Source organism: Dermacentor albipictus, chromosome 5 (genome assembly GCF_038994185.2).
Source record: "Dermacentor albipictus isolate Rhodes 1998 colony chromosome 5, USDA_Dalb.pri_finalv2, whole genome shotgun sequence".
NCBI classification, from domain to species: Eukaryota; Metazoa; Arthropoda; class Arachnida; order Ixodida; family Ixodidae; genus Dermacentor; species Dermacentor albipictus.
In genome coordinates this window covers 112,553,338-112,841,695 of record NC_091825.1, presented here as the reverse complement: position 1 = coordinate 112,841,695, position 288,358 = coordinate 112,553,338, and the positions used below count along the sequence as shown (strand labels likewise).

Here is a 288,358-nt window from a genome sequence, read left to right as displayed (position 1 = left end):
CACTATGCTGGGATCGTCAGAAGTTATGAAATAAATTTCACCTCTTGTTTCACGCTTAGAGCTTTTCCATGCAGGCTGCGGAAATAATCAGCTTTTTCTCAGGTCCCGCGGTTCGTAAATGTTTAACACAAACTGTACATTTGCCTAGCGAGCGCGCGCATGAAACCAATGCACTCACTCACTCACTCACTCGCTCGCTCGCTCGCTCGCTCGCTCACTCACTCACTCACTCACTCACTCACTCACTCACTCACTCACTCACTCACTCACACTGACGGCATACCAGTGCGTGAGCGCGCAGTTCGCCTTCAAATTTGAGGTTTCGAGCCCATTGCCCGCAAAAAAAAAAAAAAAAAATAAGAAGAAAAAGAAGAAAAAAAGAAAAGAAAAAAATTTTCCCGACCCCCGTGGTTGGCGAGGTTTCGAGCCTTTGCAATGCACTATTCTCCAGGCGTACAAGCTGAAGTCGACAACGTAAACGCAAGTTAGAAGCTGACATGTAGATACGAACGTAAATACAAAGAAAGGAAAATTCTGAAAGAAAAAAAGAAAAGGAGAAAGCACTGAGAAGGAAACCGTTTGAGCGTATCCAAAACTATACGAGCTTCAATCTCCATGCACTCTCCTCGGATACGTGCACAGCAGTGGGAGACACGCAATCTAGAGACGCCACTGCAATTGCTCTGTGGCGCCAAGGCTCTGGACGTCGAAAGCGTACATGCAGCAGCAGCAGCAGCAGCAGCAGCAGCAGCAGCAGCAGATCCTGCCCTCTCCCAGCAGGAACCCGCAGCTCCCTCGAGGTGTCTGAAGAAGGAGGGGGAGGGGGAGGGAGGGATCGCGTGGCGGGTGGTTAGCCCGCAGGGTCCAAAGAGGTCCCTCGCTTCGACGTGGCCTGCACAAGCTCTAGCAGTTCCACTAGCGTCTCAAACAAGTGCGCGCATCCAGGTAGCATTACAAGGAAGCGGTGGGGGTCCTCGGAAAAGAAAAGGGACCTGTCATCAATATCAGCACCTGGTCGACAGCCAACAAACGTGATTAGCGGCCCCGCTAACCAGACCAAAGCGGCCGCGCCGAATCGGCCTGTCATTCCGCGCACACGCAGGCTGCCGCCAGAGGGGGTCGAGCGCGCGGCGCCCAATGGCAGTGCGTGGGCACGGACTCACGTGATGATACCGGAAGCCGCGGGGGCCCTTGGCGCCAGAACCTGGGTGGCGTTCTCCGTCAAACACGCACGCGTGCGCGCGCGCGCGCTTGTTGTTGGCGGCGGCGGCGTCGATTCGGAAAATGCGTTGGAGAAGCGAATCCATGGCTGTGGCGCGTACATCGACTCACGCCTTGGGCAGCAGCGGCGGCAGTAGCGTGAAGCGCGTACTCCATGCGGGTGCGACCATTAGGGCGTCATTTGCGCTCACCCCCGAGGGGTGTTCATTAATCAGGGCCTCGTCGGCGACGCGTCACGAAGCTACAGCTCTCCCCCCCCCCTCCCCCGCGAGCTATGCGTGCTGTGGGTGCCTTAGACAGCCGACGTATCGTGTATGTACTGGGAAGCTATACACGTGTATATTATGCCACCATGCACTGTTCCTCGCGCAGTGGGTGCTATACAGTGCGCGGTTCCGACGTTCCCGCGGGTATCTGTGCGCCGGCGTCCAGTACAGCGGGCACCACTCGTTCTAAGAGTTGTTTGGAAAAGAGAGACGGAAAGGATAAAGGAGCGCTTGCGAAAATTTGAGCCGCTTTCCGTGGCTTTCTTCCTCCTGTTTGTGGGCGTGCTTCGTTTGCATTCTTCAGTACTCGATAATTTGTTGCCGCGGTACGATTATGAAGCCTCTTGCAGCCCCGAGGTGTTTGCCACCTCAATCTCTCCACAGCAACCCATTTTTAACAGAGTAGAACCGAAATTTTTGCCCGAACTGCTCAATGGGTGCCCCCGCGCCCGAGTCTGAGCTGCGCAGGCGCCGGCTGGCTGTGCTGAAACGCGCTAAAGATATAGTGAGGGCGCGCAATATGCTCGCTCACGCCACTGCCTTGTAGACTAAAGAAGGAGCTGTCTCATGGCGCCTGCAGTGAACAGCTCAATAACGAAACAAACAGTTTCAATGCGATGTTCTCGAAATTTGAGCACGACGCTGCACACCTGTCCACCCCGCTCTGCACATTTTTTGGGAAGGACGGCGAACCTGTATACAGCGTTGCCACATCAGAAGCAGCGTGACGCGACCACAGGAGTAACGGGCCATTAGCGTGCGTGGACGCACAACAGCTTGGCACCGTCTCCGGGAGCGCGTTCACGGAGGCGCCATCCTATACACGGGCGTCTGCGTGCCAACTCCCTCGTCTCAAAAGACTACAAGAACCGTCTGTGACGGCGATATTCGCTCCCTTCCAGGCGTTTCTCGCTGCCGCCGTGCTTCTCTTTCGCGGACTCAGCGCGCACCTATACACTGCACACACGCCTTTCTTTATCGGCGCTCCGCATCTCTCAAAAGTCCCGGATGACGAGGAGCCGCGCGCGCGCCAGGGCCGTGGGTCCAGACGTCACCTGTTCGCCCGGAAAGATTAATGATTCCTATACGGGTCCTATCTCCGCAGGCCATCCACGCGCAGCCCTGTACGCTGTCAAGCGCACCCTGTGCAGGCGCCCGCGCGCCATCACCACAACCATCATCATCATCCCGATCATCATCATCATCAACTCTGGGGACGGATGGGTCGCGCGCTGCTTTCAGAGAAGGCCGGAAGAACAGAGGAAGCGAAAGTCAAGCGCCGGCTTCAGCGCGGCATGCAGGCTGTATACACGAGTCGTTGAGCGCGCGCCTGTAGGTGCTTCCGAATGCGCGGCGTGTGTTGCTACGGGCTGAGCTGATTGACGAGCAGGCGCCGAAGACGCTCAGAGGTATGTTCTGTTTTTTTTTTCTCTCTCTCTCTCCTATGGATGTTCAGAACGAGAGAGCAGGGAATTCTGTCCCTGTGTTACAGAGGAAAGATTGCGCGGAGTTGGAAACGTTTTGGAACAGTTACAGTCCACGCAAGGCACACCCCGGGGCGTTATCTTCACCGTTTCTGCAACGACGTGTATCCTGACATAAGAGCACGTGATGAACGCTTCGTTCGAGAGCTTCGAAGGGCGCGCTTTGTGGTTTCGTGTAAGATGTTGTGATTATATGGGGGAGCCTATAAAGGTGCGTGTTTATAAGGTGTGGAAGAAATCGTAAGATGCTGCCAATGACTGGGGGAAATAGAACAGGGATTGCGCTATCATAGAAGTGCATCTTTCTGTCTGTGCTATATGCGCATAGTGATTTACTGCAGTCAGACAATTATTTACAATAAGTGTTTATGAACAGCCAGCGCTGTTCAAAGTGTACGTCTGATTGGCTTTAAAAGCACTATCCTTCCAGTTTTGACTGACGTGTCTTGCACGTGCTTCTTCCGAACTCGCGAATTCGTGTGCCCTCCAGCTTGCAAACGGAGAGTCACGAAAGTATACCATCAATTCGTTTCTCATTTGCGCCCCAGCCCCGCTTATTGCACTTCTAGTTTGCCCGCAGGCCCGGTGAAAGGCCGCTGGGGCAAAGGGTGTTGCGAATTTGTCGGAAAACGGATGTGTCCATTAGGGGCGTGAGCATACGAAAAACCAGTATACACTCCGTGGGAGGGAGTGCGCGGCCGCGTACGCACATATCTCAAACGCCGACAAACGACCGTAGAAAGCAGGCCCCCATGCAGACTCACTCGTTCACGACGCGAGCGCTCGTATACCAACGCACGCACACAAAGGGCTCTTTTCGCCGACCAAGACCGTGCGGACGGGCCCTTGGCCACAGGTACACACATAGTGGAGAAGGGATCACGCGCGCAGACACACACACACACACGTACGCACATCATCACGAGCCGAGGCGCGCGATTCCAAACACGGCCAGGCGCGAAGTGCTAAGACGACGGTTTAGCCTCGCCACACATACGTGTGCGCACAGAAGGAAGAGACTTAGTACACGAGTGAGAAATAGAGGGGGGGGAGGGGACTCGGGAATCGAGAAGGGGGCTTCTTCTCGCTTCGAGTCCACGCCTAATGTGCGCCCGGAGATATAGGAGAGAGAGACTCTGGCAAATATTGGATGAAAGGTGGCGCCGCCGATCACGACTCCCCAAGGCGGTGAGGCAACAAGGCAGCCCGTGTGTGTTCGTGCGTGTGTTCGTGCGTGTGCGTACAGAGTTTGCCGCCGCCGGAACCGAGCGACGCCGGCGTGCGATGATGCGGGGCTCGATGAAGCGGACGCGCGGGCGGAGTCGCCCGCTCGCTGATGAAGGGACCCGCGCTGCTTAGCACCGCCGTACGAAGCGGCGGCGGCGGCGTCCGCGGCGCCTTTTTTTCTCACAGCAGCAGCAGCAGCAGTCGCGGCGGCGGCGGCTGAACCTGGCGCGGCGCGGTCACGAGCGAGCACGCGGTGCCCATTGATCAACGCCTCGCCGGAGGACGGACGGGGGCAACGCAGCGCACGCCTTCGCTGAAGTTTGTGTAAGGCGATACTCGGCGAGCTGGACGCCTCTCTCTCTCTCTTATTTATTTATGTATTTGTTTATTTATTTTTCCTTCTGACTGTTGTATAGTCGCCTCTTGTTCGGCGTGGCGAGACTGATGATGGTCGGTTTTTTTTTTTCTCGCTTTTTTTCCGTCTCCACCGACGACTAGCCCGGACGTCCTGCTGGTGATCACATCTTCTGATTGAAGTGCCCAATGAAAAATTAACGGATGCCCCCTCCCTCCGCCGCTGCCGCCGCTGATAAGCTGAACCGCTGCCGCGCCAGTGCCTCTTCCTCGACGGACTATATACACCGCGAGCGTGATTTGGCTTGCACACACAAGAGCAAGCCCCTCCAACACGCGCCGGTGGCGGATAAACAGGGTTTGCTTTCTCGCGAGGGTTGCGAGGACCTCCGAAACCGCGCCGCTAAATTTATTACGGTGTCGCCCGAAGCCATCCGCTAATAAGGAAGGGAGTAACGCCTTGGGTGGGAGACTCGATCTTGCGCTTGTTAGCGACACGGAATTGATCGACCCGCGGTGACGGAAACTTAGTGTGTCTTCAAATAACAGGCGGCCGCGGTTGGAGTGCTCGCACTGCGTGGCCCGCACTGCGTGGGCAAACTCACGCATACTGAGACCGCTCTCACCGTTGCCGCTGCCAACACCACGCGTTGTCGCCATCACCACCAACGTGGCTGCCACCGCTAACAACCAAGCTCTGCTGCGATATTTGAAGGCTACTGGATTGAGTCAGCGCCTGTGATCCGGACTGAGTGACCGAACGATATACCCAGTAGACTTTCCCTTCTTTTAACCTTTCTGTCCCCTTCTCCCTTTCCCCAGTGTAGGGTAGCCAGCCGGGCTCAGTCCTGGTTAACCTCCCTACCTTTCCTTTATCATTTGCTCTCTCTCTCTCTATGTCCGGCCACACCGGCCACCAATGCCGGCACAGTGCCACTATGATCATTACTACCAGAACCACGCGGGACGTTTGGGAGCGGGACGTTTGGGAGCGCTGCAATCACGGCGCGCAAGCTGGTACGTCACGTGCTATTATTTTGGTATTTCGCGGGCATCTGCAGTAAGCGGCAGAACACTAATACCTAATCGATAGAAAGCTAGAAACTGTTTAATCGGACGTTTTGGAAAGTGCTCTACAACTTTATAATTGGAATCTATCGCCTAACTTAGTTGCTTCCGAAGTTGGTTCATTAATCTCGACTAATTCTGCAATTAAGCAGAATACAAGAAATAGTGTAATTTACTCCCTACGATAGTCAGCAACGCGATTTTATTGGGTTGCATCGTCTTAGAGTGCATCGGCATATTTTTAAGCTCAGGCTAAAGTTCGCTGGGACACCCTGTCCATCTGTATCGACGTGTACTGTACCCAATAGAATATTCCACCATGGTTTCCTTCTGCGTTCTGGCGCCCTGCCGAATAGAGAGCTCTCTGACGTGACGATTCCATCTCTCAGGCGCGCCAAGAAATATTTAACTTCCTCCCATGGTTTCCCCATTACCGTTCAAGCCTGTAACCTGCAAACACTGATCGAGTAGGCAGGACACAGCGAAATATACAGAGTGGTAGCGCACGAACGTGGGGAAAGGCGGCGCAACACCTTAGAAGACCGAAATGTAGAGAGAGAGAGAGAGAGATGCAAGCGTCAAGCGGCGCAGAGAGACGCAAGCTCTGGACCCCCAACGCGCATTCTGTTTTCAACGCTCTCCGCAACCCAACGGGCAACCGAGTTGCTAGCCGCCGTCTTCGCCGCAGACGATGGCCGGCGTCGATAAGGTCGTTAGCATAGGGCTTCGACAACAAGGGGCGGCCCACCTCCGCCACCGACTGCGGGGCGTCGACTTGTGCCTTCTGCATGCCGCCACTCGCCGAGTCTCGCTGCATTCGAGCAAAGGCGAGAGAGGGAGAGGGACAGCGAGCGCGTCGTCTGCTAACCGCAGAAGCAGACGTCCCACTCGCGTATTAGTCGTTCGTCCATTTTCCGGTTTACTTGTTTAATTGCACTTCTTTTCTTAAAGGCGAGCGAACGAAATTAATGACGCTCCCTCAGGAATGTCTCCATCTTCTCCTCCGTCACGGGCAGGGACACATTAATTTCGAGAAAAACGCTCGCCGCGGCTTTCATTTCGCCGCGCTGTGAAGAGACTGCGCGTAGCTAGTTCGCGCGCGGGCACGCGTGTGTGCGTGCTTTTCGTTTGTGGTCGCCGGTCAGTGCGTGTGCGACGTTTTGTTTTGTATAGCAGCTTTCCCTCTTCGTTGGCTTCAAGTTGTCGCTGGCGTGAGAACGCCAGTGAAAAAGGCCGGCCGCGGTCTTCTTTCAATACAGCTTCACCACGACCTCGCACCGCCACCCCCCTCCCCCAACTCTCCCCTTTTTCTTTCTTTTCAGCCGTGCCGCCAATTTATGTTGCACCGCGCGGTGGAGAGGCACAGAACGAGAGCGGCACTTCTTCGTTTTCCCCTGCCTCTGCGTTGCCGTCCCGTCATATTTTAGGGTTCCCACGTATGTTACTAAGCGCGCATTGCAATGCCCTTCGAAAGACACGGCCTAGCTGGGCTACAGTTTACGCGGTTATATATACACAGAGCTCTTTCGCTGGTCCGCGGAATCCAGCGGCAGCGATTGATTTTGCGTCTCTCCGAGGTTGTTCCTACGTTTTTGTTTTGTTTACTCTCCACCCACCCCCCTCTTTCTTCGAGACGGCGCCTACATCTTTGCACAGCACAAAATTGAGATAAACTGTTCGGCCGGACCGCCCCGAGTGTCTTGTTTAGTTTTGTGGTTCTTCTTGCCTCCTTCGCTCTCGAAGGTTTGAGTCATTCGGCGGTGATGAATGAACATTGCGGTACCGAACGAATCCAGAGGGGGCTCACCGCTGCACCGCTTGACACAGATGTATATAGTGTAGCGCGGTTGTTGCCTCTCAAAAATGCAAATCGAGAATATCATATCGTTTCTCAGGCCTGCCATTACAATACACTGTAAGAAACAGCTTGTGTGTTTTATTTCCTGCAGATACAGCTGGCAGTACAATTTTGTGATTTTTCCGTTGTAAGTGTAACTTATTATTGATTACTGCTCTGTAAACGGCAGGTGACGTGAATGAATTGAATCATGATAGGCACGTCGGGTTTTTCTCTGTGCTGTACAAGATATTCGCGGAGGTTGCTTCAAAGATTACCAAGGCAGGACTTTATTTCGATTGGTATGCCGAATAAGTCTGTCTTGGGAGAGGATATTAAGCGTTGCACCATATTGTCGTTTATTCAGGTTATCGAGAAGTCTGAGAAATATACTCACTCCTTACGGTCTCCACACTTCATGAAAAGACGTTTCGTGAATTAGAAATGCGAGCGGGTCATTGTGTAATGAAGGCGTGGAGGACGCATACCCAAGTATGTTAGCCCATTACCTGCAGGAATAACAGCTATACCGTATTTCTTCACGTGACAAGCGAGAACTACCACTTAAGATAGAAAGTGTGACGAGCTCTAAACTACTTGTCTATGCAACATGGCGGTGTCTTCATTTCGGACTTTGCATGCGCAAGAAGCCTTTCGTGGTGGTTGTCGGGTAAGCTAGGAAAACAACTTTTTTCTTGTTCTTTCTTCGGTGTCCAAGAAAGATTATCAAGATACTTCCGGGACATTTACACGCGTTCCGCAGTCACAGCGTCTCTTAATTATATTCCCCACTGCGATGCGTTCGCCCTGCATGCAGGCGCATAATGTCGTTGCCCTCAACATGCCCTGTGCGACCAGGGGCCATGTTTTGTAACTCTATAGGTCTGACTTTTCATCCTTTTAAAATAATAAATTCTGGGATTTTGTACTTGCCGAAACCACGATTTGATTATGAAGCATACAGTAGCGAGGTTACTTCAACGGATTAATTGGAACCACTTGGGATTCTTTGACGTATTCTGAATCAAAGTATGCGAATTCTTAGATCTTGTATTCCGCTGCGCCAAGTGGTCAATCCGGGTGATGAAATGGGTAGGAGTGGGTGGGTGAGTGGGGTGGAGTGGGGTGGGAGGGGGTTGAGGCAGCGCCTAAATCTTTGACCACTGGCTACAAGAATGACAAAATAAACAAATCGTCTCAAAATACAGCCCCAGGCTGAAATGGAAGCGACTGGGAAAGCTGCAGCTAGTGAAATAAAAAGAATATATCACAGACTTTGCACTGAGACTCTAAAGTTTCGAGCAAATGACTGCGTAAGCAGCTCCAACGCCGTTCACCCTTTCGCGCGACCTACCGGTTCAAGTCATAAGACTGAACGAATGTTTGCAGAAGAAATGCTAAAGACTGGCCACCGTTTGAACCCCACTCTGCATTTCTCAGTAACTGTTGTCACTTTGTGCACCCCTCTGCAAGCTGGCAAATTCATCTATCAAGTGACGGTTCCAGGCTAGGTGCGCTCGAAGCGGTGTTATCGTTTATGCAAATGAATTTCAGCAGACTGTAATGTGCGTAAAGAGTTATCGCAACCGCCGACATATTTAAAGGGACACTATAGCGAAACAATAAATAACATCAAACTAATAAAGCATCGTTTGAGGACACTGCAGGCAGTTGTTTCAAAGTAATAGTTTGATTATTAGATTAGAAAATTAACGTCGAAGTATCAGTATTTGAATTTCGCGCCGATACCCCGACGCGGGTACGTCAGCGTGACGCCAGGGATTCCAAAGTATGTTTTCGCATTTGGGCCGCGTTGGCTGAGTAAAGGTTCCCGAAACTTGCTATGTTTCATATTTGGTTCCTTTAGAACACAATGTACTCAATCTGTACCGCAATATAGGTAAGTAGGCCATAGAAGATGCCATCAAAATCCATGACGTCACAGCGACCAGGTGCGGGAACATGAAGGAGGCGTCGCCACCCGTCTTTCGTTCTTGCGCTTTTTCTGGCTTATCAAGCGTCTTATTGAGGTAAGAGTGGTGTTTTTAGTGTCGTAGAAAGGTAATTTACTGATGCAGAAGAAATCATTTTTCTCTTTAGAGTCCTCTAAACATTCGAGCAGCGCGACACGACACAAAACGACCGGCAAAGGCTTGATTGACTGGTAGAGGAAGCGTCGGCCACTACAAAATAAACATAGATTGACATAAAACAGCTTCACACCCAGGGAAGCAGTACCATCGTCTGTATAAGTGCTCGCGTTTTCAAGCTTATAGTAACCGCTGCACGACTGAGGAGGGGCCAGTGCAAGTCTGCGGGGATCGAATTAAATGAAGCAGCATGCTTTCGAATTCGAACTGAACAGGTTTTACTTCCGTACCAATGTACGGTTGCTCGCCAGGACTTTTCCGTGCGTTCCAATTAAGCGAAAAGTCGAATTAACCGAGGTCGAATTGACGGGAGTACGCCCCTTCACCTCTTGGCTACAAATAACGTTCAAATGCTGTAAATAGACAACGTTCGCTATAACAAGTCTACACTCGCTGACAGATTTCTGTGGTCGTGATGGGAAAGCTACAGGAGCGGAGATTACGCACGTGTTACTGCGCCAAGTAGTCCGGCAGAGTTTCACAGCTCTTTCAGTTTCTGTGTGAACTTGCGATGAGTTTGCGCACAAAAAAAAAAATATAGTTTAACACCGAGATGAATTCCTTGTGTGGGGTGAATGAAATAGTAAGTGATACGTTTTTTTTTTCTTATGTCCCAGCTTAAGCAAACGGGCATGAGACAGGGGGACTATGCTCAGCAGCGCCGTCACACACGCGCCTCGCTTCCGTAGCTTTATTTCTTTATGGTTACAAAAAGTTCTGCTGCATTCTATACACTTCTGAGCGGGTGGTCTATACAGAAATTCAACAGTATAAAGTCACAATCCCACACTCTGTCTAAGGACAGTATGTACAGGTAACCCCAATAGCGTCCATATACTTTCCAGATACAATAAAGTTTGTGCGTGGTATGTTTTAGGCATGCATGGGGTTCAAGGCTGCATACAGATAGGTTACAGCACACCTTTACTGTGCGACCGGTCTACTGACTAACCAGCAGATAGAGAGACTTTGGGACTCGGAGAAGGTGCATTCGTCCTGCAGTGGACATAAAAGATGATGATGATGATGATGATGTGGAAGTGTATATTCGCGCAGAATATGTTACACAGTTACATCTCAACCGTGCAAGCTGCAGCAGGCTGTCTAGTAAACCGCGGTCGTCAAATGTGTAATGGCTTACCAGGCAAAAGAACATTCAAGTTGCTATCCCGCGAATATGTTTGATCGATCGATTATTTGAATGACTTATTGATAGATATTTTGATTGATAGATAGATTGATTTGATTGATTGATTGATTGATTGATTGATTGATTGATTGATTGATTGATTGAATGATTGATTGATTGATCGATCGATCGATTGATTGACCGGTCGGTCGGTTGGTCGATCGATTGAACGTGTTGGCAAGACGTGTAGTATAGCGCCGGCTTCCACAACGTTAAGTTGTATGAACGAGGGATGATAATAAGTGCAGTGGAAACTTTATTCCACAGTTCACTACCAAATGCGCAACAGTCGCTTGAAATTAAAAAAAAAATGGCGGCTCGCACGTGAAATATTTCACATTCCGCATATAGTCCGAGATATCAACCGTAGAAAACAATCTTCTAGCGTTCTCAGGAATTTCAAGAACACCTTTAATGCAGTCTCTGATTATTAACTTCTGAGGATACCGAATCGATCAGAGGTATTACAGGATCATCTCGCATGTCTCAAAATTGCGCACTAGCGTTTCGTTAACATATCTTTAGTTTATAGCGCGAAGGTGCACAGGCGAAGACTAGAAACAGACAGGACTAGCGCTCGCGTTGTCTACTTCTAGTCTTCGTCTGTGTCCCTTCGCTCTACAAACTAAGATGTGTTACCGTACCAACTCACCCAACTTTCCATTCTATTACACAACGTTTCGATGCCGTATCGCATCAACGACGGGGCTTGCCGCGCCTTGCTCTGAAATAACTCAATAACAATCATACTGCTGCTTATAAAAAAGATCAACAGCACACATGACATTTCGCCTTCTCCGTCTTTTTTCTCATTGAGCGTGCATGCTTCGCGCTATAAGCCTACAAGCCTCCCTTGGCGCCATGCGCGTGACCGCCTTGATGGGGATCCGGTATACATCGGCTATTCTCGGATGTCCAGCGGACAATGAAGCTGGGTGTCCCTCGCTGACCGAAGCGGGCGGCCGAAAATAAACGCGAAATAAAAAAAAAAACAGCGTGGCGTGGCCGAAATCGGGGCCTCGCATCAACGCTTGCAGTGGCGCGCTAATGGCATATCGAGGCGTGAATAAATCAACGCCTGCAGTCGCAGTGCCGTATACACATCCACGAAACCGCTCGGTGTGGCCGTGGCTATGAACACCTCCGGTTCATCACAGAAAGAGGCTATGTGGGAGCTAATGCTTCCTCTTACCCCCCTTTCTTTTTCTCTCGTTCTGCTATTCTATTATGCTCCTCATCCTCCTCCTCCCACCTTTTATTCGTTGCACCAACAGCGATGACGCCGGCAAGAAAGAGGCATTGTGGGTCGCTCTCGCCACGAACAATGGAACACGGCGGCGCGTGGACCGTAGGCGTGCCCGGCCACGTCTCGGTAACGTACGACCGTTAGCCCCGAAAGGCACGACCGTCTCTAGTGACACGCTCGCCTGCAGTCCTAGTCACCGCACGCTGTTGAGCCCGGGCGCAAAGCCTTCATAGCAACGTCCACGTTCAAACGTTAAAAGGTGGCGGCAGTATACACTACATACGTATATGAGTTGTAAGCCATGAAATGATACAGCGACAGTCGTGCTAAGTTTTGATATCTTCCTTAGCCTAAAACGAAACCTACTTTGCCTCTTCTTTCCCGCACTTTGCGCTGACGGTTGTCTGGCCGAGTAAATTGGAACCGCTTCCGCAGACAGTCTTCTGATTCAATTTATCGAGGGACTCTGGTGGTGACCTGGTGGCTAGGATATTCTAGTGCGGGATAGGTGTCCACGCATGGGTTTGAGCGTAGTTTGCAAAGGGGGACGATCCCGAAGACACTGCAGCGTCAGAGCGGCAACATGCCTCGATCGTAGCATTAACAGACAGATCTGACCAACAGGTAGGTGCCCCTGAAGCAGCTCATCTCGGCAGGTCTACACTGGGGAGCTTGACTTCGAGAGTCATCGTCGGATGGTTGGTCTCTACCCAATTTTTTTCTTCGTGCCTAGAACAATAACACTCTTTTGAAGGATGACTTCTATACTTAGTCGTCCATGCCATAGTGGCGCTGGTGCTCCTCTCTGGTGCAACGGGTGACGGGTGTCATCACCCACTGCTTGTCGTAGACGTGGCTCGGTGGCAGCAGGCACATAGTTTGGTCATAGGGTGCTCCAGGTGTGTAAGGCATCACGGTTTGAGGGATGTTCGTGCACATGGTAAGAATTGTGTACAGTACCACTAATTGTGTATAGCCCAGAATGCTGCCCGCAAATGTAAAAGGCTGGAGGGGCGTGATCTGCGCTCACTGATATTGTCGAATGAGAAGCATAAAGCCGAATTGTAAGTGCAATTTAGTAAAGCAGCTTTTTAAAAGGAAACGGAGGCGCTCCTTCTGAAACCCCGCTATGGGGAGTTGTCCAAAATATTGGACACTAAGCAATGTGACAGTATACTCCTATGCCAGGACATTCATCCTCGTAAGACCGCGCTGTCCAATGTACTGGACACCTTCTGGTGTCATCTGTGCCGCACTGATGAAAATACATAGTTCAAGTTCTCGCCAAAACAGCTCCAGAATGGCAACATTCACCGGCGCGGCGTTTTATGGACCCTGCCGGAGAAATACGTAAGTACTGCATGGTTTTGGTATTTGCACCTATACTTTCAGGGCATATCTTTGATTTTATATTGTATTTGACACAACAGCGAACGCACAGAATACGAACTTTGAACTGTTCACGTGCTTACTCTTACCTATACGCTTCCCTTGATTTCGGTGTCCATTATACGTTGGACGCTGCTTGGGACACAACCCGGTTATTTTGATCCCGCTTTTGCGACGGCCTTGTTATGAATAGCAGACGAGTACTGTTGATATTTAGCGGCTTGGGGACAAAATCACACTTTTTTTATGTATAGGAGACTGGCCTCACACGTATTATGAGGCGTCTGCCTCGGTTTTGCGAGGAATTGCCGAAGGGAACACGTCGGACACACACACACTCCTGAGTCCAGTACACGCAGGACATGCGCTGCCTACCGAAACAGCGGAAAGAGATACTCAAATCTATGGAGTCCCGCCAATCTGTTGCATAGACCCTCGTGGCTCAAGGGAAGGAGCAGGATGAAACGGAGAGTGAAAACGAAGCCGAGTGGTATCCGCCATCAAAGCAGGCTCGACTGTCTAGCTACAGCAGAATCCCCAAGAAAAGAGAATTGGCCACTTTCCCGAGGCTGGCTGACACGTACTGCCATCGCTGTCCGCTGCAGATTACGAGGCTGCAATATGAAAACAAAGTTGTTTTTGCACCAAAGTGTCGGCTCTTCTTCTGCATAACAAAGGACAGAACATGTTTTGAAATAAATTACCCAAGAGAAATTAACACAATAGCGAAATTTTTGTTGACCAGAGGAAGACTCTTTTTTATTTGTATTCTTTATTCGCTACGTTACCTTTTGAGTTATGGGAACATTATTGCACACGAGTTTGAGCGCAATATCTGCGGTAGGTCATTACATACGCGCTGGGTGAAAAAAAGACCGGGTAGCATCCCAGTGTCCAATATATTGGACATCGGGCTAAGCTTTTGCAAGAAGGCTGAGCTATGAAAAAAGCGTTTAACACGTTTCACCTTCATGACCCTGCTGACTTATCTAAAGTGGAGGACCCTATTTTAAGGACTATATACGTCTATCTCGCGGACTACAGGACTTTAGTAAAAAGAAAGAAAAACATCACGTGGCTGGGACAATTTGTTGGCGCAGAAAGAAGTATTATTAATTCATTTTATTTTACTTCGTAGGTGCACGTACACATACGTACACCTGAAAGAAGACGATGCCCGACTGCGCTTGCAACTTTTTTGACGTGGTAAACCACATAGGGAAACAGTGTATACTGGTTGCGAAAAATCTGAGGGGAATAAAAAAATGCTTCCGTTCGAAAAGTTTTCTTGCTGAGTACACAGCGGGCGCGGACAACTAAAAAGAAGTTACATTTCTTTTTAAATTTTAATCCCAAATTTGTCCGGCCGATTATATGCCTATTACAAAAAATATGGCATCAGTTTTCGAGCAACAAGGTTCCAATTACTTACTTTCTGTTCCATATACTTGCACAAAGCGGCCAGGCGGGGTTAGCGAGCTCAGTCTCGAGGTTACGGAGTACATTACGATTCCGCGAAAGGTCAGGGGGCATACTTATGCCCCACCTCTACCCCGCAACATGGACCCCGAGTTCCATCAGGGCCGTCGGCAGGCCCGTAGTGAAGCCATTTGGCGACGCTACGGCTCGCAAGATGGAGTGGTCTACACAGACGAAGCCAGACACTCTCGCGGCGACCTCATGACTGCGGTGGTAGCTGATTACAACGGAGGACTGATAGAACATACAACAATCACGGCTGGCCGAGTGGTGGAAGCGGAGGAAACTGCGATTGCCATGGCCATGCATGCGGAAGCGAATACCGTCATCAGCGACAGCAAGCAGGCCATCGGCAATTTCGTCCGTGGTAGAATTTGCAAACAGGCGTACCATGTCCTCACACGACGCCCCCTAAGCGGCTTGACAACCCTCGTGTGGCCCCCGCTCACGCGGCTGTGCCCGGCAACGCGTCGGCTCACAGTTTGGCTCGAGATCTCGCGCGCCGAGCCTCGTCCGCGGATGCGGACGGCGTGAATGAGGAGGAGAGACACGAGGAACCCTGCGAGACTTATTATGAAATAGCCCATCGGTATCGCTTGAGGCGTCGCGCGCTCCCACCACCGGCCAAGCAACTCGACAAAACGCAAGCGGTCGCGTTTCGGCGACTTCAGACAAATACATACCCACACCCAAAATACATTAACAAAATCACAGGGGGCAGAGAAAGCGACAAATGTAGGCTCTGTTCAGAAACAGGAACACTCACACACATAATGTGGGAATGCACCTCGCTCCCGTTCTCTCATCCCGCCGTCAGCAGCGAGACTGACTGGACAGCCTGGCTCAGTTCCGGGGACGTCGACCGACAACTTGAACTGGTGGACTGGGCGGAAAAGGCCAAGCAGGCCCAGGGCCTTACTTGAGCCCTAACCCTCGGCCACGTCCCTCTTTACCCTTCTCCCTTTCACTAAAGTTTATCACCACCACCACCACAAAGCGAAGACAGAGAGAAGGAACACATAGACAGACAGGTTTTTTAACAACAGGTACCCTCATCATAAACACGGTAACATTCATAAAAGGGCACATTTTCACACTTTATAAATAACCCGACCTGTTTACTTTAAATATTTCGGCAATTTTCGACAAAATACGGCTGCATCGAACATTTTTTTTTTGTCATACCTAAAGCTAACATGAAGTTAGAGGAGATAACCACAGCGTAACGTGGTGAGCGCGATGTCATACGCATAACATCCACTAAATTTTCACAACACCAGTGCTATCATCAGACCTAACAAAAATAACAAAAACGTCAAAACACATGCGCCTGCTATCATAATTAAGGACGCGCGCCGGTTACGTATTAGGTGATAATGTGCACCTCCGAAGAAGTATGTTCGTGTTCAGAGGGTAATGTGGTTGGTTACCCTGAATCGAGGAAAATGGAGTCAGGGACGACGACTGATTGATTTCTGGGGATGCACGTCTCGAAGCAACGATTATGGCCTATGAGAAGCCGTAGCGGAAATCTCCAAATTAATTTTGACCACGTGGGGCCACACAACAAGGTGCACAGAAACGTGCGCAGAAATGGGTGATGGAGCACGAAGGACACAACATGCATGGACAGAAATCAGATGCACGGATTGACAAATAAAGATGACCATATATCAGTAATCTTGGTAAGATTGTAAGAGCGGTGAGGTAATAACTGAGCAGAAGAGCGGCAGAGGCATGCCTGGCGTTTAGTAAACGGCGATAACAGCCACCGAAGCATGAGCTGTTAACAGTGGAAGCTGTTCCCCGCATTGTGTTTCACAACGACTTTGTCTCCTCTGATGCTCATTGAAGTGACTTGTTAGGATTACCCTATTGCTATCGTAATATCATATATGTGCACGTCTAACGGATAACAAAACAGCTTTAAAGGCTATTAACGATGGTACCGAGGTCCTGCTATACGGTGGCAATCTACGTTTGTAAATTGTTTGTAAACGGTGTCACTATGTGGCGCTCTTACCTTGCTAGTTAACTGTAGGAAAATAGAATTGTTTTAGCAGGTGCATGCGTACACTATATTCTACTGAGGTCGCTTTCGGCTGCCTTTACATTTGAGTCGCCATCTGATGCAACCCGTGTTGAACTATACGCATGTAGTGCAACGGGGCTGCTTACGTAATGTCGAACATGGAGCCCAGCTTTGCGATAAAGGCCAGTTTGGGTTATTAAAGATCCTCTTACAATATAATTATTTGTTCTTACTGATAAAGCATCAAGTCCATTACCAGTGTTGAGGAAGGTGTTAATAGTCTAACCGCAGGTACCCGGAGCAACTGTGGAGTTTGTGTGAAACAGAAAGTTTTGTAATGCGACGCATTCGAGATTGAGATATATTTAAGCGTTACATTGGATTTTGATAGCTCTCTGCGTGAATGGCAGTTTTTGAGACCGTTTCAAATTGAGAATAATGTGCAGCCTTCTCCCCATTAATACCAATCAACTTTAACATCTGATGTTAACAACAATAAAAGCTTTCCGTTACTTCACGACACATTACAAAGTGTGCTTTACTAAATGCAAAAGCGGAGTATATAAGAACAACTAAGCAGACCGATCGCAAACTCGGGGCTTTAAGGAGAATACGCCATGGATCATGCATTATCTGTATATAAGGGCACCCTTGTTGACCATTTACTGTATGTGTATACGATCCCGACCAGACATATTTATCATCTGCGGCGACGGCAGAGTGAAAAAAAGACAAAAAAATGCGCGGATGCCACACACTGTGGGTATTGATGTAAGCGAAGCTTTGTACGCTGTTTGCTTTGATTGGCGATAATTAACGGTGATGTTGGCGGAGAATGTATAATTTCTTGAGCGTTTAGTCCAATACGAGAGTGTTGAGTTGATGTCAAACGTTACCCTGCGCGCGCCACTGCTGTTTGTCTGCGTAGTCCACAGCACACACAGGGAGACGTGTTCGCTGCTTGAGGCGTTGTTGTGCGCCAGTTTTCATAATCTCTGAGAGGGTTGAGCATTATCATTGCCTCACATGAAACGTCGCATCGTGGCAGAAATGTACAGGAGAACGTTTCCTCAACAACCGCTAGTCAGCAAGGGGACTGCTCTTGCGCGTTAGGGTGCTGGACAGGAGCGTTCGAACGTTTGACATACGGACGCCGCGCCAGCGCAGCGTGCTTCACCACCACGGCTATAACAGCAGAGACGCCAGCTCATAGCGCTCCCTTCAGGATGTCGACGACATTAATGTTTACGCTATCACAGCCCAGCGCCTGTATTTTAGTCGCAGAGGAAAGCAAGCGCAGCACGTGCCATGCGCACAAACCGTGAAACGCTGCCGCGGCGGCGCCGGCCGGGATGCGTAAAGCCCCTTTAACTTTGTAAAGCAGCGACACTCTCGTATACCCCGCCTTCACTCCTCCTCGTTTCTCCTCTCTTTCACGCTCCCTCCTCGACCGTGGCGCCACCTACACTGCTCGAGAGTAGCAACGGCGCCAACATGCGCTCCTCACCACTCTGTAGACACTCCTCGAGCAAAGATGGCGCTGAAGCAAGGCGCGAGGGCCCACGTGATGCTATTGGGCCAATAGCGACGCGGCGTCGGTCTCGGCCAGAGCACGCGAGGAGGAGGCGGCATTCTTCAAAGCGTGGTACTACTTTACGAAGTTTAAGGTGCTTTAGGGTTGCGCGGAGGCGAGCGCCATCTGGTGGTGTTGCAAGGAACCCAGTGGCGTGTGCGAACTATAGACCACAACAGCAGCTGCGGCGCTCGGAGAGTAGGCAGAAGAGGCAAAGGAAGGTTCGCTTTAAGAGCACTGTTTCTCTATTTGAAATGGTGCAATGAAACGTATTCTACTTTCGTCCGATGAGAGGACACACGTGTTTGATCTTTAAAGTCGGTAACAACCTAATGGCAAACAAGCTCCACCCACGAAAACGCAGTCCCCCTGCCCTTCACCTCTGAAGGGGGATAGGAGCCAGCTGGAGTCCGCTCGCAGCCTAATGACTTTGCTCTGTCAATGTAAATAACAGGCTTAGTGGAAAATAAAAGCTAGCTGTTTCAAGTTAAATCTTGCCTTTGGCTAAGCAGCGATGCCTGGATAACCGGGAAAATTTGTCCTGGACGTTCAAGTTTCTTCCTGAAACCAGTGACACAACGACCGATCTGTACTGCAAGAACAGTTGTTTTAGACGCTTGAAACCGCTTGCCGCAACGATCCTTCAGATGTTACATTCTAAGTCAAAAAGGACTGAAACGGGTATGGCTGTTAGTTTCTTGGGGGACTAAATGACCTGCCACAGATTTTGAACCAATTTTGGACTAACTGCGGGAGCAAATGCGGCGGCCTAACTGGGGGAGCAACTACTGCAGACTAAAAGTGAGGACAACTTTTAGTCCCTCCCAGTTAGTCCCTAGAGGATAAACGGTTAGTCCCCTTAGGTTAGCCCACAGAGAGTAACTGCAGGAACAACTTTTAGTCCCTCCCAATTAGTCCCTAGAGGTTCAATGATTAGTCTGTTTAGGTTAGTCCACAGGGACTAACTTTACGAGCAACTTTTAAGCCAGGGAGGACCAATGGTTGGGCTGGTTAAGTTAGCCCAGAGACTATCTGTTCGCCCTTCTCTGGAGAAATGTTCTTCCTTTCAAGTACTTCCACTAAATCAACAGTTGTTCCCCCAAGATTAAATGTTGCCCTCCATAAAGGTAATGGTTATACCACCTTAATGTTCTTCTAGAGGCTAACGGTTCAAACAGGAATGATTAACATTCAATCCGAAACAATGTGTTTCGGATTGAATATAGTGTTTGGAATAAATCATACTTTTCAGTCATGCACCGAAATCACTTTTCCAATGATTCCAGGTTGCCATAGCTTTTCAAGCAAAAACAATGATCGAACTCAAGTAACCCATGTTTATTTTTAATGACATATTGCCACCATCACCTTGAGCTACAATTAACAAAAAAAGGAATACGCATGCAAATGCCAAGTCCTTGGTGTACAGTAATCACATATAAATACAGAAGATAAAAAAATTGACTGAAAATATGCAGCAGTTCAAGCAAAATAAAACAACTCCAAAGTATACAGCAGATGAAACGTGTCGTAGCCAGAGTAAAATCATGAAAATAAAATTAAGTCAGGAGCAGTCACAGTCAAATATAAGTTAGAAGCACTCTACAATAACCCCCGAATACAGAGATCTAACTTGGCTCGAACTTGTCTTCTGGCAGTCTCAAGACAGCTTCGCCGCGCGTCGTAAATCGTGCTTGATCTTGTGGACGACTTGCGAACGACTTGGCTGCATCGAAGTCCGCTCAAGTTTGAAGTCTGCTCCCGGGCTAGCTTGAAACTGACTTCGTGTGTTATTCCAACATGGCAGCCTCCCGAACGGACGTCGCGCGGAGGTTAGCTGCTTTCGAGTTTGCTTGGTATGCCATGGATACAGCATTTTCAGAGGCGCAGCCCTTGCCGAAAATTCCGCGACCCACCCTACGTGACCGAGGGAATCCGATGGAGCTGTACGACGACGAACAATTCCTCGGTCGCTACAGATTCACGAAGAACGCCGTGCGACTTCTCGCTATGTTGCCTATCCGGGTAAGCGGGGACAACAGAGGACCGACTGTGTGCCTCCCATGCTGCAGTTGCTGATGGCTGTGATGTTTTACGGCGCTGGCACGTTTCAAACAGTCACCGGAGGTCCGGTCCGCATTACTCAGTCAACAGTGTGCCGCGCAGTTGGAAAGGTGACTTTGCTCATCGCGAAGCACCCGCGCCCGATGCTGGTGCGCTTCCCGCAGTCGCGGAAAGATTGATTGCGAGCGTATTTTCTCATCTCCTGTGACTACACATAATAAAAAGTAGCCCAAATAAGTCAGTCATGCAGAACATGTGCGCTTACCAGTTTTGTGGCGCTTTCCCTTTTCTTCCGCAGCTTGCTCTTTCCGCTTTTGCTTCAGGTTGGTCCAGCATTTTTTCAGTTGCAGGTGATCGCGCCGCGTAATCCCGTGGTTGGCATTCTAATGTTTTGCTATTTCTTTCCATCTCTGATTCTTCTTGGTCAACGACGCGACATCAGTTTTCTTGCATTCCACAATATGCTTGTAGTCGTTCAGGAGTGTCGTCGGCAGGCTCTTTTCGTCTTCTTTAAAATGGGCTGCCGTCTTGCGTTGCGGTGCATTCTCTTGGGAGGAGACCGTACGTGAGTCTACGAGTATGGTACTCTACCTACAAGAGAGGTTTGAATGATGGGATAGTACCGAATTATAAATGCCCACATTGCGCCCAGAGACCAACACGCATGTAGTAAAGGAGTGCGTTGTGGTATGCACCTTCTGGAAGCTGGCTGCAACAATGTTCGGAGTCTATTTGGCCACCACGGCGGCGAGATTGGTTTGCAAGTCCTCTACTACAGTGCTAGCTACGTTTTGCGGCACTTGCGCCACATTGCAGAATGATCTAGGCAATCAAATGAAGCAGTGTACCCCAGACCGCGCAAACTACGGGTGATAACACAGGGTCATCTAGAAGAACTGTTGTTCGTCGAGTTTATCCGCCGCTTGTAGACGCGGTACCTAATCGTTTCTCGAGGCAAAGTCTTCCTACAGCCAGTATGATGCTCAAATTTTGTTTGCCTGAGTAGAGACTCTGTACTTGTGTGTGTCCCGGGTGGCATTCATGAATTCGAGGCTGGCAATAACGCTTTTTCATGCACACTCTAATGATGATCTGAAGTGGAAGTCACAAAGCCAGTGTCAGGCAGACACCATTTACTGTGTTGTTTGCTCGTCTGTGTTGCTTATATCAAGTACGATGTATTGCATGTGCGATATACGTTATATGGCGCTCTATGTTCATATCCCAGTTGTGCGCGTGCCTACCGGTGAATAAATGTTCTTGTGATCTACGCAAATTGTGCTTGAGGTGGGCAGCGCACATATATAACATTTAATTCTTAGGTTGTCGTATCTATGTAAGTTCTGTTTGAGTTGCACAGCGTACATATAATAACATTTTACTCTTAGGTTGTGGCCGACTATACAAATAGCACAAAGCAATACCCACTGCCGAATGCCGTGTCTACGCAAGATTTTTAGTTTTTTTTTTTGCAGGAAGAGGTCCAGCTGACTGAGCGACGCAGCGGGGTCCAGTACGTTATGTTCACTGTGAATGGAATGGAAAATATTGCATTTTTGCTTCAATTTCATGTTTCACACTGTTCGGCCGACGACGTGAAGTATTCGCAATGCATTCGAAAAATATTCGTTTTTTTTATTGTCACTATTCGATTCGGTAACCTGATAATAACATTCCAACAATATGCCCTTCACTATTGGAAAGTTTTGAACATTCTCACACTGCATATAGTTTTCAGTGCTACGTGTCCATTAACATCTCAAGAACAGTTCCGCGGAGCATGCGCTACGGTATATGACATTTTACCCGCATGGGAAACATGCCGTGTACTTTTCGACACGCACGAAATCACGACAACGCCTATAATGGCTGCGTGCGAGGCGATAAGTACGCATAAATTTACGACCTTCGGCGGTGACCAATAGCGCCAAATTGGCCGCCAGCATGACAATTCCACCCCTCCTTCGATCTACATGCGTGTGTGTGCACACGCAGCAACCTCCATCGCCAGTTACACATCCTCGAACGGGCCACACCATTCGACCGGCGCCGTCACAGACCGTGCCCTGAACTTGAAAACTCTGTCCAAGAAGCGCTTACAGGGCCTGCGTCCGTGATACAGCAATTCCCTTCAGCGTGTTCCGAGCGTGCCGCATTCGACAATGGCTATGTAGTCTTCGTCGCAATGCAGAAAGCGGGCGCAGTCTCGCGACCACCAGGCAGTCCGCGAGAGAAAAGAAAACGATCGACGCGCCCCCATTGGTGTTATACAGATATATCTCGCCAGCCGGGCTCATCGCGGCAGACGTGCCGACAGCACCGTCTACGATTGCGATCGCGGGCGACGGCCCGCAAAGCCAGAGCAGCCGTTGCGTATATATGACGAACCGAAAGACGACAGCCACGCCATTCACGCCCCGCATATGAGGACTCACCCGGCCCGGCAGTATAGCCTTCCAGCGCGCTGGACTTCGTACAAAGGTGTGTGGATTCTGCCGCCTCCACAGAACAAACAAACTGCACGCACCGCCATAACCGTTAATGTGCAACCCCCCCAACCCTCCGAGAGAGACACAAGGGTGCCCCCCTCATTCGCGTTCCCCGCCGCGAAGCGGGTCGTGGCGCTGCAGGCGAGATTGTAGCCAGCCAAGAAAAGTGCAAGATGCGCGCGAAGTGTCTGGGACGCTCACGGCGGAGGCGCTCTACGAGGTGCCCGCCACCATGTGGGTGCGAGTGTACGTACGTGCGCCTCTACATGCGCACGCGCTCGACCTATACGGTTACATGCGGGACTCGCTCCAATATGAAGACACGTTGGCTCATCACCTCCTACACGCCGTATAAACACGTACGCATACGCGCAGTGTACGCGACGAGGCCCGGGGGATACCGCGAGAGCAATTTCGAAGACGAAACCATCGCTGTGCGTTACCTGCTCGTGCGCTTCCATCTTCGGGAGGGAGACATGGGCGCAGACAACATATATACGGGCCTCACTGCACCCACAGACACACAAACAATCCCTTACCCCGCTCAGAAAAACGGCCGGTGGCCTGCCACGCATATACCACTGCCGCCGATGTCTATCTGCCAAATGACCCCCCGCCGTACGATGAGGCCTCACTGCGGGGAAGGCTCTCGCGTGCGTGTGTGATTTTGCGGCGTCGCGACTGGGGGGATTCGTCGTTGATCGCTTATTCGACGCACCCCCTCCGCCAGCTGCCCCTACCGCTCGCACGCACACACGCGCACACACGCGCGCGCACGAACCTACGTACGTACGTACGCGCACACATCCACGAGTTGAAATATGTGCGCGGTGCCTGCTGCAATCGGTGGCCGCGGTGACCATTGGCAGCGGCGGCGCTGTCGATGGGTGCGGTTCCCTGCCGACGCACCCTGCAGGAGATTGCGCGTACTCTCCTCTCTTCGGCGCGCGCGCACTTTTTTTTTTTTATGTAGCGTGCACCGAGTCCGACCGCCACTGCGTTGGGTGCCACCCGTGTCGAAAGGCTGTGTGCGTCGTGCCATTTGCGGTGCCCGCCACATATTTCATTTCTTCCGTCTTTCTTTTTTCTTCCTTGGCTCTCTTGACTATTCGTTTCCAACGGCTATCCAGCCACGTCGTTTCGGACCGCCGCTTTAGCTAACCACCAATGCCTGCATGCAACTGGCTGAACATACACGCACTTCGTCGGGGTCTGCGACCACATCGAGAAAAGAAGGAGCAGGAAATTATGATGATTGTGATGATGATGACGCAGCCGCCTCCCTGTAGTGCGTTCGATCACGCGAGTGGACCGGTCCGAAAGAAACGAAAAAAGAAATGAAAGACGCAGAAGAAGACCAAAGTTATTCAAACGGTGTCATTCGCACTGTCACCTCCGCTGAACCTGAAATTACGGGGTTTTACGTGCCAAAACCACTTTCTGATTAAGAGGCACGCCGTAGTGGAGGACTCCGGAAATTTTGACCACCTGGGGTTCTTTAACGTGCATCTAAATCTAAGCACACGGGTGTTTTCGCGTTTCGCCTCCATCGAAATGCGGCCGCCTTGACCGGGATTCGATGCCGCGACCTCGTGCTCAGCAGCCCAACACCATAGCCACTGAGCAACCATGGCGGGTCTGCTGAAACTTCAGTTTATGCCTTGCGCTGCGATCTCCATTACTCTGTCCCACTACCACTGTTCCAGGCAGACTTTCGTTGTTATGACCGCCGCATGCATGCGTCGTTGTCAGCCCCAGTGCCACCTCCAACAGCTCGCCATCGTTGTCTGTCATGCATAAAGTCCGCTGGAGAAGCAAGAGCAGCACCCGCCATGGTTGCTCAGTGGCTATGGTGTTGGGCTGCTGAGCACGAGGTCGCGGGATCGAATCCCGGCCACGGCGGCCGCATTTCGATGGAGGCGAAATGCGAAAACACCCGTGTGCTTAGATTTAGGTGCACGTTAAAGAACCACAGGTGGTCAAAATTTCCGGAGTCCCCCACTACGGCGTGCCTCATAATCAGAAAGTGGTTTTGGCGCATAAAATCCCCATAATTTAATTTTAATTTAAGCAAGAGCAGCACTTTGCGCTCAGGCGGCCCGTGAGTTGGGCGATCGACAGCGACGTGAAGGTAGTGTCCCTTCCTCGTCACCGCAATCAGGACAGCTATAGTGTCGCATAGCCAAATAATACGGTAGGCTGTCCGTTTTATGAGAACGCAGATACCTCATAAATGGACGGTGTTCTGCGATGCCAAAGCAGCGCTACAGGCGCTAAAATGCTTTTTAAAGGAAGGATCATATATACTACCCGCTCATGCTGGAAATCGCCGAAATTCATCACAGTGCCGAGTTAAATGGCCACGTGATCACTTTTCAATGGGTGCCTAGTAATTGTGGTGTGATTGACAATGAACTCCCTGACAGTGAGGCAAGATCGGCCTCCTCTTCCTTTGATAAAGTATGGATAGCCTGCTCGCGACCTGGCACCAACTCTATGATCAAGGCACTCATGCAGGACCTTACAAAGGCATACAGAACCCACGAAGACAATCTCCACAGACGCCTGTATATGATCGAACCAGTCGGTAAATTCTGCTTGACCCGAAGGTTGCGCGGAGCAAAACGTTATTGCTACACAAGATTCGGCTCGGCGTTGCTTTCACCCGTCGCTACGCGCACTTCATCGGCCAATCGAACAGCCATGATTGTGAACACTGCCAGATGTCCGAAACACTGCAACACGTACTGTGCGATTGCCCAGTATAAATGCTGGAGCGAAGGACGTTAGAAAGTTTCTTAGCCAGCGTTGGCAGGCAACCACTGTCGGAGGAAGCTATCCTCGGCCCATGGCCTGACACTGCAATTTCAATGCGTGCAACTACTGTGTTGTTGAAGTTTCTGCAGGACAACAAGCTCGACGAGCGGCTCTAGCAAGGCAACTGTCTCATATACATAAGCACTCACCACTGCTCTTATCATCATCATCATCTATACCAGTACTTTCACTCCTCTTCCCTCTTCCCCTGTGCAGAGTAGCAGACTAGAGCGCACCAGCTCAAGTCGACCTCTCTGTCTTTCCTGTCCATAAATTATCTCCCTCTCTCTAGTGTCGAAGAAACTTTAAGGAACATGGGTGAAAAGAAATTGGTGGCTATATAAAGCGCCCGAATATCTCCACACTTCAAAAGCATGGACACGGAATAAAGAAAGAGTTTAGGAAAGGTGGCAAAGAAATACAAGGTAATTGGAACTGACAATAGACAACCAGGAGTTATCAAAAAGAAAGTGAGAGAGGAGGAGGAGGAATAAACTTTTATTGTAGAACCAGCACTTTATGATGGCCGGGCCTAAGCCTCCCATGAAGGGACGTTGAGGGCTTGCCTCGCCGCCGCCTCGCGGGCGTGCTGGGTCGCCCAGGTTTGGTCGTCGAGGGCGGAGCTCCGCAGAGCCTCATGCAACCTCGACGAGAGAGTCGTGGTGTTAGTCTGTGCGTACTGTGCGGAAATAAAAAAAAGGAGAAATAAAAAAAATAAATTATGGTGTTCTACGTGCTAGAACCACGATCCGATTATGAGGCACGCCGTTGTGGGGGACTCCGCAACTTGGACCACCTGGGGTTCATTAACTTGCACCTAAATCTAAGTACACGGGTGTTTCACATTTCGTCCCCGTCGAAATGCGGCCGTCCTAGCCGGGGTTCGATCTCGCTACCTCGTGCTTAGCAGCCCAACGCCATAGCCACTACGCAACGACGGCGGGTTAAAAAGTGAGAGAAATATAGACGGTAAACTGGATGCATGGGACGTAAACAACGAATACCACGGATATTCACGAGAATGATAACAAAGAAAATGAAAACGAAAATCTGTATGATAACACTAAGGGAAGTAAGTGCCTTGCTATTTCATATCAGAGCTGGCTGCCTGAGGACAAAAGACATGCAAGAGCAATATTCGCCACAGGATGATGTGTGTGTCTGATACAGTAAAAGTCCGAAAATGACTCGGGACAGTGGTCAGGAATCGCGATAAGAAATAGACGTTTAGAGTTTTAGGGGGGGGGGGGGAGGAAGGAAGGAGGGACGAGGTGGGCATAAAGGAAACAGCTACAGGCATATGTAATTGCACGATGTAGAGACATAAGTTTTAATCAAGAGAGAAAAGATCAAGGAGAGATAGACAAAATGCTAGACAGCAATGAACATGGTGATACCTGATTAGCTCTAGCAGGATAGAGCTCATCAAAGGGATGACAAAGGAACAAAGGAAAACAAATCGTCATCATCAATCACCGTAGCGCTATTACTCAGTGGAAAATGCGACTATTCTGGCAATACCTGTCTTTTTAATTAAAAAAGTTCTACGATATTCTGAGCACTTATGTGAAAACCGCACCTTGCAACTGTCTGTACGTTTCGAAACATTAAATTATTACGTTGTTCGATCACATTTGTATCATCCGGCACAGTCGGCGACAGAAGCTTACGGGATCCAATAATTAGAAAAGGAAGCTGGATTCTGGTGACGTCTAGGCGATATGGCCTTGAACTCAAAGTTTCAGCGTACAGATGCTTTTGGAACACACACGGTGATCCAATAAATTAGAAGTGCCATGCCAAAGAAAAAAAAAAGAATCTAAGATTAACACTTGCCGTCGAACGCGTGCCTCAAACTTTTGCAGCCGATTATAACTTGGCACTTGAACTTCATCCTCGCGCATGAACTTCTCTTCACCACATGGTCACGCACTTTCCAAGACACAGCGATGCTGCTGAAATATGCGACGCCGCGAATTTCGCGCCCCCACATTGATATGCCACACGCAAACTCTTTCCATAGACGACGCAGGCGGCGGCGTATACGCGAGGCTAGAAGCGTACACACACTCTTTCACTATGCGGCGCAGACATCTACGAGCCGCAGCGTATCCCGCAACCGGAACCACCGAAAAGCAAACACAGCCAACACGCACACATACGCACTGATCTTTCGCGTATCCGCGATCCACAGTATCGGTCAGGGCTCGTTCAGACTCCAATTAAATCCGTACACGGCAAACGTTCCTTGCACTTCCTCGGTACGCGCTCGGGTGTACGCACATACGGCTACGCCGATGCCATTTGTGAGGTTTATGCGCATGAATCCGGCGCGCGAAGACCAATCGAAGAGACCTGCAGCCGGCGAAGTCGCGCCAAGCGCTCGCATATAATCGCCCGTTCTCACATTAATTGCGGCCACAGTAACAGGAGTGCGTGTTATAACTTAACCGGAGCCTTCTCCCACCGTGGTGTCACGATACGCGGCGTTCGCTCCGAGCAAGAGATAACGGCTCCGTAGAGATCCGGCACTTGTACTATAGCGGCAGGGCAGCGCCCATGTATACAGTATACTCGAGCAGACGACACAAAACAAACAACTTTCCTCATCCAGACGGCCAGCACGGCTGCCGCGCAGGGACGGCATTCACTCTCGCGTCTCGAAAAGAAACTGTGTCCATAGTAGGAAGAAGTGTATTCGCAAAACGAGGCCGTAGCTTATCCTCACAGTAACCGGGGCGCCGCAATATCCGACACGGAGCTGCTGTTCGTAAGCGTTCATCTCCGGTTGGCGAGACACGCACACACGGCAGCTATTTGGTCGCCGTCTGCACAAATACTGCGCGTCGACGCCGCGTCTAACGATACCTAATGACGGGTTGCATTCCATAATTGACGCGTCGTTTGCGCGGAGATTAATGCGCGCGCCCAGGCTGCAGGGGCCGTCGCGCTGGAATCGTGAGGGCGACCCCCCCCCCTCCAATACCATGCCCCCCCCCGTTTCCCCCCTCCGCCACCCAAAGCCCCTCGAGCAGCATCACCCCACCTCGTGTGTCGGCTTCTCCTTTAGGTTCATCTCCTAGGCTTCCTTCGCGAACCTCCCCCCCCCCCCCCCTCCACTCCCTTTCTTAGCCCCCCACCCTCCTACCATCCTTGTAGCATGGCGCACACGATGTGGTATCCCGCGCGGCGCCTTGGACCGCTGCGGCGGACTACACAATATATGCAGCCCAGCCCTCTTCGCCCTTCAAGCGTGTTTGCATAGCGCCAGGGGACAGCGAGGCGGGGACGGTGTTACAAGTGTTACATAACGACAGGGATGCCCACGCATAGGACGTGGTTGTTTGCTACCCGTTCGTCGCTTCGTTACTTTTTATACTTCTTCCCTTTCTATGAGTATTTATGTTATTTTATTTATCTTTTCTTTCCTTTTTAACTGTATATAGTTTGGTTCAATACTAACAGCAGCGCGAGCTCGTTGCAAATGCGAATATATATATACTCGGGCGTGATTACTGCTTTGATATGCGCCGCCGCCATCCGCGAGTACGGTATGGTTAAGCTTCGGGTTTTTCGGCCGCGAAACGATGTATCTGACTTGGCGCTGCCGGCTGCTTCAGCACTGACCGAATTCACTGCAAGGGGAAAACAAAATGAGTTATGCCCAAAGCCATAAATCGCATGGTTGTGTATATCCTTCGGCGCTAGAGCTAGTGAAGTTAGTTTTTATTTGGTGGTGAATTCTTAGAACTATAAATAATGTGCCGCAGTTTGTACTTAAGAATCCACTTATCAGTCAGCTCGTCTGCGAACAGGAACTCACTGTTGAAACTGAAGAATTTAGATACCTGTTCCAGCAAGGAAAAAAAAATAAAGAACCAGAAAAACCCAGCAGGCCCGTGGTGCCTGCTACAGGAATCGCACATCAATCTGTACCTTCACGTGTCCTCCGCGTTAGCTCCAGGCACGTGTTGAGAAGTGGGTAACGAAGCGCGCCGTTCCAGTCCAAGCCGCTGACGTCACGAGACTCTCCGCCCCACGCTAGCATCGAGCGCTCCGCTAGCAGTTTGTCACTATGCTTTCTAACACAAAAATAATTATTCCTAACTACGCAATAAAGTTTTTATTCAAGACTCGCATCGGAACACGCAAGGATTCGACTATACGGGATGTCTATTTCTTCCACATTTAAACGAAACAAACGCGTTCCAGACCTCAATCGAACGCTGGTATAACTTGTATGTAATAAAGCAAAAGTGAACAATGATACTGTGGCTAGCTGCGAGTCAAAAGCTTGCAAGCCTCTGCGGTTCGGTTCTACGTTGCCACATTACTACGGCTTTCACACGGACACATTTTTCTACAACATATTCCTTTAATCTGTGTTATCAGGGTCCTTTGTAAATGTTAAAGGACTCTGGCGCTATCTTTGTTGTTGGTAAGAAATTAATGGTGTCCTGTGCAACACAGTAGTGAAGAGAAACGCGCCTGCCTAAATATGTACTATAGGGCAAGCAGTCCAGTTTTCGCATCAGTGTACGGACCGTTAGCACTAAATACGCTTTTAACGCGAATGATTCTCGTCGATTTAAACCAACTCCTTTATGATGACTACTTGGCTGGTATCTTGGCTCTGATCGATTTCACGGGCCGATCCAGAGGATACTGCAGTCCATATATGTGGCTCGTTCCCATAGCTTTGTGGCGTTCTTCAGTTAACTTTTTTTTTTACGTTAACTTGGGTACCGCTGGGCAGTGGGGTAACGGGTATGTGTGCCGAATTGGCCGCTGGAGCCACTCGGTATGTTCCACTGGGTATGCGCCGCTCTTTAATCAACATTTTTTACTCAAACCTGGGTATGTGCTACTGAATATGCGCCGCTCTTCAATGAGCCGCATTGAGGCCAACCTGAGTCCCTGGGTCACAACAACAGACAACACCTATATACGTATAGTGACATTCACGTGGGGCAGTGTATACATGTCAACTAAGGTTGACTCTACTTCCTCTACGCGACTTCCATGCTCCGACCACTCTGTATCCCATATTCAGGACTCAGTGGTACAAGCAAGTGACGCATAGTTTGGGACTTTGCACACAGGACAGCAAGGCCTAACGCCTACATGCCGCGAAACATCGACATGTCCGCGTAACATCGGTGACGGTGTAAGCGTATAACGGCTGAACTATAGGCACTTGCTATCGCACGAGTGCTGTGGGGCGTCTGGATGTTTGGATTCTCTGGCGTAGCGCTCGGGGGAAGGCTTCTCCTCTCCCGCCACCCTCTCCCCCATAAGGCAGCTGCAGAAGAGGGCTCCGAACCCTGCCGCAGCTGCGCAGGTCAACGGTTCCGTTCTCCCCAGAGAACGGAATTTTACACGACGGCCAACAGTTTACAGCATTTACAGAAAATTAGTTCGCGAGGGGACATAAGCATTTCCCTAAACACAAAGCAACGCAGCTGAAATTAGAAGATTAAGTGTTACGTAATTCATAAAGATACAATATAATTTACAGAAAGTAGTCTTGCATTTTTTCTTTTCTTTTCTTCAGAAAATGTGACACGTCTCCAGATTTGTGTGCAAAATTATTGAGCATAGCTGAGAGTGGGATTGATTGAGTGGAGTAGATGTGTGCCGAATATTGGGTTGACGCTATTTTAATGTGCTTTCTAACGCGGGCCAATCCCGGAGGTAGTACAATCAAAGGCTTGTTTGCGCCGATCTTGATGATGACGTCGCATTTAAGTCACTCAGGTCCAGCATGTCCCTTTTTCCCGGTTTGACGTCAGCGTCTTGCAGAGTAAGCTTAGCAGGGGCTCTCTCACATAGCTATGGTGCGTAGAGGAAAAGCGCGAAAAGTAGTAGTAACGTTAGCGCGGACAGCTGCGCGCTTATTTTGCTATGGTTATCTTCCTCTCCGTATGAAGAGGAAGATTAGATTATGGGGTTTTACGTGCCAAAACCACTTTCTGATTATGAGGCACGCCGTAGTGGAGGACTCCGGAAATTTAGACCACCTGGGGTTCTTTAACGTGCACCTAAATCTAAGTACAAGGGTGTTTTCGCATTTCGCCCCCATCGAAATGCGGCCGCCGTGGCCGGGATTCGATCCCGTGACCTCGTGCTCAGCAGCCTAACAGCATAGCCACTGAGCAAGCACGGCGGGTGTATGAAGAGGAAGCTAGTGACGCAAAACTATCGGTAAATTGACTATTCATAGTATGGAAAGCTCTTTATTTAAACTGTCCATAGTACAAAAAAAGAACACTGATAGTAATACTATCGATAGCACTAGCGATAGCATTACGATATTTCGCTATTGAAAGTAACGATAACGGGTAGCAGAAAAACTATATATTGTAGTGCTGTCGATAGCGCTGTCGATAGTATTGCAATAGTTTGATAGTGACAGTGCGATCGATAGTTCTGCGATTGTTGGCCAATGATACTGAGTGGCTAGAGCTTACACAAGAAATTCTGCGATAATTGGTCATCAGTTACGCTCAGTTCATGCCATTCGGAACAGAGGAAGGTCGCAAAGTTCATGTTGCAGTGTTTACGTGCGGTAGGTCACGTGATTTTACGTTCTCCACTGTGCACTGTCAATGGAACTATCGATGGTGCGTTATCGATACTACTATCGATAGTTATTGCGCTATTTGAAGTAAATAATGACTAGACTATTCATAACATCGATAATACTGTGCCTATAGGTTTGCACCACTTCAAGAAGCACTTGCGCAGTGGTGCTGATACATCATGGCGTTTGAGAGCGATTCGTAGACGGTGAAAAAGGTAGGCTTTATCGTGGAGTGACCGGTACGTTTGATTTTGCTCAGGCAGTACGTAATGTAAATGTAAAGTGCCCTGAACTGTTACCGAGGTTACGGCGCTGGCGTGTTCAGTGGTATTAATCGTCTGTGGAGTACTAATACTTTTCAACACACTATAAGCTCTATCTATGGGTACCGGACCGACTTTATTGGGCCTGCTCTTTCTTAATGGACGACTGACATGAAATTTCCAATTGTGACTTTTTTCCCCCTTAAATGAAATTCCAAGCCCTGTAAACCTTACGAAATATACCGGCATGCGAGCTTCATAAACATTTTATTATAGTACTATTACCTGAGGAAGTGGTGAGGGGGGGGGGGGAGAGTAATCGTCTTTAATCATGTTACTGCCACATGCCTCCTCGCTGGCACAGCATTGTGACAATACTTGTCCTTACAAGCCAGTCTCAGTTTCGGTACCGAGGAGGTGGACACGTCATAATCACTTCACGATATTCGCTGGCTCGCTGTGTTCCTGTGAACGCTCCAGCTGTCCCAAGCGACCGTGGCGCTGTAGTTTATTATTTTTTTTATGAGCAACCTTACTGCAGGATCACGAACGTAAGAAGAAAAAAAATTGTTTTGTTTTGTTTGCTGTTGACGTAGTTTCCAAAAATGTTTGCTCACAATCGCACGCGGTCGGTTTCGCCCTCGATCGCGAGCTCTGGGACGGGGAATGTGGAGCCGAGGATGGGGACCCCGGCCTGTGACCCGAGGCGTCCCGTCGCGGAGTCCGGTCGCCGCTTTTGTGTGCCCCGGCGACGAGACGTGTGGCGTGGGCCCGCAGACTGATTGTGTGGTCCCTTCGGCCGTTGCCACCCCTCGCAGTGTGTTGGCCGCCCAATGACGCTATCGGTGACCCCCATCTCACGCGCCCCCTCGACCCGCCTCCCCGATCTTCAAAGGGGGCGCAAACGCCGAGCCTGCTCCCGCCTTCTGCGGCATACAGAGTCCCTGCGTCTCTCTCCCACATTGCTCTTTCTTTGATAGACCTCAGGTGTGTGGGCGATTTTTATTTTAGATTCATGGGCGTCGCCATTTCGAGCCGTTGCAAGAGGAAGTACTCAATTTTGTGAGCACACGCATCAAATTAAGATGGTCGTAAAGAAGGCAGAGTGTCCGCAGAATCGTTTCCTTGATAACCATTGTAGCAGTGTGCAATTTAGTTTTTACAGTTCGAAAATGCCAAGACGGCGGTACTCCAACACTTCCGTAATATGGCCTATGGACCAGGCAACGTGCTTGTAGCAATCGCCTTGGTGCACGGAGTTATTTTCGGGCGGGTTTTCATTTCTTTATTTTTTTTCGGGTGCAACGGTGCTATTTTGAAAGATTTCTATTCACTTATCCTGGTTTGTGACTCGTGCACGTAGCTTGCACACGATAGTGTAAGCCTACCATACACATACTGACACACATGTACGTATAATATAATGACTTATATAGGTATGTCGCGGTAAGCAGTATATTGCCGCTGCGATAATTTCAAATGGTGCCAGCACCCTTTAACCCTCGCCTTCACTGCGCGGGTCAGGTTACTAGCGGAGAAAATTGAGGCCTAGCTTTCCTCCTCAGAAATTAGCGCAGTACCTTCAGCGCTTCTAAGTAAGTGTGACGTCGTGGATTTCAACGTACCTAGCAGAAAATTTATCGAAACTCTCTTAAAGGCACACTAAAAGCAAATATTAAGTCAAGCTAAAGTAATATATTATTGCTTGTGAATCTCTAAAGCGTCAATATTATCGCGAACAGAGCCCTAATAATCGAGAAATCTAGGTAAATGCAGGACATGGCTAGCGACTGCCCCGGGACATTCAAGTACTAGCCCGATGACGAAAGCACTCCCGAGTCAAATTGTGTCACTACTACTCAGCTACTCGTTGCAAAAAAAAAAAAAAAAACATTGTGTTGTATTACAAGACGAAACAAAATGCTAGTTGTATGGTTCTATTTCATATTGAGAAAAAAGAAGTAATTGTAGTTACCCTTGACAACAACGCGGGTGGTCGAAAGGTTTCGTGTTCGCTCGACTCCCCGCCGCCCGCGCTTTCGCGTTTCAGTAGTTTCGTTATCGCGAAGTGCTGTGCTGGTTTTGCTGGCTCGCGAAACTCGCCCAAACTGCAAGTATCAGATAATTCAACTTCCGTGCGCTGCCGCGGGATGCCCTAACGGTCTACGCCACTTGACCAAAAAGCAGCTGCAGCGGCGAATCCACCGCTCTGTCTTGGCTCCGTACAGCCGTCTGTCGGGCGCCCTTTTACTCACCAACGGCAGCAAACGGGGATCCCGTCTACAGGGTAAATCTACACCACGCATTAGACGTGAAAATCTCACCCCTCAATAAACCAGGCAGCAAAGTGTGTTGAAGACGCGCCATGACATGTTGAGAACCACTCACCACACTGAGATAACTGGACAATGCTTGATGATGGTGATGATGATGATGGCGTATGCAGCGTCACCACTCCCCCGGTTGGCTGGCGGGAGATTTGAATTTTTGAAAAGGCATTCGGACACTTCAGATGCAATTTTCTCGTAAACTAAGTATTTTCTTGGCGCGAAGCAAGCGCTACGAAGTTTCTCGAATGGTATTCCAATAGTCCACATTTACTTATCATTTGCCTTTAGTGTCCCTTTATAAGTTGAGAGTATGGATCCTATATAGAATGTCAACGGGTATATCTCTTTCGTTACCGACGACCAAATAACCCCTGTAAAAACCAGCAGGGACGTACGGTGTTATTTTTTTATTACTACGAGGGGCTGTATGGTGTTCTGTTGTTGAACACGAGGTCGCCTGTTCGACTCCCAGCCTGGTAACGACGTTTCGACGGGGAGGAACGCGACAACGCTCGTGCATAGTTAGATTTTGGCGCACGTTAAAGAAGAACCCCAGGTTGTCCAAACTAATTCGATGATCCCCCACTCCTCTCTCTGCGGCGTTTCTCAAAGCCCGCGCGTCGCTTTGGGATGACGAACACAAGGTAATTTCATTTGCACGAACGAAATCGATCGGGGGCATCGTTCGGTAAACATTCGAAGAGTTTTAACGCTTACATCTGCTCCCCGCGATACGCGACACCACAGTGTTTGTCTTTCGGAACAGATATGTTGAGCACGCGTCTAAAGGAGTGAATTCAAAATCCTTCGCAATTCAGCTCGCGCAGTTTATGGTACGTCCACACTAGCGACAAAAACGCGCGCGACACAACGCGCGCGGCGAGCGGTGCTGTCGCGCGCGGCAAGATTCAAGAAAAGCGGCAGCAACGCGCGGCAAACGCGCGAATGGGTGCGAGACCCATTTTTCGCGGCAGACGCGAAACGTCCACCAATCAGAAGCGAGCCGCTTTACGATGGATGGATGGATGGATGTTATGAGCGTCCCCTTTGGAACGGGGCGGTGGCTTGCGCCACCAAGCTCTTGCTACTATGCTGCCTAATATCCTACCTAGGTTAACCCATGAGAAAAAAAAAACACACTATGAACTACCACGTCCAAATTTTCTGATACCCTATTGCGAACTGTGCTTTTGTACGTCTCCGTCCTTTGTCGTTTCCCCACTTTTCTTCCACCAATCCTCCAATCGCCTCTTACTGATGTCTATTGCGGACCTGTTTGCTTTTCCACTGCTCCCGCTGAACCCAAGGGCTTCAAGGAGGCCAGTGGTGCCTAAATCGACCGCTGGATAGATGTCTTCACATTCTAATAAAATATGCTCCGTCGTTTCCCTAGCTTTACCGCAGCAAGCACATGCTTCTTCTTCCTTCTTATATCTCGCTTTATACGTGCGTGTTCTAAGGCATCCCGATCTCGCTTCGAAAAGTAATGAGCTTCCCTTTGAGTTATCATAAATGGTTTCTTTCCTAATTTCGTTTTTTCCCCTTAAGTAGTTACTCATGGCAGGTTTCTTTTCCATTGCCGCCACCCATGAGATTAATTCAGCCTCTCTGACTTTCCGCTTGACCTTCTTTGTTGCTGTGTTGCCCACCCCACAGGCCGCATACTTGCTGGTAAGCTTCCTAGTTCTTTTCCTCCACTGTGAATCAATGTTTTGCCTGTACAGATACCTGAACACTCTCCCAGCCCATTTACTTTCCTCCATATTCCTCAGCCGTTCTTCATACTCAATTTTACTGCGAGCTTCCCTCACTTCAAAACTAGTCCAGCCCATATCCCCTTGCACAGCTTCATTTGTAGTCTTCCCGTGAGCGCCCAATGCGAGGCGACCCACTGACCTTTGGTTCCCGTCGAGTCCTGATTGTACCCCTGATTTAAAGCAAACAACCGCATTTGCAAAAGTAAGTCCTGGAACCATTACCCCTTTCCACATACCTCGGAGGACCTCGTACCTATTGTATCCCCATAGCGCTCTGTGCTTCATTATGGCTGCATTTCTCTTCCCCTTGACTGTTATGGTTTTTTCCTGTGTTTCCATATATCCGTTGCCTTCGTTTATCCATATACCAAGGTATTTATATTCTGTTACCCGAGGTATTTCTTGGCCCTGTATCTCCACTGTCTGTTCACTGTTTTCATTGAATACAATAACACCTGATTTTCTAACACTAAATTTCAAACCTAAATTGTTGCCTTCCTGTCCACAAATATTAGCCAGACGTTGCAAATCACTTTGGTTGTTTGCGAGCAACACAATGTCGTCTGCATAAAATAAACCTGGGAGTTGCTGCTCTATTACTGTACCTGCCTGTTTGTATGAGAGATTAAACCCGATATTACTTCCTTCTAGCGCCCTCTCCATCCTCACCATGTACATCATACGAGCCGCGCTGTTGTGGCGCCACCTGTCGCATAAGCAAAGAATCATAATCTATGGGCTCTGAGACTGAACAGTGACACGCACGCCGTAAAATCTCAGAGGCCATTTCCAGTCAAGGGGGCTGTTTTCGTTAAGCCTTACCACACCGCCACTGAGGCGTCGACGAAGAATTCGCCTCGCAATGGAGGCGTTTTTGGAAACCGTTCGCGGATATGCGTACCTCTATGATAAATCGAACGTCGGACAAGGAGCTGCGCGCCAACCGCTGGCACATTATGGGCAGCAGTTTGGCATGACAGGTGAGTAATTGGTGAAGGTGGGGAAGCAGAGTGCGCGCCTGGCCCTCAGTGTCCCTGTACCGCACTCAAAACTCTCTCGTCCGCTGACTGGCACGTCGGCGTCGCACAAGTAAAGAACAAACAAGTATTATAGTTTTCACAGTCACCAGTAGCTCCTCGTCCGTATCCGACATGCCTGAGCGTGGCCGGCAGTGGCGCAAAAAAACACAGACACTTCCGATGGAAGACGAAATGGGCAGAACGAAGACCGCGTTGTCGCGAGAAGTATCGAATGGAACGAGACAACGCGGGACTCCACGGGCCGCTGCCGCGTGCCGCAAAACGCGACTGTGGACTTGCCCGCACGCGTCTGCCGCGCGGGCGCTTGCCGCGTGCGGCGTGTCGCGCGCGTTTTTGTCGCTAGTGTGGGCGTACCATTACTCGCCAACATAGAAAAAAAAAATGCGGTATCCAAACCCGTAGTGTACATACGTCCCGCTCTCCCACAGAGCACACAGCCGAGCCCCGAAAGTTGGTTTAGCGGGTGGCGAGAGAGCAAAAGGGGAGGGCAGAGCCGTTTACGAGGTGGGGCACCACATCTTTACGGCCTCGCCACGGTGCCGGCCCGAGCCGTATATTTCACACACGTACAGACACATTCACGCACAACGTGGTGGGTCGTGGGGCCACGCCGATTATATTATATTCCTCGGGGGCCACACATTGAGGCCGAGCCGGCGGGCACAGAGTCGGAATTCTCTATCTTTTTTTTTCTTTTCCTTCCTTTTCTCCTCACCTCCAGGCCCGCGCCATTGGAAGCAATGGGCCTCGTAACCCAAGCCTTCGGTTCAGCATGGCGTCGTAAGAGACCACCTCCTCGCGAGCCTCGTTCGGTTTGCCGAATAAAGACCTGCGACCGTGCCCAATGTGATCTCTGTATAGAGCAGCGAGGTGTTGCGTATATGCACCTTTACGCAAAACGCCGCGGAGGTCTATATACTATGTATAGGCCTCCCTGCCCTAAAGAGGGCCATTCGTCGTTGGCCCGCAGAGGGGGACCTTCCCGAGTGGAAAATTACGTTTTCATGGGCTAAGAGCGCCGCCTGTGGAGGGGGAACGGGCCGCTCTATATCTTCCTGTGTATACAAAGGCATGGACAAATGCGTCTGTGCCCCTCCATCACCTGAGCGATGCGGGCCATTCAAGGGCAAAGAGGACGGCGCTGTGATCGCTAAGTGAGCCCGTTTCGAAAGGGACGTGAATGTATTGTACACGAGTCAATATATAATGCGCGCGAGTCAATCTACAATACACGCGTGTAGCATAGGTGACGCATGCTGCAGTGCCCACATAAGGCATGTCTTGTTTGAGGACGAAGTTTATACTTTCTTTCCTACTTTCCCTAGCTTGCCGTACGTTCATACCGCGAACTCCGGTTAGGGAAGCTTCCGTATAGCCTCCGAAGCTTTCTAACTACGTATACACAGCGTTTCATTAAAACTTCTTTCTGGTCGAGTTGGTGCATACTTGATTCGAAAATTGTTGCAGCGCTAACACATGCATGCACAAAGTAACAAGGACGAGACAAAAGGACGTGTCTCGTACTTGGTACTTTGTGGGTGCATGTGTTAGCGCTGTAACAATTTTAAAAACAAGTATATACAGTGCTTTGCACACTTCGGTATCAGAGGAAGCACACCAAGCTATAGTAACACTCACGCCGAGGAACTAACCCTTCTGATCAGATTAATAATAATATTTGGGGTTTTACGTGCCAAAACCACTTTCTGATTATGAGGCACGCCGTAGTGGAGGACTCCGGAAATTTTGACCACCTGGGGTTCTTTAACGTGCACCTAAATCTAAGCACACGGGTGTTTTCGCATTTCGCCTTCTGATCAGATTGCGCGTGTGGGAGAATGGGAACGATGTGCAACAACAGTGGCGCGCGGTAGTTTTCTTCGCCTCACAAACGGGCTACCTCACGGCCCGGTACCACAACAGGTCAATTGGTACACGCAATCGTACGCGAGGCCTCTGTCTAGGCAGAATTTTTTCATGAAGCCTCAGTAACTCAAGGTGATAGGGCAAAAGATTTTCTTTTTGAAGACAGAACACTTGAATCGAAATATCTGCCCTTTTCACAGTCTCGAAAAAAACAAAACAAAACTGGCCACGCACTGCTAGCATCATCAAAATGCTTCAGTCGCTTACCAGAAAAGTAATTCTAAACAACAACTAGGATCACTAGGAGATGTTGACAATGGTATCAGTGAACGACAATGACGGTTGACGGAGTAAAAAATGGCGACGTGTAAATGTGTTCAGAATCGAGTAGCACCACGTTGCTTTATAACTGCATCCGATGGTGTTTAAGGAGCACATACCATATCTCGCAGGAAAACTGCGTGAATAGCGTGATGAGTTCCCACGATTCGCAAGTGACACAACCGAACCTTTTTTGTTGTTGTTGTTGTTCCGTAGTATCCAGGTAAAACATCCGACACGTTCACTATATTTCAAGCCGGTATACAGCGACCTGGGACCGCGGGGTGAAGGGAGCACGTGTAATACGGCAAAAATCCAATCTCCGGAATAGTATACCGAAAGTTCGGTGCGTTGGGAGCGCCACGGTATGCTTGTGTTCGATATGCTTTAACCTTTCTGGCTTGGGGATGCGCCATGCGTGGCGAACATATGTGAGGTTCGCGCAGAAATAAATGAACACTTTGTTTTGGTCGCCGCACGTTGTGGAGTTCATGAAAAGTAAAAAATGGTGTGCGCAGGTGCAAACGATCACTGAATGCTGCAATCGGCATGTTCACTGGATGTTGAAGGGTTGGTGGGTTCGCAGTGAGATACTGAGTGTAGCGGAACTTAGTAAGTCACGATGGAAGCCGTTTTGTGGAAACGTATACTGACATTCAGGGTAACTGCGGCTCGGAAACCAACATCTAGAGAGCTCAATGACGAATCTGCATTCTCAGCGTTCCCTCTTTCCCTTCTTTTCCACTTTTTATCCCTCAGCCCCCTCTCTCCCTATGTAGGGTAGCAAAGCGGACGCGCGTCTCGTTGACCTCCCAGCCTTTCATTTTCCTTTTCTCGCTCTCTCTCACCTTCCTATGAGATGTCGCACTTGAATTACGCGATTTCTAATTATCTGTCTCCTGGCGAGAGCCAAAGGCAGATCGTAAACATAATTGTTTTCAGTATATGGTCCTACTGCGTACTGCTATGTTACCAACGTGAGAAACACATTGTTTGTTTGAATACCGCGGTTAGATGCAGAAAGCAATCCGTCCATGTGCGTGGACAGATTGGCCATCTCTTCGTGTTTTTTACGGTAAAAACAGCTTTTCTTTCATTCAATGCAAAGATGAACGCGTAAAACTGTGCGTTTTCTCAGTATGTTGATGCTGAATCTAGGCTGTTCATGCCGTCTCGTGGGATTCGGAACACGTTGACGAACTCTTCGTCAAATCTGACTAAACAGACATCAATTTTTCTCTAAACCTGACAGCGAGGATGTGATTAAACTACTCCCATAAATTTCCGTATGCATGTAACTACCGGGATGGAAATTTCACGTAATCGCTTCCGAGTAAATACCTAACACGATTGAAAGCAATGCGCTGTATTATGTACATCCACAGGTCTCAGGATCATGTAATTGGCATTGCACATTCAGCCATGACTGCTTCAGCGAGTTCAGATGGAAAGTCGTGTGACACTATGTAATAAACTGACCAGTTTGGCACTTAGCACTTCCATTAGATTACCCTCGCGTCAACCTTGCATCCAATGGGCGGGTGTCTGAACCGACCCTCCTGATGGAAACATGCTCCTCTATCATTCTTTATGAAGGAAAAGCTATACCAGACCCTGATCATATGCGTTAACATTCTTATACACTACATACAAATAATTTCTGGGCCATTTCGTCGCACGAACTGAGACCAAGCATGATATGTTAAACCAAGCATGCGACATTACTTGGATCCGGTACAAATAATCGCAACGGAGTACTGCACAGACTTTCGTCGCCTGATAGTGATGCAACGTAGTATGCAAGAAGCCTCAACTGCGGCTTTTCAGATCGTTTACTCATCGAATGTTGCATCAGTTTCACTGCTGACAACAATGAAAGGTTCGTTCTTTCTGAGTCTCAGAATTTCAAAGATTATTTACCACGGTCCCTCATGGTCTCGGTCTCAGAGGAAATCAGTATTGCAGTTCTGCACGCCACCAGATCGCGTCACAACAAACGAGCCCTGTAAGCTACAAGTTGGGTTTGCTGCATTGACTATAACTTCCATACACTAGTGAAAGAGAGCGCATTCTTCGGCACGGAGTGGTAGTTATGCGTTCTGGTGGTTTTAATGAGTAATGATATTGCACGGTGAAAGCTGGACCTCTAATGCGCACAAACCATCTAACTAACGTATGTACCTTATCACAGCCTTCTGACGACAAATTATTTCCTGTGTCATTGCGCAGAAAATTAGACGCCACAGAGAAGATAAAGGGAAAGTCGAACTCTTCTTTACATTCTGGTCAGTGGCCTAGCCTGGCCAGTGGTGGCACACCGGGCACGTGGCACATCGGGCAGGCGTCGCATGCATCTGAAGGTCTTTGCACACAATTACAGGCGTTTTACGCAAAGTTGCGATCGTCGATGGTGGAGTAGTCGGTGGAGTATACGTGATCCCGCAATACATGAGTGCAACAGCTGGGCAATCGCCTGAACGCTGCCTATATTCTTTAATCGCTGCATACCGGCCGCTCAACCTCAGCGTGTCGAAAAATCGGTGCTTCCGAGTGAACCAGAGAACGAGAGCTACACTGTTCAGGGGAGAAACAAACCTTCCACGGTGCACCACGGCAGCCGCCGCAACACATCGGTCCGGAAGAGAGGCAACACCGCGGGCATACCGGGCCCGGCGCCCTGCAGACAGCATAGTGTGCGACACTTAAACAAACAGTCGAGCCCCCCCCCCCCCCCCCCCCCTTGTCCCTCCTCCTACATACACCCGGCCTGCGTGTGTGGTTTTTACGCTGTCCCAAGAGAGTACAGCACAGAGACGCACAACGAGCCAAGGAGGGGGGAACGCACAACAGAAAAGGACTCAGCGAGAGAGGGCGCTGCGGATTCCAATTCCGGCATGCGCGACCGTCGCGCCGTCTGGGTTGCGGACGGCGCCGTGCCGCTCGTTCGTCGCGCGCCGGGGGGAAACGCCGGCCATTGTAGTGGCCGCGACAGACCGAACAGAACAACCGTGCATGCGCCCCCAGAGCACTCGCGTACATACATACACAGCCAGCGTCCGCAAGAGACACGAAGGCTCGGGAAGGCGCGAGGGACAGCAGCGGGAACGCAGGCGCGACAGGTAAAAAGTCATCCCGGCCGCTGGCCAACGGCGCCAGCCAAGAGGCACGCTGCAACAACCTGGGGGCGAGAGGTGGCGGCGGCGGTACCGGGGTGATTGCGGATCCTCCGGCAAGCGTGTACAGTGTGTGTGCGTCCACACAAAGGAACCGAGACAGGGGCAGAAAAGGGGGAACCTGTCCAAAAGGCGGGCCAGCGGGTTTTACTCCGCATTGTCCGAGCCTCCTTGCTGCCCCTGAAGTGGACATGCATGCCCGCTGCGCGCCGACATGAACGATGGACTCCCCCGCTTCCCGCCGCCACCCCGGGAGAAGTGGTCGACGGCGCTCGGAAGCGATTGCCCGTGGGTGTCCCGGGGACAAAGCGGACCCTTCGCCTCGAGCTATCTGACTCGCTCCATGAAGTCAGACTCTCTTCTCTTCTCGCTGGCTGGACTCTCTTAAAGCGATGTCTCCTCAGCGCCTACAGCACTTCGGCCCCCCGTAAACCCCCCCGTCCCCCCTTCAGTTCCCGTTGTCCCTCAACAGTCTGACCGCCCCTCCCCTCCATCCCTTCCTACTGGCGCCTTCTATGCCCTTCTTTGTGGGCGTACAGCGATGCTCTTCTTTCCTATAACAAGGCGGAGAGCAATCGGCGTCGAGAGGATGGTCGCGCTGCCCGCGGCGCTATTGTGGACGAGAAAGCGAGACCGACGCGACAGACAGCTCTTCTCCGAATGAGTGTCGGCGAACGAGTGCGCGGTCACAGTTTTCCTCGAAGAAAGACGCCGAGGGGGCCCTTCCGGCAGTCTTGAGCGCTGCTTGTACAACATGAATGCCCGTCGCAGCCTAAAGCACATACTGTTTGGTTTCCTTTATCTTAGGCTCCTATGTAGAATTTGAGGGGTGTGGGGGGGACGGGGCAAGGGAGAGGGTAAGATTTTGTTGCCGGCAAATCCTAAAGCGACACATTCGTGTATCGGTATAGCCGATGATACTTACGCACAAAAAGGAACATTATTTTTTTTTAATGTTACATGCTGCAATGCCAAAGAACGAGCAGAACTCCGAAGACGACTACGCAGATTGGTTCCCGCAGAAGGCCCCCATCGTACATATATATACAGTCATATCAAAGAAGCGAGCAAACAAAGACACCAAGGACAGGATTCAGAGAGCCGCTACACTGAGGTCAAATTACCTTCAAGGACGTGACTAGAGCTTTCATCTGAAAAGTGCTCGCTGGTTGCCTTCACGCGCAAGGCGATGCACCCATACATCATTAAAACCAATGCACAGGCTATTAGTTATGAGAAGACCCACTGCTTATTGGGAGTAATAATAGGTCGCGACCTGTCCTAGAGCCCTCATATTGGCTACGTGAAAAAGAAACTCACCATGATCACCCATGTGCTAAAGTTTCTAGCGGGAAGATCGTGGGGCGCATCTGTACGGGCAATGTTTCAACTTTATACTGTACCATTCCTCGGGTTCATGGACTACAGCTTACCTGTGCTAGGCAGGACCCAAAGAGCAAACGTACACGTCATTCAGTCGAGTCAAGCTCAAGCACTGAGAATATGCCTTGACCTTCCGAAATGTGCATCTTCAGCAACGGCTGTCGTCATCACGCTTGATCACCCAATCGCAACATAATTCGCGTCGATGCCTTAAGAATGCAGAACAGGCACTTCGCCCGGATTACATCACACCAGCTCGCCTCACTTCCTGCTTCTACGCCACATTCTGCGTTCAGCGATATTATTGCTTCGCATCGTGCCGTGTTTCCCTCGAACTTCACGCCTGCAGTTAGACCACCATTACCGTTGTGGTGCGTATACATCCCCTCGTAGCCCTCCTAACCATTCCTGCAATCCAACAGAAAACACACACGTCATCTTTACCCTTACAACAAGCCACATTATACTTCTTCTGCGTGAAAAACACAGCGGACGTCTTTACATTTAGACGGATGGTTCAGTTCCTTCTGCGAGCTGAGCAGGAGCAGTGGTTATTCCCACGAAGTCCGTCACTATAAAATTCAAGACATCGCATTTGACATCATCGACGGCTGCAGAACTCGCCGCCCTACGCGCTGCTCTAGAAGTCGTGGTTGAAGAACCGTAACAAACATGGTCAATCTTCTCCGACTCCAAGGCCGCTCTCCAGAGCATTATAACGCCATTTCGTCATGGACCGAAGGAACAATTAGTCGCTGACATAAGACTGCTTCATCACCACACAACAGAGAAAAGACACAACAAAGTCTATGAGTGGATACCAGGCCATTGCGGTCTACGGAAACGACCGTGTAGATGAGGCCGCCCGATCTGCTCATGATGTCCTCCACTGTTTAGCTATACCGTTATCGACAACAGGCACAGCTACAGGGCTTCGTTCGCTCGCAAGTGAACTTACACTAGCACAGTGGAACTCCACGGAATTTACCAACGCTCTTCTCCACGATTTGGATCCGAATCTAGGGCTCTGCCTTCCGTCAGGACTACCTAGAGCTGAGGAGACGCTTCTGTGCCGCTTGTGGCTTGGCGTGGCCTTCGCGAATGCGTATTGCGTATTCATTTCGAATAGGAGAGAGAGAGAGAGAAGGTAGGGAGGTTAACTACGCATGTCTGGTTTGCTACCCTGCACTGGGGAAGGGTGTATAGGGATGGAAGGAGAGAGGGAGAGCAGAAAGCACGTACAGCTGAAGGTTCGCACCGAGTATACACATGGCCGCCAAGACCTGTCGACTTGAGGTAGTGCAACAACGCTTTCATGGCTTTCCGTGCCATCGACGCGTACGGCCAACGTCAAAGGGTCTTCATTACAGAAAATGATCTAGAGTCCAACTGGTTCAGTGCTGACCAGAGAACTTCGCGCCCAACATCGTATTGGGGATAGATACATAGGATGTGGTCGATCGTTTCTGCGGTTCCGCAAGAGTCGCATATGGGCGTGTCCCCCATTCCTTTGCGGAATGAGTAGGCCTTCGTAAATGCCAAGCCGAGCCGGAGGCGGCACAATACTGTCGCCTCAGAGCGGGAAATTTGTGATGGCACTTGTAGCTTTAAAGATGAATCCAGCCTATGAAGACGGCACTGATGAAGAAGACCAGTAGCTGTGCGTCATTGCTTTAGCCACAATATGAAGCTTTCTTGCAGCGTTAGTTCTTGATAAGAGGATTTGAACTTGTCGGGCTTTCAGATGGGCAGACCGGGCGGCTTCGTCGGCGAGGTCATTACCAGCAATGCCGGTATGTCCAGGTAGCCACTGGAATATAATTTCATGCCCTTTACCGATAGCGTGGTGGTGATCTTATCTTATTTCATATGTAAGCTGCTCACGAATCCTATGACATAGGGCAAAATGCAGACTCTGAAGTGCTGCTTGAAGTACCCATTCCTGAGGTGTCTCTTGCAGGAGATATTTGACAGTAGCACGCAGGGCAGCAAACTCTGGTGCTGTTGATGTTGTCGTGCGGGACAGTATGAATTTGATAGTGGTTTTCGTATCCGGAATGACAACGGCACCTGAAGAGCTGGTAGGTGAGACCGAACCATCAGTATAGATGCGTATTCTGTTCCCGTATGTCTCATTGATTAATAGCAGAGTCATCTGTTTCAGAGCCATTGTTGGGTGATTGGCCTTCTTCTTTACACCCGAAATAGTTAGGCGCACCTGAGGCTGCTGGAGACACCACACGGGTAATGAAGGGTAATACACTGCTGGTATGTATCCTAATGGAAGACAATCTGTGGGCGATTATAACTTCAGAGAACGTTGCACGCGGTCTCTACGACGTCAAGAACGCCAAGTGGTGATCAGGGACGCGGGAAAGGTGACGGATATGCGTCCTGAGACAATCCACAGGAACGTATGTTTGGATGGAATGATCTTTGGCGAGCACGAGTCTTGCAGCTGTTGATGCACAACGAGGAAGTCTTAAACGCGTGCGCAATGCTTGGCCCTGTAGGCTCTCCATTGAGCGAAGAGAGAGAAAATGATAAATGAAAGATAGGGAGGTTAACCAGGACTGAGACCGGTTGGCTACCCTACACTGGGGAAAGGGAAAGGGGGACGGAAAGATTAAAAGAAGAGAAAGTCCACTGGAGATATCAGTCGGTAACTCAGTCCGGGTCACAGACGCTGACTCAATCCGGTCGCTTTCAAATATCGCAGCAGCGCTTTTGTGGCCTTTTGTAGCTGTGATATGCGAGGCCATGATCCCAAGATCTTGTTCAAGGTGAACGGCTTTCCATCTAGCTGATTGAGAGCTGTGCAGAGGTCTTGCCTTTCATTTTCATAAAATGGGCAGTAGCACCGTAGGTGTTCTATGGTTTCCTCGACACCGCAGGCATTGCACTCGGCGCTATCAGCCATTCCAATCAGAAATGCATAAGCATTTGTGAATGCGACGCCCAAACGTAAGCGGCACAGCAGTTTCCTCATTTCGCGGAAGACTTGGTAACAGCCTCAGTTGCATAGAGGGATCGAGGGAATGCAAGCGATGGTGAGTGAATTCAGGTGTGTGCCACTTCTCCAATGTCGAAGAGTGCGCTAGCTTGCCTAAGTGTTGGGCTGCGTCGGTCCGCGATGAAGGTATTGAAACAAGGGTTGCTCCTTCGTGTGCTTTTCTAGCAGCTTCGTCAGCGAGGTCGTTGCCGGAGATACCGCAATGACCAGGCAGCCACTGAAACACGACGTCGTCCCCTTTCGCGATCATGTGATGGTGCATATTTGACTTGCAACTACTGGACAACACTGGAAGGCTGTAGTGTAAATAGCCCAGGAATACAGCTCTGTACTACTGAAGCATGCAGCGTACAGATGTGCCCCATATTTTTCCCGCGCATGAATCTCAGGACCTGAGCAGTCGCCAACAGTTTTTTTCTTCAGGTACCGTACGTTCAATGAGAGCTCCAGGAAAGATTTCGATCGAATATTACACCCAAGATTCGATGGATCTTTCCATAGGTGATAGTGTGTCCATTAATGGAGACTGGGTATGGTGGGACAGGCTTACGTGTGAATGCAATCAATGCACATTTCTCGGTCGAGCCTTGTGTTTGAAGGTATGCTGATGTCAAACTTGCTGCCCGCTGCAATCGCGCGCGAACCTGAAAGCGAGTTACCGCAGCCGTCTAAAGGCAGGTGTCATCTGCGTATATGGAGAGGTAGATTGTTTTAGGTAAAACTTCAGCTAGTCCAATGAGTGTCACATTGAACAACGTGGTACTCAATACTTCTCCTTGAGGCACGACGCAGTAAATATAATATTAAGTTGCGGGGGCATCTTCTGTTTGTACAAAAAACGACCGGTGAGTTACATAGTCGGATAACCAGCGAAGCATGCAGCCTCCAATTCCAATAGCCGCCAGGGAGTTGATGATAGCGTCATCACAGCCTTCGCGTAATGGAAATGAAAGTGGACGAAAAAACAACTTGCCGCAGGTGGGGAACGATCCCACAATCTTCGCGTAGAATACAACTTGCCGCAGGTGGGGAATGATCCCACAACCTGTTTCCTTCTTTTTCACACATCCGGACGTCCTGAACCAGGGACTTCTTATTTCGATCACTCATGTTTTTCATGGCGCTCTTTGACCATCCCTGACCCTTGCGCCAATGAAACCAACATACCACCTTGTTCTTCAAATTCTCAATTGTTATATATATATATTTTTTGTGTAGTTATGTAATATTGAAAGAAAAGCTATGCTTTTTGTTCGCATTACCTTGCACGTACGTATCATACTTCTAGGGCAGACAGATTGGCCTCCGACTAAAAGTTCAATCAGCCTTACATATTGTGCATGTTGTACTATGAATAACGTACTGAAATCTTAGCTTTTTCCTTGGGTAGTATACAAAGCAAATTGGGTGACAACAACACGGTGAGGTGAAAATGCAGGAGGCTCGAAGGAATCCCGTCGCTACACCTACAGGCCTCGAAAGTCAGTCGTATTACGTATACGTATATAAATGGATGACGTCAATGGAACGAAAAGCACAAACAAACAGTCGCTTTGTTTTCGCACGTCGAGCGCGCCGCCGCAAAGCTCCGGAAAACAAGAGGCCGTTTTCTCTGAATGACCGCCACACGGATCGCGGCACCCCACGCCATAGATTACAGGCCGCGTTCCACCGACAACGCACGCGAACCGCGCAGTATATTACGCGATGACCGCGTACACACGAAGCAGAGAGGATATGGCCCATTCAAGGACGGGTACATCAGCCACTGGAGGAAACAAAAAAAAAGAAACGAGCGGTTTCCCAGTGACCACTATTATCCTATCCCGTCTCCCATTACAAGAGCTGCATCAAGCGCGTCTTACTCTCAGTTCGAGAGCACCCAGAGCTGATGGACCTGAACAGTTCGTGCGGCAGGAGAGAGAAAAAAAAAAAGGCAGTTTTCAATGGGAATTTGATCGTTTGAGACTAGGCGCCTTCCGGATATGCTTCGGCGTGGCCGCGTTTTCAGATGGCGCTGGTTTCGCACTACGCTGCTTTTGGAAACGATCTATACGTTGGCCACGTTTCTTTTTCGGTAAGTTATACGGCACTCGGAGAAGCAGCGAGTGAATGGCCAAAGGAGAGAGTAAGGGAGGACGCTAGCCAGGCCTTCGCGAAAGTGGTTTTCGACATCTTTAGATTTGCTATTGTTCCCCACTGCGGTCGTTTCCTTTCCAGCAGGAGCAGATATGACACTCAAGGTAGCAGCGAGTGAATGAACGCAGGAGTGAGTAAGAGGGGAATCCAGCTTACCGCAGTCAGCCTACTGCACAAGTCAATTCTGTAGTCTTTAGATTTTTTCCAGATCTCACTGCGAACGTTTTCTTTTGAGCAGGGGCAGCATACGAGAAACAAAGTAGGAGAGAGTGAATAAGAGGCAGAGAAAGAGTAATCCATACGGGCAGCCCTAATAAAAGTGAGTTTAGACACTCTGTAGATTGCTTATGGACCAGATTGCCGTCTTTTAACTTTCATCAGTGGTAACATGACACTTGTGGATAGCAGCCGGTCAATTAGCGAAAATGACAGAGGAAGTTAGCCAGCTGGCACACAAGTGAATTTGACAGCATCCATATTGTCTACAGACCTTGCGGATGTTTTCTTGTCAGCAGGGGTGGCATGAAGCAATCAAAGTAGGAGAAAGTGAATAAGGAGGGAGAGAGGCAGCCGACAGACAGCCCTCATAAGAATAAAATTGGACAATCTGTACATGATGTATAGACCAGACTGCCACCGTTTAGTTTTCAGCAGGGATAGCGTATAACACTCCAGCTGTGAGTTGGAGTGTTGGTTACTGTGAGAAGCGAGTTGGTTACACGTGGTTGGCTGGTCACGTGGTTACAGTGCCAGCGAAACGTTGGCACTGTAACCACGTGACTGCAGTTGCTTGGCGTGTTTGGACTGCGTGTAATGTGTTATTAGACAGTTTTAGTATAGCGTACTCTATTCCATTGCGTACGCTAAAAAATAGCGGGTCGTCACTGCGCATGCGCTGACCGCTAAACGAAATAGCGGGTATAGCGGGCGTACGCAACGCAAACGAGTTAGCGTTAGCGTTTTTGCGGGGTTTGCGGAGTTTGCGGGAAACATGGCGGCGATCCCGGCTGCCCGCTTCGAATTGAAGTTGGCGTTGCTTTTGTAAAATGCACTTCGTTCGTAGCAAATGACTGTGTAAACGGCTTTCGCTTAGTCTCAGGCCGCTTCGACGACAGAGTATTATGGATAACTTCGTGGTGTTTTCGAGATCGCTTCTCGTTTCGAACGAGTCGAAGCCTAACCAAAGGAACGTTCTAGATGTCAGCGCCACCTATCGCTACAGGCGCGAAATAGCCGCAACGACGGAATACGGCCTCAGAGATCTGAAGATATCGTCGGCCAACTAAAATTGTCGAAAACGTGCGCTGCTTAGCGTACGCTATTTTATAGCGTATAGCGTACGCTATAGTTGCGTACGCTAAACTAAAACTGTCTATTACTGCACGAAGCAGCGGTTATTACTACGCTTATTATTATATGTTACTACTGCGGGCTATTAGTGCGCTTGTGTTGTGTGCCTCTCCCTTGTCCCCGTGTTTCTTCGCGCAGTAATATGATGAATTCGTATCAACTCGCCCGACTTTCGATGCTTCAAACGTGTTGGTTTTGATTTTCTCTTCCAACTTTACGGAGCCATTTGGACACCGCGCCGAGTTTGACCTGTCGGGTCTGGTTCACTATTTTTCTTCGAATCCTAGTGGTACACCTTTCGCTATGCATTCTCACTGTAGCCTAACAAAATGTTCTCTATAAAGAATAATTCGTGTTAACTGGGTTACATATATACCGCGTTAAACTTTATCACCGACCCTGCTGTTTTAAGTCTCCTAGACACTGCATCACCAGCGAACAAACGCAGCGCGTGGGTTCACAAGAAGCCAGTGACTTCAAGTGATCGGCAGCGTTCCAGCAAGAGATGCGTAACAATTCACCTTGCCGAAACCATGCATCGTTTCGGCAATTGTCTTCGCCAGTGACGATGGAAAATTCCTCTGTCGAAACGTTGTCTCCAGATACATATTTTGTTCGGCAACTGCTGATCCACACAAGTATAGACATGTCCATAAATCAAACACGCAATATAAGCCCCAAAATTAAGTAGTTCTCCTGTCAATCGACGTCGACGAAACAAGCTTCAATAATGCGATGAAGTGGCGATACGCTCAACAAGGAAGGTTCCGCATCCAAGGCAACCGTATATAAGCGCGAATGGGAGCAGTTCTGACGTTCCGCTTGCTCTTTGCGTAGAAGGGAAAGAGGGGACAGGCTGCAGAAAAAAAAAGGGGGGGGGGAAGAGAAAAGAAAAATAAACGTAAAAGAAAAAGAGCAAAGTAAGGATAAAAGGTGCAAGACTGCGGGCCGTTTAGGCGAAAGGAAACGCGCCGCAAAGCGCCATCGCCGCCGCCGCCACCGCCAGCTCTGGAGTCCCGGCAAAGTCCTCCGCCTCTGCAGCACGACGGCGTCTCGGAAGCTCCAGAGCGAGGGCATGCCTGTACCTCGTCCATCTGTGTACACGCAACACACAGCAAGCACGCGGTCAGGTACACACAAACACACACGTACGGCAACGCCACTGCGGTGCTTTAAGTAAACGCTTTTCTCTCTCTCTCCCTCTCTCTTAAGGAATTCCGGCCGAGCACAATTCGGCGAGCGAGCGGGGGCGCTGCGAACGCCTTCTTTCTTTCTTTCAGTCACGGAGCTGCTTGTCCCGCAAGCCAAGGCGCGAGTCGGCGAGCGTACAAACACGTGATGCTCCCGGCCGGCTGCTGGCGCTGCCGCCTCAACACAATGGGTGATGACAGGGCCCACAGGCCGAACTGGGAATCGCAGCGCGCCGCCATAAATCTGGAGCTGCTTTTGCGCCGACGCGCCGCCGATGCTGGCGCTAGGCGGGCCTCGCGCACGGCGCGGCGTATATACTCCGAAGGAGGGCGTTGCGGCGGCGATGCGGCGTGTACACCCCGCCCTGCGGGCACGGGACCTGAGAGCGTGAACCTTGTTACACGCGCCGACGCCGCCACCACCACAGCAGCGGCCCCCAAATGGTTCTCCCTCCCTTTGGCCGAATGTGTGATGGCGAGCCCTTGTTCCGGCCGCCCGATATGCGTCGTTTCCTGGGTGTTCTTTTTATTTAAATTATTTTTTTCGCACGATGCGCGTACACCGAGCACTATAGTGTGCGGCATATGCCCCAGCATTCAGCGGCCGAGGATTTTGCCTTTTTTTTTTTTTTCGTGTGTGCGTGTGTGTGCAGCTGCAAGCTCCAGCCTCGTTAACGTCCGCGGCTGTGAAAGCGCTGTATACGTAACACTTCACCGCAGAAGTGCTCCACCGCAGCAGTGGGATGCCGGAGCTCTCTCTCCTCTGCCACCGCCGCTGTCGGAATCGGCTGCTTCGGAATCCATCGCCCCAACACCTTCAACTTGCCGCAAACCCTGCGCTCCGTTGCTCACCACCGTTCGTCGACTCGCCATTCAGTCCTGACGACACCCTCGACGAATCCGTCGAGGACTACGTGACAGCCCTGCGATCGTTGGCTAAGGACTACAACTGCGACAATGCTTCTACAGTGAAGGCCGACTTCAGCGATTCCTTATAGGCTCGGAATTCATATACTTCGAGAACAGTATTCTCCCACAGGGGTGACCCGCAATTTATAAGTTCGTTTGTTCTGGTTCCCTGCTTCTTCCTGAAATAATTGCGTTCACCCACTACGCGTAACTGGAAGAGACCCTGGTAGTTGGGGAGGTTTTTCAAGGGGGAAGAGTATGGTTCAATAAAATTCGACGGAGCCCATCTGATGATTAGTGTCGACGGCAATGCGTTTAGCATCGAATCAATATAACGACACAACGTATTGCCACCGTCTAAATGCGTTATGTATGAGTCGTGTACTGCTGCGGGATTCCTCTTTCGCGCTTCCCACAGAACACTGGGCGCCGTCTGGAGCCGCCACCGCGAAGCCTATGCGTGGCCTCCGAAATGCCCGGCGCGCCAGTGCGTTCGAACGCTGAGAAACGTAACCGGGCTCCTCCTCTTTCGCGCTTCTTTCTGGACGCGCTACGCCACCTAGCGTCACTGCCGATAAGTCCGGGCGCGGCCTCCGAGACCAGAAGCGTGGAGCAGCTGTGCCTGCGAATGCTGGAAATTGTGCCCTCTCGCTAGCTGCGCACTCAGCGGCACATACTCAAGCATCACTGCGAGCCGGCCTAGTGGGAATTGATTCGTCGTGAATCAATTCACAACGCGCGTCCGCGCCCTTGATTGGAATCCGGGGATTTTTTCCGCAGATCTGCGTGGTATTTTAAGTCTGACGCTTCCGAAAAAAAAATAAAGCCAGTTGTTAGAAAGCGGTCGCCATTGTGTGTCTTTCTTTGTCCCCGTTTGTTTAGCGCAAACTTTCACGATCGAGCACCTATTGTGTTCGTGCCCTCGCTACGATGTCCAACACATCTCTCTGCGGGCAACTTTACGCCGACTGGACTCAAGACCGTTCACCGAGTCAAAAATACTCGGACCGTGGCCACACCCGTCACTGGCTCGAAACGCGATTCGTGCACTAGTGCAGTACTTGAAGTGCACGGGCTTAAGAGACCGTTTAATAGTGTCCTTGTGTATGGCGTCCCTCCCACACGTACTCAGTGCTTACTCTCTCACTTTCTTTCTCTTTCTATTCCCCTTTCCTCCAGGCCCACTGTAGGCTAGCAAACCGGATGCTGTTCTGGTTTACCTCCCTGCCTTTCCTACCCTTGTTTTCTCTCTCTCTCTTTCACGATGAGGCGCATACTCAGTGAGGCATGTAAGAAGATGTTCATTGGAGAGTGGCACAGAGTGAGTGGTGAACACCAAATGGCCCAAGTCGGCGTCAAAGAGTTTCTTCGAGCAGCGGTACCTGCCACTCCCGCACCTATATAGACACCTATGTCGGCGCACCTATGTCACTGTGAAAGAGTTTTGCCACATATTCAGCGACCTAAGGTGGCCCGGCGGTTGGTCTCGAACCCTGTTGGAGTATATAGAAAATTAAAGTACAGTCTAGCCCGGTTATAACGAAGCCGCTTATAGCGAAATAGCGGTTTTAACGAAGGGATTTCTATTTCCCATTCCCATTTTTGTATTTTCAATACATTTTGGGTTCGCTTTTAACTAAGTAAATAAGAGCGCGTCAGCGGATATAACGAAGAGATTTAATACCAACCGAAAAAAAAATCTGTCAATCGACACATTTTTGCGTCCTTGAGGCGATTTTTTTCCGCGAAAATAAGAGCAAAATTCGGCTGAAGGCGTCCTTTCGTGGCGTCGTCTGCTCTCCCGCGGAGCGAACGGTTGCTTCACTGCATCGCATGGCACGCCAGTCTCGTGTTGCGCCGTCCTTGTGGTCCATGTGGCGGGTCTAAGCCGCATGGACTTCGTTTTCGCCGACGAAGACCTTGTTGCCACCGAGGACTTCTCGACTGAAGAAGTTGCCGGGAGTGTCATGAAATAGACCTAGGCGGACAGCACCTCCGACACCGAATGCGACGATGCTAGTTGTGCCCCTAAGCCGGTCACCTCCGCAGCGGCCATCGCAGCTGTTGACGCGCTACGGATGTACCTCGGGAGTCCGGAGTTCGACCAGATCTTTGGTTCGCAGTTGGATGGCATGGAAGCCGCAATCCTGAAGTCCGCACTCGCGAAACGTGTTCAGGGGACGCTGGACCACTTCTTTCAGCGGCAATAAATCGGTATGCCCATGTTTGCATATTTTTTCATAGGCCACATATTACGATATAGCGGATATAGCGAAGTGATTTCCGGTTCCCGTCGACTTCGTTATAACCGGGCTAGGCTGTATATGCAAATAGTTTAGTAGTGGTTTATTATACCAAAGCCATTTTGTACGCAATATAGGGACTGTCGACCCGGACAGCCCCCCCCCCCCCCCCCCCAAGGCTACGCCACTGGCGACGCCTTAGCGCTCCCTACAGCTTTCTGTACAGTGAAAGTGCGAGCTCCTGGACGCACCAGATCGCTAACTCTACTCAGGGTCGCGCAGTGCGCAGGCTCTACGTCTATGACGCATGCGTATAGCCGTAGCAACAGCCGTAGCAACAGCCGCGCGCGGAAGCGCGCGCACCCGCAGGAACGACGACCACAAAAAGTCCGCTTCCTTGACTCAGAGCTCCGGAGAGACAGACAAACAAAAACAGACACCGCCGTGCTACCACCACGACGAGGAATTAGCCGCTTGCCCGGAGGTAATCAACTCTGATGTTTGCCCGCGGAGAGATGCCACGACGAGCGCGCGGTTTCTCCATCTCTGTGATTACCACTGTGACTGCGAGGAGGCGGGAAAAGACTTATTACGTGCGGCAGCCTCGTGCAAGGCGCACGCGGCGCGCTGACGCGTCCATCTCGACACGGGTATGCACGCACACGTCGTCTGTGCATATAACCACGGGTCTTCTCTCTGCCGAACCGCCAGTGACCTCCCGCGGAACGAACGAACGGACGGACGGACGGACGCCGCGGTCAGGCCCCCGAAAGCTCCGCAGCCGCACCGATCCATCACGCTCGCGGGCTCCAGGCGTGTAATTGAAACACTGAGCGTGAGGTGACAGGTCGCGCAAGAAAGAAAAATACCGCTGTGCGCGCGCGGCATTCACTCGCGATGCTCTACGTTTTTTTTTTTTTTTTTTCAACTCGCCGCGTGCCCGACGTTCGCGTGTCTGGACTGTTCGTGCGCTCTCTCTCTCTCTTTCGTATACGCGTATATACCGCGTGGCCCATTGCGCGTTTGTATAGAACTTGAGGGGGTAAACAAAAATGCCTCCCCCGTGTCACTCGGCGCCGTGAGCAGCGACGCCCTCAAACGACGGCGCGTCGCAAATTTGGTTCGCGCTCGGCGCCGATCCGTGGTGTGTGCGCATCAGAATGTTAGTCCTCGTGCGAGCAATCCGTATACCGACTGAAGCAGTGCGCAGGTCGTGCCACCGACCGGGGGCCAACAACACTGTGAATGCGGATGCTCGCGCAGAAGGAAGCGCCGGATTCCAGTTATTCATTATCGAAATTGCGCCCTTTGAGGCGAAGGTATATATACGCAGCCACCAATATACTTGTCAGGGGCGCGCAAGCGACGCATGCGGTTCGTTTATCATCGATAGAGCAGTGTTCGAGTGCCACGCATACTTGGACTCATTCACAATGTGAAGTAAAAATGTAAAGAAACGAGAAACTCTATCTTCGCAGACATTTTAGCATAACTGTACACCTTATAAGCATGGAACAGCTGTTCCGACATTCTTCCATCGTGGCTTGGCTTGTTTCGCCGATCCCATAATTTCTAAACGCTGTCAATAAATAAAGCGGCGGCGACGAAGGTGCTCCGTGGCTGTCATGCGTGTTGCATCACTGACGCATTTAAAAGCGAGCAATTTGCGCGACTCGTGGGCACAGGCTCGCGGCCCCTGCGATACATTGCTGTCATCCTGGAGAAGCCGTGTCATCTTATATCGTGTAGAAATGCATCGTTCACACTAGAAGCGAAAGCGCGGAAATAATGAATATAGGTATGGGAGGCTATAGTTGAGGCGTGGCGTACCTGGTCGAGCGGATGCGGTCGTGAAGGAACAGCTAGTATAGCAGGCCTAACAAGCACACCCCTTAAGCATGGGACAAAGGAAGGCAGAAGTGGGACCCGTCCCGTTTCAAAGCGTGTGGTTCGTGAACCTGCAAGCAACTTGACCAGCAACGTGTTCCTTAAAAGGCTATAGTAACAGCTAACGCTGTCACGAACGAGCGAGCGAACGAACGAACGAACGAACGAACGAACGAAAGAAAGAAAGAAAGAAAGAAAGAAAGAAAGAAAGACCTACAAGGAAACAAGAATAAATATATCGGGTTCATTGAAATCTCTACCAGGTATGTGAGAAGGGAAAGTCATCCACTCCGTACAGCCCACGCAGCCTTCAAACATCCATCTTTTCTTTTTCTTCAGGCATGACGCAGACAACGTAGCAAATTAGTACGTGCCACGCTGACGGCCAGACGAACGCGGTGTCAGACCTGCCGGACAGTGGCGCCGTCGAGAATGCACATATATACTCGTACCTCGTGGTATTGCGGACTCCGCTACGAGAGCAGGGTTAAGGAAAAAAAGAAAGAAATAGGAGGCCAGTCCGGAGACAGAGAGAAATTGTCTACATCGAATTGCGTAATTACACGGAAGACCAGCACGCCGTTGTCTCGTGGTGTGTGCGCAAGAAATTGCACGGGGCCCGCCGCAGAGGGGCATCCTCCCTCTCGATGACGAGGTAAACGTAACGCTTTGGAGACAAATTGAAAGCATGAATTTGGGCTTCGACCCCGCCGCAAAAGTGGCAGGCCCACCCGTGTAATCACCGCTCATCGAACGGTCATTCGCTCGCTCGCAGTCAACTCCTCTCCATATACATCCGCGTATACGTGAGCTTCCGTTCTCTAAGTGCGGTCATACGGCCCCATTGAACGAACCTGGGCGTGCAACCCGATACGAAGTTTCCTGCAAGGCGTACGACAGTCGGGATAATACAGACTCCACCATGTTTTTTCCACGGAGCTCTTCTTTCTTATTCTTCCCGTCCTTTTGTGGGGGCGTGGTGACCTAGTTACGTTTCCATCGAACCCCTTGCACATTATTATGAGCATTGCCTGATATTGCAGCTTTTGATTGTTTTGTATACCCTATATTTCCTTATGTGCATTACTCTTGTTCTTGATATATTGTATTGATATATTGTTTTCGACGTCACCGATGTTCTATCGACAACGTTATCGATCTGGTAACCTATCTTCAACACCAAAAGACGTATAAGAGGTTATCTGTCGCAGTGTTCTTAGATATAAAGGGAGCCTACGACAACTTTCTTCATGACGCCATACTTGAAGCATTGGAATCGGTGGGCCTAGGCGGTCCATTATATCGTTGGACTCGCAGTTATTTACATAGGCAGTCTCAATTTCTTAACGCTGAAGCTGGCCCAACCTCGCAATATTATACGCATCATGGAGTTCCACAAGGTGGTGTCTTGAGTCCCACGCTTTTCAACCTTGTACTCATTCGTCTCGTGGAACGACTTCCGAACACCATTAAAATTTCATTGTATGCCGATGACATCTGCGTGTGGGCATCTGGTGTGACACGGCCGCAAGTACGCGCCAGGCTTCAAAAAGCTGCCACGTCAACATCGGCCTACTTAAATGAACAACGCCTCAGGATCTCGCCAGAAAAATGCGCATTGGTCGCGTTTAGCCGGAAGCCAATGAGATCATACGATGTCTCTATCGACGGTCAAAACATACCTTATGTCAGGACGCACCGATTCTTAGGAGTAATCATTGATCGCGACCTCTGCTGGAGTCCTCATGTGGCCTACCTAAAGAAGGGCCTGACGGATATCTCTAATGTGTTTAAGTTTCTTGGAGGAAATGTCTGGGGTACTTCAATGCATGCAATGATGCAACTGCACAGGACGCTCTTTCTTGGGTATTTGCGGTACAGCTTGCCTGTGCTGACCAACACCTGCAGAAGTAATATCCGTACACTCGAAAGCGTCCAGGCTCAGGCACTTAGAGTGTGTCTTGGATTGCCGCGGTGTTCGTCAACGGCTGAAACCATTGCGATTGCACACGATCTCCCAGCCAAGACCCATATAGTCATGGAAGCGCTCAGAGCACACGTAAGACACCTTGCTCGAGCCCCTGCCCATCATCTAGCCTCACTGCCAGAGGATCGACCACGTGCTTCGTTTTGTGAAACAGTCCTGCCCTATCGTACATACCTTCCATCAGGTTATACAGCTCCAGCGAATGTTCCGTTTCCACCATGGTGCTTGGCTCAAGCAAAAGTTCGACTTATAGTACCAGGAATACGAACAAAAGCCCAACTCTCGTCTCCAGCACTCAAGCAGCTTTCACTGCTCTTGCTGTACGAGACGTACAACGAGCATCATCATCTGTATACTGACGCTTCAACCACGGTGAATGGGTCTGCAGGATCGGTGATCTTTCCTGCAAAACCTTCCACCATAAAGATTCGACTCTCTCACCAGACTACATCGACTACCGCGGAGCTTGCTGCTATGTGTTCTGCACTTCGTGTAATTTCTGAAGAACTACCCAAGAAATGGAGCGTGTTCACTGACTCCAAGGCTGCTCTTCATTGTTTGGTTTCTGCCTTACGCCGAGGACCCCACGAACAACTAGTTCTAGAAATCAGACTGCTGCTTCACCACCTCGTCGAGCAAGGACACGACATCACGTTGCAGTGGATTCCAAGCCACTGTGGCATAATAGGCAATGAAATTACCGACGCAGTAGCACGATCTGCACATGAGGGGGGCTTGCAAGGCTCCCTTCCATTCTCAAGAACAGACGCTGCAACGAAAATTCGTGTGCTTGCAAATGAAGCCATCAAAACTTTATGGAACAAACCAAGCTTAAAGCATACACGTCTACACCGACTGGACCCATCCCTTCGACTTCGACCCCCATCTGGACTCTCTCGACTAGAAACAGCAGTACTTTGCCGACTGTGGCTTGGTGTCGCCTACACAAGATCCTTCACCTTCCGAGTCGGTATGGACGACAGTGCGGCTTGCAGACACTGCGGCGGCGAGGAGACCATCGAACACGTGCTCTGCCATTGTCCTCAATATAGCGCGCACCGGCTGTCACTAGCGACCGCGTTGGCACGCCTTGACGACAGGCCACTTTCAGAACAGTCAGTTTTGAAATGCCGACGTGAGCTGTCGTCGCAGCAAAAGTCGGTCAAGGCTTTGTTGACTTTTCTTCGTCACAGTGGCCCATTAGAAAGACTATAATGACCCCATTTCATCCCTTTTCATATTTTTTCTCACGCTTTTATTTTTGTCACGCTCTTCTTTCCGTCTTTACTTCCCCTTTCCCTTCCCCTAGTGCAGGGTAGCAAACCAGACGTTTTAAGTCTGGTTAACCTCCCTGCCTTTCTCTCATTTACATCTCTCTCTATATATATATTGTACACGCTTAACGTTGTCATCTCGTTCTTTTTTACTCTGTTGTCTTTGCTGCCCTACTAATAATGCGTTAGTTATTGTTATAACTAGTTACTTGTAGGAGGTTCTGCTTAGAGCTTCCTTACTGCGGGGTCTCATCCTGTACTCTTACCGCGTGAACAAATAAAAGCGACAACAGAAATTCATTTCAAAACTAGCCCAGCCCTGACCACGTGTAATTATTCATCCCGGATATAAAGGCGGATACATGCGGTACTGTATGTGGAAGTGATTTAACCGTATACATATATGCTATTTGTGTCAGCTTTCGTGAAAATTGACACCTATTTGATCTGGACGAACGTGTCATCGCAGTCGACGAAAATCAGCCGTGAAGTGGATTTTGAATAGCGGGAGTTGGGCGGTTGTAAATCGAGGATGTAGTATCAACTTGACAACTATATATATATATATATATATATATATATATATATATATATATATATATATATATATATATATATATATATATATATCGCAAGATGTTACTTCACCTCTTCGTTTAGGCAACGAAAAGCAATTTTTACGACAAGCGCGAGGAGATGGTTACATTCTTCACACACACAGATATGCCGCCCATCACGCCGAAATTTGATACATACTTTTAAAGAAATGGGATAACAAACAAGTCAACAAGAAGACCGTGAAAAGTGATTGTGTTCCCGATCAGCTTTTGGGGTCTGAGGAGTACATCTGCCCGTGGCTATTAGGCTTGAGGCTAAGCTGTTTGCCGCACACAAAAAGTAGGCATGGACCACTATTTATTCTATTTCCTGTGCTACACGCTTTACTCGGTTGAGTAATTTACAGGCGCTTGTTTGCTTAGCGAACCCTCGTGACGGAGCTGCTTGGCGGAACGTTCACAACTGTTCTGCGCAACTTTTTTGAGCAAAATGCGTTTTTTATACCGATTGGCAACAGCCGACAAGAAGCCGAAGCTTCGTTCATTAGTGGTACCAGCCTCAGTAGATATCGGCATTCACCGAAAGAGGTCAAAACCACGTGAATTCACTAGAGGCTTACACACAGCGTCTTAATCTTTAGGGAGCGGGTATGCGAGGGGGTCTTTTATAGACTGACGAAGCGCACAGTCCTCAGTTCGTATAATTAAACACCAGTGTGGTTCGATCGAGGAATCGTGATGCAGATGGTATAGTTAGATTTTCCCCGTCCAGGCACTCGAACGTTTTCACCATGTGTCGTTTGCATTCGTTTTCTCCGGACATACGGATGCACCTCCCGCCTGGGTTACCACGACGTGAACATACCATGCTGTACCGTCTGTGGCTACAGGCGTTGCCTTTACGAACTGATATGCTTTCCTTATTGGAATGGCCAACAGCCCCACGTGCGACACATGCAACAGCGAAGACACGCTCACACACATTATCTGTGTCTGCCCGCGATATAGTGCCCAGAGACAAGTGATGTGCAGAGTACTGAACCAGTTGGACAATCGTCCACTATCAGAACTGAAAGCTTTAGGTTAGTGCTCTGAAAGGACATCCGCGTTGAAGGCCTTACTCGCGTTATTAGGGTTCCTGCGGTCTACGGGGCTTAACGACAGACTTTAATATTGCCGCCCCTTACCACTCTATAGTGTACGCGCTTTGTTAGCGCCCGTCTCGATTTCTCTCTATCCCCCCCTTCCACTCCCTTTCTCTTTTTATCCCCCTTAACCCTTCCCTCCGTGCAGGGTAGCCAACCGGAACTACCTCTGGTTAACCTCCCTGCCCCCCCTCTCTCTCTCTCTCTCTCTCTCTCGTCCAGGCAGCTCATTGCAAGCTGCATTCTAGTGCCTCGAGTACACTACAGCGCTGTGTATGTCGCCTTCGCAGTCCTTGTCCTTCGCGCTGTACGTTATTTTTGATCATGAATTACCAACTAGCTCAAGCAACCACCCTAGTACACTACAGGCGTTCCACTTGGCGATGTAAAGAACTGCTTTGTGGTTCCAATTCGAAGTTGTAGTGAACGGATGGGTTTGGCGAACAATGCGTGTCTCGCCATAACGCCGTAACGACAGTCGGTGGCTTCCATTGCGGGAGGTGTCGGCAATATTGTCGACAAAAGCCGCCACAGGCCACTACGAAACATTTCATCACTTATAACTCGCCTCTTGCTCTTAACCACGAAACTTTTCTTTCGGGTGATTGTTACACCAAACACGACGCTCAGTCGTGTTAAGAGCCGCGAACGATACCTTTTCTGGGTTGCTGTTTCGCAGGGCCGTGAAAGTAGCAGGTAATTTTTTTCGTTCAAAAATGCGCGCCTAATTGACTCTTCCTTTTACGCGTTATTACAGTGCCCACATCAGAGTAGAACAGCTTGCCAGAGCAAGAAGAAGCTTGAATAAAGTTTGGCTGGCAGTATCGTATTCTAACGTACTGATTTAATATAAAGTGCACACCAAATACCAAGGTTGTCATTTCGTTCAAGATGAAATGCCTGCCATATAGCTAAGTACTAAAGGAACGTTATGTTTGGAGCGAGGCGTCATACAAAATTTACCACGCAGAATTCACAGACATTGTTTTCACGCAGAATTTGTGGACAGACACGGTGCACCTCTGCATTGAAACGCATCACAGTCGACAGTCATCGTGAGGTTGGTTCTGCCAATTTTTTTTTTTCGCGAAATTTCTGGACAGACACGGTACGGCGCACCTCTGCATTGTGAGAATATAGTAGACCCCCGCAACTCTACGTAGCTTACGATATCCTAGCAGCAAATTTTCAGAATTTCTTTTTTCTTTTTTTAACTTGTGTAGGACATTAGGCAGTATAGCAAGAGCTTGGTGGAACAACCCGCAACCTCGTTCCAAAGGGAACGCTCATAACATCCACCCATCCATCCGCACTAACAACACGTAGTCCCCTGGGAAACTCGCTACTAGGGACTCTGGCGCTAGTGTCACCTGCTGGCAGACTGGCACGGACCTCTCGTTCGTTTAAATTCATTTGCACGCACCATTGGCCTTATGGGGCGACAATGTGCGCAGAAGGAAGGTAAAAGTTACAGACCTTACAGAGGTATGATTACACCCTTCACTATATCCTGTTTCGAAAGGGAGTCTCATAAAATCCAGCTACCCGTCCGTCTGTCCGTCCGGTCATCCAGCAATCTATATCTCCCCACACTTGTTAACAAACAGCATTTATGCTGGCTTTCAACACCGGCAGCACTATTCTGGGAATTGTCAAATTTCGCCACATTTTTTAGTTCTCCATCTTCTCCTCTCTGATTGGCCCGCGGGGCTGCTACGAGCTCTGTGATTGGCTCAAAACGCCGCCATTCCAAAATTCGATTAGGACGTGACTAAATGCGACAGTGTATGCTGCCGAATAGCGGCGTCGGCTGCTGCCCCGCGGTCTCGGCAAAGAAATGGGGACTGTTGCCCCTTTTCTTTCGGGCCGCAGATAACAACAAGCGAAAAAAAAAAAGAACACTTTGATGACCCGCGTTTGACTCGATCGCCACCGCTCTTCGCGATGTCCATCTGCACGGTCCTCCTGGCCGACAGGCCCCGTTAGCTCCCGCCTGCTATAGACGTTTCTCCTTGCAGTCCAGAGAGAAAGGGGACACGTTACAAAGGCCCGGAAAAAGAGAAGAGGCAAGCGGTGGAAGAAAGCACAGTAGAACGCTGTAGGCGCGGCGCATTTCCGGGACATTAGCTGGACGCTGCAAATGCACTGCGAGATAGGCGCGCCGACGCGCCCTTTTATCACGCTCTGTGTACGCTAAACTTAGCCGGCTATTGCGGCAGGGAAGCCGGCATTGGGGGCTTGCCGGGAACGGCCACCGAATTAAGCGCGCTCCGACGGTGAAGGGTGTCAGTTCCAACAGAGTCCTCTCGTATCTTTTGCCACATTGTTTTGATGCTGTTAAGGATGCTCGACAGAAAGCTGGAAGGCATAAAAAGAATTTCTAATTTCGGAACTATTCCTGTTTTCTACGTTTCTTTCGTTTCCTTCCTTTGTTTCGCAATAAGTATTTCAGTGCTATCGCGGTAAATATGACAAGCCTTCAATGCGAACACAGTTATCACAGGCGTTTCGGTTCTCTGCTACATATTTGCAGCAATAACTATTTTGTTCAATTGGACCAAACACCCAGGTCTATTGCAGAGGTTGACTAACCCCATAATTCCGAAACAAAGTTTTAAATCAAGGAAAATTAGAAGAACTTGATAAAGTTTATTTCTGCCCACAGGGAGAAATTTCATACAAAAAAAGTAATGAAATGGTATTCGAGGTATAACCCAATTAGTACAGTGATTAATTAATTAGTAATTGGTTTACTGAAATATTCGCTACGAAAAACTCTCTCCAGTGTATCAAAAATGTTACTACAGGTTATGTCTGTATTGCTACGGGGCAAAATCTGAATTTTCAAGTATCGACACAGCGTAGTGCGTGTATACATACGGATACAATGGCCATTACAGGGTAAAATAGGAAATGGGAGACCATGCGAAGAAAATATCACAATTTTGCCACAAGGGCATGCGAGAACAACATGTTAGGATATTACACAAAGTCTAAGATTCGTAGCTGTAGTGGTAGCATGAATTGAAGTGAACGTAAGCTGACTGAGTAAAAACGAGCTCTTGTGCTAGGGGTCCTCTGTTTGAATCCTGCCATCGGACAATTTATCTTTATTAATTAAGCCAACGTCTTTCTTAGCGACTTTACTACCGCTTTTTGGTGTCGGGTATGTTTCAAATGTCTCTTCCGGGCCAAACCCGGAGGTAGTGCACAGCCATGCCAACAAAATTACATAATTTCCAGGTTTGAGCTCTGTTATCGTTTCCCACTTTTAATATACAAGTGTGAGAAGATTTAAAATAAAAGGCATGCGGTATCGGTGTTTTGGTTCATGTCATTCGCTCATGTCAGGACTGTAAGAGCTCGTATAAGCAGCTTTAGTGATAGAATTGCGTGTTAATATAACCTACATATAGCGCATGTGAAATAGCATGGCATATATGGGCTTGGCTTCCTTATTTCGTTATTATATGCTGCCATAGGAAGGAAGCTGCCTCGTGTAAAAATGTTGATTGGTATTTCTTGGTCTTAATCGTCCGTAACATAACACAAGCTTTCCTTAAAACAATATGTGCACGTTCTGACGTTCGTGACACATCGTTTGTACATGTTGTAGCATCAATTTCTCTGACTATGCAATTCGAGTTTCGGGACTACTGTTTCGTAATTGTTGTGTAACTTGCATGTCTTCCAGGCCCCGTACGTATGCAGTGCGTTGAATTCTTAAAGTGTTTTATTCGTCTATGAAACGATAAGTTCTTCCAATTCTGCAGTCTTCAGCGACGCAACAAGGCTTGTCGAAGGAGTTGCGATTGAAGTGTAGTTGCAATATATAGCAAATATACGGGAGTCTCGAGGCATAGCGCCGTCGTCGGCGCCGCCGCAGCTGTCGTGTTGTCCCTCTATGTCTTTTTTTATTGCGATAGTAATTATGCGGACATTCTAAACACTTTCCCGTCGACGCCATGCTGTCACGTTATCGAAGGCGTACGTGTGGCCCGCACGGGGAGGATTAGGACGTCTCCAGATAATCGCAGCGCGTTTGACTGCAAAAACGATGAAGTAGGCACCGAACTCGCCCCCCCCCCCCCTTTTCGCGCTCACTCCTGCTCAATTGGACTCTGAAGCGGAGCCAGAGCGGCGATCCGCTTTGCGCTGCTGGCATGAGCGTCGTGCGCACGAACACTATATTTCCATCCTCTTGTGCAGCTGTATGCATAGAGTGACCGTACTACGGTACAGACAGGGAACTTCAAGCCATAAAAAAAAAAAACGCTGACGGTCTTCCCTTTGTCTCATATCGCGCACCATTAATGTGCGACGCCTGCAACACCGCAAAATAATTCACACCCTTAGAAGTGAACACGGTGAACACGGTGTAAACTGATCTATAACTCACATCCTTACACCCTTCTTGGACGAAAGGGCAGGAGTTATAGATTGATTTGCACCGTTTCTCGCATATAAGGGTGTAAATCATCTTCCCTGTACCCTTTTTCCAGCACAGGGTAGCCAGCCGCTACTTACATTGGCTAACCTCCCTGTCTTTCCTCCCCTTTGTCTCCTCCTCCTCTTACAGTTAACGCCGGTATAGCGTCGCTTCCGTGGCAGCTGTTCTTGCTGCGCAGCGGCATTTGTCTCGCGTTCTGGGTCGTGCCAACCCCAGCGTGACGTCCAACACCACCCGAGGGGCTTCGCCGCAGCGCTAAACCTTGCTATCGTTTTCAAACACTTCGCCCTTCTGCTACGGCGAAGCTTCCCATGTTTGAATAAAAAAGATGAAAGCAATATTTAGCCGCAATGGGCATTTCTATTCCCCTTTCCATTAACCCCGGCGTAGGGTATAGCAAAGCAGACGCCAATAGCAGAAACAGAAATATATTGACGTAATAGGTTGTGCCGAGGTGCAAAGAGGTTAGGTGCTGTTGCGATGCCTGTTTATCGAACCTCGACCAGCGTTACTATTGGGTAGGGTGGCGTTGTCGACAGGCTGGAGACGTCCGGTAGACCATGGCGAGCAAGCAGGGACGAGACGATTTCTAGTGCGTAACTTGCACTGTTTATTCAATGGTTGGTGAAGGATATAGAAGAAGAGAATGAATGAATTGAAAAAGTACATTGCGGGGGCCCTTAAATAGGCTCACTAAAATCGTAGGCTGGATCTTTCTCACGTCAACGTCACGTGACATGCACTGAGTCTACAAAAGTATCTAGTAGCGATGCTGAGTCTAGTCGGGGATGGGTGGCTGATCCTATTCTTCTAGGCGACGTTGCATGTGCTTGCCCCCTCTGGCGGCAACCCAAGGTGTCTGGTCGGGGATGGGCGGCTGATCCTTTCTACAGAGTCGGACAGTTCGCGGAAAGGGTGCTCCTCTTGAGTCTCACAGTTGATGAAAAGAGTTCTCCCTTAGAGTCGCACACACACGAAGGGGCCTGTAATCACTGCGGGGCGCCTGCCAGGCCGGCAACCACTCGAGACAACCATAGCAAATTAGGAATCCATCCTCCGTTTCTATTAGGCATAGTCTTTGAGCATTCTTTTTGCCCGGGGTGTTACACGTCAATCGTAACAGTGCATAAGACGATGAAGTGAGGCTGACATCGACCTGGCTTAGTTCCTGGCATTGCAGTAGCCTATATATATATATATGTATGTATATATATATATATATATATATATATATATATATATATATATATATATATATATATATATGTATATATATATATATATATATATATATATATATATATATATATATATATATATATATATATATATATATATATATAGGCTACTGCAATGAAATCCTCATTCTGGTCAGCTATCACAATAACAGACACTTCATTCTTGTGTTCATCGCTGTACATAACACATTCTCACATTTTACGCACATTGTGCAGACGCTATAGTGTATGCTAACTTAGAAGTAAGAAAATTCGTCTGGATATACCATTCTATAAAGAATTATTTGTCAGCGAAATAGCAAATAGCCTGGCGATAACGGGCCTTAGCAGTCTAGTTCTTTCGGTATACTTCCCGCATCAGCGCAGATATAGATTCAGGAGACACATACTCGCCCTGGTGGAGTAGTGGCTTGTGTATGCCTTTTTGGCCTTGTTTATCGACGCACGATTTAGAAGTTACAACGGCATAGTGCTATAGTGTACCAGCAACACGCAGCAATTCTCGCTCACAGCAGAACACAGCAATTCTTCTCCCCCGACCTCAACAAAGAAAAACACCGAGCTGCGCGCACAAACGTGGCTCCCGAGTTTCCCACTGTATCTGCATGCAATAGAAAAAAATAGAAAAGGCAGTTTCAGATAGGGTTAAAGTACACAGATGCCTATCGGAAGCCTATATATAGTGCAAGAATCACCCGCGAAAGGTTTATAAGGAATGGTGGCTTTTTTTTTTTTTCTCAACCTGACAAGCGGAGGCTGCCGAGAGTTGAACAACGCACATAGCTGTGTATATCATATGTATGTATAGAATGCGTTCCTCCAAGCTTTCCCTGCAGAAGCTGCAGTCAGCACTGCAGCAGTATACCGCAACGGGTTGCGGCTTCAGTGACGGTTTCATCGCACGAGGCAATCGCTTCGCATCAGAAAGAGGAGCGTATCGATCATGATTAGAGGCAGAAATCTTTTTTTTTTCTCCTCTTCCTCTATCGCCGCGTCTGTATGTTGCTTGGGTCAATACGATTGAGCTCGTGCCCGGATGAAATGGATCGGCAGCGATTTTTCTTTTTATTCTTCTTCTTTTTTTCATGCGTTCGAAAGCTGGGGAAAAGGCGATTAGAGAATGTCGCCACAAACAAACGGGGAAATACTAAGCGGCGATGCGAGCCGCGCGACGCGGTGTTTCATAAGAAACGACGCTCTCGGCCACTGCGGCATCCGAACGTCGACATTCCGGTCGGGCTCTCATTGCACGAGCTACAGTCGCGGCACGCTTGGAGATCAGCCGGGTCGACCCGCCGGCTTGGCCAAAAGAAAGAAGAAGCCCCGTGGGAAGCAAGAGTGCACTGGGCCGACAACTGAGTGCGGTGATTCGAGGGGACAAAAAAAGAACTCGGAGTGGTGGTACACTGCGGCAGGAGCCAGAAAAGTGTCCGAACGTGTGTCTCGACGTACGGATTTGCTTTGTCTTGAGGCTTCAGAACACGCGTAGGCATACACTTTAGAACTACTGCCAGCGCGCGAACAAAACTCGTGGCTGAGTGGTAGCGTCTCCGTTTCACACTCCGGAGACCCTGGTTCGATTCGCACCCAGCCCATCTTGCAAGTTGTTTTTTATTCATGAAGTGACTCCCGGTATTTATCGCGCACGGCCAACGCCGCCGACGCCGACACCGATGACACCGGCTTTTCTGCGACACGAGCTCCTTAACTATGTCGCGTTAAAACCCGCTTTGCCTGCCGGCATGCATGGATTCGCTGGCGAGACGATCAGTCGGCGCGGTCAACGACAAGCTAACAGATCGTTAACGCCCTCGGCGACAATCGCTGACACGGTTCAATCAATACCTTCCTGCAGTCGATGTAGACACCATTATGTTATGTTCAGCCCGTTTCCTCGGAATAAGAACTTCGACACACAAAACTCTGTCTCCGCCCGAGATTTATTGCCACCCGTGAGCCGCAATGACGTCAACATCGTCATCGTGCAGTCGTCGTTGACGTCATCATCGTTCCGTTGTAGTGCCACCCGTGCCACTCTCCTTGGTGACATTACACGCTTTACTTTGAACTTTCTGCTTGTAATTCAAGCTTTCCTTTCTTTCTTGGCTGTTGGATTCAGTCTTCTAAAAGTCATATTGACTCCTCGTTGTCCTCCCAAAAGGTCAAACATGCGTACGCTCGAATGTGGTGGTTGCCCTCTCTAAAGCCTCGCGCACCAGGGTTCTTTTTTTTTCTTTCTTTTTCTCGGTTAGAAGGAGGCTATGCGAGAAGACTGCGTAAGTTCCTGAGCTTTCTTGCTTCTTATTTTTCTTCTTTATTTTCTTTCTTTCTTACTTTTTTTAAACCATCTTGTGTAGCGGGCGCACACTCCGACCGCACGGACGAAGTGCCTCGCCGTGGTCGCCGCGGAGCCAACAACAATGGCGACGGCTTCGGGGACCGCGGGATTAGCACCGCTGGTTTCGACTCCGCGCGGGGAGAAGTCAAACTGCGCTTCCGACCGTGTCCAGGCCGCAAGAACTAATCCTTTTCCATTTCCTGGCCACGGCAGCGGCGGAGGTGGACGGCTGCTCGGCAGGATTTGACACCGAGGCGCGAGCCCACAAAGGCTCTACATAGTCGTCCCGCTGCGCCGCCATTCTCGTGTGGGCGTGGGTGTGCGCGCGCTATTATTATTTATGCCCGTGGTTATTCAGAACGTCGGCGGTGTTAGTCCGTGTACATAGAGTCCTCGGGAACGGTCACCGAAAGGCTTATTGAATTGTTGTTGGGGGCTGCTGCCGTGCTTTGAAGAGGACAGGAGAGCGATCACTCCAGACCGTATACGGGGAGGAGGCTGCGCGCGTCCGCTTGTGAAAGCCTCCCGTTTTGGTGGTGCCCGGGCGCGTTTACACGTGATCGGGTTCGGAAACGACCAGCTGCGTCCGCCGACCACGGTCTCGATCGCTCCAGGCGAGCGTGAAACGAGACTGCAGGCCTTCGTAACTAAAAAAGTTTCGTGCATGCTATCGCATCGACGTCGAGAACTATAGTTCAGACCAACTATATAGACGCGCGCGAAACATGAGCGCTAAGAAAGGGCGAAACATTAGATGTGCGGTTTCAGTGGTTAATTTAATAATGAAATGAAATTACAGTGTTTCGCGTACAGGAGCAACTCACGAACTTTGAGAGACGCGGTTAGTGTTGAGGAATAGATTGACATCTTCAAACATCAATTTCGACCACTTGTGGATTTTTCGAACGTGACATAAAAGCACGGTGGAGTGTTCTTTTTTTTTGCGTGCTGCCCTTGTAAGAACGTGACGAGCGCGCCCCAGAGAATCAGACCAACGACCTCTCGATCAGCATGAGAACGGCATAGTCAGCGATCCACTGCAGCTGGTATCTATCTAATTGGCTTGTTACTTCATAGCACCTACTGCGAGGCACTCCTAAAAGTGAAGGTCGTTTTCCTTTTTCTAAAGTGTAAGAAAAGAAAGTATCATCACTTAGGCAATCATCCACCAAGTGTTTATGTCGAAAACGGCCAAGCACTAGAAGAAACGAAAATTGAACGTCATCGCAGTAAGGCTGCGTTAGCAAGGCTATGACGCCCAGTTCTGAAACGAAGGATCAAACTTCCCAACAGTGAGCGCACACGATGAACTCGTTCTTCGAATTCACTGTGATAGTTCTGTCAGACACATCGAACTCATCCGTGGCTTACCGACGCGATAAAGCTCGTGGCAAGCCGTTTTCAATCAGACTTCGCGCGCAGAACCAGCAACCGTCGCTTGCTCGAGGCTTTGAGCGCCATCTCAATGTGCCTATGCCTTGCATACTTCTTGCGCTTCACGTTTAAACTCCCACTTGACGTCGACAGAGATCCCACATTCTCAATGGAAGAGAATCGGTAGCGAGATTTCAAGCGTCGCTTGGCATTATACCCCGCTTTCTCCTGGTTACCAACGACAGCCAAGGCTTCAAGCAGACCAGCAGTCAACGGCATTTCTCGACGAGGTATAACCATCGTTAGTTATAGGATCGAACGCGCGTCAGCAAGCCCGTCCCACTCGCTCCTCGCCGTAAGAACTACTTAGGTCCGCGGCAACAGCAACAGCAGCATAAGAAGAAACCGCGACGGCAAGCAGGATCGCGCGGTAGCGCGTTCCGGGCAAAGACAGCCGGCGCGCTCGACGCAACCATTCATCACAGTGCTGCGCCGCTGCTGCGGCTTGTACATAGGTGCGCGGCCGACCCCTGTGTACACGGCGAGGCGGCGGCACTGCCCCGTGCGCGCTCAGGAACGTCCGCTCGCATTGGCATTCCGCTCAAGCGCCGCGGTTTCTCGAGCGACCGCGATGCATCTATAACCGCAGCCACAAGGGCGCCCGCGCAACCGACCACCACGCGGCTCCGTCTGCTATAAGACCAGAAGGCATACCATGCAGTGACCGGGCCGTCTGCTCCACACGCACACACACACACACTCGCATGCCACTTCTGGCACGCCGAGATACTCTTTTTTCCTCGTCGTTTCTTTTCCTCTCTTCCTAAATAGTTTTGGTTCGCCTTTTTCTTTTTATCGGGTGTGACTGCGATTCCTTTGTGGACATCTCCCTTTCCTCTCCGGCTTTTGTCTTTTCTTTTTTTCTATCTGGTTTCCTCGAGTTCGCAGCGTGAACCTGTCAGCGGGAGCTACCGGGTGCGGTTGGTTCCCACGGTTGTCCGATAAGCCGATAGGCCCCCGATAGGCCGTAAGGCGGTGATCCGTGTGGGCAGTTGAGGCCAGCGGCGGCAGAGATATGAAACGGGGGCCCCTGCGTGCGCGGCGCGATGAAGGGCGCTTCCTCTGCGGGCGTGTGGTCTTCTTGCTCTTTCTTCCGCAATGCCGTGCACATGCGCGGGGGACGTCGCATCGCTCTGTCGACCACCGACGGCGTTCCAGCCGCGCTTAATGCCCCGCAAAGGGAGTCCGAGCGCCGTCGCGCATATATACACGATAAAACGTATATCGGTCGAGATTAGCTTATTTATGGAGCGTCAAAAAAAGGTTTTCGAATGACCGTGTATCATGAATAATTGGGAGTCGTTTCTTCTCGGCGAGATAAGGTCGGCGAGGCGGAGGCAGGCCTATACTGCGCGCGGCTTGACACGAGTTGGGATATCTTTTGTCTTGCGACAAAGCGGGGGCGTTTGTGCCTGTTCTCTCACGTCGCCTCTCGTAGAGCTCGCTACACATATCTTCGTAATCTCCATGGGATAAACCTGTACCTCTGCTCTTCAGCGGTTGTGTTTCTGTACATTCCTGTTTATCTTTTTCTCTTTTTTAGCTCCCTCGTGCAGGGCAGAAAGTATAGCGAAGACACTTCCCTTGTTTCAGTTGCATCGTTGGGCCATGGAGTTGACCTCTGCTGCAGAAGAAAAACCGCGCTGGCATCTTCACACTTCAGCGAATAACAGCTGTGAAGCATTCATCGAATATTACATATTAACCAACTTTCCATGCCACTCACATACGTGTTTGCATAAACTTCGAAAAAGGCATCTAGCAGTTCAAGATACCCGGAGTACTGCACATTATGGCGTGTTACGCAGCAAACTACTCAATCAATAACGCGACTGCTCCGTCTGTGATTTGCTTCCGCGAGTAACGACCAAGGGCCTTTTTATTTTTATTTGGTTTTGCCTGCATGACGAAATGTCACGTCAGTATACCCCTATAAAACGCTGGTTATGGTACTTGGCATTATCACCTGGCCGTTATATTTCTTTAACGACGCGTAAGCTGCGGTGCACGACACATACAAATCACCAAGGACAAAGAAGTTAAGCTGAGTCAAAGGAAATTAAGCAATTAAAGTCAGGAAATTAAACACTAGAAAATAGAAGGTGCACGCGCATCACAGAGAACACGAAGGGGGCCCCTGTGCACTGGTGCAGCTGAGAGATCAACGCACAGATATGGAGTTATGGAGATATGGAGTTATGGAGATATGAACCCCCGTCAAGTGGACTAGCTTCCTCTTTTTGTTCGGGCCTCCTTCCAAAGTTCTTTGGAAAAATAAACATGATTTTGATTTTGATTTTGATTTTGATTTAAGTTGGGACTGGGGTTAAGTCTTCCTACAGTGGCACGGAGAGGACACGCGAAGCGATGGGCGCAGTTGACGACAGCGACTAAAGTCACTTCTATCGCCGTTGTCGTCGTGTTTGTTATTGTCATTGTCGTTGTTATCGATTGTTGTCATTGTCGTTGTGTTTGTTATTGTCATTGTCGCCGTGTTTGTTATTGCCATTGTCGCCGTGTTTGTTATTGTCATTGTCGTCGTGTTTGCTATTGTCATTGTCGTTGTCATCGATTGTTGTCACGGTCGTCGATGTTTTTGTCGATGTGTTCATTGCCATTGTCGTTGTCGATGATTTCATTGTTGTCGATGTTTTCATTGTTGTTGTCGACGATTTCGTTGTTGTCGATGTTTTAGTCGTCGTAGTCGTCCTCGTTGTTGGTGGTGCTGTTAATGTCCAGCCTCAGGTTACGAACTACGAACTCGGAGGACATGAGTTCGACACTGGAGAGCCTTAGCGACGCCGGAATATCATATACGCAAAGGGGCCTACCGTATACGGTAAAGCTTTCCGTTCGAAAGAACGGCGCAGGTTGAAAGGCAGACAATCCCCGTGCTACCACATACGAATCGGCTCGTGCGTGAACATGACACTGCTAAAACTCCCTATTGTTCCGGCACTATAGCGAGTCGCACTCACGCCTAACATACACAGTGGCAGTTCGGAGGTGCAACCTGTCGACTCGAACACGCCCAACATATATCACATGTGTAAGCTAGTGAAACCACTAGGACTCACCTAACAATCACTATAGCTCTTTGGTCTGCCTATGTGGTGTCACTACGATTCCAGCTGGGAGCAAAAGGATTTCTTGAATAAACTTTTCTCTATCGCTTCCTCCCGCTCCTTAAGAAGGCGGTGTGGATAAAGCATCGCAGCAGATAAACGCTTTTCCCTCCCCCCTTGAGAAATAAAACAGGGAAGGGTGGCTCCTGAAAACTGCTCTTTAATATTCGTAACAAGCCCTTGCGTCCTCTTCGGACGCCGCACGCGCTCGGCGTATGGTTTATACCCAACGTGCAAGCGAGAATTCGCGAACACGCATGCACGCCTGGCGTGCGCCGCGCGTCGCAGAACACTGCAGTGTACACACATACGAACGGCCTCTGGGCTGCTGGCCGCGGGACCCAAGCGGCAACGCTTTGTCCGTACGTCAGCGTGACGAATCGAGGCCCACCGTCCGGGGACGCGAAACCTGCCACGGGCGCGAAACCCGAGACGGGCACGACGGTGCGTGAGCGCGGGGCCGCCGTCGCGATCGAGCGGGCGCGGCCGAAGGCGACAGCGTGCGGCGGCAAACCCGGCCGTGCGCGCGACATCATCATTTCTCTCTGTCACCTCCCCCCGCGCTGCCGGCCGCCCGCCCCGAGCCTCCCGATGTACATACGGCCGTATAATGAGCGGTCCCGTTGTAGGGAAATTAGGCGCGCTTTGTGGGAAAAGCTGCGCGCAGGAGACCGGCCAACCGGCCGGCGCGCTTGCTGTATAGTATGACTGCGTAGCGTACACCGCGGGCGTGAACAGACGCACACGCACGCACGCACGCTGAGGCGCCTGCGTCCAAGCTTTGCGCACCTCGCGAGTGGCATAAACCCTGAACGCCGAGGTAGCGGACTTCGGGCCTGCTCTCTCTCTCTCTCTCTCTCTCTTCATTCTCTCTGTGTTCTCTCCTCACTCGAAGGGAAGTACTTTGCTAGTGTGCTCGAGCTCCTCTCCAGCGCACATGGAGAATGCGTGCGCCCAACGCGGCCGGCGAGAACTCCAGAGAATTTCGCAGCCCCGGCCTCTCGGCACGGGGCAAGTCCCGGGTATCGAGTGTCGGTTGATCGATGATTTGGCTGCACCACTGAATGAATCGATCCGCGCGCGAGTGCGAGCGGCGGCGCGGAGCGTCGCGCGCGTTCGTGATCTATTATGCGCACCACGCTTGGGGCGCGACGCGACTTGATGCAGCTCTGCAGCGCGACTTGATGGGTGCTATTGTTTTCCTACGCGTGAATGATTGTAAAAGGTGAAACGGAAAAAAGGCGTCGGTAGATCGGCGTGATTCAGCCGTGAAAGTAAAATTTAAAGAATACATAAAGAACAGAAATCGGGCGAGGCTGAACAAAAGACGAAAGTATGTAGCACTGATGCGCCACCTTTAATCCTTTACCGGTATCCGCTTTGTCCGCGAAGATGATTCCGGGCTTTTCTGCCTGTGAAGCTCTTTCATTTTTTAATGTGTCCTTTACAAAAAATAACAGCTGCAGGTGCAGCGACAACTTTGCATGGTAAAAACAATCCGAAACTATACTTAACGCCACAGCGCCGTATAGGGATTGCCCTATACACTTTCAAATCGTGAAGAAATTATCTTTGTATTTAGGGTGAACCTCTCCTATTTTACGTCATACCTTTTTCCAAGTTCCCGAGTGCGCTTTTCGACAGCGGACTGCTGCCTAACTATAGTAGTGGCTTTGAACATCGTTCTATAGCGGGTAGTGGTAACCGCCGTAATCATAGCAATAATATTGGGTACAAACGCAAAGTAGATGTTCGATGGCCTCCTCCCATGTGCAGCTATTGCACAAACGTCGCTCGCAGCTTCAAATCGTAAACGAATAAGCATTTGTCAACATCATTCCTATAACTACACAGGTGACGTACAAGTGTTCTTTTCATAGGCGCTTGTATAGCTGCAGCGAAGGGTTCACAGATGCGCGAGTTCTAATACTAATTAAACACGGAATTCCGACAAGGTACCGATGTAATATGAGAAAATGAACATAGTCATTTGGCACCACCCGCACTTATAAAGAAAGACAGAAGGCAACCCTGTGCGCCGGTACACACCATGGTGCAAAAGCTTCGGGTGGGACCTTGTAGCAGAAACTACTTAAAACAAGACTGCCACAATCAAATTGATTTTTTTCTTTTTCTTTTAATTCCTGGGTTCACTGTATCGACCTGAGACAGCCTCAGTGCGCGCTTACACGTGTGCCCCTTTTTATTGCCGTCACCGAGCTCCGCTTATCACGTGACTGCACCGCTAGTGGGTTGCGTTATAAGCATGGGTATTTTACATGCGGACACCGTTTGAGAGACATCGATAACTTTAGTGTGTGCAGATGTCTAATGTCCGGGATACGAAATTTAGCTCATCACCTGTCTGAGAATGAACAGGTACATGTGCGGTCCCAGTTGACGTGAATTCATTCATTCATTCATTCATTCATTCATTCATTCATTCATTCATTCATTCATTCATTCATTCATTCATTCATTCATAGCAACACTGCTGTCATTGCAGCACCCTCTTGATTACGCACACAAATACTCACAGCACGCTATTTCATGTATTAACGACCACAAAGGAAAAATGACAAAAGTGCGCTTCTCCACTGAAAACCTTTTAGTGCGGAGAAGCCGGCTTTGACGAAGACTATCAAACATGTTACGCACGCATGCAGAGAGAGGCTTAGCGCTGTTGTGATCGGCCGTTCGCCCCGCGACACCCGTCGGTCACGGCTTGGTCACGGCTTGGTCACGGCTTGGTCACGGCTTGGTCACGGCTTGGTCACGGCTTGGTCACGGCTTGGTCACGGCTCGCGCGGTTATGGTGAAAGGACCTAGGGCCTCGTCGGGATGGTTCTCGACACGGTCGAGTTATGGCCAGCGCGTGAGTGCCTCGTTCATGAAAGGTTTCAGCGATTAGCAATGATACGGCTGTCACCTGCCAGTAGCACAAACTACCGTGTCCAAGCAAGAGATGCGCTTAGTATAACCCGCTTGCTATAACCCGCTTAGTATGACCCTATCATTGAACCGTCAGCGTCGGCGAAAAGGGCGACCTACCTCCGGATTGGTGGGACCTGATGTCATCAACCCCTGGCACCGGATTGGATGAAGTGACTAAGCAAAGATCGCACACAAAATAAAAGGAGCTACTAACGACGGGAGCGATCGGCGACTACCACTTTATCACCAACTTTTCTGTATTTCTTTGCATTTTCTATGTTTTACTTTGCATTTTCTTGTTCTTATGTAAATATATAGGCGTTTGTCTAATGTCCTGAATATAGGACCCAGCCTCACGTTCACTTCACTCCTCCACGATAAAGGAGGACCCACGTCTTCGAACCCCGAGTCACAACAGCGCGCACTGCAAGGCGCCGTACACGGACAACAATCACCTGTAACTCACCTCAGTCGAGTGGTCACGTGCTTACTCTTGTACCATGGCACGCCAATTTTTATGGTACTAGATTAACAACAGAGATGTAAATCCCAGTAGTCGTAGGCCAACTCTTCGGTGTCCTGTTTGGTTTACCAAGCTTGTTCGCAAGAAAACAATCATTTTATTTTTTCAATTCCAAAATATCTACTGATTCGTGGGTAAACATTTACCTCAATCCCCAAATAAAAACGGATTCAACTGAATGTTTACGGCATCGGTAGTTAGTTTGAGTTTAACAACACATATTTCGTGTTCCATTCAGTCATCCGTGAATGTTGACAGAGCCTCCACAACTTTCTTCACGAATTCAAGCAATTGCCGCATGCTGCAGCGAACTAAAGTATAGCGAGCTGCAACTTCGTCTAGATGTAATTACAGCATGCCGATTACAACTAGCACATACGTCTGCTAGAGTTTAAATAACTATAACGAGGAAAAGGAGTTCTACGCCTGTTGATTGCCTTCCTCTAAGGCACTAAGTTGATCACCACTCGCGCGGTGACGCACCAATGCTAACAACACACGGAATCATGCCAGGCTCACCCCGCCTGATGCATCACTACCTCGGCATAATTGCTTGGCAGGGAAGTTTTCCACACGTACAGATGCACTAAGCCCTGCCTATACCTGCGCAAACCAGCCTGAAAAGACTATCCCGTCCCACGGGTCTACAACTGCAACACGACATCAATGTCGCAAACATACGGTGAGGAATGCTGTTTGCCGGATCGCGCACCTGTTGCCCTTGGTAATTTCTGTGACGTTTCGCGCGCCACGCTGATTCTGGAACTGATGGCATCTGCGCATGTTTTTCGGAGGACTCAACAAGCAATAACGTAGCGGACGAACGCGACACTGTTGCGCATTGCTTAAGTCGTTTTTGAGGAAATGTGAAAATGAAGTTGCTCTTGAGGAATGAGTATAAGTGAGTTTACTGACGGAGAAATCGTTGACGTCCGCTAATCTTTTTCAGTCCGTGGCACGCTAACTCACCCGTCCTTTTTTTTTTGTCTATTGAGACTCGTCGTTATCTTGACTGAGCCTGTAAAATCGAGTACAATATTTTTTTACGCCTTAATAGTGCGCACAAAGGCATTTCCAGGAGAACTTCCGTATCCGTGGCCTCGATGGGATAACTTGGAGATTGACAAATATGTGAGTGCATGTAGTCAACACTGACACTGGAAGCACGTGATGTTGAGAAGAGCCGCCTACGCTGCCTAAATTAAATTGCGGGGCTTTACGTGCCAAGACAACTTTCTGATTATGAGGATCGCCGTAGTGGGGGACTGCGGAAATTTAGACCATCTGGGGTTCTTCAATGTGCACCTAAATCTAAGTATACACGGGTGTTTTCGCATTTCGCCCCCGTTGTGACGCGGTCACCGTGGCCGGGATTCGGTCCTGCGACCTCGTGCCTAGCAAATCAATGCCATAGCCACAGAGCAACCACGGCCGGTGCCGCCTACGCTGATGCTGCTGTTATCGCTACAGATAGCGTTCGTGGTCGCATCTGTTCTCTACAGAATTACGCAGTGAAACCATAAGGCGGTACCTCAATATCTTTTTTGCAACAAATGTACGTCTCCGATCACGTAATTCCTGCAATGAAAGCGGAGCTTTCTATGCCTTCTTTCCCTGTGTTTGGCGCGTCTGGTCGGTCGCCTTCTTGCCAAGTGTAAGGTTGACTGGCCCTAAATACTGCGCAATAGCAAACTGGGCTGATCCCGGAGATGGGCGTGATGAAACGTACGTTGGCCGATCCCGGAGGCTACATAATCCGCTGTCGCGTGAGAGTCACGTGGGTCGCTTGCCGTGCTGGCTGCGCGTAATCGTTATGCTGCAAAAAATAAAAATAATAATAAGAAGCCGGTGCAGAAGACGAGCCGTGTTTATGTGTAATATAAACGTCTCACGAAAACTTTCCTTGACATGGATGCGAACTATAGGGGTGTGCGAGTATTCGAAATTTTGGAATGATGAATCGAATAATGTCCTCTTTGATTCGGTATTCGAATCCAATAGTCACTATTCGTAAATGTGAATATTTTTCTCATCCTTTTACAATATTTCAGGACATCAACTTTACCCAATTAAACGTAAAATTGGAGAAAATTAAAATGCAGTTAATTTTTACCTCCCCAGGCATAGCGCGTCTTTTCTGGACCGAATAAAGTTCTCTCACTCACTCACTCACTCCCCAGGCATGTAGTACAGACATAAAACATGAGAACTTACATTGTGGAGCAGGCTGCATCGCTTAGACAGCCATACTTAACAGGCTATACAACGATCATTCGCGCTCCTTGAAGAGTCCTGTGCAAGTAAGGAAACTACTTGTCGGCTCCTAAGCTCCATTTGTGCTTTCAATAAACAACGCTTCGAAATGTACTGTGTAATGACAGAAACTTAGAAACTTGCTGTCTTTAAGAACACTAGGATGTGAACAAAACAGTTGTTCCATTTTGGAAAACTATTCGAAAAATATTCGATATTCGATTCGATGCTCTTCCGGCACTGTTCCATTCTCATTCGATTCGATGCTCTTCGGCACCGTTGCATTCTTATTCGATTCGGCCTCAAAGCAATCGCTATACATTTAGACCCCTAATTCAAACAAGTACGCTAGATATGCCTCATTTCTTCTCATATCTTTTGTTGTTGTTGTTGTTGTTGTTGTTGTTGTTGTTGTTGTTGTTGTTGTTGTTGTTGTTGTTGTTGTTGTTGTTGTTGTTGTTGTTGTTGTTGTTGTTGTTGTTGTTGTTGTTGTTGTTGTTGTTGTTGTTGTTGTTGTTGTTGTTGTTGTTGTTGTTGTTGTTGTTGTTGTTGTTGTTGTTGTTGTTGTTGTTGTTGTTGTTGTTGTTGTTGTTGGCTGACCAGAGGTGCGGGAGGGTGAGAGAGCAAACCCCCACCACTAATCTGGACCAGCACACTCTCCAACGTAGCAGCCCACGACCATTTCGGCCACTGGCCTAAAGCAGATCGATTGGTCAGGCAGTATACGCACGAGGCGATCACGAGGCACCGCACTCTACAGCTCAGCGGCAACCACAATGCGCATGCTGAAGCGTTGTCGATCCCGTGCGCGAGCGTGCACGGTAGACGTCGCCTTCACTCTCACGTAAGCTTGGTACCGTATAGTCGCGCGCATTACTAACACCTCTGGAGCAGCCGCGGCAGTTGAAATCTACAGGAAAAGCAAGAAATGGTCACTATGGTATGGCCGCCTGTGCACCTACGACGCGACGAAATTCGAGCGAGACGCTCTAATTGACACCTGGTAATCGCTGCAAATTGTCGACAAAGCACGCAGCCTTGTGGATTTCGCAGTTTTGACCCTCCAAAGCGCGGCAGGAGCGTGACGCGTCAGGGCGCCCGATAAGACGTGTGACTGGTCCAAAAGAGGGCTGCTTCGAAAACCGTAACCAGTTGTAGCTTGATAGAGACAGCGATTAAACTTGATATAACCTGATGAAACCTCATGGAGCCTGTTCGCACGTTAAGTAAATTGACGAACCTGTTAGAAGCTTATAGACGTGAGCGAACCTGACGAAACCTGCGGTAACCTGGTGGGACTCTATGGGACTTGTTGAAAGGATATCGTTGGAGGCGGTTGCTGGCGCAACAGGTTGTATGTCGGATCGCACGTGGAGTTTGTACCGCGCGTCTTCAGAACGTGCGGCTTCCGTGCGTCGCACGGCCGTTCCGTATTCATACATACCTGCGACGCTCTCGCATATAACTCGCTTATTCTGGCTCTTTCTTTGGCGAACTTAAGCAGCTAATAATGGGTTTCTTTTTTTTTATTTCGTGAAGTGATGAGAACGCGGCAAAACTTTGTCTTCTGTGCAACGTTTAAGAGGACATAGACCCCCCGTCGCCCACGCTTTATTCTGCACTGCGAGAGGGGCCTGCACTGCAAAATATTTTCCACCCTTATTCACTTTTAAGGACTTAAGTTACTTTACTGTGCATAGATGCCGAAGTGCGGATTTTTCCCTCCGCCTCTATCGTGCATGCCTACGGCAGCGCTTATATTTTATTCTTACATTTTTTTTTTCTTTCTGGGACACTGGCCTTGCCTAAGTTCCTGTTTTCAGCTCATAAACATTTGCACTCGTGCACGTTGCTCACGGGGGCCCGTAACGTGTCTCTATCAAGTAATCCGACACATTTATCATCTGGAGAGACATACCAGCGCCACACAATATCTGCGGACATGCGATCGTACACCGCAACCACATATAAGGGTCTCTTACTAGTGAGAAGCTATATCTGAAGCAAACGAGCGTTGCTTGTTGATATCTATACTCACAGAGCTGCACTGTTGGCCAACTTATTATTATTATTAGTAGTAGTAGTAGCAGTAGTAGTAGTAGTAGTAGTAGTAGTAGTAGTAGTAGTAGTAGTAGTAGTAGTAGTAGTACGAGACCACGACGACGTTGGCAACAATGCCGCGTATTCACTGTGGACTCAGCCGAGAACCCAGTGGTGCGCTTAAAGATGTCTTATCTTGCGTCTGACCAGTTTGCCCTCTGAAACTAGAGCGTAGATTAAGGCACGCGGGGGCCTTTTCCTCCCATTGGCAAAAATGCTGTCGCCTTGTATTTGGATATCTACCAGACCCACGCTGTAAATTTTGCTATATACGGCCGTGTTCCATACTAACGAACAAAACAACGTTTCTCAAACTGTGGGTCACGACCCCCCAGGGAGATCGCAACGGCTTTTGGCGGGGACAGCGAGGCAAGCCCCGCTTGCATTTTCGTTGAAATCTGTCAGCCAGCGACAGTCGCAATCGAATTCCCCTGAATACACCTTGTGGTAGAATTTCCTTTCCTGTTTGCCGATTATTTTTTAGGCATCTTGATTCACCCGTAGAACGTCGAGTGACAGTGAAAACGCAATTTTCGCTTTTTCTTATAACAACCGTATTCAGAAAAGCTAGCGTCAGTATGAAATTATAAAGCGGAAAGTAATTCGATTCGTGGGTGTATTTTTTTTAAATCTTTCGCAATGAAAGTAATGACAAATTCTGGAACACACTGCACTCCTCCGTCGGCCAGAAGCATGTGGAAGGGATGATCATAAAAAGAAGTAAAAAGAACGATGACAGAGACAAAAAGTGGGAGTTGACTTATCGAGAGAAAACAGTCAGGCAACTCGGCCACATTATTTCTCTGTGTTGAACAGCAAAATAAATAAATAAATACAATGAAACTAATAAAGCTAACACCGCAACGCAATTGACATTTGTCTATATCGCTATCCGAACAATATGTACACCTTGTAGTCCTCATCTATTCGTATACCAGAGTCATTCGCGCGCACGAAATGGATGGCACAGGTCCAAACAACCAGCTCAGTTCAAGTCGCGTCCACAGTATATACCATAATTGCTTCGCCTCACATACGACCGTACGGGACTACTTTCCACGTGCGCTGATCTAACTCTGTGTTCACTAAAAAAAAAAGTATTTTAAGAATTATCTTCGCCTTTCACCGCAAATGACTTGCTGACCCTGGCTCAAGTGATCATAGTCAGTGGCGTAGCTAGGTCGTCTGGCACCCGGAGCCCATAGGTCTTCTGTCACCCCCCCCTCCCCCCAGCTGTAGCCGGTGGAAAGAGGGGTGTCTTCAGACGTATATGACTCCCCCCCACTGGGCCCTTGCACCCGGGGCCCACGGCCCTCCGGCCGCCCCTGTTGCTACGCCACTGATCATGGTATTGCAAAATGGCGCTTATCCAATCTTCCTAGCTTTTTCATCAACGTTCCTCTTTCTATAGGTTAGGTCAGGTTCGGTTAGGTTCGGTTAGGTTAGGCGTAACACAGACGTTCTCAATTTCGTGACCGTGCTGCTATTACACGAGTGCATGCGGTACACGCAGCCGGCGTTGCGACGCGTGCTGCACGCGAGCCGCTGCATATCATTGAAGCGGGCATCCCCGTTCGAAGCTTTCTTTTTTTCTTTTCGCGCAGGACGTCACCACAATTTCCCCATCTGCGCACAGGCAGTGGCGGCGACTTCAACGAGCGCCTACAACGCTCCGCCCCCCCCCCCCTCCACTGCATGGATTTGAGCGCATGCGGCGTCCATCGCCAGGTTTTTAGCGAGAACGCAAAAAGAGAACAATGCTTCCTCCTGCCGACTGCGCAATCGCTCCTCAAGCGCGATGCAGCTGCCACTTGACCTCGCGCGGGGGCTTCGGGAAACGCCTTGGACATTTTGCGCGCTGCGCGATGAACCACCGATAAGCCTAAAACAAAACATAAGACAACGGGAAAAAAAGCTGTAGTAAGCTGCTTTCCCTGTTAAATTGATCAGCTTAGTGTTTGTTTGATTCTTTTTTTTGGGGGGGGGGGGAGGAGGGGAGTTATTGCAGCATAATCTTGTCCTACAATTACGTGATAGACTGTGACCTTTTTTACTAAAGGCGAGCTGCTAAGGTACCCGTTGTGTCACACGGGCGTGGTTGATGTCATTAGGTGTCATTAGGTGTCTGGGACTTTCGGCTCGTTAGGACCATTGTGTCTAAATGTGCTCCCGCAAGGGTATTTCTAATGGTATTAGAGGCATGCGTTGTCGAATCGAATCGCTTCCGATTTTGCTGCTTGCGTGCGGACGTACGCGGGCAAAGAAGAGACTGACCAAAGCGAAAGGACGTCGACAACGCAAAACCGGAAATAGGAGGTGTCATCCATAGTATACCTTAAAGGAATGTCGGATCTTCGTGCATCAAATTTACAAAAAGCTTGCTGTTGCAGTTACCGCTCTAATATGGAATGCTTATGTTAGTGTGGGATGATCATTTGATTTACGTGATTGCCTGACAATACCGAAGAAGTTCTCTAAGGGACCCTGGCTTCCTTGAAATGCGCAAAGAACAAGTGTGGAAATGCACGTGCAATTCTTGCAGTTACGTGTCACACATCAAGAAAGTATTAATGAAAATCTACTCCTTCGTATGAATATCTCACTCAAACAATACATAAATGTGATGTAAAGAGACTGGCCACTCCCTTTCTAAAAGTCACAGTATCAACACTCTAACGGATATAGCAAAAGTAATTAATTACACAATGATTATTTATCCACATACTGCATCAGCTAGGTAATAGGAGTAAGGCAAACCAACAGCACAACAATGTTAACAAGTTATTTATTGTTCATTAATCGCAGCTTTTAATTACATTAGTTATCTCAAGTTTGGGTGATTAAAATTAATTCAATGTATAGGTAATTAAGAAGACGCACTCATCTCTTTACATTCCAGTGACAACCGCTGTGTATAATTCAAACTGGGACACCTCAGGGAAAGCCGAGCTTTTAGTTTAAACAGAAATGCGTCGTTTGAACTACATGAACTACCAAAAATACAGTCACAAAGAACACAAAGTTCGACGCGTACGCGCTATTGGCCTCGAGATCGAACAGAGTCGGCTCCTAGCGGCGAGGTGACGAAGCTCCCAAGTGTGGATGCCGGCGGCCCGTCGCGGCTCCAGCCGCAGTGTGCAGCGATCGTAGTTCGCGAAATCACGATGGATGTTGTCGAGGACGGTTTGTGCGATGGTTAGTAACCTCTCAACCTGTTATTCTTTCATTTTTGTTACGGAAATTCGTAAAGTAAATCGCTGTACGTTTTTAGTGTACTGATGCGAAAAGCATTTGCTTAACGCGACCACACCATGTGCGCTCGTCTCCTGTCAACGTGTTGTGAGGTTAACATGCGTTCTTTTTCCGTTTTACAGCACCCTTGCCTCTAAGCACAATTCTTAACCATGTTAGGGACGGTGTCAGGTGTCTCGTCGAAGGCGACCAAGTCGTTGCGGCGGCCCACATCATTGAGTGTAGTGCCGTCGTTTCCGCCTGCTGCTCTGGCGGTCCTGTGCACGTTATCGCATTCGTGCTGCAATCGTCCGCGCTTAGTAAAGACCCACACCGAGTCGACCTGAATTTGACCGACGAGACAAAAATAGCAGAATTGAACTGCACATGCCCTGCAGGGTAAAGTATTGCCTCAAGTTGTTCGGATGTAGTTGGTCGCGGCGCGTATCGCGATTTGTTTACATTACATCACACTAAGCTGACTCGCTGATTTGCGATGTGTTTACGTTATGCGATAAATTTAGAGAACTTATGTTGCTTTATCAATTTTTGTTTTTAGCCAGACCTACAAAATCACGAGTTAGTTTCAGAGTGTTACTACCACTGTAAAATGTTTTCGAGTCGCTTTATAACCAGTTGCAACCGTTACACGAAGCTCAAATAAAGCATGCAACGTATAATTTATGTTGTATCATAATCATTAGATCCCTTTAATTACTTTCGCATGCAGGCACTTGAATTTGCAGTGGTGCTTGAATGCAGTGCATCGGGCTTCAATTTTTTCCGCCCCCCTATAAAAGACAGGAAAAAATATATCAATATGAGCAGTAGCAATAAATTCGCTCGCGCATGTTCGTTCATCGCTTAATGGACCATCCGCTGTTGGCTCGCGAAACGACACTGTTTAATCTGTACGAGATCATGCGTACACACTAGCCGTGTTTCGGTGCTCGTATTTACACTTCTGAACACGGAGAACAGTTCCCGTGGCTGAGGAAAGACAACGAAAAACGTGACAACTAGTCACGCTCGGTGACGGTCGTTTAAACGGACTCGCAGCTGAGCGCGACCCTTGAATTCACTGTGCAGGCGGCGCATGAAGTTTATAGAATAAATTGCATGCGTGGACACGCGGTTAATTTACTTGCGGAAGCATATAAAAGCACAGGCAACTCATTACTGGCATCCCAGGCCACGCCGACACGAACTTTCGCGGACTGCAATGATCTTCACACGCACAGCAACTACGCATGCAGCAAACATTAATGCCCAGATTGCCGATTTGGATTCCCAAACGTGATATCATATTGGACTACTCGCCATCCTTTTTCGTCAACGAACGCTTGAACGCACCATCGTCGAAGTGCTTACTGCACACCATCGCATACTCGGAAGGGGCCTTGCCGTTCCGCAGCCTGACGAGCCATTCTCGGCGACGTGCCGCGTCAACGGGATTGTAGTGAAAGCTTATCCCTGGCTCTGAGCAATATGTGCTGTATTGCCGAACCAAACAAAATCTCACGATGGTAAATGAAGCGTTTTCTGCGGGCACGCAGCACAGAATCGCGAAATGAAAACAGTAGCTCCCTACACTTCCACACACCGCACGGGCGACGCATCCACACTAACGGGGCGACGGTGCTGCCACCTATAGGTCGATCTCGCGGCCAATAGAGGCGTACAACCAGCACAACTGACAACAGCAGGAAATGAGCGTAGGATTGACGAGTGCTGGCGGTTTGGCGCCGCTGTCGCCAGCTGGGCCGGCATCCAAGTGCCGTACCTTTGCATCACTTTGAAGAACCAAGTTCGCGCATTCAAAAAAGTCAACCACGGGAAAAGCCGCCTTTTCCCGTGGTTGTCTTTTTTGAATGCGCAACTTGGTTCTTCAAAGCAATGCAAAAACTAGCCCAGAAAGTTCTTTTAAACTTTGCACCACTTGCCACATCACAGCAATGCAGGACGGGTGCCGCCCCAGAACACACTGCCCCATTCTGGTGTACACTTTAGTCCCCATTTCGCCTACTTCGCCTACTTGCGCGCAAGAAGTCACAAGATCTCTGGATTTCAAGTGCCTTCAATGGCAGATTACGTAAACTGGACCCCACGCTACGGCTACAACTGCCATCTAGCCTTTCCCGCGGCGAAACAACCTTGTTGTGTCGCGTGTGGCTGGGAGTGGCGTTCACGAACGCACACTCCTACCGTATGGGAATGGCCGAGAGCCCGATGTGCGACTCCTGTGGATGCGAGGAGACCATCGAGCAGCTATTGTGTACCTGCCCTCGCTACGATGTCCAACGCCTCTCTCTGCGGGCAACATTACGCAGACTGGACTTTTCACCGAGTCAAAGATACTCGGACCGTGGCCACACCCGTCACTGGCTCGAAAAGCGATTCGTGCACTAGTGCAGTACTTGAAGTGCACGGGCTTAAGAGACCGTTTATAGTGTCCTTGTGTATGATGTACCTCCCACACGTACTCAGTGCTTACTCTCTCCCTTTCTTCCTCTTTCTATTCTCATTCCCCCCCCCCCCTGTGTAGGGTAGCAAACCGGATGCTGTTCTGGTTGACCTCCCTGCCTCTCATACCCTTGTTTTCTTTCTCTCCCTTAAGGCAGATCAAGCACACGAAGACACACGGACGGCGAAAAGAAGACAGACAAGGCGCTTCCAGACAAGGATCCAGACCTTTGTTCAGGCTTTAGTCCCGTGCAGAAGGGTAGGTGCTACAAAGACGACCATTGCAATGCTTGGCTAAGTGAGAGGTCGGACTCCCTTTTTAGTCATTGCTTGCGAACACTGAGTAGGACGTTAAACAGCAGCCAATGTGTGACGGCGGCTGTACACATAACTTGCCGCACTTTAGCAGGTTTTCGTAAGCTAGGGAAGCCTTGCATGTAACAAATTTAAACGCTTTCCTGTGCATTGCTTCACTCGCTTCGAACATTACCCATGCGTTTCCGTCAAAAAAAAAAAAGAAAACGTTGACGAGTATATGTTTGTTTCTTTCAGTGTCCTGTCATACTTCACGCTGTTTTTCTTTTTCCTTGCAATGAACGCAAAAACTCTTACCCCACCATCAAGCCTTCTACATCTTCATGTACTATATAGGTAAGGAAACACTAATCACGCTTACCATTCAAATAGGTAAACGTAAAAAAAAGACGGAAGATTGCACGCATTTCAATTAATAAAACGTAACCTGCATTTCAGTCCAGTGCTGCGATACGACGCGTTATACAAAACCAAAAATACTAAGATGAGTTCTACAGCAACTATAGTTGCTTTGAACTCACCTTAGTACTTTTGTTGTGTAGAGTGCCGTATATTACAAAGCGCATTCTCTGTAAAAAGCAGAGGAAACATATTCAAGTGATGAAGGTAAGCAGAATGAATTCCCATCCAATCGGGGACTGTAATGAGCAAGTGGTTTTACTCCAGAACGTAGACGTTACTGTGTATAAGAGCACGTGACTTACGTTTGCCCACGTGGCTTGTCCGGTAGCAGTTCTCCTGAAGAGCGGCCACGACATTCTCTAAGTTCGCACACCACACAGACACCGCTGTTTTCTCAGAGTCCACCACGCCACGACACGGGTAACCCTCACGCATAAAGAAGCCTGCATTACTGAGCCCGTATACACTGCACCAAATTCCACGATGGTGGCTCCTCCAACGCAAGACAGGCCTTGTAAGTGGGCTCTCGATTAGCCGTCAAATTCACCGCAGTAAAGTGCCCCGATAGTAGGCTCGCATACGAAGACCCAAACCATGCGGAAACGCACGAGACATTTGCACGGTTGCTACAAGACTCAGGCGCATTCTCGAGCCGTCGACAACGGTGCACTGTTGTCGAGGTTGCTTCCATGTGTGAGTTAAGAGGGGGGGTGGGGAGGCTAAGTGGTTGATTTTGCTGAGAAAGGCGCCGATTTTGCGACCAGCGTCCTCACCGTGAACGTAGAATGTGCATGTCACCGCGATGCCCCGCCGCTCCTTACTGCGGATACACATCGGCTTCGCGAAGCGGCCGAAGCGTAGTCGAAGTCCCGCTGAGTCATGCTGCGACCGGCGTCTAAATCGTGCGGCGCTGTATAGCAGACAGCAACCGGAAACAAGCAGACGGCATCGCGAATTCGTTTTTTTTTTAATGATTGGGTTAAACTGCACAGTCACGAATGGCGCGCGTTGCTCTAATAATATGTTCAGACCGCATAGAATCACAGACATGACGTCGGCGCTCTTCTGATAACATTGCAGAAACGCTTGCAAATGCTGAGCTGATCACGAAGCGCACTGAAATAATTATAAATTGCATCTGATCGCATTGAATTTTTGAGCATTTCGCCGTTATGCTCACTTAACAACAAATCAAGGAGGAATTAATAAATTTGGCACCCGGTGCGATGTTTTACTGTTGAAGTTATACAGGTCTTTGGAGACAACTACCGCTTGAAGTACGCGAATCACTGTCTTTTCATATGAGCATATCTCATGCTCCAAGCGTACAGCAATATAGGCAACGCATACTTCTCCCGGAAATACATACCTAAACTTAACAATGGTATCGCAGTACACATAGCTATATGAAGAATATCAGTGAAACAAAATGGGCATTAGGTGTTTCACATCTTTATATAAATTCGCATCTTCATTTGTGAATATATTGTTATTTTGTGGTCGTTTATATCGGTGTCATGCGCAATGGCATGCACTGGTATTGCCATGTCATACTTAATCGCGTAGCCTGCTTTCCCATTTGTTGTTCTTTTGAAACGTTTACGGCCCTGTATTACTGCGAACAAGCTCTCGTAACTTTATTTATACGAGCTGTTCCTGAAATTTTGTCTACGGTGTGTTCTCTTTAATTTTCTTTGATTTTTATTTATAGGTCTAAAAGCTATGTGTGGTTCCTTCACTGCCATATTGTCGAAAAATGTAATAGACCATTCTGCTGAGCACTGTGGAATTTGCTGTTTTTGGCACATCGTCAAGCATTTAGTTGCCTTTCTTGCCACCCCGTCCCACACAACCAACAGTCGGCACATTTGAATGAGTGAATGAATGAACTTATCCCTTATCAAAATGCCCCCACGCGGGAACCAGTCGCTTCTTGCAGGTTACCACCATCCGGTCTATAAACGGGCCCCAACGGTAACTCGCGCTGACTGTCATGATTCCTCTCCGGCACCACGATCTAGAAACAATCAGTTCCTATGTGCTATTGCGCAGCAAGAGACGAATTGATTGATTAATCAACTGGCCAGCGGAGTCATTTGACACGCACCCAAACCTAGGTGTAAGAGAGCTTCGCCGCTATCGAATAATGCGGCTGTGTGAGCGGAGTCGTATACCGGGCGGAGTCTTATACTCGCGACGTTAATAGCGCTGCGCATGCCTATATACGTCATAAACATTGAGGCGCGCGCCGCAGTAGCCGATTAAAAAAAAGGAAAATAGTGAGATTGTATTCCCGATACATGTATAAACTGTATATATAGGCGGTCATACACAGCCACCAGAATGTCCCCTTCTAAAAGCCACTATATGCACTTGACTCAAACGAGATATTGCAGTGAAACACGTTGTGGGGCTAGTTGGTGCATAGCTTTCAAAAGATGCAGCACTAACAGTGCATGACAGCGCACTAAGAAGTCTGTCCTGTCTTTGTTCCTGCTTAGTGTGCTGTCACTATTGGCGCTTCATCTTTTGAAAACTCAAACGAGACTCGCGAATTGGAGTTACAACTGTTACTCGTGGTATACCTACGCGCCTGCAAGGATGTCTGGTATCTTCAAAGAGTGTGGAGTATGGTGCTTTGCAGGAGCCATGGACTCAGCGACATCCCCCCACCCCACTCCCCAACTCGATCTGTCGACGTTTTGTGTCATTTCATTCAGAGAGCTGTCCAATATCTCAGGTGCAAGCGCCACGCGCCTCCATGTGCTTCTCGTCTGAGAGCAATGAAAGTTTTTCACCGCCACCACAGGCCAGAGCTCTCGCTCAGCTCCTGCAGGACGCGCGTCCATGCGAGCAACGCTTTCCATGGACCTTTGCCTGCAGCAACGTCCTGTCCGCGCTTTGGCACAAGGGACCCGCATGCGCACCTACGGCATATGCAGAGTTGCCTCGGTGCAAGCGCCTGGAGTACATACATACTCCGGTCGCCGCCGCTTTGCCGCGCGGGCAGATGGGCTGCCGAGATGCATGGTGCGATAAAAATCGTACGTGCGTGAGTGCGGGGGGGAGAGAGAGAAGCCGCGCGACAAAAGGCCTAGAGGCGAGCATGCATGCACCGCCGCGAAACGGAACACTGCTGCATGCACGCTGCTTTTCGCGAGTGCGTTATACTATACTATGTGTGCGCGCATGCTTCTTCTTCTTCTCCTACTTCTTTTTTCTTTCTTCTTTTTATTGCAAATTTCGGCGGGCTGTTCCGGGGAACATGGCGCCTTAGCAGGAACATTAGACCTGTGCGCTTGCGTGCATGGGCGCCAGGCACCAACGCGCCTGACAAACGCCTCGAAGCGGGCTGGCCGAGCAGCGTGTCCTTGAGATGCAACCGTCGTCCCTCGTGGAAATCAGGATGCAACCGGGAAGTTTCCAGGAGGCCAACTTCCGCTGTCAGCTCGTGACCCTGATGTGCGTGTAGAGGTGACGTAACTTGGGTAACGTATACATTTTGATACATTTCCAGAGCTTGGAAAGAGGGTGGGGGGTGTTAGGGGGGGGTCGGGAGGGTACACAGGAGAAGAAAGAATACAGGACAACAGCAGTACAAGAGGAATAGCATCCTTTAGGCCACGTTGCCCTTCCTATACTTCTGATGAATGGGAGAAAGGGGTGAGTAAGTGAGTGAGGGAGTGAGAAAACTTTATTTCTAATCGGAACGATTCGCGTCCGGCGAGTTAGTGGGCTGGGGCACACGCCGAGGTTACGACCAAAAGTTCTTGCCTCCCGGCGGCTTCCTTGGCCCGCTGGACTGCGCACAGTTGGTCTTCCAGGTTCGATCTGAGCAGCGCGGCCTGCCATCGCGCGCGGAGGCTGTCGATTGAGGCTTCGCTCGCATTGTCCTGTATTAGTCCCTGGCATTCCCATAGCATGTTGTCTAACGTTGCTCTGCTGCCACACACTTTGCATCTCTCTGTTGTGTATATGTCTGGATAAATATCGTGCATTAGTATCGGTCTCTTTTATTATTTGTTTTGTAGTTGTCGCCACTGGACAGCTTGCGATCTAGTGAGTTGTGGATGGGGCGGTGGCAGTGGCGTAGCAACAGGGGGGGCCGGGGGGCCGTGGGCCCCGGGTGCACGGGGCCAGTAGGGGAGGGGGGGGGGGGTCTCATATACGTCTGAAGACACCCGAAAATTGTCGATATCCTTGCCTTCCTCGACTACACCGGGGGGGGGGGGGGGGTTGACAGAAGAGCCAAGGGCCCCGGGTGCCAGACGACCTAGCTATGCCACTGGGCGGTGGACAAGTGCCTCTTTGCATCTTGTAATGGTCGGTGATGTCGTTGAACCTGGTCATTCTGTTTTTTCATTCCCATACTTCGTAAGGCCCTGTAGAGGGGCCTACGTTCGTCGCAGCTCGGAAAGTGAGTCCTCGAGCTACGTTGTGTGCCACGGCGTTAGGGTTGTTCTCTCCTGTCGAGTCAGTGGTGTGGGCTGGTATCCATAGGATTTCGATGCACCAGTCTTCCCTTGTTAGTTGCCTTTCGTGAGTATGTTTAGCGCCTCAGCTGAGATCCGGCCGTTCGCGAAGTTGCGTACTGCCGTCTGGGAATCGCTGATATTATAGTATGCGTTGGTTTGTGCAATGGCTAACGCTATAGCCGCTTCCTCCACCGTTTCGATGCGCAGTGGCGTAGCTAGGTCGTCTGGCACCCGGGGCCCATAGGTCTTTTGTCACCCCCCTCCCCGGGTGTAGCCGGCGGAAAGAGGGGTGTCTTCAGACGTATATGAACCTCCCCCCCCCCCCTCACTGGCTCCTTGCACCCGGGGCCCACGGCCCCCCGGCCCCCCCTGTTGCTACGCCACTGTCGATGCGTGTCGTGTTTATGGTCAGGATTGTGCAGCATTGTCTATTGTGGTTAAGTACTGCTTCGACAAAGCTGCGTTTGCGTTTGTAACACGCAGAGTCTACAAATACCGCGTCCTTGTTTCTTCCGTGGTTCTTCGCCATGTTCTTTGCTCGATTTTCTTTTTTTTTTCTTTTAGGTTCAACCGCATGACGCCATCAGACGGTGACGCTAAGAAATGCGTATAGGAGAGATTAACTGTGGCTTTAATTGAACTGTAGAAATAATAAGAGAAATACAAATGAAATACAGACGAACAAACAACTTACCGCCGTTGGGAGCCGAACCCTCATCTTCTGCAATACGCGCGTGGGAAGCGTCCCTTCTAAGGTGTGCCTTTAAGGTGTACTTCCAAGGTTTTCGATATGCCGAAGTTTCAGCAAAGCCCAGTTAGATGCCTTAAGGAAGTAACTTACTTTCGTTGCGTGTGCTCTGCAGGGAAATCAATCCAACCTCTCCCCGAAAGACTTCATTGAGAGCTCGAGATGTTAGACCCAGCGAAATACAATCCATCGCCCTCTTAACCTTACCTAATGAACAAACCTTAACCTTACCTAATGAAGAAACAGCATCTCTGAATCCTTACCAAAAATTTTTTTGAGTAGCATTCTCCTCCGATTTAGTTTCTTTTGTTTGTTTGCTTGTTTGTTTGTTTGTTTGTTTGTTTGTTTGTTTGTTTGTTTGTTTGTTTGTTTGTTTGTTTGTTTGTTTGTTTGTTTGTTTGTTTGTTTGTACCCTCACAGTCAGAGTGGCGTTATAGAGGGGAGTGGTCACGGACACGAATTACTGATTACAAGAACGCAGTCGTTCCTGCCTAACCAACATAACCTACAAAAAATCTTAAACAATAAACTAAATGAACGCAGTGCTCGTATATGTAGTTTTTCCTTTGCTATAGGTGATTGAGGGAGAGGTTGGCGCCTTTAATTTACTCCTCTTCTTAATTTACTACTCTTCGCAGGGTAAGGAAAACTATAAGCACGAAAACATTGAAGCAGTCAAATATCACAAACATTCGCGAAGTTCCTCAGAAGAGTATAAGTTAAGTCACAGAAAACCGTAAAAGAGCACTTAGAGGCGCACATTTCCGTAAACACAAGAGAGTTCGAAAACACGCACATAAGTTGACATTTCTCCCAGGCGAGGCAGCTGGCTAATCTACACATATTGACGCAGGCACATACACAACAGATAACAAAATCAGACATGTGTAACACGTATACAGACGTGGCTACCTATGGGTAGCCACGTCATCATATCATATGTATATTCATATGATATGATGCATATGATATTCCGCATATCATATGCATCTATGATATGCGGAATTCAAGATATAATAGTAGTAGCACCGTACAGAAACGTTTAGTATGAGGCTAATGTTTGCGAATTCTGCACGAACATATTAAAAGCCACCAGGGTTCTTTTCTGTCGCCTCTTCTATATTGTCATTCGTCTGTTCGCGGTGTTAAACTTCACCATAATCCAGAATGACCTAGCCCACCAAAAAGTCACAGCCAGCTAAGTGAACGTTGTCACACATAATATTACTGAACTATACCGACAAGCCGTATGTTTACAAACAAAAGGTCCATTGCGTTGCATACAGCACGAAATAAAAAAAAAAGACATAAGGTCGCACTGACTCGACTTCCCTGCACAGCTCTTCCATCCACAGGGTGAATTTTCTTTGTGTGACGCCACCTGTCCTACGGAGTGGCGCTGCCATTTCTACTACATTAGGTGGTTTAAAATGTTGCGGTTGCTGCTGTAGTCACGGTAGTTCGTAGTTAATTTTCCAGAAAGCCCTATATGGCCGTAAATATTATTCTGTCTTTATCGCTCAAAGAGCACGAGCGCTCCGTAAGAAGTCCTCTCCGACCGTAACACAAGATACACGGATGCGGCAAAGTATCCAATGATACTTTCTTTCGCAATAAGCGAAATTAATACCCAAGGCGAAGAAAAGGGCGCTGCTACGATACTCGCAAGAGATCCAGACACAGCCCAATAGGTGTTAACAGCGCTGGCCATTTCCACGAGAACCCAAAATGCCGCAATGAGCGACTCGCATTCCGCGCGTCGTAACTTCTAAAAAAGGCACGATATCCACATATTTACCAAAGCATGGCAAAATCCTGCAAGAAATATCAAAACACACGCAAGTCCCCGAGACGTATACGTCGTATGGACCTCTAGCCACGAGCCATTGGCGGGAAACGAAGCGGCACGCCACGCAGCCCGAGATCTTACAAGCCGGGCAGCATTCTTGCCAGAGGGGTACCGAAAGGCGACGAGATCCGAGGCTATTCCCAAGAAATATAAGGACATTCTGCAGCATTAGAGAGAGAGAGAGAGAGAGAGAGGGGAAAGGCAGGGAGGTTACCCAGACGCACGTCCGGTTTGCTACCCTGCAGCATTATATATTGGAAAGATGGGTATAGACCTTACAGCGCCCCAAACTAACCCGAGAAGAGGGAGTTGCCCTGCGGCGTCTCCAAACAAATTCCTACGCAGACGGCTTTATACTGAATGGAATGCACCCGACCTGATTCCCATGTCTATGCCGGCCCTGCGGAGTACTGGACACCCTTCACCACATGGTGATGAGTTTCCTAACCTTGCAGGACCCAACAATCAACAAAATGAAGACGGAGACAGAAGAACCGAATACATAAGGAGCAGAGAAGAGGACCGCCAAGAATCCTGGGATGCCATGCTGGTGGACTCTGCCCGGAGTACCAGGATACGTTGATGAACCAGGCCAGAGAAGCAGCGAAGGCTACCTGGACTGAGTAGGCTACCTGGACCCGCCTTGAGTGAAGAAAGAAGCAATCTTTCTCACCGGTTGAATTTATTAAACGTTTATGATACTCTCTCTCTCCCTCGCTCGTACTAAATTATATTTTAGCTTTTCTTAGGTTCGCGGCATTAATTATCATTTGTTTTTCGTCAGCTCAAATCACACAGTAGTTCCACTGTCATGAATCGGGAATTACGCTTTCTTTCTTTTCTTTGTTTTAATTTTCGTTCACACCGGCTCGTAATAAATATTCCGCACTTTAAGAAGTCGTATAAACACGATGAAAATATTGTTGCCATTGAGATATTTAACGGACATGCGAATTTCGTTGCGCAGTAATATCGGTTAGTTATTGCACCCGCAATATTTAACGATGAAATGCTAAAATTTGAAGAAGAACACATCAGTGCAACGTTCCACACCTATTCCTGCTTGCATAAGCGCTACCATTGCCCACATGCGACAGAAATGCCACGTAGGATTTAGCCCATTTGATTTATTTATTTATTTATTTATTGATATTTGATTGATTTTAACGTCCGAAGGCGACACAGACGCCATGAGAGAGAGAGAGAGAGCAAGGACAGGAAAGGCAGAGAGGTCAACCAGACGAGCACCCGGTTTGCTACCCTACACGGGGGTGGGGGAAAGGGGAATAGAAAGAGGAAACGAGGGAGAGAGCGAGCGCTGGGTGCGTGTGGGAGGATGCACAGGGACACTATAAACGGTCTCTTAAGCTGGTGCACTTCAAGTCACTGGCACGAAAAGCTATTCGTGCACTAGTACAATACTTGAAGGCGCTATGAGAGACGCCGTATACACGGAAGGGCTCCGAATTAATTTTGACCAGGAACAGTTCAATGAACATGGAAAAATTGGTACACCTGCGTTTGCAGGGAATGAATCTGCACCCTTGTGCTCGGTGGCGTAACGCCACAGCTTATGACGACGAGCGGAAGTAGGATACATTAGAGCTGTTGTTTCATGAAACGGGGAAAAAAAATGTTTAACTTACACTGCGCAGTATTGGCACATATAACACCGGCTAGAACGATAACTTGCCATTCGAACGTGTGTACGCAGCTTCTCTTACGAAGAAAAATGTTGATCACAAGTGCAACAAAAAACATTTACAGTTGCTGGTTTGGTAACGTTATGTACGTACTGCAACCCCATATATTGCCCCCGATGCACGTCCTTGCCATCCACCTCGCGAATTAGCGCGGGGAGGGGGGGGGGGGAGTACAGCCACAAGGGTCGCAGCGTTAGTTTCGACATCGGAGTGACATGACACCCGCCGCGTTCGATATTTATGGGCGGTGAGTTACGAGCCACAAAATGAGCAACTTGCTTTCCCCGAATGCTTTTTCTCGTCTCCCGTGTATTACATTTGTTACCTATTCCCTCCTCCTTTCTTCTTTATACATACATATGTGCGTTCCTTACATCCCACAGGCAAGCAGGTCGACCGGCAGCTAAAGGACGGATGCGGCATCGCGGTTCCCGCGGTGTGAGGCGACGGAGGGGGGTTATCCTCGGACCCCCGGCGCGGAAAAGGGGGGGAGACACGCGGTGGCGTCGAGACCCCGAGCGCAACACGGGACTGCAAGTTTCTCTTGGCGCCCGCGGGGAGGGGAGAGCTGAGAGGGAGAGAGACTCGGCGCGCAAAAACGCGCGCTCGCGAGCGCACCCAGATGATCGTCGTTCATTGTTGGGCCCCGGAGCAAGAGATGCTATCTGGCCCGGGGCCCCCCCTCCGGCAGATGTTCGCCTCCGCTGACGCCGCCGCCGCAGAGCCGGCAGCCATCAGCGCGAACCTAGCTAGAGCCAAGGGTAGCGAACGGCGGCGAGGGTGAGCGTGCGGATGAGTGTAGGTAGCTCTCAAAAACGCAACGGGAGAGGAGAAGAGAGAGGAAGAGATGAGAAGTAGTGGCAAAAGCAAAAAAAAAGGAAGCAAAAAGAAAATACGCGGCAGCGGCAGCAACAGCGACAGGAAGAAGAGAAAGGCGCCGAGCGCCGCGCGCGGCGCGTTATCGCACGCGGGCATCGCCAACGTTCGCTCAGCGCCCCCTTCCCGTCCCTTCCCCGCCGACAGTTCCCTCGTCGTCTGCTCGATGGACATTAGGCTTAGCGCTGGTCGCCAACCGACCGACTGCCGCCGCCCGTCGTTGCGAGGAGCCTTCGCTTTCTGCGTCCCCTCCCCTCCCCCCCCCCCCCCTCTCCGCCCTGCGAGCTTTGTTTCCGGCCGCCGCCTCGGACGCGTTTTGTTCCTGTTCTTAAAGGGGGGCGGTAAAAAGTGGAGGAAAGTGGGGGGAGAGGGGTCGCTGTTGTAGGTTGACGACGACGACGATGGCAAAGTACTTCTGCTCTCCCCCTGTTACACGCATGTTCGCCCCGCATGCTGTCGCTGTACTCGCACGCACACAGGCCTCTTCGCCTCCCCCTCGTTCAGCTTAGCATATCGTGCAGTATAGACACACGCAGACGGCGCCTTCTCGCCTCTGAGGTATAGTAGGTAGCTGTCGAGGAACGGAGTCGCAGCTTTCAGAAGCCTCGTTCCTTCGCCTCGCTCCATTTCGCTTCTGTAGTAAAAGGCGCCCTGTTGCTATGTCTGTTCGCGCTTTATCAGGAACCTTCCCCCCTCCCTTTCTCTTCAATAGTCCTGCTTCGTTCCGCAGTATCGCTTTACTTTTGTGTTTATGCCACGAGCTCTTCGATGCGCACTTAACAAATCGCCCTCGCTTCCCACGAATCGAACGAAGCCCCTGAGTGCGCGCGCCTTCAAGCTTTCTTAGTCCCTCCGCCCCTTCTTCAGCTGCAGCATCAGTGGCGTCAGCCCGGAGAGAAGGTCTGTCCGCGCGGACGGACATGATCTTGCGGTGGTACTTCCGGAAGGGGCAGAACGAGCACGCAGAACTGGGACAGCAGCTAGGAGTCTGGCCCATCCTTCTGTGGGACGGTCCGCCCGCGCCGACAATGTTTTTTGTGTGTTCTCCCCCGCCCATTCGCATGTTGCCGCGACGTCTTGGACACTTCGAGTTGTCAAGCTCTGGCGCCAGGGTTTCTGGGGGCAGTGATCGCACCATCTGCCTGCAGGCGACCTGACTGGCCTCCTGTAGCAAGCGTCGACAACGCGACTGGTTGTCCATCACTGGCCTCTAAGCTTGATGATAGCGGCAGAAAGAAAAAATAGAAAACCATATTCAGGTATTTATTACATCTAGTTGTACACTGACAAACTACTTCAGCGAAACGGCGCAAAATTATCATCAACAAGCAGAGCAATGACCTCGTTAGGCCAACAAAGTTCGTCGTTGTCCGTTTGGTGCATAGATGCCATGGTATACTGACACGAACAAGCACGTATATTTTGTTCATGTCCATACCACGTCTCATTAGGTGCTGCTCGCTTCAATAGAATTTACAGGCTTGACACGCGATCAAATCTCTGCTGTGGGTGGCCGCGCTTTTTTGGAGCCCTGCGTTCTTCTACTTCTACATGGAGGCTGAGCGTGTAAGTTTCAACAAGGCGATTAATGGCGGAGTGCCAGTGCACGACTTTCTTGTGGAATTCTGCACTGAACCCTATCTTTACTCCAGATTGCGTTCGTCTGGCAAGATAGCTGCTTTTTGAGCAATCGCAATATCCGAACGAGCGCCTTATCTTTTCTTATCTTACCTTTCAGGAACGGCCAATCCTGGTGATAACGTAAGCGAAGAGTTCGTGGAAGCACTGAAGAAGCACCAAAAGTAAGATAGTCTTAATTGTCGCATTGTCCAAGCCCTGTTCTCGAGTCCCACATTGTCTCTGTTGCACCTTAGCATGACTGTTAACTGAGGTGTGCAGTAACGAAGCTTAAATTCTTGTAGTCACATTGCCTGAAAATTTATAGATTCTCGTACTGTTCTCGAGTTCCGGCACATTGACTCCCTCGTACTTGGGCATGCCTGTTTTCCTAATGCGTAGAACGTTAGCTTCGCCGGTTAACTGAAGCGTACTGCAATAAAGCTTAACTTCTTGTTGTAGTCATCTTGCTTGAACATTGGTTGATTGTCCTGCTGTGTTCGGATCCTCTATATTGACTGCGTTGTACTCTACCGAAAGTGCAGTCAATGACGGCAGAAAACTAGGTATGGCGATGACATTAGTAAATTCGCGGACGCTAATTGGAAGCGGTTGGCGCAGAACAGGGGTAATTGGAGATCGCATTGAGAGGCCTTCGTCCTGGACTGGACATAAGATATGCTGATGATGATTATGTACTCTACCATGCCTGTTTCCCTAATAAGTTAAACGTGCGTTACACCCGTTAACTGAAGCGTGGTGCAACGAATCTCAAATTCCTCAAGTTCTTGTAGTCATTTTGCTTGAATATTTGTCGACCATCCTGCTGTTCACGAGATCGGTATTGATTGCGTTCTACTTTAGCATGCCTGTTTCCATAATGAGTAAAACGTAAGCTTCGCCGGTTAACTGAAGTGTGCTGCAACAAAGCTCAACTTGTTGTAGGCATCTTGTTGGAACATTTGTCGATTATCCTTCTGTGCTCGGATCCTCTATATTGACAGCGTTGCACTCTGCCATGCCTGTTTCTCTTATAAGTGAAACGTACGCTTTTCTCGTTAGCTGAAGTGTGCTGCAACAAAACTCAACTTCTTGTAGTCACTTTGCTTGAATATTGGTCGACCATCATGCTGTTCACGAGTTCGGTATTGAATGCGTTCTAGTATCTACTTTAGCATGCCCGTTTCCCTACTGAGTAAAACGTTAGCTTCTCCGGTTAACCAAAAAGTGCTGCAACAAAGCTAAACTTTTCGTTGTAGTCATCTTGCATTTGTCGATTGTCCAACTGTCCTCGAGTTCCATATTGAGAAAATCATACATAGGCGTGCCTCGTTTCTTCATAAGTGAAACGTAAGCTTTCCGGTAGGCAAAGTTGCCACGCGGTGAAGCCCAGCAAATTTTCCTCCCTTTGGGGGGTGAGTGGAGGCAACGAAAATTTGACGATGGGCTTTCATTCCGAAATCGTTGTCGTCCTCAAGAATCGTTGTTGAACTCAAGCTTTGCCAGTTAACTCACCCACTTCACTGTGAATCCCGACACGTCACTGAAGCCTTTTTGCGAGAAAATTTGTCGATAAGCATCAAAGAGCACGAGAGTTCCTGAAACGTAGAGGCGAAACGGTGCCGCGGCAAAATGTCAATGCTGTTTCATTATTAACCACAGCGCTAACAAAGTGGACGGTGAGAGTCAAAGGAACAACAGGAACACGGCGTTTTCTTTCAACTGATAATTCTTTTTTCTATCTACCCGTATTTCTAGCGATATGCGGAAAACTGAAAACGTTTATCGCGATGGACAACAGACAAAAACAAGAAAAGTAGAACTAACGAAAACAACAAGCCACCAGATGCACAAACTATCCGTCTCTTCACCAGTGTTTTTTTTTTTTTTGACGCTCTTGTTAGTAACGAAACAGTGCTAACTTGACCAGGTTAAATAATATCCAGAGATGCTGTTATGATGAGTTCGCACGCTATGAGGTGAAGTTATACGACGTGTGGGAATTCCCTGATATTATTTATTTCTGTTTTTCGCATTATTGTGCTCGTGATGATCAATTACTCAGTCTGTTTCTTATAATGTGCAGCCTACGATGCTTCAACACCTAAGGTCAGCTTTTTTGTTTGTGTGAATTGGGCGCTAGAACTTGGTCATATTCCTGTCAGCAGTAATGGTCATCTCATTGAGACAGAAATAGCAGCACAAGTTCTAGCCTCCCCTCTAGCCCTGCCGACCCTGTCGATGAGACATTAACCTGTCAAAAAATGCAGCAATTGTGGAGGTCATGAGGTCTTTCAACTGTGGATGATTTAAATTGTTCTTATTCTGTTTTCACTGACGGTAAAGGCTAAAAGAAGATAAGAAGAGACAAACCAAACATAAACAGCTTGCTGTGACTTTTCGTTGCCTTGTCGCGCGTGATGAAGTGATTCGTAATAGCACATTTTAGAAACGCACCAGTTCTTATTCTGCTTGCAAGAAACAAATAAAAGTTGTTTACATCGATGTACTTCTCCTTTTTCCCCCCCTTTTCTTCAAAAGTGAAAGCGTCGCCGCGGTGTTCCTTTTTCTTTTTTTTAATATAGTGCTCATCAATTCGTACTTGTCTGTGTCTGTGTACTTGTCTGTTTAATTATTCCATGTATGCGCCCTGTTCGCAATCAATGCGACAGATGTGAAAAGTTATTAAACATTTGTTTCGTTAGAGGGCACCGGCATTTTTTCTGCTTCCGAACAGCAACGAGTTGGTCAAACTGTATCATCGAGGGAAAGGGGGAAAAGGAAAACAAAATATTTTGGGATATTTTATCATGTCACTTGTACATTGATACTTTTGGATGGGTTTCTCCTGCTTTGGCCAACCTGTAACCGGTTTAAGCCGTGATAAATGTCTGATCGGTCTAAAGCTTACTGGGAAGACTTTGATTTACTATTTATGTGGATTTTAATGCAATACGATCGGTCGCAGACCATTCATTATGGCTGTCCTCATAATGGCGTACAGATACGATCGCTTGCGACTGTGTCGGCTCGTCCTGACAGCTGACTGCTTCTTGAACGGGCCATTTTGGAACGCCAGCCTTTCCAAAAGTCACACCCATCACTCAGAGGGTTGCGAAGGCGTTATTGGGCGAGGGGCTTAGAAGCGAGGGACTTGGCCAAATGCCCTTAGCGATGGCTGGCATTAACTTTTAGCGACGGCTGTAGGTCTGTGTACGCGCCTTGTCCCCCTGCCCCCTTCTATATTTTCTCCTCATCTTTCTACCTGTCTTCTTCCGTCCCCAGTGGAAGATAGTAAACCGAATAATCAATTCCATTCGACCACTCTTTGCTGTCTTTCCCGTTTCTCTTCACTTTCATTTTTTTTTCAGTCAGCTGTGTTTAGAGCAGGGGTGTCCGAATAGGAAAAAATTTCGATACAGATTGAACACGAATGTTCGAGAAACAAACTACCTTAACATATCTAATCAAATACAGAACGTCTTCTCGCTTCTAAACAACGTCAACGACAGTTTGGCAAAACGAACAGGTAGGCTTATTTACTACGTTTAATATATATCTACTGCTGGTAATAACTGGACTTCCAAACAACCGAGGAGCCTATCGACGAACTGTTGAAAGGTGATCGTGTCTGGCACACAATCACAATGGTAGCAATGAAACACAGGATCAGCCTATCACAGAATGCAGTACACGGAGTGCCGTGCTCGTCGAAGGAGCGGAGCACATATAATACTGCAGCACCACATATCGTTCTGAGAATATGCAAGCAGCGTGAGAGATTTGTGAAAATACAAATTGTTTCGTCCAAAGAAAGTAAATAAACACGTAAGCTGCCGAAGGGCGAGACCTCGTTATTGAATGACAGAGAACTATAATTGTATAGCTAAAAGGCATAGTAGGCAAAGAGAAGGATAAAGGAGTCGCACACGTGACTCCTTGTTCCCCTTCTCTTCCTGAGCCTTTCAGTGCTACAACTAGTTCTCTGTAACGCAGTGATAACAAGCCCGCATTGCTGCTCCAGTCTCCTTGTCGAATGACTGGAAATTATTGAGCAGGTGTTAGCTACGCCCTGCGTTCGCTGAGCAATGGTGCTGCCTACGCGCAGCGACCACGACTACTCCATGCGGCACAAGCATTCGACACGGTCGCCCCCTTGCGTTTTTGGCTTTCTCCGTGCAGGCTACCAATAAGTGTTGTTATATCCCTTGCGTAATAATGATGAACAGAAAACGGATGTTGTTCGACATGCACATCAGATAGTCAATTCGCGAATCGAATTAGGATAGAATGTAGCGATGACTGTTCCCCGGCCGCTTTCCAATTTTCTATGTAATCGCACACACAAAGTTTTAAAGAAACGTTGGCAGCCGTAGGCGACGCCGGCTGCTCCCTTTCTACCACATCACAACTGTGCACAAAAAACGCTGCAATATATATATATATATATATATATATATATATATATATATATATATATATATATATATATATATATATATATATATATATATATATATATATATATATATATTTCTCCAACTACCCCGGTCATGTACTAATGTGGCCATGTTGTCCCTGCAAATTTCTTAATCTCATCCGCCCACCTAACTTTCTGCCACTCCCTGCTACGCTTCCTTTCCCTTGGAATGCAGTCCGTAACCCTTTATGACCATCGGCTATCTTCCCTCCTCATTGCATGTCCTGCCCATGCCCATTTCTTTTTCTTGATTTCAACTAAGATGTCATTAACTCGCGTTTGTTCCCTCACCCAATCTGCTCTTTTCTTATCCCTTAACGTTACACCTATCATTCTTCTTTCCATAGCTCGTTGCGTCCTCCTCAATTTAAATAGAACCCTTTTCGTAAGCCTCCAGGTTTCTGCCCCGTACGTGAGTACTGCTAAGACACAGCTGTTATAGACTTTTCTCTTGAGGGATAATGCAACCTGCTGTTCATGGTCTTAGAATGCCTGCCAAACGCACCCCAGCCCATTCTTATTCTTCTGATTATGCAAGTCTCATGATCCGGATCCGCAGTCACTACCTGTCCTAAGTAGATGTATTCCCTTACCACTTCCAGTGCCTCGCTACCTATCGTAAACTGCTGTTGTCTTCCGAGACTGTTAAACGTTAACTTAGATTTCTGCAGATTAATTTTTAGACCCACCCTTCGGCTTTGCCTCTCCAGGTCAGTGAGCATGCATTGCAGTTGGTCCCCTGAGTTATTAAGCAAGGGAATAGCAACAGCGAATCGCAAGTTACTAAGGTATTCTCTATTAACTCTTATCCCCAATTCTTCCCAATCTAGGTCTCTGAATACGTCCTGTAAACACGCTGTGAATAACATTGGAGAGATCGTATCTCCCTGCCTGACGCCTTTCTTTATTGTGATTTTGTTGCTTTCTTTATGGGGGACTACGGTGGCTGTATATATATATATATATATATATATATATATAAGGTTGCACAATGCATTTCCCTGGGTTGTTACCAACTACAGGTACCCCGATCCCCTCAACCCCCTCAAGAAAAAATAGAAAACAGAACACAAGGGCTACGAAAACACAAGAATAAGAATACTTAAGATTCCAGAAGAAATGAAATACATCCACTAATCTATCTATCTATCTATCTATCTATCTATCTATCTATCTATCTATCTATCTATCTATCTATCTATCTATCTATCTATCTATCTATCTATCTATCTATCTATCTATCTATCTATCTATCTATCTATCTATCTATCTATCTATCTATCTATCTATCTATCTATCTATCTATCTATCTATCTATCTATCTGTCTGCCTGTCTGTCTGTCTTTGACCGCAGCTGCCTTTTGGGGTCAAAGCCCTAAAGCTGAAAATGAAAGATGTGCATCATCTTCTCCTCGAGTGCACAAAATACGATCCACAAAGAAGGGTACTGCAAGTAAATTTGACGATATTAGACGGAAGACCATTCACTCTAAAAAAGATACTTGGCCCATGGCCAACTGCGGGCCTTCTAAAAAGAGCGCTTCTTGCTCTGAAAAAGTTTTTAGAGGAGACCAACATTTTGGGAAAATATTAGGTATCAGATGATCCGAATGCGCTAAATGAGTAACATAAACGTTGTTCGTGATTCATAATTGATTTATGTGGCGATCGCAACTTTTACGCAATATGTTTAATTCTGTTCTATACTTGCAGTGCATTACATGTGTTGTGTGTTATGGCTGTTCGAAATATCTGACTTTATATATGCGTACGAGGACTGAACTAATGCACAGAACTTTGCGACTCATGTACTGTTGGACTGCATATTTTTTATTCATCCAGTGTTCTACTGAGTGCCATATTTCGTGTCGCTATTCTCCCTTTTTACGCAAATTTGTTTGTTTTTTGTTTTTTTGCCAAGTGACAAGGAGTAGCCGGTGCCACGATAAAGGCGCCAACCTCTCCTAATATTCAAATTAAAAAAAAAAGCTAGAACTTACGCAAAGGCTGGGATTCTCTCAACGACGCTACCGTTGGCCTGAGCAGATACCGCGGCTTCTGTGGAAGCCACGTCGATAAAAGTAACGACTTGGTAGATTTTTTGCTCGACACTGATATTAGGGCTTAAAAACTTCGCTACCACCCTTCTCCGTGCGATATCGTAACATTTTTTTAACAAACGTTTGGCTTCGAAACGATTATATTCCCCAACGCGTGTCCAGAGCAGTGAGCTAGCGCCATCTGGAAGTTGCATCGGGAACAACGGCGGCGGCGCAGAGAGAAAAATTGAAAGTATTCTGCTGGTAAAACGCGAACGTTGAAAGGAGGGTTGCAGGTAGGGCTGACGCAAAAGAAAACACGACTGCTTAAAAAAAAATGATAAAATGTGGTCCGCTTGACAGCTTACAACGCGCTTGTCCAATAACGGGCGTGTACGCGCTATAACTATAGAAGCGGAATGCAGGAGGTCCTGGTAAACCTCAACGCCGATAACTCATATTAAGTGAGGCACTTCCGTGAAAAAAAAAAAAGTATGATTTCGTTTTCTGAGCATTGTCTCGAGTTTTGTAGTTTCCAACGTGGAAGCTGCTGAGATTACTTTTTATCACCTATGAGTGCGGACAATTTTTCATGCTGTAGTAAATAATTTATTGATGAACTTTTGTTTGCTGCGTTTCTTGTGCATGTATTATAGCGTTCCGACTATTTCACGGTTTAGGTGCAACTGGGCGGCGACTACCAGTCCCGAATACATACCGTGGAACTTGTCTATAAGCACGAATAAGCATTAATTCTACTCCGGAGACAACAATAATTCATATGATTGCTACAAGATTCAATTCATGTATCAGTAGGGAAGTTCAGGCGGGGAAGGGCGTCCATTTGACAACTATTACATTATTACCATTACATTCTATTACATTTCTATTATAATGCAACATTCTACTAGTGCATTAAAAAAAAGTCAATCAAGACAATCAAGACAGTTTAACAGTCGCACACGCGCGTTCAGCAGTTGTTGCAACTGATGTTTTCCTTGTCGTTGTTGTTGTGTAACATAATCTGCATAAATTGTCTTGGTAAACATGGACAAAGCCACGTCGAGTACCTGACAGCTAGGCCAACCCCCCCCTCCCTCATGTAGCAACAGCAGCAGAGTTTGTTGAAACAACGACATTGCAGAGCCGCAGTAAGTATACAATGCGAAGGCACTTTTACGTTACAGTGGACGCGCCGCAACAACAAAACAACACCGCACATGACGTCAGGCGTCAATACCCGCCGTGACCGATGTTCCTACACGCGCTAGCCGCCGCGCGCGAAGCGCCTGTCGCTTCACCGAACCCTCCACCGCACACCCCGCCGCATGCAAAACAAAGAACCGCGCGCTAACCTGTCCGCCAGTGTTCGCGGCCGACGATAAATAACGCGCGAGAAAGGGGGGCAAAAGCGCGGCAACGCAAGTGTGCGTTCGGGGCGGGGTCGAGACGTTAGACGCGGCGCCGAAACTCTTTGCGCGCGCGCGCGCACCTCGGCGGCTCACGCTTCGGAGGAGTCGCGCCTTCTTCGCTCTGGGACGTCCCGCGCGCAGAACCTCGGGGCGCGCGCAGGGGGTGGACAGCTATACGACGGCGGCCGCGCCGGCAACGGAGAGCGCACACACGAACACCGCGGCGCGCAAGCGCTAATGGTTCGTCGGCCGCTAATGACCGGCGCTGCTGTTGCTGCTGCTGGAGCCGGCTGAAACGTCATGCGGCTCGATGCCGAGAGCTACCACTGCCGAGCTTCGCGTGCTTCTCTCTATACGTGCGCGCGGTTGCCAAGGCGCGCGCATTCGCAGCGAGCAACAACGGCGAAGGCGTCGTCGTCTGCTACGCCTTGCGTTATAAATCTTCCCCTAACTGCATGCGATGCACCGATCAGCTCGCACTCGAGGGGGCGCTGGACGGCTCCGAAATATCTCGGCGTGCTTGACCAGCCGTGTACCACCCTCTCCCTTTCTCTCTCTGCGGACGTTTCGGAAAGAGAACACCGCATGTGCGCGTTTATGTGTTTGTGGAAGAGGGGGAAGGAAGGGGGCATGTTGCACATTCGGACGTCTCTACAAGACACACACGCGCCCGCCCGCCCGCACACACGCACACAGAGCCCTTTCCTCAGCCCTTTTAAGGGCCTCGCTTCGAATCCATAACTCATTGCGCATGGAGAGAAGCCGGTGCGCATGAATTATGCAGGTGCTTTCGCCCCAGCTGTATACGTATACGTGCGTGCGTTAAGGAGGGCTGTCGGCTGTGTGAGCCTGCGATGCCCCCAGCGAGCGACCTACGCTTCACTCTCTCTCAACCCCCTCGCCCCCCCTTCCCCCAACTCCTTCCCGGGCACATGCACTCTCTATACCTCTTTCTTGGCTTTCGCATTTATCGCATTGTTCGTGGCGGCCGGCAATGCAGTGTATGTGTATGTGTTTCTGTGTATGTGCATGCGTGGATGTGTGTATGTGCGTATGTGCGCGTATACTGCTTGGGAGTGTCTGTGTGCTTCGAACGTATCGCGGAGGCGTTCGCGGTGTAGTTCGCGCAGACACTTCAAACATATGAATAATGGAGGGACGGCGCGCCCAGCGCCGATCCAGTTCCACGCGATGCAGTTTAACCTCGCGCGGAGCAGCGGCGAGCTTTTTCGTTGCGTCAGCCAGAACGCGTATAGGCGGCGTTTTCGCTGGCGAATGGTGCTTTCCCTTGTCCGTCGCGCACGCACACACAAAATCGTCATAATGTCAGCATTTTTAAAAAGTGAAAAATGGGCGAGTTGGTATGCAGGCATGGCTGAATTCAAAGCGTGAACTACCGGGACACATGCAAAGGCACAAGAAAAGACAGGACACGGCGCTACTTGCAACTGAAAGTTTATTGGAAAGGTTATAGACTTCATAAACCCGACATGTCCTACTTCATCAAACGTCATCAAACGCCATCTTTGATGCACTACGGATGCAAGCAATCGGCCTGGTTACAGTGTTAATCATGCAAAAAATTTTGTTTCGTGCTCAAATTCAGTGGTGTATTCTGTGCCTTTCTCGTATACGTGTGGGAAAGCATATGTGGGCCAAACCGGCCGATGTCTTAACACTAGGCTAAAGGAGCATTCGAATTCCACGAAAGGAAGGAAGGAAGGAAGGAAAAAGTGGAGAAGGAAGGCAGGGAGGTTAACCAGTTTAGCCTAACCGATTTGCTACCCTACACATGGGAAAGAAAGGGATTGTGCATACGCATCTCGCAATGCACGTAAGAGACTGCAATTCAAAATCTTTCCGTCTTTACTTACCCTTTCCCTTCCCCCAGTGCCGGGTAGCAAACCGGAGGCTTTAGCTCTGGCTAACCTCCCCGCCTTTCTCTCATTTGCATCTCTCTCTCTCTTTCACAATTCACAAGGTAAATGCACACCCCAGTTTGGAAATACATCAGTGCTGTATAAGCACAAAGATATAACAAGAGAAATTGTAGAGGCCACCAGATAACAAAAAAGGGTTAGGGTGTGTCAATCATGCTTCCATAGCACTTAACGATACTGAAATATATTTTACCCGCCGTGGTTGCTCAGTGGCTATGGTGTTGGGCTGCTGAGCACGAGGTCGCGGGATCGAATCCCGGCCACGGCGGCCGTATTTCGATGGGGGCGAAATGCGAAAACACCCGTGTGCTTAGATTTAGGTGCACGTTAAAGAACCCCAGGTGGTCAAAATTTCCGGAGTCCTCCACTACGGCGTGCCTCATAATCAGAAAGTGGTTTTGGCACGTAAAACCCCAAACATTATTATTGAAATATATTTTCTTTATGCGACTTAACACGTGGCAGTTCTTGGCGTGCTAACACCGAATAATAGTCATGCATTTTTACCTGCTCTTTCTATGGCGTTGGATGACGTTTGATGACGTGGGACCTGTGGGTTTTATAAAGTCTTTAACCTTCACAATAAACTTCCAGTTTCAAGTAGCGCCGTGTCCTGTCTTTTATTGGTCTTTTGCTTGTGTCCCAGTAGTTCGCGCTCTGAATTTAGCCATGTCTGCATGTGTCGGCCTGATTCGGTAGTTTGTCGAGCAGCAAGAGAGAGCTTCAGCATAAGCTTCGTTTACATGTACTCGACGCGAGCGGGTCGAGTCTGAAGTCGAGCTGACCCAGCTCGACTCGACCGCGTTTACACGCATCTTAGCGAGTGGGTTAGCCGAGTCAATCCATCCCTTGCGAACAGCCCAACTCGCCTCAACCCAACCCGCTAACGTTTACATTAATCCGACGACCGGTTTTCGACCAGACAAGCTTACTCGACAAGGTGACTCGACTCGATTTTATCGGGTTCTTGTATACTTATATATAAGCACTGCAACAACCGAGGAAGTGCTGAGATATTGCTTTCGCGTGTGATTTCTTGCCTCGTGTTTGACTCTCTTCAGTGCTATCTGACACCACCAAAGGCCAGAACATACTCCGAGACCAGGATACGCGTCTGGATGCGCGGCTGGATCAGCTAACACGACTCCGAGTCCGTACGCGTATGACAAAGGGAAGTTCGACCGGCCTAACGATACACGCACGAAGTGCGTTTGTGTTTAGGCTTGAGGAAAGTTTATCCTCAATTTCATTATGTTTTTGTTTTGTTTCTATGCAGTTTATCAATATTAGAAGCACTACATTGTCTTCAAGTTGAGAAGCGCACAGAGTTTTTATGTATACCTCCTCACAACCAAAACCAAATTTTTTCAGCGCCCGTGCCAGAAGTTTGCATGCTGTGGACACGTGGATGTCGGCGCGCAGCTTGCCATTTTCCGCGCGCATACGCTCATATCTGGCATGGGCAGATATCCACGCCGCCCGCGCGTCACCCACCGCGAGACGCGTACAATACAAGGCGCGTACGATGAGCCCCGTGTGGTCGGGCCGTCGTATGCGTTTACCAGCAGAATAAACGTGGCTCCGTCGAGGAGTGCGAGTCAAGTTAAATACCATAACACAGTAATGAGTCATAAATTAGTTTTCTCTGCTGTTATTTGTGGACTCACCGAAACACCGGATCGACACAGGCGTGAGCAGCAGTGCTGATGGCGACATCGTGAGACCCCTGTTTAAACAAAGCGTCCAAAATGTTGATGGCTTTGACTGACTGCATCTTACACTCTTAAACTAATGTACGCCCTCTGGGTCGTATATTGCCACACAGCAGTAATCGTCATCTGGCTTGCTTGCGCTTCCTTTCTTGAAAACGCTGCGCTCGCTACTTACCTGTCGAGAAGGCTCTGTCGTGCTGATAACGCGCATGTCGTTCGCGACTTGGAAGTCCAGGTCTCGCAGCGTTAAACAAAGGAAATGCGGACAAGACAGGTGACCATTAATGATGTGTGGCAAGATACGACCTAAAGGGTGTAATTTTGCTTAAGAGTGTACAGACTATCTTTTTACATCCAACAGGGAGTAAAATGAGTGTATTCTAATGTTTCCACCCTTTATTACGTCATTTCACGCCTTTTTCGTGATATTACAATACCACACCCTTTCAGTAGAATGCTTACGTCTTTAGCACCCTCCAATTGGCACCAAGGGCGTTTCTTTATGCTTAAGAAGGGTGTTAATAAGTGAGATACACAAATATATATGTGTGCGTATATATGTGTACGCATGGGTCTTCTACAAAGTCTATATATAGCATGACCAGATCACTGGTGATAATAAAGGCGCTATATTCGGTAATACAGTCTTCAAGGCAATCCACGTCAAGTGTATATCTTCGTATCAAACTACATATACCCTTATTTGCAGGCGTATACGCACCACTAGGGGGCATAATCACCATTAAGTCTCATTATATCCATTATTTTATTTTATTTCTATTTGGTGGGAAAGCCGAGGAAAAAATAAAAGCGCTTCTGCCGCGTTTAACAGCTTCACTATATATAACAACCAGCTAGGGCTGCTTTTCCAGGATACGCCTCCCCGTGTGCCGCTAAAGTGCACACACCTTTATACTGCTACGTCTCGTCTATGTCCTCAGTCCCTCTAATACCACTTGATTTAGAACTGACGTTGGGGTAGTCAAACCTGTAATGGCGGAAAACTGCAACCTTTCGCATGCAATGTGAATTATCTCGTAAATACTTCCATTTTGCGACCAATACCTCGAACATACTTTCTTCACAAACACACTTAGCATGCAACGCATCAGTTTATTGAAAAGGCGAAGTGAAGCCGCAAAGAAGCGTGCGCTGTTCACGTCTAACGCCGCACTCTATCGCAAAATGGCCTTTCGCTGCGAAAATGGCAGTTCGAGATGTATCATTTTCGAGGCACGACCGACGAGAAAAGTAGCGTCCCTTGCACGCTCGCGCAACTTTCCGATTTGTTTGTTTGTTTGTTTGTTTGTTTGTTTGTTTGTTTGTTTGTTTCCACAGTTCGCGCTTTCTGCAAGAAGGGCCACTTTTCAACGACACCGTGAGTGGTGCAACGTCGGCGAAAATGCTATGCCTCGAAGACAGGAAGATGATTTCGTTGCCACCGTTCCATTAGCGCCGGTGGTTCGTTCACAGGTACCGTATTCATTCGGAGAGAAGGCGCACCCTTGTCAGGCCTTCGGTCAAACAAGGTTAGACTATAGACGACGGATAAGCGTTATGCTATTCTAACCGTTGCTGTATTTGTCATCTATAATGATACTGCACGTTCTCTCATCAAGACGAACCAAATTCGATGTACATGTTGGTTGTTTAATCTAAAGAGCTGTATCACCTTGCAAAGCAATATCTAAAAAAAAACTAAATTATGGGGTTTTATGTGCCAAAACCACTTTCTGATTACGAGGCACGCCGTAGTGGAGGACTCCGGAAATTTCGACTACCTGGAGTTCTTTAACGTGCACCTAAATCTAAGTACACGGGTGTTTTCGCATCTCGCCCCCATCGAAATGCGGCCGCCATGGCCGGGATTCGATCCCGCGACCTCGTGCTTAGCAGCCTAACACCATAGCCACTGAGCAACCACGGCGGGTAAAGCAATATCTGCACGACAATTAGAACGTCACACCTGCCATACTGCGATATCTCCACGCTGTCTCAGGAGCTGAGCGAGGTCATGCTCTATCCTACACCGTATTATGTATACTCTGCGAAATGAGTCAACGAAATACGGTCGTTGACCATTCTGCATAGTGAGCCACAAGTTTATTTGATCGACGACAATCCCTTATGCATCTTCTACGAACAGAGGGACCCGACGGCTTCGGGAAGGCAGGATGGCGAAGTGAAATCACCACCTTCCCTTCACTGTCTAAAGGAAGTAAACATGGCGGAATTCGAACATGCGGGGGGCTATGAGGGCGTTCGTAAAAGAGCCCCGACTGGACTTTTCGCCACGCGCGCGCGTTCGCAAGCCGAGCGAGTGAAGACAGCAAGCAGCACTCCATCCCAACTCATTTTTTCGCGGCGTCAATGTCTCTTGGGGCCCGATGAGGGTACGGTTAGGCCCCTTTGTGAAAAGGCTGCCGCGTGAGCTCTGGCACCGCTAGCGCTATTGCTGCCCCCTGGTGTGGACTGTCAAAAATCAAAATACACGTGCACGACGGTGCTCCAGAGGGCATCCGGGCGCGCGGCGTATCCGCGTCGGCGGTAGCCACCGCCACCGGGTTCTTTGCACTTTTGCCGCCTACGTACGCACTTGCCGTCGTCCCGGAAATGCGCACCGCTTGGCGAATCGGTGGCGACTTGTGGGAGCGGAACCTAGCATTACGGAGCGACGGCTCCTTCGAGCACATGACGCCGAGAGGCGAGACGGGGATTGCCTTCGCGAAGGAGCTCGCGAAGGGTGCGCTGGCCACTTGAGTCATATTCGACGGGCATCTAGTGCCGCCGACGTAAACCACCGGCCGCGTTCCCTCGGCTGACTTCAGTGTGAATATGGCCTTACAATGGGGAAATGAAGATTAGTTGCGATGTCACGACGACAGGCAAACGGCCGCTGCATCTTTAGCATATTGGTTTCTAAAATAAAGTGCGTGATGATAGCTTATGTAGCTCTCTCTCTTTCAATGGTGAGGAGCCTAAGTGATAGGAAAGAGTAACGGGAGGGATTTTTCTTTCTTCTTCTTTTTTTTGTCATTTTCCATCCCTCAAAGTCCAAACGAGATAAAGGAGTCTCAGGAAACACTTGCCAATACAATCTCCCTCGTCAAAACTTTCGCCCTCTGGTCATCAAGTCTCCATCTTCCTGTGACCGCTTCATGGATAGATCCATATGTAACTGATCGTTTTCAGATAGTAGCCTGTTTTCTGCTGAACTTGCCCATCTCAAATCGTCACTCCAAGGCTCTCGCTGCTCATCCACGAAGAACATTGAGTTTGCTGTGTCGAAAGCTAACCTTTAGATGAACTATGGTGATTCTTTAAAGGTAGAGAGACAGACGTCAGGCGTTTCGAAAATGGCCTCGCATGCGTCGCGTTTCACATTCTGTGAATTATTATGAAAGAGGAATCAACGGCAAACTTCTGTAATTTTGCTATCGATTTATTTGTACCAACTGAGCGGGCCCGTACTTGCTTACTTGGCCAAAGCGGGCTTAAATTGTTGGCGGGGGGTTGAGCAATGTGGCGAAAAGTTGTAGTAAGCGGATATCCCTCACCGTGCTGCGGTGGATACTGTAACTATCCCACTCAAGGCGGAGACCTGAACAATTTCGCAACAGCAGGGTAGACATCAGCATCAGCACTCATGTTGAATTCCAATGGCGGAGTCGGAGCAAGTTTTTCTGCTCGTTTCGGAGCAAGTTTGTTCCAATGGCACAGTGAGGGCGGGAGTAAGGTGTTCCAATGAGAGAGTCGGAGGGGATTCAGAGCGGGAGTCACTCCGTGGAGCAGAAAAAGCTGCTCCGCCAAAATCGGCGGAGTGGACCGGAACTCTGCGTGACGTATTTCCTTTACCACGTTTGCCTGCTGGGAGGCGCCACCGGTCACGACTCGCGAGGAAGCAAAGGCTGCTGCACGCTTGGCGAGATCTCCATTCCGCACTTTTAAAAAAACAACAGGTGAACGGCGCTGAAGAGACAAGTGACCGGTGCAGCGGTGCTGGGAGCAAACAGCGGAAGGAAATCACAAAACGCAAGGTATCCTGGGTAACTCGGTGATAGAACTTCCGCTTCCGCCTTGCTCCGGCGGCGCAGGTTGTGTTCCACTCGCGGACCTGGAGGCATTGCTCTGCGCCAGAGTCGAGTGCTCGCTCGCGGAGTCCGTCGGCTGCTCCGACTCCGCCATTGGAATTCAACATCAGTGTTTCGTGCTCCACCCCAAGGACTGACTGTAGCTTCGGTGATTTGCCAAGAACTAGCACATTCAGCATGCGATGGCCCTATGGCTATAGTTTTTCGTCTTCTCTCTCTTTATTCTACCTTCTTATGGGATTGCATAAGACACGCCCACATTCTATAACAGAAACTTCGATATGATACTTCAGTTCGTCCCCCAAGCTCCAATTTACTTGTCACTTTACTTAGCCCTTGAGGGCAAGATCCCGTTAATATGGCAGAGATTTCGAGCTTATCTTTCCAGGCCAATCAGAGTGCTTCTTTTATCCTAGCGCGCCTGCGCGAAGCATCTTGCGCGAGTTACAAGATGGCCTCACCTGAAGCAAGAACGCGGCTGCAGAGCCCGGTTCGGGCGCCCGAATTGGTGCGAAACAAGACAACCGTGATTGACTCAAGTGGCACATCGTCTCCTTGTTCCGTGGTAAACGGCTGCACCCATCCATTTACCATCTCATCCAGTAAAGATGACCGCACCTCCCTGTAGACGCTATGAGCGTATAGAAGGTAGATGTATATCTGTGCAGCACCGTTATGATGAATCATGTGGCATTGTTTCCCGCCACAATGGCGGAGTGCGAGCGCTCACGAAAAGTGCTGGTACGCCCAAATTCTTTACGCGCGTTTACTTTATCCGGATGCGCAAGAGGCCCGATGAGGTAACTGTGACTGTACATGAGCGTTGTCTATTCGAACATCCTGATACGCGAGAACTTATGTGCCGACGCGGCAAAGAACGTATGCATGTCGCCGAGAACATTCCAACCCACATGCACGTACACCTATCAGCACATTTAAATTCGCTGTTAGATGATCGAATCTTTACTGCAAAATAGGGGATCGATCATTTTGATCAACGGTTCCGGCTCACCACGAAAGAACCTGAAGATGCTGAAGTAGTGCTGAAACTTGTTTTGCAATTTCAGCATCTGTTTATCGTTATACTCTTCTTTTTCTACTCTCTGTACTCTTTTTCTTTTATTTTTTTTATTAAGGTGACCAAACCCTGAAAATAATCTGAGTTCTTTGCCGTAATATACACCCCCGATGCTGCAGGTAATAGCTGCTAGCTTTGATGCGATTAGCATTCTTTGGAATCTGAATGGTATGTCTGCCTGCATGTTTGTTTTTTCGTATCTCTAGCCTCTTTCCCGCCAACTTAGGTCATCAGGTAATCCATAATCTAACGGGCTGTTGTGCTGAGGGAACCCACTTCGAAATCAGCCGTCGGATTAAATTGGATCATTGGATATGTCGCTTGTCACATTATCTATGCGCCACCCTTCAATGAACCTCTTTCATGTCATCTTGCGTCGCTGGTTATGTGTCACTCTCCAGTGACAAAAAAAAATCCATTGAAATTTATCCGTTCTTGGTCGGAATCGAACGGACGTCGTATATATTCAGACAATCTTGCTTTAATATATATGTGTGTCAATACATTGCTTCAGCGCTAATTGCATTAACGTCGACAGTCATACTGAAATGGCCTCTGCCGATTTTTTTTTTCGTGTGTTCTTTTTCCTCAGAACAACTTACTTAATTTGTGACGTAGCTACAGCTGCACTGGACGCTCTAATTATTAAGATTCACCATGCGATTTTGTCAAGGCAATCCCCCACCTCTTACCTGCCCACCTACCCTACCCCATCCCTCATCCACCCTTACCGAGCGATGGGAGACCTTGCTAACCAGCCCCGCCTTGGAAGACCAGCTCGTCCTGATCTACAGGGGCCAGGCGGCTAGGGAAGCATGTGGGTCCCGTGAAGAGGGCACCACTTCCATCGACGGCGTCTAATAAGATGTCGAGCTCGGCTCAATAAAGTTCTCTCTCTCTCTCTCTCTCTCTCTCTCTCTCTCTCTCTCTCTCTCTCTCACACACACACACACACACACACACACACACACACACACACACACACACACACACACACACACACACACACACACACACACACACACACACACACACACACTATGCGTCGTCCCTAGCCAAACACTTGGCCTCCTTAGCACATGGCTTACAAAGCCGATCAGCAAAATCCGCAAGTGTGCATCTCTACACACATATAGTCTGACTTAACCAAGATTAGAACGACAGAATGTGGGGCTAGTTGGTAATAATTCATGTTAGAACCAAGACCGTGGACCCCAGGCTAGAATCGCAAGTAAGGAGGCAGCTTGTGGGATGGCGCCACGATCCCATCCGCCCCAATTCCTCGCACCATTCATGCTTTCAAAGCGGATCTCTCTATGTTCAACGCTGCCACCAGTAGGGACCCGGCGATATTGGTTAGGGCGAACTAGATGCGTGGAAAAGCCTGAATACGGAATTCGGTATATCCTAACGATACTTTTCATTTTCATTATTCCTCCTCTTCCTTCTTGAAGCAAAGCAATCTTTGCAAAATGTGACTCCAAATAACCCCAGTCCTGTTGATGCAAACGGCCGAGCGCTAGCTATAGAATCGAGAAGGCCCAGGTTCGGTGCGAGCTCACGCGTCTTTCATCGACTGATCTATCGTTCCTATTTACAGCGAGTGTTGACATTGTCATGTGAACAATCTCGTTTACTCGCGTGCGTAAATATCCCTCAAGTACGCACGTCAAAACGAACTGAATGAGGCGGGCTTCTCCCTAAAAGGCCCGTTAATGCGGTGAAGCCAGCTCTGGCGAAAGCTTGTCCACGAGCTACGCTGAAAAGTTAGGGACGCGTTGGGGAAACATTGGATGTACCGTACACAGCATGGCTGCATCGCAATTTCTTTTTCTTTCGCAAAGCCGCGCTTTGAGGCAACCACGTTGGAAAAAGAGCCTGCAGATTTGATTGTGTCAGTCTATAAAGCGCCTAGAACTCAGAGTGTACGGAAGAAAAAATGAGAGGAAAAGGCAGAAAGATCGGTCAGTGTGAGGATCGGCTGGCCAGCTTATACTGGATTAAGAATATATAATCATTGAGAGATAACAGATGCAGAGGCCAGATATAAAAAAGAACAATGGGAAGCAGGAAAGACACAGAGAGAATGAATATGACGAAGTGCTTATTTATTTATTTATTTATTTATTTATTTATTTATTTATTTATTTATTTATTTATTTATTCGTGGTGTTTGATGTCCCGAGGCAGCAGTTTAGGGCTATATGAGAGAGGCGGTACTTCAAGGAATGCTGCGCATTATAACGGTTACCTGGGAGTCTTTAACGTGCATCCAAGTCTCAGTAAACGCGAGTGACTTCTTGCATTTCGCGCCCTTTCCCCCTATCAAAATGCGGCATCCTTGGCTCGGGAATCGCACCCACGACCTCATCAGCAAAACTTCTAAGTCACTTAACCACCGCGGCGGGTACGACGAAGCGCAGGGGTAGATTTAAAGGAAGCGTCACCAGTGGCCCCATCATATTGAAAGGAGCCAGCAGACGTGGAAGAGACAAGACATAAGCTGATAGCACCTTGCGTTGTGTATGTTATCGTGCCGTTGGACAGAATGTCGAAGAAAGAGGCGATATTTGGGCTAAATGGTGCATGTCCACAGCGTGGTGTCTTAGGAGCGTAGGAGTAAGGTCACGCGACAAGTTGTGGAAGCATAACCATATCTTCAAGAACTCGGGGTAACTGCGTCAGCTGTTCGTCACTTGCACTGTCGGTTAAGGAAATATATATTTTTTTGAAAGCACATGTGATTAGCGTTGATGTCAGCGTCATTTCTTGTCCTTGTTTGTCCTTGCATGCATAAATTGGGGGAGCGTTGTTCGAAGCTTCTTATTTACTCGAATTTAGTAAAGTCTGTAAGTTGCGAGCAACACCGTTATCCGTCCTCTTCCTTTGAATCAATCAGTCACTAAGAAAGGTGCGGTGTTACTCAAAAATATTTAGAAAAACATTTAGCGCTTTCTGCTGCTTTGTTTTTACCCAGGTTCTGCAGTGAGACCGCATATCTTGATCCGCATTGGCAAGTAAGCACTTGGGATCGTTGCCTGCCCGTTTCGTCCGTGAAAAACAGAAAAGACACCTTCGTAAATGCACCTCGTCATCGCAGCAGCGGGCTGCCGTACGTGGATCGATTTTGCCACATATACCAGCAACTAAAATGCCCGCAAGGACCAGGCATATAACGGCGCCAAGAGATAGATAGATAGATAGATAGATAGATAGATAGATAGATAGATAGATAGATAGATAGATAGATAGATAGATAGATAGATAGATAGATAGATAGATAGATAGATAGATAGATAGATAGATAGATAGATAGATAGATAGATAGATAGATAGATAGATAGACAGACAGACAGACAGACAGACAGACAGACAGACAGACAGACAGACAGACAGACAGACAGACAGACAGACAGACAGACAGACAGACAGATAGATAGATAGATAGATAGATAGATAGATAGATAGATAGATAGATAGATAGATAGATAGATAGATAGATAGATAGATAGATGAAAGGCAGGGAGGGCAACCAGACGAGCCTCCGGTTTGCTACCCTGCACTGGGGGAAGGAAAGAGGGGGAACAAAAAGAGGAAATCGGAAAACGGCGCCGAGTGTTTTACTGAACCTTGCGGGACAACAAATGCAACCTTGCAGCGAAATTTGAGCGAAAATAAAGCAGCGGTAAGCGCTAAATGTTCTTCTCACGGAACTCTAAAGAGCAAAATATTAATCGCCGTAGTAATAGATTACGCTTCAGCAGTAGCAAGACGGCCACTCTCATCGTAAGTGGAAATTCGGTAAGCCAGAAATGAAGGATGGAGGTAGGCGCCCTCTTCATGCTCTCGCATCAGTTCACCGTGACGTCACAAATTTCGACGGCATCAATGTGTCGTTCTGGATGAAATGTTTATACGAATATATTTCACTCTAAAGGAACACAACGTTCAACCTAGTAAGCTTGGATCGCATTTCCTAGACAAAAAAGGCCCAAATACGAAAAAGAAAATTAGTTGAAATCCATTGCGGCTAATTGAAGTAACAACGACGAGGTTTTCGGCACGAAATTCAAAACGCGGAAGTATTGCCTTCATTTTTTTCTTTCACGGTAATAACCGAATTTTTCTCACCATAGGAACGCAACCAGATATTTGAAAGAATGTTCTACCAGTCTAAAATGGATTAGCCTTGTTATTTGAGTACCTTTGAAGTTGGCGGATCAGAAAAATCATGGAGATTCAACGTACACCTTTGTAATATATGAGAAGCGAAGCTTTCTTGTGAAGCGCTTAATCCCATTCTATACACTTGCCCATTTCATTCCTGCGTCTTTGCCGTAAAGTAAATTTGCGCGCGCACGTGTGCTTTCGCGCACCAATGTGTGTCACATTGTGTGTGACACACGTGACACCTGCAATGTGACACATTCGGCCACACGTGACACAGACGGCGTTGGCACAACAAAAATATACGTGCGATCAGCGCTCATTTAGTTTCGCGAATGTATGGCACGGTTTATGGAGGTACAGAAACAACTTCGAATGTTGTCCCTGAGGCCATGGATACACGGGGTGGAACCTCTAGCTGTACTAAAGGAAGTTGTGAGTCAGACGCACGTAATGAAAGTAACGTTCATTCATTTAACGTTGTTCCTTCGTGTTTGACCCCTGATGGACATTTGGATGTGCAAGAAGTCAAATACCGGCAATAAGGATGAAAAAAAAAAAGAAAGTTTGTGGCCTAATGGTATGAGCATAGGGATGGTGTGCTGGGAGACCGAGGTTCGGTCTAAACGTCGAGCATTCTTTTATGCGAAGCATATTACGAGAGCTCAACCCAGCTTCTCAGGCGCGGCGGTGTCGCCTTCAATACCACGTGACACCGTGACGTCACGACAGAGGAGAAACGGAGCTCCAACTCGCGCCGTCGCTCGCGGCGTCGCGGCGGTATATAAGCAGCTGCGCTTGCCTCTGCTAGACACTCACGAGGTGAGATGCGTCCTGGAGACAGAGCTGCTCGTTGGAATGAGAAGCGAAGGTTGCGGCGTGCTACAGAGACTGTTTCTAGGTGGCTTTGCTACGGCGCAGCGACTACGCGCCCCGCATCGGACGCGGTGAGCGTCGAGCAACGCAGCGTTCGGCGCGACAACGAAATGTGCGCCTGAGCAAACGCCGCACGCCTGAGCCGACGCCGACGACACCGGCTTTTCTGCGACACGAGCTCCTTAACGCTGTCGCGTTAAAATAAAGGCTAGTATGCTTCGCATCCTGGGCTTAACCTTAGCTAAGCCACAGCCAGTTTTTTTTTTCTTTCTTTTGTACGAGCTATTCGGCAGAACAGCAGCACCCAGGAGCCGCAGTCAGGAAAGTCCGGGTAGGCTTGCCAGGCAAGTTTCGCCTTAAAACGGAGCTCGGCTGCATGCACGCCGGCGTGAGACACGCGCCCAGGTCGCGCTATAACTGCCCGGCGGCAATTGAATCGGGGATGGCGACGTCGCTGAGTGCCGGGTGCGCGCGTGAAAGAGAAGCAGGATCCGCGACCTTCGCGCCTGCACAGGGTGCCCATCAGCGGGTGACGGGTTACGCCCACCACCCCACCCAACCCGCCTCTCCTCCGAGCAGCAGTGCCCGCAGAGATCATGGCCGCGTCTATACGTGTGAGAGAGAGTGTGCCGAATGTCCGGCAGCGCGTCTCGTTTTCGGTGGTGCTCCTCGAGTGTATATAAATTAACCCCCCCCCCCCTTCCCCCCTCGCCGTAACCGTCCTCGGTTTTTGAACGGGGCAATCTGGAGGTTACACGCGGCAGTGCCGGGTCTATACTCGCGCAACAGCCAAGGAAACGAGCGACTGTACCATTTCGCTGAGTAGAGGGGAGGAGAATGGACAACAAAATGTGGAAGCACGTTTTTGTCGCTATTATTATTATTATTATTATTATTATTATTATTATTATTATTATTATTATTATTATTATTATTATTATTATTATTATTATTATTATTATTATTATTATTATTATTATTATTATTATTATTATTATTATTATTATCAAATGCAGTGCCTTCCGTTGTGGAAGCATTTCTTGCCTTCCGTGCCTGACACTTTTCACAGCCGTGCTCGCACAGTTGAGAATCGGTCATTAGACGCGGGACATTTTAAGGACACCTTACTTTACCGATCTTGTTGTGTTTCGTAGACGTCTTACACCTGAGGCGATGCACATTCCTGACGCGACACCTTACACGACACCTTCCGAGACAGTTCACAAGTTCATATGACCCCTTACAGTAACAAACCGGCTGGGTTGTTGTTGTTGTCGTTGTCGTTGTTATTGTTGTTGTTGTTGATGATGTTATTGTTGATGTTATTGTTGTTGGAAAGAGTTAGGGGCACGATATGCGTATGGGAGCGCGCCTGACTGTCACGGTAAGTCTATTTGTCCTGTAAGACGCGTCCACTTGCTGCGCTTCAAGCGGGTTACCGCATTGTCTGCACGGATAACACGAACAGCCACGGGGAGGCTAAAACTCCCTAATATCTTGTTACCAAAAAGAGTATACCCGCAAGCTTTGATTTTGTCTGTCTCAAACGAGAAGCGGTTACCGATACATAAATTCCAAAGTAAATACCTGTCCGTGACACACCAATCAGTGAGCATGCGAATGTAAGAACGCCATAACGCAGGAGAAACCGAGTGTCCCTACGCATAGTGGCACATTAGCCTGGTAAATCAGCGACGGATTTCGGCAGACAGGCGGCGTTTTGAATTTGGTTCGATTGGAATGTATGTCTTAAGTGTTCCTACCTTTCTTTTTTCATTGAACGCACGCAGCTATATTTTTTCCGTAACAAAAATATGCACCGTTTCTCTCTCTTTCTCTCTTTTTTCTGTTCCCCTGCTCGAAGAACCAATAGTTGCCAAGGTGTAAGGCAGAAGAAAACATATGCACACACATTTTTGACGGCCAATAGGCACCTGCCAAGAAGAAGAGAGCGCGGGGGGGGGGGGGGGGAGGCGAAGAAACGGCATCCGGATTCAAGGGGGCAAACCGCATCCATCCATCCATACACGCTCGTGCCGGAACCATCCATCTGGGCGCAAAGAAAAGAAGCACGTTGAAAACGACCGGTGCCTCGCGTTGATACGTATATATACACGCATGCGCAAACGGCAGTGGACGATCGGCGAGACGGAAATGAGCAGCGGCAGCAGCAGCAGCAAAGGCAACCTCGTCGCAACAGTCATTACTGACCGGCCCCGAAGCACGCCACGCCAGGGGGGGCTTGTTTTTCCTTTAGCTCCGATTTACCCACACGTCAGTTATATCGTTAACCCGTCTTTTCTCTGGGCGCTGATAAATTATAGCGGGATCATTTATAACCTGGGATGTCCCGATAAACGAGTCCGAACGGCTTCACTGCCATCCCTGCCACCATCCGCGGCCATCTCTCGCTCCGCCCTGAAGCGTCGTGATTCTTGGGCGTTGCTTATCTCACGTCTAGTTTGTGCTGTGCCGCGCTTCTTCTCTCTCTCTCTCTCTCTCTCTCTCTCTGTCGCGTGTCACTTAAACTGGGCGCCATACTGAATCGGTTTGCGAACTTTCCGGACAACTTTCTATTACTGACGGCCCTGCCCCAGCTTCAAACTTTTCTTTTTCTTCCATGCGCGCATGGGATTTCCTTACGTGACTCCGATCGTAAAACGAAGAAGAAAGAGGGAGAAAGAAAACGAGCTTAATTGTGGCCCCTTGATGGGCTTCTGCTCTTGTCTTTGAGGTTGACGCGTCCGAGTTCATTAGCGGCGATAACGCTATACTCGGCAAACAGATAAATGACGTTTCAGTAAATCACGATCCGGCTTGTCACGGGACGTTATTCTGACCGTGTTGGGACTAAATTCGCCGCCTCTTCTCTTATGAAGCTATCGCCCAACTCCCGTCAATCATCCCTCGTGAACTCTTTTTTTTCCCCCTCCTAGGTGGAAAACTTCGCATCTTAATGAATCAAGTGTCCGCGAAGGTGTGGTCCTGTTATTCCTTATGAATAAAGGGCGTGACAGGAAGAGAATGAAAAGGTGTCAGCTGCATTCTCATGGAAACCAGTGCGCTGGCGCACCTGTTATATGTATTACAGTTCGGCGCCAGTGAAACAAGGCCATATGTCCGCGACATTCGTTTGCGCACGAAATGTTAGCGGCACTAAGAGCTTCGGGATCACTTGGTGTGCTGTGCCCGATGAAATGTGCGTACATATTTACGTGACAACTCCCAATTCCTCAGCATCAATGAGTGAGTGAGCTTTTTGTAATCCAGGTAACGGTCTCGCGCATATTTGACCCCTCTCTCTACGGTACCTGCTTAGAGAGACATAATATCGACGATGTGGGTGCGGTGCTTTTAAGGGTAAGCTCGAACAAGACGATATCTCTTATTTCTAAGTGCGCCGTGTACAACGAAGAAAGCAGACAGATGTAAGCGCTTTTTTAGACTAGCAAGCATGAGTGCGAAAAAGAGCAAGAAACCTCAACTCACGACGGCAGGCATCCGCAAGAATCCCCCTTTTTTTGCATTTACACTTAATATCGTCTGCTTCTTTTCATGCCGTCTGTTACTCGTTTTCCTTTAACAGCAATATCAAATGTGTCGTCAGTGTGGTAACACGAGAGCCGGTGGGACTTTCCGTTCAGTCGGCCGAGAGGCATATGCGCTTTTCGCTGCGCGCCTTTTGTTGCGAATGCCCCAACAAACCCTCCACCGCCCCTCCCTCCTTCGCTCTTCTCTACTATAATGCGCAGGACTAGAGAATGGAAAGTTGGGTGGGATCAGCTGACTGCGTAGATAAGAGGGCGAATGTCGAAATCAGACGAGTGGCAGACGTATTTCAGTGTTCCGGTATAACAGGAAGAGACAGGCAGAGATCGCGCGAAACGGTACACGTCGAACACTAAATAAACGACGGGGGCGGGGAGGGGCGGGGAAGGGGGAGAGGCCGGTTATGGCGCTTTAACTTTGGTATCACGTGGGAAAGTGCATGCGCCTTTGCACGAAAAATGGCGCACGAGCGTTGCGCAGAGAATCAGGTGACGTCTGTTAAAGGAATCGTTACAGTGGGCCTACTTACCTATTCGCTTCTGAATTCCCCAACCCGCATAAAGCCACAGTAGCTTTACCTGTATACTTCTTTTGGTTTCTAAAGCTGGCCCTCTAGCCTGTTTGCTTGAAAGGTACGCGGTACGAGTGAGGCATAACCACGGATGAAACGTCTGTCTGGAAGCTGAGTATTTTCCTTTCACAAACACAAAACCCCACGCGGCGAGCAAACAAAACACAACTGCTTGCGCACTTCATAAGTTGTTTGCAAAAGCCATTCGCGCCATAACGCCGGTAAAACACCGAACGGGAAACGTTCGTCATCTTTGCGCTCGAACTTCGAGCATGTAGTCGAGAGTTTCCCCATGCAGAATACAGAAATAACAAAGACCAACAACCGAAGACCGTGCTGACCGCTGGGAGAAAAATGGAACCACTTGCGGCGTCTTTGCACGATGCTAAAGACGAATAGAATATAACGTAAACCCTCCTTCGGCACAAGATCCGGCGCAAACAAGCAGGAGAGTCTGTGCCAGTTCTTGAGACTACGTGAGGTGAGAAGGGAAGCGTGCAAGAAGCCGCTACGCAGACGACGCCACTTCTTTCCCCACTCAACCTCTCTAAGGCAGGTGCATCCACTCTCCGCATGGGGTCGCTGTTTGCGCTTTCGGGCCCGCCGGCAAAACGGGAAGCGCTGCTGGTTTTGTAGAGCAGGTACGAATCGTAGCTATTGACTGAGACCATAAAGTATGCTGTGAAACACTATGCTTTAAAGAGAGCGAGAGAGATGGAGAGAGAGAGAGAGAATCACAGCTGAACTTAAGTACGATTTGGAATCGTACATGATTTGTGATATTCGTCCTGGTTTACAAAGTTAATAGACATGGGAAGGGAGTTGTAGCGCTCCGCTTCGATGCCTTCCGCTTCACTGCAATGTGCTCACGTTTGCACAAACCATCTGGTTGCTTTCGGTGTACGATTCCCACCTACGGCGGTATGCAAACAGATGCCGTGGACGGCGTCCGGTTTTCTCCACTGTTGTGGCCTGAAAAATATTGCAGGCAAGAAAAACAACATCGAGCAGAACGCAGTAGACCGCCACAACAGCGCCCACAGATTTTGAAAATCTTTTTCCCAGGAGATAATCAAAATTATACAAATCAATTTTGCACAAAATGCAAAAGAAAGCGTATATATCTATGCTTGGCCTACGAGGCATATTTCTTTCATTTAACAACGTAAAAGAGACTTACCGCAAGTTCGACCAACTTGAAAACGCGTGTTTCTTTTTCTGTTCAGCATAATGTATACTCGTGGGACACGCGACCAGAAGTTTCTTAGGGCAGCAGGCTCCCTGTAGCCACGGTACGTGACAAACCGTCTTCATCGTGGCTATACTCGGGGACAACTTTTCTTGTCAGTGCAGGGAAAGCAACGGGATCGGAGCTCAGAGTAGGCTTACGCACCAACAAATAGCTCGTTAATTTCATTATTAACTGTCACATTTTCCTACCTCAAGTAAATTCTACTTTATTTAGTATTATGCTAACAATGCTATGAGAAGCCGTACATGATATACTAAAACTATTGTGCTCTTTGAAAAAATAATTCCTTACAGTTATTTATTTTTAAAGCGAAAGCTTTACTAACCGCATCGAAGCGAATTTCACCGTCGCCAGCAATTTGACCTTCATTTGACCGCAGCGGCGCCGTAGCCTTGGCAACGCATCACGTGACTTGCTGCCGCCGGCTTGGCGCATGCGCTCTCCGCAGCTAGGGTCGCTGCCTGACCATGTGACTTGACGCGCGCCTGGGAACGCTGCGCTCGCCAACTCAGGGCGAGTTTTGCCATGGATTAGAGCGAGGACGGGCCGTCTTCTCTGAGCGTTGCACGGGAGCGGGAGGCTTTGAGTTGTAGTCGCCAAGCGGCGTCTGAACACCCAGCGGATATAGCCCGGCGAGCTGGTTCACTGGAAAGGGTCCGCAACGCAACAGGCGTCGCACTATCGAGATCAATGCAGCGCCCGCGTTCGCGCCCTGTCCTTTTAACGCGACAGCGTTAAGGAGCTCGTGTCGCAGAAAAGCCGGTGTCGTCGGCGTCGGCGGCGTTGGCCATGAGCGATAAATCCCAGCAGGCCCTTCATGAATAAAAAACAACTTGCAAGATGGGCTGGGTGGGAATCGAACCAGGGTCTCCGGAGTGTGAGACGGAGGCGCTACCACTGAGCCACGAGTTCCATGCTTCAAAGCGAACACAGCTTGTAAAGAAAACCGAAACCGGCACCGAAAGCAACTGCTAGCTGCCGCACTATTTGGCGGAGTAGCACGATTGTGCAGATCTCCGCCCCCTCTATACCCTTCGCTTCACCGCCAAGACAAGTTGTCCGGAGACGCGTTACTTACGGCGTAACAAAGGACTGGTTAGAAACAAAAAGACAGACAAGGTGAAGCACGTCGTTTTGTTCCTGGACAGTCCTTTGTTACGCCATAAGCAGCGCGTCTAGCCACGATGCCTCACCAGTTAGCCCCCTTCTCAGCAATACGTACTGTGTTTACTTCGACAATCTCCCAGCTCGTCTCCGCTATGCCTCGTTTACATGCTTCTTCCTTATGTACAACGTCTCTGACAGGCGACTTCTGCCGCAGCACTCTCGCGCAACTGGAAAGTGCAGTCATCACTTGCATTCAGCAAGTGGCGCATTCCTCGGTCGCTGCGGCACGACGCCTTAGATCGCCCTCGAACATGCGGTTACTCGATGGTGCACTCGACTACAAGACGACCCGTCAGGCAAGCCGATTATTAACGTATGGATGAATACATTTAGGTCATAACACCAAACAAGTCTGCAAAACTAAGGTATTGTAACAGAAGCGGGCTTCTCCTGTCAAAGACTCTTATTGTAGAGAAGCCAGCTCTAACGACCGCCTTTCATAAATTTGTAGGCGTGATCAGTACTTTTTTTAGGCGCTTCCCCTCGTAACTAATGCGCACGCTATCGCCTACAATAATGCGTAATAAAAGGAGGCCTGTGCGAAATGCCCATTCAACAGTGCCGTCCACGTGACAAGAGTTTCGGTGCCCGCATCGTTTGCGGCACGTCGTACCGGACAGTGCATTCACTCCTTCCAGGTCATGCTCCGTTGTCACTGCGCTGGAAAAAAAAAAAAAAAGAGAGACACATTGTGACAACCGCTCGAACTAAAATCTTTGGTGTCACCCAAGACGACGAATGGTTCGCCGACAGCAATAATGGCACGACGACGTTGTGACAACGATGACAATGGCGACGATGTTACGACATCTAGCGCGTCGGTGGCCAAAAATCAGATCATGGGTGAGGACAACAGAAGTTTTTTAAATTTTACTAGAATTACATGATGATGATGATGATGACTATGACATCACCTAATTGCGGCAGTCGCCAGAAATATTGCCGGAAGTAATCCTTACCAACTGTGCCTGTCATAAAATAACACTGCGAGAGTGTTAACTGTAGCGAATAGGGACGAAGTACGCGATAGCTATAATTATGACATTGTGACACGATGCTAGATGAACTCGCCCGCACTTCACCGTCCCTTTATTTGTACTTATGTAGAGCGCTACAGCTACGGAGGAGGTAGCCCCCAGCGAGTTCTGACAACCGAGCATACCGCCGGATAGTGCTTGAGTGTGCCTGTGCAGAACGCTTTTGTGTGTTGTGTGACGGCAGCCTCCGCCACAAACTTCGCCGGCTAGAGTCGAACTTGCACACAGGTTCACGAGGGTTGCAATGTGGGCTTGTTGGTAATGCATCTTCAAGGGGAGTACGGTAGCGCGATTAAAAGACGGGACAAAAGAAGACACATAGGGACACACACAGCGCTGTGTGTGTCCCTATGTGTCTTCTTTTGTCCCGTCTTTTAATCGCGCTACCCTACTCCCCTTGAAGATGCATGTGTGTGTCCCTATGTGTATTCTTTTATCCTGTCTTTTAATCGCGCTACCGTACTCCCTTTGAAGTTGCACATAGGGCTCCCAACCTCAAGTTTTATTATTATTATTATTATTATTATTATTATTATTATTATTATTATTATTATTATTATTATTTATTGGCATCTCCTTTGAAACGGGGCGGTGACAAATAGACACCTGGCCTGTTTGATTTAATCAGGTATGCTGTACATGTTTTTCATCCTAGCATTTTTGTATACATCTTAATCTGCACCTTGTACCGCTACCTATGCCGGTACATGATCCAGTCGGACAAGTGGGCGACACCAACCCGAGACGTAGCACGTCCAGACAAGTTGGCGACCCCCACCTCGTGCGCTGCACGTGGAGCTATTGTCCCACTGGTCTGGTGAATTGTCCCACTGGCCTGGTGAACTCTAAGGATGCCAGGAAAAGGGTCCGTATCTAACACCGTGAAGCCCGTGCTCTCGTATACAACACGCCAACGCTACCGCGCTGCATGGCGACTTCTTCATTTGCTCCCGCCAGGGGCGCTGCTCAGCAGCGTCCGCAGCGCCGCCTAGCACAGCTTGAAAAGTCTATACCACTCCGCCATTCGCGCGCAACATCGAAGCTCGTACACAAAACTGACGTTCATGTTAATATCATTCAGTTAGAGAGAGTTTACCTGGCCGTTTCGTGTCCTTGGTCTTCACGTAACTCATGAACGATAAGAAAAAGGTTAACCCCGAGCTTCAGAGATTTCCCACTTGTTCCAGCGGCATTCCTGACTTACTGTACCGTAACACCACGGCCAGAGGAACCATCACAAGCGCGTAAATGGTCGCGTTCGATATACTGTAACGAACGCCAAGGACGCGCATAATACGAGCAAATGTGAAGTACTGAAAGCCATTAAGGAGTACAGATCATTTTAAAAAGTGCAATCTCGCTTAATCCTTCATTGCCTTCCTCCAGCCAGTTCAACCGGTACACCTCTCGCACTTGTGTGTTTTACACAAACAATCGCCGTTCCTCGCGTTCATGTCGCGCGGCGACGCGCGCAGTGGAGGGCCGGGGCGTCGTGCAAGCAGTTGTCAGCGCGCAACTGGCAGAGAGCGGTGCCGAACCGCGCGGGGGTCCCTCTTTCAACAGAGTTAATGGGTAGATCGCATGGCGGCGATACGGGGCCCCCATATCGGCGTCCATCTTTGACACGTTGTAGTAATTGCGGCCTGGACCCTGCCCGGCGGGGGCAAAGATATCTTTGTTTTGGGCGCTGTTGGCACCTCCCTGCAGGCCCCTAATGCACGCCGCGCGCGCACTGCCGGGGCGGGGCTCGCGCTCGGCGCGCCGTGATTTATCTCCCTCCCCCCTCCCCCCCCATTTCTACTACCCACTACCACCATCCACCCCGCGCGCGGCCCGGAGCACAGAAACAATGATGAATCTTATCGGACACCATCGCGCCTGCCTCGCCTGTCCGCGGACCACCGGCCAATCGGCGAGGCGGATGCGTTTGCACAGCGTCCTGCGGGGTCCTGAACGCGCGCCTGCGTCGACACCTTGCGTCGCCTTCTCGCTCTAGCCTGCCGGCGCTGTTGGCTACGGCCGCGGCTCCGGCATGCAGGCCGGCCGGCGCGTCGTCTGGTCGTTCAACGAGAAAAAAAGCCTCTCTCTCCGACTAGCGGCGGACGCACCGGCAGCAACAGAGGCAGCGGCGCCACCAAAGCAAGGCGGCGTTGTTGCACACACACACACACGACGCCTAGCGTACAGCCGCCGCAGCCGTGCGCGCGAAGGGGGGGAATTAACCGTGATTAATGCCGGCTCGCAGCAACACCTCCCGGGCGTCTCGCAGCGTCCGGGAGAGGCGTGTCCGGCGGCCATTTGTGTGCCTTTTCAAAAGCGGCCGCGGCGGCGTGGCCCCCATGGCTGCTGATGTTGCCTGCTGCCTGCCCCCCCCCCCCCCTTTCTTTCTCGCTGCAGCAGCCGAGATTAAGGACGTCTTGGCAGGCCCCAGGGCGGCCTAGCTAGCTAGCCTAGCAGGCGGAGGAGCTCATTTCTTTTGTTGCACGCACGCTGCCGGGCGAGAGATTAATTAGAGGCGTAAAAGGCGCTTGTTTTGCTCTCCTAATGAGCCGCGGGGCACTCGTTTCTCCGGCGTTCCCTTCGTTCCGTTCTGGTTCTGCCTGCGTTTGTCTATTTTTTTTTTTGCGTGTGTGTGTGTGTGCTGTCTGTTCTTTCCTCGCATCCCGCGCGCACCACTCCGGCGCGGGTTGTCGTGAGCACGCCGTTGTTCAACTTCGTGCCAGCACGGCTCTGCAGCCTGCTCTTTCTTTCTTCCTCTTCCCCCGCCTCCTCCTCTCTCTCGAAAGGAAGGAGGTTGTGCTCATGAAGACGCAACATCAGCGGTGCAACCCGATATACGAGCCCGCGTGAGTGGCCTCAGTAACTTGCGCGGCTCGGAAGTGGGTTTGTTATTTATGTTTTTCGGGGTGGCGCGCTGCACCCTGCAAGCTTCCATTTGCAACAGTGCGCGCGGCACTCTTGCAGGGAAGCGCACATTCAGAAATGTTCGCGAAAGCACTCGGGAATATTTGCCGCCGTAATCTCCGGGCGGGGCCCGGCCGCTGCACGTTGACTCAGGTGAAGGGAAGCCAAGATTTGGAGTCCTTCTATATACACGTATACAGAAAAATATTGAAGGACCCCCGCTATAAAGCTCACGTAACAGCAAGCGAAACCGTGTTGAACTTCATGGAATGTTTCTCTTTGCTAGTATGTTCAAATATTTATTTATCGTCATTGATAGATCTGTCCAGTTAGTTGCCGATTGTGTCGCTCGTTCAGAACCGAAATGCTGCGGATGTATGGAAAATTTTTGCTTCAGTTTCATGTCTGTACCACCCGGCTAAAGCTGATCACTGGTCGTCGATTTTCTTATTAACACTGTAGGCGTTATGAAATCACCACCACCGTACCTCAATTTGTAGCGGTGACTCGTTTAGTGACTCGCCCTGAGACGCTACAGATACGTCCGTTAACCGGCACCAGTCTGCCACTGAAAAAAACATAATAATAAAACGTAACACGTGGCACGTGAAGGAGTGAGGCCTTTTTTTTTAGGCTCTGAACTATTCGGAACGTTTGAGTGGGTGATCACAGCGCCGGCTGCAGGCCCAGGAAGGGACCAGTCAGTGACCACTTACTGAGTAACGGTCATTGCTCACTGAATTATACATATGGTCGTCAGTGGTTGTTCAGTCCTATCAGCGATGGCGATGGTAAGTGAGCTGGCGTAACCCGGGTCTAAATCATCGACTTCAGGCCTCCTTAGTTCTCACATGCGTAATGCTTGGGCTGAGAGAGGTATTGCCTTCGTGAAGAAAGCCAGCATCAAGGCAAGAGGTGATGGAGCCGGGCCCAATAAGCCATTTTATAACTAAAATTACCGACTTAGTCGTTAATTCACGGGGTTTAAGAAAACACGTCACCATGGATATAAGGGTCGGAGGACTTTTGTTTAGAGAGAGAAGGGAAGAAGGAAAGGCAGGGAGGTTAACTAGACTTAGTCCAATTTTGAGCACCTAACCTAACCTAATACCCGCCGTGGTTGCTCAGTGGCTATGGTGTTGGGCTGCTGAGCACGAGGTCGCGGGATCGAATTCCGGCCATGGCGGCCGCATTTCGATGGGGGCGAAATGCGAAAACACCCGTGTGCTTAGATTTAGGTGCACGTTTAAGAACCCCAGGTGGTCAAAATTTCCGGAGTCCTCCACTACGGCGTGCCTCATAATCAGAAAGTGGTTTTGGCACGTAAAACCCCAAATATTATTATTATTAACCTAACCTAAAGCTAAGTAGATGAGCGTATTACAAATGCGGCCCCCGCAACTCAACGCGCGGCATGTGGTAGGCGATTACCGTTGAATCAAGGTTGAAATTCCTTCCGTGTAGTTTTTTTTTTGTTGGGTAATAGCTAAACAACGTTGCAAGGCCACACAAAAATATCCCGGCTTGCTTTGTGCTGTTTCCACGTTTCGACTCACGTTTCCGACGACTCTCGCTTTAAGCGGTGCATCAATTTCTGGTATAGCCTGAGCATTGAAGGCACCTCGCTGTGTCGCGATTGACTTTCATATATGTAGACGTGCACCCGACATTGGGGTTATTTCAAGCGAAATAATATTCCATTGGGTCGACAGGCGACCACTGTCGGGGAGTGCTGTTCACTGCGATGCTTACAGCTAAATTGTTATTTGGAGTCCTTGCATGCCACGGGATAAAACTAGCGACTTTACAATATAGGCCGTTTTGTGATATATGCGCGCGTATAAACTCCTTCACTCCTTACCCTCATTCACTACTATGCTTTCGCTTTGTTTCCCTCCTCTCCCAAGTGCAGATCAGGAGGCTATGGTGCACCGGCTCAGGTTGGCGTCTCGGCCTTTCCCTCAAATAAATTATCCTCAAATCATCTTCGCTGTTGTCAACACTGACAGAAAACGGCCGGCGCAAGAAAGAAAGAAGAAAAAAGATATATGACATCGACATGTGCGTTCGGGACAGCAAATTGTGATCGACTTTTGTCGTGCTGTGCGGTATACGAAATGTCGATGACGGGGGAGGGGCGCCACCTGCTGCCGCAGCAACTGGCCGCACTCCATACGGGCTCCGGATCTAGAACCTTCAACGAGAGGTTCCCCTGCCTTCGCACCGCTGGAAATACCGTCAAACGTCGCAACTCGGCGAGCGGCATCGATCGAGACCAATTTGTCCAAGATCCGGTGAGATCCTCGCACCTCATTGGCTTCAAAAGTTTTAGACCACTGCGGCCCAACCGCCGCGCTAAGCCTTACCCGCACTTCACCGCGCCAACCTACATGCAGGCGCGCGTCCTCTCCCACGCCAATTTTCGCGCCTACTCCGCTCAGATGGAGACCGACGGCCATAGAGTTATAGTGAGAAACTCTATGCCGACGGCACCCTTGGCACCATGGACGCCGACGCTTCGTCTGGTCAGGCCGAGGAGGACACCAACTGGTTTCTCGTGGCTCGGAAGAAAGCTACTGCGAACCTGCCGCCTCCTCCGGCACCCCAAGCACCCCGCAAGACGACCACGCGACTCCCGCCACTGCTTATTGACGGCTACAAGATTGCGTACCGCCCGAGAGACGGCCTGAACCTCGGCGCATGGCCTCGTCCTTCTGTCGCCCGAGCCATCAACATAGCAGTGGGGATGGACAGTGCCGTTCTCAATGAACTCATTATTCGCATCCGCACTGAGCGAAATATTGCGGTGCACAGCACACCGGACGAGAACCTCGCGGCAGGGCTTCAGAAAGTTCAATTCATCTCCGTGGGCCTCACTCAACACGCCGTCCAAGCGTACCTAGTTGCCCCAGACAACTCCTGCAAGCGCGTAGTCTCAGGCCTTGAACCCAACGCCACTACGACGACGCTGCTGGAAAACCTTCGTTGCTCAGAAACTCCTGCTTTACAAGCTCCTGCTTTACAGAATTGGTTGCTATAATGCAGGCAGAAATGCAAAAAATCAAGGAGGTCATTATTGGAAGTCGCAGCTCCGCTTCAACAGTTGATACAACAGGCCCTGCAACCCGCTGTCCAGCAGATAGCGGCCGATATTAAACAAACAGCGGCTGCACCCGACCAACTTTCAATCTCTCCGCCTTCATCCAAACGCTCCCTGTCCCATTCACGTGAAACACAAGGATCAGATCCTTACATTCGCCTTGGCCGATTACCGTCACCGGACTGAAAACCCGCCTCGCTGGCCCCGGAACACTCACTTCCCGGCACCTCCCAGGCCGATGAGCGGCCACCCGAACAGCCCCCGGGTATAAACCCGGGGGCTGTTCATGGCCAGAAGCCGTAAAGGAACGCGCAATATACCCCTCCAACTCCTAAGCGTGTGGCGAAGGAATTACAGGGGCTGCCGCCGGAAACGCCGATACCTTACGCTATTCATCGCCACTGTGGGGATGCGCGACTCTCACGCGTCCCCTGATATGTTGTTTTCCCGCATAGCTCCCGTCTCCTGTAATCCGGCTTCGCCGCGTGGCTTTACGGCTGCGGTCGGTATGCTTGCAGGGTAGTACGAGAGATGGCGCGAGTGTTGCTCTGCTAACGCCACCTAACGGAGGGGTTACTTGGGCACAAAAGGAGAAGGCTCTCCTTTTTTGGCTCGGAATCGGCAAGCGGCGTGGACGTTGCGCGCGTGCGCCGATCCATGCTTCTTCAAGACCGTCTCGTGAGGCCTACCCCGGAATGGACGAACACGATTGTTCGAACGCGCCACCGTACGCGTGACCGTACGCGCGAACGACCAGGCGTTGGTGTCCAGCATGGGGCTAACGTATTCGCTCGCTATGCAGTCGCGGTGAGTCGGACTTCCGCGATATGTCGCGCGCCCATCGGCATGTTTTGTGGATAGCAACTCGGCTAGAAGGCACTGATCTATGAAAGGTGCAACAAATGCCCTTGTGATTGTTTGCACTACTGTGTCATCGTTCCTTTGTCCCAAAAGTACGGGTGAGAAGCCCACGCCACGCAGCCCCATCCTCCCAATGTAACAGCGTTGCAGGAAGTGCATTGTGCTCCTACACTTCCCGGCTACCATACGTACACAGACAAAATAAATAGCAACACACCATACTTTGCAGTCACACTAGTGTCCAAACATATGACCGTTATCGAACACGCTCTCAAAACCTCACCCATACCGCACGCACTTCTCGAATTGGTGCCATGCTCTCGCTCCCAGACAACCTGTTTGTGCTTAATATCTACAATGCACCTAATGCGAGGAAGCATCAGTTAGGACATTTTTCTGCGCATCTATGCAAAGGGGCTAAACAGATTGTCATTGTAGGCGACTTCAATGCCACGCACCCGGCCTGGGGTTACCAAACTGAAACGCCCAAAGGCCGCCGGCTTGCTCAGGTTCTTGCGCTCCATCGCATGTCTCAGCAGATGGAACGACATCAACCAACACGATTAGGCAACAGCGTAAGCAGAGACACGTACGTGTCCTGACATCACGATGGTCAGAGGTGTAAATCAGCCCTCTTGGAGCAAGCTCACGGAGAACCTAGGCAGCGACCATTACATTCTAGCTGCTGAACTGCAGGTACAACCAACACGCACTCCTGAACGTACTATTAAGATAACAAATTGGGATGTATTTAGGCGTAACAGGTCCTCCCTAGCTCCTCAGGACACCCCCTTCCTTCAGGAGTGGATCAAACAACTTCAAACTGATCTAACAACTGTAACTCAACACGTCACTGCTACAACAGACGCCCGATGTGGATCTCCATTTGCTCCATCTCTGGGAGGCCCGCAGAGGCCTGACCCGGCGGTGCCGGCAGCAAAAACACAACCGGAAACTTCGTCTCCGTATCCTCCGTAACTACGGAGGCGGATGACTGCCCGAACACCATCACTAACAACAATTGGAAAAGCCATTACGAGTGCCTCAGCGGCACGCTATGCACACCTCGGACCTTGTCGTTACTCCGCGCATTATTAAACCCTACGCAAACCGAAACACACATTAGCAACACAGTCCGCACCATCCTCTACAAATCAGGTCTCGATGACTTTACTCTGCTTCCCGCTCTACAGCAACGCTACATTGTTATATAGGTACTCGACCCTACTACAGACTACCCACGCGTAGATGCCACCCCCTAGACGCCGATATTACGGAAGGCGAGGCTAGGGCGGCCTTGCAGGGCACTGGCGCAACACCGCACCCGGGCTGATGGGATTCAACACACACTCCTACGCAACCTTAATGACCGGGCCATTCAGGACTTAACTGCATTTTACAATTACTACTGGAGGAATGGCACGCTTCCACAGGAATGCGGACATCATATCAACTCCTAAGCAAGGCAAGCCACTGTCCCTCCAGAATCACCTACCTATATCGTTAACTTCGTGTGTAGGTAAACTGTCCGAGCGCGTTTTACTTCCCCGGCTACGACCCTTTCTCGAAGACAGCCAATTCTTTCCGGATACACTTTTCGGCTTCCTCCCTAACCTCTCTACGTAGGACGTTTTGCTGCAGCTTAAGGAGGACGTAGTGGATGGCCTCACTGCCGCACAGGCCAAAGCTACTTTGGTCTTGGACCTCAGGGGGGCCTTCGACAACGTCTCCCGTGCACGACCTAATTCTCGGCAATCTGGATTCTTCCCAGTGCGGCACACGCACCTATAACTACGTCAGAGCTTTCCTTTCGGACCGCACAGCCACCATTGGCATAGCAGAGCTCCGGTCGGTCGTCATCACACTAACAGGTAGAGGAACACCACAGGGCTCACTCCTATGGCCCCACCTCTTTAACGTGGCTATGGCTAAGCTGCCCCCCTTACTAGACCAGATACCCACCATCCGGCACGCTCTCTATCCCGGCGATGTTACAGTCTGGGCACCCCAGGGATCCGACGGGGCCATCCAGGGTGCTCTCCAGAAAGCTGCGCGTGTAGTGCAACACAATGGAGCCGCAGGCGGCCTTGCCTGTACAGCCGGAAAGGCCGAATTTCTCCTCATGCACAGGCGGCGCCGCAGAACCGACGAAGCCCTTTTCATCGGGCGAGGAAAGGGCACGGCGGCGAGCCTTTCCTCCTCTCTGACTTGTACAATCCGGCGCGGCGCTGCTTGAAAGTATTGCTGTCGCGTGCTGCGGAACGATTTGGAGATGTTTTAGATCGTACTTTGTGAAATTTACGCCATGACCGTTCATATAAGGTCGTCAGGGAAGCCTTTCGGCGCATCGGTAACTAAAGTACGCGTAAATATATCTTCGGGCGCAAACATGTGACGCGCATTATCAGCCGCGGCGTGTGTATGTGTTGTGAACTATTTTGCGTATATCGGTTTTAATTCAACGAAGAGAACCGGCGTCTCCGTATTACCAGCATGAAATGGTAACTCTACTCACTATCCGATTGCTTGTCGTAGGGACTACACACGTACACGAGCGCATGCTCGTGTACGGCCAACCTAAGGCAACTACGAAACATCTACAGGTTGTCTACCAAGTTGACATTTCCAAATTCCCCAAGTTTTCCAGGTTTTCCCTGAGTGCCTTTGCAATATTCCCCGAGTGATTCAGAACTATGTTTTATGTCAAGACGCGCTGAAACCATATCGCCCGATGCTGTCACTCTATAATAAGCACATGAAGAAAATTAAAAAAAAGAACTAATAAGTCCAATTTGAATACTAAGCAGTAGTGTTTATTTATTCAAAAATAGAATAGAAGGGAGGGGTTGGTAAAATGCACAGCAAATAAAATGTCTTCGAAAAAAATTGCATATCGAGTCGGACATTCTGAAATACGAATAAAAAAGGAGATGCATTCAGAAGCAAATATTTTCGAATAGGAGCTATTTCTATCAAATGATAGCAAGCGCAGTAGGACGAGTCCCGAACTTTCTCACAATTGACCTTCTCTCGCAACAGCTCGTAAGTCAACCTCAGCTGTCCTGACATACTCTCAGCCCGCGCACGACGCCTCACTGTTGTTTCACTGCTTTAAATAGTTTATTTTGGTTTGGATGAGGGACGCCTGCATCTCGGCATCAGCCAACACTTTATTTATTATTATTCTCTTTTTTTTTTGAGCTCTAGCTCCTTCAAAACAGCGGCAGCACGCTTCCTTTCCCGTTCATTCCTCAGTGCGTAGGTCCCTTCTGTTCTTGTCCTCTTTCCGCCACTCGTTCGCCCCACGGACCATTTGAAGCATTTTCATGGTCAGTTGCACAGTCCACGTCCGATTTTTCGAACTCCCGAGGGGATGCGAAAACGTCCGAAAAATCGGTCAGCCGGAAAAAATAAATGCATGTCATTTACTGCCCTTAAGGGCTCAAACCGCCACAGGCACAATCGAAAGCGCTCTGAAGGCCTGTCGTTACACGTATTGGGCATATTGGTGCTTGAACTATGACAGGAAATACCGGGTGCACGCGTGCATAAATAAGGAATACATACTGTGTCCCATGGCAATAGCCCCTTCCCACGCTTGGTACGATTCACTGCAATACTTTTGCGGATGCTTCACCAAGTAAGATTTCTGTACAGAGGCGAAGCTGACCTTCGGGAACCGGCAATATGTAACGCACCGTGCTTTGCAAGCTTCCAAGCCAATCCCGAGGGCCACAAAGGCGGAGTCCGCGCAAATGCTGACAGCAGCGAATTCTTTCAATAAAAAGCACGGCATCCAACGGCAAGAAGCTTTACAGCGAACGTCGAAGCACCCATGCCTAGCGTTGCCGCCGTGGTGGCTACGGATGCCAGCGGATCTGCGTGCGAGAGCGCCGGTTCGAGGCTGCAAGGTAATCAAGATGGCAGCAGTGGTGGCTTTGATTAATGTCGTTTCGGACCTGCGGTCATGGCAAAACCTCCGGAAAATCGGACGGCGAAGAGTTCTTACGTCCGAAATTTCAGACGTTCTGATACATTGACTCTATGGGGTACGTGGTGGTGCCGCGAAGCCGCCCAAATGATCGGGAATCCGGAAAGTCGGTCGTTGACTGAACACTGACAACTCCTCCAGCCGACAACAGGGCGTCAAAGACGATTCATTACGATTCCTGTCTGTTACTCGAGCCAGCATTACCTCGACTTTCGACCCTTTCAATAAAATTACAGCTAATTTTCCCTGATATAGGCACAAATTCCCTGAGTTTTCCCCGAGTTTTTCCAGACTACTCAAAATCCCCGAGAATTCCCGGTTGGTAGACACCCTGCCGGTTTTAAATGCCGTTAAAACCCTAAACGATTAAAAGTTGTGCCAGTTCTACTGCCCTCCACCACTTCACGCTCGTTTCTCCTGGCGCAATCTCGCCCCTCGATGGTGGCTCCCCCTTGTCCGATGCAGCATGGCAGACGACGCCATGCATTAATGCAAGCGGGATGACAATTTTTTATTTATTTCCTGTTGCAATGCAATTACATACGAGAGCCTTATTTCAACCCTGGGAACAAGCAAAAGTGGTACGAACAAAATTTTAGGTGGGAAAGCATGCAAAAAAAATGTATGCTTTGGTGTCACAACAGGGATAGCATGGGCTGTTGCAGCTAAGGTGGCATTCAAGGCAGGGAATCCACCAAGCCCATCAACTGCTACGTCAGGTGGTAGAAAATGAAGGGAAAGGGTTTATTTAGCTTAGCTACACGGCTTCAGTTATGGAAGTCCACTCCATGCAGGAGAAAGTTAAAATGCCTCAGTTCACATCAGGACCCTCTGTCTCACTGGCCGGAGAGTCTTCGCTTTTAATCCCATCATCTTCCTTAGGCGAGTCGACTAGGGAGTCTGATGCCTGTCCAGCAGCAAATCAAAATTGCTGACTCCGTTGCGATACCACGCCCACGCTCGCGAGAACCCACAGTAACTCCACCCCCAAAAAGACTGGTTTGGAATCTGTGGCAAGAAAGCAACCAGTGACACCCAGTTGGTCGTCGTTGTACACCTCCTTTTCATCCTTTGCTCAGGCTTCCAGGTAATGGTTGGGTGAGCACCTTTCATGGAACCCTTCAACAGTTAGTGTCCAGGCTGCATTGACGTCTGGATAGGCACTGAGGGATGGCTGGTGGTTTGACTTGTCGCAAACATCTAACTGTGCCTCTCAGTTCGTTGTCATGGTTCCCCTCCTTTTCATCCTTTGCTCATGCTTCCAGGTAATGGTGGGGTGGGCACCGTTATGTGAGACCCTTCAACGTGTCCACACGGCGTTCACGTCTGGATAGGCGCTGTGGATGGGTGGTAGTTTGACACATGGCAAATGCTCAATTAAAGCCTTTGTGATGTTGAGACGTAACAGGGCACACACATTCACATCTCCGTATGGGTTTTCGCCGAGTACAATTTGTGAATCATCACAAGTAGCTGTGAAGCACGGCTGCCTCAAAGTGTTTATCAGAAATCTAAGCTACAAATCTGTTTTGAGTACCGCCTATAACTGCTCAGTTATACAGCTACATAAGTGAACGGAAGCGGTGACTGAAGCCACATAGCCATTCGGGCACGATGGCTCTGCCTAGAGCCTCGCAATTTATTACGCTGGCACAGACTGTGTGCTTTGTCTGGTAACCTTAGAACTTGCTGTGTACAACGTCTGGCTCTGCTTGTAAATTTTGATTGAATGAGCAGCGTTTCCCACAAAATTTTCCACAAACAACATTTTTTTGCTAAAGTATTATCGTGTGCATGTCTGACTTGTTTCTTGATTATTAGAACAGTTTAATTGACACTGCATTTTTTTCCATGGCTGAACACACATTTCAGTCTGAATATCACTCCATTTTGTTTATATCAGAAAGCATCTGGAAACTCCACTGGAGTTATCCAAGTATGTGTAAGCATACACCCAAACTTCAAATTGGCCCAGCCACAAATTTCAGTTGGCCCACTCCTACTCCTAGCTTCCCCATGCGTTTTCTATGGAGCCCTATGTATTCTATCCTCTCTGATCACTAATATTTTTTGTTTAAATTGATCTTTATCGTTTATAAGCCTACTAATCATCTATCTATATTTGCACTATTAAAACGATTAAATGTTGTAACTTCGTAAATTATGCATTTTTGTGCAGATACAACGCATTACACTTTTCATGTGACAGTTGTTACAGGAACACTGGAATTTAAATTCTGGGGTTTTACGTGCTGAAACTACAATCTGAATTTCAACGACCAGAGGTTTCTTTAACGAGCTCCAATGCACAGTACACCAGCATTTTTGCATTTCGGCCACATCGAAGTACAGCCACATCAGACGCAATTCGATCTCGTGCTTAGCAGTGCAACGCTATAGCAACAAAGCCACGACGGCAGTTGTGAGAACTCTAGCGGCCTACCTCATTCTAGAAGTCTTCTTTTTTGACAGCAGGCTACAGAGTTAATATGGAAATCGATATGAACACTGAATCAGCACCAGCAAATTCACTGTACAAGATCGTGGTGCATGCTATCTTGGCACATCAAAAAAAGGAAACTGGCGTTGGACTAGAAGTTTCTGGAGAAACTTCAAACATGAAAAAACTTTAAATATCAATGAAACTACGACTTGCAGATATGCGTGTTTCAACTGATCCCATTTTCAATGGGCAATAAATAGGTATAACTGTGCTATCACGCTTGCCCTGGTGCTGCTGTGAAGACTATTGCAAGCACTACAAAGTACTGTTTAGTAGTTCGAGGTGCTCCCGTTTGACCACTAGCAGATTACACAGCAGAACGCAAACACGGCTATAGAAAGGCTGAATATTTACAAGAAATGCCCAGGAAAAAAAAAAGAAAAAGAAGAAAAAAGAAACCCCGTCTCTTTTTCTAATAGTTTCTTGGAAAGTGTATGTAGACAACTAAAGAAATTCTTAGTGAGAATAGCTACATGTTTCCTGTATATATCATTCCTGAACACACAGGTTTTGTCAAACTACTTTGTCACCCTCTAAATGACTAAATTCTTAGTTTATGTGAATGTTTGCATTTTGCAAACAATAATTGGTCCCATAGGGAATTGTGTCTCTAAGAGTACTTGCATTTAGCAAAATCTGATGCGTGTCAATTTCTTTTTCTGAATCAAAAGCTGCTTACCGACTGCTGTTGTATATGAAAGCCGAAAGGCCCAGCAAAGGGTTCAGAGAAATAAACATACTAATAATGCTGCACCCCAAAGAAATAAATGTGTTACTATAAAAGGTGACAGGCGGCATTTTACAGAAAGTATAGCTGTTTATTTGCAAAATAAACAGGCCCAAATAAAAACAATAAGAAAAAGAATAGCCAATGAATAAATATGGAAATGGATATGAACACTGAATCAGCACCAGCAAATCTACTGTACAAGATTGTGGTGCATGCTATCTTGGCACAAAAGAAAGAAAAGACTGGTCCGAGTTTCTGGAGAAACTTCAAACCTGGAAAACTTTAAATATCAATGAAATTATGAAGTACATCATGACTGTGAATGCAAGCAATCCTTAATGAATCAAGAAAGACTACAAACAGCAGAACAGATAATAGATAAAAATTCATAAGGTTATATAACTTAGAATGCAATATCTGTGTGGTCAAATGATGCTTAAATTGGTGATCTTTTTTATGAAATACACAAAGATAGAAACTTACAAATAATATAAAACCGAAGATATGCGCATACCATACATACATACAGGTGCCTGTATTACAGTCGCCCTTATGCCCAATACAATTCTCTGTACACAAGTGATGATACTTAATGAACCAGCTTCTTCACGATGGCAGCAGCAGTGCGAGTTCATTAAAAACAACCCGCACAGTAACCACATCCCTACTCTCCTTGAGTTTGCAGCCACACTCTTTTTCTGAAGGAAGTGGCTGAAGACAGAATAGATGCTAAAAATTCAGGCAATCGTATGCACCATTACATCAAACAACACTTTGTCTGTCTCGTTCGCATCCTTCTGCTAATACATTACAGGGTTAGAGTGCTAAGTGAGGAAGTCCCAATACCAAGTAAGAAAGTCCCGATTCCTAGTATATGTTGAATCAACGCAAAGGAGCTGTGATAGGAAAGCGCCAATTTTGTCTGCTTCTTCATCACTCAACTGTTTGGGACTGCTTGTTGCGCTATGCTGGCTGCAAAAGGAGGATGCCCAAGGATGGAGAATAATTAAAGCACACGAAACGAGCAGCAATAAAGAGCGTAAGGCCAGCGCTCGCCAAGCTAACCTGACAGACACAGGCTCACGATAGGCTGATAAGCACACGGAAGAGGAATGGAAATTATGCTATGAAATGACAAAGGCAGGACTACTGCATTTTGCAGTCGGCCTGTTCCTCCTCTTTGCTCTCCGGTGCTGTTGTAGACTTGGAAGTGCCGGCACTGGCTCGCTGTGACCGGGTCATCACGCCGGCTGCAGGCTTCGCCGCAGTACGACGAGGTGGAGCAGAAGTCTTTGGTAATGGAGCTGTTGCTGCAGCTGAAGCAGGAGGAGAGGCACTTCGGGCTGGCGCAGTCTTTTCAACCGTCGCCTGCTGCTTCAGCTGCTGAACCCTCTGCGAACGCTGCGGGTTTGGAAGGACACGGATTGAAAACCAGTGGAGAGATGCTATTTATTAAATCAACTGGCAACAATGGTTAGCAACATCACAGACGAACCCGGAACAACAAGGTGGCTCTGGTTGCCAATCAGCCTGTTTTGATGAGAGCTCACACCCTGCTGTTGAGGTGGAAAACAATGACGCGTGAATGAATTCATTCAGACAGACATTCTTGTTTTGCACTCGCAGTGAACAGGGAAGTGCCAGGTGAGGCAGTAAAGGGTCGTGCATGCCAATGATAAAAAATAAATAAATAATGATGATAATAATAACAAAAAACATAAGGCGACAATGTGCCATCCCAAATAAATTATGTGCACCTCGTTTCACACCAACTGAAATTTACACAACCGCTTTTGCCAAGTTCGTTCGCGATACAAGGCCAGCATGTGCCCTGTGTAAAGGGCCTCGTGCAAATGATCGTTGCATCTGAAAAGTATACGAATAGAATTTAACAAGACATTAGCACTAAGAAGTAGTACAGCAGATGGACTGATCATCCCAATGTCTGCTTGGCAAAAACAGAATACCTAACTATCTCAGACCCAATCTATGGCATTACATCATGCATGATGTCACCTCTTTCTTCTTACCTTTCTTTTATATATATAAAGCATGTTTTACCAATAGTTAACAAGGAGCATTAACTCACTGCGAGCACTTCTTGTCTCTTTAAATACATGTGGAAAGCTGAAATACTCTTACTGAAGAACTGATTAATTGATTTTGATGAAATCTCTTGCAGTCAAATGAGACAAGTTCTGTTTGTGAGCAGAGCATTTATTCATTTCCTAAAATAGTCTAAAAAAAGCTGAAAAAAAAATCAGTAAGCTTGACAAAAGATTGAAGCCGGAAATGCACAATTCAAGCTCAGTGCCATTTATGAATTTATTTACTTTATTTTATTTATTTATAGATAATGGAGTCTCAGTAAGAGACCATAGCAGGGCGGTACAAGAAATCATGAAAGCAAGCAAAGGGCACACAATTCACAAAGAATCAATAGCATAGTTCTGCACCAACGTGAACAGCATATATTACAGAACAGGTAAACCCATTTTTAGTTCACATGAAACTGTTACTTTGCTATTGTAGAATCTGCGAAAGTCAGTCGCAAAGATCAGTTGTCTGCTTCAGATCTAAAAGATTTCAGTTTGCAGAAGTATGACGTCTGTGTTACCATGCAATCAGAACTGAAATACCTACATTTTTGCTTAATTTTCATATTTTTGGTAATTTGTGAAAAACAGAAAACCTAAATCAAACAGATGCCCCAAATTTTGCAAGAATTTGAGCTTTCCTTTTTAAGTATGTTATATTTTATTGAATTTGCTTCAGTGATGGCCCAAATGGGAGCACATACTTATCTGCACAGAACACCATAGTTATTCAGCCACTGTAGTAGGTGCTTTACCAACAGTTCATGTTGAGGAGGATACGTAGTTATAATAGCGCGCTTACTAATGCATTCGCATAGGTAACGAATAATGAATTGTTGGGCTAATTGGTCTTGCACTATAGACAAGGAAAATTTGCGCTACAAAAAGACAATGCACACAGGAAGGGAAGACCAAAACAAGCGCTTGTGTTTGCCTTCCCTTCCTGTCTGCGTTGTCTGCGTTCCTGTCTGCGTCTTTGCATTGCAACTCCATCGAAATGTGGCTGCCGTGGCTAGGACTTGATCCCACGACCTCGTGCTTAGAAGCGAAGCACCAAAGCCACTAAGCAGCCACGGCAGGTGGAATATGCTAGCATGCGACATGAAATATTAAAGTAGGTGATGCAAACTCACCCCACGAGAAGATGTTGTCGATTCTGTCCTGGGTCGTATGTTTGACGAGTCTAGAGAGAAGAGCAAAACGGTAACCAGTTGTTTCAGGCATGCCTACTACTAGTCACATACAGTGGCGTAGCTAGGTCGTCTGGCACCCGGGGCCCTTAGCACTTCTGTCACCCCCCCCCCCTTCGGATGTAGTCGAGGAAGGCGAGGATTTCGACAATTTTCGGGTGTCTTCAGACGTATATGACACCCCCCCCCCCCCCTCCTGGCCCCGTGCACCCGGGGCCCAAGGCCCCCCGGCCCCCCCTGTTGCTACGCCACTGGTCACATATGCTACCGTACTTACTCGATCATAACGCACACCCCGATTTTTCAAACTTAAAGAAATGCAAAATGCAGTATATCACCAATTGTTCCCTCACCAGGTTTTCACGTTGGGAAAGACTTTTTCTCTCTTTCTCTTATAAAGAGAAAACTTATTGCATCCGAGCCACAAGGAACTGGCATCACTCATGAGCACTGCCCAAGGCCTCCAAGGTGGGATTCAAGACTGGGGCGCGAGATTTGGGCACCAGCTGCTGCAGTTTTCATTTCATACTCGGTCCTAACGTGAATGTCACACATCAGTAAATTTTTCGGTGAAAAAAAAAAAAAGTGCACGTTAAGAGAAATCGAGTACATATAGCACTCTTAGAAATGATATCTAATGGTGAATTCCAATGGTCGACGTGGAGCAGAATTTCTTCTTCCTTCGCTGCAGTAAATGCATTTTCAGGGAGGGCAGATAAAGTAATTGGTGTGGATTTGCAGCCGCCCTGGGACATGAACAAGAAGGGGGGCGGAATGGCTCATGTGCTGTCTATTCCCACAATGATTCTGATCCATTCACTCTACCCAAATCAGCTTAATTTTCCACTGCTCACTTCAGAGCACATTCAAATTTTTCACGGGGACGTTTGGGATCAACTCACTCTGTCGTCAATATATCAGCCACCTCTGCCCTCCGAGAGAGCAAGTTTACCCAACTTTAGTGCTGGCTTATGTGGCTTGCAAGGACTTCTTTCTAACAATGCAAAGGCTTTTGTTAAGGATAACCAAAAGAAAGCTAAGGGCAATGCTTCTGCCACCTCAAACACGTGTACTCAGTATTTTTTTCTTTCTTTTTTCTCTTTATTTATTTATTTATTTTAATTGAGTAAGCTTTAACCCTAACAGAGCACTCTGGCTTCGGGATGTTCACTGACACAACACAGCGCCAGGACTTCACAACATTCAGGTTCCATTTCATACTTAGCAGACAATGCTGTGCGATAATAAATGTTTAGTACCCTTTGCACACCTTGCTGTTGGGTTGTATAAATCTGCAGCACTCATTAGTACTCATTATGCTGATTTATTATGGCTATACTATTTTTCTATTTTGCTCTCAACATGTGAAGTACTAGCTCTTTCCAGTTCCCAATGAAGGCATAGTGCTGTAGAATCTGTACAGGCATAACAAAGCCATAAAAGTGCATGGCTCTATGCATTTCGTAGTGAGGTGGTCTAAAGCTGAGATCTACAGGCCGTCCATGACATTACTCTAACGTGTTATGACTTCTATTATATGTGACATTTTAATTTGGTCATGAATGCGCACCACAGAAAAAATTCACCCTCATTTTCAACAGCATTGCCTACTACTAAGACAGAGCACAGTGGCTTTGTTTCTTTTTATAAAGGCTGCATGATCTGAAGCACTGGAAATACTCAAACCTTTTCTTCTTCTTTCTTCTCCAACTGGCTGTAAGGAAACGCTTCTCAGTTAAACACACCTGAGCACATTATTTTCCATGCAACACACTATGCCAAGGCAAAGCAATAAAGAAAAAGGGGGCCGAGAAGGAGTGGCAGAGAAACGAACTTGGGCTTGAGCTAGTGCCACCACGGGAGACCCAGTGACAGCCCGTGCTCGCATGCACCACAAATACAGGATGGCACGACAACACCGACACCAAGAACAATAAAACTAGGACATAATATTGCTGCGGCATAAATGTGCAGCAAGGCCTGATCAAGCAAACAGTCAGAGTAAGCAAGCTATGATGGTGCATTCAGGTGCAATAGCAAGCTGCATGCATTGATTGGTCAATGGAGTTTAAAGGAGTACTGTGAGAGGCACGCTCAAAGTTGTAAAAACTCTACTACATTACTCTTATCCAGTATGAATGTTGGGAAAGACTTATATTATGCTAAAGTTGGTCTCAAAATGCTGGACCTGGCATCATCGATGTTATATGACGTCCTGAAGCAATAAGGCTAGTTATGATGATGTTGCTCATAAAAAAAATAGGAATGAGTGCAATTCATACATTTCTTCTTGCTATGCTCGTGGGTGGGGCCATAGTTATCACATAGAAATGTAAGCAGCAAGTGTGACATGGCTTTATGACTTATCCACTTCCCAGGTACAGAAACCAAAACTGGATCGTAGAAACAGACCTTATGGCAAGTTATCTAGGGTGCACCCAGACACTCGCCAGTATTTTTTCTAAGGTTTATACACTTTTTTGATTGACTGACTGACTGACTTAATGGAATAAAAGAAAGTCGAAAAAGACATGTCAGTTGCTCTCTTAACATATGTCCGAATGCAAAACTGGTACTGCAAAAGACGCAATTAACTTTCGACCACCTGGGGTTGTTGAACCACCAGGCACACCACAATACATGAGCATAGTACTTTTTGTCAGAATGTGGCCAGCAGGGCCAGGAATCAAATCCACAATCCACTGCAGAAAGTTGCAAGGAACATGCAGCAAGCAAGATGCGTTCCCATAGTTCCAACATGCAGTACTCGCACTCAGATACATATCTCCCGACGCACACGAAGCGTCGCAACGGTCTTGCATTAGCCATCATATGTAACCTACACAACCTTGTTATTGCAATGGTGATATGACGTCTCACAGAATTTGTAACAGCCGCACCTATTAAACAGGGGTCGTTGCTGTGCGTCATCTACGCCACCCGGTAGGTCACAAGGTTGGACTGCCAAGAGATGCCCAATATGATAGCACACCACCTGGTTTGAATTAGAGTTCTTCATCTGAGTGTTGCATGTCCACGCCAATGTGCTGCCTTGTCTTTGAGGAAACTCTAAGGAGGTGCCTTTTTCTCGATGCACAGCAGTCCCAAATGCCCGACTAAAGCTGCCAAGTGTAAGTATGCTTGTGAAGCTTACTGTCCTGTCATCTAAACATGCAAAAATACCCACTAGCCAGGTGGCACTTCTGGTCACGTTTTCTTATTACACAGGAAGTTAAAGCAGAATAAAATTACTTGACAGCTTTCCATTACCTGCATACTGCTCATTATACAATGTGCATTTCTTTTGAACAGTAACTGCTCAGTTTTGGAGGCTTGCTCAGAAATGGCAACTCGCTTGAGGGAGAATGGAGGCTTCTAGACAACCCGATTATCTCCAAAATGCCGGCTCTGTCAGCATCAACATCACCACCACCACCACCACCACTCCCACCGAAAGAAAAGGAAAGCAGTACTGCTCAGAACAGCTGACACATATACAGCATTCTGGATATGAGCATGAGTGCAAGTTCCGTGCGACAAAGGCAAAGCTGAGAGGTGCAGCATTCATCCGCGAGCAAGCTGCCAGCCGCGGTGGCAACCTTTTCTCGGGTGTGTGGCAAAAAAACAACTGACCCCTGCCAAAAGGAGACAGTCCAAGGGCCAACTGCTTCCGGGTCCTCGTGTTTGGACGGATTTGGGGAGACTCTTGTGCCTTACGCTTTGCAGCCGCATCATCCCTGGAGGCATCACTGATGTTCTCTTTGTCCATGAGAGATGCCTGTGCTGAGGATGCTGGGCCCACGACAAGACGCAACAAGTGTCACACAAAGCAGGCCCAGCCAGTGAGCGGGCCACATTACAGACAGAATTAGCACAGTTATAACATGAACTGATGAACAATGGTTCCTCGAAGACAGCGTACAGCATCTTTGCAGTACGCACAAACCAATGTATCATGGAGCAAGCATATCATAGCATTATGACTCATCCACTTTCCAGGGACTGAAACCGAAACTTGATGGTAGAAACAGACATCATAGCAAGTTATTTAGGGTGCATGGACGTTCATGTCCTAGGCAAAAATGTTTTAATAATTTAATAGAGTTTTTGCTTCACTGTTTATTTGCACCGCACTAGTGCTCTCATACCAGCAATGTTTGCTGCAAGAGATATGTTATATTAAACAGTATGGTGGAGTCTTCTGCAATGCACGTGAGCTTGAAGTGACAGCTGAGCATAAACGGTTTTCATCAGCATGTCCAGCTACCCCTCCATTACGTTTAGCATCTTCAGCTGGCACAAGCACTTTGCACTAAGTCATGACGAAAGCAGCGATGATCACTGCTGCAGTACTATGGGAGGCCTTGGCACATGGCTTCAACGTTCACATCAAGTGAGAGTCCGGCAAGACATAAGAATATGAAATGATGTACGTTGGGCTCTTTGAACACAGAGGCTGCCAGGTAAAGGAACGTTCTGGAAGTGACAGACTCCAATGGGAAGGCCCTCTCTACAACTGGAAATATTTAAAGGTAGAGTGAAGAGTGGTTAGCTCAAAATCTGTGCCAGCTATACACTATGCTACTAACACTAGTCAAGAGCTCAAGGTGCATTCACACTGGCGACTGCTAGGAGGCTGCACAACAAACAGACTGGCATCCAATGCAAAACTTGCAAATACCAATGGTCACGCCAGCAGGCACAACCTGTTAGCTGCCAGCCTAAAGCATTTTTTTCATGGTAAAAATTACCTGGAGCCATGTTGCTTACACAATTCCACCTGCTTTGCCATGAACGACTCCGCACTTTCCCCGAGACAACACCAAGACGTTTCTGCTAGTGTCATTTACCTGGCATACCGTAGGAGTGTACAATTAGTAGTGATAAGACATTAAAAAGTGGGCACGGACCCTCAGCCCCCGCGTCTTTAGCCTTTTGTGGGTGCTGGAATTCAACAATGAATCGTTTGCCAAGCTTTCAGTTCTATTGCAGGTCTACTAAACTTTTGCAGCATAGTACTTACAATTGGGCACAGTGCGCTGTTTCGGTGTTGCAATCTTGGAGTGAAGTGCTGACTCCCGTCCCAAGCCAGTCTGGGATGCAGTCGTAGCACGGCGGTTCCTTGTCATAACTCCCGACACGGAAGTTGCTGAGGGCTCCTCTTTGACTGCCGCTTCCCGTGGCTTGGCAGAAGGGGAATGGGTACTGTGAAGGAGGGCAATTCTAGACTGTCAGGCTTCCCCTGTTCCTTAGCATTTAGCAAACAAAACAAACAAAAACACATCCACCCTCACGAGGACTGATACAAGTAATAAACTTGGAAGACTGACACAAAATGCTAGCGGGCGTACATCGAAAACATGGTCAGCCAAAAGAGACTCTGAAATAGTCGTCAAAATTTCCAAATGCAATAGTTGGCTGGTGCAGAAGTCTCTAAGAAAACTGAGGTCTTCAAGAACAATTCAAGAATAGTCTACGTGCTGACACTCGTTGGCTGCCATAGCAGAGAGCACAGACCAGGTAGCAGCTGCGTTCCTATTGGGCCAGCGCACTGTAGTGCCTCCCTGCAGCCGTTGTTGGCACGTATACACTGCAGCAGCCCTTCTTTATATTATATACAGAAGACAAAAACATTGCACAGGGCCCACCAGGCGAGTGCGCTTATGAGTTTTAACATCTTAAAACAACACAGTGGGTTATGACGGACACTGTAGTGCTGTAGTGGAGGGGCTCTGGTTTAAAGGGGCCCTGAACCATCCCTCGGGCTTAGCAAAAAAACGCAGCCCGCGAATAGCATACGCTGCTGTGAACATACTAGCCAAATTATGCAGTCGTGCGCAGTGCACGGATCTCACAAGCAGAGTGCGAAGTCACGTTTCTCTGGAACGCTCTCTTTTCAACAGAAGCCTGCCCCTCGCTCTATGTCGGCCGCTTTATTTCGTAATATGGTGCCTTCCCATGTGCGGCTGCTATTGGCCAATACCTGACATCAGTCAAGAACAGTGTTTGGATCAATGTGCTTCTTCCTACTGTTACTGTGTGTACTTATTGACGCAGTTTAATAAGCCGGCTGAAGTAAGCAAGAATGTGCTTTCGAATTTCGATAATAATTATGCACTTCCAGAAGAAGCCGACCACCGTCTGCTCACACATGGCCGCGGCCGCCCACATAGGAATTGAACTTTGGCCACTCTACTTATCGGTGTCGTAGCTGTCGTGTCTCACTAATTTTGACTAGTTTCGAACACTCAGCTAGCCTCGAACCACGCGAACCTTAAAGGGACACTAAAGCGAAACAATAAGTAAGTTTAGACTAATGAAGCATTGTTTGAGAACTCTGCAGGCAGTCATTTAAAAAAAATAGTCAAGTTATTAGATGAGAAAATGAAGGTCCAAGTATCAGTATTTGAACTTCGCGCCGAAACCCCAGCGCCGGTACGTCAGCGTGACGTCAGGGATTCCAAAGTATGTTTTCGAATTTGGGCCGCGTTGGCTGAATAAGGGTTCCCGAAACTTACCACGTTTAATATTTGGTTCCTTTAGAACACAATGTAGTCAATGTGTACCCCCCTACATATAATTAGTAGGCCCTAGAAGATGCCATCAAAATCCAAGACGTCACAGCCCCCAGGTGCGGGAACTTAAGTAGGCGTCGCCACCCGTATTTCGTTGTTGCGCTTTTTCTGGTTTACCAAACGCCTTATCGTTGTAAGAGAAGTGTTTTTTGTGTTGTACAACGGTAATTTACTGATGCAGAAGAAATAATTTTTCACTTTAGTGTCCCTTTAAAGCTCAGACCACATGCACGCTGGCCAGCGTGCGCTCACACTCCTGGCCGCTCTTGGTTAGATGGCTTGACAGACTTCACTTCGTAGCGGTCTAGTTAACGACAGCACTTCAAAATGTGCAAGTTGGATGTGGCTACTATCAGTTGGTCAAGCTGGTGCAGCACAAAGCCGGTCCACACCACGTAGCACAGCCAGAAAGGGGGCGGGAGCACAATCAAGCCCTATCGTGCACGAAGCAAACACTGCTGTTTCATTTAGCTTGCGGTCTGCTAGGTAGAATGATACCATGGCCGCCGTGGGATGCCGCGAAGAGCCCGCTGGCTGAGGGCAATGCGGTTTGCTTAGGACAACCACATTTGGCATGCTTGGCTACGTTTGGTGCATCGTACACGCCAAAATCTGAAATAGTGGCGTCTACGTGAATATCCAAAATCAAATTGGAACTGTGCGCCACGGTGACATTCGGTAGGCGGAACATTGTGGGCATGCCCCACTCCGCCGTAGCCTTCGCAGTGCAAGGCATTGAAGAAGGAGCAGAAGCGTCGCAAAAGGTGTGTTTGATTGCCAATAACTTTGCTTTTGCTGAACGCATTGAAGTACTTTTTGTGTCAAAATATTCCTCAAATAGCCTAATTTAACTTCGAATGTATTTCTCCACTTCGATAAAATGTGGTTCAGGCCCCTTCTAAAGGCCAACTGAAACGAAATTTTACTTTGGCTAAATTTGTTACAAATGAGCAGTATATACCCCAGGATCAATTTTGGCAAAGCCAGAGCTGGTAATGGCATATTCTTTTGTTACGAGCCGGTAAACAGCACCTCAGATGATGCATGCACCTAGTGGTGTCACTATGATGCAAGTCCCAGCATGCCACGTCAGATTTTTCAGTGCACCACAGGCACCGAGCGCTCGGGCTGGCTCGAGTGCCGCACAGAGAACTACAGAGATCAATCGGAGCATGCGCGTCTCAATGGCGAGAAGGCTCATAGCAGCACCCCGCGGTGGCAGCATTTACGCTATGCAGCAGTGAGGCCTCCATAGATTGCACGGGCGCACTGTTGCCACCTCAGAGGCAACAAACCAAGGAGCTACGCACTAAAATCATCTTTACAGCTCGTCAAATCAAGCTGTAATGACTGCATTTCTTTTTTCAGTTTCAGTATCAAAAATAGGTATTTTTTTCCAGTTTTTCATGATGCTTCCATTTGTAATGTCAAATTTTACACAGAGACTTCTCTATATCTATATTATCTTAAAGTGAGCTCTTAACGTGATCCAAAATTTCGTTGTAGTTAGGATTTAATTTCGACCACCTGAGGTTCTTTGATGTGAACTTAATCTATGCGCATGAGTGTTTTTTTCATTTAGGCCCCTTCCAGCTGTGGTTGCTGCCCCTGCCAGAAATCGAATCCACAACTTCAAGCTTGACAGCAAAATGACATAGCTACTGTGCTACCATGGTGGGTACTGTATCGCACTTTCTTTAAAAGACAATTTCAAAACACAATTTCAAAACTACTCTAATGCACTGCTTCATTACCAGGTTCATGTGCATTTGTAACAGCAGCTTAATTCAGACTCCAAAACGCATACTCGAAACATACAAAACACAGATTCCCCACTTAGAAACCACCTACAGGGCAATTACATGTCGGACTTCCATGTAGTTACACATGAATGTTGTTTGCTGCTGTACATTGCTGTTTGCATTTTCATTGTGCATTCAGTAAAGAAGACAAGGACGTTACATAAGGCAAGACAGCTGTGAGAGTAGGGTTTCGAAGCGCTAACAGACCACCTGTTGTGTGCCAAACAAATACTGCTGCTTCCTGCAAAAACACTAGCTAAAAAAGCAGGATGCTGAGAATGTATTATTATATGGCAATCACACAATGCTATTTGCAGGCCCCAAAGCTTGGAATGAAATGCCCATATGAATAAAACATGCCAGATATTCTATAGCCACCTTGAAACAGGACATGTTTGAACAAAAAGCTTGTGCACGCACATTATAAGCCGATGCTCCTGCAAGTAGCTTATCCTTTACAATGATTCCATTTGGTAAAGTGTGTGTGTCTGTGTGTGTTTAACATGTTCTTCTGTTACTTATGCCTTTTTGTTTGTACAGTTAAACTCAATGTAATGAACTTCAATACAATGATATGCACGATACAATGAAGTATTAACATTTCATACCTTGTTTTGCACAGAACATCATATATTTTGAACCTCAATGTGCACCACTGTTTATATGCAATTTTAATACATTTAAACTTCAATATGACGAACTTCAATAGAACAAGATTAGATATTACGCAGTATTTCATTTCTCATAACTTCTTGCCCATAGAACACCATGTATTTTGAACTTCAATATAACGAAGTGTGTTTATACACGATTTAAATATAACAACATTTCACTGCCTCCGCGTAGAAACATCAGGACAATCAATGGAAACTTCTGTGGACACAGATAACCAGATGGCTTAATTATAAGCGGCTGCTTGCGAACGTACCTCTCAAATCGTGCACCACACGACCAACAGTGACCAGCGAAGCAGAGCAGCGTCACATTCTGTCACAGTCTTATCATAGTCCCACTGTGGGGGCTACACTATCAGCTGTGAGAGCAAAGTGGAAGCAAAAGAATGGCCGGCTTCGCTTAATTTGTGCCGCCAATGAGAGAATATTGACGACACAGAATGAAACCATATCTTTCATTGCCGACTCAGATCCAACAAAATTTTTTATTGATTTTCATTGTTATTATTATCATTACTCAAATTCGCTTTCTTCAATTGACCGATAAATCGGGAAAGCCTTGTCGGATTCAATGTAAAAAAAACATTGATCAGCGACTGTACTTATTTGCATAAAAGGTCGTATTCTAATACCACAAAATTTCTATATAACGAAGCAAATTTCAGACTTTACCGTCTTCATTACATTGAGGTTTAACTGTATATAACGAAATTTCACTATCGCCGCAAAGGAATACCGAGCCAAAAAATGGAAACTTCCGTGGAAGCAGATGATCAAATTACAAGCGGCTGCTTGTAAACACAACTCTCAAATCACGCGCCGCGCAACTGAGAGCGACGGCTGAAATGGAGCAGCGTCGTGTTCCCTATTGAGCCCAACTGTATTAAGATCCTATTGCGCCCCGACTAGTGCTTGGTTTAGGTGCAAGTGACAGCGTGCGAAGGTGACCAGAGAAGGCTGGTATTTGACGAGCACAAACTGCCCGTTCACAGGTTAGGAGAAGAAGGGGAGGGAAGCGAACTTGTGGTAACGTGATCAAGCAAGCGTAAGGGCCAAGGGGGGGGGTTGTTGCCGCATGGCTGTCAGTGTGGCTGAGTGCGTACGCAGCTCGCGTGCCCTGTTTTAGAGGTAATATACCACATGTGCTAAGGCTGGGGGATCGGAGATGGCATGGTATTGAAGGTTGCGTATTGTCGAGTTTCGGAGACACATTGAATTGAGAGGCAGACAAAGTATTCGTGCCTAGCTGCAGGCGCCTTTCATGATAGCGTCATCCCACTGCGGGCAAAACTATCAGCCACGGGGACAGAGTGGACAAAAAGGTGCGACTGGCTTTGCATTGTATAGCTGATGTGAAGACAGTGTCAACAAGGCATGAAACCTTGTCTTTTGTCTGCAACTCTCAAATTCAACAAAATTATGTTTATTTTTTCCCATTTAAAATTCATTTTCCCGATAGCCAGATAATTCGGAGGATCAAGGAAAACAATTGGCGACTGCATGTATTTGCATAAAAGATCAAATTTCAATCTAACAAAATTTCGATATAACGAAGCAAATTGCCAATTATACTAACTTTGTTATATCGAGATTTAACTGCATTGCTCTTTGAGATTTAGTATTTAGGTAATGGATCCATCACCAGCCAAACTGCCATTTGTGACGCCACAAACTTCAAGAATATTGTTAACGAATTTGTTTGTAATAATCACCACTCCTCGCTGTAATGCCCCTGGGCCTTGAGAGTATGACAATAAATAAATAAATAAATAAATAAATAAATAAATAAACTGGTTCATGAACCAGATGTGTGATTTACTGAATTATTCAATTTCATTTTTTTTTCAATCTAAAGAAACTATTGCTAGCTCAAAATGCTGCTTTGAAACCATACCGTGGTTGAGAAAAGAGCGACCGCTTCATCGTCGTCGTTTTCGAAGTAGCCGACGGGAGACCGTCTGTGGCGGACTTGGTAGTTGAGACCGGCTTGGACAATGTTCTCTTAAAGAGCTTTGCGGCCGGAGTTCCAGTCGCAGACATGGGGCTCCTGAGCGCCGAAACAGTCATGCGGAATTCCGCCTTGGATGGGCTCTCGGCACACACACTCAGCTGCGTGACGACAGGCGGCTGCTGCATCACTGTGGGAACGGACTCGGCAGGCGTGGCCGGAGTAGCCCCTGCGCCCTGCTCTTTATCTTCATCGTTTGCACGGGCACCGGGCTTCTTCTCCCTGCAATGAAGTCCAACACAGACATTACACATCAATTCTCACATTTGTGATGAATAGTCCAATTAACCCTTTCTGGTTAATTGGTTTCTGTTAATTAGGTGCATTAGTGCAAGCTCTTGGGCCAGTTGGTGCATGATGAACTTGAATGAACAGTTGAAGGTCCAACGTCCATCCGTGTCTAACACCTTTTCCTCGTGTGCGCGTCCTTTGTGTTTCGCTGGTACCCCCTTTTTCAAGTTCTGTTAATTAGTTAAACATCGAATCTTTGTGGTGAAATTTTTTTGAGCAAAGACAACATTTTATATTACGTGCATCTGAATGACAAGTTGGGGGGAAAAAAATAAAGGAAGAAATTCCAGCTCAGGTTTTTGGCAACGAATCGGAGGGAGCATATTTCTCGTGAGCTGCCAAAAAAATGTGTCGCAAGCAGCACATTGTTCTTCGGGCTTCCCAGTTCACAATCATAACGGAACAAATGTGGCCACAGATAATTCGAAAACCATTTTTGTGCCACGCGAGGCAGATTATAAAGCATTAGACAGCAGACTCCAAAAATTTTGAGAAGAAAACGTATATACCTTCAGCAAAAAAAGAAAACAAAATTAACAAAGCTTGTAGTATAATAAGCATTGCCAACACTCACATTACTGAAAATAATTTTGTTGTTCGTTTGTCTTTCTCGATGCGAGATATTTCCTTAAAACATTACCATTCCTACAGGAGTCATAGAGTGAGAAGGGGTTAGACTACGTGTTTCACTATACCGCCACTGCCGCAAAGCATGCCGACACTAGCAGTCCAGCTGGAGGGCAACTATGGTAAGAAACATGTTTGTATCATGACAAACCCACTTAGCCTTCTAGATCACAAGGCCTGGGACGTGAGAATAAAAATATTTTAGCGGAGGAGTGGAGCTGAGGAAACACAACCGCCAGCTTTACTGAAAGCATCCACCATTGGAATTCTCCTCGGCAGTGTTGTCCTTCGGCGGCCACTAACATTTTGTAAATGTTGGAAAACGAATATGTTGCCTTGAGCCCAAGAACAACAGGAAAGGAACGAGGACCACCGTCATCATGCCACTGCCATGTCTGCTGCACAAGTGCTCTAAAGGTGCTGAAGTCTGCCTATTCTGCTGGCTGGTCTGGGGCAGTTGCCTAAATCTAAGAGCGTGCATTCAAATTTTGGCAACCTGAATCTGCCAGTGGAAAGCAAACCTCTTCTTAATGCATGATTACTGCAGAAATTTCCCCCACACAGCGTATTCTGGAAACGACACACGATTTCCTCAGCGTCTAGAATTTTAACAATCATTCAAGGGACACGAAAGGAAAATATTAGACCTGATTAGACCCGTATATAATTTGTCTAGAAGTCAATCCTTGCTTTCTTTTTGCCTATACACGACTTTGTTGCGTAGAATATTGCCACCCGAGCTGCTACTCCTCAATTCGAATCGCCCGTACGTTAACGAACTAGTTGATGTGATCCCCACATAAATCTCCCTCTCTACCGATAACTGTGGATTGGCCAGTGCTTGCGTAAAATGAAGGGTGCCATGATCCTTAAAAGGTGGTGCAACTCTAATTTTCTATTTTTGTCCTTTTCAATTAAATTCAATTTGCTTTTCCCGCTTGCAAAAACTCAAGTTTTTACTATAAACAATGCATTCATTGTCACAGAAGCGTAACCTTCTAATATAGCTCGACTCAACATTTCCTTTCAATGTCCCTTTGAGGCTCCCACAGCTGCCAAGTTGTTTTTTAATTCACTTTCGTTTCCCTTTAATTTATCATTTCTAGACGTTAATTATAAACTACAAATAGCTTCCCCAATGCTTTGCTTGGCTTCATTATATGTTGGATTCTTACGGCTAATTAACCACAAATCAAGCTCCTCAGTTCCCCTTCTCAAAAGGCATCAAGGTGATCTTTAGATCACTGCTTTCAATGTAGCCCTCAAGCTTCTCGCTGTACCAGTGCGACAACAGCAGAGCAAGACAGCTCGCTGCCTCAAAGAGCCGACAGGAAACAAGCAATCGAACAAGCAAACTTGCTCCAAATTGACTAATGGAATACAATTCTTCAATCCAGAGTAAAAAAGCTTGCTCCAAATCGATCAGTGAAATTCACCATTATTATTTTTTTTTTTGTCCCACATTCCAACCACTATTTTACAGGTACATAAGTTTCACTGTGCTGTGAATACTCGTAATGATCACAAGCAATGTATTTAAAGGTTCACATTTGAACCTGGGCATTTTTAATTCCTTTCCTGTGATGGCTAGCATAATCACTGGAAGTGCCCAATAGATAAAACATGCACCTGATACGATGTAGATTTCAGAGTATGGCCTTTTAAGATTTCCAGAAGGTAGTGGATGCTAGCTAACCTGAAATTTCGTGTTGGTGAGCTGTGCTGGTTTTTAACATTCTGGGCTCTGAATCACCTCAAACGTGAGATAATGGCTGTTTTTTTGTACCAAAATTGTCCATTTTTGGGAACTCTTCATAATGCATCGTCTCATATTCGAAATGTAAACACTTTCCGCGAAGACTTCTCTGTCTGCACTACCTGAAGACCCGCCCTTTTCATTTATGTGGCATAAAATTTAACTACAAATGGCTTTCAAGAATGAAGCTGAACTAATGACAAATGCTTGTGAATCCTTACAGCTCAGAAATGCGTTTCTTGTAGGTACGCATATGGGTGCGCAGCCAGGCAACCGTTTCTTTGCTTCGAGCCAGCTCGGTGTTGACGGAATCAAATTTGCTCCAAGCTTCAACAACACTCTCTTGCTTCTCAGACAGCTCCTTGCGCACATCTTCAAGTGCCATTTCCAGCTCCTGCAAACAATATTTGTTTGTTTTGTTGAGTGTGTTTGCAGCCAAAGTATGAAACGGGCAAGAACCATCAAACCAAACATAAATACCGCAAATTTCAAGCTGGCGATAACAGTGCAATAATAGTACAATATTGTGTTGGATAATACGCAACAAAGCAACTTACATACCTGACTTAATACATGACAAATTACAGGTAATGACTTCTGTGAAAGAGTACTGTGAGCATTCACGGACAGAAAATAGAAGTCGCCATAGAGAAATTTCTTTTATACTCTAGCTAATACACAGCTTACTTTCAGCAACACCATCGTGGCAAAAGACATCAGTAAACATGCAATAACCACCAATTTACGAATTATTAATGAATCTAATTAATTTATTATCTAGACCAGGACCCACATTGCAATTGCAAAATTGAAAAAACCATACTGCACTCACAGCATGCCCACTGACCGCGAAACCTCACAGCCTTGAGATTTTCATAATACGAAATGTGCCATCAAGTGCACTGATGTTTTAAGCAGCTTTGTCTCACAATGCAGAACAGCTTTAAGGGACAACGTTAGGGGAAATCCTCAAGTGATTCTTCGCGATTTCCCTTGTGGATATGTCAAAATCGCAGCTATCTACAGGATACCTAGTAAAAGTCACAAGATTTCTGCTAGGTAGCCACGACTTTATTGCTACTGCTAAGCGTCAATTTCACAATTGCAAAATGCACTTTAAGGCAATAATTAAAAAGTTAGTTGAGGGACTTTTTTGAATAGCAACTAGGACATTGCCATCTGTTGTGCAAGTGTATGTCTGCCTCTTCAGTTATCCACCTGAACAGGTCGAACTGTACTGCAAGTTCCATGGGTTGTTATATTTAAATAAGACACAGTATATAGTCAAGATCATGCGGTAGCCTCGAGGTGTAACAAGGCATGGCTGCACAACGAAAGAGCAAATACCTGAATGCGTGCGCCCCCAGATTGTTGCAGCTCCATTTCGGCTTGTGCCAGTCTGCCACGAAGTTGCTCAGCCTCGACGTCCAGTCCTCTGCGCTCTTTCTCCTGGCGCCTTATGGTTGCCTTTGCGGTGCGTATTTTGCACTCAAGCTCTTCGTACCTTGTCTCCGATGTTGACAGCCGAGATGTCAACGAATCAACCTGCACAGAAATTGAAATGTGCGGCTTCAAAAGCAACTAAGAGTGTCAATGGCAGCTGTTGGTACTAAGTATTTTTGGCCTTAGTCACAAGGTTGCAACCCAAAACGCTCTTTTTTATTCTAGGAGAAGTTGCTACGTGAATCAGACTCATGGAATTTTGTCCTTCTGATGTTTCAATTGTTCATGGCTTCTCATTATCCTTTTCAACTACAGCTGAAAATTAAACCTAATGCAGCATTGCTTCAACTGTAAGAATGCGAGAAGGGAAAACAATCCCATTTTTTTCTAAAATGACATCAGGTCTCGGGATCGTGCTTTGCCTAGAAAAGCAGCTTTGTTGTGCCCAGATGGCTGACTGATAAGCTCTTCGGTACATCATTTATTGCAGTAACAAGTGGAGACACATATATTCCCCTTAGGATAATATACGTGCCATTTCCTAGAAAATGTTGAACGGTGCACATGGCTGGCACATACAAAGTATTGCACTTGATGTAACATCACCACTGACATTGCATAAGGTGGGAAAAAACTTAAGGCTTAGGGTTTGGAAACGTAGAGGAATGAAATAAACAAGGAAGGAGCGCTACACTACGCAGCTAGCCTTCACAAGCCAACTCTTCGAGGTGCACCACTCTGACCCCCGACGAAGCATAAAAAGCAGTGGCATTGCCTTAAAAGCATTAAATCATTCATATATGCGCAAGCAATTATGTTTGCTCATTTCTGCGACAGTGGAGGCAACAATTATTTTTCTGGAATTTGGAGGCCCCGAGAGCGGGTGCAGTGTGGTTTTCCGGGAGGCGCTCGTATTAAAATTTTTAGCATAGATTCGGTGCCCATCCGTAGACCAGAATATTCGGCACTTGTTGACGGCGGCAATCTTTCGCCAGGGACAGCAAAAACAGGTGGAATGAACAGCCACAATAGCACTCAGCCTGTCCTTATGGAAATGCTTGTTGCCAGTGTTCAGTCACCATCGGCTGTCGTGTCACCAAATCTGTAGCCCCAGCGTAAGTCACGCCAACAGGTGATGAGCGAGGTCGAGATTAGGTGCGCCTGCTCTAAGAGTAGAAGTGAGGGTAAAATATTCTGGTCCACAGATGACATTGCGGACGCAATGAGAGCTGACAGAACCCACCCACAACAGCAGCTAATAATGATAACTGACAAAAGGATATTGAAATTCATGCTTACCAATGCCTCTAGCTCATCCCGCCTCTCTTGGGCGACTTGAAGCTCAGATTTGGACTGTTTGTGAGCCTCAAGAAGTTCTTCGTGTTTTTTCACGCTTTCCTGAAGCTTTTCACTGGCAATCTTCATTTCATCTTGAAGTAACGATTTAGCGTGTGATGCCTTATCAAGCTGACTGCGGACATCCTCGAGGTCACTGCGGATGCACTGGATATCAGAGTCTCTCTCTTCCAGCAACTGCTTGAGGCTGCTTGCTTCATCTTCAGCCTGTTGGCACTTCCGCTGTGTCAGTTCTACCTCGGTCGTCAGCTGCTTCACCTGCTGTTCGAGAGATGACTTGACATTTGCAACCCCTGCAGCTTCCTGCTGGGCACTCTTCAGACGGTCTTCCAGCTGCTTCTGCTTATCTAAGTACTCGGCTGCAAGAGATTGAGACTCTTGAAGCTGCTGACTGACCATGACAAAATCATTTTGAGCATACTCCATTTCCGACGTTTTTTTGTCTAGCGAAAGTTGCAAAGCCTGCACTTCACCTTCCGCTCGAGCACAGTTTTCTTTTGCAATGTGTAACTCTTGCAACAGCGTGTGTGTCTCAGCCTCCAATGCAGACTTGGAAGCTGAGAGGTTAACGACCTCATCTTGAGCCATCCTCAGCTGACTTTCACTCTCTCTGTGTTCTGCGACCAATTGTGCAAACTGGGACTTGGACTGCTCAAGTTCGTCTCTAAGTTCGTCGAAGTCCGCTTGCATTTTTTCCATATCCAAAGCATTCTTCTTCAGCGTCTGCTTCATGGACTGCACTTTGTCTTCTGCTCTAGAGTAGTCCTTCTTGGTGGCATCCAACTTCTGTAACAGCTCAGACACTTCGTTTTCAAGATCCAGTTTTGAAGCCAACAGCACAGCAATTTCACCTTGAGCGACTTTCAGCTGGCACAAATGTGCCTCCTGTTCAGTAGCCAAATGTGTCAGCTCAATTTTTGACTGCTCAAGCTGGCTGCTTATTGCATGAAGTTCACGCTGAAGCTGTTCGGATTCTGATGTCTTCTCGTCCAACAAGGTTCTAATACGCTGAGCTTCATGATCTGCCTGGGTGCGACCTTCTGTCGCCATGTCCACCTTCTGCAACAGTGTGGAAACTTCCTCTTCTAGAGCTGCCTTTGAAGCCAACATATCCTTGATTTCATCACGGGACAAATTCAGTTGATGCAGGTACTGCTGCTTCTCCTTAAGAATCTGCTCTAAATTGAATTTCGTCTGCTCGTACCGCTCGTGTTCAGTCTTGTACTGCTGATGAAGGCGCTCATTAATGGCATTTCTTTCATCCAGAAGAGACTTGAGTGACATGTTTTCTTCTTCTGCTGATCTTAGCAGCTCTGCTATTGACATTTTTTCTTCTTCCAAGAGCTGAATATTATTTTCGAGAGCAAGTTGCGCGGCAGCTTGTCTCCTGACCCCTTCCTGAGCAGACTCAAGAGCCTGCTCAAGCTTTGTGTTTTCTGCAACCTGCCGAGCGACGTCTGCCGTAAGAACAGCAGTCTTCTCTTTCTCCAGTGCAAGCTGATCTCTCATCACCTGCAGAGCACCACTAGACACTTCGGCCGAGGCCTGCTGACATTCCAGTTCATGCATCAGCTGCTTCAGCTCTTGCGCCTGGCATTCGTTGCGATCCTTCAGTGCCTCAACCTGCCCCTTCAGCTCGGCCTCCGAAGTCTCAACAGACTGCAGTTTCACTCGTAAGTGGGAAAGCCCTTCAAGGTCCTTCTGGGCAGCCTCATACTGTGATTTCAGGTCACTAAGCTTACCTTCCAGTGCAGAAACAAGCTGCCGAAGCTCTTCAATTTCACGTTCTTTGGGTCTGAGAAGCTGCAGCTCCTCTTCAAGGGCAACTATCAGCTGCTCCTTGTCAGTCAGCTGCAGTTGCACCTGCCTTGCAGAAGTCTGGAACACCAGGAGTGATGCGATGTGCTCGTCCCGAGCGCTTTTCTCTTCCTCCAGAGAAGCAACACGCATCCTCAACTCCTCCAGTTCCTCCAGTTTTGACACGAGTTTGTCCATGTCGGCCTGGAGGACTCGGTTCTCTTCCAGCAAGGAATCGGAATTGAGCAGCTCCAGCTCCTGCTCCTCAGCCTGCCGCAGCACTGCCCGCTTCTCTTCTTCAAGCCTCTCACGCTCCGCATGTGCCTGGGAGCACTGCTCGCGAAGCTCGGACACTTCCAACAGCGCAGCGCACTTTTCGTCTGCCAGTTGCTGAAGCTGGCTGCTGAATTCTCGCTGCCTTCGGCTTAGGGCATCTCTCAGCAAACTCAAGTCCACCCCCGTGTCTCCAACTGCAGAGATTTCAGTGAAGGCGACGTCCATAGCCATGCAAATGCTGCGAATCTCGGCCACTTGATTCTCCTGCACTGCTCTGACACTTTGCAGCTCTTCCTTTAGAGTGATGGAAGACTCTTCAAGCACTCTGTTAGATGCTAAAAGCTCATCAACACTCAACCTCAAGGCAGCAAGCTGACGGCTTTCATCCTCTAGCCTCTCTTCTGTTTCCTTTTTCTTCCGCCTTGTTTCGGATAGCTCTTTATCCAGCTCGTCAACTCGCTCAGCCAGGCTCAGACTTGCTTCTAAGGATGCTTTGGCATCTGCAAGATCAGTGAGGAGTTTGTCATTTTGAGCCTGTGCCTTTTCAACGGCATCCTTTGCTTGCGAGAGCTCAAACTGAACTCTCTGGTTTTCCGCTTCTGCTCTGGTGCATTGAACCTGAAGTTCTGTGGCACTTTCTTCGTACTTCTGCTTCTCAGCATACGTGGCCTGAAGTGTGTCTTCAACCTCTTCCAGTGCACTGCTTAGCTGCTTGACAGTCAGCTGATACTCCTCAATCTTCTTCAATAAGCTTTCTGTCTCAGCTGCAGCAGTCCCGTCTGCCTGCTGCTTCACGGAGAGCAATTCGAGTTGCAGTTCAGCAAATTTCTCTTCCTGTTCCTCCAGCTCTTGCCTCAATGCCTTCACTGTAGCCTGCTCGTCCAGAAGGCTTTGCTGGAGAGCACTTGTGCCTTTTTCGAGGTCCTCCTTTTGCTGAAGAGCGGACTGCACAAACTGCCGAAGCAAGGCAACTTTTGTCGCTACGAAGGGCTTATCTCCACTTACATCCTCAACATCAACTGCGTCACCATGCAGAATCTGCATAACTTCAGCTGAGGTTTCTTTCACTTGTCCAAGAAATTCGTTAAAGCGCATGGCCCACATCTCAAGGTAGTCGAGAAGCTTCGCACATTCCTCGCCTTGCATCTCGAGATTGGTTTCATCTGCAGCTTCCTTGCTATCAAATCCTGCAAGTGCCGTCAAGAAGACGTCTAGCTTGACTGCTAACGCCACTAACTTTGCCTTCAATGCCTCACTCTTGTCCATCTTGGGTTCTTGCCGAGACGAAGGCTCTTGCAGACCTCCTTGCTTGTTAGGAGAGCTCTGTTCTTCTTCAAAGGAAGCATAACATTCTTCATCTGTGCTGCTGTCATGGCCCCCAGCAGGCGAGAAGAAAACTGATGCAGCAGCCTCAACAGTTCCATCAATCTGCACACGCAGCTCGGACACCACGTTGATAGCACACGGAGGTTCCTGCGCTTCGAAGCGAGGCAGCCTTCTCTTGAGGAGGTCCACAGATTCCTGCAGCGCAACGTATTCTTCTTCGACGCGTCGGGCATACTGTGATAGACGTGGTACCGTAGTCAGCGTCTGAGGAGGTGCTGCTGTCTGATTCAGAAGGCCCTGCAATGACTGACGCAGTGCTGCTAGCAGGCTACACACATGGGCCATCTTCTCAGTCAGCTCATCCTCACTACTGTCGGTCGAGGACAGGGTAAGCTCGCATGTGGACAAGTTGGTCATATCAGTTTCACCCAAGGCTGCTTCAGTCTGACAATGTGAAGAACTGCAAAGAAAAAACATTGTGCGAAATTGTGCAAGCATCTAAAAGACCTCCTAAGAGCTCAGATTTTAAAATTTCTGTTCTTTACAGTTGATTCATGATAATTAAAACTTAGGTCACTCAAGACTACAATAAATTCACAGAAACCTTGAAGACATAAAAACATTTGCTTTAATAAAGGAATAATGTGCTTGAAGACAATTTGTTGAACCAAGAGCATTTAGATGCCACTTGTTGTTTCACTACGTAATTCTGTAGAAAACAGATCCAGCCACATGCGTACCTGTATTGATAGTACAGACAGGGCTAAATATAAACCAATTCATTATATGAGTGGTGTCCTATGTATGAGCTATTCAGCAAGGTGGCGGCAGCAGCAACAGCAGCCACAGTCGGAAAACTGGGAGGATTCGCCTAGAAAGCTTCACATTAAAAAGCAAGACCTCTACAGTCTAAAGACCAGCTGAGATAACATCACATGCTAAACATGCAAGGCTCACCTTGCACGGTGAATACTAGTCGATTCATCCGAGGACTCCATGATGTCACATGGTGCATTAGCCATAAGAGTGCTGTCCTGCACACTGCAATCAGGAAAGGCCCCTGGCCCCTGCACGTACAATGGCAACTCTGCCCAAGGTGCAACTCCACTGGCAATGTTCTTCAACCTATCAATCCGTTCCATCACCGCTTGCCGCTGAGCCAACACCTGCTGCAGCGACGACTCCACGCTTGCCACCCCATCCTCAGGAGGCTGTTCTTGTGCCTCAATGAGCCGTTGACGTCGTTCCTGCAGGTGCCCGTGACGAGCTTCCAACGCGCTGCTCAGGTCCTCAAGGAATCCGACAGCAACGCGGTACATCTCGAAAAGTGTGGCGACAACTTCCGGCAACAAAACGCTGTGGTCCTGCATAGCGTTGCAGTCTCTGATGTATTCGAGCAGCCTCAACGGTCGCGTTGCCTCTCTTTCCAAGGCCTCCACGAGTGCCAAGCCAAGTTCCTGTTCCCGAGCCGCTGCGTCATTCCGCAGCTGCATCATCGTCACACACAGCTCATCCCTCTCACCGTTTCGCTCAACGAGCTGGCGCCTGAGCTCCTCCGCGTCCTCCTGGAGGCTTTCAAGGCCAGCCATTCTCTCCACAGATTCTGTATCCTTTAAGGACTTTTTGGCAACCAAGGCCACGATAACACGTTCCTTCTCTTCCAGCTGGCTTTCAAGTTGCAGCTGCTGCTGTCGGGCCAAGTCGAGTTCATGTTCTCTAGCCGCAGAGTCATTCTGCAGTTGCATCATCATCACGTGCAACTTGTCTCTCTCCCCATTTCGCTCAACGAGCTTGTGCCTCAGCTCTTCTGCGTCTGCCTGAAGGCTCTCGAAGGTGGCCAGTCTCTCCCTCATAGCCACAGCCTCGGCTTCCGCGTCTTTAAAGCGAGACTGTTCCTTAGCCAAGGCAGCCATGACACCTTCCTTCTCTTCCAGCTGACTTTCAAGTTGCAGCTGCCGCAGCTGGGCCGCGTTAATTTCCTGTTCTCTGGCCTCAACATCATTCTGCAGTTGCATCACCGTCACATGCAACTCGTCCCTCTCCGCATTACGCTCGACAAGCTGCTGCCTCAGCTCTTCCACATCTTCCTGAAGGCTCTCAAGGGCGGCCAGTCTTTCCTTCAATGCCAGAGCCTCGGCCTTCACCTCTTTCATGCAAGACTGTTCCTCAGTCAACATAGTGATGGCAGCTTCCTTTTCTTCCAGCTGCTTTACGAGTTGCATCTCCTTCTGCTGAGCTTCTTGCAGTTTGTTGCCTGCAGTGTCGAGAGAGTGAGAGAGCGAAGCTGTTTCCTCTTTCAGTGCGTCCAGCGCTGCCTGTGTGCTGGCTGTGAGGTCTTCGAGCTCGCGGATGCGAGCGTCCTTTTCAGTCGCAACCACAAGAGCTTGCTCCAGGCAGCCTTGCGTCGAAGCCAACTGTAGCAGTCCTTCATCTCGTTCCTAGACAAAGGAAACATGCAGGAAAGTCCCATATGTCAGTAGAAACTCAGAGAGCAGGTATCCAAAATTTAGGATGGTGGAAATTTCACTACTAAGTGCAACGCTGCTAATCACGAAAAGTAATGCCAGTAGTTTCAATTTTCAGCATACAGTTGAACCTCAATACAATGAACACAGGTACAACAAAGTATCTATATGTAATGAAGTAAATGTAGATTAAATATAACATCTTTTTTTTTGTCAACAGTATCTGTGTGTATGCTTGTAACAAATATTGAATATACAGCATACCTATAAAAAGGTTTAATTGTACTACCTTATGTGACAAACGTGAGAGCCAACATAAAAAATTATAAAATCCCACCAAAGCAGAACCTCAGTGCTACCTTTACCAGCATAGGTGTTCCCCTGCTTGATTTTTGCAACAACCTTTTTAATTGGCTTGTAGCTATGACTTGTTATGATTACCTTGTTTCTTTGGCAACATTACGCTCAGAGAAAGCTAGGTGAGCAGGCACCTTCCACTTTAACATTGTTAGCGAGGCAGTGCTATGGCGGCATAATTTTCTTTTTTTTTTTAGGGCTAGCCTTAAACAAGTTGCGCAAGTTCTTTGTTGCCAATCGCAGTTCTTTATGACTGCTACAAATGTTTAAGCACATGGAAGAGTTTTACATTAGTGTTCAAACCAACTAATGAGATTGTGCGAGTAAGCCAACGCTAATTGTGCGAGTGGCACAACTTACAAACAAAGTGAAAGCTATGAACATTTTAAAAGCATCAGTAGGTACCACTGTTACCGCTGTTAACCAAGAAGAAGAAAAGAAAAAAGCACTAACTGCATTCCTGTCCACGAGATCATGCTCCAACGCCTGTCGCTCGGCAGTTTCTTCATCTCGCTGGCACGACAAGACGTTCAGACGAACGAGAAGCTCCTGCTCCCTCAATGTCGCCTCCTCGCACTTGTTCCTCAGGGCTTCGCACTGCTGCTCAAACTCCGAGCACTGCCTCGAGGCCGCCACCAGCTGCTCCCGCAAGGTGCCCAGCTCCTGCTCTTTCTCACAAAGGTCCGCGATTTTCTTCTTGAGCTCCTCAATCGTGGAGATCTTCTGACAGAGCTCTCCCTGAATACGGGCCACTTCGTGCGTGAGCAGCTTGTCGACCTTCTCCTGCAGGACGTTGACTTCGGCAGTACTAACCGCGAGCTGGCTGTCAAGTACGGCGTTCTCCTTTTGCAGGTCCTCGATCTTCCTCTTGCTCGAAGCGAGCTCGTCTTCCAGGCCCACCTGTGCAAATACCAACACTTTCTTCTCGTCGAGCAATGCCAGGCACTGCGCATCCTTTTCGGCAACCTTGGCGTTCATCGCCTCGAGCCTGTCGACAGCGGCGCTGTGCTGTTCAATCTGCTGGGACAGCTCAGTCTTCAGGTTTCTTATCTCTTTTGTTGCCAGCGAAAGCTGCTCCTCAAGGGCTCGCATCTCTTGACCTGTCTTTGCAAGCAAAGCCTTCTCATTCTCTTCTGCATTTGCGATATGCTTCTTTAGTTCTTCCACAATGACTTCTCTCTCCTTGACAGATGCAGTTAGAGAAAGAACTTCACCTTCTTTAGACTCAATGAGCTGAAGGCACTGCTGGTACTCCTGCTGCAGCGCAGCATACTTCTCGGCTGCCGCTGCAAGTTCTGACTCCAGCGCGTTCTTGGACGATTCAATTTCACTGAGGCTCATGCTTTGTTGCTCCAACAGCTTGTAGAACTCTTTCTCTGCGGAGATGTCTTGTTTCAGCGCTGTGATCTCTGCTTCTTTCTCTTCCGCAAGTCGTCGATGATCGGCTTCTGCTTGCTCAAGGTTCTGCACCTTCTGCACAGTGTCGTTGAGCTCCTTCTTCATTCCCTCGAGGAGAACCTCCCTCTCCTTGAGGGCCGACTCCTGTTCCATCAACGCTTTGTCGCTTTTGAGCAGACGGTCCCTGACTGACCCGAGCTCGTCTTCCACTTGCTGGGCATTCTTTTGCAGCGTTTCAGCCTGGCTTTCAAAATCTTTTAAGGCTGCTTCCTTCTCGGAGAGGTTCTTAAGCAGAGTGATCTTCTCGCTTTCCCTTTCAGAGAGCAAGCTCTCCAGCTCTCGCATGTTTGCTTCACTCTTGGAAAGCTGCACCCTGGATTCTTCAAGAGCACTCTCGAGACGGGGTATCTTTTCACATTCTGCCGTCTGTCGCTCTAATTCTACTCGAAGAGCCTCTTTCTGTTTTTCAGTATCTTCCAAAGCAGCCTTGACCTCACCACTGAGGTGTGTAGCATCCTCAAGGTCTTTTCGCAGTTTCTCCGCACTGGCAACGAGGTCCCTGTTGTCCGCAATTTCCTTTTCGAGGCCTGCAGCCCGCGCTTTTTCGCCTTCTATCGTCGACGACAGTTGCTTCACTTCGTTTGAAAGCTGCTTTATAGCGTCATCGAGGGCCTGCTTTGATTTGGTAAGGGTGGACACCTCCTGTTCTTTTTCGTGGAGTGCCCTGGCGAGGGTGCGGCTCTCTTCGGCAAACTTGCGCAGGTCTTGAACTTCTCGTTCCAGAGTCGACGCTTTCTGAGACGCTTCCCTTTCACGTCGTTCACAGTCCTCCAGCTTCGACTCCAGCTTTTGAATTGTCGCGCCACCGTCCGCAGCGGCCCTCTGCGACCTGTCAAGTTCCGCCCGCAGCCGCTCCGTATTGCCGTCACTCTGGTGGACGGCCTGCCGAAGCTCTTCCATTTTTTGCTTCGCCTCTTGCAGCTGAGCCTCGAGGTTCTGGCATCGAGCCGATTCGCGCTGCAGCTCCGAACGGCACTTAGAAAGGTCTTTTTCCAGGCTTTGTTTTTGGTGCTCCATGGCGAGGAGTTGGCTCTGCAATCAAAATATGCTTGCCATTAGGAAGAAACATACTGCAACAAAGAGGCAAAACTTGCCTTGCGATTGATCTGTGGAAGGTACAAAAACGACAAATATAACTGCCCTTACCTTGGTATTCGCCAACTGGCCTTGTAACTGCACCAAGTCCTGCGACTGCCGCTCCAAATCTTGTGCGGATTTGTGCAGCTGCCCCTCTAGCCGACGAGCTTCTCGATTCGCACTGTCGATGGCAGTTTCCAGGTCACGAACTTTAACTTCCAGGTTTGCATTCCTGGGAAATGAAAGACAAAATACACAAGGTGAGACACTAATTCTCATTATAACTCACCTCAAACTGAAGCCTAGCTACCCACTTTGCCACCCTCAATCAGTAAATGACCTCTTGCACCGCACCTACCCACACTTTCCAAAGCGGTCGATCATCCTCTCTTATACTGTGCCCCAGCCTCTCATTTTTCCTCGTTCCTAACCATGAACAAGCTTTTTTATTATAATTATCAATAATACCTACATCACCTGAAGGCATTGTTGCAGGAGGGTCTCAGAAAAACCCTCTCCTTTTCATCTATTATTTGCTGATGTTGCAACCGGGGTTCTGAAAATGTGGCAAGTTCACGTACAGTGGTGATAAAGGATTGTGGTCCTTGGCCCGGCATCCAGGACATTTTAAGAGCACATTAAAAAGAATAACATGCTAGTCAAACTAGTGCCACTTCAGAATAAGTTCGGCTGTGTTCACATTTTCTTTTGTTTATTTAAGCAAACCTCCTTGAGGCTACGAACTCATAAATACTTACTTCGCTTCGGCAGCCTTGGCAGCCTGCTCCTGATTTTTGAGAGCTCGGTTCAGGTCGGCCAACTGGGTCGACGACTGCCGTTCTTGCTGCTCCAGCCTGGACACCTGTTTCCGCAAATCCGCTACGAGGCCCTCTTGGGTGCTATGAGAAATAAATATGCCAGCCAGTGTTACTCCCTACGGACTTCTGTTGCTGTGCCCCTCTGGATCGTGTGCCTGATTCACAGCATTCAAGTTGATCAAAAAATAAGAGCAAGCACCATGCTTATTTGTCTATCATATTCAATTACTTTTATAAACTCTCGTATGTTAGTCAGCACTTCTGTCAACATACGCCTTTTTATGCGTTGCATATTGCAATCACTCAGTTCAGCCCTTGGGCGCGGCCGGGCAGCCACCATTGAGGGTATGAGCCATTGTTCATTGCTGCGCGTCTCATATGTGGGTCTATTCTCTTTTAAGTTTGCTATGTTTGTTATTAAGTTGCTTCTATTTTTATGCGTTGCATATTGCAATCACTCAGTTCAGCCCTTGAGCGCCGCCGGGCAGCCACCATTGACATTTAGTGCAACCACGTGACGTGACGTCACGACAGCCGGAGGAAAAGCTGGGCCCCAACTCGCGCAATACGCAACGCATTCTTGGCTTAACCAAGCTAAGCCTGGCCATTTTTTAATCTTTGTCAGCCATGCTGAATTTTCAGTGGAAACTTATGTCAAATGGCTAAGTACACCCCAGTCCCTTTCAGCAATTTTGATAGCACGAAGAATGGCACACTCACGAGAGCTTGGCTTCACTGCGCTCAAGCTGAGCCTTGGTAGCGTCGAGGGATTTGGTCGCTGCTGTAAGCTCCTGCTGAAGACGCATCTGGGTGTCATTGAGCTCCTTGAGCAGTTTGCCATTCTCTGTAAACATCACATGGGGAAAAAAAAAGAAGTGAAGTGTATCTCACAGGGTTTCAAACAGTGAAATGTTTTGTTCAAACCAAATTCAAATACAAGAAAAATATGGGCTTCGAACATCAAATTAGATAGCCAATTAGATAGCCTCCTCATAAAAGTAAAAAAAAAAGGGGGGGGGAAGAAAAGTGGGAAAAAAAATTGAATTTCCTACCATTCAGACAATGCTACTCAGTCTATTCAGAAAGATGCACCTTGTAAACGAGAAAACAGAAAAAGGTCACCATAGTTGCCTGCTCGATTGCAATACATACTTGAAGCAGACGGTATACAGCTGAACCCACTTACAACGATACTGGTTTTAACAATATATCGGCTATAACACTGAGAAGCTGCTGCACCGTGCTGCACCATCATCTCTTGTATGTTACATGTGGTGAAATAGCCCGCTTACTACAATGCCTCCACGCCACATTATCGACTAAAACGATGGAGTGTGGCTACTGGGCGTCCATGCGAAAAGATAATGAAATGTGAAATCCTTGAAAGGAAAAAAGAGAAAGGAAATTCGAGCCGCTGCACGGTGCAACTAATTTTCCAGCCTTCTCCGCATCTCCAGCCTCACGCACCTCTCACCCATTGCCCTTCCACCCCTCCGAGCACGAATGGGATGCGCCCACAGTTCTACGCCACACCGCCCTCCGAAACACGAATGGACCGCGTCAACTGCGCTGTTCCCAGATTGCTTGGTGGCCCCTCAATTCTTTATTCTATGGCCCATCATTCTGCACAGTTCTGCCACCGGATTAAGTCCCTCACGCTTGTTTTTGTTGGTTGCGTCGAAGTCGTTCCTGGCCGCATAGTTTCTCAGCCTCGTTTGACTCGCCGCCGAAACGGAAGACGGCTGATCCATTTGCTGATCATCAGCAATACACTGCTATATATTTGGAAACTAAGTGCTTCTAATTGATGAGGTGATCGTCGCGAATATGCTTGCATTGGATAGTGACAATGACGACTGCAGCGATGACACAGTAGGGCAGGCTGCCTCAATGTTGTCCCCACAGGTGGCCTGGCAGATGATTCAGTCTCTGGGGCTTCATTTTCGCAAGAAACCTTCCACTGCACTACGTGGAGCACCTGGTTGCCTTGGAGAAGGATGTCGGCTAACTTTGCATAAAGCAAACAAGGCTGACATACATGAGGTTTTCTCAAGCCCATGAGAACAATGTGGCGAGATGCTTGTGGCGATCTCGCCTAAGCGTTTCTTCTGGATTTCTCAAGCTGGCATGTTGCCATGGCAACCTTCTAATATCTCTTGAAAGGCCCCTTTTGGGGCCACTAAAGCGATGCCTCGGTGGAGTATGCACATTGTTTGCTGCCTGTGACCCCTTTTTGAGGTTATGGCAGGGCCATTCTTGAACGCCGACAGCCGCGGCTTGTTACACTCGATCGGAGCGCGCAGGAAGCAGAGTTAAAACAGTTAAACGAGTGAACACAATCGGCAGCCAGTTGGAGGAAAGTGGTGGGGAGGAGCACTGGGCTCCCCACCATTATAGTTTTCTCACAACAGCTCTGCCATCCCCCTAGGCAGATTTTTTTTCACGCATCCTGGTTATAACAATTATCGGTTATAACAACAGAATTTTCGTGTTACTTGAATATCGTTGTAAGTGGGTTTGACTAATCGTATGCATGGAACTGGAATATTTAACTGGTTTTTGACATTCCAAATACAATCAATGACCAATTTTTCGAACATGGCTGATAATGTACTTCATAGAACAAATGTATATATAAGACCCTCTGAAATTTCAGATGTTGAAACCTTTTGCCACCGACTTTTCAAACTTTTTGCCATGACCACAGGTCTGAAAAGGCCTTAATAGAAACCACCACCATCGCAATTTTGATTATCTTGCATGTCGCTCCGCCGGCAGCCATAGCCAGCCGCAGCCACTGCGGTCACTAGACTTGTACGTAACGAATTAAGTTTAATTAATTACTCCTAATACACTTTTTCATAGTTTTGTAATGTAATGAGTGCTTTGTTTACTCGGTAACACTCACTGTAATTTCATTACTTTCTTTAGTAATCAATTACATGTAAACAGTTACTTTAATGAAGCAACCAGCTCTAATACGCTACACAGCTTTGAATATGGCAGAAGCTATAGCAGAATGCCCACGGTCTGCAAATGACGTGTACATGAGTTACCTCCTTCCCATAATCAGCTTCCTGCAGCTATGCCTCGATAACCTGAATATGGCTGGCTCACAGATTTGCACAGCTCTCTTGGAAACACTTTATAGCAGCCTTCATAGGGGGTAAGAGCTTCTGCTCAATCCTTTGCCTAGTGCATTCTATGACATTTCTGATACTATACAGAGAAGTTTTTGGTCGTTAAACGTATGTTTCAATTTGCCTGATATGCAACTCATAGACGCCTAATTTTGCAACAGACGAGTTTAGGAACTGACTCGCGCCCTCATGAGGCCACCTGTAGGCATTACGGAAATCTCGAGGAAAGGAGCTCCGTCGTCTGCTTCACTTGCGATCACCCACGCAAAATGCGCCTTGTCTAGCTGGATTCAACCTTTTCTTTTGTTGTCTCAGCTAATTATAGCACAACAGGCCATTGTAGGACCCCTCACCAGGCCTAGACATATTGAGCTGACAAGCACAGTGCATACAACGTGCACTAATGATTGCGTCGACAAAGTATTACTCCGCTACGTGCCACAAAAACACCTGAAATTTTAAACCAAATACCATGTGCCCTTGTCCTCAAAGGCGCCACTGGTGCTGCCAGTCGGAGAGTCAACGTCATTGGTACAAGTGTGCCTACGCAATTCGCAGCTCTGTGATATGCCTCAAAGTTACAGGTGACTGAGAATCATTCAAGGCAATAGGAGTTATTTGTTTGATCGGCTGCTTCAAACGACGAATTAAAGTTTAGAGAAGTACTTGTAAAACCTACAAAATGAATGTCTGTGTGTCTTTGTTTTATTTCGCGTTGTAGTAAGAGAGATGGACTTCAGTTTCATCTGTTTGTTCCCGTGCCGTGCACCTGCGCACGCAAAGAACAAAACCGTGTCATTTTCTGTCCTGTTCCAGCGCACAATCGTGCGCACCCAACACACAATACACAAGAGCTTTTTGCATTTCACCTGCATTTTTGCCCCCATAAAAATGCAGCCGCCGTGGCTGGAATTTGATTCAGCGGCATCGTGCTTAACAGCACAACGTCAAAGGCATTAAGCAACCACAGCAGGCTGAGTTTGAGCGAGTCGACTCATGAGAGTTTCAAATGCGTGGCAGTTTGGGCAAGTTGGTATGTCATGAATGTTTTAGGCTTGTAGCGCAGCTCGGAAGAGCAAAAAAGGAAGGAGGTAGGGGTCATCAAAGGAAACTCACTCTGTTTTCCGTTTCCTTTGATTACCCCTACCTCCTTCCTTTTTTGCTCTTCCGAGCTGCGCTACAAGCCTAAAACAGTCATGAGAGTTTGCCAACCTATACAAGCAGCACATTGCTTTTTTTATATCACGGTGACCCTTTCGGCGAATTTGTTCTTGGTGATTTCGCCTGCTTCCAGAACTTGCCTGCATAAGCTTGCTCAAGGTAAGTATCCGCTTTGCACCCTTTCACCATAGGAAGACTTCCAACGAGAGGATCGGAGACCAACGAGCAAAACATTTTTGTGAAGCTGTTTTTCATAAAATTTTATGCAACATTTGTGAAAATCTTGTAACAAGCTGAAGTTAATAATCTTTACGAAAAATTCGGGAGAGGTGGCAAGTATGCTGATGCACTGTTTCTTTAACAGGATCAGCAGCATCCGTGCCCACCTAATGTTAGCTTGCCCAAGGCATTCCTCACCTTGCCCCAGGAGTCGCAGTTCTTCCTTGAGCGAAGCCTCCTTTTCACGGCTCCGCTGCTCCAGGGTCTTCCGGGCAGCTTCACTGTTATGCACCTGGCATTCCATTTGCTGGGTGATCTGCCGGCTACGCTGCTCGAGTTCTTGAACCTTAGAGGCAAAAGACAACAAAAAATAACATTAAACTCAAGCATCGAACAACTGTAATGCATACATCGTTTTACTTTTCTAATCATCTTATCGAACCATCTTATCACTGTTATTAATTTGTCTCAGAGCAACATGCAGTTACTGTACCCAACGTTATTGTACCCATGCACATTATAGTTTAGCATTTTTTACTATACCTAGTGCCAACTTACTGTGATAGCACAGCCAAAGCTATGTGCAAGCATTCGCGAAGCTTCTGCTTTCGTGTTACTACGCAAAGTGGTGCTGACGTTTTGCGGTGGTTTTGCTGGTGCGGTAGGACCAGGAAAACCAGATACGGACACCAGAAAACCACAACTATGAACTGTAAGTAGCAAGCATTTTATTTGTTATGAAAAAGACCTTGAACAAAAAAATTAAAAGAATGACTGGTATAATTTGTTTTACACTACATAGCTTCCAGTTGCTTGCATTTGCAGACTACATGCAGATGTGCACTAAAAGAATGTGTGCTTCGACGCCGTAACTTTGGCTGTGCTGCCACATAAAGTTGTTTTTAGTATTAAGTGCACATTAGCACCAAGTAAATACAGCATGTAAAAAACCAGGCAGAATTTAACCCTTTCCATTCCACACTCTACTACTCTAAACTCTGTCTAAAAATGGCCAAATTTTCTTACTACATAGCTCTTTACGAAAAAAGAATACATATAAATGTTTCAAGAGTTCTTTTATACAAAATCGAAGCCATTTGTTGCAAAGGTGACACTTCTCAGCACTGCACAAGAAAATGAAAGAAAAAAATCACTGTCGATGAGAAAATTGGGTCTGCAAGAAAATGAAGTGCCAGCTTGATAATTTTTGCCAGAAATGTACACACGACCTGGGGTATTGCTATTCTCAGATGGTCTCAATTTTGCAGATGATCTTACTTTTGTGAACTTTCACACAGTCTCTATGGGCAACAACGTTCTTGACCCTAAGGACAGCCTGCCGAGCAGTGTTCCAAGAATGCTGTCGCTCATAGATGCCAAGGCACAAGGTAATAGTCCCGCAATATCTCCCACAAGTGAAAGTATACCAGAAATCGACCATCTGAGAATACAACCCAAACTCATCCATTGCACAATAGGCAGTATACTGTCCCCTGAAGAGGACAATGAGGTCAATTTGTGAGCACAGTACACACAGAAGAGAATGTATATCCAATAATCCATTTCATACATAGCAGGCAAATCTTTGAAGGCTAGGAAGACTTCACTCCCTGGTCGCATTCATGACTAGAAAATAGCGCATGACACGTGAAAGATATTGATATGCGTCATGCAATTTGATGTGGCATTAAGTCTCACACTGTCAATACATCATGAAATATGGCAAAATTATTACACAGAAGGCACCGCAGATGTGATCCTATTTACAACTGAACAAGCAGATTGATACACGACAGAACCTCAATATAACAAACCCAGATATAACGAATTATCTGGTAGAAGGAAGTAAATAAATAAAGACGCCTCACCACTATTACACTGTAGAAGACTTGTTTATAACAAATATTGAATATAACAAAGCTACTTTTGTGTCGGATGCAATTTCGTTGCAACAAGACAACTGCATTCCTGCAAGCAACAGCCGCAGCACAACCCTTGTGCTCGGGAGCCCCACATTAGAGGCGCCAAGGTGAACAAATAATGCATTATCTACGTAACCTTACACCCACAGGTTGTAGTAGTAATATATGAGGAACTTATTCCGTGGAACGTGAAGAAGTTAAAAAAACAAGTACACTGCAAAGCGCATTGAGCAATGTTGCTAAGACTTGCACAGCTTCCGCAGTGCTGAGAACGAAAACAGTGCAAACAAACAGTACAAGAGAGACGAAGCTCTCTCCTGACCCCTCCATTTCCTTCCACCTGTCTGTTTTGGTTGCTACTTGTCTTCCCAGTTCTGTAGCCCTGTACTTTTCTCGTACATATTTTGTCGTGGGAAAAACAAATCTTCAGTTGCAACTCATTGTTGTGTTTGTCTCTGTCACCCCATTTACTGCGCTGTTTTTGTTCTCAACACCATGTATAAACTAGCCCGACTATATATATGTTGTGAGAGAAAGGACAACCAACCTGGCCACGAAGCTGTATGTTCTCATTTCTCAGCCGGTCCGCCTCATGGTTGTTGCGGTCCAGTGACTGTGCCCTCAATGGGGTGCTTGGCATAGAAGCTGGCTGGCTGAGTTCTTGCTTCTCTGTAATTGTGGGACATATTTTTCGTACAACATCCCCTGGCCCAACTTTCTCATGCTGATCCATGGAGGAAGGAAAAAAAAACTATAAGGGTGCATGATACTGTACTGTCAGCCTTCACAAGCCAACTTTCCATCAAGCCATCCCCTTCGCTTTGTATCTTTCTTGTGCCTCCAAATGCGAGCACAACGCATGGCCCTGTGGTTGCCCGGCTATGTTGGGTGAGCTTGATTCCCACTAGGTTTTGTAAAGCCTGATGACAAAGTTTGTATTATTGGTGCCATATGTTTCAAACAGGAGTAACTGATAGGCATCAAAATGGGCACACATCTTTCTAGTTTTAGTAGAATGAAAAATTCTGTTTATATAATACCGTGAAACACCACCGCGGCATGAAAACAGAAATGGCAGCATCCATCGAGTAAAGTTGGTTGAAGCTTGAACAGTGATCCGCTTTCTGCACTTCAAAGAACGGCATGTCAAAGAGAGTTTTAATGTGTCCGATATTCCAGTATTTTTCACCTAATACCTGATTACCGGAAGCTGGTCACAACATCTAGTGACACTTAATCTAACCACAATGCCTTAAAGAGACGTTTGCATGTTCCACAAATGTTTTTCGTGAAGAACATTTAAAAAAGGCAATGTGCTCACGATTACGCCGCCTCCTAAAATGTAAACTAGAAGTTAAGTAGAATGCCCTTGGCTACTGCAACTTTAGCTCCGTGTTTGTTTAATTGATCGCTGCGCCAAGGGGTGAGGTCAGGAATCTGGCTGCTCAGGTTTACACCTCCGCTAAGCCGCTAATCTTCACTTGCATACACTGGAATAGCGGACACGCTAAAGCTCTCTAAACTAGAGAGATGTGCGGTCATTTTGATGCTCATCTTGCAGACCTGATCCAAACTTCAGGTTCCGATAACATGAACTTTATGAATGGCCCTCGCAATCAATGCACACTTGTTTGGGTGCTTTGCCCACCCACACTGCGCACATTTATGCCCAATATGCTGGAGCAACTTCATTCATTCATTGGAATGTATACATTTTAGAGCACTGCACGGGCCCAAGTCAACCTGAAAGCCAACAGGCCGGGCGGCAGGCTCGGGATGGGTTTGAGCACGAGGCCGGGAGCCCGGGCTTGAAGCCACAGGTCTGAAGCCACGGGCCTGAGCCAGACTCGGGCCCACTCGTTAAAGGGTCCAAGTCGTGCTTTCGAGCACACGCAAGCATTGCGCATTTCATTGTCCAAGGCATTCTGTGCCAAGCTTAAGTGCCATGTGGAAAGAGCTGGCTCTTAGTACACCTCAGCAAAGAAAATAAAAGAACAGATGGTCTTAATTTTTTTCTTTTCCACAAAAACAAACATTGTTTCCGTGCAAGGACAATTTCTCACTCTTCAAACAATTTCCCTGTTATGGCTTTTGCGATTGCAGTATTACAACTCTAGATCCTATTATTTTATTTTAGCGCCAGCACAATGGGTGTCTCTTTCCGCATGTGTGTTTATTTTATGCTGTATGCGTGTGAATTAACGCTTATATATTATATATATTCACATGCTAAATGACCTCATAGGACCAAATCGTACTATCAAGGTGTATGCATGTGCGCCAGTGGAAAAATAACAGCACAGGCAATGGGCCATGTCACTTGTGTTCTTACAGGAAAAACAAAAATTGCGGTCTTTTACTGCTTATACACTGCAGCTGATTAGACTCCGAGAAGGTGAGGCTGACAGATCCGTTACAATCTGTAAGTAAAAGCAGCCCTTTTTTTTTTTTTAACTTACAGGCCAGGCCTGGTCATGCACACATGGGCCCTGGTTAAGTTTAGTAATGAATGCCTGAACCCAGGCAGGGCCCAGGCTGAGTTCAGTCGCATACACCCGGGCCAGAGACGGGCCCAGGCTTGGTATCATGGACCCGGGCTGGGCATGCACTTCATAAACCGGACCCAGGGCTGGGCCGAAAAATCAGGGCCATGCAGTGCTCTAATACATTTACCGTGTTCATTACGACACGACATTACGGCAGCCATGGGTTGCTGTCACACCAGTTGTCTTTTCGGAAGAGCACCCTTTGAGCGCTGTACATAGTGGGAAACACTAAAAGCTGCCGTGACATGATCACATGCTGGGCAAGCTTTTTCTGGCTTCAGTTTTATTGTGTGCCACTCTCTATTAGTTTCTTTTTCCCCCTTTCTCCATGCACTGTAAGCGTTATCCCTTCTGAAATGGGCAATCTTGCTGCCATCCAACTTTTCAATGAGACACCAAAGCGAAAAACAGGTTAAGCTACTAGTAAATTACACTTCTACAAAACCAAAAAGCCACACTTACAATGAGAGGAAGCTAGATAAGGTAGGGAAAAAATTCGAAAATGAAAGACAGGTGGCCACACCACCCTGAAGTTTCTGCAACAGCCTGTCATAATGCCATGGATTTTCATGACATCTCCTCAGACCTAGTATTTTTCTTCATTTTTACTTATTGGTAAAAAGTACTTTAGAGTACTCTAGAGTAGTAATATTAAAGTGCTTTAATAGTACTTTAATGCAGGCAAAGGCTGAACACAGCAAGTTTCCAGAACATTCATTGCACCATAACAACCCAAATTACTACAATATACTCTGAAATACTCTGAAAAGGTCACACTGACGTGCCGCCACTGGGGCTTCAGTGCAAAATTATCCAAGTGGTAGTTTGGTCTTCATTTCTCCTCTTGGGCTCTAGCAAACAACCGCTTATCATGAACTTGATGAAAATAAATTTTTGAAAGAATACGTTATCAGTCGAAACTGCTTTAGTGATTCTCTTTAGTGGCTCCTTAACATCTGAAGCCCGTCATTAAAATTGAAAGAAAATCCCTTTAAGCAAATTGCTACGGTTAAATTACACTGTTATCACTGTACATTAGTTATCACTATAGTCATATGATCCCTTTTAGCTTTCAATTCGTCAAACACCCGCATTTGCATCTTATTTCATATTGTGTCACATTGCACACACACACACAGTAGCTACCCACCTCTAAGCTTGGCTTCAAGTTCAGCAATCTTGTTTCGGAGCTCCCGGTTGTCAGGTGTGGCTGGGGTGTCGCCATACCCAAATCTCTGTTGAGAAAGAAATTATGTACATGGGTGAATAAGAGTGCACATACAGAATAATGAAGGTAAGATGCCTCATAGTATTTCTCATGCCAGGAGTTTCAGGGAAGACTAATTGATCATTAAATATGGCACAGAAGAGAATAAGAGGTATTTTTATTTCCAGGTAACACTCTCGGGTTTGCTAAACAAAAAGTCCTCGGAGAGTTCTGGAGTGCCATTCTTCCTAGAAAATCTACCCCCGATTCCTTTATAATAAATCATGCAGTTACAAACTATGCTCCTATTATTGCTAATGCACTTAATACTCACTTTAAATCTGTTTTTACCCATTATAACTTCGTAGTTCCTCCTTTAACTGAACAGTCACAACATTCTGTTAATGACGTTCCTAACCAGGGTGTGTTAAATTCAATTTTAGATATAGATTCCAAAAAGAAAATTAGTCCCTATGATACAGAGAATGCTCCTGTTAATTTGACCTCGATTTATTTGAACACACTTGAAAGATCTGATGAGAAACCATTCATTGCTATAGAAAGAAAACTCGTTTAGTTGGAATGTGAAAGCATGCCGCTTGGGTTATTCCAACCACACCGGCACCCCATCATCTATGTAGCAGTAACTAAAAGCTTGAATTGCAAGAAATTCAGCTGCTGGCCCTACTGCTTTTCTAGGCCGCAACGGTGATGGCAGGAACCTGTTCTGCAATGATGATGGCGACTTGTTTTTTACCCTTGGCAATGTCTCTTTTGAGCATTTTGTCAGTGCCCTTGTTTCATTAACTGTCCCTACAATGGTTCACCAGAAAACTGAAAGCACATGTTTCATGTTCAATAGCTTTGAAGTTGACTGGATGTCCAGTTGCGAACGGCATCATAAGCATTACAAAAGTAAGCCTTCCTTTCTTACCAAATGGACTTCACGTGATTGTCAAAATTCACTTTGCTTAGAAATGAGAAAACATCCGGTATCCAGTTCAATATTCAGTGGTTGCATTTCTTGACTATGCATGTTCAATTTGACTAGGGAGCTTCATTATTTCGAACTCCCCTAGGAGAATTTACGTCTTCCTATATTTTCAGCATATTTGCAAAAGCATTCGGTAAACTGCGATGAATTTCCGTTCCCGCATCCGCCAAATCTCAGCAGGGAGCCACAGCAACGCCGGGAGCTGCACCTCACCTGAAGCCTGCTGCGTCCAATCGGGGTGGAGAGGATGGAGCTCTCCGACTGTGACTGGTTGCTTGTCGACTTGGATTGGTTCTCGAGGTGCCGTAACTGCTTGTCCTTGGTTGCGAGTTCCTGCTGCACTTTGGCCAACTTGTTCCTGAGGTCGGCCAGCTCGGTTTCCAGGCCTCGCATGTCCCGCATGGTGTCCCCTTTTGCCTCGTCATTCTGCAACAGAAGCCACAGGCCATGGGGCAACACACTGGGACGGCAAACGCACCGGCCCACTACAAAGTCCTGCTGCTGGAAGAGGAAAAACTGACATTTGGCTGGTTGTAAAGTGCAGTCGACTCTTTAATGGAGCACTGATACAACATTTCGAACTTTTCATTTTTTGGCATTAGGAGGAAGCTTTAGGCTAGGGTCAATTCCAATTTTTCTATTCAGACACAAGTAAAGCGCAGAAATGTTTTTGTGAGACACTCGCTCGAACAACTCGCATTCGTTGCATGTGAGAGAAAGGTCAAAATTCTAGTGAATCTAGCAAGCAGAAATTCTTATTGAGCATCTGGACGTTTTACAAAAATTGCCAAAAAGTGGAAAGATTCAAAATAATGAAGGCATGAAGTCTACAAATCTAACTCTACACCAAATGCAGATATTGCAGTTCTGTAAACTGGATGTGCTAGAGCATCTATAGCAGACAAATTTGATATAAATTTACAACCTAAGTGAAATTGTTAACGTTTACAAGGGTTTTGCAAAGGTCCTACAACCTAATAGTAAATTTCAAAGCGGTGTATAATACATCAATTTTGTTCACTTCCTCTTTTCAGGGGAAGTATACAGAACTGTGACATTGTTTTTCACTGCCGAATTACAAAGTTGTCAACTTGATTATTGAGTTTCTTGTTTTTTGACAACCTGAAATTTTTAATAATTTTTTTCTTTTGAAAAATTTGTCTCAATTGAAAAATCTGCTTAATACAGTCATCAATTTTAACTTTTTCTTTTAAGTGCAACAACCCACATAAAAGTTGGAGCAGTGGTTACCGAGAAAACCGATGCTTTTACAAATATTGACTACAGGGCTATAAACTTTTATTATGGGCTGTCAAGAGTGTTTGGCATTGCTTTCTCCCTTAGGCAAGACATTGCACCAAAGGAAACATGCATGCTAGCCAAATAAATCTATTTGCTTTAAAAGAAACACGCACACACACAAAATAATGTATATGAGGGGCCAAACTCAACTTCACATATAAAAGCAATACTGTCAAGAGCAGCTCGATTCCAGCAAGAAATGCAAAACAATCTGCAGCCTGTGCCAGTATGACTATTACCTGGTGATATGCAAACAGTTGGGAAAGCAGCAGTTTAGGTTTAGGAGGTAGAGGATCAGTGTTGACTCTCTGCATCCCTGTTAAGCCACTACAATTAAATTCTCACAAAAAAGAGACGGAGAAAGGGAGATCAAGACACTGTGGTCCGCATGGCTAAAAGCCACCGGCAACAAAATTTTGTGTTGTGTAAAAACGCCTACTTTGAGACAGCGCAGATGCAAAGCAGCCACTATACAAAATTTTAGAAGTGAAGTACAAGTGGATGAGTCCTGAGAGCTCGTACATTTTTTATGCAAATTAAAAAGGCATCGCCATTACCACTCTATGGAAATCACACAGAACCCCAGAATGACGAGGACCCAGAAAGAATCTGGATGTGGCCTCGGAGATTGGGTGGTGTCCATAACACCGAAAAATTCAGTGGTCATGTTCTCGAATGTGTCACCTCTGCTAAGCACCAACTGCTCACAACGCCTGCTTTGGTGCCTTTTAAAGGCTATTAACAAAGAAGTCTAACACTTACCAACCGTGCAACTTTGTCAAGATTGCTTCATTAGTATGTACGTACTGCCACTTATAAAGCAATTTAGCTAAAGTAAAATTTTACTGCAGTTGGCCTAAGCTTTTGCACAGGTAAGAAAGTTAAAACGCCACTAAAGAAAAACACTGAAGCAGTTTATAATGATAAAGCATTCTTAAAGAACTCTACTTTCATTGATTTTTGTGGTAAGAGGTTGTTTGTTAGAAGAGAAAATGACAGTCAAAGTTTCATTTTTTAATTTCACACTGATACTTCAGCGACGGTGCGTCAGTGTGACGTCTCAGATGGCACAATATATTTTTCCGCCACATTTCGATCGATGCGGCAGTTCTTGAAACTACCCACGTTCAGTCTTTGGCACTTTTAAAATACAGTGTTGTCCCTTTTTACCGATAAAAAAAGTTAGTTAGACCCAAGCAGATGGTATCAAAATCTGCGACATCGAGGCAAGCTGGAGCGGAGATTTCAAGTGGGCATGTCCACCCGTCTTTCGTTCTTGCAGCTTTTTCGACTTGCCAGGTATCTCCTCACGATAAGACTGGCTTTTTTTTTTCCCCTAGGTATTGTGGGAGGATAGTTTAACTCAGCTCAAATGATTTTTTCTTTTTAGTGTCCCTTTAACGAAGCACTGCAGTAACATGAACTGCTGGACGTCCAGCGAGAAAGCAAACCTTGCGTTTCTCCTTGTCCAGCTGCTGTTGAAGATAGTCTATTTTCATCTGCTTCTGCTGGCAGTCCTTTTGCAGCCTGTCCGACTGCTGCTCGAAGGCCTCGATCTTGCGAAGCGCAGCTGGAGGAAGCCCATCCTTCCAGGCGTCCGCCCAACTCATGGCCAACGCAGGTCTGTTGGGAGAATATATTAACAAGAGAGAAATGCAAAATGCTTAAAGGAGTATTGACATATTTCTAGTGCTGTTCTTCTTAATGGAAAAGGAACACAGAGCCCGTATGCAGCCCGTATCTGAATCATTTGTTAGTTCCACAATCATCCTGTGCACACTGTATATCTTATGTATGCATTTTTTTTTGTCATTTTTGTCTTACTGAATGATGTACCAACTCGCCGAATACTTATCCCCGTGGCAGCGCTATGTGGCTCTCATATCTGTGAGAGGGCCATTACCCACAATAACTATCTCAAACCAAGCAACAACACAAGAATCTCAAGGTCGGAGTGTCGATGTCCACAGAGATCTGAAATGGAATTATCTGCAAATACAAATGTATGTTCCTGGTCTACAAGTTTCAAGCTTTTGCTCACTGTGAGATAGTGTTTGTCCGGTGTGTTTCTAGCAGTGGCTTTCTTTGTAGTGTTAGTGCAGCTACAATCATATGCAAACCTGAATGAAGCAGCGCCATCCGTCCTTTACATTTTACTGTGTTCTCATCAAAAGATGCTTAGTAACAGCGCTTTGACAGACGTTCGAAAGTGGTTTGGTAGCAGCGCTTACAAAATGGACACGACGGACCGTATGCAGCATCATACATTATGGAACAACATAGAAACGGGGCAAAACAACAAGGCGACCGATATATCCGCCGTCGTTGGTATACATCTAAACGACGCAAGTAAATTCAACATTTGCTTCGTTGATCGAAAATAATTAGAGCGAAAGGTAGCCATAAGGTTCTAAAGCTCTCGCATAGCGAGGCAGAACAGGGGGCTTAGGGCACAAACAGGTTTTAATGCAAATCTAGTATAATGCAAAAATTTACAACGTTACGCCGATTAAATCAATTTATTTCGGTCATCAAATAAGTAACCGTCGCAATCGTCATCGCAGTTTTTATGGGTAAACAAAACCCTCACTTCGGCACCAAAACAAAAGCACGCTGCTACTGTGCTCAACCGGCGCTTCACAGAGGTGTACTAGCGTATAAACCCCGTTAGTCAACCTTACGCGCAAATTAAATTAAAGTTTGATGAACGGCAATAATGTTGCAATGTCGCCTCGTCGATAATTACGTTCCTAACTGCTCGGTTGCTATAACTAACGCAAACACAGGGAAGGTTGAATCCACGTTGGTCGAGTCTAGATCCGTTACGGAAACGTACTGTCGATTCGAACAAACTCGCGCCGAACAGTGCTTGTCAACATTGCCAAGTTGCTTACCCATTCACGCTTTTAACATCTACAGCTGCTAAGTGAGCAGTAAAGACAATAGATTAGACAAGCCCAGGCAAACGACTGTGTGTAGCCGTTCGTTTTAACTTTCGAGAACGCAAACCGTTCAAAACCAGATAAACCGCACCAAGCGCGCGGTCCAGCTGTCGGGCAATTATTACTCAAACAAATGTAACACTATAGAAAATAAAATTAATGAAGATTATGACTTGCGCAGTTACTACAGGTCAAAGGGGCTCTCCTCGCCCACAGTAATCCTACGACAACAAATTTGTGCAAGTACTCACCAGTCACGCCGGCATAGGTAAATGTCAAGCGCGAAGTTCCAAGTGCTCAGCTCTTTCACCTGTGTGCACCCGGCAGGATTAATAAAACTTACGTGACCGACCTAGATAGACTACACAACATAAACACGACGCTACAAATAGCGAAGTCTATGCTACGACACTTACAGAACGCTGCCTGCCATCAACGCCGCAACGCGCCGTTGCTAACGGAAAAACGGTTCAAACGTGCTTCGAAAGCTTCAAAACACGGAGTCGCGCGGCGCTACAGAATGCAGCTGTGCGATTGGTCAGTTGTCCTAGGCCGCCCACCACCGCGCACTAGTGGCGCTAGCGCATATCTACTTATTTTCAGTTTCGGTTTCAGTTTGAATAACAATTGTGTTTATTATTATTTTAAATGGGCCGAAAGAGTTTCGCATAAATAATCTAGAAACAAAAAAGTATCATGTGTAAGACGAACAGGATACGATATTTATACTACGCCATGACATCTTCAATTTTTTATTTTCAAATCCGTACACTCGCATGCCTTGGAAACGCCTACTGCAACCCCAACATCAGGTCGTTTCCCTCACTAGCATGCTTATTAGCAAGGAATTTGCGATTTGCAGAGCAAGTTTGTTGCAAGCTAAAGGAACTGAAATGACAAAAAAAAACGAAAAAGCACCGAGCCAGTTCGTTGCCGAATAACTTCACAGCAACAAATTACTGAAATGACAAAAAAAAAAACGGAAAAGCACCGAGCCAGTTCGTTGCCGAATAACTTCACAGCAACAAATTATCTTTCCGAAAAACACAGACGCTATAAAAAAAATTCTCGTATAAACCATCTCAGGGTTACTGTCTACGGGAATACGATTAGCATTGAAGCAAATTGGCGACACACGGCACTGTTACAGTGTACTGGAACCTACAGTACACTGTAGTACCATAGAATAAAGAACCAACTATTCTATGGTACCTCCATTCTATGGTGGTACTGCCTCCGCCGAGACGCGTTACGAGGCACGTGGGCCATACCGACATATAAAGGTTAACTCAATACATGACGCAAGTTCATACCCATTACGCTTTTTTTTTTTTTTTTTTTCAATCGAGTGGTGCGTGCACAGTGACCCAAGTTGGCCTGACGGTTGGTCACACAGTTTGTTTCGCGCCCGGTACTCTCAGCACAGCTGCCCATTAGACCATGAGCTAGCAGTGACTCAGGTTGGCAGGAGAGTTAGCCCAACACTGGCCGACAGACAACTGGGTGAAACCCCCAAAGAATCCCAATTGTATTAAAGTTCTAAATCTAAATATTCCCATTGTTTCCAGTCAGAACGAAACATCTAATTCCACGAGACTTTTGGCCAATCCTCAATAGCGAGTCGTCAGTAAAGCAAAACCAAACAAATCGGTCAATGATACGAGCCACATACATATGAACATCTTTGGAACTTGGAAGAGGCAAAAAGTTCTTTTGCAAGTCTTTTCATGGCACCAGAAATCACAGGGGTTTTTCTCCGTGCAAACTCGCAAACTTGAATTCCAGGCTACGCTTCAAGTTTTGCCGTTTCGTACACACCACAGCCATCAAGATTCAAAACTCCCATACCTGCAGTGGTTCGCTGGGTAGCCTTCAGTCAACACCTGCGCACCTGTGGCAATGTGCAATTCGGAGCTTTTGATGCTTGGCTGTGCAGTAACTTGCACTCGACAATGACCTATGCATGAATTTCCGAGGCCACGGCAGGCAACACAGCAGCTGACAAAGATGTATGCACCACAAACAGAGTTGTTCCCAAGAAAATGCAGCAAGACGGTAATGATCGCCGAGGAAGGCTGCTGCCGTAGTAGTAGTCAGCAGCACAGCTAGAGCTTGGGGCCAGAGGAATCGCCAAAGCCTGTAGATCACACCCGTCCAGAGAGTATATTTTTTTGAAGTACCACAAGCACTTGTGTCTACCGACAACAGCAGACTTCCTATAGCCTCCATAGACACAGGCACCCGTTTGCACCACTAACAAAGCAACAATACCAGTCAATACTCTTTGGCGAGTTTTATTAGCATAACTTAAAAAGCACTTTTGAAAGAAAGAAAAAAAAGAAAAAAAGAAAAGGAGAAGTGCAACCCCTGAACTTCATTCATCGATTTTTTTTTTCTTACGCAACCATACAGCATACACACCTCGATACATGCGTCAAAAGCAAGAACGCCTCTTGGGAATAAAAATGCACACTGGGCCCTCGTGAATAATGCAGTTCATTTCACGTAGAGTGCACAGACGCACCAAATAGGTACACATTGCATGCGAACTACGAAAAGAAACATTTCAAACTACCGAGGTGCCAACTAGGTTCAAGTGTCCAGTCCACAGCTGCTTACTAGGCCAGGCTGAAACGCACTCAGGGCTGCCCCCAAGACACTTCACACAAAAATACAAGACCTTAAGCTCCAGCCAGATGCAAAACCTTGCTTCTGCAACGACTTATCCACAAGCTGTCTCACGGGGGGCAAACCTACAGGAAAGGTTGCGCAACAGCAGTCGCAATGTGAACATTCTAGGAGGTATGGTGGTGTGCAAGTAATTTTAAACAGAATCCAGCAACGTAGCCAGACTGTGGGCCACATCGGCCTACGTCGAGTCCTGTCGGGCTCAGTGGGCAGCTTTACATAAACTTATGCTAGGTACAGGTTTGCGTAGCCATCCGCAATTTTTCTGGACCAGGCTAGCAGCTGAGAAGCAATCCAGAAATAAATGCAGGTGAATATTTGGGAGTACAATTCTGATATCAATTAGCAGATCTCGTTCCTCAAAACACAACGGTGTAACTACGTGCAATGAAGCGACTTCCATCTGCATGTCAAGAGCACTGATCTATAAAAACCACGAGCAAGTTCCCAAAAGAAATCTAGCCTCAAGAATATTTTGGCAAGAATTCCCCAAAGTGCTTTCCGAGGAAGCTCTAATTAAGGATTATTTCTTTACAATAGGCAAAGCTTCTCTCATATCGATGGTAGCACTTCACTTGCTCCAGGATGCAACACTGTAAGCTGGTTCCTTCTCACGCAAGCAGCCATTCCAACCACAGCTGAAGTGAAGAACGATGTGCAAGTATCCCTAAAGCCAGTCCTTTCAAACATGCACCAGTCATCCGACTACAATCAAATTGGTGTTCTGCGCAATGTTAAGAACTGACACCTTGGAATTCACACATATGAAACACCCAGCCCACAAGGTTTCCAAATTCAGCACACCTTTTAATTAGCAAGAAGGGCAGCATTCTCAAGCGATCCCTCTAAAGGGTACAATCTATTTTGCAGGATTTCACATGACACTGTACTGGATGTGTCGGCATCAATGGGCAACAGCATTCCTAGCAATGTGCAAAGATACCCTGCCTAGCAAAATGCCAGGAACATGGTTGCCCGTAGACACACATTCAGAGCCAGAGTAACGCGAAATCTTGTGGAAGTGGTCGCACACCCACAAATAATTGCACAAGCACACTGCGTGAGCTACTGTCAGGCATTTAATTACATTAAGCTGGTGAATTTCATTTGCAGACAGCGCTTCATAAATTTTTGCGACATACAGAAAAAGGAAAATGCATGCCCCCGCTGCAATTTAAGCCGAAACATGGTCGTAGCCATGCCGCAGAAAGGTCCATTCTTGAGGCATTGCATTGACGTAGTCAACTACTTGCATATCTGATCAGAATGTTGGTGACGAAGGCCAATTTGTCACCAATTCGGCGGTCAAACCTGGAAAGAAAAAAAAAATGCTGCTGCTGCTGCTGCTGCTGCTGTTGCTGCACAGGCCACTTTACATTTTCTGCGAACTTCCCCAAACTTGCACACAGCTAACCAATGCCAGGATATGCGGGAAAACAAGGGACAGCAATACTAGCGAAGCTGTGCCTTGCTTTAACAAGAACTAAGTCCTCTCTCTCTTTTGCAGCTAGGTTTGGGAGTGAACAAAGAGGGATAGGAGCCGGACAATTGACAAGATCCATATACAGGCCACCTGACACGCAACAGAGTCAAGCAGAACGAGCAAGCCGAGAAGTAGCAGCCCAGTCTTTCTAAACATAGGGGCTCCAGATATGCAGCAGCACTGGCAGCCAACTGGCGCGCCTTAAAACCGCCTCTTGCCAAAGAAACGCACCAACCAGAGGCACCTGCCCCCCTCCCAACCACTCCCGCAGAAAACACTGCAGCGTGTACAAGTTGAGGAGTTGATACGACCCCCTGCTGCTGCTGTCAGCCGCACTTCACCCTCAGAATGCAGCAGGTCCTCCTCTGTTGGAACACACCACAACACACAGACAACGAGCAGGGGCGGCCTTCTCAGGATGACGACGAGGACGACGACGATGACGACGGAGGCCGACGCTGGTTCGGCGAGGAGGGAGGGGGACGCGCCACGGACGAGACGACGGGCTCGTCTCGGGGGGCAGAAGTGCTGTTGTTCCCGGTGCCGTCACTGGGCGGCGTCTGCGCGGCAAGCCAGGGATGCCGCAGGCAGTCGGAGGCCTTGGCCCGCATGGCTGGGTCATAAGCCAGCATGGGTAGCAGGAAGTCGGCGAATGCCTGTGCGTCTGAGGGGCTCCAGTCGTACTTCTCCGTTAGCACCTCGTAGAGGCCCCATGGCTTCAGGTTGCTGATGTGCCTCAGTTCCCCTACAAACAAAAGTCATGCGTTTGGCCAAGAGACACATCTGGCAACGATCACGTGCAGCATCAAGTCAAAGCACTGCCTTCAAGTAGTCCATCTGAAAAACCACCCTGCTCCAACAAAGTCAGCTTAATGTTTAGGACACTGCACAAAGTAATGTAGACATGAGAGATTGATTGGTTGACAAAAAAGCAGAAAGACTGCTGACTGCATCGTAACCATCTGGCACGCAGCTGACACCTGAACAACAGTCAGCAGTGTGCGAAAGGTGGATAAGGGATGGAAAGATGACAATAAACACTGAAAAATATTTTTTTTTAAAGCTGCTGCACGGTCGCACTAGTCTCATGCTAATAATCGCAGTGCATGCACGTTGATCCTCACATGAAACTTTCATGTATTCAAAGGGCAGATGAAGGCATTCCATTCTTTTTCAATCAACTACAGGTTGCGCTGGCAGGTCTAGCTACTTTGTATTGCAGTAGCTATTCTCTATAAAACGCTAACTACACAATTCCTGGCTACTCTCCGCATTAGCCAGTCATGCGTTGCACTAGGACAATGGCATGGGCTCTACATTTCCATCTACTATGATAATATGTACTGTATATAGGTACTCATGTAAGGAACGCACTCGCACAATAATCGCACCCCCAACTTTGCTATTGTGCAGTCCCACGACCGAACGGCCGTGCTGTAGTAAGTTGGTGCGCATCATGATTTCTGGTGCGCATCTCAGCCGTGGCTGCGCATAACTTGAAGTGCGGCTGAGCGCATACACAGCTGCGCACCCTGTTTTAGAGGCAATCTGCCGCGTGTACAAAGAGTAGACGTGCCAAGATGGCGTGGCATCATGTAAGCTGCCTTCCCACGCATTTAGTATTGAAGGTTGTGTTATCTCGAGTTTTGATGACCTGTTAGTGCAAGAGGCAGACGAAGCATTCGTTTGCAGCTGCCAGCGTTTTTCATGATAGCGCCGTCCCAGTGTGGGCGACGCTACCAGCCGCGGGGGCGGAGTGCGCACGAAAGCGTGGCTGGCTTCACGGATGTGAACAAATCGTCAACGTGGCATGAAACTATCAGTTGTTGCAGACTCCCAAATTCATCAGATTTAATTGTTTTCTCATTCAAATTTGCCTACTTTGATTGCCCAATAATTAGGAAAATTCTGCAGCTCCTTTCCATGTAACAAAAATCTATTGGCCATTGTACTTATTTGCATAAAAGGTCGAATTTCAATACAACGCAATTTCAATATAATGAAGCAAATTGCCAATTTTACCTACTTCGTTTTCTCAAGGTTTAACAGTACATACGGTGATATGAAATATAAATACCAAGTCATCATTCAAAATGTTTCTCCTACCTGGCCCGAGCAATGTGAACTAGCAATTCATGTGACCATTCAGTTATGTGCCTAGCTACTCTCGTGGCTACTTTCCAGATATCTGCCCCAACGGTGACGTATTTTCATCTACTTTTGGGAATTTCTTGTATACTCAGAGTTTAGTGCCTAGCCATCCTGTTCTCCAGAAGGAAGCAACCACCACTTATATTTACATTTGACAGAGAGGAAGACTAAGATTCCTCAGCCTAAAAGAACCAATTGAATGAGTGCAAATAAAGGAGGCAGAGAGAAAAACGGCAAACTTGGCATCGACTTCTCTCACGCTCAATCCCAGGGCCAATGAGACTGACCTCGCTTGTTGAAGAACTCCCTGGAGTATCGGCCCGAAAAGGCAATGTGCCTGGGGATCTCTCCGAGGAGTTCAATGATGTGGGCCAGGTGGTCTTCGTCTCGACTATAGTCCTCCCCAGAGTGCGGCTCGAAAAGGTAGTCGCCCGTGGCCAGCTCAAATGCCTGCAAGACCAAGAACCAACAGTGGCGACCAGGGTAAGAAGATTGGTTGCGCCTGCTTACCACCCTGTATTCACAAACGGGCCTCAACTTGAAACTCCTCCTCGTCTTCACCGTTTGGTGCACACCCCTGGCCCTCGACTGAAACCCCTTTGCAATGGCGCTCCACAGAGATAACACAAACAACAACACTATTTCCGCTTCGGTACTTCCGAGTAGATTATTGGAAGGCATGGTTTTAAAATTTGCGGCAAGAATTCTCCGCAGAGTGGCAGTGACACACAGTGGCTCTTACAGTTGAGAAGTGATGGCGTCATGTCCATTTTTTTAAAGAAGTGCAGTGTCGTGAGCAGGAGTGAGCGGAATATTGGATGAGAGGAGAGGGTAATGTTTTTTCATACCTAACATGCTCCAGCACAAGAACTGCCACTGCATGTAATGCACGCCCCATAATAACAACCCTCTGAAAGGAAAACAAAGCGGGCACATATAACGGCCACAAATAACCGTGTAGGGTAATGGTCAGGCAGGCAGTCATAAAGACAACTTGAATTATCAGTTCAAAGCAATACCTTATCATTTATTCTTGTTACGTATGTTCCCTTGTCTACAGCATCACTGCTGTCAACAATGTACTGAGACGGCGATTATCCGAATTCCTCCTTCCTTTGGCCAACCACTTAAGCCAAATACTACACAGAAAAGAACTGCACCGAGAAATGATGCGACCCCACAAAAACTGCGACAACTAAACCACTCACCCAAGCTCTTTCCTAGATACTAACCAGATGTCAAGCAGTAGATAATTAAATGCACTCCTTAGAGAAAGCTAAACACGTTATTTCAACAGGCTGCAAAGAGCGCTGAATGTCCAACGCGCAGAGCGTAGCTTAGCAGCCAGGATTTACAGAGTGCCGCACTATGCAATAAGTGATCCATACTTTCAAGTTTTCCATACTTCAAACTCTTGTACAATTGCTTACGCTGGTTAATAAAGAATACAGAAGACAGTTCGATTGCCACATCAGTGAGCAAGTGTGACAATGTTGCCTCTGCTGCAAATAGCTCACACGACACTTGCACAGCCTGCACTTTCAAAGTACAGCATAGATTGGTTATAACTTGAGTCGCCAAAGTCATTAATATCTGCATTATAAGCAGTACCAGACTGTAACCAAAAGAAAACTTTTTAAAGACTGCACATGTGCAAAACGTTTAGACCAAGCACTTGCATGTTTCCGAGAATTGAAAAACCCAACCGGGATGTTTTCAACCGTTTTAATTTATGAACGTTCAAAGGTTAACGTCGATGATCTGTGGTCTTTATATGAAACAAAGATAGAAAAAAAAAGAGAGAGAACCATATAGACAAAAGTTGGCATCTAATTTTTCAACCCTGCTAGATTATTCAGAATTACCTGCGACCCCGCCACCAACCATGGAAAATGCCGGAATCAATTTTGCAGTGATAAGACAGTATATTTATTTTCCAACCAAACACAGAAGAGCCAAAGAGTGTCAATGTGCATGCATTTTATGTGGAGCAAACACCGCTGAAAGGCAGCCGGAGGAGGCCTAGGCAACCCATGCACACCCGCAGAGCATGCATACAATGCGCTCTAGCCTATGCTGCGGCGGCTTATCAATTTTGTTCCCTGTTCCTTGTTTGAACCGCTTTCCTCACTTTCCCCTCGGCCGACGCATCTTGTTGAGAAGCGCGCTCGTTACCTTGCTTGACTGCAAGGTCTTTAGGCAGCCCCATTAGGACCGGTATTTTGGCTCGTGCGGCTGCGCTATGCGTATGCGTACACATGCGTACATGTGCGTACACATGGAGTTCTATGGGAGGTTAAAGTGGTTGCGTTACAAGTGGTCTGAGCTGTGGTGGGGGAAGGAGTGCCGAGAATTCACACGAAACTGAAGAGTACAGAAAATTCAGCCAAGTTGTGGAGACCCTTATAGGGACCCATATAAAATATTAAAAGTAATATATTAAATGAAATATCAATAAATATCAAGCTGTATATCACAAAAAGCAGTGACCGACTGCTAGACTAATCCATCGATCAAACTTGGCTTAAAAGGGCCCCGAACCACTCTTTATCGAAGTGGAGAAGGCATTTGAAGTGAAAATAGGCTATTTCAATGCGTTGGGCAGAAGCGGAGTTATTGGCAACCAAACACGGCCTTTGCTGTGTTCTTGAACCTTCTTCAATGCCTTGCACTGCAAAGGCTAGTGCAAAGGCCTGCCCACAACGCTCTACCTTCTAAATGTCACCGTGGAGGACAGATAAAATTTCCATTTTGGATGTTAACGTAGACGCCACAACCTGCGCCTTTGGTGCCTACGACGAGCCAAACGCAGTTGTTCTCAGCGAGCCGCAGTGCGTTTAGCCAGTGGACTCGTAGTGACACCCTGGGACAGCCACGGTACGTACGCCACGTAACGAACCGCAGCTTGATGTCAGCTATCGGCCAACAGCAACTGTCTAAGAAAATGACGAAATAGTGCACCCGATGACAAAACAGTGCGTCTAGAAGGGAGTGAGAACAGGGCCTTCTGCTAAAAAGAAAGCATTTTAGAGAAAGGTGACTTCGTGACCCACTTGTGAGCTCTACACACTGCGTACGACAGCAAAACTTGGCTGAGAAGTTCACAGCAGCGTATGCCACCCGTGGACTGTCATTTCATCAAGCCCGAGGGGTGGTTTTAGGCCCCCTTAATATTTTATTTTAGCATTTATTATTCACAGACACACCACACACACAATTCCTGCTTTGTGCAGGCCTATTCTGAACCGGTCATCACGCACCATGCAGGCTGTGCTCCAGATGTCGGCAGGTGTGCCATAGCCGGCTCCCAAGAGGACCTCGAGGCATCGGTACTGCCTCGTCTGTATGTCCTCCGTGAAGTGGTGATGCTACAGGGGGAAGAAAAGACGGGAAAGAAAGCCGCAGGAAAAACAAAGAAATAAGACCCTTCTCTAAACTCAAATCCACAAGCAGCAATAAAGTGCAGCAAGTACGGGGACACTACAACATAAAAGCAAGCACCCACCAACTCGCCAACACTGTAGAGTGGAGCAAAAGCTATGTTTTATGTCAGCCAATGTCAACCAGAAAAGAGGACCAGGAGGAGGGCCACTCTGTTGTCCACCTGATTTCCCTGTGCATGATGACGCCTGAACAATTTTTTAAATTTTTTTTTTCTTTTGGGCTTGTCCCAAGCCTGAACAACTTGCAATATGCCTTGTAAGCCAGCACTTATACAAAGGTATACCATGTGCTCTTGCAGCCTAGGGTTTGCACCACCTACACCATTTGGTGAACATTGTATTTCACAAACTTTTCCCCGTTTGAGCCTCGCGAGGACCTGGAGAGTTTATGAAGTGTAGTGGAAGGTTTGTTAAAAGCTTTGCGGAAAGATTGTGGAGCACAATGGGCAAGCTCTTCCACCTTGTCTAGAACAGACGTACAGCTCTCGTTAAGGATTTGCAGTCACGACCTTGATATATATACAACAATATATGATCGCCACTGAATCAACGATTTAGAATTTTCCCAAACCTCAATGCAACGATTTAAGGCAGTGTTAAAGCTAATTAGGTGTTTCCGTTCATATAATTCCAAGCTGTGCTCTCACTTACAATACCTCCATTACCATTTCTCTGACTACAATCACACGCCATCTGACAGGGCGCTGCCTTTTCTTCAGGGCAGTGATGTACGAGACACAGCAGCCCCATCCAGGATTCACTATGTAACAGTATTGTTTAATACTGCTATTACACCTTCTGATGTCTACGGGGTTTGGGCTGAGAAAGCTGAGGAAAGTACCACAGTCAGCCTTTATCGATTTGACCATGATGGAGGTTGCAAAACTGATTTTATCTAAGCAAATGTTTATAAAGGTTGCTTTTAGAGACTTCTGAATGCGGTAAGAAACGTATAAATGAACTGTTGAACAGGGAGAGGCTGACTACACGGCCAAGTACAGTCATCTTTTTTTTGCAAGACTATGGCATGAATAAATTTTCTCGCACCCTTTCCTCAATTAGCAATCATGTACCTTTTACCTTTTAATGTTTACATTAATTAATTCACTTTGTAGTTATGTAATGCATTGTGTTAATTTATGTACCTATTAGTACAATGAACCCTGTCCTAACACATCATAGCACAAAAAAACTTCTACAAGCATTGCAAGGAACCAACTCAACTTACCACCCAGCAGGCATTTCCAAGGTCAGCTATTTTTACAGATATATTACAAACTTCATGCACAGGATCAGCCATCTTCTCCGGAGGTTTTTGGTTTTCTAGACAAAGACAAGAAGGAGGAAATTAGAAAAGCAAATATCAATTTTATTTACACTACCTTACACATATGCAGGGCTGCTGCCTGCTACGCCTCAAAAACAATCAATCAATCAATATTCTAAAGAATTTCAGGACAGCATAATCTGCAACCTCGTAAAATTAAATTATGGGGTTTTACGTGCCAAAACCACTTTCTGATTATGAGGCACGCCGTAGTGGAGGACTCCGGAAATTTCGACCACCTGGGGTTCTTTAACGTGCACCTAAATCTAAGTACACGAGTGTTTTCACATTTCGCCCCCATCGAAATGCGGCTGCCATGGCCGGGATTCGATCCCGCGGCCTCGTGCTTAGCAGCCGAACACCATAGCCACTGAGCAACCACGGCGGGTGCAACCTCGCAAGCTTCCAAGCACTTCAAAGACGAACACAAAGCACAACCTTAGCCCCTTCATTCATGAATTATGGACTGTCAATAAATGTGAAGTTGTGTAATTTTATTCTAAGGCACTGCAGATTTCAAAGAAAGTCAAAGTCGTAGGATCATACTTTGTGCATTTTCCAGCGAGTCATCATAAATAAAGCACAATAAACATTCATTACCTTGAACTCTGGCATCTCAAAATATTGGTTAGGTCGAAATTTTTTCTGCGCGCAGAATTACTTCGCGGTTAAACAGGGTGTCTACCAAGTTGACATTTCCAAATTCCCTGAGTTTTCCAGGTTTTCCCTGAGCACCTTTGCGAAATTCCCTGAATGAGTCAGATCTTTGTTTTATGTCAAGACAGGCTGACACCACGTTGCCCGATGCTGTCACTCTCTAGTAAGCATGCTGAAACAAAAAAATGACTTAATCCAGTTTGAATAGTAAGGAGTAATATATATTTTATTTAAAAAGAAAACAGAAGGAAGGTGTTAGTAAAATGCACAGCGAAAGAAATGGTAAAGTCCATTCCAAATTGAGTCGAACATTTTCAAATACGAATGAAAAGGAGATGCATACATAAGTAAATATTTTTTTAATATCAGCTATTTCTATCAACTGATAGCAAGCTCATCAGTATGAGGTCCTGAACTTTGTCACAACTAAGGTTCTCCCTCAGCAGCTGCGAAGTCAACCTCAACTGTCCTGACATATGTTGAATTCCAATGGCGGAGTTGGAGCAAGTTTTTCTGCTCGTTTCGGAGCAAGTTTGTTCCAATGACAGAGTGAGGGCGGGAGTAAGGTGTTCCAATGAGAGAGTCGGAGTGGATCCAGAGCCGTATTCACTCCGTGGAGCAGAAAAAGATGCTCCGCCAAAATCGGCGGAGTGGACCGGAACTCTGCGTGACGTGTTTCCTTTACCACGTTTGTCTGCTGGGAGGCGCCACCTGTCACGACTCGCGAGGAAGCAAAAGCTGCTGCAGGCTTGGCGAGATATCCATTCCACACTTTCAAAAAAAAAAAAAAAAACAGGTGAACGGTGCGGCGGTGCTGGGATCAAACAGCGGAAGGAAATGACAACACGCAAGGTATCCTGGGTACCTCGGCGATAGAAGTTAGCTTCCGCCTTGCTCCAGCGGCGCAGGTTGTGTTCCACTCACGGATTTGAAGGCGTTGCTCTACGCCAGAGTCGAGTGCTTGCTCGCGGAGTCTGTCGGCTGCTCCGACTCCGCCATTGGAATTCAACAATACTCTCAGACCGTACACAACATCTCAGTGTTGGGTTTCACTGCGTAAACAATTTATTTTGGTTTGGATGAGGGACACCTGTGTCTCAGCATCAGCCATCACTTAGTTTTTTTAGCTCAAGCTCCTTCAAAAAGGTGGCGGCACCCTTCCTTTCCCGTTAATTCCTCAGTGCGTCGGTCCTTTCTGTTCTCATCCTCCTTCTACCACGCTTTCACCACATGGATCATCTGAAGCATCCTCTTGGTCAGTTGTACAGTCAACATTTGATTTCTTGGACTTCCGAGGGGCCGCAAAAAAAAAATTGAAAAGAACGGGCAGTCTGAAAAAAATTAATGCATGTCTTTAACTGCCTTTAAGGGCTAAAATTACCACAGGCATGTCTCAAAAAGCTCTGAAGGCCTGCCAGTATGCTTTTTAGGCATATCAGGGCTTGTACTGTGACAGAAGACGACGTGCACGCATGTGTAATTAAGTAATGTATACTGTGTCCCGCGACAATTGCCCCCTTCCCACGCTTGTTATGCTTTACCGCCTAACACTAGTGTACCGAGGCGAAGCTAACTTTCGCAGACTGGCATTACGCAACGCGCTGTGCTCTGCGAGCTTCAAAGCGAATCGCTAGGATTACAAAGGCGGAGTCGGTGCCATTGGTGATAGCGGCGAATTCTTTCAATGAAAAACACGGCACCGCACGGCAAGAAGCTTAATAGCGAACATAGAAGCAGCTAGGCCTGACGTTGCCGCGGTGGTGGTTACGGATTTGCGGATTTGCCTGCGAGAGTGCCGGTTCGAGGCGGCGAGATAATCAAACTAGCGGCGGTGGCGGCTTTGATTAATGCCATTTCAGACCTGCAGTCGGGGCAATATACATTGACTATATGGAGTACGTGGTGGTGCCGCAAAACCGTGCCAATTATCGGGCATGTCCGAAAAATTGGCCCTCTAGAAAATCGGTCGTTAACTACTCTGGCAATACATCGTGCCGATGACACGGCGTCAATGACGATTCGTTGCGATTCCTCTGTTACTGGAGCCAGCATTAACACGACTTTCGTTCCCTTTCAATAAAGTTACAGCTAATTTTCCCTGATAGAAGCACAAATTCCCTGAGTTTTCCCTGAGTTTTTCCAGACTGTTCAAATTCCCTGAGAATTCCCGGTTTTCCCGGTTTTCCCGGTTGGTAGACACCCTGTTAAAGCTATTCTGATAGCGGAACCGACTCGGTCTCGTGGCCGCTGCAACCATTCGCTCCAAAATTCTCGAACACGATAGCCTACGGAGCGATTACATGAATAGTTCACACAGGTACAGCTCACTGTAACAAAGGCAGCACAGCAACCGATTGGAAATGGCTACTGGGCCTGAGGGAAACAATGAGAAAACATGCTACCATGGTTGCCAGCAACAAGCGAGCTTCTTCTGTCTTTTGTCCTACTCATAATGAAGAGCAACCTAAGCAAAATCAGCACTTCTGCCTAGGTATACAGTTAAACCTCGATATAACAAAGTAGGCAAAATCAGCCATTTCTTTCGTCATATCAAAATATTGTTGTATTGAAATTCGACCTTCTGTGCAAATAAGTACAGTAGCCAACCTATTTTTCTTACACAGAAAAGGGCCACAGAATCTTCAGAATTATCGGCCAGCCAAAAAAAGTGAATTTTAATGAGAAAGAAATTATATTTTGATGAATTTGGGAGTCTGCAACGAATGATACAATTTCATGCCAGGTCAACGATATCTTGACACAGGCGGTACGAATTAAGCGAAACCGACCATGCTTTCGCATGCACTCTGCCCCCGCGGCCAATAGCATTGCCCGCACTCAGACAGCACTATCATGAAAAGCACCGGCAGCAGAGAGTGAATGCTTCGTCTACCTCTTAGTCCAACCGATCACCGAAACTCGAGATTACACAACCGTCGATACTAAACGCGCAGGAAGACAGCTTACATGATGCCACGCCATATGTCTCAGCACGCCCACTCTGCCCACACGGCAGCTTACCGTAAACACCAGACTATAGGTCGGACCAGAATATAGGTCGATCCCCCAACTAACGAATTCTAAAAATGAAAAAAATCTTTTTCAGTGGCAAAAGTACCGAAAGACATGACACCCTGACTTATAAACAAATGCGACTCAGCGGGTTGCACAATGGTGACAGTATTTATTTAAATGCTGCTCGCATGTGCACCTGGCCAAGTATTTAGCGGTATCGCGCGACCATCGACCCGCGTGCTTGTCAACACCGTATTAACAGCGCTGAGCAGTGAAACAAACGAGACACGCGCATGTGTACACATGCCCTTACTTTCGCTATTTCGCCGCTCCGTGCCGTGATGATAAAAGGTGCTGACAAAAACGCGGGTCGACGGTCGCGCCATACTGTTAAAAATTCGTCGGGTGTACAGTACACAGAAGGGCACGAAGTCTGCAAGTGCTACTCCGAATCAGAGCAACGCCTTTGATTAGAATCGGATGACGAGTGCGTCTCGCTGCCCAGTCCATAGGCGCGTGCGATCTCTACCGCTTTCAAACGAATGCATTCGACAACAGGCAGCAATCTTACACGCAGCTCTCGGACGGACTCCGCAACCTTGCCTTCCAGTTCTGCAGTCTGCTGCGATCCGGCCACGAAATGACGTTTTCTTTTGGTTGCTGGAAGTTGTGATACGTTGCTTTTGCCTCCGCCACTACCGAATGCTATTTTCGGATACTCCAAGTTCGCGCTGTGCCGCCAGGTTGCCGTGGGCTTCCGCGTACTCAATCGCCTTTTTCTTGAAGGTGACGGTGAATTGACGTCGGCTTCCGCTCATTTTGAAACAAAATGAAAATGCAGCCTTTAATTAATACAGTCGCCGACCGTTTATTCGGACCTCACGGGGACTGCTGAAATGTCCGAATAAACAGGTGTCCGAAAAACCAGATTAAGAAAAAAAAATGAAATCCTTTATTTCCACGCACTTATTCGGGCTCGGCAGTAGGCTTGAAGAAATCGTGAATGCGCCGTTGCACGCTATTCCGTTTACGCGCAATCAGATAAGCCTGAATCTCGGAGAGGGTCGTACGGCGGCTGAAAGCACAGTCACTGCTTGTACACGCTCCGCATGCGACGGCAGCGTAGCACATGGTGCGTCATCTTCCGACTCGAGAGTTAATGATCTCGCCGTCGCCGAGTTCTGCGCACGTCAGTACAGCAGTGTCAGCACCTGTGAAACTGTCGAATAAGACGGTGTCCGGAGTCGCAATGCAACCACTGCGCAGGTCTCTGCAGAATATTTTCCGCGTCAGTAGGGAGCACATCGGAAGGCGATAAATCTTAGGGCTCCCGGCACCCGCTTGCCGGCATTCCCCAGCGCAGTATGCGCGGGCACTGTCGGCGCCATTAGAGACTTGACACGATGTTTCCGTATACCGCGTTGGATCACCAAAACCTCGACAGAGCACACAGAGCAAACACCACCGTGCCGACGCCAGTCACACAAACGAAAATACGTGGCCTGCTCGCAGCGTCATGCGCGAAGAAACAAATCAGCTGCTGGATTGTCTTGACATGGCTTACTAAGCTGAAACCGAAACTACTGCAGAGCCACTCTATCGAACCAGGCAGAAACGATGATGATGAGCGGGGATTTCTAGTAGCGCCACTTCGTGGGGCAGCAAGGAAGCTCCGTTCACAACAAAAATCGCGTTCAGCAAGTCGACCCATACACCGGTCAGAGTCGGTGCATGGTGCTCTCGACCGAGTTGGCTCAAGAAGTGTCCGAAAAATCAGACGAGAGGTTGCAAGGTGTCCGAACTTTCGGCAGTTGTTATACATTGTGGTCTATGGGGAGAATGGTGGTGCCGCGAAGCTGACCGAATAATCGGGCATGTCCGAATTTTTGGAGTCCGGAAAATCGGTCGGCGACTGTATAATTTTGCGACAGTGGAAACGCCAAATGGCAGTGCCACAATGTCACCACGCCATAGAATGAAGAACGATTGCGCACTGCTGATGGCGATGGAGAAGGCGGCTGTTTACTTCATCCGCCCATTGCTGCAAGACTTCCGTAGTTTTTCCGCCAATGTCTGGTATATAAGTCGAGGGTCGACTTTTCGCGATGGTTTTTTGAAAAAAAGTTCCGACCTATATTCCGGTTTTTACGGTACCTCTAAAGCAGCGTGCGCGGCTGCATATCCGCTCAGTCGCGCTTACAGCCATGCCCAGCCACGGCCGAGACATGCGCGCACCAGAAATCGCGACGTGCGCCAACTCCCACCCCTCCCCCTCCCCTCGCACGCGCTTATTGCGTTACAGCAAGTTCACTCCCTTCCCCCTCTTTCCCTTTGCTCGCGTGGGGAGGCGGCACTCGTGTGTGAAGCCACCACCTTTCTTTGCCACCCTCGCACACTTTCACTCACGCCTAAAGCACAAAGTGCGCGAGGCACGATAGGTTCTTACCGCACTCGGACTTTATATGGAACATGATGCAGCTTCACTTTTGCAGTCGCTCCTTTAACGCCGCGGGCACCTGAGAGGTGCGTTTGCGAGCAGCTGCTTGTAATTCAATCATTTGACCATCTGCATCCGCGGAAGTTTCCATTTATTGCATCAGCATTCCTATGCTGCGAAAGCGACGTTTTGTTATATTGAAATTGCATACAAACACACTTTGCTATAATGAGGTTTTAATTAGGTACGTGGTGTTCTATGGACAAGAAATTACGAAAAGTTAACACTTCGTTATATAGAGAACTTCGCTATATTGAAGTTCCTTATACCGAGGTTTAACTGTACAATGAAACCTTGTTGAACCGTAGTTGGCCGGAGCTCGGGAAAAGTACGTACTAAACAGTAGTACTGCTTAACCGAAATGGCACGAGATCGCCCACTTACCTGTCAAAAACGGAACTCGGAGAGAGTGCGATGAAAGGGCAAAAACATGCAGTATTTATTTCCTTCGCGCGACGAACGTGTTATTTTCATTTGATGTCGCGGCGGCCTAGCAGTGACGACAGCGGCCTCAAACTTGCTGAAGCTGTGAGCCAGCTTTTCAGCCAGGCCCCTCTTCTCGGCAAACACTCGCATGGCAGATTCCTCATTGGCATTACATATTCTCCGTGCACAGGCGCGGTAGTGTTGCAGAAGTCGCTTTTCATTGCGGGGTGCTGTTCTCGTCGCGCAATTGCATTTATGAGGCTGACGTAACGAGCAGCTGCTGCCATTGTTGCGCCCGAATTGTCTGTGCTGTCACTTTTCCGTGTCATCCTTATCACTCTCACTAGCGACACAGAGGCTACAATAGCGAAAAATCGAGCCTCGTAGTCTACATCTCTTTGCATTCGCAGCAGCACTGCCGAGCAACTTCTTCGCATTCCAAATGCCACACACAGTAGTCAACAGTAGATCCATGTCGCGTGCGAGCGCCAACTTTTCGCGTCACATTTGATAGCATGAATGATGTCTAATTTTTCTTCTAAGCTAAGCACCCGGCGTCTTTTATATCCGAGTTTCGGCATGATGTGAGTTCTCGCTTGCACGACGCCACAACGCTCTCTGGCACGGTGCGGAAATGATGTTGATCTTGATGTGGCTTAATGCGCAAACGCACAGGGCGCTTGGAGGCCGTTGGGCTGATTTCTGAGGCTTGTTGTTCTGATGGAGGCGACACATCGCCATGTTTGTGCAACGAAAAGTGGAAACACTACGCGTTAACCGATACCTACGCAATAAGCTGGTACGGTCTATGCGGATCCATAACAGATTATGTTCCATGGCCACTGAGTCGGGGATTCGACTTTACTACTTTTAAAACGAAACTACTGTTTGAGCGGGTACGGTTTAACGAGGTTTTACTGCATTAGGAAAATGATGGCTATGTGAAGTGGGGTCCGCACTTGCATATGCACAGTGAGCAAGATACAACGAAGCTGGCAAAGCACAGACATCGTCAACTCACCGGGGCAGGAGGCCACCCTCCGCAGTTGCGCAGTGGGTGTGGGGGGTGCCAGGGTGCTTTCGGACCGTTCAAGGCGGCCCATGGTTGTCCGCGCGGCTCCGTCACCCCGATGACCGTTACAGACATCACCTCCGGCCCACGAGGGGTCCCCACCTTCCACGCTTCGGGTCCAGTCCATGCCGTCTCCAAGTAGTGCACCCTCTGCACAAGCACACACAGCCGTTCAATTCTGTGAATACCTAAACAACTAGCAGGTTGTACTTGCAATACCCTAGAATCCAGCTCCTTCAACAGGTGAACAGCAGAGTTAATCTAAAATCAAATTAAAGTATGGGGTTCAACATCCCAAAGTAACAGATAAGTCTACGAAAGTTTTCTTCGTGGGTGGGGGGATCCTGATGTTTTTTTCTACCATATTTACTCACATAATGATCGCACTCGCGTAATGATCACACTCCTGCCCTTTGTCGTCAAAATTCAATTTTTTTCTTTCTTGTGTGATGATCGCACCCTGCACTTGTCCCAGCGATATGTCGTGTGCCAAGTCTAGCTAATGATTATCGCGCTTACCATCTGTCGAATGCTACACGAATGACTCTTGAAGACATACCAAGCAGTCTGCACGCACACAACATTCTTAAGCAGATGCCCCATTTCGTTCCTTTTATCCCTTTTCGCACTTCTATGGAAAAAAAAATTTACAACCAAACTTGCCTCGGCTTTATTATTTGTAGGCTTCATAATGGTTTTGGCCAACAACAACATAAAGGGCGCCTTTCGATTCTTCTCATCTGCACTCGTGGGCACACAATAAATCACAATCGGCAATGATAGCTGCCACATTTCCACTTATACATTAAAAGTGTCCCCTATTTATACGCCAACGCTTGTAACACAGCTAAGATATTCGCTCACCCTTAGCAGAAACATGCCGGATAGCAGTGAAAACAAATGCCTCGGTTTCTGCAGCCTGCCCGCCATGTGTTTCTACGTCACTGGCAGCTGAGCGCGCCCATCTCTGTTTCTGTCCCCTCAAAGTGGACATGGCTACGTTATTGTTGCAACTTGCCGATATTAACAATATTATTCATTACTGATATGGAAGAAACTGTTTCAATGCGGGTAATGTACTCACGAGAAAAAGAAAATAATCGCGTTCGGCTTGCTCCTCCGGCCGCCATTTTTGTTTTGGTGTCCCACACTGACAGCGGCAGCTGCCTGCTTGTCACCCCACAGCAAAAGCAAAATGAAAAAAGAAAGTTTTTTTTTTTTTCGTGGGAAATTTAACCTTCGTAATGATTGCACCCCTAAATTTGCGTCAATTTTATGACAAAAAAGTGTGATCATTATGCGAGCAAACACGGTATATAGTAGAAGGGATTCACTCCCAGTGGTGATATTACCAGCTACACGTTAGGGAACCGTACTGTACATACGCATGCAGCCTGCAAGCGCAAGCGAGCCCTTGCCTTGCGGCGGCATGTCAGGAGGGCTGCCCAGGGTCGGGCCCCCTCCGTTGAGGGATCCGCTGCCTTCCTGTTCACCGTGGCCCCCTTCCTCCTCGTCCTCCTCCATGTCGAGCTCCTCCAGCTGCTGCATCTGCCGCTCAAGCAGCTCCTGCTGACGCTTGGCCTTCTTGCGCAGTTTCTTCTTCTTGTTGCGCGACATCTTGGAGGCGGACCCTCCGCCGGCACCAGCCGCTCCAGCTCCACCAGCGGCACCCTCAGACGGCAGAGTCGGCACCGTGCGGAGCTCCTTGGGCGCCGTGCTCACTGCACCAAGGCACGGACAGGGTTTTCAACCTTCAATTGTCATCGATTTACCATTTTCAGCTCTGAACCGACAAATTGCTTTAAAATGTCCAAGCAATGGAGAACGGCCATGATATTAGCCAAATTTAGCAGCATACGTCGCTTAAACAATTGGCGTTCATTTAGTGCTGAAGCGCACACATTTGGGCTGGTTGGTTCATGACTTGTAGAGGAAACAATGCAAAATAACAGGACACCAGAAAGGGACAGACATTCTCACGTCCTGCTATACTGCATTGTTTTCGCCCAGGTCATTTTGTGCACCGAGATTCCTCTGACCAGTTAACACCACAAATTTAATTGAAAAGAAACTGCAATGCAAGTTGAGAAAATGTACCAAAAGGAGCAATAAGAAGCATTTCTGCCAAAGTACTTCTGAAATTATTCCAGGAATGGTTAAATTGAAGCAATCGACTGCTTCGCAGTAATACTACCTGTATATACAGTTGAGATCACATCGAAGTATCAAGAACGCACCACATTTTACCGCGTCAGAACAATGAGCTGCGGCTGAAGCTTGGTGCATAGAGCCAAGGTTCGTAGACATCTTCATCCAATGAATGTCACTAGTTGAATGTCCAACTTCAGTTTTACAGAAATCTGACAGAAACGACGAGAAGCCTCACTTTATGTTAGTGAACTGCCTAAAAAAAAGCACTACTAAGGAAGCTCGCATACTAAATCCAGATCCCACAATGCCTCCCCTCCTTCACACACTTCAATGTGGGGAGGGAGAGGGGAAAGCAAATGTCCTCACTGTTTTACAAGAAAAGGGTGATTTCCCAACCTTCAGAAGTGTGCTGTATTTAGGGAAAGCCAATTTATAGGACACCTTGTTTGACCGTGTGTGAATACCTTATAATGTTGAAGATATCCGAGTCTTTTCCTATGATAGTATGTTGTGTTATTGCTTTCTTGTACATTTCATACACTGTACACAAAAACGGGTGTAAATGATCAGACTCGGCAAAATTACTTTTCTTCCAGTAAATCTCCCTGCGTGTGCCTACAGAGCAAGAAGCTGCAATTAATTCAGTTGATAATGTATAACTGCCTCACTGATAACTGATGTAACTGATTTCAATAGAGTCAAGATATGGGAATGAGAAAAAAAATCTGTTCAATTTATTTGAATTAACTGAATTGCAAATTCCAGTAAATGAAGTTGAACTGCATGGAGGTTCCACTGTCTATGTACAAAAAACAAAAGCTAGTCCACAACAAAATAATCCTGATTTGCATAAATGCTCAAGGAATCTTTTGCACGGTAACACAGCCATCATGCTCCACACTGCAGCTTTTAAGCAAGTGATATAAATTCTTGAAAGCACCACACCAAACACTACACGTGCTGCAGAAATTCATTTTCCCCCGCTAAGGATACAACCCCGCCGGCAGGAAAATGCGAGCAAGATGGCACCAGAAGCAGACTACGAACCAGTAGCAACATTCTTGTGCTGCTCAGCTAGATGGGTTCTCATAGCTAACATTTGGGTTCTTCGGGCACCACTGATCTAATGAAACATGGCAGGGTCATTTACATGGACAAGTGCTGCTAAGAATCTCATTGCCATAGCAGCCATCCTGGGGACATGGAAATTCGGGAAAATCATGGAAAGGGGGAGGTGGGCGACAATAGCACAGGAAGGGAAATTTCGCTCTTTTATTTTTTTTTTCAGGGCCACAGCAACATCAGAAATGGCTGCCATAATGGTCATCAGATGTATCGGTGCTTGTACTGTGAGCATAGATGGTGCATGCACGCTTGTATAGTATTTAATGAATTCATACTACGACCTGTGATAGTGGCCCCTTTGCACTCTAAATATGCTTCACCACAATACTTTGCATATGCTTCATCGCATAACAGTACTTTATTGTACTGAAGCTAACTTAAGCAAACTGGGCATTATGCAATGCATATTACACTTTTGCATCAGGCACACACATGGCTCTATCTGAAGCGGACCAAGTTAGGCCTATACTGGCTACACACAAATAGCACGCGTTTAAATCAGACTTTCTCTGGCTGCCCAGCAAACAATGATAATTACGATGCGACTATGCTGCATGACGGTTTTTTCAGGAGATTTATGGCGGTGCCCATGCAATAGGGAGGATTGGTCTGCATTCGGGAGTCTCCCGGACATACTGGGAGAGTTGGCAGATATGCTCATTTCTGACTGCGGTGGTGACCTCAATCAGAAAGAGCACGCAAAGATCAATGCTACTAAGTGACTGCTGTGGAAAGAAAGGGGGTTAACCGAGGGGCCCGATTTTTAGTAGTCATATCATAAGAAGCCAACAAACACTGACACCAAGGACAACATAGGGGAAATTGTGCTTAATAAATGAAATAAAGAAATGATAAATTAATGGAAATTAAAGTGGATGAAAAAACAACTTGCCGCAGGTGGGAACCGAACCCACAACCTTCGCATTTCGCGTGCGATGCTCTACCAATTGAGCTACCGCAGCGCTGTTTTCCCATCCACTTTCTTGGATATTTATGTGTCCTTGTAGAACCCTGGGAGTGTTAGCCAGTACCACCTCTCACAGACCTAGCGGCGGACGTGGCACGTCCTTTTTGCCGCAGGCGTCACGAGAACGTGATCTTTTTGGGTGAAAGCAACTGGTCAATAAACCCACACATGCTACCTGAAGGCATCAATGTTGCCGGATTCGAGACCCTCGTTATGTATTAAACAAGAAGAAAGGGGGTTAACCGAGTGGCCTGATTTTTATTAGTCATATCATAAGAAGCCAACAAACACTGACACCAAGGACAACATAGGGGAAATTGCGAAATGCAAAGGTTGTGGGTTCGGTTCCCACCTGCGGCAAGTTTTTTTTTCATCCACTTTAATTTCCATTAATTTACTGTTTCTTTATTTCATTTATTAGGCACAATTTCCCCTATGCTGTCCTTGTTGTCAGTGTTTCTTGGCTTCTTATGATATGACTAATAAAAATTGGGCCCCTCGGTTAACCCCCTTTCTTCTCGTTTAATACATAACGAGGGTCTCGAATCCGGCAACATTGATGCCTTCAGGTAGCATGTGTGGGTTTATTGACCAGTTGCTTTCACCCAAAAAGATCACGTTCTCGTGACGCCTGCGGCAAAAAAGACGTGCCACGTCCGCCGCTAAGGTCTGTAGTGGTGGCGCTGGCTAACACTCCCAGGGTTCTACTAGGACACATAAATACCCAAGAAAGTGGATGGGAAAACAGCGCCGCGGTAGCTCAATTGGAAGAGCATCGCACGCGAAATGCGAAGGTTGTGGGTTCGGTTCCCACCTGCGGCAAGTTGTTTTTTCATCCACTTTAATTTCCATTAATTTATTGTTTCTTTATTTCATTAATTAAGCACAATTTCCCCTATGTTGTCCTTGGTGTCAGTGTTTGTTGGTTTCTTGTGATATGCTGTGGAAAGAGGCACACTAGCTAATGGTGCAGACCCAGTGTTATTTAGCATTAGGCAACGGTGTCAAAGCCAACACTGACCGATATTTACTTGTAAGTGATAGCTATGTATGACTAATATTGGCCAATATTGGCGACATTAACAACGCATCTTGATGCGAGAGCAGTTTTCCACACTCTTTCTTTCCACTAGCACGGCCTTATGTTGGCGGCCCCCGTTCAGACTTACTTTATTTTTCGACGCAGTAGGGCTGCATGAGATAATGCCCAGATGCTCACCCAATGAACCGGGAAGGCGTAGCCCCATCTTCTGCCACTGGGTGGCCTCATAGGCAAGCTTGCGGACGTAGGCGTCGTCCACAGCTATCAGGATGTTCTCAGGCTTGATGTCCGTGTGGATGATCTGGCACTTGGTGTGCAAGTACTCCAGACCTTCTAGCACCTGCAAGCACCGCACACAATTCGTTCATCGCCTCACGTCAGCTGGCACCACGAGCTAAATGGTCATTATGCTAATGGAACACTAAAGAGATATAGAAAATCATGCTAAAATCTAAACCGACAGGTTACGTTCTCGAAATAACAAATGAAAAAATAGCTATGGAGAAATGGTATGCCAGAAATTATGCAAGAATAAAACATGGATAGTTTAAATCCTGGGGTGTTGCGCACCAACACTGCAATCCGATTATGAGGCACAGCACGGTGGGGGACTCCTGAATAATTTTGACCACGTGGTATGCTTTAACGTGCACCTAAGTCAAAGTTATACCAGCATTTTTGCATTTCGTCACCATCGACATGCGGCCGCTACAGCCAGGATCACACCCGCAAGCTCGAGCTGAGAAGAACAATGCCGCAGCCACTGGGTTACCACGACAGGTAACAAAGCATGTACAATGATGCCAACTAGAGTCCCTCGTGACAGCAATTCGAAATCGAAAAGGGGGCCGGAAGTTAGATAAATAGGGAAAAAGTGCCTCAGAAAGGCTGGCCTTAGGCAATGATAAGCGCACCTATCGAAACATTGGCCAGCCTTTACGAGACACTTTATCCCTGTTTATCTAACTTCTATAGAAGAGACATGCATGTCAAGGAGCCCAGTCGTGCTTGCCCCTCATCTACACAAGTCTCATATGTTTTAATTACTTGCATTTACAGGTAGCTTAAAAGCCGAATGGCAGGAAAGCACTGAGGTGTGGATGTTGCACACTTTTTTTTTTTTAATGTCTTAAGAAAAGAGGGCCACTGATGCACTAATATGTGGACTTGCCTGAGAAACCTTGCTTTGACCATGCCAGCGAGTGCGATTAGCATGCAAAAATGTGCCAAGCTCGCACTTGGCTCTCACGCAAGTGGAAAACTAATTTCTCCGCAAAAGTGTGCATTAAAATTGCAGGAGTCGCGACCGTGATATCCAGTTGCGCACTAGATACGAGGCCACGGTGTTATAGAGCAAATGCAGCATAAGTGCACCATACAAGCACAAACGTTAGCAAGACACGTTTTTAACGGAAGCCAAGAAGCTGTAGTTTCTTTACCTGTCTGATGATGGCTCGCACATTGGGTAGTGGAATGCCCTGGTAATTTGATCGAATGATCAATTTGAGTAAATTGTGTCCCAGTACTTCGAAAACCATGCACATATCTGAAGAGTCGCATTAAGGACACCAAACACTGCAAAATCAGCAGCTAAGTTGAAACTGCATAAAAGCCACTGCTTGAGCTTTTCCACAGCAGTCATGCAGAAAAGTGGGCAATCAAACGAACACAAACAAGTACTTTACCTACATAATGAAATGTGACGGAAATTTTTGAGCGCCCAATAAGCGCAATTACTATTCAAGAGCAAAATGTCACATCGCTATGCAACTGGTCAAACCTAAGTGCAGCAAAAATTATGTCTGTATAACAGAACCTGGAGATAATGAAAACAAAAGTACTACTCGCCTTAGTTAGGCCTAAATTGATGCACTTCATTCTGCGAGGATATTACACAAATCTCTGATGAGAGCTCTGCTGTCACATCACTGCTGTGCACAGCAAAGTAATTTTTGCACTCGTTAGAGTCTGCAGTTAACCTTCAACACCAGGTAGCTGACGGTAAATCCCAAGCCGTATGCATCTTTGGGGAGTTTATTCAGAAGCAAGCAGAATGTGTACTCATACTGCAATGGCAGGAAGAACAAACGTCTCGTGAACTATTCTTGACATGTCTCCCTCACGAAAGTTTGATATGTACAAGAGGCTGCAATAACTACTGCCTCTCGTCAATGCGAAGACCTCAATGAGCAAATCAAGAGGCCACAGTTTCTCACTGTCGCACCAGTTTCTAGGTCACAACTGAGCACTCGCATTTGAATTTGCTTACTTAATGTGAAGTCCCAGTTTATACTATCACTAACCACAACAAGTATTCTGCTTCGGAACATTCACTAACCACAACAAGTATTCCGCTTCGGAACATTCCAAACAGTTTTGCCCCCGGGACAACAAAACATGCTGCACACATTGTCCTATCTCTCAACATCTGCGAGCTCAATAACAGTGGCACAGGGACTGCCAAAACGACGCCGGCACACAGCGATTTGCTAATAAGCTGTCGCAGAGCAAGAACAAATGAGAGCAACTAATCATGCCTCAGAGGTGCTGCACCTATCCTGCTCATCCTCCACGCCTAGCTCGTCTCTCACTATTAAACTTGAAGCATACACATTATAATACAAGAATAAAGGGATCTAAGGGGAAAGATTCTTTTTTGTTAGCCCCAACCATACCAATAAATATGCTACAAAGCCAGAAATGCATAGAGGAAATTCACTGTCATGTGTAATTGAAATGTTAGCCAGCGTCACTTATGGCCAAGGCGGCTGATACATTACGAGATGCATGCAGTACAGATTAGAAGGATACGGGTCCCGTTGACTCCAGAGATCTTGAAGTCATCGAGAAGCTGCACCACCCGTTCTCGGCATGTGTCGTCTGTATCGCTATCCCGAACCTAGAGCGCGTTAAAACAAAAATGTCGGGGAAGAGAAGGGAGGCAAAAGTGGTTTAGAATAAGCCACTGTACTTTGATCATCCTTTGCACACCCAGTGAAAAAGAAAAAGCACTCACCGCCTTGAGAAGCTTGATCTCGTCTAGGGCAGTGTCTGTGTAATGCGAGGCACTCTTCACAACTTTGAGGGCCACAAACCGCTTGCCCCTGTCCAGTAAGAATAAAAGTTGCAAAAGACGCCACGCCGATCGTGAAGAACACTGTTAAAATCGATTTTCTGGCTTCTGAACTTTACACGACTTCCTAGTGCTTCGCTGGTTGTCTCACTACTACACCGTGGAAATTAACTGCCAAAACTTATGCAGAAGTACCACTCACAATAGACACCATAGTGAAATGAATTTTCATACTATCCCATCGATCACTATCATGAATAGCACAATAATATATATGACACGGTTCATCAGCCACACAGCAGAGGTGAACATGCCCACCAACTTGGAGAATATGCAATCATTACCAACTGTCGGGCTTCATATATCAAAACTACTTAATTGGCCATGAGGGACACATCGTAGAGAAAGGTGCCGAGATTTTATTTCGACCACATAGGTTCTCTTTAATCACGCGCCTAAATTCAAGCACACAATCTTTTTGACATTTCGTTCACAACACTATGTCGCCTTTTTCTAGAAACGTCTTGAAGCGCTTATTAGGGCTGCTCTTACTGGCAGTCGCAACATGTTCACTTTCCAACCACCATTATGAAGAAAATGGGTTTTTTCCTTGATTTCTTTCACTCGTCGTGTGCTGACAAGTGTCTGCCCACAAAAGGATTAATACCAGAATGTGGGAGAAAATCGGGAACAGTTTGGAAACTCACACGAGGTCCCAGCAAAGCCAGACGGTGGAAAAGTGGCCCCAGCCCAGCTTCCGGACTACGTGGTACCGACTGTGAAAGAGGTCTCCTATCTTCACCGGGTGGTAGCCCCCTGGGACAGACAAGTCACAATAAAGCACGGTTTTGCAACATGTTCTGCTGTGTTAGCAGAGCTGTAAAAGACTGCTGAAATGTCTGAATACTTAGCAGGTTGGGCAGCAAACTTGCTAGGATTTCTTACCGATTGCCAAATGACATCCCAGCAAGAGGAAATACACCAAAAGTACAGATTAGACTACACAGGCAACCTCCTTAAAATACCACTGGTGAAAACCCCACCTCTCCTTGGCTTTTGCCTGATGGTCACCTTGTATGTAAGCAAAGCAGCAAGAACTGTTGACAGCACAAGCTGGCAGGTGCCTCACACCAATTGCGAGCATCTCGCTATTGCCCCCCCCCCCCCCCTGTCAGTTTAGGCAGCAAGCCAGGCACAAAACATTCTGGCTGCCCAAATATAGGCCAGACTTGACAATGTTTACAAATACAAACTGCGCAACAAATCACTATGGTGTACAACGGTGCTTGACATGCTAGCCACTGCTGCGAGATTACATGCTTTTCATAAACTTTTGCCCTGGTACATGGCTCACAAATTCAAGCGCTCCGAACAGGCATTGAGCACTTGCAAATCATCCGCCAAAATTTACTGAAATTCTAACATGTCATAGCTATATATTCGAAAGCTGTGAATGCTGCTCAAACACATATACAAGACCATCATCTCTGATCATGTTACAGCGACAAGGCTATAGCACTGAACACTGCATTTTTATTGCACAGCACCAATCATGGTTATCACGTCACAGTTCTCAAAGCACATGCTCAACAACTGTACAACATTAAAAACAGTGACGTAAAATGTGCATACCTGCAGTTTTCTCTCACTGAGTCCATTTCGGCTGCTGTAGGCTCAGCACATAATGCAAGTGATATCCTAAACCTTACTGATCACAAGTGATGTCCTCTTACCATGATAGTACCCATGTCACACAGGCACCCGTAAACTCCTTTTAACTCCGTCTCTCATCTCAAGGGAGACGAACTCAGTGTCAATCGGCCACCTTCCCGCTAATAGAGTTTAATGAAGCTGTTAGCGAAGGAAGTCGGGCGATCTCCCTTGACAGCTGGAGGGAGCACTTGTTCCCACAGTGCTTAAGATACAAATGAAAAATTAGCTTTTGTTCGTGCTTAATTTATACTTGCTTGTAAATAAACAATTTTGATTCCATCATAAAAAAAAAAGTTCAAGCGATGCTTGCTTGCTCACGTTTATACTTGGCTGCTTCCCTGTACTCTCAACCCAGAGCACCTCTTAAGAGTACACACAGACACCATCGTTCTCTCGTTCACTGCTAGGTTTACTTCGCATGTGTCAGGTCATGGTCATGCCCCGTCACACTTCTTATCGTGTGCAAAATGACCGGGGAAAAAATGTAACCAGGGCACACGATTACAGCCAGAACGGAAAAAACCAGCAGATGTGCCACACCGTACGCAAAAACACAGGTGGACACATGGTTTCCAGCATCACTCAAGGCATCACTATGTTTATTGAGTGCATTTTACGTTTCACAGAAGCATTCAACTTCTTGCATTAAATGTTACCATTTATTAATTAGAACTGATATTTTTTGGGCGCATACATTAACGCAACAGTGCCTAATGCGCACCTGGCGGCTTTTGCGAAGAACCCACTGGTAGCCTTTTGGCACCACCACTATTCCCTTCAAAGTCAAACTCCTTTAGGATTCTCGTGCTTCATCAGACAAAGGCAGTTCATGAGCGCCTGTGTGTAAACACGTGTACAAGGCAGCCAATACCAAACAGGCAAGGGGCACACACCTTTGCAATAGTCCCTAGGATCTTCTTGTTCGTCATCGTCAGAGCCCAGAATCTCCTCCTCTTCCTCCTCATCCTCACCGGCATAGTCGTACTGAGACTCATTCCTGGCAGCGTAAAGAAGCACGCACAAAGGGTGCTGCTACAGATTTCAAACGCATCACAACCAAGCGTGCCATGATAACACAAGACCCCATTTTTGTAGCAACACAACATACATTTCAAATTTCACAAAAAAACAAGAAGGTCAATGAAACAGTTGTAAGTGTAATATATCCTCCCTGCCATTGACAAGACCTCTACAATGCCCCTTTCTCTGATCACCATCAGAGAAAAAAGCAAATGTAAAGCAAAGGATGCTTTACAATCAGTTAACGCTCTGAACGTTGAGACACCGTTAAGGCCTTGTGCAGTTGTTCAAGTGGGTAATGATAAGAATTTATACAAGAAAAATAAAACAGCCAAGCATGCATAGTTCAGAGCTACTATGTACATGAACTGTAACATGCACTGCTTTAGCATAAGAAATGGCCCAAGTCATTAACTTTGCTAAGCAAAGGTCATTCCATTTGTCAATTCTTATCAATACTCTTTTTTTGCATGTACACCTACACCGATGCTCAAAAAAGAACCTGAACAAACAATAACAAGTTATACCACAAAAAATGCAAAAACATAATCTGGCACACAGAGACGTTGCAGCAACATTTTGTTAAGCGCGAGCAAAAAATTATCGGCACATTCAACTGGTCATTTTATAAGTTTGGCTGTGCTACAAAAGTCGTTAGTTACAGGTGTTGTAGCGACAAGACTTTGCCCATTTGATTGCAGCCCACTTATGCTCGCACTAAAGATTAGTTTCTGCGTTATGCAACATTTGCAGCGCTGCCAGTGTACTGTAGGATGACCAGTAGAATGTGGCGTGTCGCTGCTTCAACCAGAAGGAAAACTTCTGGTCCGAAGCAGAAACAGAAGGCCAGACGCAAGAGTTGTACAGACGATCCTGTCATTTACTTAACGACCCGCTGACGCTGAGAAAACGTTTAGGACACGAACACACTTCCTGTGCCGTAAGGCATGACGCGAGTAAGACGTCAAATAACATATTCGCAACCCCGGCGGCGACTTCTCTGGTGCAACGCAGCAACAAAGGCACGGCGAATAGCCACAAACATTAAGGTTCTCTCCCCGGTATTAAACGAGCGGACGCGGGAGAACCGACAGAAATCAGAAAGACGAGATGCTTCCGGCACAGCCCCACCGCGATAAGCGCGCGCGAGAGAGAGCGGCTTCACTGCAGAGCACGGTGGTTTCGCACCACTGGCCAGCTAACGCCCTTTCCGGTCGTTCACAGGTGGTACATCGACCACAAACTGCGCGACTTGAACGCTAAACCTCATTACAATGCATTAACGCGACAGTATTCAAAAGCACACGTTCGGTACGAACGCGAATGCTCGGCAACTTCAGTTTTCGGTCACAAGAATCACCGGCGTTAGAAACGCGACACATCAGGCCAGCAACAACCCCAATGTGCTCTCAGGAGCCCTATGAACGGGGTGCCGTACCACGAAAGTCAAAATGAACACTCGTACGCCGTCATTCGTGCAGCTATTAGTCACCCTAAAATGCACCGCCTTACCGGAAGGAGCGTTTGCGAAACCCCAAACTGACGGTCGCCGCGTTCGGCTAAAGGGAAAACGTAAACTACTGTTGCCAAGGGTCATAAAAGGCGCGACAACGACTTAAAAGCGGCAATCGGACGTCTGTTTAGAGGAACGCCGAGTGAAGCACGACGGAATCAACTGCGATCGAACGAGCGGTGTTCGTACAAGGCGTTCCCCGCAGTGGAAGGCCTCGCCGCCCCGTCGATGCTCTAGGTGCAGCAACACCGCCGGCTGCACAGGCATTTTTCTTTTTCCCGTGACGACACAAGTGAATCGATTCAATCAATACGCAAGTGACCTGCTATATTCGGTTCCGTACAGAAACCGTTACACGCGAGCGAACAGCGGCTCCCTTTTGAACAAAAAAAAATATACATCGGAGGCGAGGAACAATTCGGCTCACATCACAAAGCGCCGCTGCGCGTAATTCCACGAATGAAGAACGCGCCGCGCAGGCAGGCAGGCTCGCGGCGAACGAAAAGCGCGGTACAGCATCGATGCCTTAGGACAGTCGCCTCCGGCTAGCAAAACAAGGCCGGCAGTGTTTCGCGATCGGAACCTTTCACTCGCGTAACGAGAGAGCGAAACGACGATAACAACAAAAACCTGGGTCCGTGAACGGGTGCTGGGGCGAGCATGGTCGAGTTGGATGACCGGATTGAATGTCTCCCGGTGCGGTGCAGCAGGACACCGGACAAGGTTCGCCAGTCTTGCAGCGCGCACGGCGCGCGCGAGGGCAATGAAAACGACGAAAGGATGACACGAGACGATCGGACTTCTAGCGTGCTGCCACCTTCTTCGACGCCACCAGCGGAAAACACAGGACGACGACGACGACAACAATAATAAAACACGGCGAAGAAAAGAAACGAAGCGCGCTTCGCTCACGCTCAGTTTCGCGTGCTTTCTTCTTCGCGGAAGCACGCGCACAGCAAGAAGGGATCGCACCGGCGCACTTCGACCGCATAACACTTATGCGTCCAGCAGACGTGAAATACCACTGCCTTTCCGTCCGAAGCTAGTCGTAAGCGGCAAACTTCCTTCCTTCCTATGAACACTTCGGCAACTCTGCCTAATTTAGGCTTACTCGCAGGTCGCGGCAGCGCACCTTTCACATCGCCGCCCCGCCAAATGAAAGCACAGTCGTTGCGTGCGAGAAAACGGCACGCTATTGTTCCGGCTTGAACGGGCACTTCGATGTCACTGCTGATCGAGTTGACCCGAAGGGATCCGAACTTGTCACCAGCGAGCGCATCGGTCCGCATTTGCCGAAAGTGTCACAAAAACTTCGCAGCGACAACGATGACGTAGCTGCGAACTTTTCCCCGCCGGCTTCTAGTACTACGTGCGGCTACTTTAACGGCGTACAGACACGCAGCGAGAACGAGTAGGCACTTCGAAAAACGTAACGGTAACCCCGAGCGACTGCAAGTGTGCGGTAAAAGCGACGTAATTGGTAAATGCCTAGGCCTACCGCTTCTTGTCAGATGCATCGGAGCGACCCTTGAGCTTGGACTTGGGACCTTTTGAACGCTTCTTTTTCGCCTGGATGGCCATAACTGCGTCGGAAAAAAAATGTTTGGATGTCTCTTCGCCGTCACCGTGGAAGGATTATAACGCCAGAGCTCGAGAAAGACGTCGAGTTTTAAAAAATACTATTCCTACCTTTTCGGTTCACATCGGCATTCATCTTGCAGCGGGGGCACACACAACCCACATTCAAGTCAAGGATGGCCTTTGATTCTCACATTACTACGGCAGTAGAGAGTACGCTAGTAGTAAGCAACTATAAACGTTATTGTTCAAGTCAATTGAACACATTGAAATTTGTTTTAATGTAGTTTATTTGTTTTACCTATAATAAATATATATTTCTGCAGGCAGAAACTGGACCTTTTGTTTTTGCAACATCACCGCCGATATTAAATGGAGATCTCGGAAGCCATGTTTGCAGTGACCTCACGCACGGATTGGCCTAAAGATGGTAGCACCATCTTTGTTAAGTGGCCGGCGGTAATTTCAAATTCTGCTGCGAGCGATTTGAAGTGACTGCAGGGGCAAAACCGCCGCTCTCTGTGTATTGAAGTGGCGTTATGTAAATCTCCTATGTAGTGCTTTTCTGAGAAAAGCGCAGAAACGTGACGAAAAACGTGGCCTGTCGGGAACCAGTGACCCGTGGAAGCGTATTTTATGGACACAAGTGGAGTTGGACCGCATCGACGATCTAGTGCGCTATTGATCAATTATTGTTCGCTGCTCACAAAAGGGCAACTAGTCCGAGCTCATTTTGCTCATTTACCCCGAACTGCAGAAGACGTAACCGGTAGCTTAAATGGACGGCAAAAGAATGGATCCGCACTCCAGAACGGCAGAGGAGTGGGTGGTAGCTGTTGGAGTGGTAAGACGAAAGACAGGGTCAGGCTATTCGAGTACGCTGGAGCGATGCCCTTTTTCTTGCAAAAATTGGGCTTTTGGTGATAACGATCGATGGTGAGTTTATGTTTCTCAGAAATTAACCGAATTCTCTCCGTGTCGCTTGTGCGCAAAAGAGGTTCGATCCCCGCGACTAATAAGCGGAAATGCGGGTGGATAATAACAACTATCATCGTCAGACAGGCTTGGCGAATCTACATTGGGCTAGTAGGGTTGGGCAGGTAGGCAAAACAATGACGCCCACTAGAAACATACGTAGGTACGCGGTAAGCAGGAATCGCATCGTACTCATGCACAATTGTCCGGCGACTCTGAGGCCTGTCGTCAGCGAGTTTCCCACGGCGTTTTCCCCCTTTTTTTTACCTTTTTTTTTTCTCAAAACAAGAGCTTCTCCCTACGAGTCTCGTCCACGTTGATCTCTCAGGGAGGGGATCATCCGACTCCTGTCATCGATTGCTCTGTAACGAGCTAACAGACTGTACACCCCCTTTTTTCCTGCGGTGTACGAGGAGGAATGGCTATATAACTCACGCGTGGAAGTGACTTTCTGGGCAACTCGGGGCTCGCATCCTGTCTGCTCTGTATGAACTAAATAGCGTCATTGTGCGGGGCCGCGTTTACAAACATTTCGCCAACGTGACAGCACAATTACGCGGCTGCGGTTTCTTTTTTTGCTATTTTTCTTCACTGTAACCGTATACTTGATTTTTATTCCACTTTAGTTCGTTCTCTGCAAGGGGGTCTAAATAGCATCCTTCTTGTTGTCATCTATCCCTGCCTTTTTACTAACCGATCCGCTGGCAAATCTAGTGGGGCTCCAGCCCGCGAGCCATGTGCAAGTACACTCTTAAACAAAATTACACCATTTGTGTCGTATCTTGCCACGCAACAATAACCGTCATCGGTACTTCCATGTCACGAACGGCATGCGCGTTATCAGCATGACAGAGAATTCTCCACAAGAAAGTAACGAGCGGAGCGTTTCCAAGAAAGTAAATGCAAGCAAGACAGATGACGAGGATCGTTGTGTGGCAAGACACGACCCAAAGGGTGTAATTTTGTTTAAAAGTGCATTTCAGCGTGCGGCAAGAACGAGAGAGCCCTCAATTCGAAAACTTAGCTAATTAGCGCGACATTAGGCTATCGTTCTTCGTACAGGTTCACTTCACTCCTTAGAAATGACTAATCATTCGCATTGCTTTCACTATAGTAACGTCTACAAGGTTCTTATTTTCGTATAAGGGGTTGGGGCAGAACTGTCTGCCTCCCTTTTTTGGGCAGCCCTGCAAGCTTATTTTCTAACCAGAAACTCCCGTCCGCAGACTATGCGTATTTCTCGTAGTTCCCGCTCAAATGTTTTCGCCGGTGACAGTTTGTCCCACAACAATAATAGTCATCTGCCTTGCTTGCGTTTCCTTTCCTGAAAACTCGGCGCTCGCTACTTTCCTGTCGAGAATGCTGCGTCACGCTGATAACGCGCATGCCGTTCGTGACTGGAAAGTACCGAGCTCGCGGCGTTAAAGAAAGGAAACGCGGGCAGCACGGATGGCGATTATTGTTGTGGGACAAGATACGCCCCAAAGGGTGTAAATTTTTCTAATAGTGTGAACATTCCGTTTTCAGTATATATCACTTCTAGAAAAATTTACACCCTTTGGGGCTTATCTTGTCCCACAACGATAATCGTCATCTGTCTTGCGCGCGTTTCCTTTCTTTAACGCTGCGAGCCCGGTACTTTCCAGTCACGGATGGCACGTACCTTATCAGTGTGACGCAGCATTCTCGACAGGAAAGTAGCGAGCGCCGAGTTTTCAAGAAAGGAAACGCAAGCAAGGCAGATGACGATTATCGTTGTGTGGAAGATATACACCCCAAAGGGTGCAACTGTTTTACACTCTTACAAAAATTTACACCCTTTGGGGGGTATCTTGTCCCACAACAATAATCGTCATCCGTGCTGCCCGCGTTTCCTTTCTTTAACGCTGCGAGCCCGGTACTTTCCAGTCACGAACGGCACGCACCTTATCAGTGTGACGCAGCATTCTCGACAGGAAAGTAGCGAGCGCCGAGTTTTCAGGAAAGGAAACGCAAGCAAGGCAGATGACGATTATTGTTGTGGGACAAATATACACCCCAAAGGGTGCAATCGTTTTAAGAGTGTAAGAAAATCTTACACCCTTTTGAGTGCCCTTTCTGCCACACAACGATAATCGTCATCTGCCTTGATGCGTTTCCTATCAGCTATCATGCTGATAACGCGCATGCCGTTCGTTACTGGAAAGTACCGGGTTCGCAGCGTTAAAGAAAGGAAACGCATCAAGGCAGATTACGATTATCGTATTGTGGCAGAAGGGGCACTCCAAAGGGTGTAAACTTTTCTTAGAGTGTAAGAGTATACTGTTCGAGCAGTCGCGGCGGCTCTTCTGCTTATCGTATGATGCTGTACATACCATCGAAAAGCTTATTCCTTGTAGATTATAAATATGTTTAGTATGTATGAGTGGCTGTAAGCGTTAAAAATATATGTCAGTCATCATCATCATCATTATCAGTAGCCTGGTTTACGTCCACTGCAGGACGAAGGCACCTCCCTGCGACGTCCAATTACCCCTGTCCGGCGCCAACCGATTCCAACTAGCGCCCGCGAATTTCCTCGTTTCATCGCTCCACCTGGCCATAGAAGAAGCTAAATATACGCGGTTTTTACTAACTGGGCTGGTTTCGGTAATTGTGACCATATTTCGAAAGACCTACCACAGTTACAAAACTGACTTGCGCTGTAACTTTAGTACATATTTATCTATTTCCCAGACGTAGGTCAAAAATGTTGTTTTATTACTTTCTTGCTATTTCGCTGTCGAATACAGCCAAATATAGCAACTTGCATTGTAAACAGCCCGCCAACTATTTGCTAAAGGAAGCTCAATTTCGGAGACAGCATAGCTCAAGGACTTTTCACTTCGGATGCGAAATTTTGATCGTACTTGTGCTTTTGTGTGTGTGTGTGTGTGTGTGTGTGTGTGTGTGGGGCGAGGTGTTACGGAGTCGCCATCTGTCGGAAGCGCCTCCCTATGTAGTATGAGGGATCACGCGGCGCGCTCCTCATAGGTTTGGCTCATAACACCACGCGGCAACCCTCCTGGACATCTATATAAGTACTCTCAAAACGAGAAAAGTTTTTGACTGTCGATATAATAATTTTGGGCAAACTGAAAGCACAGAATCGTTTACAGACGCTATCTCTTTACCAAATACGTATACAGTGAACGCCACTGCGCGCGGTCGCCGCGATGGAGTCTACCTAACCGGCTTCTTGTGTGAAATGTAGGTAAACGTTGAGAGTAAACTATGTGCAATACGTTCTTATAATGGGCTGTCTGTGTAACCAAATGGAGCATAACAGCATGAAGCTTCAATGCAGCGATCGCACAGGTTCGCAGCGACCGACTGCGCGTCTGCATGCATGTCCGCGCACAATGTTTTGCTTTCGCTGTGAGCGCGTTTTCGCACCATGTCGTGAGCTTTTAGGCCGCAGCATATGAGCATTTGACGGTACACTAGCAATCACTGTTGCGTGGACGCTATAAGAACTGTCCAAAAATAATTTCTTTATAGAGACTTCGACGCCTACGGCGACAGCAGTGTGATGTGCCGTCGCGACGATTCAATCTTTTTTTGTGTTCTAAATTTTTGGACATTTCAATATTATTTCTCAAGTTGCGTCGCACTTTATGTATATCGGTCTTCTCAGCGTGCGATTTCCCTCTGCTTCTTTTTCGTAATCAAGTGCATGAATTCATAACACAAGCATGACCATATGCCGTGCCTTAATTCTTTAACGGGCGTCGGGCTAAGATCTTACCGCTCCCTTTCCATTCCAGTGAACTTGCATTAGCTAGCATCAACATGTTCATAGACCAAACCGTCATGAAATTAGACGGGCAGCGGGCGCGGGCGAGCGTCTCAGTGCGCGTTTTCTGCTACCCACCGAACATCGCGCAGTCCCGGCGCCGTAGCAGAAATCCTCCTCGCGTCTGTGCTTGCTGCATACCCGAGTTGTAGCCAATGGTTGTCTGCAGGTTCTAAGTTTCGCGAGCCAAGCTTCACGCAGCTCCTTATCCTGCGGCTACGCGTGAATAAGGCTGACACCGGGCTCCGTTGCGTACGTCCGACATTACGGCACAGAGCAGTAGCCTACCATGCTGCACGCCTCAAAGGCAGCCACTACCTATTATAGTGATTTCAAATGTTGTCAAGCAGACACCCAAGGCGGGAAAGCCTCACCACTTAAGCAGAACCGCAGTGCAGTTGGGACTTTAAACTTTAGCTTTCAGCTGGCTTCGGCGCTTCCGAAGTAGCCGACGCTACCGCTGTGTCCACATGATGCCGACGTCACACCGACGGTGGCGCCAGCTTTTCCAATGGTGGAGCTCGCCCCCAATACAAAAGCCGTAAGGCTAAGGTTCCGGATTGAGAAATTGGAAGCACAGAACACCTATGCTGGAAGCCCCAATTACGCGAATAGCCTGCGCTGCGGGAGACGCGGAGATCGTCGTAGTCGTTTTCCAAGTCGGGGACATGTCCCATATTCCAGCGCGCTTTGGTGGTCACCAGCTTTGTGGCATTGTACAGCGACCTGTTCCTTTTGAATGGGCGTGCTCAGCAGCCACAGGTGATGTGTCGAACCGCCCCCTCCCCCTGAAATTTTCTGACTCCCCCTTCCCCTTTCCCACGGAACAGAAAGTTTGAGAAGGTGGGCTCCGAAAGCGCGAGATGGGCGAAAGGGACAGCTTGAATGTGAAAGCAAGGCGAGGGCTATAGTGGTGCTGTGTGTGTGTGTGGGGGGGGGGGAGGGGGGTCACGGGGCGATCCCCTTCCCCATGCACAGAACATTGCGGCCTCACACATGGCGCGCCACTCCGGATCGTGTTAACCGTAACTGCTAAGAGAGGATCAGCGCTGAAAATTCTACACGCATGTAAAGATGGGACGAGCACGTGCATAAAACTTGGGAGGCATTGTTGCTCCCCAACGGGCCTTCGTGTGCTCGAAGGGCTTCTCGTTTCTTGTACTTGACCGAATCGTCGACCACTTTACGCGGAAGAAAAGCATTCCGCAAATATTGGGGCTTGCTTCTCTAAGAAACAGATAATAAGCACCGCCCCCCCCCCTTCTTTTTCTTTCCTCTTTCTCTGACTTTGAATATGTTAATAAACTTGAGAAGAGCTTGCTGTTGGGCTAGTTTGTACACGCTGTTAAGAATGAAAACAGCGCAAAAGAAAGGGGGGCAGGGCGGACAAGAAAGAAAGACCTACAGAACACTGATTTGGACTGCCGGCCGGGCCACAACAGGTGGGAGGGCAGGTAGGTGAGTGCCCTCGAAGTCTATGTAGAAACAGAAATATAGGAATGTCTTAGAGGCCGCCGCTCCATTCAACAACCCGGTGAATGTCGAAGAGTGCGACAGTGACTAACGAAAAAGAATTTTGAGAAGGGAAGGGGAATGGGGTGGTGGGTATACTAGGATGGGAGGGGGGGGGGGGGGGGGGGGGGCTCATAGAAGGTGCCAAGGACGAAGTTGACGGATAATTATGGACATAGGAAGAGCAGTGGATCACCAACCCCGTCGTAACACGTGCTGCTTAACTGGTGCGGAGAGAGTTTTCAGAATAGACGGGTGCCAGGAGACACGACGCATTCTAATATCTCGGAGCTACTGGCCCTTATTTTACTGCGAACTACGGATGCCGCAATTTTCCCAAAGGCTTCTAAACAGGAAGCTGCCCTGCCGTGGACTGTCTGCCTCATAAATTCCCGAGTGTGATCAAACAACAATATGAGTCGCATGATGACTACAATACCATGATCGCAAGTTACTTCCAAACATCTCTTCAGACAAGTCGGACAGCAGGTCACCGAAAGGGAGTGAAAATTGCGTCATATCGAAGTTCATAGCGCAAAGCTTCGTTTCTGTATTTTTAAATCTAGAATAATATGGCAGCATTCCCACAACACCGAAATCGCGATTGAGTGAGAGGCGACTTACAAAATAGTACCCGCCCTCTTCCGTAAGTAACCGTGGCCGTACCACTCACTAGAAGACCTGGCAACGGTTATCTCCATTATTACCCAGGCTGCAACAAGTCTGGCCTGCAAACAAGCGCTGTCCTGGCTTTGTTCGGCCCCTTCTTTGGCGCTGTTCGTTTTTCCAAGTTTCCAAGGGGCGGGAGTCCAAGCTTGGACTCCCGCCCCTTTTCAGAAGAAAAGCTTTTGGGCGCGTGGAGGAGTGTTGACTGTGCCCAACGTGCCATAAAAGCACTTTTGAACTTTTGAAGTGAGACTGGTTTAGACGATCGCCTCTAGAAGCTGTGAGACGTGTAGTCAGTGCGAAATGTGTTTGCGCAAAAACTTTTTGTGGCAAGATTACTTTTGTATGGACAAGATTACTCTTAGTGTATTGCGTCTCCAGTGCGCATCCGCATATTGGACAACGTGTATATAGTATCTCATTGTACCATATCATAATCATCCGCCACCTACCTTTCCCTGTATTTCCCACTTCCCCATTCCCCAGTGAGGAGTAGCAGGCTAGAGACACGCTCTCCAGGCCGACCTCTCCTCCTTTCTCTCCAATAAAATCTACTCCTCCTCCTCCAAGTCACGCAAAAGCTAGATCATCGACATACATTATATGAATGCGTCAATTCGTACACGAATTGCCTACCCAACGAGGAAAAGTGTCCGTCACGTGGGGCGAATCGCTATAAAGAAAATAATGCATAAAACAACAGTTTCTATAAAGGCTTTGTTGAAAGGTTTTGCGACCTCTAGCCATCTCTAGAACCACATGTAGAGCCGACGTGGTGCATCGCAGGCACCCGAAAAATTCAGATTTTGCGAAAATATAATGCCAAACACGCCACGTTTCGGTGGTCGCGGGATGCGACTTCCATTGAAGCGTTCTTTCACCGAGCAAAACGCCACCGATCTATATGAGGGCTCATGCGCTCCACGTCGCGCAACACAGAAAGATAAGCAGTCAACGACTTCATAAGAATGATAAGGAGTGATGAGGGGTTATATCGGTCTCATCACGGTTGATAATGGTTCGACGTGGATAGATGAGATGCTGAAGGGCTTATACTGATCGGATTAATTATGATAATGGTAATAAGCTCTGGTAACGGTTGATTAGGTTCGGATCAAATCCGGTAAGGTTGATAAGGACCGATAAGAGTTGATAAGGGTCGGATCATGTCCGATAAGGGTGATAAGGATTGGATCGCGCCCGATAATGTTGATAACAAAAGATACTGGTCGGTTCAAGTTTCATAACGCTGATAATGACACCGGGCGGCATGGATATGAGCAAGCGGCACAATGATTACGCATAGTTAGACAACTCCGAGAAGCGTTTCTGCATGTATTTTCTTTTTGTCACCATTTTTGAAAATAGCATAATGATAGTATAATGCGAAGTGGCTATATAGTGATAGTGAAGTGATAGCTCGATGCGAAGTGGAGGACTCTGGCCTTAGCAATGAAAAGCTTATGTCATAAGTTAAGCAAGTTTCGGCAATGCAAAAACGTGCATCCTCCTTGTTAAAGCGTTCTTGTCCGGCGAGTTCTAGCAGTTTGTCTTCGCGCGATGTACGACCTTCACACACACACACACACACACACACACACACACACACACACACACACACACACACACACACACACACACACACACATATATATATATATATATATATATATATATATATATATATATATATATATAGAGAGAGAGAGAGAGAGAGAGAGAGAGAGAGAGATGAAGGAGGGGGAAGAGTGGTAGCTGTCGGCGGAGAACGCCCAGCGAAATAAATTTCTGGCTACACCACGGTGTGGTGTCTCACCATACCCACGGCTGTTGACCCTTGCGAGGTATGCGAGCTAGGGGAGCTGACAACCTAAGCGGTGCGCGCATCGAATCGAGAGCTATGCAGAGACAGGTAGTTATTTCTTGGAATATCAGTCGGGCGTAGCAGGCCGGACCACAGAGCACCTACGGCTGGACAGGCGCGAAGGTGCAAGCAGTGCAAGGTTGTTGCGTTCAGGCACTGGGGCGTTTGTGGATGAATGCTATGAGCGTCCCCTTTGAAACGGGGCGGTGCGTAGCGCCGCCAAGTTCTTGTTCTTTCTTTGCTCTATGTCTATCTTTTTTTCCCTTCTCTTTTTAAGAGAGGCGGCCCATGTCCCTACCGAGACATGTAGGCACCTCAGTTCTGACAAGGGACGCTGTCAAGAAAGCATTAGCGTTCAAAATAATAATAATAATAATAATAATAATAATAATAATAATGCATAAAGAATGCAGTGCATTGGCGACTTATCGTTCGATGACTATGCGCTGAATCATTATGTATTCTTACGAACTTTCAAATTCCATTTTGCTTCCTTCGATCTATTTTCTTGTTTTATGCATTCATTCTTCATTCAGTGTGTACAAGGTTGACTACCCTATTACACATTGCATTATTTGATCTATTATCTATTTATTATTTTCCTTTATGTCAATTGGCTTTCAAGTGAAAACTTTTCGTCCGTAGGAAATCCAGATCATGTTCAAATATCCGTGCACAGTGTTGGAGACAAACAGAACATCCGCCGTGTCGAACTTTAGATGTATCCTATCAATCATGCCGGGCTGCTCATGTAGTACTTTGCATATTTTCTGACACCCTTTACTTTGAAAACTGTCCGCCACTTGCGCCTGCCGGAAGGCCTAGATGCATGAAGAATACATCTGATCCTGCTGTGTGTGTGGGCGTTCTATCCCATATATGTTCCAAAGCGTCTGCTGCGAGAGTAACATCACTCTTACCTGTTCTCACCCTACTGTTAACGGTTTAAAGTGTCGATGCTTCAGAAAGACGCTAAAATATTTTTTTGCTCACCACAAAATACTTTTCCTACCTTTTCGATTCAGATCCGGATTATCCACATTCATATTTACCGCGAAAACAAGTAGCCCATTCAACTTCAGGACGGCCTTTGATTATAACATTTTTATTGTAACTAAAGAGTACGCCAGTAAGCAGTTACAGTCGGCAGCGTATATTTAAAAAATCAAACTTCCATGCTCATCATAATAATTTTAGTTGAAAACAACGTTTCACAGACGCTAGTTAATTTATTATTTAATTATAAGCGACACAATACGACTCTAGCGATTGCGAGCTGAGTGCGTCATATGCTTCAGGACACTTCTCGGTTGTTCAAGCCCTCCTGAATGTTGGGTTACCTGTTTTGGACCGGCGGAAGAGTGTGACGGAAGCTTTGGCTGCTTTGGCCCATTAGGCTACTTTGGTTCTCGTCGGGAGGTGAAGTCGGAGCAAGCGTGAATCATTCGTTTGCTGTCTTTCGTACACGTAGGGACAACGTGAGTTCCTTCACTTTTCTCCACTTTGCGTCTTATGTAATGACGCGTTCACATTTGTGTCCTCGTACTGTTGCTGTCGCTACCGACCGTCCATTGCTATGCGCATTGGTGATTGTTTGTTTTGAAGATTCCTGATTACTGTAATCACTGCACATTTGCGTCATATGCTTGCTGGCATAATGTCGATAAAACGTATACGCAGAAACCAGCAGAAGCTGACGGTCCCTTGCTTTTGGACTTTTTTTTTTCCCCCGCTGCGTCTTTTTCCCCGTTCCGAGTACCTGGTGCACCCGGTCACGTTCGGTCATGAAAAATTTCCTTTTAGCCGTTTTATTTCGATGGCAGTGCCACTTTCGCAACTCCAAGTCTCCGCCGAGGCGTTTCAACTGAGATAAAAGCCTTTAAATGCGGTGTAATTGGTTGATTATTGCTTATCGTTTACTTCTGTGTGGGTGGGTGCGGCTGCGATCCTTGTGTTACGCAGTGCTACATATGCCGGGCGTTTCGCTGAACGCTAAGATTGCGGAAAGGAGTTCAGGGTGAATTTTAAACCATTTATTTTTTCCTTCCAGTGCACAAAAGAACAATGAGTTTCCAGTGGACAATCGTAGCGGCCTTCCTCTACGCAGAAATTGCCATCGTTTTACTTCTCATGATCCCGTTCATCTCGCCTAGAACGTGAGTTGCGCTCTGCTTGCGTTGCCCTTGCTTGGCCTGCCCCGTAATGCATGCCGATGTTTTTTTCTTCTTTGCTCTGCTCAAGTTCAACGTCCTGACGGGTTGCGTTTTGCGCAACCTCTGATTTACTCCTGTGCCGGTTGCATTTTCTTTAATTGCTCTTTTCTTGGTCTCAAGATGGAACAAGTTGTTCAAGTCGCGGTTCCTCAAAACCCTCGGTTCCCAAGCAGACATCTACTTCACAGTTATGATCGTAGTCCTCGTCCTGTTCTTCTTCGGTGAGTGTGTGTTGTGGAATCTTGTGTGACCATGTTAAAAGTAACGTTGTTAAACTCGTACATCAATGGGCGAGATGGCGGGTTTTACGTTGCAAGGAGTTAATTAAACAAACTCCCGCACTTTGGATTGGCCGAAATTATCGCATACTTGAAACATTGGCATACAGCGACACATCTCGGATTGCATGCTCCTATCATGATTTTGTCTTTGGTGCAAGTATTGTCAATATTGCAACACCTCTGCATTTTCTAATGACTTGCACAAAAGTAAAAAAATAAAAATTTGGTAGTCGCAAACAAAGCTTGTTGCATGTTATTGCAGAAATGGTTACATTCAAAATAGTATTTTCTGTGACGGCTATAGTTCTCGCTTGTCAATCGCATACCCGGCCGTTGTCACGTAATGACCTAGTAACAATTCTGCAAACCTTTGTATCGTCACTGTGTAAGCTACTTAATTAGCTGTTAATGGCAATGGGGTTGCACTGCTAAGCACGAGGTCATGGGATCAAATCCCAGCCCCGGCGGCCACATTTCAGTAGGGGCGAAATGCAAAAGCGCCCATGCATTGGGGCCACATGGAGTCCCCCACTTCGGTATACCTCATAATCAAATCGTGATTTTGGCATGTAAAACCCCAGAATTCATTCATTCACTTAAGTAGCTGTGCTGGAGCTCACAATGTCAGTTATGAATTAAAACCAAATGCCCCTTGAAGCTCTGATGCTGCTTCAACCAGGGCTGACAGTCATTCTGGAAAATAGCAAGGAGCTACTATTGAGCATAGAAACTATGCATTTCAGCATAATGCCAGTCTCGAAAATATAGTACAGGAATTGTGTGAGGGTTTGCATTTGCAATGCTTCCTGCCATTGAATGAATCCTAACCTTTAAGAGGAAGTTTAGCTCAGGGCCAATTCAGATTTTCCCATTCAAATACATGTTAAAATGTATAAATGCTTTTGTGAGGCAACCAAAATTTGTTCAGTTAATTTCTTGAACCAATTTGAATGAAATTGTTGCATTTGAGTAAATAACTTGAATTCTAATGGCTCTAGGAAATAAAATTTTCATTTAGGGCCTTGAATTGTTTATAAAAATTGCCAAAAACTGGCAAGCTTAAAATAATAGAGCAAAATGTGTACGAGTCCATAAATCTGCACCAAAAACCGTTCTGTAAACTGCATCTGTTAGAGCACCTCAAACGGACAAATCCTGTGTATAAAGTTGTAGCTTATGTGAAATTGTGACAATGTTTACGAGGGTGTTGCAAAAGTCCTACTTGCAAGTTAGTGCTGTGTTTCAGAGTGGTGTATAATACAGTGATCTTGCCCGCTTTAGATGTGCAGTTTCCAGAATTGTGATATCAGCACTTACTACAACAAAGTTGTAAGCTTGGTACTTCGGTTTTGTTTCGATGTTGCATTTTTCACCAATTTACGTAAAAGAAAATGATGGCCTAAATATAGCATGAAATTTCGCATGATCCGGCACTGGACGCGCTGGCATCTACGGGCGAGAGCTTTACTTGTACAGTGTCAGGCATGCCGTTTCGCTCGTAGACGTGAACATTTCATGTGGTTTCCTGCGGAATCTCCTGATAGGGTACCTCTCTTGCAAACTTGTAGCAGTTAGCTGAATTCCCTGCATACCTGTAAGCATCACAAGTATGTTTCTGATGCAGCTAGAACATGTTATTGTAGGCTCTCTGTGCTCAACTCATGCTGCAAACATTGTCCCAAATCTTTAAGATCGTGTAGACATTTCAGGGCCACTTTCTGTTGTAGATTCCGTCCGGGAGATGCGCAAGTACGGCGCCCACCGCGAAGAGGCGCAGTCGGAGTACCACCACCACGGAAACCTCGACGTGGAGATGCAGCAGAGCATGAAAATGTTTCGAGCCCAGCGAAACTTCTACATTGCTGGCTTCGCCCTCTTCCTGTGGCTGTGAGTTGCCTCACTTGTTGTTCGGACTGCAGCTCTCTTCTGCTGCAACTGTGATGCTATTGTCAGTGCTCTTCGCTATGCCGCTGGTGCCGTTGGACATAGCTGGCATGTAATACGCGTTTTGAGGGCTTGTGTAGCACAGTTCACCTTGATATTAGTCGGCTTCCTTGCTCCCTCATCCTTTACAGGTTGATTGTAATTTCATTAACCACTGAAAAAAATTAGCCGTGTCATCTGTTTTCAGAGAGACACCAGTTCTGAAAGTGCGCAGCTCATTTATATATGCTGCTCCGTTTTATTGGAGAGGGCGGCAGATATTTATACAGGCATACAGACATTGTCACTGTAGACATTCTCCGAGGCAGTGCGTTTGCATGCGTGCAGCCATGAGCACCCCTCCGCCCTCAATATGCGGAGCACTTGCATTGTTTGCTTGCTGAACTTAAGGTCACGGGTTCAACTCCCTTCTGCCATGGCTGCACTTTGATGAGGGCGGGATGTGAGAGGTATACTAATTCAGATGCATGGGTACATTCTGTGTGTGTGTGTGTGTGCTGCTAGCGTTAAATGAAAGCTCCCATTGGTAAACAGTCATTTATCAATGCGTAATGTGAAGTTGCCATGCCTAAAAATTTCAGGCAATGTAAGTTAATCCGGACTTGCCTAACATGTCATCGCTCAAGATAGCTTGCTTTTGGGCTAATTAGTACGCGATACTTAGAACTAAAATGGCACAAGCTAGCGGGACAAGGCAAAGAGGCACAGTGCTGTGTCGGTCTCGCTTGCTTGTCTCGTTAGTTTGCACCGTCTTCATTCTAAATATTCCAAATCTGACTTCGGGGCGTAAAACACCACATTATTAGTCGAGCGCTAGCACTGCCCCCCATTCAACCATCATTATATTACTATATAAGTATGTATTATGTATATCGTGGCATCATGCTGACAGGAGAAGCATGCAATAATGTTAGCAAAACATGTTTAAAAGGTACTTCTCCAGTCCTGCCTGTACTCTGCTGAATATGACCTACTTGTCCTCCAGGGTAATCCGTAGGCTGGTGACACTGATCAGTGCCCAGGCTGTACTCTTGGCTGTCAACGAAGCATCCATGAAGCAGGCGCAGTCTGCCACTGAAGCTGCCCAGAACCTTCTCAAGGTTTGTTGCTTGATTCTGATGTATGTTTGCGTGAGTACAAAGGCAACATAAAATGTTGCGATAAACTTGCCTTGACTGTTGCATAAGCTCCACAAAGGGATTTTTTTTTCCCCCGAGTACAATTTCTTTCAGACCCTTGATCATAGTCGGCAACCTTAAAGAAAGCCACAGGAAACCTGGACAATATTCCTTCAAGAATCATGTTGCTTAAAGCAGCCTAATTTGTTGAGACCACCCCATTTCTCCTGGAAAAAAAAAGTTATTGCACTCATTCCTGTGAAAACCTCAAAACATTGATGTCACAGTTTTTAATTACAATGTGGCTCATATACTGCCTGTTGTTAGGTGTCTTCTATTATATGGTTGGATGGCAGTATAATACTTTTGACATTTATTTCTCATGAAAGATTAGCGTTAGCATGCAGCATTTTTGTCTCTGAGAGTGTGTTAAGCAGTACGTTACATGCATTGGATATACACTGCAGTCGTCATGATGACGTGACTATGGTTTTTTGCTTCGGAGCACAAGGTGATGGGTTTGGTCCTTAGTCATGGCAGCCGCCGCAAAGCTTTCAGGTCAAGATTCAGCCGTCTGAATATTTTCCAGTTTGGTTCAGGTTCAGCTCCCGAGCAAAATCATAAGTTATAGATTGAGTAGAACTGGAAAAGGTTTAGGAAACATTTTTCAGCCTCACCCGCAAATTTATTTGAGCAACAGGTAGGTTTATTTCTACTCTTATATGACATAGACCGATGTACTTCTGCTGTCTTCATTATTGCGCACCCACTGGAATACACTACGACTGTGAGCTCGCAGACGTACTGCGATTTGTTTTCCCAAGGCCCACAGTGCCCAATGCATCTAGAACACATTCCATTGTTACACCTGTAAGCTGCCGTACATTTCTGTGCAGCTTACCCGTTGAGGTTGTGGGACTGGTGAGGGAATAATATGTTAGAATTTGGTAACAACACAGGTATGTGTACCAGGTGGTGCCTTTACAAGGATGTTTCATTCTGTACAGCCGGAAGCCAAAGTCTTAACAGTGCAACCATGCAAGTTCCATTATTTCAAATTGCATTAGTGTTTGAATTAAAGTGCCCGTCATGTTATGAGCTTTCCACCAGTTTGCAGTTTGCTGTATAGTTGATGGAAATTATTTTATGGCCATGTACACTTCAACCTGCCTTGGTTGCATTAAAATTTACGAAATGAGTGTTTTAAAACTTGAGGGGAAGTTATTTGAGTCTTGCCTCTTAGCATGGCAGTCATTTTTTGATAATGGGAGGCCTTGAGCCTTTGTCCAGCGTTTCCTGTCTGACGTGCCTTTGCAGAGGGTCCATAGCAATGTTGCCAATTTTTTTTAGTGTGTCGCTAAAGTGAGACAAAAAAGTCCCTAAATTTTGCTCCAAAGTCGCTAAATTTTCACTAGAACACTTGAGCGAATGCTAACGTAGATGTTTTGGTACACTATAGTATAGGCTAGCATGGCATAAATTATGCACTGACATGTTCCATATTTATCTGATGTCCGTGCAGGCGAGGAATAAGTAGTGAATTTACCCACAGAATGTAGAAGACTTTTGCTTTACTGATATACTTACATAACAATGGATGACGGCAGCAAAAATTCTGTGTTTGCCTTCAGATTGCGAGGTTACAAATGCAGCATGATTACAATGAACACGAGTCACCCGATTTTTCCAGTACAAAAAGGCTCTTTGTCTACATTAACCCTGCTAATTTTTGTAACAGACGCTTAACCACATTTTAATACTGGTGATAACAATTATGTGACATATATACAGGTCAAGCACTGTGCTTTCACCCTTTGATGTAGAAAAAGGCTTCATGCGATATTGATTTGTCCAATAGCAATGAGAAAAAGAAGCAGTCTATTCAGACTAGCATGAACGAGCTGAGCCGTTCCGATACCTATGTCTTTCTACAGTCAGATCTGTCTTATTGTTCACCTATTGCATTCTAAATCTCCCCATAAAATTTATTGCAATAGGTTTTGCCAAACTTATTTAGTGTTGCGCTTGCAAATGTTCCCCATTCGAACATATTTAGCTAATGTGCCTAACCTGCAGTGTCGTTTGACCCCTCAAACTGTTTATAAGGAACATTAAAAAAAAAAGGAACATTCATCTGGCCAGTACAGCGTGAATCCTGTTAAGGCCACTGTGCTGTGAAGCACAGTGCAGAGCCCATACATTGTATAGCCAATTTCGGCTGCTTACATGTAGCTCATAAATAATAAAGTCCATTTTCTAGAAAATTATTTTCGAAACTTCCCTAATTTTAAGGTCACTTAAATGTCACTGATTGCTCTGACACACTGATAAAAACAGTTTTCTCACTTAATACTAGAAAAATTGGTCGTTAGACATTAAAGTCGCTAGATCTATAGAAAAATTGCTACAGCAACACGGATACACAGGGCCTTATGAACTGTTTGTCAAACCGATTTGGAACGATTCGTCCAATAAGTTCCGGTTTGAGCTTAGTCCCAAGATGGCGGGAAAATAACGGTTCGGTTCAGTTCCTATTCAGCCGAAAATAATGGTTCAGTTCCAGTTTGGTTCAACAGCCTGCTGGGATTTAGGCACACATTAAAGGACCACAGACAGTGGGAATTAATCCAGAGCCACCGACTGTGGCTTGTGTCGTGGACTGTGGGGTGCTTTGAAATAGAAAATCCTACAATGTAATTCGTTTTTCCATTTCTTTATGGCATTTTCTTTCTTCTCCTTTTTTTTTAAAGCTCAAAACGCTGTATTGCAGTTAATTGCACGTTGTGGTACATATGACTCGTGTCTTCAAATGTCCTGTTTTGTGTGGCTTGATGTCAATAATACTTCTGTCATTTCTTTCTTGTGCAGAATTAACATTAACATGCAATGTCTTTGTCTCAAAAAGCTTGCTCAGCAGTGCATTACATGCCTTGGGTACATCTTGCAGGGACGATTTCATGTGCCAAATTATTCAATATTTAAAGAAAAACCATTGCTGAAAGCTCATGCAATTGTCTCTCTTTTAAACTTTTTAAAACTGCAATCGTGGCTCTATTGCTTGTGTCACGCCCTCTCTATTTTGCAGCTGCAAGCTCATGATGCAGCAGTAAGTAGACACAGTCCTGCTTATTTTGCTCTGTAGCTTGGCCACAGTGGCTGTAGCAATCTGCAGCTGGTGATGCAAGGTTGGGGATTTGATTCCCAGCTACAGTGGCTACATTTAAAGAGCGATAAGTGCACTGGCAGATCCAAAGGTTTTGTGCCAGTTGGTATCCAGTGAATGACAGCTAGCTCAGCTGTTGGTCCTTCGCAAACGTTTATGTTGTTTCTGGAAAGCTGCTCCGTCTTCCTGTGATCAGTGAAATTGTCTGTTTTTGCCAAGCAGACACATCAAGGAAGGCTTGTCAGCTAATCATTCATTACTGTGGGGTGCATTTTACAGTTTCTGAACAGATGGCTCCCCTTCTATATAGGGAGTTGCATGTGGCCCTGTCTCGTCACAAAAGTGGGGCATCTTCCCTTGCATATTGCAAGGAATTGTTCAAGGGAAGCATGTTATGCTTTACTTTCAGCAGGGGTGCAGAACTCCCCCTCATGCAAATCTCCCTTTGGATGCAGGAGTTCTGCATCTTGGAGATCAGACTTCGAGAGCTAAGGTGGCGGAGTAGCTGAATGTGTTAGCCCGGCTTTCTTTTAGCACAAAGCTGTGTTACTCAATGAGCCACGTGATATTGTTGACTGTTGGCTTGCAAATATTTTTAGACCAGTTCTCTCAAAAGTGTTCATCCGTGGAGCCCATGGACAGCCTGTGTGACCCTTTTGAGTGCTCGCCCTCAATATGCCACAAGATTTTTTTTTACGCTGCTGTACACGATGGGGCAGGTTCAAGACAAAAGTGAAATGCAGAAATCCTCATGTTCATGTACCGTGCTACAATTGCATGTAAAAAACTTGAGGTGGTAGAAATTAATCCACAGCCTCCAACTGCAGTGTCTCTTATAGTCTGTGAGTTGCTTCAGGACAAACACCAAGATTTGCAGTAGAACCTCGTTGATACTATCCTGTTTCGTACGATATCCCGGCGCCAACATTCATGGTAGAGCAGTAAAAGAATGACCCAATGCGGTTACACTTCTTTTTCACCGGTTAGTGCACTCCCGGAAAACACTGTTTTTAACGTTCATTATATCACCAAAATGTGAAAGTATGGTACATTTTCCAGCCACTAGATCCCACGTAAACAGAAAAGGTGCAAGGTAGACGCGCGATTCATAGTGGTAGGCGCATGCAATAGCGCCTTTCTCGCAGTACTCGGCCACTCGTGTCACGTAGAAATGATGCCACGCACTGCATTTCCTATTCGAGTACCAGCAAACCTCGCGGGTCATCGCATGTTGCCGTTCACAGCTGTCCCTGCCAACCTAATGCAATAAGCATTCTCACCTGTCTTTTTCGCAGTGTGTATGTTGTAGGAAGAGTACTGCATGCTGTTAATAGGCAATAACCCAAGCACGCCACCATTCCCTGATCAGAGAAAGAGAGAGACAGAGAGAGAGAAATTTATTTACAGAAAGGCGCAGAGAGGTCGGCCTGAGCTATAACTTGCTCTGGCCTGCTACTCTACACTGGGGAAAAGGGATGAGGAGAGAAAGGGCTGATGAATGATGATGGTATAAGGAAGAGATGCTTATATACAAATTCAGAGTTGTGGCATCTCTAAAGCCGTGTGTCCAGCCCAGTGGCTTGGAGAAAAGCTATAGTGGCACTTGTTACCCTGGCTGCGCTGTTTGCATTAGGCCAAGGACCTAAAAGAAACTCGTCTGATAGCGGTCTCTTATGGATCGTTGCATGGAAGAGACAAGTTGCAGTCGTTCTTGCGCGTACGCGGGACACAAACAAAATATATGTTCAAGTGTTTCTGGCACCTCACAGTATTCACAGTTTGGGCTAGTATCACTGGCACCTATCATACGTCTATAATGGTTGCTGACTGCGACACCTGATTTCCTGATTCAGGAAGTGCAAAGTGAGCGTCATGCTTCGCTCTGGCAGCATCATGGCATTGTATTCCAATGTTGCTCACCAGTTCAATTTTGTTTCGGTTTCCAATTGGCATCTTTAAATGATGTGCGATAAGTTGCGTCGCTTGGGGCCTGCGAGCTTGATGCGCATCAGCGTCCAGTGCCGCAACGATTCTCGTTGAGTGTGCACATAGAAATTTCCAGCCGAAATACTGTGCCTGAAGAAGCTACTGACCCAAACCAAATTCAAGGACCACCTGTGAGCATGCCGAAGCCGCAAGAACAATGCACGTCTCTTATTGCTTGGGCCCTGGGTCACCTCTTGGCAGTTGCGTCACCTCTTGAAGGAGGCGGGACATAGCGATGTCTGCTAGGTGTTAAAGTTGAGGGGGAACACCGCGGCTTGAGGGGAAGCTAATGCTTAACCACACTTACCTGTGTTATAGTGCGCCGACACAAAATTCTTGTGAGAAAGCATTCCTTGAGAAACACCCTCTGTGTCTAGGCGTACAACAAAAACCATTTTGGGACCCTTTAAGCCTTTTTAAGGTGCGGCACTCCCCTTCGACAGCACAGTTTATAGAACTGTAACCTTAACAGTAATTTTCACATGGCAGCTGGTGTCAATCTGTTGCCGGTGGTGGCGAGACCCCTTAGTGTGCTGGCGCGCTTAGGAAAAAAAAAAAAAGTTCCTGTTACTTAGTAATGTGAGAACAATAGCTTACTGGTTGCGAGCATCCTGCTAGTACATTTGTGTTACACTAATGAAAATAGTGCTGAACAGTCGTGTGCCAATTGTTTCGTAATGTTTGATTACACTGGCTTTGGTCATTCAGGTCACACTTACATTGATGTTCCCAAAAGTGTAATCAGTCAAGGATACAACCCCATGAGGTGTTGTGTGCCATGTACAGTTGGAGGTGAAAGTTTCAAAAAAAGAAGAAGTAAACATTTTCTACACAACCTGCACATGTTGGCTCAAGTCAAGTGGCACAACCTACGATTGCATGTTCGACCAATGCGGTGTATTGAAGCAATTCCACATTGCAGAGCTATGCTAGAAGAAATTTGAAGCTTTTGCTGACGCTGTGGTTTCCAAACTTTTGCTCATGAATGCGCACTCAGCGCACTGCATGACCTTAGACCTTAAAACTACTGCATTGTCTGTGCTTGGTTCTGGCCCTCAATAGTGAATAGAAAATTGCGCAGGTTGGGTTGTGTGATTTCTTGCCTGATGCGCGGTGGGCATCAAAAGTCTGCAGGATGCAGGTTCCACAGAAAGGACAAATTTGAGCCCAGTTTTGGCTTACAGTTAGTAAAACTGCGCAACACTATATTGGTTGTGTACTCTAGAACGTATAGATAGCATATCTGAACTCAAGCTCACCGCCTCATTAAACTTTTGATATAGACTGTACGCCAAAAAGAGGGGGTGGGTGCGTGCATGCACATGCAGTTTCTACTGATGGCTCTGTTGATTGCATGTCTGAAATGTGCGCTCACTGTGTTGAACGTTTTATTAAACTGCAGCAACAATTGTGGCCATCACTGTAAGTTTGTTGCAACCATATTACAGGCCTTGTAGGGCTATGGGTGGAGAAGACACTTTCGAGAGCAGTGCATGCAACGTTTCCACACTTTTAGGAATGTTAAATTTTGCCTTCCTTAATTTATTGAAAAAAAAAAGCCAATATCTGCATTAGTGCCTGATATATTTGTGGGAAACAGAGGGTTAATGCCATATCTTGTTTTGTTTTTTTAATCTTTCCTTGTACTTCTTCGTTGCAGAAGAGCGATAACGCGAAGCAGAATGAAGGCAACAGCAAGACTGAAACAATGGAGAGGGACATCAAAGAACTCAAGACCGAGCTGGAAAAGGCCCGCAAAGGTGACTTGTTGCGAACTTTCTTTTACCATCGTTTCAGCTGCTTCCGAGCTCATTGCTGCATGCCATCAGCGTGCATGGTGCAGCCTTTGCACGCTGAATGAAAACTGCCGTTGTTTTCGCTCCTGCAGAGGTGACCCACCTCACCAAAGACAGGGATGCCTTGAAGATGCAGGCAGAGAACTTGAGCAAGGAGTACGACCGGCTGTGCGAGGAACACTCCAAGGCAGCGGTATGATATTGTCACACTCGTTAACTGGGAGAAACGTGAAAAAAGCATGGTCGCAAAATACAGACGCCCGTTAGCGGCATGCCGGTGGTGACCAGCGGAACACTGTTTGGCCATCTACTGCACTGTCGCAGTTGCAAGTTTACTCCTAAATTTGAAGTTAGTGAAGCGCACTTGAAGGTCGAGGCGTGGCATATCACTAAAAGCGCATGCGTCAGTCATCCCTAGATTATCTTCCATAAAGAGTAATTGTCGTGCTTGAACTGATATCTGTGGCGGCGAACCGATACTTTTTGAGCAGCCGGTGACCATTGACCTTGTCATTACGAGGAGTCGTCAGTCTGTACGTGCAGCAGTATTTCACAAATTTCCTTAGTCCTAACATGTTGCGATTTACATCAAGATATGTGCAGTAGTTGTTTGGCTAACATGACTACCAATACAGATAGTGGTACTGTAGGGCGTACAGCAGAACTAGAACCACTACAAAAATGAAACCACCTTTATGAATGTGTAACAGATCAGAGAAAAGAAGAATGGGCAACCTAGCTGTCACACATTATAAACAGGAAATCTGGGCCCAAATTCGCAAAGCTTTTCATTCCCAAGTGTCGTTTGTCATTGGCTGGGTGCCTTCACTAATGATATGTCCGACATCACGATTGGTTAGCATCAGTATCATGAATAGCTCTAGCGCAAGAACATTTCTGTGAATATGAGCCCTTGTGTATTTAATGTTATTCACTAGAAAAAAGCAAAAGTTGTGATACTGGCTGTCCTGACTGGGGACCTTCACTCTAAAGTCAGGACTGTCCTGCTAAATATGGGATAGTTGGCAAACCAATGTGTACATGAGTGATGGGTTGTCTTGGCATGAGCATGCGAAGATGTGTTTTGTCTTACTTCTTTTATGCTGCTGTGCGATCATTCAGCTGGTAGTTGGCATTTAAGTTGTCCTATTCATTCCTCTCGTGTCAATATTTTGTGTGCCTGCCTTTTCACGCTATGAATCTATGCTGGGCTGTTCAGATTTGCCACTCTAAAGAAGTGTTGAAGAATCTGGAACTGAAGTGCTCGGTCTTGTTATTAGTAACAACCATGTGAAGCCAACAGTCAGTGAAGCCAAGGAAAATGTAGAGAAAGTTATCCATTTCTTAATTTGAAATGTAGATTTAACAAGGAACAGGGAAATGAGAGCAGAATAAAGGGGACAACTTGCTGCCTATGGGACCTGAATCTGCAAGCTCCGCACGGTGCGTGCGATGCTGTACCGAAATTGAGCTATGGCAGGGGCTGTCTCACTGCCCACTTTCTTCTGTATTCATGTATGTTCACTAAATCTAGCCCTGGGAGTGTTGTCCGGCGCTACTTAGAGCCACAGTGTGGCAAAAGTCTAGGATTATTAATAAATAGGGGAGACAATAGTTATTGCATACTGACCAAACTTCATAGCAGTGGCAGACATCGAAGCTTGCACTCTAATTGTCAATGTGATAATCAATGAAACGCCGCTGATTAAGTTATTAAATTAACAACTTTAAGGAACACATTATGGTAGCAGAATTTAAAGTAGAGGCTGGTGCCTCTACTGTGAGATAAAGCCATGCAGCTTGGCACTTTAGGCTATACATAGCAAGTGCTGCGATACTGAGTACTCATTTCTCGAAAATGCTGCTCCGCGCATAGCTTCTAGCAAAAATTTGTGCATTGAGTACTGGTTAATTCTATTCTGCAATTGCAATATGCCCCCAAAGGTTGCTAATTAAAAATGAATCGTATCTCTCTCAAAATCTAATCATACTGGCAATTACCGTTGAAATTCTGATGTCCACCACTGCTGTGAAGCTTGATCAGTGCTAAAGGTTATCATTTTGTCTCCCTTGTATTTTAGAACTAAAGACAGTCGTCGCAGAGAAACATATAAACAGGGACACATGTAAACAGGTTGTGCCAAAAAAAAAGAAAAACTTGACCTTTCAATAATCCAATGCTTCTCAGTTTCCAAAGCAGGATAGGGCACTTATCCCCCTAAAGTGAAAAATCTAGTCTTTCGGCTTTGATGCAGCGTCTATATGAAGGCGCTTGTGTGGAGGAGTGTTTTCAAAGCAGCCCCTGATTGCAGGAATTTTAGAGGACCATTGCTAAAGTGCACTGTACAGGATGTTTCAGCTAACGTGTCTGCGTTACAAGAATGCAACCAACTTAGTATTGTTCACTGCCCTCTTGAGCAACTCGGAGTATTTTTACTACGAGTTTAGGCTATTAATTAACAGTAAGTGTTTCTCAAACTGTGGGTCATTACCCCGAAATGGGTCTTTTTTCTGGCCTTCATGCAAGGTTGAATTTCATGTATTTCAATGTTTGTATATTCTGCTTGCCAGAACGGAGAAATTTTCATTCTTTGTGCCCATACTCTTTCAACGCCGTTTTTTTTAAAAGAGGAATATAAGTGTAATAAAAACCATTTCCTGAAATGGTTTTTATTATGCACAGTGTAATATTAGCTTTGGCCACAAGATGTACGTTGAAACGGCAAGACAAATGGCGATCTAAACCTTCTGTCACTACAAGGAAAATGTCCCCGAGCAGGGCCTCTGAACTGCGGCCAGTTTCTTCTCACCAAAACTGTAGAATTAGGGTTCAGCAGATACGATTGTATCCAGTAAGCGAATACTACATCCTCCTTTTCAAAATAAGTGATTTAATCAATTATAGTTAAAAAAAACACTAACAAGTACTTTTGGTAGCTCTGTCTGCTGTGGTTAATGTCTTTTAATTCAAACAAAATCTAAATGTTTGAGAAACAGTGTTGTAGAGCCTATTGATGAACATCCAAATCATTCTTTTCCGTCCTGATGGCGTCTGTTTTTAATTTTTCCAAGCTGCAAAGAAATTGGGCGAGATATGAGAAAGTGGCACATGACTAGACATTTGAACACAGCGACATTAGTGCCCTCAAACATGCCACAAACAGGTGATCGATGCTGCATGCTTACCGAAGGCATAAATATGCCATGAGCAATGGAGATGCATCGAATACAATGGTCTTGGCTTCCGCTTTTGCTGAGATATCTTAATCTATTGAAGCTATGAAGCAAATCGAGCCATGAGAAATGTGATAACTCATGGCGATTTTCAAAGCCCTGTGAGCATTTTTGCCGCTGAACGACGGTGTAAAGGGCAAGGGGGTCTTGGCGTCTGACATAGGTGTATCGGAGACGACAGGTATGGCTATCGGCTATCGGCTATAATTTTTGCTTGCAGCCTATTCAGGCCTTGGGTTTGTGCTTAGCATCGATCATTCTTTCGTAGAATGCTCCAGTGCACTAATGTCGCTGCACACACCTAGTTCTACCTAGTATGCCTAGTTGCACATTGCTGCTTAGTCATGTGGTACTTTTTCAAATCTCGCATGCTTTCTTTGCAGCCCAGCAGCTATCACAGCAGCTATCATGGAAAAAAATTATTCAGATATTTGTCAGTAGGCTCTAAACCTCTCGATTGGAGATTTCTGTTTAAGTCAATACTACAATGATAAGTTGATGATTTGATAAGTGATAGTTAATTACCTAAGCTGATAGTAATGAGTACTCAGTTGCTCAAGAGGTTGCATGTATGAAGTTGGTTGCATTTTTGTAATGCACATGTGAGATTTTTAAAGCTTGGCGTGAGTTAGCTGTAACGCCCTGTAATTGCTGTATAGTACTTGCATCTATAATCCACACCCTTGGGAACTAAATTATATATGTTTATTTGGCACAAATATCTGCATGCTATTTTAAAATCTATATAGAAAAGCAACATTGCACCATTACTGGCGCTAGGCAAAGCTCCTGAGACAGTTTTCTTTTTTTTATCTTCCATCACCATTGCCTTCGTATCCTCGCTGTACTGAAAGCCACGATCTCAACCAATGTTTTTGTTTAGCTAGCATTGAGGCTAATAAACATTAACTTTTCCATTGTATACATACACACATTTTCCCCCTGTGTGTATGAAGGTTGAGAAAGCTTTTTAATCAAGTGTTGGTTTAATCTGATGCATGAAGGTGTAAATAAGTTGTGCGACTCCACACAGCATAGAATGAAGAACACAAACTGGTATATATACCGAATCTTCAGATTTCGCCTTGAAGGAATAGGACACTGAGCCCTCTTTTGTGCAACCTTTTCATCCTGGTTCCAGTCCAATTTGAGCTATCAGTTATATGCTATGCAGTCAGAGTGGCATTTTTTTTTTCTTTTGTACTGCTCCTTCAAGGCATTTTGTCTGACTTCCCTTTGTCAAACATGTGTACATTTTTTCCCATGTTCTTAGGTTGGAGGTGGTGGTGACCAGGGAGGCAAGAAGGATAACTAGGAATTTTGCAATTCATCCTCTGAGCCAGTGAGACTGCCGTTTGGGTGAAGACTGCACAAGCACCTTTGTATTTTTTTCTTGAACCGCAACCATGCGTCTCAGAGAGAGACGAAGCATGTTGCAAAGTGAACATTGAAGCGTGGGTGTATGCGTTATTGATGTGATATTTTAACAGCTAAAATCGTGTGTTGAATGCGGGGGTTTGGTTTTTTCCGTGGCTGTTTGCACATCACATTTCACTGCTCTTACAGGAAGTGTGCATTTAGTTGAAATGTGCCTTGTAAAATATAGTGTTTGTGTCTTCTCCCTACTGTTCCGATACTGTCCTTTTACTATTTGCTGTTTAGGGACAAAAGCACATATTTTTCAGTTCTCGGTCGCTAAAACCATCAGGTCCGCACAATGCTTGGCAAATTGTTTAAAGAACTACTTATGCAATGTTGCTCCAATGCTAAAGCAACTGCAGACCTTCCTGTTCAGTTATTTATATATGCGCTAAACAATAAGCATGCACACAGAAATGTGATTTACTCTTTTGTTTTATGAATGCTCTTGCCTTGAATGTAATGAAATAAAATCTCCGGTGTACCTGTCTTCTCGGTGTAATGTTATTCCCAAGCACCTCATTAGTTTCTCAAGATGGAGGCACACTTTAGTTTGAAGGAAGATCCCTCGATCGACGAGCTGCTGCTCGCTTTGCAAAGCCATGCTGTCCTTTGATCCGAGGCCACTGCGATTTGATTCGTCATTCGAAATTATTTCAGCTTCTGCCTTCGTAGCTGAAACTCTGAGGGAAAAATGTGGCATTGCTTTCATTCTACACTGCAACCTGAGAACAAAGGTGAGAAAGGAGAGGCTTTCAAGAGGTGTTCCAACTGGCACCCCACCAAGTTGTACTATAACTGTTTCATACTTGGCAGGCAACGCTGTGAAGCTATGCTAGTGTGGTCATGAAGTCTCGCTCCACGTCTTCTACAGTGTAGGTGCAACTTGTGGACAAAAGGTATTGTCAAATCACGTGTTCGTGTACTTTTGTGCTTTTTGTATGCGACTTACTACCTGCTGTGGTCATGCAGTGGTGCTGCACTGCTATGGCCGAGGCATCGAATCCCGGCCGCAGTGCGCACATTTCGATAAGAGTGAAACAGAGACACGTCTACAGTGCATTGGGTGCACGTGAAAGCACCCCAGGCGGTCGAAATTAATCTGGAGACCCCCCTTAGTCTTGCCCCGTAATCACATCGCGGTTTTAGTACGTAAAAGCCCAGAATTTAATTTTTTGCATGTGGCTAACTATGTTTCAGTCGCAAGTGCGTACAGTCAACTATGGTTGCTGATCGCAGAAATGTCGCTGCACGTTCGGTGCTGAATAGGTTCAGGTCTGCGACGCCCTCCATGCAATAATTGTCGTATCTTGCGACACGAGACCATGTCGAATCAAACTATACGACTCCTACCTGTACCTTTTCTTCATATGTGACGGACTATTTTTGGACAACAGTTTGAGCAGCGAGAGAAGTCTCTAGCTTTTGTGGTGTTGCCTGCTACGTATGACACAGTAGTCTGTTACAACTTTTTGGTTCTTTGCCAGTACACACAAGTAAGGCATCGTGGGCAGTGGTGGTGTGTGCATCAGTGAATGTAGCTACCACCCTCAGTTTTGTCGCTTTGTTGTCTCGCAAACAAGCCCTCAATAGCATCAGTTGGAACACGTATTGTATAGGCTTCGTCACAACACCATTCACCTCTTCCAGAGCTCTTCAAACTACCAGGACAGTGTTTGTATGTCCTTTTGTTTATTTTCACTGCTATTCTATTCTTCATTGTTCATTTTTCTCCAATTCTTTCTTTCTTTCTTTTTTCTTTCTTTTTTTCTTTTCTTTTCTTTTAGTTGCCAAACATTACAGCTGTGTAGTTTATGCCATTTTCAAACTTGCTGTTCACTGTTAAATTGGTAAAATTCCCGTCGACACAGAAAAGAGCCGGGCGCAAGAGCAAGCATTCTTTAAATTTTAGAAGAGTTAAGTGCTGGGCTAGTTGATCTTGCATACTGAAAAGATTTTGCGCCAAACAACAACACACACAAGAAAGACGACGCGCCCGTGGTGTCGTCTTTCTTGTGTGTGTTGTTTTTTGGCGCAAAATCTTTTCAGTATGCATTCTTTAAATGTTTGCCGTAGATGTTTACCCTGAATGCACGCCTTGTGAACAGAATTTATTCAGGCGAAAGCCTATGTCTCATCAGTCGGCCTTCAAAGTCCAGCGAAAATGCATTGACGACGCGAAAGGTACAAAAAGGTTGCGAGCCCTCAAGCTTTGGTGGGGGTTGAATCCACGGCCTCTGGTGTTAATGAAGGCGAAGTTAAGATAGAGTTAAGGCACCCAAACCCACGGCCTTTGGTGGTTTTTAAGGTGAAGTTTATTAAGACTCTTGAACCCACGACCCTTAACCCACCACCTTTGCTGGTAATTAAGATGAAGTTAAGGCACTCGAGCCCACAACCTTTAGAATTAAGAGGAATGACAGCTTATTCTCATTCAGTAATTAAGGGAATTGAGGGGGGTCTGTCTTTAAAGGGACTGACAACAGATTTTTAAGGCCTTAGTTTTTTATGACGACACTCGAAGCCCTCCCTCAGTAGTGTTTACACCTGCAGCAGTTTCTTCCAAAAGTGCATGGATATGTTGTAAGCAGAATTTTTCAATCCGGGCAAGCTGTCAAAAATCTCCCTCCTCCAGCAATTTTGAGAAGTGGGAGCGATGTCCATAGCCCACCTCGCAAATTGTGAAAGCTGCACATCGTTGTACTTTCACAGGAGTGAGTATAACTGCAGTGAACAACCTACATTGTGACCTTTGCAAGCACTTTTGAAAATAAAAAGCTGGTACAATAAGTTCGCATTGTGGTACTGTCAGGATTGGGGGCTCAATCCCATCGCTCGTGATCCGTTGTCAAGATTGGAGTCCGGCATGAATTCGAAGGTAGCTGGCCCATGCCGTCGTCCAACTTATCCACGCTGAGGACGTTGATGAAGGGAAGAACTGCTTCTCATCGAGAACGAGGAATATGGGTTTATTTACAATATTTAAATCAGTCCAACATGACTGCTTGAGAAAAAGAGTGTCAGTCGAACATGACTGCACGAGAGAAGTGTCAGTCCAACATGACTGCTCAAGAGAAGTGTGTCCAACATTCGCACCACAGCAGTTCTTAAACACTCGGTCCTCCTGCGATACAAGGTGACGCGAATGTTCGTTTACTCATTGTCAACTTGCCGCCGCCCCGCAGAACAGTTTACGCACACATAGGCACACACATTCTGATGTCCGGCGCCGACATCAGAGGGGCGCCGTTCCGGGAAGTTCGGAGCCATGGTGGGTAGCTTGTTGTCCTGCGTCCCAGAAGGTGCGTGGGAAGCAACAAAAAACGGCTTTCCTGCGGCAGCTCGTTCACGCGTAGCAGATCAGGTCCGCGCTGGAGAGCTCGGGCACAATAGTTCGCCCGCCGAACTCGTTCCGTCACAACGGCGATGGGGCTGGAGGATGGCGGCGGTGTCAGCACAAAGCCCGCTTCATCAAACGCATCCTAGCTGAAGCGACGGAGAGTGGGGGATGCGTGTCTTGTTCCCCGGTCGTAACTGGGTGGCAATCTTGCATTGCAGCTCGCCATTCTTAACAGTACAGACCTTTCTTATAAAGTTTTTATAAAGTTTTTTTCACTGCTTTCACCAGAGCTTGCTTACTTTTTGGTTCTAGTTCATTAATCAGCCTAACGGGAACCTGGTCTAGCCCCGTGGCTGTGCGCTTGGGAATTTTCTCTTCGGCTTTTTTCCAGTTGAAAGTTGTCAGCACCAGCTCCTTTGCCACCTGCGTCTCTTTCATGCTCATTTTTTCTTCAAATACCTCATCATTGCCTTGGAGAGATTCGGCTGTTATTTTTTGGATGTAATTTATTGCCGCTTCTCTTTCCAGTCTGTTTTCATCTTCGTCTAGGATACGTTGTCGACTTCCTGCCTAATAAATTTATGTGGTTCCAAAATATTCTAGGTGCGGCCTTTTTCTCATGCATTTCTGACAACCAATGTTCACTTTCACATTTTAATTTTGCTTGCACCAGTATTTGAACCAGTCTTTTTCTTAAGGTATATTCCCCATTTACTGGTTACTTCAACCTGCGGCAACTGCGCCTTCTTTGCCTGCCTGTGCTGTCGGGATGCTCTGTCGTTCGGCGATCACTTCTCGTATCTCCCTGTTCCACCAGCTTTTCGGTTTCTTTTTTCCTTTCCAATGAACATGTTCTTTCTTTTTCCGCATTTCTGTCGTTATTACACTTAACTCACTATATTCCCACTCTTTATTAGGCCATTTGCAAAGTCCTTCAACTCTAGTGACTATATTTGTTATTTGTTCAGTGTTCAAATTTGGACTGGCCATTTTGCACTCCTTGCTCTCTCTCCCAACTATATATATCCCATTTTCAAGATGATGCGTTTATGGTCACTCCCTATACTGCTATATCCTTCCTCATCAATGACCATTTCTCTCAACTTATCATGAATTCCTTCCGTCATCAGACAGTACTCGATGGTTGATTGTCGGTTTCCCATTTCCCGCGTGATCTGCCCTTCACACTTCGGCCCTGTATTCACGATAACGAGGTTATGTTGCTCACAAAGGTCTAGCATTGACTTCCCGTTGTTGTCGGTATAGCCTTCCAAATCCTGCATGTGGGCATTCATGTCACCCAATAGGATAATTTCAGCACCATTCCCGAAACCCTTAATATCGGCGGTTATGCATTCCAGTGACCCTTCATTCTTCTCTGTGCAATTATTTCTGGTCCACAAATACGCAACGCCCAGCCAAGTTTTTTTGCCACTCATTGTACCTGAAAACTACAGGGTGGCAGTGCCACCTACCTTGCTCTTTTTCAGCTTGCCAAGCCTCATGCACAATGGAGCAGCCATTTTCTTCTACTGAACATCTCGTGCACCTTATTTGAAAAACGCTATTAGCAGTTCCTTTGCACCTGACCCTATTTGAACACACTTGTACTACAGCTAGCCTCTGTGGCAAAATGTGACATTGCCATTTCAATGGGAACAGTTCAACAACCCCTTGATGTGCCAAACCTGTCAGTTAGAAAGCTTAGTTGCACCATGTGTTGCATCTTCAGAATTGCAAAACAGCTGGAGAACAAATGACAAATTTGTCACAAGTTTTTGTCACGTTTACATAATGTGGACTCTGGGCAAGAGAGTTTTCTGCAAGAATGAGAGAATTATTTCATGTCTACAATACCCGGGAAAGTATCCATCCAGCCAGTTGAAAAATATGCCACTTGTAATATATTGTGAAAAACAAAGTGAACTCTCTGAATAACATGTTGACAAGAGCCAACAACCAGCTGACCATATTCCAACTTGTTTTACTAAACCAAATCGTGTAAACTTGCAGCACGTGTTCATCCAAAAGTGTTTCAAGATGAATGAAGCATATTTTAATACGTCAGTGCTTTTGATGCGCTGTTGTGGTGTACACAAAGTGCCTGAAAGGTATAAACCTGTTGTTTCGTAACGAAGTTTAAAGGGAACGTCAAATTTATATTCAAACCAACAAAACATGAACGAACATATGAACTTCCTAGGGAAAAAAAGAAAACTTGATGGGACACATTATGCAGACCTACATAGTGGTAAATTATTGCACAGCCGTTAGCGTGAAAACCACTTATTGGTCCTAATATGCCAACTTAGTGTTGCCTTTAATACAGTGGATTAATAAATTATGGCGTTTTACGTGCCAAAACCATTTTCTGATTATGAGGCACGCCGTAGTGGAGGACTCCAGAAATTTTGACCACCTGGGGTTCTTTAACGTGCACCTAAATCGAAGTACATGGGTGTTTTTGCATTTCGCCCACATCGAAATGCCACCACCGTGGCTGGGATTCGATCCCGCGACCTCCGTGCTCAGCAGCCCAACACCATAGTCACTTAGCAACCACAGCGGGTAATATAGTGGATTGCATTGTATACCAGTCACTCTGAGCAATGGACACGACATTCAGGTCAATGGAAACTTCCAGGCATTTATTATAGACAAAAAGTTTTTTCACAAACATGTACAACATTCAATCTGCATAGCAAGGCGTTGCAAGAGCATTTCATTGGCCGCCTGCGCAGACGAAAAAGAAAATGGCATATTAAAAACCTCTTAAACAAGCGTCATACGCAATAGTAGACAACAAGGTATCTTAAAAATAAAAGCAACACAAAGAAAAACAACTTTCTCATTCAAAACAAAAACTGTACACAAAGTCCCCACAAATAAAACGAGCGTATGCAAATAAGTATTGCAGAATATCTGCCTGCCATGTTCCAGGCTGCGTCCCAGCTAATAAGGTAAATTTCATGTACAGTCATAATAAAAAATAACTGCTTGTGTGTTGCGTGCAGCATGCACGGACAGCTCTACCAGTGGGGCCTAAACACACTAACACTGTTATCTACGTCCCGTTTTCGTGGGAACACGCTATCGTATAGGTGCACCCAAATTCAATCCATTAGAAAACTAAGCTGACGTGCTTTTGATATAAAATGCACCTGCAGGTCTAAATATTTGAGCTGTCCTTTGTTCGTAACACAATTTTTTTTTTACATGACTGTACATTCGTTGCTCCCAGAATGGTCTTTATAGCTTTTTTTTTTTTTGTAAGAAAGATGCAAATGCCTTGCATAGAACTGCAGTTTTTTTTTTCCTCTTCAAAATAGACGACTTTCAAGACTAGATGAATACCAACAAATAAAAACATATCTACACGCAGTCGTAAGAACATGTTCGCCTGCTAGGTGCCTGAAGTCCTATCTACACGCCAGAACACAGCGACGCGACAAATCCAATTCACGCAATGCCTGGCGATTGTGAGCGACACTATCGCCTCTTATTCGTAAAAGCTGCTTTACTAAACTTTTCAGCTCGGCGATATGTGTTGGCATGTTCTGCTAGCCATGTCACACCACTAACCACTACCAGGGGTGCCTTAATATGAACAGCCGCATTTTATTCGCCACTGCCATGGAACACAATTAGAATAATGCCTTAGTCTTCTCTTAACGCTAAACATAAAATTTTTTGGAGGTTACTGAACAACAAACAAAAATGCTCTAAACTGGAGGGGAAAAAAAATGAAGGAGGACACGTCTCTCTCTCTCTCTCACTGTACCTGTGACTGCAAGACTTTTCGGAGTACCGTACCTTTGATGGGGGGTGGGGAAATGAAAATTCCTTACGGCCAACAGACCTGTGCCAGAACCGAAAAGAGCACTGCACACTTTCCTGCGTGGCCACCAGATGGCAGCAAGTTGACAGCTTGGCGACGCTCGTCTTCTCCCTCTTCTGCCCCATGTCTTCCGAGAGTTCAGCTGGTAAAAACTAAGAAAATCCTATCTTTTTCTCGACTTCGGCACTCCGAAAACTTTAGTGGTCACGTGTACGTGCAGACAACTGCGCGCTACTCCCCAACAAGCTACATCCATTTCTGTACAGTCAACAAACTGCTTTGACCAAAGCACATCTGATGTGCACCTAGGTATACGTGGCAGTGCTCTGTCGAGTTGCAACTCCATGTCTCGAAACAAGTATCACAGATCAACTGGCCACCCACAATGCCAGCTTGCTGCACCTCCTAATGTGTCTATCGCTTCAGAAACTATGAGGCCACATGCAATAACATGTCTCAATCTTTGCATTTGCCCTAAAAGCATAAGTCTGTTGTTTCTTCACGGCCAAACGAACTCTAAAATCTGGGGGCTCAGAATCAATGCACACATTGCAACAAAGAACTGTGTCTGCAGCTGTAATATAGTTAAATACATGCAAAAACTTTCTAACACGACATGTTACAATTGGATATTCAGACCAGAATTAGTATTTGACCTCGACCCACTTACACGCAACAGCTTTTGCTTTCAACAGCGATCGCAGCGGTGTTACACTGGCTTTCTTGATTCACAATGCCAAGCCCACATTTCTCAGGAATGCAAGAATAAAGCACACGAGCGCTAATGGTGGACTGGGCGAGGGGAACCTGGTAAAGGGCAGGGGGAGCAACGGCCGATGCGGTGGAAGTCCTGCGACAAATCGGCAAGCTGGATCGCGCCGAAAAAGGGGGACCATTCTCTCTCTCTGACGATGGTGTTTGAGACCGATTTCCATCGCGCCCCAATAGTGAGGAGGAAGTGGGTCACCACTTCACAACAAAACCAATTTTGTGACACTGCTGCCAGGAAGATTGCTCTCCAAACCGTAGCTGCTGTCAGGCGAAGACGTCGGCCCTCTTGTCGCGCAACCTGTTGCGGGTCTTCGTCCGAGCACGGCAGCTTGCCAGGTTCACCATGTGCTGCATGGAGGATGGTATAAGACAGCGCTTTGGGGTCACAAGGCAGGACGCATTGTACGCAGCACTGAATTTTCACCTAAATGGCCAGACGCTGCATAAGATATAGTCAAACTTCAACATAACAAAGTTGTACTTGCAGCGAAAATCTTCACTGAATCGTGTTTGTTGGTTTTAAAGCTTGAGCAGTAAAAGTGATTTCACAGGTTCCCAGAACGTTCCTGGTGGATAGTACACTATACTACACCACAGCACACCATAGTAATTATACACACATGCACCAGCCGTCTCCGAGCACAACACGAGCACCAATACACCTAATAAGTGTACTAGCAGGCCTTCAGAACTAGGTACATTTCAAATGTGCCTGTAACGATTTGAGCCCCTCAGAGCAGTAAAAAGCTTGCATTCGTTTTTTTGGACTACCCAATTTTTCAGACTTTTCCACGGCAGCCTGAAAAATCGGACGTTGGCACTTAAAAGCATTCACTGCAGTAGCAATTTTCAAAATACAGATTCTTGTGCATCCCGACCCACCAGTGGGTCACACACCTTTGCACACACTACACTAGCAAGATTTTTCTTTATGCATTTCAGCCAGCTGTTAACAGTGTCATAGAATGTTTGAGAGATTCTTAGCATCAGTCATGCATGATACAGGATTTGTATTCCTTCACTTCAGTAAGGCCTTGCTTTTTTTGATACAATACTGCCATGTTCAGCGTTCATTTTCATCAGATTATCAGTGTTACCCATTGTTGCTCGGTAATAGATGTGTCAACAGCACTCTAATTTCTTTAACGTGGTTGCAAAATTTACAGTGAACGAAGGCACAATCAGACTATCAGACTACACAAGTCGCGATCTAATCACAACTAGTACTGCGGATTATTTAATGTAAGTTAGCATAAGCAGTTAATCTGGAATGTACAGAGGGACATGTGTAAACAGTGGTCAAACCCAACCAGGGAGATTTGATTTGACGACAGACTACTATCACTGTGACTTAAGTGTTTTGTGTTTCTGGGAACAAGTTTACCTAATAAAGAGATTATTAAGTAAAATTTTTGGCAGTGTTTGGTTCATCAAAATCCTTATGCGGAAAATGAAAGAAGCACTCACCCTCTCGAATTTTGTTACTTTTGAAATGATGTGGTCATCAGCTGCTATTACAGGACCCAATTCAAAAATGTCTCTCAGGAGCTCGTTGGCCTAGACAGAGGGAGAGAGAGAGAAGAGAGGGAATTCAGAAGCTGTTGCATATTGTACAGGTTTGCTTGAACTGGTGACATACATAAGTTTCAATTATACAGTATTCTGAAGTAGGCTAACTCGCCATACTTATTTATACACCTAAGAGCAAAATCTCCATGCTATAAACTACTAAGTTCACTAAGTTTGTGCTTCACATAGTAAAAGACCGCATAAAAGCAACACACCGACAGTGGAAATAAGGGCATGGCAGGCCGACGATTTTCCCATTATACAGTGAAAATTTCCAAGATTTCCCTGAGCACATGCCTATCGTGAGATACATATGTACTTTATTAACAATAAGCTTTAAGTACAGCTCACAAGAAGCAGGTGAGACTGAAATCAACACTTTCTTTTTTTTTTACCTTCTGAGCGACTTTCCTGTTGCCAATTTCACCTACTTCAAGAACTTGACTGTGTAAACTTGCTCGAATCAAGTGCCCTCCGGCATCCCATTCATCATCATAAAGACTTCCTACGAAAGGTTTGGAGACTAACTAGGAAACAGTTTTTACGAACAGAATTTATTGTTTACAAAACCTGACGAACACTCATAATATCGTAAAACGAGTGCCAATTCGTAAACTTGACGGAAAATTCATCAGAGTTTACAGGTAAGCGCAGCACATTGCAAGCGCACAAAGGCGAACAAATGAAAGATCTAGCCAAGAAGATCCCTGCTCACAGCCAGATGGAGGTTCATGCCCGATCCCAGCAGTTGGCAGAAGGCATCATACTGCAGTTTGCGGCTCCAAGTGTCCAGCTCGAGGACTTCACGACCAAATTTCACACTGATGTCTGGCGAGGACCCTTCCTGAAAGCAGAAGAGACGAAAAAAACCCGACATGACCCACCGAAGTGGCTTGCACGTGTATACTTAGAGAATGATCACCGATGTCATTACATTGGCATCTATGCACCCACCATTGTGACGGCACTGACGGTTCACTTAAAGGGCCCCTAACCAGGACCCATAGCAAATTTCGGTTATACGCTGGAAGTTGTTACGTGTCGGCTAGGGAGCATTCTGCTGCAAAATTTTTCAAATCAGCTCATTAATAGCCGAGATAGAAATATTTCAGTGTCGCGAACCCATGATTTCAGGAGGCAAGCTTCATCGCAAACATATACGATCTCTCCACTTGCCCGTCTAGCCTCCGCGAGTTAAATTCCTTCCCTGCATTCTCCCATACCGGAGCTCGAGGATTGTGGCACGCATACGTCACGGGCCCCGCCTTCCTTTTCCTTGTCTCCTCACTTTCTCATGGCAAAGCGCACTTTCGCTGACGGCATCACGCACGAGCTGTTGTGACTGTCTCGTTTCGCACAGCGCACGATTTTGCACGCTGTGCACGAGGACACCTGATTAGCGGCACAATTCAGTGCTACACGAATACTGAGGCAGACAAGCGGATCACAGAGCATGATCCCGCGCTGGAACATGGTAGAAAATGAAATTTTCAGGGTCTGCGTGCACGACTGCACGACGTGGGAACGAGCAGACGAAACGGAAGTACATCCATCTTGCTGCGGTGCAAAGTAAAACAAAAACATGCAGACATTCGGTTTGTGTGTTCTATTATTTTTCTAAGCTTTAATTCGTCTGTTCAAGTAACACATCACACAAATAACAGATGTTGCCTAGAATAATTCTCAAAGTCACGTGTCACCACGAGTGATGCCACAAACATGTGTACGTAGGCGCACCAGCAATCCGGCTTGGAGCACGGCAGCCGCGAGAAGGGAAAACGGTGTTCGGGTTGAAATTTCAGATGTTCGCGTGGCGTGTAGCGATGTAATACTTTGCAGACATGAGCATTGTCACGCATTGTATGCTCTGCACTTGTCAGCTCAAGATGTCCAGACCTGGTGAGGGGCCTTTTAAGGCTGCAGGGATTTTACATGATGTACCTACACCTCTATATTAAAGCTGCACACCTTTTAGGGTGTAATTTTGTCACACTACAACAACTCTCATCAACTTTCCTTTTTACACTGCACCCTAAATATAGGGTGTACAATTTTCATCACGTAGCTAGTAGGACTCTAACAACACTTTTTTAAAAGGAAGCTGCAAGATGTCTTGGAACCTTATGTGCTGGCCAAAATTCTTATTTCTGGCAAAGTTTTGAAAATGAAGTGAACAGCCATCGGAGACACAACACGGATCACTCACATGGACAGCACGATAGACGTCACGGAAAGTGGAGCGTTGTTGACGGCGCTCTTTCTTCGCTCTGAACTTCTGGCTGTCAGTGGCAAGCTGCCGGAGCTGGTTGCAGAGGGCGTCCGATGGTTCCTCGAAATTCTAGCAAGACAAAAAACAGCAAGATCTCTAAGAAAAGGGTAAACAGAGCCATCTCGGGAGCATGTGCGCACACAAACATTCTGCGATAGCCCACTAAATATGTATTAAAAAATAAACTAACAGGTCAACGACCCTTACTAAACCTACAAGGTTTCCTATCAGACATGTTACTAAATGTACAGAATGCACAAGAGAAACAGGTTTTGATGAAATAAAGCATATCGGCACTAGCAAACTGCAACTGTGCAGTCATGCTTAGAACACAATGATGAGGTGGAATGCAAAGCACAGTCTTGAAGTGTTCCACTAAGCAGAAAGGCAAAGAAAAATTTGCATCAGCCACGAATGCAACGAAAGGAGGAAAAGCATTACCTCACGCATGTCTAAGTATACCTAGGCGTTCAACTTCTAGATCTACACATTACCATTCCCTGCTGCGTCTCCATGTTCATATGTTCACCTATCACAATGCTGGTTTCTCTGGTTTGTACATACATTGAAGGTCTCCGCTTTTAACCTTTTTAAGCTGATTTGGCATACTGATCTTTTATGCAAGTAATATCCGTTTGCTCAAACAATCAACCCAAAGAGGCAGAATTGCACCATCTGACAGAGGCAACACATTTAAGAATTGAATGTTCCATATGAAAAAAAAAAAAAGAGTGCAGTGCTATAGGCGAGGGAGAAGCGTACATCATCATAGTCTCTGGCTACTTCATAGATGATGGCAATCACTTCCCCAGCCGCAATGCGCAGGTCCAGATCCGAGCTCTCCAACAGTTCTTGAAGTCGGGCCATGTTGCTGCACAAAGTTCAAATGCAAGTCCAATCAGCATCTCCCTGGCAAGCGAGGGGAGGGCGAGGAAAAGAAACAGGTGAAGGCAGCACCCGCTGCACACACAAGGACAATTGAAATAAACTTAACCATTACAGTTGCTGTGGAGGCGGCATTCACGGTCATTCACTTCCAGGGATACAATCACATTCATAAAGTTTTTTTACGTGACCAGCACTCCTATGCTTGGGTGTCTACAGGCAACAAAACGGCATTCCATACCTGACAATATGTGAACTCCGAGATTTGTAAAGGCCTGTGGGATGTCGTGTCTACCGAAGGACGAATCCCAACATAAAAATGTAACGCTTCTTTATTCGACTAACGATGGCAGCGGACGGGCATACCAACGCTACGTTCGTCACAGTAGCGGAAGGTAGAAGGCCCTCTTTCTCAGCCAGGCAGCCTGTTTTTATACCCACCATCGGTGACGCATACCTCCGGTGACGTGGCGGTAGCACTATGTTTTATCGACCATGCAGTCCAGCATGCAGCTGTGTTATGCCGGGCCAGATGATAAGAAGACGGAGGGTGCGCAGAAGTATGCGCAGAGTGTGTCGCCACAGGCCCCTTACACAACACAAACGTGGGGGGGGGGGGGCAGAATGTATCAGAAAGCTTGCACTTGGGACACACTTTTTCAGGGACACATGCTGACTTTATTAAAGATGATTAACCTTTAGATGCTGCACACAAACAGCAAAACTTGGCACAGCTAGTGACAAGCAACACATTCTTTTATAGCTACAGCAATTACAGTGGAACCTCAACTGCACGTCCCCCAGTCGTGCGATGACCCGCATTTTATGATGAATTGGTTTGGTCCTGGCAAAACCCTTATAGAAATAATGTATTGAAAACCTCGATTATAGGACGAAATTTTATGCTGACACCTCCCTGCTACCACCTAAGAAGAAAAAACAAAATCCCTGAGCAGGCACAGGATGGCATGTGGGCACACTGCTGCCGGCTGGTAATGGGTTACATTTGAATAACGGCGAAATTCGCAATTTTAAAGCAAATATCCTAAATTCCACGGTGTTTAGCATTACATTGGCAACTTGTACCTTTACGTCTCGGTCTAATCCATAGACAAGTCGCCCAAAGTCAAAACTTGTTTTTGATCGGAATCAACGTTATAACTACAGTGTGGTATTTTGTGCTTTGACTCCATGTATTTTGTGACGTTATGGTGATGTAGTGCGTTTTATACGAATCTTGCTTCAAAAGGCAAGCAATTTTGATGGCCGAGAAGTAGGGAAACTCCACCATGGCTCAGTGGTTCGACGTCTAAATATGAACTGAGGCTGGTGACAGACATAATTGAGCTTCTCTCCTCTGTAGAGGAAGCCACAGAGTTGCTGCAGAAAAGGCACGAGAGAGCTGGGCTTTTGCTTCCCACGTTGCAAAATATCTATGTTTCCCTTGCGTAAATCTTAAGCAAAGGCACACCTCTTTGCAAAGAGGCAGCTGAAGGCCCACAGCGTAGCCTGGAGGTGGGGTTCACAAGCACGTGGACTGACTGTTCTTTTTTGATGGGTGCCCTCCTAGACCCACGCTTTAGGTCTCGGTGTTCAGCTGCAACAACCGAGCCGATACGTTCTGCTGCGCCGAGGAGGGGGCCTCTTTTGTTAGGGCAACACAGCGCAAGCACCGCTGCGAATGTAGACTCTGAAGCAGGGCCAAGCAGACTGATGTTTAAAAACATCGGGCAAAATGAAAATGCCTACTAAGAAAATATGCCTGGATCCATTGCATGGGAAACTTATCTACCTTACAGAGGGATATTGTGCACACATGGTTAAGCCCCTCACCTATTGGAAAGCGAACGCTAGCCACTTTTCCTTGCTTTCTCGCCTCCCAAGGGCAGTTTTCACTGCGAATGTAATGTCAGCTGATGTGGAACGCATGTTTTCTGTGGCATCTCTGATAACGAGAGCGAAGCCAAACCGGCTGTCAAGCACCTCTTTCGAGCAGCTCATGTTTGTGAAGCACAACACATAGGTAGAAGGCAATTGTTTTATCTCACTTTTTTAGTTTTTAGAACTCTCAGACTTATTTACATTCCCCGTGGAGTACTAATTATCAGTCATCGGCTGTAGTAGGGTGGTTGTACTGCACAAGATATGCCACCAAGCTACTATCCCTTGACCTTGGTGACGTGTCTTCCATATTTTTGCAGTTCTTATGACATTGCAGTTCTTATGATGACAGTTCTTATCTGATGACATTAGCTTTACGGTGAATTCATAGGTAACTCGATAAAGCTAGCAAGATGCCTCTCCTATGCTGAGAAATTACAGGAATGTAATTTAACTGCCCGGCCATTCCTGGAGTGGGAATGGGCTAAGTTCTTTCATTCCGAGGAATTGAGATGGGGGCGCCCATTCCGCAACACCGCTGGCAGTGAATAAGAATACCACCCCTGGTTATATTCCACAGGACTGGATATGACGGTGAAAGGCATTATATTACATCTCTTATCAGTTTATTGCTTCCTCAATGACAGTAATGGTACAGTAAAACGTCGTTGATATGCTCCCATTTGTCACATTTTCCCGGCTATTGCGCTCCAAAACATCAGTCCTGTTTGTGTATTTGCCCCACAAAACTGTTGCAGCGTGTTAACCTTTCCCGAATCGTGTATCTTTTTTCCCTGTGGTCGCCTAAGAAATAAAGCAAAGGGCTTTTGCTGCATATGAAGAGGCTAAAGTTAGTGCTAGGGAGCGATGCACGTTTTCCGTCGCTGTCCCTACCTCTTGGCCTGTGCCAGCAGCCTGTCCAGGGGCGCCACAGTGAGCAGCAGACCCCAGGCCAGGAGAGCAGCACTGTGCACCACGGTGGCAGGGCTGCTGCCGGTTGATGGTTTGGCCCCAGACAGCGCCTGCCACAGGGACTCCATGCAGCTCTGCACCTCCTGCACGCCATCGGGAAGCACAGCAATCAACGGACGAACAATCAATCAATAAATCAATCAATCAATCATTTTCACATAAATAAAAATGACCTAATTTTGTTATATAGGAAACGTCAGGACTCAATGGCAAATCTGCCAAAGCTTTAGTTGTACTCATGATTATAAACCTGCGCAGCGGTGCAACTTGGTACAATGGAGGCAGCAGGGTGAGGCAAGATTTAGGCCCAATTGCCTTATTAGGCTGTATGTTTTACATGCTTAAGTTAAGAAGTTGTTTATCAGAAAACAGTGTTCGTTTTTATTATATAAATGTAGCGACAAATTACAAGCTATTCAGCAGTGATGGTAAAGCTTTTTCCAGGATGTGTGACATTTGGTTTTCATGCTTATTGCGTAATCACAATTGTGAAATTAAACGTTCAAACATGAAAGTATGAATTGCCATGTCCAGCACACAAGCACTTCTAGTTTTGTGCTCTGGCTTTAAATGCGTTTTAGTTAAGGGCCGATTAAATCGATATCACTGGTAGTGTCACCCCGAGTACCGTTATCACTATCAATATCACTGGCAGTAAGGGAGAGTTAAGCAGACATGTTGGATGGAACAAAACAAAGCTACACACAAGTTATACGTGCACAATTTCCATTTATCTATGCCTCCAACTGTGCTTAGTGTATAAGAGGCCTGTAGTAACATAATCAACTCCTCTTGTCTGCAATTCTGCATGGGCCATGCTCCACTTCAGGACGTTGCAACAATATAATTTATCTCAGCCCTTAGATCTACCTGCTCCCAACAACACGCATGCAAGAGACTCAATGCAGTATTAGTTATTCATTCGTCATTAGCAGCACCAGCCTAGTATTAGTCCACCGTAAAGTAAGACAAAGCCCTCACCCAGTTATCTCCAATTATCAATTGGTGGGCTAATAGTGCTTTCACACTAAAATAGGAAATTCACAAGCATAGAATACAGTCCGCTGACGCAAGATGGGGGGGGATCTTGCGTCAGCGGACCCTATCCTATACATGTGAATTTCCTATTTCAGTGTGAAAGCAATACTAGCCTACCAACCTGGATTTTGCCTCTGTCTGAATGAAGCGTCTTCACACAGCCCTGTACCCAGGCGTTTCACACATATAAAAAAATTTTCATGCACTAACAGGAAGCGAATTCTGGGAGCAAAAATTATTTGCTGTAGTGGTCGGAAAATCCAGTTTTTGCAGTGAAGTTTGCAGGAAAGTAGTTGTGGTTGCAGGGTCTTATCTATGGCACTTTACCTGATGCTAACAACACAGGTGCGCTAGGAATGCAGTCTCGACACTGATGTCGAGGCCATGAGAAATGCGCAGGCTAACAAAACTCAAACAGCAAGAACGCTAGTGTTAATGGTGCGCACAAAAGTTGATGCTTAGCCAGAGCTAAACCGTAAGCCATTTTTTATCAAGCCACTTGGTCCTCTGCCGTCCTTTATGTTTATCTGCTCTTGACAACGATTCTGTTACAGTGAGGGCTCATTGGTCATCTGCTGCACGGTTTACATGGCCTGCCCAACTTCAAGCATCATAGCACCTAGCCAAATAATGGCCCACTCACTGGATAGTTGTCTGACTCTGCCACGAAGCAGCACAGGCCAAGGGCTGTTGCACACTGCAAAAGAGGCAATGAAAAGAGAAAAGTCAAGGCCTGATTAGCCTGATGGGACTAATACTTGTATCACATGGGCACAACAAATGGTACTGCACATTATTAACTACAAAGCCTGATGTGTGTGTGTCCAGATGCTTGCATCAATATCATCAAGGACAGATTCCAGTTGTGCACAGGGTCGTTCCTTTTCATCTAATCTGCTTGTCGAAAAGCGCCTTTTTGAACTCATGCATTTGTTAACTTATTTGAGAATTATTTTCCTGCCATTAAACATGTTTACACAATACCAATTAGTCACAGGCATTTTGAAGTGTGGAAGAACTGGGCCGTTCCTTTCAGCAAAAAATCCTTCTCTGCAACTGGACCAAAATTTTTGTAGGTATACCTTCCGCTCAACTCTATGCGACTTTTATCATTCACTGCTCGCGGTCGGTTGGTCCCACTGATAACATGGGCAAAGCGTCGCTCTTACCACTGACGAAGCTAAAGACCGCAAAAGGGAATAGGATTGGAAAAGTCACCGCTACAACATGGCAGCCACGATTCAGCTCTTCACATACATAATAGGTTTCCAGAAGGGTCACCTAACAGTCTAGATTCATTAAAGGTTTGCCTTCGGCATCCCTTTGAAGCAATGTCATGCACACCTTTGCTCGCACTGGTGGTGGCTGTGCTTTGTCCAGGAGCAAAGTGGTCAACGGCTGAAGCAGCGTCTGATAGAGTGCGGCTGCCTCCTCGCCAGCTCCATAATGAACGCAGGCCAGTGCGGCCAGGGTAGCAGATACGCCTTGCTCCTCGCCCCGGCCTTTACGCAGGCCACGCTCCACGAAGTCACAAATAGTTGTTGGCCTGCATCGACGAGCGCATCAAGTTTGCAGTGCACAAAAGAAGTTATGCAGATCTAACTCACAAGTTAGAATCTGCACAAGTGAAGCTTTAGTGAAATGATTGAAGTTGCTATACAACTAAATGTGATTCATACAATTGTGTTTATTTTCCTCTTATGGAACTTGTGATCTCATACAATGTTTATGTTTATCCTCTACACCGGCTGCTGAAATGCAAACAGCAGTTCACATGAATGAACGCTGCTAGATATCAACACAGCGATGTCACATGGACGAAGGCAATGTTAGATGTTTGCCAATGGAAGAATAGTGAGGGGAGCTGTCTGCAGTGAGAAGTACATTGCAAATGACAAGGGTAAGGTTTACTATTATTCGCCCATTTCATTACTACCACTGTGGTCTAATGGAAACTGGCACGCACCAATTCGTCTCAAAGAGCTCATTGGCTTTGGCGCAAGAGAAGTATACGTGCTATTGTCGCTTAATGGTTAGAGGTTGTAGTGCTGAGAGTCCAAGGATTGATCCCACCGTCGGACATGCAATCTTTAAAAGTGAGGCTTTTTTCTACAAATCTCGCCGGTGTGATGTGTGTAGTGCGCGACATAGTGCGGTGGCCAGAAAGGACAGAAGCAGACGACAAGAAGTGCACGCGCCGAGGCGAATTCCGTGCAGGAAAGAACACGACAACGCCAAAGAGCATCCGGCACGTGAACGCGCGGTGCAAGAAAAGAAGCTAAAAGGAAAAGGCAACCCAATTAGGACAAACCATGGAGCAACAAACGACCAATCAGAAAACGACTAATCGGCCAGGGCGGAAGAAAAACCGAGGCGCACTGGCAGAAGGGGGAGACGCCGGGAGACTTCTAGGAAGCGATGCCAGGAGAAGGCCGGCCACCGGACCGGGAATTGAAGACAGGCTGTCGGGTTCCGGTACCGTTCCTGCGCGTCGCCAGTCTACCCACGCGTGCCGCCTGCTGCCCAAGGCCGGCGAGCTTCTGTGCCCATGAGCAAGACGAGAGCAGTCGGGCTACGGGCCTGAGTTCTACGCTCAGCTGCCCAGCCAGAATGCCGCCCCCGTCTGTCGTGCCGCCTGCTGCCCAAGGCCGGCGAGCTTCTGTGCACGTGGGCAGGGCGAGAGCAGTCGGGCTACAGGCCCAAGCTCTACGGCCAGCTGCCCGGCCAGAACGCCGCCGCCGTCTCCTCGTGCCGCCGAGCCGCCTGCCTTCTATCTCCAAGCCAGAGCTCGGGCGCTCCGGTCGCCCGGTCAACCATCCTATACCCCGACCTTTGGTGAGACCGGCGCAACTCCTTTCATTAACTTGTCGCCGCAACTGCACGTCGAGACTGTTATGCGTCCCTGCTGTCGTGGCAAGCCCGAACTCGCGCACTAGTTAACGTCATACTAGCCCCAGGTGTGTTTCGTACTGCCATGATGTCTGTTTGAGTGTTTATTTTATGCTTTCTATTTCCTTCTATTTATTTTAAGCCTCTTTCTAGTTTCAATAAAAGTTTGTGTGCGTTTTCGAAACCAATGGCTTTGTCCTCAATTGGGTTCTCGGAGGCTCCACCTAAGAGAACCGTCAGAACCTTTGAGTAAAAGAACCTTGCATCACAGCCGGGTTTTGTGACCATGGGTGCTGTAGCCTAGCTGTGCTCTAACTGAATAGGCTAATTAATCACAATGGAGGATGCGCGGAAGTGAGTGCCATTTGGTGGTGGTGCAAGGAACCCAGCGGTGCACATCCATGGAGATATACAAGAATGGTAAGAAAAAAATTTGAATCGAAAATCTGTATGATAACAAAAATAGCAGTGCCTTGCTATTGGAAGTTTGAACTGGTTGTCTAAGAAGAAAAACATACCGGAGCAAATATTCGCAACAAGCTGAGGCATGCATGTGCTCTAGCAAAAATCCGGAGACTATTCAGCACATCCTAACAGAATGTCAAGGGATTCTCACCCAAGTAAAGTACTCCTTCCAGAAGCACTTGGATGAAAGTGGATGGAAGCATCAACCAGTTGGCAGTCAAGATAAACAAGAGGCATTTAGAGTATTCGTGGGAAAAAAAAAAAAAAGCTGGGAAAAAATTTATACGACCAGATCTTTTACAGGCAAAGGTAGCGATACAGGGTAGATAGAGAAGTTTTGAGGAAAAAGAGGAACGATTATGGAGATGTATACAAAAATTCTGCAATGAAAAATATGTATAGTATACCTGATTAAATCAAACAGACTAGGCGACGATTTGTCACTGCCCAATTTCAAAGGGGATACCAATAAAGCATCATCATTATCACCACGGTGCCGACCGTGCGGGGGAATGAAAAAATGGCTGTGGCTTAGGTAAGGTTAAGCCCAGGATGCGAAGCATACTAGCCTTTATTTTAGTTGTTGAACCACTGTTTAGCCTGGTGAACTGCTGTTGCTTGGCTATATTTGGTTCGGCTAGACGAAGAAACAACTCATGCATTACTGCTTCGCCTTCAAGAGTGGAACGCGACAGCGTTCCCGTCGACCCGCCAAGGGGTGTAAGACAATGGGCTACAGGGCAGCGACTATGCGCCCCGCATTGGACGCGGTGAGCGTCGAGCAAAGCAGCGTTCGGCGCGGCAACGAAATGTGCGCCTGAGCAAGAGACGCACGCCTTAGAAACAGCTTGTTTCTAAGGCAACACCGCATTCACTAGAGGCGCTTTTGTACCGCTTTGAAGCATCGTACTCGTGGCTCAGTGGTAGCGTCTCCGTCCCACACTCCGGAGACCCTGGTTCGATTCCCACCCAGCCCATCTTGCAAGAGTTGAGCCAAAGCCACTTCTCCTCTGTCGTGACGTCACGGTGACACGTGGTTTCAAGGCGACACCGCCGCGCCTGAGGAGCTGGGTTGAGCTCTCGTAATATGCTTCGCATAAAAGAAAGAACCAGAAAACTTGCCTGCATGCATCTGCGGCGGCATTGCATTAGCCTCTCTACAATGCCTGAATAAAGCTGCCTGTGTCGCTTTTTGCAGACATACAATGAACAAAAACCCACGTTTTGACTCTCCATGCACTCACACAAAGCTTCACTGTATATAAATTTGGACTCGGATGTGTGGCATTTTTAAAAATTTTCTGTGTGTAAGCAACTTAGTGCCCTGCACTTGTTCACTGCTTCAAGATGCTGAATACATGTACGAAACTACAAATAAGTACACACAACATAAAAAAAAACTGCGTGTGGAAAGCAAATCAAAGGTTTGCTTCAAATTTTAAATTAGAATTCACAAGTATTTCTATAGATGCTCAATAAAAGAAATTTCAAAAGCCAGAGCTTGGGCTTACCGGTCAATGAGAAAGTCATACAGATATCTGTTGGACAGAGCTTTGCGAATGGCTTCCAGGCAGGAGAGGCGTCCTTTGGCACTACAATAATTCACGCAGAAAAAGAGTGGCTTAATGCATCTTGTCCAAGTGACACGGCGAGGGCGCAATGTACCTTTTCTGAGATGTCCCTTCAATTGCTTCCTTCAGCTTATCTTCAAAATCATCATGAAGCACACCATCCTCCACCTCCGCCTCACCAACTGTGCGAAAAGGGACATACACAGGTGATGCAAGGGACAACAAATGAACACAGCGCATTCAATAAAGGAGCATTGCAAACATTGTCTGATCATGGTAAATGAAAACTGCTTAGTTGCTAGGCAATAGTGTTATAAACATGGGTGCCTAATATTATTCCTGTACACTCAGCAGGGAGTCCAGAGCATCATACAAAATGTACCGTCTGCACTGTCCTTTGGTGCTCTGAAATCCACACCACCTTTTGTGTACAGCATAATCCACTCTTAAAAGGCATGCCTAACTGGTAGTAAATGCTTTGTAAGTGCAACATTTCTTTCACTACGTTGGGAAAAGAAGGGACTGATATGAAGCATAAGGCGAGATAGACACCCACACGTACAAAAATAATGTACAGGCCTTCGTCGCGTATCTCAGCTGTACCTGGTGGTGGGGATGCCAATTAGACTTTCCCTTCGAAAGTGGACCATATTGCACACTCCTACGGAATTTGAAACACAACTGCCATTGGTCGGATTCCCTCAGGTTTCACAACTAGGTAGCGCTTCTGGAAGAAGCCCAATGGAAAAAAATCAGATCATTGACAGAGAAGAGGCACCCTCTGGTGGCGAAGACCACCACCACTGTGCCAATATTATGGTGGTGCCTGCACCACCCGCACTATTTAACTCGCAGCGGAGTGCAATGCACAAATTCATGTGTTCTAATGCGAGATCACAAGCTGAGAGAGCAGCATAGTGCCCGAGCTCTCAGCAGCGTTAGAAGTAGAAAAAAATCGCTAGAGTTGGCCGCCCATTACCCTGCACCTGAAGTCTGCAATATGACTGCCCTTGGGGACAGCATAGTCGGACAGCGCAACAGTGGGCTAGTTTCTTTGTTACTTGCAGCAGTGCAAATGCAGTTGCGCTGTTAACAAAAAAGAATGTTGCCAAGGTTACCAGTGCCTTCGCTGCCGCATCGAGATTCTGATGCGCAGCTGAGCACGCTGGCTGTGTCAGCGTTGGACTCGTCGTCGCTGCTCGAGGGTGCCAGGCCGGCCTCAAGCCGGGATCCCCGAAGGGTGCCACCTGCAACAGCAAGAGGAGGCACCGACGTAAGCCGCCTCGCCATGTTTGCAAACCTTCACACAACGCTAAGAGCAGCAGCTTGCAACTGCCGTGAACACACAGCAGCTACCGACAGCAGCCCCTGTAATGTAATTTTCCCGTCCCACAGTTGTGTGCACGAGGCCGTGGCAAGACATTATCACACAGCAGGCATGTGCAAGAGCACACGTGCCATGGGATCAGTAAAATAACTGGGAGGCCTTCTTGTCACTGAACATTATGTATAACAAAACGAAATCCCCGAGCTTTTCCTCCTAGCGCACTACAATCACTGAATGGGTGTCAAAGGAAGGCCAACATCAAGGGCGACAGAGGATGAGATGGAGTGATTAGGAGGTATGCAGGTGTGAAATGGAGACAACTGAAAGAAAAGGGGAAGCCAATGATCACAGAAAAATGTCTTCGTCCCAATGATGACAACCTTAGGCAGATTATGATAATTATGATCACAGCCAGCAACACTAACCTGTCCACCAACCTTGTCCCAGTGCATTCGTGAGAAGCTGGTGGTAGATTGTAAATACCTGCAAATGCTCGAACTAGTTTTTAACATGTTGCGAGCAAGGGCCATGATGTGCGAGGGCTCAATAAAGAATATTGAGAAAAGACTGATATTGTGCAGAACATGTGCAGGTGTTGTATTCCTTTGCACAGCAAATTCTACTGCCAGAGGTGAACCAGGTAGGTCAACAAGATGTGTTGATCAAGAGGCGTATACTAACTAGCCGCTTCTGGATGCTAGAGCAGTGCATGCATAACAAGCGAAGCAGAGAAAGCAATTATGGAGCAACAAAGCAGCTAAAAAGCAGCTAGCACATGATGTGTGCGAAAAACAGGTAAAAGAAATTGAATTGACCTCTGAGCATAAAGGTACAGTCTACTGTAGCCCTTGCAGATCTTTGAAAAATGTAAGCTTCAAGAGGGAAATTGTTAATGGCTTTGGCTGCATGTTTGACAAGCATGCAGGTATTCACTGGGGTGGCAAAAGTGCAGCAGCAGAAGTATGCGTCTGTGGTACGGCGAGGGTAGTCTAAAATAAAGGAAAACTTGACAGTGGGCTAGTTGACTGAACATATTAAAAGTTGTGTGCAAAAACTGCGAGAGGATGAGACTGAGGCAAGTACACCAACACAGGACACCAAGTGCAGGTTATCAACAGTTTATATTTCGGAAACTTGACGAGGGTACATGCGTGGCCAGATCGAATGTGCAACGATGTCCTCCTGGGCCTGCCTACGCCACCTTGCTTAATCAGTGACAATCGATGGTGTCAGTAGGCTCGAGAGGGAATCTTCGTGCATACGATGAGGTCACATATGTATTCTCAAGTTTCCAAAAAATGAAGAGTTGATGGTTTGTGTTCGGTGTCCTGTGTTCGTGTACTTGCTCCAGTCTTGTCCTTTCGTAGTTATTGAACACAATTTCTCGTAGTTTAAATGATAAGATGAAATTATTTTGGTTACAGCTGGTATTATTGTGAAGAATGCCACAAATTCGTGAGCTGGATTACTTGTAAAGGCAAACATTATTTGCATGAAAAATCAAAATGTGTCCTCAACTCACTGATTAAGCACTTACCGAATTACTTTATAGCACATATTGCAATCTTATTAAATAGCCAGCGAGTTCATAAGGTGTAGCCACTAGGAATGGATTTTCAGTATGACACCAACTTGAGGTATCCATTTGCCAAAGTGTGCAACGAAATACATTGGTGTTCCAGTTATTTTTGTGCTTCAATGCATGAAACAGTGTTGTAAAAAATATGATGTGACACAACAGCGGATTTTTAAAGCAAATTTGATGGTGCATATCTCGAAACTGGTGTCGCACTCTGAATACTAGGTGCTTATGCCTAGCCATCACACAACCTAACATTCATAAATTGCAATATGTGCTATAAAGTTATCAGTTAAGAACTCAATTGGAGAATGTTTCTTTGTCAAATACATATTTCGATTTCTCATGCAAGTTAATGTCCCCCTCTTCCGAGTTATTCAGCTCAAGGACTCAAATTGGGCTATCTGCCATGGGCAATCCTTTCTTTTAAAATTTGGCACTCTTGTCAAAAACACTCTGTATATTCCTAGTCTTTCCTGAGTGTGCAGAAAGGCTATCGGTTAATTTCCTCTAAAGAAGCTACAATAACAAGCAGATTTTTTTTTTTTTAACACATTCTTGGGATGTGGCCAACAGGTCTTCTGGCTTCTTGAAAGGTCAAGGAGCAGGCAAGAATGACTCACAGCAGGCACCAATGCAGCCTGCCCCAAAATTTAGACTTGCTAAATGGCTGCATGTCAGAAATGACAGCACCCTCTGGATTTGAGCTTTTATTCTGGTATAAAAACACTCAATGAATTCAACATAGTTCTGTCAGCATTTATAACAAAATCTGTTGCCTTTTTTTTTCTACTTATGTAGGAAGAAGACATAGCATTACTTGACACTAACAATAGAACATTAACAGGCCTTAGAGAATCCAAAGGAAGGCTGTTTGGTTCACTTGTGATTCCAAGTTCAAATGTACCAACAGCTCTTACCGCAAATGATGTCTGATAACCTTTCACCTAACTAAGGAGACAGAAAAACCGCTTATTTTTATAGCTCGCTAATTAATACCTGCTATAAGTAACCGCTGTCCACAAGGCACACAGATTACAACCACTCTTAGTAACACATTATTATGTTCAGACATGTTCTGTCCCTTCCCCCATATGACTTCCAAACGGAATTCTCTAACTGCAGCTTCTACATCTGTGTATATTCGATTTCTTTTTTTTTTTACATCATACAGAATTTTAAAAAACTGCCTATGGCAGATTGCGTAATTGTAGCCTTTGAGCTAGGTTAATCGATGTGGTGGACCTTATTAGCAGGAGAAATCAAAATGAACAACCGACAAATTACCATACATTTACAAACTTTTTAAATTATTTTGTGGTACATATTGTAATTTACAAATTGCAGCTGGTGAGCATGCAAGGCACATTTACTAGGAACAAATTATAAGGATCCCGTGGTTTTTGAGATATGCGACATGAGACTTGCCGTAAAAATGCACTATTTAACTTTTTCAACAAACTGACGTTTCATGCACTGAAGTACAAAAGTAGCTAAAACACCCGTGTATCTCATGGCACACTTTGCAAACTAATATCTCAAAACTGTTGTCGTTCAGAAAATTTGTTCCAAAGGTATGCCTTACAAGCTCGCTGGATACAATTAGTAATTTGCAATGAGTGTCGGGAAACTTAAATAAATATATGTTATCTGTCACAAGCTACTTTTAAGTATTCTGTAGCATCTAAAAGAAAAAGAAACACTCAATATATGCTTGTTGTTCATACTGATGCAAACCTGCTATCCTATGAGCATTTAAAAGTTTGTAAAAACCACATGGCTGTGACACTACGTAGAGAGGAGGATATGAGGGATAATAGCAGAGAGCTTAAAAGATTTTGGCGTGAGTATGCATTTTTCTTGAAATGGAAATGCATTTTTTAAGATGACGATTTAGCTTTAGATGCAGCACACAAGCCACAGCAACCAACAAGCAACATCATTTTATTGCAATAGCAATTATACAGATACTCCAAGCGAATTTGTCTTGTCTGCATCACCGTGAGGTTCCATATATATTCAGACATATATTTGCTATGTGCCACGCATATGACATGCCGTATACAGGGTTATATAGCCATACCATTCTCATTCTATCACTAGAGTTGCTCATACCAGGTCTTACATTCTTGACAAAATTATTTTTCAGAATTTCGACAACAGCAGCCCGCAAACAAATCACATGAAACAAAACAACAGTCCATGCCTTTTATCCTAAATCTTCTCAGACTTCCAAGATCGAAAGTGAGAAACGATAACAGAGCGCCAACTTGAAAAGGACGTAATTTTCTTGGCGCGCCTGTGCGCTACGTGCGGGATCGGCACAGGAAGGAGGATTTAAACATGCCCGATACGAATAAGTGGTGGTAAAGTCACTAAGAAAAACATTGGCTTTAATTAATAAACATAAATGAAATTGTCCAGTGGCAGGATTTAAAGTGGAGCCTCAGCACAACAGCTTGTTGTTTTACTTAGCTTACGTTTGCTTCAATTCATACTATCACTACAGGTATGAGTCTTATACTTCGTGTAATATTCTAACATTGCTATCGCATTTACTGCTTCGCCCTTACAGTAAAACTGTGATATTTTTTAGATCGCAGTGACCTTTTAAAGCAACACTGCTGTCGCCAATTTTCACCTGCTTCAGGAACATGTTCAGAAGCCTAAAGTACATTCTGCCATCTTTTCACCATCAGAAGACTTTTTAATGGAAAGTTCAGAGATATAAGAGCTGAAGTTTTTTAACAGGCGAAATTTGTTTTTTCATAAAACACGATGAAAAATTCGTAACATCATGAAATAAGCCCAGACAAGTAACACTATGAAAAATTTGGAAGAGTTGGGCAGGTATGTTGATGTCCACTTTATTGTGTCGCTTTCATGCATGTCCATTCTGCAAGGATCGTATTTCAGTCTGAGGTAGGTACCAATATAAAAAATAACCACTCAAAGGACACACACAAGTATTTGTTTCACACTTCTGGCTTTATTAAAAAGGAAAGGGAAATGCAACCTGTTCATGTGTACCATGGCAATGTCCACTAATATAGCCAGTAACGAGTTCAACTGGTCACAGGCTTAAACAGCACTTAATAATAATATTTGAGGTTTTACATGCCAAAACCACTTTCTGATTATGAGGCACGCACGCCGTAGTGGAGGACTCCGGAAATTTTGACCACCTGGGGTTCTTTAACGTGCACCTGAATCTAAGCACACGGGTGTTTTCGCATTTCGCCCCCATCGAAATGCGGCCGCCGTGGCCGGGATTCGATCCCGCGACCTCGTGCTCAGCAGCCCAACACCATAGCCACTGAGCAACCACGGCGGGTCTTAAACAGCACTTCACATGGAGCTTGTCATTAGGCTTCTAGCTATCTTAACGACTGGCTTGTGAGGACAGTGCCATGTGGTGGAACCTAAGGAGTTAGTTTCACTCATATTTGAATGACCATGGTGACAATGGCATGATAACTGCCAGTTCTAATTATACAATTGACTCTCCTCAATGTGGTCTGCCCTTTAATGAGCATACTTTGTCTCGAAAGGCACCCATGCCCATTAAAATAAATTTATCGCAGCAAAATTCAAATTCAAAAGAGCAGGCAATGCATCAAATAAGGAGTGGGACACACTGCTTTGTCTGCCCTCAATACATTTTCAAACACGAAGAAACATCCAACTTCATTAACACAAACCAGCAAAAGGCCATTAATGTAGACTGTCTTGTTGGGTTCCTGCTTAGACTGCAACAACTAAGTGAGCCATCCATGTGATGCCTGAATTTCTGAGAAATGCGAGTCTACATGCATAACTGTGTGTGAAGCATTAAGACAGAAATTTTCACATATTTGCAACCTGTCTTCGCACTACCATTTATTAGACTCCTCTTCTCCCATTTCATTTATGCAGAATAGCTATACCTCAGGCAGACTTCTCCGCACTTCCTCGATAAACTAATGCCCTGCACATTTGTGTGGGGTGCCAGAAATTTGGTATACCTGTAACGAAGTAGTCATACAATTCTCTCATCTCATCAGGGGGCAGCTAAAGGTAAATGCAATGCACACCCAACTGTGTTATACCAACAAGCAGACGAAAGTGACAAAATCAGCCAACCTAAGAGAACTTGCGGTGTTTGCAACCTTTAGGTAGCGCGCATTGTAAACCATGATAGCTGTCCGGAGGAGGATCGCGAGCAAAACGGAGGGCACGGAAACGTCTTGCATAGCACATTGTGACAACTTTCCGGCACCATGTCGCTTTCATCGCATGGCATAGGGAGCCGCATGGAAGCAGAAGTGCAATTAAGCAGCTAGTTAAAGATGAAAAAGTGCAAATTAAATCAATGCTGATTGCATTTTCTGTGGCGTTATATATAGTTTATTTCACTCTTGTATATGACAATGCCACGGGAGAATTTTAAGGGGAGGAGCAGAAACACCTCCGTACATTTCCTACCTGATGCTTCGTCACTCAAAAAAAAGGGGGGGGGGGGAGCTGTCAGCTGTAATGTGCGACATGTAATACCATTTTATCTCTCAGCCATTTGTGGTGTTCTTCAAGCATGAAGCAGTCCTTCAAACACTTAAATATGTTAGACTTTATGAACATAATATATGCAGGTGGAGAAGATCATCAGCCAATGTTTGTAGTAATCTTTAATATCTGAATTATCAACAACTCACATACTTCATTTTTGCATATTTACCCTCTGGGCAAATGCATTGTAGTGCCTGCACGATGTGAATAATAATAATAAATATACCGGACTGTATTGCAAGACATATTGCTACGTGTTTTTCTTGGATGTCTTGCAAGGTTACTAGAAAAAATGTTTTTTTACCCTAATTTATGTAGCATTTCATATAGCACGTGAACTTAAACGCACTGATCATGCGCTAACACATAAAAGCCTAATAAGCATACCACAAAAATGTTATTTGCCGCATATGACTGCCGAAAGTCCTACAACCAATGCGGTGAAAATTTAAAAAAGATTTTAAAAAAACCTAAAGGGACTGCAAGCATACCCCACACACCATGAGGCTTTTTTTACTCTCTGTCCAGTTCGAACTTTTTTGCTCTTCTTAAAGTATAAACCCCATGCAAGCGATCTTGCACGCGACAGCGACAAGCGACACGATGGAGATGGCTGTCGCGTTCGCTCGTCGCCTACAAGTTGCACCCCATGCGAGCGATGACTTCGAGCGACGTCTCCCCAGTGCTGCCGGTATGAGGGCAGCAATATAGGCGCCGAAACTAGCGTGACGCGTGCTTTATTAACCTAAGTTGATGTATTTTACTGTAAAAAGCAGCATAAAATATTTCTGAAAGTCTTGCAGTAGGTTCTTATCCTTGCACGTATAAAAATTCAATCGTTTGCTCGTTCGGTGTGACAATCGGAAGTACTGGAGTTATGTACATCCAGTTCCGGCTTTGCGCTATTGGCTAGTTGCTCATAGCACTTCCCGGCGACGAGCAATGAATTCTAGATTTGCAAAACCGAGCGATCGCGCGACAAGACCGAGCGACCTGTTCAAGCGACGGCCCGATCCGTCGGGCAAACCTGTCGTTCGTCGCTGTCGCGCACAAAATCGCGCTTATTGGGTATAGCCTTAAAGGAAGTGCCCGCTGCCACTTTCTGTAACTACACATAATCTCTAACTCAAGCGACGGCCCGATCCATCGGGCGAACCCGTCGCCGTTGGTGGGGTCACAACCTTGCCTATCCATAGCCACAGACCCATTGTTTCTCAGTGGATCTTGCCGGAAAGAAGAAGACATCTCATCGTGGAAAGTTCAGCTTATGCACTGGGAAATGCAGCACATGCGCTTACTATTGTTGTTCTTGACCATCGTACGAGCGAAAGAGGTAAACAAAAGCCTGTGCCTGCACGGCAGGTGTTAGCGCAGCTCGGACTAGCCATGTGAAAACGTGGCCATGCTGCATTGTAGTCTGTTCATGCTCTTCGAGGCGTTTCTTTCCTTGATCGCTGCATGGCATTAACTGCTATTGCGAATTGGCCCATTTCAGGTGCAAGGGAAGTGATGGTACTAGGCCACAGTACAAGTCAAGACTATTAAAAACCTGCGCAAGAACTACTGAAAGAGGCATCAACTGACATTTCAGCATATGACCTTCATTTCTTTGCCTTGTAAACTGTAAATGGCAATCCTCAAAATACAACAAAAGAAAATCATGCATTTCTCTACAACCAAATTAAAACAGTACTTTTTCCTTCTCATGGAATATAGTTAAAAGCTACCTTAGTACAAATTAATATGACATTCCTCAAATTATTACATTGAAGTTGAAATAGTTATACGCATTTTTATCCCCATTCTGCACTAACAGCAATGTTCCCTACTTTTCCCTACTCTTTTTATTCTTATTTGTATTTATTTATTCGTATTAGTTCAGTTGAGTCCATCTCAACTCCGCAACGCATTCTGGCCTGTATAAAAACGTAATGTTTCTCTTGTTTATGTGAAAATAAATTGGTTGCGACAACAGAAGGACGGCATGAGGAAGGCACACACAAAGGACGTTCATTTCCTCACCCAAACACATGGTTCGATGGATGCAACATTAGACTCCGACAGGCGCACCATTCTCAAAGATGGAACAAATGGGATATTTTAGACTGATAAGCGTGTGCATGTAGTTTTATAGTACAACAGCACTTCAGGCCATGCTGTGCCAAAGCCATAGATGCAGGAGAAGTGTGAATGACACCAAGTTAACAGGTGCGTGCATGCTCTTATCGCCTGTGCACGATTCACAAACCATAAACCACTTATCTGACTGTTTAAGGAGTTATCAAAACTACGCAAGACCCATTTTCAAATGCAGCTGCTGTTCTCCGCGTTTTGTGCCTTGTTCATCCTGGCAATGTGCATTTATTTTTTTGTTACCGGTAACCAAAGATAGGCAAAGCTTTGTGAAATAATGTGAAAGCATATTAGACAAGTGCACAAGGCAATTTACTGCGACAAGGCCGCAATTCACTCCCCCTCAGACTATAAGTAAGCCTTTACGTTCTGCAATTCGCGAATCCTCGCCATACATCACACATTTCTGTCTCTTTCTGAACCATTCATTCATTCATACTTGGCTTATACAGAGACTCTGTGTGATTGTTTTTGTGTGCAAAGCACTTTCCTGATAGATGTGCTGCCAAGTTTTATTAGCCAAAATGAAATGCAGGGCACATGCCCCATGAAGAACAATAGGGTATTAAGAAATACGTCCCCCTGTGTATTTATTCTGTTCGCATCTTTTCATTCACATTTATTTCTTTTATGGTTGGTGAGGTACTATATGCAATTAGCATTCTAGAGAAAATGAAAGCATATGAGGCGCTTGTGTCAGGCAGCCCTACTCAGAAGGCCAAAGACAACGGCGACACCAGCACGCTTTGAATCTAGTACCCCGTTGGGGCAAATAAAGCCTAAAACTGTGCTGCGATCCACAATCCGAACGCAACCATGAGTTTCTCACAGCTAGTTAAGAATCTAAGCATGCTTTCTTAGATCTTCCTTTGAGCACATAGCCTGGCATTGTTTCCATGCAACGAGGTTCTTCGAAAGCACATGTAATACAATGTTTTCATTGCGCTGTTTCCGTTCGAAATACCATGGTTATACTATACCATCTGCAAACTCTTGTGCAGATGCCCAAACATGAGAAACCAACGGGGCTATAGCCGTTTCTTTTGTTTCCCGTGCGACGCGTTCCATGCGCTCAACACTTCCCGTTATGATGATCACCAACAGCAGCCGAACGTTTGGTGCAGGCTAGAGTAGGTTCCTTTCAGCGCTATGACTATTCTTGAACCGTCGGCGCCAAAGAGGCCCGCAAATTGCGCACACGAGTGAATAGACAATATACACAAATTCATTGCTCCCGTTTGAAAGAATTTATTGCTCAGAAAAGGATACGAATGAGAAGGCACCGAAACAAGCCACAGTGCGAAATTTGCCCACTGTTTTTGGCGCCCAGCTTTCCTTTCGATTAACTGGCTCCTACGGAACACGTGACTCCTCGCGTTAGACTTAGGAGCTCAAACGTTTGCGAGAACAAACCCAAAACTAACGGCCTGCGAGTTCTTACAGGCGTCATGACGTCATGGATGTTCTACTAGGAAAACGCGTTCAACGGCAGCGAGTGGACTGGCGACCTTGGACAAGGGCCCAACCGAGTTTTAGGGCATTAATGCCGTTGTCACTCGGTTCCGTATTCAAGTACTAAGCACGAACCTTTTGCTAGGCCACCTAACGCTAAGGATACGCGCAGAAGTTTAAGGCCGACACGCAGAAGTCGAGTCTAACTTGCCAACATATGGGAGCGACGTTTCATTCAAACTCGGCTACAAGGTCGGCTGGTACCAGCGACAACCCGCGCGCTCAGTTCGGTTCTAGGATCAAATTTCACGCTGAACATAAGCTCAGCGCTGCTTGCGCTCGTGAAGCTGACGAATTAAACGCTCCAGAGTCAATTAAAGCGAACGTCATCCGTGGCGAAAGTGACAAAACGCTGCGTGACTAGCACTAAAGATTAGGCCTGGACACTTACCTGCCTTGGATTTCTTCTTGCCTTTCGGCATCGCGTCCAATGGCCTAGTCTAAAAAACCTAGGAAGCCCCTTAATCAAGAAGGGCAACAGACGAATATCGATCTAAATATGTAATCTTTCTCAAAGACGCAATATTTGTTTACAAATGTGAGAGGCTGTATCCACATGGTGAGATGAACGTCTGATGTGACAAATACCAAGAACAACTCCGAGTTCGGTTTCATAGTGGCGCTGCTATTAAGACAAATTAATATTCACATATAGTGCATTTTTACTTCAGAAAAGCACTTTAATAATAATGACAATAATAAAATTAATTTGAATCAAAAAATGAAAAAACTAATACGCTAGTTTTTAAATAAAAGATAAAATTAGTCTGCCGCGAGAGGGCTTGAGTAATCAACTCGCGTGACAAATGTATTCAACCCTGTCGCCCTTGTCTGCACAGTGCTCTGAATTTGTGCATTTAGTTCTTATATCGTTCTGAATTCTTGCAACTACATTTCGTGTCCCACACCGGAGCCACAATGGTTTTATTACCGTTGATATCGTTTGGTAAACCGATTTTCTCATCGCGAGCGAGCTTCCAACCGAGCTGCTCGACATAAAATGCAAAAAGGGGGCAAGGCTTGGGCGTGTCAGTTTACCGCCAGGGAAGGTGCCACGGTCGAGGTTTTTCTACGAAAATTGGCACGTTGATACTATAAATACGAAAGTAAAGGCCCTACACTTCTTGCGTACGTACAAAGTCACACGTAGCTCGATTATTCAAGCAATGTTTTCTGTCTTCGCACCTAGGAATGGATCGTTACATTTAGATGTTGTGTTCCTTCTCTATTCAGCACTCATTTCCCAACGCCCGCAATTTCGCCGGCGGAAGAAAGCTTCTTTGTCGGTAAAAACGAAAAGGAAGCACGTCGCGTTCGTTGAGACGTTTGGTGTCAGCTGTGGTCCCGCTACGATGCTGCTTACGCCAGCGCGATCAAAGCGCAGAGCAACCACACAAAAATAACGGTAAAACGAAATGTAAACGAAAATTTCAGACACGCCAAGCCCTCGGTTCAAAACGCCAAATTCGAAGCGTCGTTCGTTTCTACAACGTCTGCGATGGCTTCGTGGCACGCGCAAGACAGCAAAAGAGAGAAAAGAAAACGAAACTAAAAACAAAAAGCGAACGTTCTCCGCCCTTTCCCATTATTATGCCGCCCCACCGGAGAGCCCAATATATCCAGCGCGTCGCCATTGGTCGGCCAGACCACCGTAGCGGTGACGTAACGAAGGTTATAAATGCGACGTCACACGGGCAAGGGACGTCAGTTGAGCGCTTGGAACTGGCTCGGTTATGTCGCAGCAGCGCTCCTCTTCACGTTTTACGTTTCGTGTGCGTTTTCTGTCAACGGACTGCTTCAAAGACAATTCACGGTGGCAGGAAGGCTGATCGACGGCGAGGAAGTGCCGCGTGCTTTGGGATCGAACCACTACGTTGAAGGGTGACTACATCACGAACGAGGGCCGCCGCATCTGCGAGTTTGTCGTCTGCCGAAGCAGCGAAGGACGAGGATTGAGATCGGCCCGGCCTACTCTTCAAGTCACACCAAGGTGATACGCCTTTCTCTCTCGCGTTGCCTTTGCAGGTTACTCGCGTGACTTTAATCGGGAGTCGCGTGCCCGCTGCTAAGCGGCTGGCTCCCAGAATACCGTGTTGTGCACTTTATAGTGACCCGTATTAGCGCTTTGCGATCAACCTTGGAAATAGTTTGCGCCGAATGATCGCTTGTGTTGCGAGCGCTCCGTCCCTGTCCCTGAACGGAACGGCGGACCCGCCGATGACTTTAGACAAAGAGATGACGGTCGCTACTACAGAGCCCGCCGGAAGCGAGACGCTCGTCGTGCGCGCGGGCAAGCATCGCAAGAGACGTCGCGGCAAGAAGCGCCGTCAAGGCCGCGACGATCCGGACGCCGTGCTATCGTCGTCGGATGCCGCTAGCCCCCCGAAACTGAGTCCGGCCAAGCGACGCAAGAAGGAGGTCGTGATTCGTCCCCGCGAAGTGCCCAAGGCTCCGGCCAATTTCACGCAGTTCATCATCGACGACCACGAGAACTGTGCCCTGTACCAAAGCTTCGAGGCGGCGTACCCCAACGGTGTGCAGAACCCGGACCGCAGCGGCGGCTGCGCGCGCGGAGCAGACGACGTTCACGCGTCGTCTGGTAATCACTACCACCACCAGTACGGCACGCACACGGACGAGTCCGGTGAAGAGGGACAGCCGCAGTCGTGGTTCCCGGCCGGCGAGGACTACGAATGCCTCGATTACGACAACATTGCAGAGTTTTACGAGAAGGACTTCGAGGCGGTGTACAGCAACGCGCGCTTCGACGAACTCATGCGGTTGTCGCGCGCCGAAGTGCTCGACAGGTACACGGCGCTGGAGAGCCGCGCCACCGAACTCTGTGACGAACTGCACAAGTTGGACCCGCAGAACTGTCTGGAGGAGCTTCAGCGGCAGCTCCTGCGGTTGCAGGACGAGAACCAGTCGCTGTTGAAGCTGAACGTCACGCTACGCTCCGCGGCTACTTCCAGTCTAACCACCACGGTCACGTCCTCCTCCTCCTCTGGCCACGACGACGACAGTGACCAGGGCGCCGATCACCAGGACGAGGAAGAGGAGAGTGGCGATAACGAGGAGTCTGATGACAGTGGTCACGAGGAAGAGGACAGCGGCCAGGACGCTGAAGAGGACTACAGCCGGCCCTAGTTCGGGTTTTGAGGGGCCGCGTCTCCTGTAGATACTTTCCCCTACGGGGAAGCCTTTTTTTTATTTTTGTATATTATTTAAACACTTTTCTGTTCGGCTGCTGCTGTTTTTGGCAGTCGGCGGTAAGCGTCAACCGCTATCCCGGTCTAGTCCTGTACATACGCTTTTCCCTTTGTTTTTTCTTCTTTTTTTTTTCTTGGGCAGCTCACCATTCATCGAAGATGCTGCATCGCTCATTAAAAGAGAAATGAAGCGAAAAAAAAAAACGACGGAAGAGAGAGAGAGAAAGAAAAAAAATGTGGACCAATTGCCACCAAAACAGCACTCGACCTTGTCTTATTTTGTTTCCGAAATTATTTCTTCAAAACGGTGCATATTTTGCCCGTTTCTGAAGCTCGCACACGCAGTAGTCACGTAACGATCCATAACATATATATGTGTCTGGGCACTGTGTACATACAATAAGGATCACTACAGGAGCCGGTTTAAATCGACCAGTTGCCGTTCTAGTTTATGAAGGAGTTTACCATGGGTGAGTTTGGAGTGGTGTAATGAAGCCGGTCGCCTCAACCTTAGCGACATTTTATTTTACTCCCCTTGCTGAAGCAGACCATCTGGGGGAGGAGATTCGCCGCCGCAACGGAGTACTTGTTCAGACAGCTTTGCACTTGTAGTAGGCAAGAGGGGCGACAAAAAAACAGAACAAAGTTCACCAGAAGCGAGCCAGGTTGATTTGGCAAAATCTCGCGCAAGGAAAGCAGACGTAGACCTTGGCTGCTTCTGGGTCCAGAAGTGTTCTGCAAGCAGACGCCGATATGGCATTCGAGCGAATTTCCACGCCATTTTAACCGTTGCCACGACTGAAAGCAGTCTGTTCATGGAAATTTTGTTTCGAATGTCTAGTGTAAGCCTGACGGTGTTTGAACGTGCCAGTGGGCCGAAGCATGTTTTCGCCTTCCTAGTTAATTCTGGCATGCACTGCATACAGCCGCCGTCACACTTAACCAGAACACAGCTTTCTCTGCTGCCAATTGGAACTTTTTTTTTTTTTTTCGGCAAACGTTTCATCAGATGAAAGTGGCCATATGCGGGAGGCGTGCTTGTTCGGGTTTGGGTGTCACGGCAGCTGTACATTGTCACGTTCGGTCGAGCGAGACTGCAGGCCGGTTCAGAAGACATGGTTTTTTTTTTTTGTGTTCGCGCAGTTTTGTTCTGAACCGACGCTTGTAACCTTGCTCGGCCGAACGATAACAGCATCGCTAGCAGGGGAGAAATGAGATGTAAAAAAAAAAAGTACCCAGGGCCGGGCACTGATGCCCCCTCTCCACTGTCTTTGCTGCTGCCAGGTGCGGGGAGAGAGAGAGAGTGTGTTCGAGCCGTGGGGGCCCGAGCTGTGGTGCTGGCGGACCCCAGGTTCCCTCCAACCCCCCCTCCTCCCAGAGGCAGCACAACGACGGCCTGCTGAGCCCCCTCCTCATTCTCTACTCTCCGTGGGGTCGGAGGCAGCTCGAACAACCACGCGATGGTCGCATTCCATCCTGCCACGCATGGCCTGCCACCAGAAAAAAAAGAAAGGGAAGGGGGCACACAGCACTCTGAGGGGCAGCAGCAACTGCAGCGCCGGCCGAACAACGCGCCAAGCGAGGCGGTGGGCATTTTTGTGGGGCTAGGGTGTCGGGTAATATGCCTCCTCGGACGCGAAAAGAGAGAGCTCTAGTTATATTAACTTCACCAAGTTGCTCGTCGTCGAGTGAAATCCAAGCAAGATAGAGGCTCACAGTAGAATGGAGACGCAACAGTGGTCGGGCAAAGACTTATCTCTGGAGCCATAGTTTTGGCAAAGGTACCAAGGTTTCGCGAAACATCAGCTCCAGCGACATTCTTTGTTCTACCACCGTTTATTATTTTCCGGGATTTCCGTATTACAATATCGCGCACGCCCTACTCGGGCAGCACCTAACGATGTGTACACGCTACTCGCGTAGCCGGCGCCAGTTGGAAAACTCGAGAGTAAATTCAAAATCGCGTTGTCGTTGTCACCGCTGTAAAAATAAAGAAAAAAATGCATCGAGAAGGTACTGGAAGGAACCAGGTAACTTCAAATACATATGTATATGTAGAGAGAAACCTTATTAGACAGGAAATAGATTTTGAGGTCGGATGGTCGGAGTCCCTCAGTCCAAGGCCCCACTAGCCTATGTTGCCTGCCTGACCTGGCTAATTAGGGGTTTTTTGTCTTGCCAGGTCGGAGAGTAAGATTCCGGCCGTGTAAGATGTTCAGTGTTTGTGCACTGGCGTAGAGTGACGCGTTTTCACGCCATGTGAGCCACTTGAGGATGGTATAGTTTACAGTGAACGTGCTATCGTCACTTGACGGCTGGGTCGCGCCAGTTAACGTAACGTTTGCTCTGTATGCACGATTTCGAAGTTGCGTCGGCATATAGAGCGAGACGAGAACTGTGTTAAAACTGATCACGACACTGTTTTCGACTCGGTGCGGATCGCTGCTGCTACGTCGCTGAAACAAGTTCGTGCGAAGATGTGTAGTGAAGCCTCTCGAACGACGTCGGTGTACGGTTGTTAACGCGGGGAGAGAAGAACGGAAGCATTGTGTAGGCGCTGGTTACGTTCGCCTCGTCAGCAGAGAGCTTTCCCGTACCACAACCAACTGTTTCGTTTGGGCGGATATGCATGATAGCTTTTACGTGCGGGAGAGAAAGAGAGAAAAAAAAATATGTATATATATATATATATATATATATATATATATATATATATATATATATATATATATATATATATATATATATATATATATAGAGAGAGAGAGAGAGAGAGAGAGAGAGAAAGTCAAACAGTTTCTATTCTATATCTTGCACAGGGATCAGCCTTGCAGCTGTAAGCGGGCTATTCCGACACAGCGCGGAATCCCGAGCCCGGGACGCCACCTCCAACTTCTTAAGATGTAGAAAACCCTGCGCTTATTGCGAGTCTGCCGCTTTGCTCAATCAGGCCCAATAGCTGTACGACTTGAGTATAGAGTCGTGACGAACCCCTATACCGTGCTCCGTTCATCTATAGTGGCACGTATTTTGCCGCGTGACTGAATGCCCGAACGAAAACGACGGTGGTTTGATGAAAAGAAAAAATAAAAACATCGCGAGCCGTAACTGCCAGGGTTTATTCGTTATAAGAATACACCTAGGCGAAGACCCACCGTGACCGCGTCTGAATGCGGCACAGGCGGTATATATTTGCGCCAGCCATCCAAGTAGATGTGATGCACGTATGCGATCTATGAACAGTATACGCAAAACTCGTTTCCAACGTATTCTTCACTCGGCGTTCGCACATTCTGTTTTGACGGCGAGAAGTATGTAGCTGCGGTGCTGTCGGGCCTTATATCCTCATACCCCATGGCATATGTAAACTGGAGATCAGCGGAAAGAAAAAAAAAAAAAAGAAGGAAAGCTATCGATAACGACAGCTTGACAAAGTCACAGCCTCCCCCCCCCTAGATGTAGCAGCTGCCAGGCCACACGGTGTCTACAAATACCAGATGTGCAAACGAAATTTATTATTGCAAATAAACGCGCTGAAAACAACGCGAAGGAAATTCTCGTCGATAAACACTCCGTAGGCGCGAGCAGATGGTACGACAATGCTTCCTTACCTCTCCTCCTTTTTTTTATCTTTGTTTTGAGAAACAATGCAGAGAATATTTGCTGTAAAAGTAATATTTACTCAAGAGAACGGTAACAGAATCAAAGCGCTTTCATTCATTCAAATTGCATAATAGCCAGCACGTAGGTTCTGAAATTGACGTTCTTCGCGTGAAGGACCGAGTAGCCCGTGTACGGTGTTACTTCAGTGGCGTTTCAAACCTCGCTAAAATCGCATGTGCAACAAGAGTCCCGCCGGATATGTTGTGTGTACTTTATATGTATACATGCTGTAAGGTGCATTCCTACAAAACACATTTCGGTCTCGGATTACATCTCCATCATGCGGCGTATGCATGCGTTGACGCCATCCAGCTGATGGCAGTCACTCCAGCAAAAAGAAATTCGTCACAAAATGTTTCTAGCCTTAGAAATCGTAGGAAACTAACGCCACGCGAAGCGCGTTTATCGTAGGAACCCAAATCAGCAGTTCCCCGCGTCCTGTGGTTTCCTCTTTATGAATGCATGCACCGCGTCGTGCGAGCGGTGCCGTATACACCACCAATGACATTTAGCGTGAACACCTAATTAGTATCCACGTCCTGATTACGGGTCACATTAGGAGTCAATTAACTAGCGGTATGTAAAAGAGGTGTCTGCATACTGCCTCCGTTTGGAAAGAAGTTTCTCGTACAGAAAGACAGCGTTATAACGTGCGATTATCCTTTTTTGAATGCTGATTAGCTGTTCCCGCTGAGCCGTGATCTGCAGGGTACAAAGAAACACGGCACTCACCGTTTTCTTCACGGGAACACCGCGTCTACACCGTTTTCTTCACGGAAACCCCGCGCCCATTCCACCTGCCCGCGGAGCGTGGCAGAGCAGTCGATTAATTTGCCGCGATCTGATGGAGAGGATGCGCGGGACTGAATTGCGCCATTACGCCGAGTAATTGACCGAGTAAGGAACAGCAGCGCCCCCTTCCACCCTGCCGTAAAGCTTTTCTCGTTGAGGAAAATACTCCGTAGATGGTCGCGCGGCAGTTTTACTACCCTGACCTCCCATAGAGCCTCGAAAATGCGTCGCTTAAGCGCACTAGACGAGGCCGCAATGACACTAGCTCTCATTCCCCCTCACAACTTTCGTAACGGTGACTCCCAGTCGTCGTTTCGTTGAGACAATGGCTTCCATACCAACGGCTGCGCGTTCGCCGGAAAGCGAGCAGGAAAAAAGAAAAAGGAAAGCTAATGCCCCTGTCGCGTATATGTATGTATACACAATGGCGCGCTACGGCTCTGTACAGCTCTGCGGTTCCGGATGAGGCACAGTCTAGGAGTGAAGCGAGCAACCTTTATGTCGTACACTGCGGGAGATGGGAGGGGGAG

The 288,358-nt window shown here is 47.2% G+C and overlaps 6 protein-coding genes across 13 annotated transcripts in view; 2 read left to right on the top strand and 4 right to left on the bottom strand.

Moving 5' to 3' along the window:
* The window catches only part of LOC135897048 (uncharacterized), a 493,987-nt gene extending 404,080 nt beyond the window's left edge, over window positions 1-89,907 (bottom strand). For all 4 annotated transcript variants that reach the window (XR_010562883.2, XR_010562884.2, XR_010562885.2 and 1 more), the window contains exon 1: window positions 89,404-89,907. Coding sequence is in view for 1 of the 4 variants with exons in the window: in XM_065425617.1 (XP_065281689.1) it covers window positions 89,404-89,536 (133 nt within the window). In the remaining 3 variants the exon portion in view is untranslated. The remainder of the gene's footprint in view (window positions 1-89,403) is intronic.
* Window positions 89,908-143,896: 53,989 nt separating this feature from the next.
* On the bottom strand, window positions 143,897-189,167 carry LOC135897037 (centrosome-associated protein CEP250-like). Of its 2 annotated transcripts, XM_065425602.1 has the most exons (20): window positions 189,071-189,167; window positions 188,906-188,964; window positions 187,164-187,335; window positions 184,624-184,836; window positions 183,360-183,444; window positions 180,211-180,332; window positions 177,940-178,087; window positions 173,942-174,065; window positions 173,162-173,302; window positions 172,473-172,635; window positions 170,322-172,358; window positions 168,004-169,484; window positions 163,591-167,506; window positions 162,196-162,393; window positions 161,070-161,242; window positions 158,061-158,396; window positions 152,139-152,320; window positions 150,749-150,907; window positions 147,059-147,108; window positions 143,897-145,230 (listed from the first exon to the last, which is right to left on the bottom strand). In XM_065425602.1, exons 3-20 carry the CDS (start codon window positions 187,320-187,322, stop codon window positions 144,976-144,978), a joined length of 9,942 nt encoding a protein of 3,313 aa, XP_065281674.1. In that variant the 5' UTR covers window positions 187,323-187,335; window positions 188,906-188,964; window positions 189,071-189,167; the 3' UTR covers window positions 143,897-144,975. The 2 variants fall into 2 exon arrangements, with proteins under 2 accessions (XP_065281674.1, XP_065281675.1); XM_065425603.1 differs by lacking the exons at window positions 150,749-150,907; window positions 189,071-189,167 and having other exon boundaries at window positions 188,906-189,063.
* A 3,236-nt stretch (window positions 189,168-192,403) lies between these two features.
* Window positions 192,404-221,820, bottom strand: LOC135897044 (SRSF protein kinase 3-like). 2 transcript variants are annotated; one of them, XM_065425609.2, is made up of 14 exons: window positions 221,707-221,820; window positions 221,516-221,600; window positions 218,378-218,481; window positions 216,479-216,587; window positions 215,715-215,802; window positions 215,510-215,597; window positions 214,138-214,244; window positions 212,876-213,038; window positions 208,832-209,134; window positions 207,363-207,563; window positions 199,648-199,742; window positions 198,237-198,344; window positions 195,264-195,426; window positions 192,404-193,570 (listed from the first exon to the last, which is right to left on the bottom strand). In XM_065425609.2, exons 1-14 carry the CDS (start codon window positions 221,729-221,731, stop codon window positions 193,239-193,241), a joined length of 1,971 nt encoding a protein of 656 aa, XP_065281681.1. In that variant the 5' UTR covers window positions 221,732-221,820; the 3' UTR covers window positions 192,404-193,238. The 2 variants fall into 2 exon arrangements, with proteins under 2 accessions (XP_065281681.1, XP_065281682.1); XM_065425610.2 differs by lacking the exons at window positions 221,516-221,600; window positions 221,707-221,820 and adding an exon at window positions 220,648-220,807.
* A 9,926-nt stretch (window positions 221,821-231,746) lies between these two features.
* LOC135897030 (B-cell receptor-associated protein 31) lies at window positions 231,747-248,070 on the top strand. Of its 3 annotated transcripts, none has more exons than XM_065425596.2 (9): window positions 231,747-231,904; window positions 232,477-232,582; window positions 232,760-232,860; window positions 234,648-234,807; window positions 235,850-235,964; window positions 239,068-239,088; window positions 242,792-242,891; window positions 243,020-243,120; window positions 247,435-248,070. In XM_065425596.2, exons 2-9 carry the CDS (start codon window positions 232,491-232,493, stop codon window positions 247,474-247,476), a joined length of 732 nt encoding a protein of 243 aa, XP_065281668.1. In that variant the 5' UTR covers window positions 231,747-231,904; window positions 232,477-232,490; the 3' UTR covers window positions 247,477-248,070. The 3 variants fall into 3 exon arrangements, with proteins under 3 accessions (XP_065281668.1, XP_065281666.1, XP_065281667.1); XM_065425594.1 differs by lacking the exon at window positions 231,747-231,904 and adding an exon at window positions 231,988-232,012; XM_065425595.1 differs by lacking the exons at window positions 231,747-231,904; window positions 239,068-239,088 and adding an exon at window positions 231,988-232,012.
* A 5,477-nt stretch (window positions 248,071-253,547) lies between these two features.
* Window positions 253,548-280,752, bottom strand: Ifrd1 (Interferon-related developmental regulator 1). Its single transcript, XM_065425618.2, has 12 exons — window positions 280,556-280,752; window positions 270,187-270,315; window positions 269,163-269,250; window positions 269,009-269,089; window positions 265,488-265,689; window positions 264,787-264,840; window positions 263,028-263,188; window positions 260,130-260,238; window positions 259,305-259,436; window positions 257,814-257,942; window positions 256,997-257,086; window positions 253,548-255,877 (listed from the first exon to the last, which is right to left on the bottom strand). Exons 1-12 carry the CDS (start codon window positions 280,584-280,586, stop codon window positions 255,794-255,796), a joined length of 1,290 nt encoding a protein of 429 aa, XP_065281690.1. The 5' UTR covers window positions 280,587-280,752; the 3' UTR covers window positions 253,548-255,793.
* A 1,396-nt stretch (window positions 280,753-282,148) lies between these two features.
* LOC135897031 (protein HEXIM1-like) lies at window positions 282,149-283,635 on the top strand. The gene has a single exon (XM_065425597.2). It carries the CDS (start codon window positions 282,322-282,324, stop codon window positions 283,309-283,311), a length of 990 nt encoding a protein of 329 aa, XP_065281669.1. The 5' UTR covers window positions 282,149-282,321; the 3' UTR covers window positions 283,312-283,635.
* The last annotated feature ends 4,723 nt before the right edge of the window (window positions 283,636-288,358 follow it).

Bases quoted from the DNA above. Each gene is read 5' to 3' on its own strand.
- LOC135897037 (XM_065425602.1), bottom strand. From the start codon at position 187,322: ATGAGTTGGGCGGACGCCTGGAAGGATGGGCTTCCTCCAGCTGCGCTT. The intron at 178,088-180,210 runs GTTGGTTGTCCT...TTTGCCTCTAAG, and splicing joins ACATACAGCTTCGTGGCCAG to GTTCAAGAACTCGAGCAGCG. The intron at 167,507-168,003 runs GTGAGCCTTGCA...TTTTCTTTGCAG, and splicing joins ACTAGTATTCACCGTGCAAG to TTCTTCACATTGTCAGACTG.
- LOC135897044 (XM_065425609.2), bottom strand. From the start codon at position 221,731: ATGAATGCCGATGTGAACCGAAAAG. The intron at 216,588-218,377 runs GTGTGTGCCCCT...TGTCTGTCCCAG, and splicing joins TCCTAGGGACTATTGCAAAG to GGGGCTACCACCCGGTGAAG. The intron at 215,803-216,478 runs GTGAGTTTCCAA...CTTACTGGACAG, and splicing joins TGGCTTTGCTGGGACCTCGT to GGGCAAGCGGTTTGTGGCCC.
- LOC135897030 (XM_065425594.1), top strand. The intron at 232,583-232,759 runs GTGAGTTGCGCT...CTTGGTCTCAAG, and splicing joins CCGTTCATCTCGCCTAGAAC to ATGGAACAAGTTGTTCAAGT. The intron at 242,892-243,019 runs GTGACTTGTTGC...TCGCTCCTGCAG, and splicing joins GCTGGAAAAGGCCCGCAAAG to AGGTGACCCACCTCACCAAA.
- Ifrd1 (XM_065425618.2), bottom strand. From the start codon at position 280,586: ATGCCGAAAGGCAAGAAGAAATCCAAGGCAG. The intron at 263,189-264,786 runs GTGAGTGGGCCA...GATGGCGTGCAG, and splicing joins CAGAGTCAGACAACTATCCA to GAGGTGCAGAGCTGCATGGA. The intron at 257,943-259,304 runs GTGAGTGATCCG...TTCTGCTTTCAG, and splicing joins ACGTCTATCGTGCTGTCCAT to GAAGGGTCCTCGCCAGACAT.
- LOC135897031 (XM_065425597.2), top strand. From the start codon at position 282,322: ATGATCGCTTGTGTTGCGAGCGCTCCGTCCCTGTCCCTGAACGGAACG.